Raw genomic sequence first — 243793 nt, forward strand, 5'->3', positions numbered from 1 at the left:
ACTAATGTCTATCACAAAAACTAATCTGCGTTTAAAATTGCAGCTGAAACTCATTTCCACTTCACGCTGCAAGTCATATGAACTGCATTTTAAGATACATTGCCCATGAGGTGTATGTAATACTATTTCTAATCCAATCAACTGCAGGTATAAAATAGGAATTTATTTCTGTTTAAATGCAAAGGGAAATGATTATAGTCTTTGATCTTTAACATCGGTAATGTATACAGTATGGATTGCTAGATAAAGGGAAGATTCACAGAATGTTCACTGCATTTTAATTCTAAAAAACACATGTAAAATGTATAGTGCAAGTCCGTTTTAAAAGGAATGTGTAGGCTTTTCAAAGCATTTAGATAAGAAAACATTTATTATATTGCAGCTTACTAATTTTCAGATATGATGGCTGCATTTGTTTTCTTTTTTAGGCTTTCTATCTTTTATTTTCACCTGGTGAACTGGCCAGTAAGTCGGTTGTTTTTCAAAAGAACAAGCTCTTATACAGATTGTATCAGTTACAGGGATGAGACAAACCATTTAATACTGACAGGGGAGCTTAGAATGATCATCGTTTATTAACCGCTTGCCGACCGCCCACAGTATATTTACTGCGGCAGTCAGCCCCTCCTGGGCAAAGCGACGTAGTACTACGTCGCTCGCCCAGGGGCCTGTGGGGGGTAAGCGTGCGCCGCAGGAGGCGTGCTCCCGCTTGTTCACGGGCATACCCGCGCGAGTGACTGGCGGCTCCGAGGTCCACCGGCCACTCGTGATCTCCCACTGGAGAGGGAGAAAGGCAGGCGGCTGATGTAAACAAAGCCGCCTATCATTCTCCCTGGTGTAACTGCAGAGATCATACAATCCTGCTATGTAGGATCGTATGTCTCTGTGGTTACATCACAAGCCACGCCCCTAGGGACACACTTAACCCCTTGATCACTAATACAATTAACCCCTTCGCTGCCAGTGTCATTTTTACAGTAACAGTGCATATATATAGCACTGATTACTGTAGTAATGTCACTGGTACCCCCAAAAGTGTCAAAAATGTTAGTCAGGGATCCGATCTGTCCGCCGCAATGTCGCAGTCCCACAAAAAAAAAACGCAGATCGCCGCCATTACTAGTTAAAAAAAAAAAACAATAAAAATGACATAAATCTTTCCCTTAGTTAGTAAACGCAATAACTTTTGCGCAAACCAATCAAAATACGCCTATTGAAATTTTTTTTAACAAAAATATGTAGCATAAAACAAATTGGCCTAAAATGTTAAAAAATTTAGATTTTTACATTTTTTTGGGGGGGGGAATTTCATATAAAAGAATATAAAAAAAATTGTTATTTTTTCAAAATTGACCCTATTTTTTTGTTTATAGCGCAAAAAATAAAAATCGCACAGGTGATCAAATACCACCAAAAGAAAGCTCTGTTTGTGGGAAAAAAAGGACGTCAATTTAATTTGGGTACAGCATCGCACGACCGCGCAATTGTCCGTTAAAGTCACGCAGTGCTGAATCGCAAAATAGGCCCTGGTCTTTGAGCAGGAAAATCCTCCGGGGGTTAAGTGGTTAATTCATGGAAAACCTTTATCCCAAAAGGGAAATAAAATCTGTTGCTGTAACCATTTATAAAGTGTTATCTGGAGTTTGGTTTCAATTTGTTAGTGTTTCTAAATCTGCTAGTACAGTGGTCCTCAACCCTGGCCTACAGGGCCCACTAATGCCCCGTACACACGTGCAGATTATCTGAAGACTTTTGTCTGCAGACTTACCAAAACCATATAATATGAGGTCAAACCTAAACACTTTCAATTTGTATGCAATCTGGCAGGCCCTTGCACTACATAGAAAAGGTAAATCTGAAGACAAAAGTCTTCAGATAATCTGCACGTGTGTATGGGGCATAACAGGCCAGATTTTCAAGATAACTGAAACAAATTCCCAGGTGATATCATTAGCTGCTCTGTGATTGCAGTACTCTAGTCTGCATCTCCCCAAGGTAATACCTAAAATCTGGCCTGTTAGTGGGCCCTGTAGGCCAGGGTTGAGGACCACTGTGCTAGTACATATAACACTCCCTTCCTCCCAAAAGGACAATGACGCTGTCCAAGGGTGCCCCCTGTGCTGCCCCTTCCAGAGTGGAGGCATTCTAATACAGGAGCTGTGTTACTGGTCAGATCACCAGGTGAAAACAGAAGGGAAAAAGCCTAAAAAAAGGAAACAAAAGGGGCCACCGCATCTAAAGACTGGAAAGCTGCAATATATTACATTTTTGGTTTTGGATTTATAATTGCTTTAATGTTAATAAAAGTATAAGTGCATTCAAAATATTTTTTTCCCAAGAAAGTAGCGTTTTAGAAGTAAAGCAATTTTATATTTAAATCAAGTAAAATGTTTTTCTTGGGTAAAGTGTAATGTATAGAAATTTAGCGTCCATCTTCTTCCTTCCTTTTAAGTCAGGTAATGATGAAATACTTTGTATGAATATTTCACATTTGCAGGTTACAGTTTAAAGAGAAAGTAAACTCTTCCTTTTTTTTTTTGTATTGTTTTTCCCTGCAAAGTAATTACATCACATACTAGCACACTATGTGACACTTACCTCCAAACAAAGTCCTTGTCTTCCCTGCTGGAGGCCACATCCATCTTCAGCCATCTTCCTTCCTGGTCTGCGGAATCAAGCTATGCTACTGGCCAGAACTCGCGTGACGTCACTCCCGCACATGCGTGCGCGAGTCACTGGTCACAGCACAGGGCTCTGAAGAAACGGCAAGGGCGGGCATTTCTTCAGAGCGCATGCGCCGATGACGTCATCGGCTGCATGAAATGTAAATATCTCCTAAATGATGCAAGTTTAGGAGATACTTACAGTACAGTGCAGTACCTATAGGTAAGCCTTATTAAAGGCTTACCTATAGGTAAATGTTATAAGAGTCGGTGTACAACCACTTTAAGCTGTAGTCTCCTTTTCACATGTTCTGGCTAATCTTAATGCAGATCTTAAGTCTGTCAAAAAAATAAATAAATTCCAGAAATACTTTAAAGAGAGTAGGTAATTGTCCAGATGATCAAACGGGGAGTGATTGTAACTTTCTATTTACTAAACAGGTGCAAAGTACAGTTGGCCATACATTTTACAATTTTCTTGTTCAATTTTCTTTCGATTTACCTTCAACTATGTAGTACAAGGGCCTGCCTGATTGCATACAAAGTAAAAATCTTTAGATTTCACCTCATATTGTATTGGTTTGGTCAATCTAAGGAAAATTGTACAAGAAAATTGTATAATGTATGGCAAGCCTTAGACGCAATAATGCAAAACAGGTTCAAGATGGCAAATATCATGCATTCACTGTAGAATAATGCAAAACAGATTATGAAAGCTGCACAGCCATGAACTTTTCACAGAAATGTCTCTGTGGCTCAGTGATGGAGGGCATGTGGCTGCATAGTTTATATCATTGTATCTTGAGGAAGCATCTTAGTCCAGCAAGTAGATACTGACCCTAGGTCTGAACAAAGATAGCTCTGTCCTTCTGGAGAGAAAAACAGGTGAAGGAATTGTTGGGGGGGGGGGGGTTGCCATGTTCTCACTGAGAGGTAATACATCCATATAAGTGTTACACCTACACATCACTTGTTATAAATGCATTTAACATGAAAAATATGTATAGCTAATGTTAAGTCTTGTTTAATTTTGCATAGTAAAAAAGAAACGTGTCATAAGTCTCTTAAGCATTCTTTAGGATGTTGAGGGGCTTTCTCTGCCACAGTGAAGCTTAACTGGCAAAGATGAGGTAATAAATGCCAAATGTTCCAAATTTGCTTTAGACAGTCCCACACCTCAGTGCTCTGTCCCAATGATGCAATGCTTGGCCCATTCCAAGATCAAAGCCTCACCCTTATTTGACTTACTTAGCATGCGGAGTAACTCAAAAAAGGGTATTAACTAGGGGATTTGTGAGTTACTTAGCATGCGCAGTAACCCAAAAAAGGGTATTAACTAGGGGATTTATGGTTGTAAGTGAGTAGTTACCGCATAATTGGGGCTGAGAAGACCCAAAAAGTAAGCATGATCTAAGCAGGACCACCAGAAAGCTGACATGATCAGGGCAGGGCCAAAGGATAAGTGTTGTTAGTGTGGGTCATGGGCGGGGTGACACTGTCCTGGGGATTGGGATGAATGTATTGGTTTCACCTTCCCCTAAACATCCCCTAACACAAAATGTATAAAAGACTAAATGCATCGGGCTTCTCTCTTACACTAACCCCAGATTTCATAACCTTGATCTGAATATATAAATAAATAGATATAATGTGGTTGTCTTAGCCCCGGTTCACACTAGGGCGACCTGTGAGGCGACCTGGTCGCCTCACAGGTCGCCGCAGGTCGCCTCCCATAGGGAAGCTACGGACCCGTTCTAATAGGAGCGACACAAGTCGCTCTGACCTAGAAAAAGGGTCCGGAGCTTCTTTGGGGCGACCAGGAGGCGACCGCCATAGACTTCAATGTTAGGAAGTCTGTGGCGGCCGCTCCGAGGTCGCGGCGCGCTGCTCGCACCGCGATCTCGGAGGTCGCCCCTGAAAGTAGCGTCGCGCCAGTGTGAGCCGGCGCTTACTGTAAAGTAACTTTTACTTGCAATTGACCATCAATATATTGATTGGCACACTGTCAGAAATAATAGTGGTAGGTAACACACATGTGATGATGCTTGCCCATGCCTTTTACCTATTAACTAGGCAAAGCGTTTGTTTGATTTATAACAACTTTGAAATAAACGTTTTGAAACCTTTTTTTACTAACTGTAGTAGAAGCCCATTAAAGTGTCTTTATTCTTTTGAAGAACACCTCTCTAAGCATCTCTGTTTGAACAAGGTGGCAGCAGGGAAACTGCTTGGTCCAGGAAATGGAAGCCAGCAGCAATCACTGTAATGGTGGTACCTACTACAGTGATCTCCAGCTTCCATGGTTATTGAACAATTATGGATCATGCATGGTCCAAGTTGGATCAATGTAACTATGAAAAAAATAATCATGCCTGGAATTCAACTTTAAACGCAGTTTAAACCTGAAATGCAACATAAAACAGATCAATGCAGCCTCAAGACTCTCATTCGCACTAAACTTTTAGAGTAAACATGAATTTGCTAAGCTGCATTTACCGTGTGTTCCAAATGCACATAAAAAGCAGAAAAAAAACATGTACACATCTTTTGATGTGAACATTTTGCAGAAAGTGGCACATAAGAAGAAGCACAGAGCATTCAGTACCTGTAGCTATGATCCGATGCTTGTTCAACAAGCAGATAAATCACATCCTTATTCCAGATGAATTTGCACCAGACTAATTTAAACTGTGGATCCTTTGTAGATTATTTCATAATGTGAAGTATGGTAATCACTTTTTAGACAGAAGTACCATCAACTCTCATAAAACTGTGCTTGTATCTGGCAGCTGGAGTCTCCCTCCCGGAATATGCAACTGGCCTGGATTCCGACTCACTTCCGATGCACTTATGAGAAATTGAACTGGTTCATTGTTCCACAAATGTACATAGTGTGGAGTTGAATGTCAACTCTTGGGCCTAAACAAGCAATGTTTGAAAACACCTCTGCTATTTATTAAAGTGTATGCAAAGGCCTGCCTTTTTTTTTTTTTTTTTTGGATAGTGTAGGAAAGGAATATATTGTCTGTCACATTTTTATTCATGACTGTGAGACACTCTATTGGTCTTGGTGAGCACTGTCACTGAGACAAAAAATTAGGGAAAATTCAAGGTTTTCACCAGAGCAGGAGATAAGAGAAACCTTCCAATGGGGACAAATGTGATAGTGACAATTGTAATAAACAGAAATATCCCCCACTTTAAATGTTCCTGTCGCGTTCCAATGACAGGAAGTGAGGGGAGATTTCCCCAGTAGTATACTGACCACAAAAAGTAACCTAATGGGGTTTTAACCCTTCTCCACCCTATCTGAAGGAAACAAAGATGTTTGGCTATGTATACTTTAATAGCTTTTAGTACAGTGACTGTAGAAGAAAAGTGTCAGCTGTTGGTAAAACAGTAACATTTAAAAAAAACTCACTTTTTTCCTAAATAAAGGCAGCTTGGTTTGAAAATGACATGTTAGCTTTTGGGATTTGTTCAAATTAAATTGTAGGTGTATGTGCTTGTGATCTGCCAATTGTATTAAACCCTACCTCTCCCAATACAAGAAAGGCTGCCTGCAAAAGTGTTCAGGGCTATAGTTGGGGTCAAACTGGGAAATCCACAATGGCTCCAAGCACCTAGGGCCTTTGTACACTGTTTTACCAAATCTCCCTTCCCCCTTCTAGCATTACTGCTTTAAATCTGCACAGTAGTTAAGAGGTGTTTGTGGGTGGCATATGTGTACAGTGTATGGTTCTTTAACTATGCTCTATTTCTGTTTCTTCCTGCTTTTGCAGCCAGATTAGGATAACACCTACTTTATATTTGTTACATGCTTCCAATTACATACAACACGCTAAAACTGTCTTTCTCAATCTTTTTTTAATCAAGAAACCCTTTACAATCTGCACCCCATTCTAAAATGTAAAAACTGTGCTAATAGTTTTCCATATGGCAGCAGCATCCACAAACATGGGACAGCCAACATTAAAGGGGATTTATTCCTCCACCTTTGGACACTGGTACTGATTAGTATTCTAGCATTTCTCTTCCCCCTCAGTTTCTCTCCCTTTTTCTGCCAATGTGACCCCATGTGGCGGAGAGGGGCAAACAAGGATACCGTGCATGCGCCCAACCTCTTACTTATCAACTGATGACATCTTTGATTGTTAGAATGCCAGTGGCAGACCCGCACAGTTCCCAAGGTTGCAAACATGCACAATAAAAACCTGTGACTTTATGTATCCAAAAGGCAGGCTTGATCCACTCGCTGGTTTGTTAACAAATTTGGGGCAATTTGTGCAATTTTTAGGCATTTTGCCAAGGCAACCTTGAAGAACCCAGAAGGTGCCCTGGTTAAAAAAGGCTGCTCTAAAATTGGTCCTCATGTCACAAAATCACTGATCAACTGTCTTTCTTTTTGTAGCTAATAAGTACCTTGGTCAATGCCAGCACTCATATCCAAAGGCAAGAAAGAAAGACAAATCACCGCTCAAAGGCTATCAGCTAAACAAAGGATCCAGGCAGGCTATAATGATACTAAATGCTGGGTGCTCGCCAAAGGTCCGTAACCCAAAAGTTCATGCAAATGTAGAAAAAAAGCGGCACTTCCAGCAGTAGGAAAAACTTGATTTTATTGCAGAATCCGGACCAACATCGAACACACAGGACAAACTGGATCAGCAGACACGTTTCACACCATTTGCTTAATCATTAATGATTAAGCACATGGTGTGAAACGCGTCTGCTGATCCAGTTTGTCCTGTGTGTTCGATGTTGGATGTTGGACCTTTGATTCTGCAATAAAATCAAGTTTTTCCTACTGCTGGAAGTGCCGCTTTTTTTCTACATTAGCACTCATATCCAACCCTTCTCACTCCAGCTTGGCTCTGGAGTTGTCAATGTTGTTACAATGCAAGTCCAAACCCGATAAAGTTAGCATTGCAAACATCTTAGTGTTACATTAGTTTAGGGAGGTGCATCGTCTTATTTAAGTTAAAGGCTAAAGTTCTGTATGGGCAACCCTACAGAAACTCTCTTCTGCAGCTGGCTGTTGCCATGTTATTTGATTGTTGGTTTAAAAGATTTTTGTGAAACAAAAGACTGTCATTTTACTGGAGAAATTAAAAAGAGGAAGGGTAATGCATTGGGCCGCTGTTTCGGGTCTGGCGTATGAAGGATCCATTCTTTAACAGGCAGTAGGCTCTTCTAAATGTAATGGCTATGGCATGCCATATGTCTCGTGTAGACTGGTGCATAGAGGGGAAAGGTCCAGACATATACCCATTATGGTATGCCTTTGTAGCCCTGATGAAGGGGGACCTTTCATGCCTCTGAAACGCATTCTCTGTAACCAAATGTGACTTTCAATAAAGTTAATTTACTGAGCTTAAAAACAAGTCTGGCACTTTCCTCCACCCCCCCCCCCCCCCCCACACCACGGTATTACTTGAAAGACTGGCATTTTGATCATGGCTGCCATGTGAAATTGTCATGTTTACATGGAGATTTTCAGGTTACATATGAGAATGCCATGTTACAAGAATTTACTAAAAGAGGCTAAATTGGTGTTACATACAGAAATTTACATATTTAGGGGGACATGCCAATTCTTAAAAAACATCTTTAAGAAAAATGTAGGTGATGGTAATGTTTTAATCTGTCTGATTATCCACTTGTACCCAGATTTCTGTGCACACTCATTTTTTTGTGACTTGTTTATAATATATACCCCTATTTATGTGCTGGAAATTTTCCTGATGAAAGATTGTCCTGCTGATTATCTCCACCTGTATTTTTGCAAAGTCTGTTTGAATTTGTTTTAATAGCTTTTTTGTGTTGTGACCTTTTTTTGCCGAATGGGGCTCTAAATAGTAGGACCCAACATGGCCTCAATAATTCCAGCTACTTCCATGTTACAAGACAATGTTGTCAAAAGGAACTACCATGTTTCCAAACACTAACCTGTTAAAGAGACCACTGTCAGACAAAATTTCCATTTTTTTTTAAAGACTGCTGCTACAAGACTGCTGCTACAATAGAAATTCATGCTGTAAAAGACTACTAAGTTACAAGAGATTACTGCCATAAGACACTGTTATGTTGCTAACTACTGACATCCTTCTAGATCCAATTGCAGCAAGTGACTGACACAATGCAAAAGACTGCAACATCAAGGTAATACCATGTTTGGAGATTGCCTTGTTCCTGAGACAAGCAGTTTTTTCACCCACCTGGCTTTATGTGCAGCACAGCATTCCCATTCCTGTGGATCGTGTCAATTTTAACCCTGACAATTGCCATGGGATTCTGGAGGACTCTATTGTACCAGTTTCCATATGCTGATTCGCTAATAACTTCATTGGTACACTAGGTAACAGACCTTTTCACAAATTTTCCTATGAATGATAAACAGTTTACATTTGCTAATAAATTGGTAATTAAGAGAGGGTAATAAGATGTAGCACTCCTTTTCTGAAGGCGTGGAAGGTGAAAAATAAGTTGGGTGCCAGTCACTCAAGTCTATTTAGTTTTTATTGTTGTATTCTATTTTAGGACAAAAAGTTTAGGGGAGCTGAAAACTTAAAAAGTGCAAAAAAAATAGAACAGGTCGTTTGGCACAAGAGTAATAATAGTGGAATCCTTAAAGTGGTAGAAAACCTGTAAAAAAAAAAAAAAAAAAAAAAGGTTCCACTTGCAGAGGTTGTCCCCAGGGGAAATGTCTCTAGCAGCAACACAAAGTAAAAATGATTTTATTAAGGTAAATAGATGAATGATTGAAACTCTGTCAGCTTTTTTGCAGAGTTTACCTTATTTCCTGTCTGAAAATTTGTTTCCAGAACAGAAAGTGAGGGAAAATCCCTCTAATGGAGCCTCGCATAGCATGTCTACTTTCTAATATATGGACTGATGATGTTCATGATCCAAATTGGGGACTTCCATGCTCTTGTCTCCTTTCCAATACATAGACTGATAAGCCAAGGCAAACCTCACATATTCTGTAGGTAAACTGAAAATTTAGTAAGTGACACGCTCAGCCAGTATCTATTATAATGAGAGTATTTGAGTCTGTAGATTTTTTCTAGCATACCTGATACCTTAATTAGTTATGTTTTTCTCTGAGCTATAGTTGTATTTGTTATAATTTTATTTTTCTTTTGTATGCATCCATTATTACTTCTGTATTAGCACATAGCCAAGTCAATCCTACTTTATACAATGACATGAAGTCTCCCTTGGACCCTGTTTGGAGGTCCATCCCTCCCTGGCAGCAGTGGCCTGCCTGGTAGAGGGGCCTGTCCACTAATGGTCTTTTATCCAAGATCTCATCCACACCTTCATTAATCCTAGAGTTTTGCTAGTTGAAGGATAGATTTAAATGGAACTTATCTTCAGAACACCATGCACAATTTTACTTCTCTTCTGCCAATTGTCATCTCTTTAATGTTATCATTTGTAATACTGCATGCTGTAATATGTTCATTGGTATTTTCCAATCTCATGTCTAAGATGTTTATATGTGAAAATCAAAAAAAATGTATTAAAAAAGTATTGCTTAGTAATGAACCTTACAATATACTTTTTCAGAGCCCATTATTAGCACTGTCATGTCATGTTTTTTGAAGTAGTCACATCACTGAACAAAACACTTTTAATTCAAGTTTCACAAAGATGGGAAAATAATACAATACAATATAATATACACTCCACCGTTTGTCCTGAAATTGATTTCTCATAGTGTTTATTCAATAAGGATTTTAGCTGCCCTTGCTGACATTGAAGTAGCCATTACATTGAAAACCCCTATATCCTCATATAAAATTCTATAATGAACATATGGTACACAAAGCATGCAAGAATGTGAAGATCAAAGTTGATCTCATATAACATTTACAATAGTAAAATCAAATGAATACTTACTCAAGCAGCTGAAATGTTCATGTATTTGAAATACATGTGTAGAATTTACATTGCCATGTCTTGTTATCTATCCATTATCCCATGTGCCATTATAATAATGAGAATAGATACTTTATGATGTTATTTATAGCTAACAATACAATACAATATGATCTTTCCTTGGAGCCTACCTTCATTAGGTCATGGAACAGGAGATTTTTTTAAATCTCTTTTTTGCTCTCGCACAGACTTTCTGGACCACTTCACCTTTCAGTGTGCAGCCTTCAGTTTATTTCCTATTCAGATCTAAGGGACATGCTGGTATTAATATATAATCTTACAGTATGTGCTAGCACACAATTCCATCTATTTTTATAACAAATATTATTTTATTGGCTTGTATTTATTATTGTTCATCTTTTTTTTTTATTTCTTAGACTATTTTAACCAGATCACTGTTGTTTTAGCTTTGCCGTTCAGAGGCAGACCTTTGTACTCTTAAAAACCAGAGCGTTGTACAAGTTTTGGAATGAGAACATCTGACGATCTGTTCTTTCTTTTTAATCTGTTACTGTAGATTTGCCTGGGTTTTAATTTAAACTGTGTCACAGCTGGTAATGTTCCTAATGCAGTACTAAGACCCTAAGGAGAGATGAGCAAACCCAGATCACACTGATGTGCTAGATACTGATATCATTAAATGTTTTCGGATTTAGGCACATTATTTCATGCCATTTCAGTTCCAAGTGACCTTTGGTGAGCATCCACATATTGGCTGTGTACTCCCATTTTCACCTGCAACTCCTCTGTTGATTTATGTTAAATAATTCATGAATAATTAAATTTATGCATGATTCTTTAAGTGAAAACCCTTTTCAGGAGAAAAATGCACTCTTTAATAAAAAAGCAAAGGTAATCACATAGCAGCATAAAGAGACAAGCAGATATAAACAGCGCTGATCTCCCAAACAGACATGATGGCGTTAATGCTAGGCTCCGCCCAAAACACTTTGTCACAAAAGGATGTCGCCAAGGGGCAAGGGAAACTTGTAGGGTGGAGCCTAGCACTGACGTCCTCACGTCCCCTTGGGAGAGTTGCACTGTTTGTTTCTGCTTCTCTCTTTATGTGGCTATGTCCTTTACTTTTTTAATAAACGGTCTTTATTTTAATACTAGTCTATGGAGTTCCTTTGTTTTCTCATCTATGCTGGATGGATCGGATTTGACTTGGTTGATTGCAAGCAGCATTTGTTTCTGGACTACCATTTGGAGTACTTTGATACAGCTTAAGCACTATTAGACTTCTATAATTTTGGGGATTTTGTTTCTGGTAAGCAGTGGATTTGATTTGGAGGTGCACTGAAGCAATCACACTGAAAAGTTACACTCTATTTATCTGTGCCACTTTGAAGTGCATTTTGGAACTTTATGAAGATTATATAATTTTGTGTGTTCACATGCGTGTTCACAATGTTGTGTTTTCACCTGTAGAGGGTTTTAACTTCAATATTTTTCACATTGATTGCTGTTTTGTGTTATGATCTATTTAAAGCACTTATATGAGGTATTTGGTTAATTGGCTAGCCCAGCATTTTATAAATGTATAGGTCGTTCATATTTTGTATTCAAATACCAATGGGGTCATCTTGCAAAATTGTATTTTTATTTAATTTTTATATATAATTTTTTTGTAAAAAGTTTTTATTGAAAAATTGTCACATAGAAGTAAAAGACAACGTGCAATAAATTACAGTGTACAAAAAAATGACAGAAATGTGGATACACAGTAAACCAATACATGAACAGCCAGAAAAAAATTGAAAAAAACTGTCAGAGGTGAGCGCTATAGTGCACATACAAGTGTAAGCAGAATAAACAAAAACAATGATATCCTTGTGTACGGATAGTTCATCACATCCTATATTAGTAAGACTTTGACAGAAACGACTGTTCGCAATTTTTCAATTACCATACAAGGACAATAATTGTTAAAAATGACGGGGGGGGGGGGGGTCATAGGGTAGTCTCTCAGGAAGGATAACAACAAGATTAGAGACTATGTGTAGGTATTGGGTAGTTGTAACCAGCGGTCCCAGATCTTATTGTAATTAGTGGGGCACCCTCTATTTATGTATATCAACTTTTTAAGAGATAGATTGTTATTGTTTTCAGACATTAAAGCTTGAAGTGTCGGGGAGAGGGCCTGCTTCCAACTATGGGCTGTTAACTTCCTAGCTGTAGCTTGAAGTGTCAGGAAGAAGGCCTGCATCCAACTGTGGGCTATCAACTTCCTAGCTGTAGCATGAAGTGTCAGAAAGAGGGCCTTCATGTAACTGTGGGCTATCAACTTCGTAGCTGTGAATAAGGTGCATAAATGTGGTCATGAATTTATCTGAATCAGGGCCAAAATAAAGCCCTAATAGGCATTTGGGGTTTAGGGATAACAGTGACCCCATTTTGTCAAGTAGAAATTGTATAACTTGTAACCAGAATACCTGGATCTTGGGGCAGGTCCATAGGAGGTGAACAAATGTGCCAGGTTCAATCGAACACATTGGACATAGTAGACTATGCATTAGACAGAATTTGGCCAGGCATAGTGGGGTTAGAAAGGCTCTTTGTAAGATATAGAGCTGTGTGAGGTGGTCAGATAACTTGGGAGATACCAGTTTACAGTTATCCAATACTTTGCCCCATTCCTCATTATCTAGATTGCCTGCATCTGATTCCCAATGGGGTTTGGGGGAATAGGCCATTTAGGCAGCCAATGCAAATTCATCCTTCAGCATCTGAAAAAATTGAATCCTTCTAATATCAATAACATGAAAATGTATCAATAAATTGAATTCCCCCTTAGAGGCTTGCAGATCGGAGTCAGATACTGTTATGAGAGCTATGAGACAGATGTTTATTGTGCCAAAGGGGGGGGGGGGGGAGAAGCTTTAAATCATTGGGGAATTGGATTCAGCCAGGGTCAGGTCCCAAATCTTTTTATGATGGCACAGAAGGCTAGTACAGTTATCGGTAGTATAGGATCTCTGGATACCTCTAAATACATCACAAAATGGATAAAGGGTAAGCAGGTGCAGATAGTCCACAGACCAGAGCCAGGTACCAGAGGTTGTCAGCTTTATCAACATGGTACAAATGGAACAGTTTAACAGCTAGATAATACATACTGAAATCTGGTAGCACGCTTACCAAGTTGTTCAATTTTTAAATATACTCCAGGATAGGTTATCCCTGTTATTACCCCAGACAAAGGACTGAAGTATGGCATCCATGGTGTTGAAGTATTTGAGGAGTATATACTGTATATAAGTGCTGCGAAAATTTACAGTGCTATATAAGGAAACTGTAATAAAATAATATATGGAGGAGTGCCAAAGGGGGTAGAGGATCTTAAGAAGAAGAATTATCTTACTTGGATTACATTTTTATTTTACTTTTATACTAAGCACAGTTTTCACATACTAACATTATTCTTTAAGCATTTTATTCAATTAGCTGCTTTTTTTTTCCACAAGTGCTAAATTATGCCTCAGTGCAGCTTGGAAAGCAGTACTACTTCTGGTCTGAAAATCTTTCTCAATACTGCAAAACAAGAACATTTTCACAGATATGTTCTCTAAACACCTTACTAGTCTTCTGTACAGCTGAGAAAAGGTCAGATGCATGGTAACCCCATAGGGAGCATATTTTTTCTTTGTTTCTCCAGGATGTGGAATGTAACCCTATGAGAGTCATAGTGGGAAAATGTGTAAACTGAAGTGCATGTTCACACTGTGAATTTTTCAATGAGGTTGAATCAGGCTAGTCATTGATGGAGTATATTTTAAGAACCTCACATCAGTAACCCTAAATCTAACCGTGTAATGTGCAGTAGATGAAGCAGAGTATCAGACAGATTACAGTCTGTTACATTATGTCTCTCTCTGTAAAAAACACACAGTTAGGATAATTGGATTTGTCTCTCGGCTAAGAGCTGGCGAGTCACATATTACAATTTTCTTCTAGCCTAATGGCAAATTTCCGTATACAGTGCACAGATTTGTATTTAGGAACTCAGTGTTTAGTCACAAGCTATGCTTGGGACAGACATATATTCAGGATAGATAGATAGATAGATAGATAGATAGATAGATAGATAGATAGATAGATAGATAGATAGATAGATAGATAGATAGATAGATAGATAGATAGATAGATAGATAGATAGATAGTGTGACAGATAGCCCCTGCCAGTTGTCGGTGGTGTGTATCTGCCACATAGAATTCTGAGGTTCATGGGTGGCAGTAAGGTATGTAGCAGGACACAAAGGGTTAGGCACTGGCCACACTTTGCTCCCCACCTGGGATATAATTTGTGATCCCTGGGTTAATCAGGGTTGGTGCTCACAAAGGAGACAAGCAGGATGTGAGGGAACATGTCTGCAGGACTGAAGCTGACCCAATGGGGTCTATTTACTAGCCAAGGAGGCCTAAAACTGTTTTGCTGGACTTTTGTTTTTTGGCAGTGTTTCCAACCCCTGCGCGGGAATCCTGTTGTTTGCTGTACATGCTGGCCAATAAACACGGGCAGGAAGCCCTTTAACCTTACTTGTGGCTTGGATTACCTATATGAAAACGCTCCACTTGAAGCTGAACCCTACAATTGGTGTTTTGGATGCGGGCAATCCATCTATTGATCCTCGCTGAAAGGCAAGTTTGCTGGCTTTGCTGTGTACCTAGAGTTACAACTACATTGAGAAGCTATGTGAGTGCTGTGTCAGCGGTCTTTAAAGGGACAATGGACTGTGTCTATACCATTTAAAGGCATGGTGTACTCTGTAATTGTAAATTTTCAACATGGAAGACTTGATAAGGGCTTTGCTCCAAAGTAATGCTGCACAGCAGCAGGCTTATAAGCAATGGTATATGAGAGCACAACAGTCCCCCCTCGCCGAGGCATTGGACCCACCGATCTTTTGAGGAATTCACCATGTTTTTACTCTTTTAATCTTGTGAGTACCCATGATGGTATATGTTTAATAAATTACCAAGTCTACTGCACTTAGAGTGGCGCTTTTCTTCTTTTCCAGCATCTTGCAAGTTCTTTCTTCTATACTTGAGATTAAGCTGCCTTCAGGAGAGCACAGACCGGTTTCACTTATGGACTCTATAGACTTTTTCACAACACCATTCAGGTCCGTTTACTTTTCTATATGATTATTAGGAGGCTATTGAGGTTCACCTTTGAGTCCGGTTGCGCCAGTCCTTTTATGTTTGTTTTTATAAGCTGCGGCACAACAACAGTAAAACCAATAAATTGCTGACTACCCAGCAGCAGCAAGCTGCTGCACAACACGAAATGTATAGACTGTTGGCTGCCCAAATGGGGAGCACATAAGCTCAAGTGACTGCTTTGGTCCAGGCAGTTGGGGCTCAAGAAACTGTCCTGGCTCAGACAACAGAGGCCTAAGTGACTGTTTTTGCACAGGCAGCCAAGAAAGACCGACAATCCTTAGCAGAAGTGCTACAGCGGCTGCAACCCCAGACTGCAAGTGTTTCCACAGGGTCCCCTAGTGACAACCTGCCAGGCACCAAGAGCCATTTTCTACAAAAGATTACAAGATCATGTGGAGGCCTTCCAGTACAGTTGTGGTCAAAGGTATGCATACCCTGGCATATTTCGTGGAATTTTGGCATTGATATTTGAAACTATGACTGATAATGCCAAAAAACTGTCTTTTATTTAAGGATAGTGATCACATGTAGCCATGTATTATCACATAGTTGTTTGGCTCTTTGTTGAACCATAATGATAACAGAAATCACCCAAATGGCCCAGATCAAAAGCTTACATACCCTGGAATGTTTGGCCTTGGTACAAACATACAAGGTGACACACACAAGTTAAAATGGCAATTAAAGGTTAATTTCCCATATCTGTGGCATTTTAAATTGCAATTAGTGTCTGTGTATAAATAGTCAATGAAACTGTTAGCTCTCACTGAGCAGGCTAGATACTGAGCCATGGGGAGCAGAAAAAAACTCCAAAAGGCCTGCGTAACAAGGTAATGGAACTCAAAAGATGGAAAAAGATATAAAAAGATACCTAAAGCGTTTGAAAATGTCAGTCAATACTGTTTAATCACTTATTAAGCAGTGGAAAATTCAGGGATCTCTTGATACCAAGCCAATGAAGTTTTCAGGCACAACTGCCAGAAGAATTATTCAGGATACAAAGAAAAACCCACAGGTAACCTCAGGAGAAATAAAGGCTGCTCTGGAAAAAGTCCTTTACTGTGCCAATATATAGTCACAAAAAAATGCAGCGCTCTCCTTCAATAAAGTGCATTAAAAATTATAGTGCCTAAATAAATATCTAAAAACTGTGTAAAAATCATTTATATACAGTTTTTCACAAAAGTGAGTACACCCCTCACTTTTTTGTAAATATTTTATTATATCTTTTCATGTGACAACACTGAAGAAATGACACTTTGCTACAATGTAAAGTAGTGTACAGCTTGTATAACAGTGTGAATTTGCTGTCCATTAATGTCTAAAACACTGGCAACAAAAGTGAGTACACCCCTAAGTGACAATGTCCAAATTGGGCCCAATTAGCCATTTTCCCTCCCTGGTGTCATGTGACTCGTTAGTGTTACAAGGTCTCAGGTGTGAATGGGGAGCAGGTGTGGTAAATTTGGTGCTATCGCTCTCACTTGCTCATACTGGTCACTAGAAGTTCAACATGATAACTCATGGCAAAGAACTCTCTGAGCATTTGAAAAAAGAATTGTTGCTCTACATAAAGAAGTCTATAAGGTAGAAGCCATTAGAAAGTGACCTGCTCCTGCCACCAATGAAACAAATGAGAACCTTCCTAGGCGTGGTTGGGTAATATCGGGGGTTCATCGCAAACTTTGCCACAATGGCAGCACCCTTAACACACTTAGCTCCTCTGTAGGTATTCAGTGGAGTCCCGAGGCTTTCCAAAGTCTGAAGGAGACCCTGTGTAAACAGTCTGTGTTGGTGTCCCCACACTTCAGCAAAGAATGTGTGGTCCAGACCAATGCCTCAGATATAGATCTAGGGGCTGTCTTGTCCCAAACGATAGGCAGAGAAGAACACTAAGTGGTCTAATTGAGTCAGAAGCTGACCCCAGAAGGAAGAAATTATAGCATTGTGGAGCGAGAGTGTTTGGTCATTAGGTTTGCCTTAGAGCCTCTACGATACTATTTTGCTGGAGCATAAGGACCTTGCTAAGGACTGTAATGCAAGCATTATCCATTGGTTCTTGGCTCTCCAAGATTTTTCTTTTAAGGTGGAGCAAAGGGCTGTGTGTAACCAGAAAAATGCAGATACCCTCTCTAGAACCTATTGTTTAATAGCTAGTGTTCAAACGGTTTGGGGGGGGGGGGGGGTGTTATGTGATACACAGACCCTGTCAGTTGTCGAGGGTGTGTATCTGCCACATAGAATTTTGAGGTTCATAGGGTAAATTGGTGGCAGTAAGAGGTCTGTAGCAGGATGCAAGGGGTTAAGCACTCATTCATCCCTGGGTAATCAGAGTTGGTGCTGAGAAAGGAGACAAGCAGGCTGTGAGGGAACATGTCTGCAGGAATGGAGCAGACCCAGTGAGGTGAAGCTAAACCCCACAATAGATAGGCAGAGAGGTAGGTAGACAAGCAGACCAACAGTCAGTAGTTAATCACCAATATGGAATATGCATCCTTTCTTCATAAATCTACATGTTTTACAATTTTTTCAATATTCCTATATGGCACATGTTTGTCAGCTAGTTCTTTGTAAGTTTTACACAATGTCATATGTTTCTCTATTACTGTATTGAGCAGAGATTTTGGGAATACTGTTAACTTTATCACCAGTCATAAAGTCACTCTTGTCATTCTTATCAGCATACTAGGGATTATGTAGTATCTTTTTTATTTCATCAGCCACAGGGCATTAATTGGCTGTGAAACGTATTGAGTCAATCCATCCCTGTCTCACTGTGAGATCACCATCAGGACAAGCTTTGATATATGCTTCTATCTCTAGTTTGACAGACATATAATTGTCTAGCTGAGCAGTGATAATCGAGGAGGTGGAAAAACGAAGGTGCTTTTTAGATTCAATATCCAACCTTAATAGCTTCCCATATTTTTAAGAGATTTTATTTGAAAATAGCTATTTTAAAGTGGTATTAAGGTAAGTATTATAAAAAAACCTCTGAAAGGCAAGCTAGCGGTCTCTTCTGTCATAAATGGCTCTTCTGGCCTATTAGTGGTAATGTAATCTAAGCTGCACATGCACAGATCAGATCATATTTACTACACCCTTACTGTGCCATGGTGATGGGATTCCCATGCGTATGCATAGGAGTGACATCATTGTGGCCCAGCAATTTAAGCCACTGAAGAGACAGAACCCATAAGGAAACCCGGGAGAAGATGGAAGTGCCTGGGACTAGGATAACAGCACAGCACTGGAGGGCTGATTTTGACAGATAAGTCTGCCATATTATTCTAACTTTTGTTGGCAGAGTTTATCTTGTTTTTAATTTATTGATTGTTGTTTATTAACAAAAACCTTTACAGCCCATTCAGACTTGCGCGATCCGACTTTGTGGGGCGACCTGTGAAGTCGCGGTGCACAGCTTGCACCGCGACTTCGGCGCGACTTGCGCGGACTTCATATAATTGAAGTCAATGCAAGTCGCCTCCAGGTCACCCCAAAGTAGTACAGGACCCTTTTTCTAAGTCGGAGTGACTTGTGTCGCTCCTATTAGAACGGGTCCTGTGCTAATCAATGGCGAGCGACCGAGCGCGACTTGTCAGGCTGACAAGTCGCCTGACAAGTTGCGCTAGTCTGAATGGACCCTTAGGAATTAACTTTAAAGTTCAGCATTTATATATTACACCTTATCATGCGACAACACTGAAGAAATGACAGTTTGCTACAATGTAAAGTAGTGAGTGTACAGCTTGTATAACAGTGTAAATTTGCTGTCCTCTCAAAATAACTCAACACACAGCCATTAATGTCTAAACCACTGGCAACTAAAGTGAGTACACCCCTAAGACAAAATGTCCAATTTGGGCTCAATTAGCTATTTTCCCTCCCCGGTGTCATGTGACTTGTTAGTGTTACAAGGTCTCAGGTGTGAATGGGGAGCAGGTGTGTTAAATTTGGTGTTATCGCTCTCACTCTCTCATACTGGCCACTGCAAGTTCAACATGGCACCTCATGGCAAAAAACTATCTGGGGATCTGAAAAATAGAATTGCTGCTCTACATAAAGATGGCCTAGGCTATAAGAATATTGCCAAGACCCTGAAACTGAGCTGCAGCACGGTGGCCAAGACCATACAGCCGTTTAACAGGACAGGTTCCACTCAGAACAGGCCTTGTCATAGTCGACTAAAGAAGTTGAGTGCACATGCTCAGCGTCATATCCAGAGAGAGACTTCCGAAGACATCACGCGTCAAGTTGGTACGCATGCTGCCTCGCTCTGAGCCCGCTGGTGAACCGCACGCCGAGATCCCACTTCCGGGTACGGCAAATTCTTCACATACAGACACGGTATAGTAGCCGCAAGGCTGATAGGTGTCTAGCAAAGGGCATGAGCAGTTATTTTTATATAGTTTTAGCATGTCCAAGCATTGGAGTGACTTTTTAAACACAAGAGTGCACATTTTTCTTGGAGTGTTTTTAACAATTATTTGGAGTGCTTTTAAACGTTACTGATGTTCGTGTGATGATATTTTAAAATAAAGGAGTTTTTTAACACTCTGCACGATGAGGAGCTCTCTGCTTTTTATATCCTGAGGTATATGCCATATCCAGAGGAGGAGCTCCCTGCCTTTTATACCTTGGGCTACAAGCCATATCCAGAGGATCCTTGCTATATCTACAGGAACCTAGAGTATAAAAGATCAAGCGCAGATTGATTCTTGCTGGCGTACGCCAACAGGAATCCACGGCATCTGGTAAGTGAGCCATCTTACCATTCAGCACTAGAGGTGAACAGTGGAGGGTCACACCACTACTACTTCAGCACGACATTGCACTGAAAGGACTTTTTGCACTATTGCACTTTCTTCTTTCTAGCACAGTATTATTATGAACTTTATATAAACCATTGAGTCAATCTCGGGTTCTTGCAATTATCTTTGCATGGACTATAAATTGTATTTATTGGCATAAGGTTTTGTATACAGTATGAATTTTATGGTCGATATTTATATACTAGATTGATGGGTACTTTTTTATAATAGCTTTTATAGTATTTATGGTAACAGTTGGTTACAACGCACATACAATATATTTGAGCACAATATGCACTTTATGGGTGCCATATAGATAAGAATCTTATTCATATGGTAAAACATATATTGAATCAGACCAATTTAGTAGTGGGGCTACACAACCCCCGCTTACCAGAGGTTAGCGCAGTTATTCACTCTACTCACTGCCATCTACTGGCTGAAGAATATATCTGTAGTAGTTTTACGAAATACATGAACAATGTATTCCAACAATATATCAAGGTTCATAAGTGCAAAAAACTGTTGGTCTTGTCAGAATTTCAGAGCTGTTTTGTGTCCTCTACACATTTTTGGGGAGATTTACTAAAACTGGTGCACACAGAATCTGGTACAGCTGTGCACACTAACCAATCAGCTTCTAGGTTGTATTGTCAATTCTTAATTGAGCAAGCTGAAGTTGGAAGCTGATTGGTTACTGTGCACAGCTGTACCAGATTCTCTGTGCACCAGTTTTATTAAATCCCCACATTGTGTTATCTCAAAGAGCCCTCCTAATTCTTATTTTGGGACTAGAGAATGATTGGACTTTATTTTGTAGAGATCTTAGAGCAAGAGTGGATATGTAGCATGGCAAAAGAAAACTGGATAGGGCTGATAACACTCAGTCCACAAAAAAGCTGTGTGTTATCAACTCACAAGAGGACTTATCAGTTGAGTGCATTCCTGGAAGGTACTTTCCTGTAATTGCATGGTATTTTAAGGGATAAAGCATGGTGAAATGTGCCTTTTATATTGTTCTTCTACCTGCTTTGCAATGCTACAGAATGAATGTTCTGTACCGATCCTTGTCAATGCAAGTATACAACTCATCAAAAACAATGCGATCTTCTTGTGGCTAATATCTTATCTCAACATTTGTTATGATCAATAGATAAATCAAGCTAATCAAGTAAGATACAGAGCTTCCTCTAGTATCTAATAAGAAAACCTCTATGGTTAAAGCCCATCTCCAGGCAGTGCTGTATCTTGGCCTAGGCCAACAAGGCCCAGGCCTAGGGCAGTACTTTGCAGGGGGCAGCAAAAAAGCTGCACCCCACATTGGAAAAAAAACAGCCTCCTCCTGGCTCCCGCACGAAAAGGGTCCCCACCGGCTTGCACTACACTTTTAGTATAGTGCCAGTCCTATGGGGCAAATCAGTCTGGCACCCCCATAAAGCAGTCACACTGCTACCTGCTGATACTAATGGGCACTAGTAGGCTTCACTAATGGCCACTGATGAGGTGGCACTGATAAGCTGCACTGATGGGCAGTAATGAGGCTGCACTAATGGGCACTGATAAGGCGGCACTGATGAGGCTGGACTGATGGGCACTGATAGACTGGTTGTGGACTGTGGTTTACAGGTGACAGGGCATGTCATAAACAGGAAGGGGTGTGGCCTTTACAGGAAGAGGTGGGTCATATTTAAATTAGGGGCTGCACAAGTTTAGTCAGGCCTAGGGCAGCACAAAACCTAAATACACCACTGTCTCCAGGTAAAAAAGGCCTGACCAATTTACCAAGTCATCCTTTACCCTTTGTTTCTTACCTGAATCCACTATTACCTGATCCTCTATGGTGCCTCTTTGACTTGTGGGAGCTTGTTGAAGATGATGATCAATCACTGCAAATTCCCCTCCAACTCACCTTTTCAACTGCGTCTGGCTGTAACATCATTACACGATCACTGGAGTCTTCAAGAGCTGGGAAAACCTCACAAATAGGCAGGCAATAGGAAGTATCCAAAATGGTGTCAAAAAGCAGCAACATTACACCAGAAGAAGGACCATGCCACTTAATGCATAGAAGAGAGAATACTCAGATCCTGGTCCATCATGTGACTATGTATCTGGGTGCATTTACATTAGCTATTTATATTTTTCTCACGGATCAGATGGACATTTTTTTTGGGTGGGGCTGGGGAGGACCCAGCTGTCATGGTTCTTATTGGTACCCAACGACAAAGTTAGAGGAAGGTGGAGTGTCCTAAAAAATGTCCTGATTACAAACAACACAGACCTGATCACAGATGTGAAAAAACAGGGCGACATAACATTTGTATCATGTGTTTTTTCTGGATTTTTGGTTGATATTCTGTCTCTATCATTTAAAATACACCCATGATAAAAAAAATTATAGAGCATTCATACAGGCACTGATGTGGATGAGAAGGCCTAGCTCGCAGTCTCCACTCTTGTTCATCCCAAAAGTGTTCTGTCAGGTTGAGGTCAGGACTCTGTACAGGCCAGTCAAGTTCCTCCACCCCAAAATTTGCTCATCCATGTCTTTATAGACCTTGCTTTGTGCACTGGTCCAAATCATTTGGTGGAGGAGGGATTACGGTGTAGGGTTATTTTTCAGGGGTTTGGCTTGGCCCCTTAGTTCCAGTGAAGGGAACTCTTAAAGTGATTGTAAAGGTTAATTTTTTTTTTTTTAAATACCAAACATGTTATACTTACCTGCTCAGAGCAGCCCCGATCCTCCTGTTCTGGGGTGCCCCGGCACCACTTCTGGCCCCTCCTCTTCATCGGGTGCCCCACAGAGAGCCCCTTTCCATGGGGACAACCGTGCAGGGGACCTCCTGAGTCCTACTGCTGCCTCCATTGACACAGACAGCAGGACTCAGCCCCACCCCCCACTCTCGTGTCACTGGATTTGATTGACAGCAGCAGGAGCCAATGGCTCCTGCTGCTATCAATCTACCCAATGAAGACCCGAGACAGTGGCTGGAGCTGCTTGGCTCGTGCTCGTTGCCGGAAAGTTCAGGTTTAGGTAAGAATCAATCATTCTGTAGTCCAATCATTCTGTAGTCCCAAAATAAGAATTAGGAGGGCTCTTTGAGATAACACAATGTGGGGATTTAATAAAACTGGTGCACAGAGAATCTGGTGCAGCTGTGCACAGTAACCAATCAGCTTCCAACTTCAGCTTGCTCAATTAAGAATTGACAATACAACCTAGAAGCTGATTGGTTACTGTGCACAGCTGTACCAGATTCTGTGTGCACCAGTTTTAGTAAATCTCCCCAAAAATATGTTGAGGACACACAACAGCTCTGAAATTCTGACAAGATCTACAGTTTTTTGCACTTATGAACCCGATATAATGTTGGAATACATTGTTCATGTATTTTGTAAAACAACTACAGATATATTCTTTAGCCAGTAGATGGCAGTGTTTACAAATTTGTAGCGCATCTATGGTAATATTGTCTTTTCTCTGAATAAAAAGTTCCTGTTTCCAGTCTTAAGTTAAGCAGCAAAGCCCATGTGGACTGTGCACTGTCTGTTTGTTCTGTAGGGCTATATGCAGAATTTCTAACATGTTATGGGCCCAGGCAGACCCCAGACACCCATCCAGAGAAAATCTGGGAACCCAGACATCCAGTCATAGCCAGCTACAGCAGATTAGGGCAGAATACAGCAACAGAAAGAAGACAGCAAAAGAATAAAAGAAAAAAAACACAGTTGCAACAAAGCTTTTATTTGCAAACCTGACAAACCAGAATGACCAGTCTTGGAAATTCCAGATGGAAATGTTACTTGCTAGGGGGAGAACCGCTGGGGAAGTCCAGGATGGAAAAGGATCTGGGGGTCCTAATAGATGACAGGCTCAGCAATGGCATGCAATGCCAAGCTGCAGCAAGAAACGCCAGCAGAATTAGCATACATAAAAAAAGGGATTTACAATAATTCTGCCACTCTACAAGACTCTAGTCAGGCTGCATCTGAAATATGCCGTCCAGTTTTGTGTCCTCAAAAAGGATGTGCTGGAACTGGAGAAAGTCCAGAGAAAAGCAATAAAGCTTGTAAAGGGACTAGAGGACCTCAGCTAAAAGGAATGAGTACAAGCATTAAACTTATTCTCTCTGGAGAAGAGACACTTGAGAGGCGATATGATAGCGATGTACAAATACCTTACTGGTGACCTTAGCTAAGGAAAAAAACTTTACATTGGGAGGGAGTTTAAAAAGACATGCGGCCATTCATTGAAACTGGAAGAGAAGCGGTTTAACCTTAAACTGCATAAATGTTGAATTCCCTTCCACAAGCAGTGGTATTAGCAGGAAGTGTCGATAATTAAAAAAATATATTAGATGGGCACCTTAACGATCGCAACATACAGGGATATGGTAATTACTGTTGACATAAACACACACACACATCACAGGTTGGACTGGTGTCTTTGTTCAGCCTTACCGGCTATGTAGCTGTGTTATGTAGCTATATAATGCAACCATTAGCTAGAGGGCGGTGGCTGTCATGTTTGGGTAAAAAAGCAGGGGAGGGGGGCGCAAACACGTGTAAAGCAAATCTGAACCACGTATTATGAACAAATTATCATATATTATATATATTATATTTTATTATATTATTTTTATTTTTATTATATTATTTTCATCAAACACCATTTCTACCTTTTTTTTATCATCTCAGTTCTGTTTATTTCCTTCAGCATCTTTCAGGGTCAGGCACTTCCTGTCTAGCGTTGGCTGCACATCATTGCTCTAGGCCAGGAGTAATGAATTAAAATTCAAGGAGGTCCGGTCGCCAAAATTTTCTTTGGGCCGAGGTCCGAATCTGAAGTTTGTGCTATGACTCAGAAAGATGGGCAAAACAAAACGTGTCCATCAGCGTTGCTCTTAACATAAAATATGCCCATTAGCGTGCCCCTTAACATAAAATGTGTCCATCAGCGTGACCCTTAACATAAAATAAGGGGCACTCTGATGGGCACATTTTATGTTAGGGGGCACTCTGATGGGCACATTTTATGCATTTTATGTTAGGGGGCACTCTGATGGGCACATTTTATGTTAGGGGGCACTCTGATGGGCAAAACAAAATGTGTCCATCAGCGTTGCTCTTAACATAAAATATGCCCATTAGAGTGCCCCCTAACATAAAATGTTTAAAATGTGCCCATCAGAGTGCCCCTAACATAAAATGTGCCCATCAGCGTGTCCCTTAGCATAAAATTTGCCCATCAGCGTGACCCTTAACATAAAATAAGGGGCACGCTGATGGGTACATTTTATGTTAGGGGGCACTCTGATGGGCATATTTTATGTTAGGGGGGCACTCTGATGGGCACATTTTATGTTAGGGGGCACTCTGATGGGCACATTTTATGTTAGGGGGCACTCTGATGGTCAAAACAAAACGTGTAAATCAGCGTTGCTCTTAACATAGAATATGCCCATTAGAGTGCCCCTTAACATAAAATATGCCCATTAGAGTGCCCCTTAACATAAAATATGCCCATCAGCCTGACCCTTAACATAAAATATGCCCATTAGAGTGCTCCTTAACATAAAATATGCCCATGAGCGTGACCCTTAACATAAAATATGCCTATTAGAGTGCTCCTTAACATAAAATATGCCCATCAGCGTGACCCTTAACATAAGGGGGCACTCTGATGGGCACATTTTTTTATGGGGCACTCTAATGAGCACTACAAAATATGTCCATCACTTTAAAAACCTCTCATCAGCTTTAAGTGCAGCTTTGAAATTGGGGACCACATTGCTTTTTCCCCTTGTGCTCCACATACCTGGAGCCAGTAGTCGAGCCAGGAGCCGGCTGAATGGGAGCCGCAGTCAGGAGCAGGGGGCGGGGGCGCGCACGTGACATCACTGCCTGCCGCCCGGCAGGACACCGGCTGGGAGTGAGCCGGGAGCCGCAGTAAGGAGGGGGCGTGGTGCACACACAGCACATCACTGGTTGCTGGGACACCCGCGGTCCCTGCAAACCAGTGACTGATAACAGGAGGCGGCCTCGCGGTCCGGGCGGAAGCATCGTGCGGGCCGTCAATGGACCACGGGCCGCCATTTAGTGACGGCCGCTCTAGGCCATTTCCCTGAACCATGACAACTATGGACCATGCCTGTACAAGGTGTTTTGGTACTCCTACTTATAATCTCAACAAGGGACACATGTGACTGGGTGACAATGCAAGAGCAAAATTTTAAACAGTTGGCACCCTATAAGCTTCATTGATGGTGTCAGTTGGTGGAATAGTGCTCCATTGATGGTGTCATTAGGGGGAATGGTGCCCCATCATTGGTGTCACTTGGTGGAGTAGTGCCCCAAGGGCCAGAAAAAACAAACAAAGGGCCACAGTTTGGAGACCACTGCTCTATACTGTTCTTTATAGGCTAACCCCACCTTATGCAACATGTTACACCGTTTCTTCAGGTGTAACATGTAGTAAGATGCCAAGCAAGCCCCCCCCCCATGAGAGCTTGCAGAAGTTCTCCCCCCCCCCCCCTGCAGCCACTGCCACTTATGAATTCAGAGATCAGTGAAATAAAAAAGTCCTATCTTTTTGAGCAAAAATATGTGAATTTCTTTTACTTTTAATTCGTTTTTAAGATACAACAGCAGGTAACCTTGCAGCACAAACTTTGCTTGAAGTGTTTTATATTGATTGACCTACAGTATGTTTATATTAGTTTAGCGATTATCTGTTTTTACATTTGTTTCTAAAATAAAATGCGTAACCAATTTTCTGACAACAATAGATGACATTCAAAACATGATAAATTTTGCTAGGTTTTACATTGATAGTCTCACACAATAGCAACAATGTTTTTTTAAAAGTAACCTCTGGCTTTAGTTCAGTATTCGTGACAAATACTGCATGATGTTTTCACTGTAAGAAACAAAAACATAACAGAGGAACAAGAATAAAAAATTTTGCTCAGATGAATATTAGTTGCTTTTACAACAGGAAAACTCTTCCTAATTGTAACGGAACCGCAACCCACACTGTACTTGTGGACTTCCATCAGTATACGGCTTCCTCCCAGTCGTGAACATAGATATCAGATTTTCTAGCCGCCCCCATACAAAGCTAGTCGACAGCTTAGCTTTTACTGGAATCTCCACCTTTATTGAACAATTTCACACTCAATTTATACACACATGAGCACATCCCCCTCCTGATCAGATTACCACACACAGGTTAGGGGTTGCCTGATTACATTATCATATGCAGATGAAATTGTATACAGAAATAGAATTAACCTGAAATAATTATCTAGCCATCTGGACAGAAACAATGGGAGTTCATTAACATTTAACAATGGAACAGACAGGCTTAACAGAATACACGTCTCACCTCAATACACAGACAATAGGGAGAGCCTGTCTCTGACATTGAAGTTCAATACACATTATCATAAGTAAACACAGAACCCATTTGAAGCAATCCAAACCATTAAGTATCTGTCTTTCACTCCAAGGTAGACTAACCAGATACCAGACCTCCAATCAGTCTGTGCCTGAGTTAGTCGGGTAACAAGTCCCAAAGAGTCAATCCATCATGGCAGCTTCCTTGACAAAGTTCCACATAGTTTGTAAGTTTGTCCCGGCAGGGCGCATGGAGCTCTCATAGCCGATCAGTCTGTGGAAGTCTGGTTTGGGCAGGCCAGACTGGGCTTCTTGGTAACCCTGTGTCCCTAATAGACACAGGGTGACTTACACATAAGAGGAGTCTAGGGGGCTGAGAGAACCTTAGCAACCTCTCTAAGGTAAGCTGTTGTTCCACGGGCCCCCCAACCAAAGTGACTCCCGTCACACTAATGAATTGGCAAATCTGCTTAATTAGTTATTAGACATTTTAAGCGGTATGTATAGTAAAAAAAGCCAACTTCTACTTTTTTTTTTTTTTTTAAATGGAGCTTTTACAAAACTGACATACTACACATTGTAAAATTAAAATGGACAATCATCTGCTTGAAATAATTTGCCAACCACTTAGATACATGTGTAGTTAAATATGTAAATAATGGAAATAACCAAATGTTGCCTTTTAAAAAATCCTTGGTATTTAAAAAAAAAAAAGTCTCAGCCTGGGTTCACACTGCTGCTGTACAATACACTGCCTGTAATTCACAATGGAATTGGAGCACATTCCTGTGCAAATTAAATGCAGGGTCTCTGGGGTGCGATTTGAACCATTCATTTGTATTCGCACCAAACTGGTGCAGAACCCTTTTTTTGTCTGCACCAGAATTGGATCGCCTGGGTGTTCACATCCAGGCGATCCGATTCTACAAATTGCACTGCATTTTGCAAAATGATTGTATGGTGTTGTTAACTTAACATACACTCCGCAATTGTTTCACATGGACAGATAGCAATATAGATGCCGTGCCAAATCCAAAGTGAATTCACACCGCATCTAGAGTGAACCCAGGCTCAGGTCTTTTACACTAAAAAAATGCAACTCTTACACAAAATAAGAATATTGGATGAACGTTTTTTTTTTCTTTTGCATGCTAGTCTCTTTTTTCGAAAATTCTTGTACGACAGAATACTACATTGGAAGTGATGTAATGTGTTGTATTGTATTGCAATATATTCTTTCATTTCCAATCATGTGTGGTCTTGGTCACACAGTTTTTTATGTATAAATACTATACTAATTACATGAAAATTGCGTGTTCTCGTATCGTACAAGAAAATGTATCGCGTTTTTCCCACAGCTCTTGAAAGCTGTGTACTAATGATCAGATTATCGGACGATCGCTCTAAAACCAGCATTTTGCGTCCAAACTTCTCATTGTGTATACTGGACGTTAGTGTGGTTTCAAATAGTCAGTTCTTGGTTTAAAAGTACATTTTGTGAAAAAAAAAAACAATTATCTTTGAAAATGACTATGAATACAAATATTCAGCTCCCAACAATCTAAAAGTATATCTAAAGTCAAAAAATTATTTTCAAAGTTCTGGAGATAGTGTGGAAAGTTTAAAACCGCTTTAATTTTTTGGTTTTGTTTTTCTCTCTGTGTCCCTTTGGAGAAATTGCCCTTTATTTCCTGTTCAGGAGACATAACAGAAAGTGAACTGCAATCTCTCCAAAATGAGGAGAAAGCCCTCTTAGACCATTGGAGTCGGTGTTCCTTTTCAAACATTTCCCCTCGCCTCCTGTTTTAAAAACAGCCATAACATTTTAGATTTCCTATCCCACTAACCACCATGCGGTGATAAGCGCATTCTGTAGAGCATATTATTTATTGCACATACTTATATAGCACCGTAAATTTATGCATCACTTTACATCTATATATTGTACATTCACATGAGTCCCTGCCCCCCGAGGAGGTTACAATCTAAGGTCCGTAACTTACATTTACATATACACAAATACTAGGATCGATTTAGACATGAGCCAATTAGTCTACCAACATGTCTTTGGGAGTAAACTGGAGCACCCAGAGGAAAACCCACTCAGGCACATGTAGAGCATGCAAACTCCAGCCAGGTAGTTTCATGGCTGGCATTCAAACCGACAACCCTAGCGCTGCAAGGCAGAAGTGCTAACCACTTAGCCATTGTGCTGCCTATTTTCCATTGCTGATGGTAACCAGAACAAACAAACAAAGTTGGAGAGTCTACTCAGTAGAGATAGCAATAAAGTCATGAATGGGTTCCAGCAATCCAATAGTCTCCAAAACTAAAAATGGTTTGGGCTAGAGATACTCTTTAAAATTGAATTTTGAAAACTGATTTGAAAAATCACAGTACTGGTGTAAAGTATCTCAGAAAAAAGTGTGACTCCCAGGAATCCTGCAAGGGAGCTCCTTTTCTGCTAACTCTTGCCCCCCCCCCTCCCCCTATCTGCCTTCCCTTTCCTGCAAACTCCTCCACTTTCATTGGTAAAAAAAAAAATAGCAAATAAAAAAAATTATATATTTCCTTTTTAATTTGCAGCACTGTCATTTTCTGGAAAAAGCAATGCAGAATGTGTGCAGAACATCCCCCAGAAACAAAACATAATTTCCTGCTTGTATGATTGGCTCACTGATTTTCCCAGAAGTCTGCACTAAGATAGAGTGAGGGAAAAAAAGTATTCGATCCCTGTTGATTTTGTACCATTGCCCACTAACAAAGAAATGATCAGTCTATCATTTTAATGGTAGATTTATTTTAACAGTGAGAGACAGAATAACAACAAAAAAATCCAGAAAAAAACGCATTTAAAAAAAGTTATAAATTGATTTGCATTATAATGAGTGAAATAAGTATTGTTGGAAATCACAGAGGCTAAGGCATTTCTTGTAGTTTGCCACCAGATTTACACACATCTCAGGGGGGATTTTGTCCTACTCCTCTTTGCAGATCCTCCCCGAGTCATTAAGGTTTCAAGGCTGACATTTGGTAACTCGTACCTTCAGCTCCCTCCACATATTTTCTATGGGATTAAGGTCTAGAGACTGGCTAGGCCACTTCAGGACCTTAATGTGCTTCTTCTTGAGCCACTCCTTTGTTGCCTGGGCCATTTGTTTTGGGTCATTGTCATGCTGGAATACCCATCCATGACCCATTTTCAATGCCCTGGCTGAGGTAAGGAGTTTCTCACCCAAGTTTTGACGGTATATGGTCCCATTCATCGTCCCTTTGATGCAGTGAAGTTGTCTTGTCCCCTTAGTAGAGAAACACCCCTAAAGCATGATGTTTCCACCTCTGTGTTTGATGGTGGGGATGGTGTTCTTGGGGTCAAAGGCAGCATTCCTCCTCCTCCTCCAAACACGGTGAGTAGAGTTGAAGCCAAAGAGCTCGGTTTTGATCTCATCTGCTCACAACACTTTCACCCAGTTCTCCTCTGAATCATTTAGATGTTTATTAGCAAATTTCAGACGGACCTGTATATGTGTTTTCTTGAGCAGGGGGACCTTGCGGGCGCTGGAAGATTTCAGTCCTTCGTGACGTAATGTGTTGCCAATTGTTTTCTTGGTGACTTTGGTCCCAGCTGCCTTGAGATCATTAACAAGACTCTCCCTTGTAGTTCTGGGCTGTTTCCTCACTGTTCTCATGATCATATAAACTCCATGAGGTGAGATCTTGCATGGTGCCCCAGACCGAGGGAGATTGACAGTTATTTTGTGTTTCTTTATTTGCGAATAGTCGCACCAACTGTTGTCACCCTCTCACCAAGCTGCTTGTCAGTGGTCTTGTGTAGGTCTTCAATCTTGTCCCTGACATCCTTGGACAGCTCTTTGGTTTTGGCCATGGTGGAGAGACTGGAATCTGATTGATTGATTGCTTCTGTGGTTAGAGAGAGCACTCCTAATCTCAGCTCGTTACCTGTATAGAAGACACCTAGGAGCCAGAAATCCTGCTAATAGGGGATCAAATACTTATTTCACTTATTAAAATGCAAATTAATGTATAACTTTTTTAAAATGTGTTTTTCTGGATATTTATGTTGTTGTTCTGTCTCTCACTGTTAAAAAAAACCTAAAAAATATAAAGAAGGTGGTTCCTAAAGAGGCCTCTTACTAAGTATAAAACACACAGACTAAGGAGTGTCAGGAAGTGTGCCCATTGATCCCGTCATAACATATGCAAAAAAGGGAGACCATCTGTGAATGCGATGGAAACAAGATTGCCCCCAAAGCTTCCACAGATCAAGGGTGATCAGATATGGGCACCTCAAAAAACACTAAAATAGCTGGGTGGTGGTGAAAATTAGCAAAATATTTATTTAGGCACTTATGCCTGGTGAAAGAACTGAGAACAGAACAGTACACAATTACAAATAAAAAAAAACCTTAAAAAACATGTACATATATTGGATGGCATTACCACAGACCTCAATACAATATTATATATGCACTGCAATGGTTCAAAAAAGGGGGGATCAAGGTGTAGAGCCCAGCCAATGCTGGGAGAGTAGGTGTTGTCTGCAGAATTCCTGAATCCAATCACAGGTATGCCTGTGTAAAAAACTGTAAAAATGATCCCAATTGGGATCATTTTATACATTGGTGCCTTTTGCATTCATTTCGGACAATTTTTTACAGTTTTACTTCCAGTACCACCTTTACCCTTTCATTTGATACCTGAATTTGAGCATCTGAACCACCTTTTGAATATCTTTCTGCAGACCCCTGCCATAAGGGTTCTTATCCACATCTTTTTTACACAGGCATACCTGTGATTGGATTCAGGAATTCTGCAGACAACACCTACTCTCCCAGCATTGGCTGGGCTCTACACCTTGATCCCCCCTTTTTTGAACCATTGCAGTGCATATATAATATTGTATTGAGGTCTGTGGTAATGCCATCCAATATATGTACATGTTTTTTAAGGTTTTTTTTTATTTGTAATTGTGTACTGTTCTGTTCTCAGTTCTTTCACCAGGCATAAGTGCCTAAATAAATATTTTGCTAAAAAAAAGCTACCATTAAAAAAATAGACTTATCATTTATTTATCAGTAGGCAAACTTATGAGATCAACAGCAGATCAAATACTCTTTTCCCTCGCTGTACAAATCAGATTTTTGGCATCCCCTGTAACAAAAATGTCATTTTTGGTGAGATACTTCCAATAGATAATCACATCTAAAGGGATGCAGACCCTGCAACTTTCCTACTTAGAGCCCTGCAGGTGTAGCAGCTGATTGACAATTATGAAACCACTACCATTAGATTTTCATTGCACATAGACACAGACAAACACACAGCTCTTCTTGTACAATAACGAATGGTAGGAATCTGCAACAAAGTTTGGTTGTATATAGATCACCGAAAAGGGGAACGTTTTTTTCTCAACAAAAGTAGAGTTACTCTTTAACAAATAAAGACCCTGATCCTTGCAGAGTGGCAGCAGAATTCACAGGTTAGCTTTAATTTTCCTGGTTACCAAAAGGGAAACTGTCACTTTGCCTAAAGAAAAAAGAACCCAAAGTCTACAAGTCTATGTACATATACTGTGATAATATTAGTGAAGTGTTTGGCCTCAATGCTACAGCATGTGCACATTTTCTTTATTAAATCAGTCCAGGTGTGTATGGACTGTACTGAGTTTTTTTTGTTTATATTGATCAAATCGGTAGTTGTATATTTATTTTGTGCTTTCTTTTTGGACCCATCTATTTAGGTGTAGCTAAATATATCCCCTGAAGAAACCAAACCAATGGTGAAACATGTTGGGATTGCTACACTGCGACTCCCTATTGCACTAAATCACTTTGATGGACAGCGACTATAGATTTGTCCTTTTGTCTTTTAACATGTGGTCATTATATGTTTTTAGTAAATATAATTAAAATGGTTGAATTTTACTCAATGTGTTGACTACAGATACTGGCACCTTAAAAGTCCTGAGTTCTCATTTATTTGCGAGAGCATTCCTTTTTGTCCTGCTTCCTATGTATCTGGGATGAGGTGCCTTCGAGACTTTCCCCAATGATTCCATTCTTGTTCCTGTACTGAGTTTTGTTTTATTAGAAATGCACAGTAGACTGCAAACAGATCCTTTGACAGCATTGTATACTTGTCCAATATTCATCTACTGTATTCAGCTATGATTACATCACTTACAGATAACATACTTTCTTTTAGGGCTCATTTACACTTGTAGTTGGGGGGGGCAGTAGAAACAGATAGCTGAGCCACATTTTTTCTTCCCCCTGATATTCCCCCCTAAACTGCAAAGGGAGCGGTGCAGGGTTGTACACATGCCATGGCCATGATGCTTAGCTTTGCACCCATGGGAAAAATAATCCCCCCTGTTGGCATGCAGTACCACCACTGTACCAACCCATTCAAGTGAATGGGGCTGTGCCACAACTGTATGGCATGCAAAGTGATGCGGTCATGCAGCATTTATAGGGTTAAAACTGACAGTGAGGAAGTGGCATATTGCCTTCCCACCACATTTAAAATGCCTCTGAAAAGTGATCCAACATGGATTGATTTTGAGAGGGGCAGCCAAAGCTCCTGCTAGTGTAAACTTAATGACTACAGGAGATACAGGCATGCTGTGTGTGAGCATGGTGTCCTGCATCTCAAAGAAGGAAGCTTCTACACACAAACTGATTTAGCTAGCATGGATCTGCTTCCATTCTAGGTGTGTTTGGATTGCAAAAGCAGGATCTAACAACTGGCAGGATCACCAGGTATTGAAAAAAATCAAAGACATGCCTGAGATTTTGGGGTACCATACACTTTAACCAGATAATGTGTGTTTAGCAACAGATTCATCCTGATCAGTTCTGCAAGTACATTTTATGGTTACATGTAAAGAGAGGAAATTGGAAGGGGGGGGCCGGGGGGGACTTTAAGGGTACCTTCACAGACAAATAGTGCAGAAATACAAAATAAATAGATAAAAAGTCAAAGTTTATTGATCTATTGAAAAATAGTGATAAGACACCAACATAGTGATGAGAGCAGGCATGATTGTAAGAGCCCAGGAACCAGCAGTATAGAGCTCATACAGAAAAGCAATGGATCACCCACAGACAAAATAGGAAAGCCTATAAGTGCTGACCCGCGAAACATGTTGGGCAATTGAGCACCTCAACTACCTTATATGTCTGGCTGGTTCTGGTAGTCAGTTTAGAGTACTACCATTTATTTGCCCCATTTTTTGTAGCTGGTGCACACATCATGTAAGGATCCGTTGGTGTATTTTATTAATTTTTTTGTATCTGTATGTCTTTATTGTTCATTTATATGGACAATATAATTTTATTATCAAGTCTTTTTGTTGTTTAGATCAATAAACTTTTTACCTATTTCTTTTGTATTTCTGCACTATTTGTCTGTGACGGTACCCTTAACCACTTTATCCCCAGAGGATTTGGCTGCTCAAAGGCCAAGCCCTATTTTGCGATTCGGCACCGCGTGATTTTAACGGACAATTGCGCGGTCATGCAACGCTGTACCCAAACGAAATTGGCATCCTTTTTTCCCACAAACAGAGCTTTCTTTTGGGTGTATTTGATTACCTGTGGGATTTTTATTTTTTGCGCTATAAGCAAAATAAAAGTGATAATTTTGAAAAAATAACAATATTTTTCACATTTTTTTATATGAAATTTAAAAAAAAATGTAAAAATCAAAATTTTTTAACATCTTAGGCCAATTTGTATTCTGCTACATATTTTGGTAAAAAAAAATCGCAATAAGCGTATTTTGATTGGTTTGCGCAAAAGTTATTGCGTTTACTAACTAGGGGAAAGATTTATGTCATTTTTGTTTTTCTTTAACTAGTAATGGCGGCGATCTGCAATTTTTTTTGCGGGACTGCGACATTGCGGCGGACAGATCGGACCCCCTGACTGACATTTTTGACACTTTTGGGGGTACCAGTGACATTACTACAGTAATCAGTGCTAAAAATATGCACTGTTACTGTAAAAATGACACTGTCAGGGAAGGGGTTAACATTACTGGTGATCAAGGGGTTAAGTGTGTCCCTAGGGGTGTGATTCTAACTGTCAGGGGGCGTGGCTTGTGAAGTAATTACAGAGACATGCGATCCTATACAGCAGGATCACATAGCCTCTGTGAATACTTCAGTGAGAATGACAGACGGCTGTGTTTACATCAGCAGTCTGTCTTTCTCCCTCTGCGGCAGGAGATCGTGAGTGGCCGGCAGCCATCGGAGCCACCGGTCACGCACGCTGGCTCCCCAGGGAACAAGCGGGGGCCGGCGCGCGCTCGCCCCCTAGAGTCTCCTGAGCGGGCGAGGTAGTACTACATCGCTTTGCCCAAGAGCGGCTGCCTGCAGCAGTAAAACTGCGGCGGGTGGTTGTTATGTGGTTAAAGTCCCCCAAGCCCCCCCTTACAATTTCCTCTCTTTACATGTTTACTGGGACCTTTGTTGAACAACATGCTATTCTGAGCTTTGTCAATTTTAATTTTATGGTTACAGATGAGATAAATCTAAAAAAAAAACAACAATTATATAACAGAAAATGGTACGTAAAATTTTTACATAAATTGGAATTATATAAAAAAAACAGTCACTATTGTATAGATTTTAACATGTATTTCTTCTCCTAAAGCCATGACATGAATTCGATTTCGTTTTATCCTGAGCCTACATTTGAAATATATTCCTGTACAACAATATATCTGTCTGTGAGTTGCAGTGCAACAAATCTGTATTGACTGATTCTGTAATTCAGAACTTAGATGGCTTCTATTTCATTTATGTGAAATCAATTGCTAAAAGGCTTATTAAGAACAAGAAAAGACAGATACATACAAAACATATTGTACCATTTCCAAAGCCTGGAGCACTGGATTAATTAAAAGAAAAGTATGTTTTTTCTTTTTGCGGTGTAGCACATTCCCCGTAGGAGCCGCTGGTGATTAGGGGTCCCCCACCCTGCACAACCAGGCACACTGAATTTCCACAGCTTACTTGAGTCAGGAAACAGTCCAGCAACTTTGTTTGTTTTGTTTATTGGGGTATTAAACTTGGATGGGAATAGGCCTTTTTATAAAGCATGGAAGTTTGGAACATGTGCTTATTTCCCTATTGGTGAAAATTCCCTTAACTTCTTATGCGGTCATTGTGACAAGAAGTGAGTCTCCCAAGTGGGGACATAAAAACATCAGAGTAATAAGCCTTTTTCTATTCTATGCAAAACTAACAAAATGTGTTGACTGGAGTTCTACTTTAAAATGCCTTTATTTATTATAGTCAAGAATATATGGTACTGGATTGTATTCCTGTGTCCTGCAGACTCCTTCAAAGCATTATTCATAAGAGCAGAAAACCTGTTCCCTTCTCTCGTGCTTAATGTTAATGACACTTTTTTCCCAATACATTGGGTATTATGAACATTTCCTATGAGCTCATGTTCTTGGAACAAATAGTTTTTTCCCAGAAGTTTTTCTAAGGGCTTTTATACATAGTTGTGTTTTCTAATGTCTCTTGCTTATCACGTTTTCTTAAAAAAAAAAAAAGGTAAATGAGAGAGCAGAGCAGTGTAGGACACATTTACTTATTTAATTTATTTAATAAGGGAATTGAATGAGACAGTCTTGTTTGTCTTGAACCCTTTTCTCCTCCTATGAACTTCCTATTAAAGGCACGCCTTTGTACTTCCTGTTTGCCAGATTATTGTGCTCTCTCCATATGATATATTACTCTTGTCACTCCTGCTGCTCTCTGTATCTTCGCTACCACTCGTTACTGACCTTTGGCTTGTTTCTTCACTATGCTTCTGCTTGATCTCAACCTGCAACTACTTGTTACCAACCTCTGGCTTGTTTACTGACTATGCTTCTGCTTGATCCTTACCTGCTTTATCTGCTACTGGACCCCAGCGACCGCAACCTGGTACTATCAGGCAGTGAAACCCATCTCTATTATCAGGAGCTCTGGTGAAGACAGGTTAGTGTATAGAGTGGCCCTGCACCTCGGGTAACCCTGCATCATCCGCCAGGGTGACTTGCTTGTATACCTATCCTGCTGGTTGGTAGGAGTTTCTGCTATAGCTGCTGGTTTCCGAGTCTGACCAGGACCGTGACAAGCAATGCTGTAATTGTCTGCTTCCCCAGCAGCCTATCAGATGTGAGATATGATTGTGTAAGCAGGACAGCCATCAGAAAATGAAAACGACTAAATCTAAATCCAGTCGGAAAAGGTATTTACTATAGCACATAGTGAATATATAGTCACAAAATCAAATTCATTATTGGTCACGTCTAAATCAGTAGTCGTGGTAGAAGCAGGTGAATTGCACATGGAAATAATGTTCAGAGCTTAATCTCATAGATTAAATGGTTCCTAAACATGTGGTATATTGTTTGGAGAAGATCTGCTTTTAAATTTCTTGAACTATTGTTGTGAAAGCAGAAACATGCTTGAAAGTCTGAGAAGAGAAAAAATCACCCTGTTTTTAGAACTCTGTTCTGACACAACTGAGCATGCCCAGACTAGAAAACTGGTCACAAACCTAGTCTAAATTAGTTTTAGCCCTGTGCTATAGTGAATTCCGAAATGTGTGAATGACAAACAAGCGTGAATTTGTGACAGCTAGCAAACTATGTACTATTTATATATAAATGCAAGTGTCAACCATTGATTCTCATTGAATAACTGTTACTTCCACAAAACATACATTTTAGGCCTCTTACACACTGCAGCTTGAAAAAGCTCAGTACAGCTTTTTTTTTTTACAGAGCTAAAATACAGCCCATTCATTGTAATGTGCCTATGCACACAGGTGCGTAAACGAGCGCTGTGCATTCTTCAGTAAAAACAAAATAGAAAAATCTGTAATTTTGAGCAGTAATTTATGCCTCGTGTGCGCAAATGTACGCAAATATGCGTGAATGCGCACAAATGCACGCAAATGGCTATTTACATAATGCACAAAAAAAGAACAGGGGAATATGTTTCCACACATTTGCGCATGCGTGCAAATGCAAATGCGCGGAAATACGTGCAAATACGTAAAAAAAAATAAAAAAAGATGTAAAAGTAGATGCTGAAACAGGAGTATCGTGTGCAAGAGGCCTTACTTTTGAGATGAACTCTTTATTTCCTAAAATAAATTGTCCTTGCTGGATTTTTATGTTGCTTCTTATTCCTTTTTTTTTTTTTTTTTTAAACAATGCTAGTAATGTGTAATGTTCTCCTGTTTTTGGAACAGATATTATTCTCTCTCTCTCTCTCTCTCTCTCTCTACATATATATACATATATATATATAGATAGATAGATAGATAGATAGATAGATAGATAGATAGATAGATAGATAGATAGATAGATAGATAGATATAAATATAGGCATAGATGTAAATATATATATTTTGTTAACATTTTCAAGATAAATAGATAGATAGAAATACTATATGCATTCTCTGCAGTGTATACTATATTTGTGTATATCCTGCCATGTGCATTGTGTATGCCCAGGGACTTTGCCATTTGTGAAATATCTTTTGTTACGCTGAGCATGCTCAGCCACTTTGCCATTTGAGCCATATCTTTGGTTAAACTGAGCATGCTCAGAGACTTAGCTGTTTGACATCTGATAAGTAAATGGTGGATAATGGACTCGTTGCTCTGCATCTCACATAAATCTAAACCAAAATTTCCGCAGCTGTCTTCACAAACCGCACACAATTCCATTGCTGATGGAAATTTTAAATGAAGAACAATTTTGTGTGTTTTTTAGTATTTCCAAATGATCATAATTTTCACCACAAAAATGTAAAATGTGTACCAACATCATTATTCCAAATGAAAATGTCATTACCAAAATTCAGAGGGTAACACCACTATTCTACACTAAATAAACACCAAATATCACACCAAATAAATCAAGAAACAAAACTCCTGCCTGATGTAATTCCACCACCTATAGGTAAATGTCTAAAAAAAATGTAGTATTTAGGTGTAGGATGGTTTAAACCACCAGGGCCCGGAACAAGGGGTGGGCAGAAGGGACCGCTGCCACGGGCCAGGCTTGTATTGTAGGGGTGGGGGCGCCACAAGTTCCTTCTGCTATAGGGCTGAGAGGAGTACTGACAGCGTCATCTCTACTTCTGTCAGGCCAGCCCTGGATGCAGCAAGGAGAGGAGGAGAGAGCTAGGAGGAGGTGTGGGCTGTACTCTCTCTCGCCCTCCTCCTAAGTTTGCCCAAAGTGAGGGGGGGCGCAATTTGGCATCTTTGCCCTGGGCACTGGATGATCTTGTCCCAGCACTGTCCACCACCATTGCAAATCTTGCCATATGTGTTCCATGGGGAAGGACTAGAAGCAGCCTTGTAAATTCCATACCAGCACCAATTGCACGCTTTTCTAATACTGTTAATCAGTGATCTCTGGTCTCACGAAATACAGACATTTTTATTTTGTCTTAAATTCATCTTGCCTAGATCTGTTCATTTGGAGAGTGCAGGAAATGAGAGATCAGATAACCGCCTATATAAATAGAGCTGTAGTACTGAAAATAGGAGAAGCGTGTCCTGGGTTCTGTTAAGCTCAGCATACACTATACACTCTGATTGTACAATCTCCTTTAGATCTGCCATCAATTATGTAGTGCAAAGGCCTGCCTGATTGAATACAGAGTGATCGCATAGCTGGTGTGTCCTCCCATTATATAGTTTTGGTAAATCTAAAGGAGATTGTATAGTGCAGTGATGGCGAACCTTGGCACCCCAGATGTTTTGGAATTAAATTTCCAATGATGCTCAACTACACTGCAGAGTGCATGAGCATCATGGGAAATGTAGTTCCAAAAAAACTGGGTTGCCAAGGTTCGCCATCACTGGTATAGTGTATGGTCACCTTTAGCCACCTAAAATGAACTAGTTGCTAACTACTTCTAATCCTTGTTTGCTTTGCAACAACATTTTCAAAATGCAAATCCTATCCTAACATATATAAAGAGAAATATATACAAATAGAACTCAACGTTTTCATAAAATTCGAATAAGACATAAAAAGTTTGACACATATAGAATAGAGATATAACTCTTATATCAATGATAATAATATAAATATCAGCAAAATAAGCAAAACAAGTCACATCTAATCATTTTTGATGATTTACCAATGATCTTGCATTTGTATTTTAGGGGAATATAGATTCTCTGGCTCTATGTTTATTCGTTAATCATGGTACTACTGTTAACTAACTGTGCTTATCTCAATGGCTTAGTGGGTAGCACTCCTACCTAGAAAGACTCAGACCACAGGTTCAAATCCCAAGCATGGTATCACCGCTTAAATTTTAAACAGCAGAGTATGCTGAAAATAGGCAAACACCTAATTGCCACTGCCACATCAGCATGGTTGTTTCCATAATTTGCATGCTCAATTGCATGTAATGGTATGTTATTTAGCAAAAATATTAGTGTGTGGAAATAAAATAATCAAACACTAGTGAACATGCAGGGTGTTAGCATAGCTGGGATTTGAACTCATGACCTAAGAGCTTTTTGCTCATGAGCGCAGACCACTAAACCAATGTGCTGAGTACAATTAGACTTGCATAATAGTTTGGTATGATTAAAAAATGAACATAGATAATTAGAACTCTATAGTCTCCTAAGAACATGAAAAAAAATGAACATACAACAGAAATGTAACTGTAAATAAAAAATACTTGTAACCTCATGGAATAGCAGACATTACTCTGTAATAATCCTTCAGAACAGCATGCGTTAGCAAAAGAAGAAAACAAACTATGCACAATAATTGTAATATAAATAAATAGCCACACACGAGGTAGAGCGCACCTCATATTTATTAGCATACATGCACACACACGAGGTAGAGCGCACCTCATATTTATTGGCATACATGCACACACACGAGGTAGAGCGCACCTCATATTTATTGGCATACATGCACACACACGAGATAGAGCACACCCCATATTTATTGGCATACATGCACACACACGAGGTAGAGCGCACCTCATATTTATTGGCATACATGCACACACAAGGTAGAGCGCACCTCATATTTATTGGCATACATGCACACACACGAGGTAGAGCGCACCTCATATTTATTGGCATACATGCACACACGAGGTAGAGCGCACCTCATATTTATTGGCATACATGCACACACACGAGGTAGAGCGCACCTCATATTTATTAGCATACATGCACACAAACGAGGTAGAGCGCACCTTACATTTATTGGCATACATGCACACACACGAGGTAGAGCGCACCTCATATTTATTGGCATATGCACACACACGAGGTAGAGCGCACTTCATATTTATTGGCATATGCACACACACGAGGTAGAGCGCACCTCATATTTATTGGCATATGCACACACACGAGGTAGAGCGCACCTCATATTTATTGGCATATGCACACACACGAGGTAGAGCACACCCCATATTTATTGGCATACATGCACAGTGAGCGCACCTCATATTTATTGGCATACATGCACACACACGAGGTAGAGCGCACCTCATATTTATTGGCATACATGCACACACACACGAGGTAGAGCACACCCCATATTTATTGGCATACATGCACACACACGAGGTAGAGCGCACCTCATATTTATTGGCATACATGTACACACATGAGGTAGAGCGCACCTCATATTTATTGGCATACATGTACACACACGAGGTAGAGCGCACCTCATATTTATTGGCATATGCACACACACGAGGTAGATCACACCCCATATTTATTGGCATACATGCACACACACGAGGAAGAGCGCACCTCATATTTATTGGCATACATGTACACACACGAGGTAGAGCGCACCTCATATTTATTGGCATACATGCACACACACACGAGGTAGAGCGCACCTTATATTTATTGGCATACATGCACACACACGAGGTAGAGCGCACCTTATATTTATTGGCATACATGCACACACACGAGGTAGAGCGCACCTTATATTTATTGGCATACATGCACACACACGAGGTAGAGCGCACCTCATATTTATTGGCATACATGCACACACACGAGGTAGAGCGCACCTCATATTTATTGGCATACATGTACACACACGAGGTAGAGCGCACCTCATATTTATTGGCATACATGCACACACACGAGGTAGAGCGCACCTTATATTTATTGGCATACATGTACACACACGAGGTAGAACGCACCTCATATTTATTGGCATACATGCACACACACGAGGTAGAGCGCACCTCATATTTATTGGCATACATGCACACACACGAGGTAGAGCACACCCCATATTTATTGGCATACATGCACACACCCGAGGTAGAGCGCACCTCATATTTATTGGCATACATGCACACACACAAGGTAGAGCGCACCTCATATTTATTGGCATACATGCACACACACAAGGTAGAGCGCACCTCATATTTATTGGCATACATGCACACACACGAGGTAGAGCGCACCTCATATTTATTGGCATACATGCACACACACGAGGTAGAGCGCACCTCATATTTATTGGCATACATGCACACACATGAGGTAGAGCGCACCTCATATTTATTGGCATACATGCACACACACAAGGTAGAGCGCACCTCATATTTATTGGCATACATGCACACACACGAGGTAGAGCGCACCTCATATTTATTGGCATACATGCACACACACGAGGTAGAGCGCACCCCATATTTATTGGCATACATGCACACACACGAGGTAGAGCACACCCCATATTTATTGGCATACATGTACACACACGAGGTAGAGCGCACCTCATATTTATTGGCATATGCACACACACGAGGTAGATCACACCTCATATTTATTGGCATACATGCACACACACAAGGTAGAGCGCACCTCATATTTATTGGCATACATGCACACACACAAGGTAGAGCGCACCTCATATTTATTGGCATACATGCACACACACGAGGTAGAGCGCACCTCATATTTATTGGCATACATGCACACACACGAGGTAGAGCGCACCTCATATTTATTGGCATACATGCACACACACGAGGTAGAGCGCACCCCATATTTATTGGCATACATGCACACACACGAGGTAGAGCGCACCTCATATTTATTGGCATACATGTACACACACGAGGTAGAGCGCACCTCATATTTATTGGCATACATGCACACACACGAGGTAGAGCGCACCTCATATTTATTGGCATACATGCACACACACGAGGTAGAGCGCACCTCATATTTATTGGCATACATGCACACACATGAGGTAGAGCGCACCTCATATTTATTGGCATACATGCGCACACACGAGGTAGAGCGCACCTCATATTTATTGGCATACATGCACACACACGAGGTAGAGCGCACCTCATATTTATTGGCATACATGCACACACATGAGGTAGAGCGCACCTCATATTTATTGGCATACATGCACACACATGAGGTAGAGCGCACCTCATATTTATTGGCATACATGCACACACACGAGGTAGAGCGCACCTCATATTTATTGGCATACATGCACACACATGAGGTAGAGCGCACCTCATATTTATTGGCATACATGCGCACACACGAGGTAGAGCGCACCTCATATTTATTGGCATACATGCACACACACGAGGTAGAGCGCACCTCATATTTATTGGCATACATGCACACACATGAGGTAGAGCGCACCTCATATTTATTGGCATACATGCACACACATGAGGTAGAGCGCACCTCATATTTATTGGCATACATGCACACACACGAGGTAGAGCGCACCTCATATTTATTGGCATACATGCACACACATGAGGTAGAGCGCACCTCATATTTATTGGCATACATGTACACACATGAGGTAGAGCGCACCTCATATTTATTGGCATACATGTACACACATGATCATAGCTAAATACCGCAGTGCAGTTTCATATAGGAAACTCATTGGCAATTGCCAGTTATGGAACCGTGACTATGCCGATTTGGAATTCACTAATGCATATTCGCCTCTTTGTACTCACTTTTCTGTTCACATGTTCATCTAGTAGTTTTAATTGGGAGCAATTAAATATAGAATAATTATTTGTTCTCCTTATTCTTAGTGAATTAGACCCTCAGTCTCTGTTTCCTATTTGTGCCTTTGTTTTCACTATACTACAAGCAATTTTGATGGAGACTACAAGAGGTTGTTTCAAATTATGTAGGAATGGTTGATTGTTGTCACCATCAAAAAATCAGCCTTAAAATATACCATGCAAGCATATCTGGGGTGCCTGCATGTAGAAGTGGTTCATCAAAAGATTTTATGTTAAATAAAAGTAGCAATTGATAGGACATAAGGGTTAATATACTAAAGAAAAATAGGCTGTTCAGTTTGCAAGAGAATTTGCCTCAAAGCTTAGTAAATGAGATAAAGCTTTTTTGACTTCTATCATCTAATTAGGTGCAAGCAAAGATATTGCTTTTTTTCCCTTGCAGGTGTTTTGGGATTCTTTGCAAAGCGAAATTTTACTGCATGCACTAAGCTCCAAGGCTAATTCCCCTGCAACAGTCTTTTTGCCTTTAGTAAATCAACCCCGTAATGCTCTAGCAAACTAAATGCCATTTAGTTCAAGTTTACATCTACTTCCCATTCCAAGCTGTCCCTTTCATTTGGTGTCTATCAATTCCAGTGTCGAAAAACTTCAAAAAACAAACAGATGTTTAGAGCTATGCTCCACTGTGCTTTTTATTTACTGCGGATATTAAACTTGCAAATCAGAATATGTCAGTATGGTATATCTCCCTTAAAGGAATCTGTGATGCAAAATACATTTTTGATGCTAAATGCAAGTTTGAGAATTATTATTGTCTGTTAATACAAATGTAATGATTGGCACAGATAAAACTATTTTGTGGATGAATCTTACAGTGCTAAACTTGACATGCATTTTGTGGTTCAGATTTGTAATCTTTATATCTAGAGTCACACTGAAGCATAAACTGTACATCACAACTAGCAGTTAAATTGCAGAGCAGATGTTTTGCTTATGTAAATATTAGAATTAGACTTGAACTGGAGTGGAAGAAAATGAAATACTATATTGACTTGAGTATACACAAGCAATACACTTTACTGCTGATATATGTAAATAACTTTATAGGCATAATTCATCTAGTGTAGATTTATGTTTAAGGCTTTGCATATTCTGAACTAATGAAGCATTCTACAAATGTAATGCTCAAAGCTGAACTTCAGTTAAACGGCTATATACAGTACTGGTGCTGTTTTATCTACCATGATTTAAAATGTTAAAATGTTGTCTAGTCACTTTTTTGATTTACGTAGGCAGTTTGATTACCTCAATTTTTTTTTTCTGCAGTTAAACATCACAGCATGGCCATTTCCCAGCCCTGGCCTGTGACTGGACAGGTGCAGGATGCAATATATACTCCAACCTGAAGGTGACACTTCAGACTATAATTGTCTCCTGCTATGGGCTCCAGGCAGCCATTTTGGGGAGGACAGCAATCCTATTGGATACCGAAATCCGCATGATTTGGGCAGTCATCTTGACTGAAGATTCCACTAATAGTGGAAGTCTGCAACATTCGGGGTGCCTGCAGTGTAGAAGATAACAACAGAGCCTCCACTGGTTAGGGAGAAAACAGGGGTAGCTTTGGGGAAGGGTATCTGTAAAGGAGGGAAAGAGTAGGCTTCCCCTTCCCACTGAAAGATGGATATCCGCAATAATTTGCAGATCACAGTGTGAACAAGCTATATCATAGCTCCCTCCTAGGGAAGTGCTCCTCTGGCATGTCATAGTGTAGAGCAGTGTTTCTCAACTCCGGTCCTCAGGGCACACTAACAGGTCAGATTTTAAGTATTACCCTGGGGAGATACAGACTAAAATACTGCAATCACTGAGCAGCAAATGATATCACCTGTGATGTATTTCAATTTTCCTGCAAACCTGGCCTGTTAGTGTGACCTGAGAAACACTGGTGTAGAGTGCCATGGACAAGTGCAGACACTAACATTAAAGAAGAAGCCTATTTAGTCTTGTATTGGTCCGATGCTGCAGCTGTCTCCCACTGGCTATAAGACCATGAACATGACTGCTGATCGCTTAGTTCTTGGTCTTAACTGAGCAGAGAGCAGAGACTGCCAGTTATTGGCTCTCTTCTCTGTCCTTCCAGCTCTTAATGGAGCACTTGGCTGTTGGGGTTGGGGGGGGGGGAGCAGCTGGCTCAGGCTCTAAGCGGCACGCTGAGCCAGCTGCCAATCAGGCATATGGTTGAATCCCAACCTTAAAGTCAGGATCCTTCCAAAGCCTGGACCAGCTCTTGGACATTAACCAACAGCGGGTTTTAGTGCACTCCTGTGACCTAGAAGTGTGGCCAAAAAGCTTTGGCCATATTTCTCTTTAAATTGCATTTAAAAACACATTTAAAAGAGAAGTATGGGTTCTAAAAAAAAAAAAATAAACATGTATACTCACCTAGGTGGATGCAGCATCTGTCCCCCTCTGCTTCTAAGACCATGAACTATGACTGCTGATCACTCATTCTCAGCATCCAGTGAGCAGAGACCCAGGGGCTGTCAGTCACCGACTCTCTTCTCTACCACTACAGTGCTTACTAGAGTGCTGGGCTGTTGGGGAGGCGGGAGCAGCTGGCTCAGGCTTTCCATGACTCACTAAGAGGCTGAGCCAGCTGCTAATCAGGCATCTGGGTGGATCCCCACTATAAAGTTGGATCAGTCCAGATCTTGGACCAGCTGAGTGATGTCAGCTGACAGCTTTAGCCCGCTGTCGGCTGAAAATGGGTCACAGAAAGCAGAACAAACTGCACTCCCGTGATTCCCAGAACAGCAAAAATTGCTTTGGCTATACTTCTGCATTAAATATTTTTTTTTGCATTCAATTATATTTTAAATCTTGAAGTGCAGCTTGAAACAGCATCTAGATATAACACAAAAATGAAAAGTGATACTGTAGTTAAATGAGAAAACAAATATATGACAGTATTGTTCATTTTAATGACATTTTTTTGTGGTTTTCCTAGAGTAAATAAAAATATCAGTTGGTATATTTTTTATGGTTTATTTATTCCACAAACCAGCTTAGCTCTGCTCTTAAAATGTTAGGTTTGAGATCATTATTTTTATTTAGGATTATATTTCCATAGGACTGGCGTTGCTGCTACAGCAAGATCAAAACCATTATCTATTCTGTTCCTCAGCGCAGAAAGCTATCACCATAGCAGTCCATGTGATACTACTGAATATGCTAACTGCTTCTTATTTTTATATAAAAGTGAAACATATAAAAATTCATAGCATCTGTTACTGTACATTCTTTATTTCCAGAAAGGAAGCAAGATTTATACACTCAGTAATGTCAAGACTGCTTATTCCTAAAACATACCTCCCAACGTTTTTAAGATGGGAACAAGGGACACCTAATAGCAAAATAATGTAGGCATAGGACACACCCCCCGTCAAGCCCCTTTAACCTCTTGCTGACCAGCCTATAGCAGTATTTTCTGCTTCTGGAACAGAAGCTCTGGTCCGGATCATGTACTGTATATATATATATATATATATGTGATCCTGCAGTTCCGCCTGCATGGAGCGCGCAAGTGCCACCAGCGGGATACTTCTGCTGTGATTATTATGCCGAGCACTCGATGTCTTCCTTCACCCAATGATTATCGGACAGATACTCAGAGTGGAGCTCTGCCTATGTAAAAAAGGCAGATCTCCATTCTGGCACAAGGGAATGGATGGATTTTGTGTTCCTGCAGAGCAGGGACTAAAATCTATCTATTCCCCTAGTAAAAGCAGCACATACAGTACGCAAAAACACTGGCTAGGCACACGGCTAACCTTTGATCGCCCAAGGTGTTTAACCAGCAGTGAGACCAGCACTCCAATGCAACTAGCATTCCAGCAATGAGACCAGCATTACAGAAATGAGACTAGCACTCCAGCAATGAGACTAGCACTCCAGCAATGAGACCAACTCTTCACCAGGGAAACCAGCACTCCAGCAATGAGACCAGCAATCCAGCTGTAAGACCAGCACTCAAGGAATAAGACCAGCACTCCAGCAATGGGACCAACTCTTCACCAGTAAGACCAGCAGTCCAGCATTGAGACCAGCACTCAGGCGATAAGACCAGCATTTTAAGAATAACATCAGCAATGAGACCAATTCTTCACCAGTACGACCAGCACTCCAGCGATAAGACCAGCATTTTAGGAATAAGACGAGCATTCCAGCAATGAGTCTAATTCTTCACCAGTAAGCCCAGCACTCCAGTGATAAGACCAGCATTTCATAAATAAGACCAGCATTCCAGCAATGTGACCAACTCTTCACTGGTGAGACCAGCACTCCAGCGATGAGACTAGTATTCCAGCAATTAGACCAGCATTCCAGCAATGAGACCAGCACTCCAGCAATGAGACTAGCACTCTAGCGATAAGACCAGCAATCCAGGAATAAGACCAGCATTCCAGCAATGAGACCAATTCTTCACCAGTGGGATCAGCTCTACAGCAATGACACCAGCACTCCAGCAGTGACAAAAGTACTCCAGCAGTGACACTTCAGCGTTATAGAAAAATGAATGTCATTGCTTAATGAGTTATATAGCTGCTAGCAATAATTGCAGATATACAAACACTTGTGTAAACAGCAACAAAGAAAATTTGCGGCGCTAAATAACAACGAAAAAAAAAACAACTCAGAACACAAAGTTTTATACTTGTGTGTCCATGAAGTAAGAATATATTCAAATAATCAAAAAAAGAAAAAGTTCAAATAAACTCTCACGAAGAAATATCAGGTGTGACAAAGACCCAGTGCGACTTCCACCGATGCCAGAAAAACGCACTCATTAGATGGAGTTGCTGTCTAGAATTAGAACATCAAAAATCGCATGTGATAAGATCCAGGACCTCAGAGGTATGTAGTCAACATCAGCTCCCATTTTCCACTCTTAGCATTATAATATTATAGGACCTTCTTTCAGAATGCATCAGGGTACATGGATCATGAGCAGAAAGCTTTCTTTTTTATAATAAAAACAACTCAGCATGTCCCATCCGAAGCAATAAGTCACCAATGACAAAAAAAGAGAAAATCTCATGGTGCAAAATTTATTGATGAACTAGCATATCAAAGCAAACATAAAACCACATGTGCAAAGAGCACTTACAGTACATAAAAAGCCGCCAATCCAGCCAGGGAAAATGGCAACAAGGACCTCAAGCACAAAACATTTTGTATAAGTAGTTGGCTTTCACTTACATGGAACACCCCCAATCTATTGCAGAGTGGTGGCCAGGACCTCAAGCACAAAACTTTATGTATAAGTAGTTGGCTGGTACTTACATGGAACGCCCCCAATCTATTGCAGAGTGGTGGCTAGGACCTCAAGCACAAAACTTTATGTATAAGTAGTTGGCTGCCACTTACATGGAACGCCCCCAATCGATTGCAGAGTGGTGGCCAGGACCTCAAGCACAAAACTTTATGTATAAGTAGTTGGCTGGTACTTACATGGAACGCCCCCAATCTATTGCAGAGTGGTGGCCAGGACCTCAAGCACAAAACTTTATGTATAAGTAGTTGGCTGGCACTTACATGGAACGCCCCCAATCTATTGCAGAGTGGTGGCTAGGACCTCAAGCACAAAACTTTATGTATAAGTAGTTGGCTGCCACTTACATGGAACGCCCCCAATCGATTGCAGAGTGGTGGCCAGGACCTCAAGCACAAAACTTTATGTATAAGTAGTTGGCTTTCACTTACATGGAACGCCCCCAATCTATTGCAGAGTGGTGGCCAGGACCTCAAGCATTGTATAGTAGTAAACCTCTACAGCTGTTTCGCGCACACAAGAATCATTAGGGGTATAAAAAGTTTTGAAAAAGCTTAATAAAATATATAAATAAACCAAAAGTTTGGATACAGAAAAAGTACAGAAAAGTTAAAACCCCTGTCAGATTTTTTTCCCCATCATTGTTCCATTAGTGAGATGTACCCTCTAATAGAAAGTAAGGGAAATCCTCTCTCTGACTGTAGGTCCACCTGTCAGTTTTTCTATTAACCCCTATTGGGCAGCGGATGTCAGCAGTGATATGTCTGCTGACACTTGCTGCTATCTGATCCGATCCTGTCGGTGATATCCAGACAGATAGTAACCCTATTTTCCATCCATCTGGCGGATCGGATCGGATGAAAATGGACAGGCGGTTCATTTTCTTCCAATCTCCCCATAGAGGAGTGCAGGGCTCTGACAGGTCCGTCTCAGCATAGTAAGCGGAGATGGACCTGTCATCCGCCTGCTCAGTGTGGATCAGCAGGTCAATCCCCCTGCTGAGCAAAACGGAGTCTGCTGGCCGGAATGCCCGTGTGAAAGGACCATTGTTCTGATAATACAAAATGTATTTTTCCTTCACTTCAGTCTTAGTGAAAATGGTTTCTAGGACAAATAAGAGAGGAAATTTCCTGAGCAGATATACAGACAGCAATATAAATATGTCTGGTAGCTAACATTCCTATTCCATGCATAACTAAAGGCAAAACTTTATTTAATTTTGTATAGAGTGGAGAGAGATAAGAATACCTGTCAGTTTTTATAGCTGTCTGTGCCCCCTTTAGTGAGATTTGCCCTCTCTATTTGTCCTGTTTCCCATTATGATTGAAAGTCAAAGTAAAAGAAAATCCCAAATTTTGGGTTATTTCTAGAGAAGTAATAGAGGTGAAGTCTTCCAATGGGGACACTGGTTCTGGTGACCTGGGGATTGCAGAGCTTTGCTCTCACTTCCTGATTTGGCTACGGGGCATAAAATGAAGGTAAATCTCCCCAATGGTTGCGAAATAAATAAATAATACTCCTTTTCTGTATCAAAAATGAAAAAAGAAAAAAAGTTTTAAAACTTTAACAAAACATTCTGGCTTCATGTACATATAATGCATTAGCAGCACGTGGTCATGTCATTTGAATGGGGAATATGTGCACAAGTTGATTTTTTGTATTTTAGTAGGAGCTGCAGATGGTCACAAACCATAATCAGTTCTGAAACTTGTCTAAGAAGCTCACTTTTTTTTCAGTCCACAATAAAATGATACTAAAAAAAACACTCAGAAGAAATGCCCCCCTACAAAAAAGATCCTGCAGAATCGGATACTTCCGGGAGTGACAATGATCTGATACGCCACTTTACTTAGTGGTTTGACCAGGCAGCCTTTATGTCCTTCTGACGTTCCCAGAAGTGTTGACTGTGAAAAACTTGTTTTCTGACAATGACAATGAACATGTTGAAGCCACTGCGCCAGCTAAGTGACTAGCATTATCTGGAAAGAGCAGAAATGTCATTCTAAGTGTTTTCCTCCGTACGCGTTTATTAAAATGAGTCATTTTTAATTTTTCAGGTGTATAAAAAAGATAATGGATCTTTTTTAAATCAGTAAACATAGGTGAATGTACACAGACCCGTCTAGCATATACTGTATATCTTGTCCTGCCTACAGTACTTTCTAATGATATGATGAAATGGTGCAATACTGACATCTGCCTGTTATTTGTGGGATTACAGTACAAAGTAAGCTGTCCGAATTCCCTTCTGTTTTAGTCAATGTGTAAAGAAACATTGGAACTGCGAATATTTTTTTCCGCATTGCCCTAGCTTTTGCTTCTGTGGAAAAATAACTTCAATAATTCATAACATTATAAAACAACATAGTATAATAGTGCAATAGAGGATATTCTAGTGTCCATTTTACTAACTGGGAATACAGGTAGTACTAGGAGGTTACAACATATTATCAGGGATTATAAATATAATGTATATTATATATAATACACTGTATATCGTCAGGGAGCTTAAAAGGGGAAATTGTGATTCATTCTCATTTTTTTGGCAGCCCTTGCTGCCCCTCTGAAAAGCAATCCATGGTGGATCTTTTTCAGAGACATCTGACAGGCAGTAAGGAAGCAATAAATCACCTAAATTCCAGTGGTAATTTTGTTGATTCAAATACACTATATTGTCAAAAGTATTGGGACGCCTGCCTTTACACACATTAGTGGCATCCCAGTCTTAGTCCGTAGGGTTCAATATTGAGTTGGCCCACCCTTTGCAGCTATAACAGCTTCAACTCATCTGGGAAGGCTGTCCACAAGGTTTAGGAGTGTATCTATGGGAATGTTTGACCATTCTTCCAGAAGTGCATTTGTGAAGTTACACGCTGATGTTGGAGAGAAGGCCTGGCTCGCAGTTTGCGCTCTAATTCATCTCAAAGCTGTTCTATCAGGTTGAGGTCAGGACTCTGTGCATGTCAGTCAATTTCCTCCACCCCAAACTTGCTCCTCCATGTCTTTATGGACCTTGCTCTGTGCACTGGTGCGCAGTCATGTTGGAACAGGAAGGGCCATCCCCAAACTGTTCCCACAAAGTTGGGAGCAAAAAATTGTCCAAAATGTCTTGGTATGTTGATGCCCTAAAGCAATTGTAAACCACAGTTTTTTTTTGTTTGTTTCAGACCTGCAAGGTAAAGGCATAATGTGCTAGTATGCATCATGTACTAGCACATTATGTAAAACTTACCTGAAAACGAAGCCCTCCAGCAATGTGATGTAATCGCTGGAAGCAGCGTCCATCTTCACCCGGTCTTTATTCCGGGTCCGTGGTCTCCAGCTGTGTGACAGGCCGGAGCCGCGATGATGTCACTCCCACGCATGCATGGGGGAGCCGTCATTCACAGCACAGGTATCGGAAGGAACAGCACAGGTTTTTGCCAATGAACGAAAACGGGACGAAAATGTGAGGGAGGGGGGATTACCCACCTGACCTTCTGCTTTCCTCAGAGCTCCACCTTCTATTAAAGTCCCGACCCCTGACTCTATCAGCAAGCTGCACTGAGAGACGCAGGCTCCCATCAATCCTTTCTCTTTGCTATGCAGTTCCACACATTACACTCATTCACACTGTCTCTTTGGCACCCTCTGCTGGCCTTTTTCTAAATCAACAACACATTTCTATCCCCATCCTATAATACACTGCCTGGCCAAATCAAAAAGTCGCCACCTGGAAGCAACTAACTAAACTAAGCATGCAGTAACTATCCTATTGGATAGTTACTGCATGTGCCCAAAGGATGAGGTCAGCTGACTACCTGAATATACTGAATGACCAGGTTTTTCCATCAATGGTTTTTTTTCTTCCCTGATGGCATGGGCATATTCCAAGATGACAATGCCAGGATTCATCAGGCTCAAATTGTGAAAGAGTGGTTCAGGGAGCATGAGACATCATTTTCACACATGCATTGACCACCACAGAGTCCAGAACTTAACCCCATTGAGAATCTTTGGGATGTGCTGGAGAAGGCTTTGTGCAGTGGTCCGACTCTCCCATCATCAGTACAAGATTGGTGAAAAATTAATGCAACACTGGACGGAAATAAATCTTGTGACATTGCAGAAGCTTATTGAAACAATGCCACAGCGAATGCATGCCATAATTAAAGCTAACCTTTTTTTTGTTTTTTTTATGGTGGCGACTTTTTTTTTTTTTGGCCAGGTAGTGTATTAGCACAGTAAAACTTGAACATGTATGGCGCTACCACATAAGAATAAGTAGAGGGCATCTACTAAGCTGCTGAAAGAAAAAAAAATAAGAAAAAGGCATTTCTTATTTTTTTGTAATATTTATTGTTGGTAATATATTCAGGTATACAGAATGTGCAATGGTATTACAGCCAATAGAGTTTACATTTTTGTTTGTTTTGTTTTTTTTATATCTCAAAGTTGCACTTCTGTTTGTCAAAAAGCAATATTTTTGTTTGTTTATGAAACTTGTTTTTTTTTTCTTTTTTTTTTTTTATAAAGACGTTATATATCACAGCTAAATCTGTGTCTGTATTTTGTTCAAACCTTAAGGGTCCTTTCACACGGCCGCTCCGCTGCTTTCCGTGTGTCCGCAAATCATCCTACTTTTTTGCGGATGATTTGCGGACATCAATGTAAGTGAATGGCACTGCGGATGTCAGCGGAATACCATCCACTGACATCCGATTTTCCTCCTTTCAGTTCTGTTCCGTTTTTTGGAACGGAACAGAACCCCATTTTTCCATCCGTGTAAAAAACTGAAACGGTGTCATCCGCTGACATCCGCAGTGCCATAGACATACATTATGTCCGCATATCATCCGCAAACGGATGGGATGATATGCGGGCACACGGAGCGGATGACAGAAATGTCATCCGCTCCGTGGAAAAAAAAAAAAAAAAGTCCCGCAGCGGACCTTTCACACGGAGCGGCCGTGTGAAAGGAGCCTAAAATGGTTCTAAAGGCAGACGTTTTTTATCTTAATACATTCTATGCAAAAAAAAACCTCTGTTTGCAGCAGCCCCCCTCTCAGCCCCCCCTAATACTTCCCTGAGCCCCATCTCGATCCAGCGATGTTGTACAGGAGCCACAAAGTTCAGGGACTCTCCCTCTTCATTGGCTGAGATAGCAGCAGGTGCCATTGGGTCTCACTGCTCTCAATCAAAGTCAGTAAGCCAATGAGGAGAGAGAGGGGAAGGGGCCAACTCACAGCTCTGTGTCTGAATGGACACACAGAGCAGCAGCTCGGCTCAGGTGCCCCCATAGCAAATTTCTTGCTGTGGGGGCACTCGGCAGGAAGGAGGGAGGGGCCAGGACCAGCGAGGGTCCCGAGAAGAGGATCTGGTCAGCCCTATGCAAAATCACTGCACAGAGCAGGTAAGTATAACAAGTTTGTGAAAATGTTTAAAAAAAAAACTTTAATATCAATTTAATGCCTTAATAAATAACATGTTATTAGATTTTTACTCCATGAGTATATAATGAGTTTGGCAATTCTAGAGAAATTCTTGAATAATTACAATTTAACTAAACCTATTCGATTTTAGTAGACTAAAATGTACTGGAGATTTTAGTTGACTAAAATACAACACAAAAAATAATTATTCAGATAACTAAAATACGACAAAAACTAAAACAATTCAGATGACTAAAATATGACTAAAACTAAAATGGCATTTTAGTCAAAAGACTATGAGTAAAACTAAATTGAAATTTGACATAAAAAACACTGCTTGTTCCTGCCTGTTTTAACCATGCTGACCCACCTCACCACAACTGTGTGCCTTTCAGTTGCAGAACGGTTGCAGTGTGGCCCCATTCACTTGAATGGATCACAGTTGATGGTGGTACCACCCACCAGATGCAACATGTCATTTAATTGTTGGCATGGCCCTGTAGCAAAGCGTCATGGTATATGTTACATCCCAGAGTGGCTGAATCTACTTGTTCAGGTTGGTAGTAGTAGCTCAACCTGCTGCTTTTACTGCCCCCTGTCTGCATGTGTGAATGAGTCCTCCTTACTTGGCATCTACTTCTAAAATGCTATTGCTGAAACTGCAAACTCTTCAAATGATGGTGGGCAGATGTAGTTATAAATCCTTCGACACACAAGCTCGAAATTCACATGAAATGCAGAATTAGTTACACAAAGTCACGATGTTACCATACATACATCAGTCCTTTGTATTAATGTGGGCCATAACTTTGATTTTACATCTGCAATAAATAGGTATCAAGCCACTAGCAAAGGTGGATGGGATATCAGAATGTATACACTCACCAGGGGATCCTCATATCAGACAGATATATTTGTCCACATTTTGACATTACTCATACCCAACTACCCACCCCCTATATCATGCCTGATTTCCTGCTAAATGTTAAAAGGCAGTATGTATTTAGTTTTATTTTTAGGGTGAAAGGTGCCAACAGTGCCATCTTAAGCACATTATATGCCCCGGGCAATGCAGTGCACTGGGGTCCCACCTACACAATCACCCACAAGAATAAAAATGCAAATTATCGATAAGACGATATTTATTGGTACAGCAGTGCCAGGCTAATGACAGCTTCCAAGTTGGGTGGCTGGGTTCGGTGAACACACACACGGATGGGAGTCAGACTCGACTGTCCTGTGTGTGCCTGTTCCCGTTGAGGCAGACAGGCATTCCTGCAGTTGTGGGCTCCCCCTCCATGGCCCACGTGGTCTGACAGCAGCGCAAGGCTGACAGCCACTTGCTAAGTTCGGCAGCGGGATGCACACAGGAATTGGGATTAATGCTTGGGTGGGGTTGGGTCGCTGGGCAGATGGGGCCCCCGGACATGTGGGGCCCCCGGACAACTACCCAGCGTGCCTATTCGGTAAGATGGCCCTGGGCGCCAACAATTTACTCTTTGCCTTTAAAGTTGGTTGATATTTTGGGATTTTTCAACAAGATAGGCCAAGCAGCAAAGAACTCAGCACCAAGGGAAATATTAATAGCACTGAAAAATAACAACAACAAGAGAAGGGTGGACCAAACTTGTGCATTACCACTATAAAAGTTTATTAAAATTAAAAAAAGTAGCACATATTGTACTCACAAACGTATGACATATGCACGCAATTAAGAAATTGGGACCAATCGCCTCCAGGATACTCCTATGGTGCTGGATGACCTGATGGCGTCCGCATATGCCAGACTGACGCATTTTGAGGGAGAACCCTCTTCTTCAGAGCCAAAAGTAGTACTTTGACTTCCTGCCTAGGAGGAGAAAGAACCGGATCGTTTTCTCCGATACCGAGGGGTATGGTAAACGGAGAAAACGACTGGGAAGCGGCAGGAGGGGGGGCACTTCTCCTACCGCCCATATAAAGTGATCCCACGGTGAATCCTTTCATGAGAAAGAGGACAGCCCGCCCAGTAAAAAAAATACCGGGGTTGCCATAACCCCGGTATTTAAGGCCAAAGTAGTAAGGTATAACTGCGGTTGTGGGTCCAGAAATGGTTAAGAAATTCCTTGGGGACCACCAGGTCACCACAACTAGATTCCCCATAAGAAGATTCCCCCTCTATTTCTTTTCTGGAATCAAAATTTGGGATTTTCTTTTACTTTCACTTTGGAAGTTAATGTTAAACAGGACAAGCATAGAGGGTGAATCTCCTGAGCACAGACAGCAATACAAAACTGACAGGTAGTCTTATCCCTCTCCACCATATACAAAACTAACAAAAAAGTTTTGCCTTTAGTTATACTTTAAAGAGGAAGTAAACTCAAACACATAATATGTACCTTTAGGTAAGCGTATAATAAGGCTTACCTATAAGTACTGTAAATATCTCCTAAACTTGTACCATAAGGGTAAACAGGACAAAGAGAGGGAAATCTTCCTAATCCTAATGGGGGCACAGACGGCAATACAAACTGATAGGGGTTCCAATCTATCTAAATTCTGTCCAAAACTGAAAAAAAAAAATTTTTGCCTTTAGTTATACTTTAAAAATAAACTTTACCATGACCTCTCATGATTGATCCAAATCCTCCTCCATTTGTGTCTCACATGCTCCCCCTTCCAGACACTGCAGCTCCCAGTGGGAGGTTTTCTCATCCTGCAATAGTGCAAGCAGGCACAGTCTATGTGGGGGTGACAAAACTTTTTTAAATTTGGTAAAGCAGTGTGGTAGCATTGGAACGGTATTACAGGAAGCTGGACATGATGGACTTCACTGGCAGGATCAACAGGTATTTGTGAGAATTTACAGGGAGACTAAACGAAAACTGTAAGTCCAGATGTACATATTGTTTTCATGATGGGGCCATAGTTGTTAGTAAAATTAGGTTAAGATTGGCTGCTGAAGTTTACTTCACTTTTACCTTAAAGTGATTGTAAAGTCTTGTCTTTTTTTTTTTTTGTTAAAAATAACAAAGGTCATACTTACCTGCTCCATGCAGTTGGTTTTGCACAGGGCAGCCCAGATCCTCCTCTTCTCGGGTCCCTCTTCGGTGCTCCTAGCCCCTCCTTCCTGTTGGGTGCCCCCACAGCAAGCAGCTTGCTATGGGGGCAACCGAGCCACAGCTCCATGTATCCATTCAGACTTGGAGCCGTGGCCCAGTCCAGCCCCCTTTCTCTCCTCATTGGCTGACTGACTTTGATTGACAGCAGCGGGAGCCAATGGCACCCCACTGCTATCTCAGCCAATGAGGAGGGGAGTCCCAGGCAGCCAAGACACTCCTACAACATCACTGGATCTAGATCAAGGGTCTTCAAACTATGGCCCTCCAGTTGTTCAAGAACTACAATTCCCATCATGCCTAGTCATATCTGTGAATGTCAGAGTTTTACAATGCCTCATGGGATGTGTAGTTCCGCAACAGCTAGAGGGCCATAGTTTGAGGATCTAGATGGACCTCAAGTATTAGGGGGGCTGAGGGGGGCTGCTTGAATGCATTAAAATAAAAATCCTTCTGCCTTTGCAACCACTTTAACACTTGGCTCATCATAACCATAGTCACCAATGCATACCTTTTGAAATAAATTTTAGCTGTTATCAATAATACCTTAGATTTCCTATTCTCTAAATGTATGCGTCATTTATTCTGTTGCTGCCCTCCCACCTGAAATCCTTCAACTGAAAAACTGGGCTGCTTAGTGTGGATGGGGGACTCTGTTAGATGTATGGCCAGCTTTAGACATGAAGGTTCAGCATAGTTCCCCAGGGGCTCTTGTAGACAAACACCAACCTAATGCACAGAAGAAAAGCTTGGTTACCCTTCATAGTGATAGACCAATAACAATGGATCAAAAGCAAGGGAGGGGGTGGGCATGTATAAAACATTAGTTCCCTAATGTGGAGCTCCACCTAAAGTGTGGTATGAAGTGGGGTGCAGAGCTTTTAGACGTCTGATTTTACTGGTTTCTACTATACATTAGAAACAATGTAAATGTTTTAATATACTATTTGCTGTGTGCTATTTAGTCATCCAATGGGATTTACAACAATTTGATAAACTAGTATATGATACTGTGTTAAACCTTTTTATGATATAAATATGGGATATTTTTTCATATATTGTTTACAGATAGGTTTCCATGGGCTCCATAGTAAGATAATCACTTTTGGATATTATAACTTAGCGGAGTTCTTCCCACTGTTGCAATTTATTTAATTTCCCCTCTTGAACAGTTAGGCCCCTTTCACACATACGGTCCATTTGTCTTTTTTTCATCCATCCGTTAACGGATGAAAAACGGACATCAATGCATCTTTATGTAAAAATGGATGACAACGTATGATCATCTGTTAACATCCGTTTTCATCTGCTTCCGTCAATGTCTGTTTTTTGGAATGGATGAACGCCTTATTTTTCATCCGTCAAATAACGATCAGACGAAAAACGGATGTAAACAGACAAACAGTCCGTTTTTCATCCGTTTTTGCATTGTTAGTGGATGTAAAAAAAACGGATGAAAAATGGATGAAATAATGGATGAAAAAACGAATGAAAAATGGATGAAATAATGGATGAAAAACGGATGAAAAATGGATGAAATAATGGATGAAAAATGTATGAAAAATAGATGAAAAAACGGATGAAAAACGGATGAAAAATGAATGAAAAAACGGATGAAAAACTGATACATATTGACGTGACTGAACTGATGAACTGAACAGACCGTATGTGCGAAAGGGGCCTTAAGGTCATCATACCTTTTAGAAGCCAATAAAATCCCAAGCAGAAACGCACAGATTGAGAGACCTTCATTTAATATCTACATTGTGAGCACCATTAGGTATTATGCTAAAAGGTTATACTCTGGGAAGACTCCACATAATCCATACACTGCTTCTATCTCATGTCATAACGTATCCATGGGCATTCAGAGAAAATGAGAAAAAAAAAAACAAATGGTTAAAGTCTTTAAAAGCATTGCCAAATGAATTGATTATATTGGCAGCAAGAATATTGATGATGCTTTTTGTCAGAGCAGATTTTTTTTTCCTTGTGTTTCAATTGGCAGCAAGCATTTTCAATGTAATTTTGACAGTATTATTAAGGTACTGATTTTAATTGTGTTAATGATACATTTTGTAGTCTGATATTAAGAGTTAAGATTAGGGGTAGGTTCAGGGTTTAGTTTAATATTAATGGTTGCATTCAGGTTGGGGGTTACAGGCTCGGTTGAGCACTTAGATTGATGTTTAGGGTCAGATATTAGATGGGTTTGGGTTAAGGGTTAGTCTGAAATTAACGGTAACCATTACCGAAGGAAATCCAGTATGAAGGCTTCCATTGCTAAACTCTTTCTGACAATGCTAGTTACCATGACAGCCAGGCAGCTGTTCAAAAGAAGAAGAATTCAGAAATGACAGCCTACATATTTCTAAAACTATAAGTTTACTTTAAGAGTTTTAGAGCTTAATTTGAGGTTTAGGTATTCGATTTTCAGGTTTCAGAAATGTTTTTTTTTTTCAAGCTGAATATTAATGTACTGCTGCCATGAGAACATTGCATGATTAGGGTTGGACTACTTAGAGTACAAATAATAATGCACCAGTCATTATGTAATACAACCGCGGGACATATTCGACATGTGACATATTCGCTCACTTGTCTACTTAATTAATTTTGATTGGTATACACAGCACTTGGTATACACAGCATATTTACTTATATTTAAATATTTTTATTGGTGTTCATCTGTTTTTTTGATGTGTCATTTACATGCACCTTTATGTATTTTGGATTTTACAGTCACATTTAGAGACCTTTAGAGATTTTAGCTTATGGCTTTTTATTAGATCCTCAACACTTTCTTTTATATATACACCATTTCATGGATGTGTTATATATCCACTTTTATGTATTTACGGTCATATTTAGGTATTATATCTATTGATTTTTATTAGATCTACCACATCTTCCCTTTTTATATATATTGGCCTTTATCTCCCTAGGCAGCTCCACTACCCCTCCTATTTTTACCAATTATCTATATAACCTTTTGGTTATATTTTGAGGGAGGCTGCAGCCGTTTTTATTACCCTTAGCCCGGAACCCCCTTTCCCCTTTTCTATACAAATAATAATGTACCAGTCATTATGTAATACAACCGCGGGGTCTCAGCTGACTTTAGTAGGCCATAGACATATGGACACATACATGCACAATACAACTATCTCACAATGTCTTGTGGGCAAATCACAAATCTAAACAGGGGGAGAGAGAAAGGTAATAAATGTCTTTGCTGCATTTATCCTCAGTGCTGCTACACTCTCTACACTAAATAACTAGCTAAAAGACTCAGAACAAATACTATATTAGTCAACCTGTAGTGATGTATCCATATGTATATATAGAAAATAAACATCACAGGTGACAATTAGTGTTCGTTCACACTACCGCGGCACGACTTCGGGGGTGACCTGTGAAGTCGCGTGCACCGCAACTTCGGCTCGACTTGCACGGACTTCACATAATTAAAGTCAATGCAAGTTGCAACTTAAAGTTTAGATTATTACAGCCTTGGGAAAGGTCTTCCCGCTTGAGTTCCAAAGAGGTGTATATACTGAATAGGCAACCTGACCATGCTCTGCACCACAACAAAACCAAAATATAGCTCATTCATACATATAATTTTAAAAATCAATAAAAATATGTCAAAAGGGCAAATTGAACCTTTTGGAGGTACCTGAGTGTGGACAGTTAAGTGCAGAGAATGGCTTATACTGACCACTATTTTCCCAATACTCACAGTAGGTTAGGTAATACATGATCAGGCAGTAACCCAAGAATATAGGCTTCCTATTGATCACCAGAGAATGGGTTCTCATTGTATACTGGCATACAGAAAATGAGTTCTAAATCCTAAACAAACCAAATATTAACTAGATTTCGGACTTAATATGATGCTGTTTAACTTACAGTGGGTATTAGGATGGTTTTTACCAATGTAGTTGATTATCTGGCAAGAATAATGTTTGTTTTGTGCTGTCTAGCTGTTTTTACACTGGCCATTGCAGCATGTATCCAGAGACTGGAAAGTTTTACTGGCAAGCCATTTACACATGTTATTTCATCAGGTAAGGTGTGAATCTCAAATGGAAGCTTTCTAGGGAATGCTCCACTTTAAGCAACCCAAATGCTTTAATAAAATATGTTGTCTTTTTTCCTATATATAGTAAAAGAAATGAAAAAAAAACTGTGGTGTGGTTATTAAATACCACCAATAAAGGGTTCTAAGGGGTTGATTTAACCACTTAAGCCCCGGAGGATTTGGCTGCTAAACGACCAGGGGGTATTTTGCGATTCGGCACTGCGTGATTTTAACGGACAATTGCGCGGTCGTGCGACGCTGTACCTAAACGAATTTGGCGTCCTTTTTTTCCCACAAACAGAGCTTTCTTTTGGTGGTATTTGATCACCTGTGCGATTTTTTGATCATGCGCTATAAACAAAAAAAGAGCGTCAATTTTGCAAAAATAGCAATATTTTTCACATTTTTTTATATGAAATTCCCCCCCAAAAAAATGTAAAAATCCAAATTTTTTAACATTTTCGGCCAATTTGTTTTATGCTACCTATGTTTGGTAAAAAAAATCGCAAAAAGCATATATTGATTGGTTTGCGCAAAAGTTATCGCGTTTACTAACAAAGGGAAAGATTTTTGTCATTTTTGTTGTTTTTTTTTTAACGCGTAATGGCGGCGATCTGATGGCGGTACTGCGACATTGGGGCGGACAGATCGGACCCTTGACTGACATTTTTGACACTTTTGGGGTTACCAGTGACATTTCTACAGTAATCAGTGCTATACATATGCACTGTTACTGTAAAAATACAGTGGTAGTGAAGGGGTTAACTTTATTTGGAAGGGAGGGGCTGTGTGTGTCCCTAGGGGCGTGCTTTCTACTGTGATTGGCTGTGGCTTGAGCTGTAAGGACACTGATCAACGGATCTACATAGTAGATCCGTTTGATCAGTGTCTTTACACCGAGGAGAATGACAGGCAGCTTGTTTACACAAGCTGCCTGACATTCTCCCTCTCCCCCGCCGATCGCAGAGTGGCCGGCGGACATCGGGTCCGCCGGTCACACGCGCGGGGGGGTCCGTGACCACGCGGGAGCGGGAGCGCGCCTCCGGGGGCGCGCGCTCGCTCCCTAGACCCTCACAGGCAAGCGACGTAGACCTACGTTAGTTTGCCTGTGAGGGGCTGACCGCCGACGTAGATAGTAGTGCGGCGGTCGGCAAGTGGTTAATAAAACCAGAGAGAGCAAAACCTGGTGCTCTGTATAGAAACCAATCAGCTTCCAGACTTTTTTTTTTGTCAAAGCTTAATTGAACAAGCTGAAGATAGAAGCTGATTGGCTACCATGCACACATGCACCAGATTTTGCACTCTAAAGTTTTAGTAAATCAACCCCAAATATCTCATAAAATGTATTAAAACTAATTAATACGGATTAATTAATTATATTAACAGTTAAATCCAAATTGCTCATACATGCTTCCACTATAAATGAATAATTTGGTAATAGCTACCTATTTACGTATATGTTAATGTGATTAAAATTGCATGATATCAATGCAGCAAAACGTTGGTAGAGGGTTAGATACAAGTTATGTAAATCTATCCCTTGCTGTTTCTGTTTGAGGCTTGTATTGCAAATTTTCAATAAAAATATTTGAAAAAAAAAAAAAGAATTTGGTTCCAGTGTTGCTTGTCAGAGTAATTGTCAGCCGTAATATCATTGCACTGGAAACTGAAAAATGTCCTGTTAATAAAGAGGTTAACACTTCATCACCACAAAATAAAAAAACTATATCCCCCAAAATAAATTAAATCCCCTTAACACCACACCTTCAAACAATAGCCCATTTTGTAAAGGGAATTTGTGCAGAACAAAAAAAGTTTTGTTATGGGCGAGACAGCCGACAAAAGCGACAGCTTTCTATTAATATCAGCAGATGCTGAAAAAGCAATTGATCACTTAGATTGGTCATTTTTGTTAACAACTCTACAACATATAGTCTTGGGCTGAAAAATGCTTTCCTAGATAATGTCCTTATATGATAACCCAACTGCTAAGGTTAGAATCAATGGATTACTTTGACCCATCTTTAAATTGAGAAACAGCATCAGGCAATGATGCCTTTGTTCTGCTTAGTGTTCTTAATTTCTTTAGAGCCTTTACTAGCTACAATTTGTTTAAATCAAATATAAAGGGTATAAAGGTGGGCCAAAAAGAGCATAAGCTAGCAACATTTGTGGATGATGTCCTGCTGTATATTAGCTCCCTTGAATTATCTCTTTCCTCCCTCCTAAAGGAATTCAACCATTTTAGTTATCTTTCAGATTTTAAGGTAAACAGTGGTAAATCTGAGTTTCCTCACAGATAGCAAGCAATTGTGCTACAAGTTTGAAAATGAATTGCTAAGCTCTTTCTAGACTTTCCAGGCTTCACAAGTTTGTTGTACAATTGCAGCAAGCCCGCATTGCATGACTCAAGATCAACTTTCTTTGCAAAATTCTGCAAGTCTGCTGCAAGTTCTGGTTCAGTTATGTTGTGCAATAGTCATCCCACCACAGGGGTCACTGTGGCTGAATTGTAATGCTGTAGATTTGCAGAGCTCTTGTTTTGGATTTACCACTGCAACTTTGCTCTTGCTAGAGACTTGCCATGCACATTTGCTACAAAATGTCAACTTATAACTTGTGCTTCAAGTGCTCTTTAAGTGTACAACTTGTCATTGAAAATGTGCAGCAAGTTAACAGATTTACAATTCATCACTGCCACAAATTTGTGACAAGTTATCCCTGCTATCTGGGCTAATATTTGGATACTTCACTCTTCTACGTTCTTCTACGTTCTCTTCTACGTTCCCAATTTTGTTTACATAGAAGGAAAACTCTCTTAAGTGCCTAAAACTCTCTTAAGTATTAATTTACCTAATGATCCATCTGATCTCTGTAGTTATAACATTTACCCTCTGCTTAAGGGCCTCTCAGGGAATCTGCGAAGAAAGGATTTGCCAAGTATTTCTCGGCTAGGGTATTTTGAAACAGTCAAAACAAATCTTTTACCACGATTCTTATTTTTCTTTTAAATCTTGCCAATCCCTCTAGGCATAAGCTTTATCAGTTATTGTCCTTGGATTTCTGCATATTGGAGGCAAACTCATGAACTGTTGCACAAGATCACGTCTATTTCCCTTGCATGTGATCCATCGGTGGTTCTGTTACCTCATTTTTTGGAGATGCATGTTTCCCCTCATTCACCCTCCCCCCCCCCCCCTATTTTTTTCTTGTTTGTGTGCATACATTTGAGAACATATTGTTGTGTTTGTTCCACTTCATGTAAGGATCCAGATTTGAGCATACAACCTCTGCGGGGTATGGCTGTGGCTTGTTTTGCTGTGCCATCTGAGATACAGGACACTGTGTATTTTTCCTAGTGAACATTGAACTCTTTGCTCCTCCCAGGAACTTTCTGTTTAAGCCATGTCTCTGCACTTTCTGTTTTCCAGATTATTGTGTTCTCTACAGCTATTCTCTTGTTCCTTTGCATACCTGCTTCTGTCCTTATCTTTGCTACTAATCATTACCGAACCTTGGCTTGTTTGTCGACTACGCTTCCAACTGATCCCATCCAGCTATTACTTATTACTGACCTGTTGGCTTGTTCATCAACTACACTTCTGCTTATTTCCTATCTGCTTTATCTGTTACCTTAACCCTGCTTGCTCTCTTCCTGCCAAGGCAATCCAAACCTGGAATTAGGTTGCAGCAAAACCCATCTCCACCATTAGCAGCTCTGGTGAAGAGTCCTCACTCCTCAGATGAGCTCATGTCATCAGCTGGGGTATCTGACTGTGTATTCTTTCATCCAGCTGACAACTGAGGGAACCTCACTACTGCTACAGCCACTGGCCTCCAAGCCTGATCCCAGACTATGGCACTTGATTTGGTAACCTTTAAGAAAGGACAGCGGGATGGTTATGAGTAAAAGTATTAAAGGCAAAAAAAACAATGCATGCGTAACATAATATTCCCCGTCAAAATCTATGATTTTAAATAGTAAACAATTGAGAGTCAAATCCAAACACTGCAGAAGAAAACTCTATTCTAGGAACATCTGAAAGAGAAGAAAGGGGAGAACAAGAAGACTAATGGAAACATTAACATTTTGTAAAACTAGTAAAGTCGTTACTGGTGTCTATAAGATGGCACAGAAGACCGTCCATGAGTCTATATTCAGAAGGGAAGGCAGAAACATACCTAAAGCCAAATCAGTAAATTGCTTTAAAAAAGACCTGGATTCTTTCCTAAATGTACATAATATAACTGAATACTAACATTTATAGGTAAAGTTGATCCAGGGAATATCATACATCCTGTTCACAGCAGAAAAAAACTAATTGTTTTGTGAAAGGCTCACAAGTTGATACTTAAAATGTGACCATATCTTGTTTGACACCCCAAAGCAATCTGGGGCTACGCTGAATAGGGAGAAGATTGGTTCTTAGTTCAAATCCATTCACTCTAACAACATAGTTGTCAGAGGAAAAGGCCTATATTGCCTTGTTACTGTTAGAAATAACTTTGTGAAGCCTGTGGTTGGCAGTGGTACTTACATCTTGAGCTCTTTTGAGAAGATCAATTTGCTTTTCCTTCTGTAGGCAGAGATCTGAGCCTCTTGTCTGCATAGAAATGATTTTCCATAAATTCACATGCGTCATAATCCAAATTATTTTTCACTTTCTTGAGCTGTCCTTCTCAGCTTATAAATTACAGCAGGAGATGGGCTGTTACCAAAAACATGCATTTTCACACAGTAGCCAATGACTTCATCGCATTGTTGTCACAATACCATCAGCACCTGAGGAAGTTTCTGTTGTCTTCTTGAACGAATAAGCAGTGGAACATTTTTTAAATGCTGGCCATAACAGAAACTGGTTCTTGTCTGAAGCAGAGCAAAACTCCTATAAGGTTGCTGTTCAGATTAGGCCCAGTGAAAAGGACATCATTGAGGGAAACACCTTCATATCGAGCACTTCAGTCAAAGACCACTCTAATCAGATCTCTCTAATCAGATCTGCTTGCAAGGATGGTACACACCAAAACATGGAAGCTACCAACAATCTTTGCCTTCCAAGATAGGTGGTGCAAACTCAGCATGATCTTTCAAATACCTTGTGCATAAAGTCAACTAAGTGTTTTTTCATCACAGGTTTTCTGTTCAGGGTGTGTTGTATATGAATAAATTGTGCTTCTGAATACTCACTGTTATTTTGTAGTTTCTTTCTTGAGGCTTTAAATGGTACAGCAAAGTCTTTTTTGACATTGTAGTAATGTGGACACTGTTTGAAACAGGTAATGTGACCATTTGGCAGGACACATATCTTGAAAGAAGAAACTGTCAAAGTGTCACATACCTGATCACAAGGTGCTGAGAGGGCTCCCCTTTGTGGCTAAGTGCGGTATAACCCTGATGGTGGTACAGGGGTTGTAGCGCCCAAAGAAGCACAGGTTGCCAACAGGGTACTGAAGAGAGGCTCAGGAACACAGGAAGGCTGAGGACAATCCAGAAATTTGGTGGAATCAGCAGCAGTCTTATATAGGCCAGCAAGTGGCCACATCTGTCACGTTATGCGTGCACCATTGTGCACGCACGTTCGCCATTGCACATGCACATTTACTGATTCGCACCGTCACCCACCTGCATGCGCCAATTCGCAGTTCTTCTGCCAATGTGCATGCGCACAGGAGTGCACCAGATGCGCCCATCTCCAGTATTGCCAGTATTGCCAGTTCTTCCACAGCCATTTACCTGACAGGAAGACCTCCTGACATTACCCAAACAGACAATGCCTATGATGACCCAATTAGAAGGGATGTAAACATCCCCTGTAATATAAATAAGCAGGACAGATCCACTTTAATGTGAGACCTCAGATCTCACATCTACACTTAAAAGTAAAAAAAAAAAAAAAATTTCATTATTTTTTAGCATGAAAAAAAATGTCATTTTTAGCATGAAAAATGGGACCTTTAGGGCCATTGGGAGGAAGCAATGTATGATGTCGCTCCGGTCCTCCAAGGCTAAAACAGCCGGGAAGCAACAGGAGGGGGGGCACCTCTCCCGCCGCCCGTAAAAGTGATCCCGTGGTGAATCCGCTGCTTGGACCACTTTTAAGTGAAAGAGGACCGCCCACCCTGTTAGAAAATACTGGGGTTATGGCAGCTATCTGCTGCCATAACCCTAATTTGTAACGTGTGTTCCGGAAGTTGTTAAGGTATAGTCTTTGACTGTAGCTAAATTTTTTTTTGACTGCTCTGCAATCTAAGCACTGAAAATGTGATCTCTATAACTCATCCATTTGTGGTGAGATAGCTTAACCTACAGTCTCAGTAGCTTGGCAGACAGTGGCTTGATCCAAATGACATCTTGCAGATCATAGAAAGTTTTAAGACAAAAACTTCAGGTTAAAAAATCATAGTATATCTAGCTCCAGCAGCACAAAGTGCATGTGGTGAATGGAGACTAAAACATGAAGAAGAAGGGTGGGACAAACTATATCCCCTAGCTACAAAGTGAGGTACGGACAACATTTTTAAGGGTCAGACAATGCATGTGTAACATGATAGATGGGTTGTAAAAAAGATCAAAAAAGTACCCAAGGGTTCTTGCAGTGGGAGATTAAAGGTTGCCTTTTATCAAAATGTTTGTAGATGCATAAATATCTTGGTGAAAGTCTTCCTAATGGAGACAGCCACTCCATTACTGGTTGGATAGTAGCTCTGGGGCAGTGACATTGAATCTGCCTAATTTTACTATGAGTAAAGTAGTTGGGAAACCAGGTTCGGGACTGACAGCCCTAAAAGCAATAAAATTATTATTATAATAAGTAAAAGTGACAGCTAAATTTAAATCACCCACAAAATAAAATAAAAAGCCTCCAATAAAAAGAATAAAAAAGGCACCAAAGGGGTTGTTGCCCAAACAGCTTGCAGTCAGATTAAAGTACAGTTTCTTAACTGATCCCAATCTCTTATGCACTTGGTCAGCTTTTGCTTTACCTACAGCTTCCAATTCCCTAACAGTATGGGGTTTATTTACTAAAGCTAGAGAGTGCACAATCAGACTCACTTCTCCATAAAAACCAATCAGCTTCCAGGTTTTATTGCCAAAGCTTAATTGAACAAGCAGGGATTAGAAGCTGATTGAATACCAAGCACAGCTGCACCAGATTCTGAGTGCTCCAATAAAAACCCTCCTTTTATTGTCAGGGGGCTGGATTTTCCAAAAGGCCCCTTATTGGCCTCTTTAAGCTTGCTTGCCATAATGCAAAAGCCACACAGTTCATTAAAGTTTTAAAAAATTCTCTTGAGTGCAATAAAAATAGCTGGGATCTCAAATCTCAAACACTTGATAGCAGCGAAGCCAAACTTCACCCCCGATTACAGGTTATGTTTAAGTGTTGGAGGTCAATTTAAACCTCCGAGTAAAGAGAAAATTTAGGGGTGAAAAGCTAAACTCAGTTATATTTTTAAAAAACACCAGTATATGCAGTCATGCGATTACTATTAAAAACGTAAAAAATTTTTTGAAATGAAACAACTGTAAACATGAATAGGATTTGGTGTGAGCCATTTGTAAGTGGGAAAAACAGGGGTCAATCAGGTATGTAGCAGTGAAAACATGCTCACATGGAAAATCATGACATTAGGCTAGAGGCAGAGTGTGACCTAACTGTATTGCCTAATAATAGTGGAGAAAAGTCAGGTCACCAACCTGGCTGTGCTGTACAGGCGGTCCCCGGGTTACAAACATCTGACTTACAAACGACTCCTACTTTCAAATGGAGGTAGACAATAGGAAGCGAGGAGAAATCTAGCCCTAGGAAGGGAAATTCACTCCTGTAAGAGTTCTCATGGGAAAAAGGTGCCTCCACTGAAGCTTTATCACCAATCCTTGTTTCCACAACAACCCAAAATTTTCAAAATCCAATTGTCATAGGGACAGAAAGTGAGGTGACATCTGAACAGGGGCACAGATAGCAAAACAAATGTTACAGGGGTGTTCACCCTTCCCTATGCCATCCAAAAAAATATAAAAATACATTTTTGACTGGAGCTACACTTAAAAAATGTAACTGTTCCCACTTACAAACAAATTCAACTTAAGAACAAACCTACAGACCCTATCTTGTTTGCAACCCGGGGACCGCCTGTATAGCAGGGCTCAATAAATTCCAGAACTAGTTGGAAAGTAAAAACATCCTTTGACAGTTAAAACAAAACCTGTATGCATAGTTCAACAGGGTATTCATCTGTTTGCCTAGAATTCAGCTTAAGAGCCGGTTCACACTTGTGCGATGCGGGAAGGCTGCAAATTCGCAAAAAAAATGAAAAATGTGCAGCGCTAATATCAATGAATGTGATTAAACAAATAACACATATATATGTATAAATGTCCGATCATGTAAACCAAATGGAAATTGATCAAAAAAAGTCCATCAGGAAGATGAAAGTCCCAAGTGAATAGTGTGATGAAATGAATCCAACATAGGAAAAACGTGATCACAATGTGCAGCAAATCCCAACACTGGTAAAGATACGTGGATTGCGCTCACCAGATATATAGGACCCAGATACCATATAGCACATGGGTCATAAAAGCTTGTTGGGATATTTGATGGATGTCCCAGCTGGATGAACCGACCTCAATGGAATCCATATGGATCAACAACAACTATGGATACATCGGATCCCAGCTCCAACACGGATATGGATAAAAACCAAAGGGGGGGACAAACATAGCGTAATACTGCTAAAATCGATTTATTAAAAAATAAGCCAATACACTTACAAACATCCACAGGTAAAATGCATATCAGGGATATATAGCAGGGCTGACTGTAGTCCTCTTAATGCGTTTCAGCAGAAATGCCTTTATCAAAAGAATTTGCAGCCTGTTCCCGCATCGCATCCGCACAAGAGGCAGTTCACACTGCCATATGCGATACGCAGGGGGTGACAATTAAATGTTAACGACACCCCCAGTTTGATCGCATATCGCAGTGCGATCTGACAGTTCGCACAGGATCGGATCGCACAAGTGTGAACCACTGTGCGATCCGATCCCGATGCGGCTGAAAAAAAAGGGTCCTGTGCGTCTTTTGTGCGGGTGCAGTGCAAATTTCAGCCATACAAAGTGTATGGCTGAATTTGCATCCGCACAGGAGATCGCATGTAATGAAGGAGCAGTGCGCTCCGAATTACATGCGATCAGCGCATCCGCACTAGTGTGAACCGCCAATAAAGCTTTAGGGTTCTGGTGAAGGTAATTGTTATTTAAGTCAATTAAGGATAGGTCAGAGGTCAGGGACTTTTTTTTTTTACCTGTTTGATAAACATATTTTATCAAAAGCCCCACTTTAAGAACTCCCAGTGCTGGAAATGTTTTTGTTTTCCATTAACTTATTGTGTTAAACCTATTTGAGGAGAACAAACCACCAAAGATCTAAATGTTTCTTTGAGTCAATCTGAGCTAAATACTGGATCAAACTATACATTCCACTTATTGGAGCCAAAAGGTCAGCAGGCCATGAGAGATGTGGCTTTCAATAATGCATATATAACATGTTCACTAGGTATTTCAACAATGTGAATGACTCATTCCAGTGGAGCAAGCAATGTTATGGATTTATAGTAATGATCCTCTCTGGATTTACCTATACAGTCTAATGCATTGCTAGAAACTTGGGTAGACATGAGGATGTGGAAAAAGAAAAAGGAAATTATTCAGGTAATAAAGGAAAATTGTGCACATGGGACGTATCAGTGGTTTGAGGCTTAGCCTTTAATTTGCTTTTCCAATCCATTAGTGGAGGGACTAAACAAATAACTATAAGAAATGGCTTGAAAACGAAAGACCTCAACATATACCGTATTCGAGTTGTACAATATAAATGCTGAAATGCAGACTCATTTGTTCTCATTGCATTAAGCAGTTGATCATAAAGTACAAATCAAGGCTGTTGTTTTATAATTTGTCACTGGATATAGTATGTAATATCGATCAGTAATGACCGCTACTTTTATATGTGTGTGTAATATGTACACTGACCACAGAGCATAAGAAAAAAATGTCTTATAAGGGCACTAACCACATACCTCCCAGCAAAAAAAGGTGAAGAAGTTAAGAAAAAGGGGCAACTTTTACAGGAAAAAAGCATGTGCTGGGCCAAGTACACCCTAGTGAAAACTGGATGTGGCTAAATTGCACTTGCACTTGATATTGGGTGTGCCCTAAAGAAGCATGGTTAAGTATAGCCTAAGCCTACTCACAGTACACACTGCACACATGTACAGCAGTCCTTACTACTGTACAACTACTGTACGTGTTGGCGACAGCTATTAAAAAGCCTAATTCCAATCAAAATTAAAGGAAAACAACTTCTCCAAGCTATAATTAGGGAGGTACAGAGTTACCCCTTCTCTGTGACCCCCCCCCCCCCCCCCAAAGGTTTTGCAAGGATGGCATGGGATGGCATCTGCTGCTCCTCTGCTGATATGTCAGCTGCTTTGTATGCGTCACTTGAAAGAAAAAAAGTTAAGTTGCACTTTACTTTCACTCTGCTATAGGGCCAAATTTTGTGCATTGATAAATGTATGTTTAGCCAAGTGTGTGCAGTATTTGTCAACTATTGCATGGAATATTCGAGCCAGTCTTTAACCAGTTTACGACGGCCCACCACAGATGTACTGCGGCAGGCAGCCGCTCCCAGGCAAATTGCCGCACATGTACGGCGCTCGCTCTCGGGAGGCTAGGGGGCGAGCGTGGGGAAGCCGATGCAGCGGGCAGGCGGCTCCGATTGCCGCCTGACACCCGCGATCGTTCCCCACTGAGAAAGAAGAACGGTCAGCTGTTATAAACAGCAGCTGACCGTTCTTCTCCCTGAAATGGTCATAGAGCCCATGTGATCCTTCTATATAGGATCTGTAGAGATGAGATGTCTCTATGGTAATTTCAGAAGCCACACCCCCCCCACAGTTAGAATCACTCCCCTAGGCTCACATTTAACCCCTTGATCACCCATAATGTTAACCCCTTCCCTGCCAGTGTCATTATTACAGTAACAGTGCATATTTTTAGCACTGCTTACTGTAGTAATGTCACTGGTCCCTCCAAAAGTGATCTGTCCGCCGCACTGCCGCGGTCCCGCAAAAAATTGCAGATTGCCGCCATTACTAGTAAAAAAAAAAACAATAAAAATGACATAAATCTTTCCTGTAGTTAGTAGACGTGATTACTTTTGCGCAAACCAATCAAAATACGCTTATTGTGATTTTCTTTTTACAAAAATATGTAGCAGAAAACAAATTGGCCTAAAATATTAAAAAAATTTGATTTTTAAATTTTATTTTTTGAGAATGTCATATAGCAGAATGTGAAAAATATTGGTTTTTTTTTCAAAATTGTTGCTCATTTTTTTGTTTATAGCGCAAAAAATAAAAATTGAACAGGTGATCAAATACCACCTAAAGAAAGCTCTATTTGTGGGGAAAAAAGGACATCAATTTTATTTGAGTACAGCATCGCACGACCGTGCGATTGTCCGTTAAAGTAACACAGTGCCGAATCACAAAATAGGGCCTGGTCGGGAAGGGGGTAAAACCTTCTGAGGCTGAAGTGATTAAAGAGATAGCCACCTCTCTTCCTGACATAATTGTTCAAAACACATGTGGCCTTTACTATGCGTACTGCATTAAAGAGGAATAGGTTAATGTGTGAATTCAGAGTCCATCACCTATTCGCCAAAATTACCAAGACATAATTTAGAGTTAAAGTAACGCCTCTCTGTACCCTGAACAAACGTAGAATTTGGTCTCAAAAGGTGTTCAGACGATGCAAATGCCTCTTACCCCACAAAAACATTGGCATAGTTGGCTCGGTGGTTCCAGAAAGTGGATGGTGGTGAGGCAGACCCGGGCTTTTATTGTGCAGCATTTGGCCAGATGGACAGTGGACAAATGAACTACTGCTATATGGTCCATTATCAATATACCTAAAGCAATAATTTGCATCAGCAACAGCAAGTCAGACAATTAGAGAATTTGCTGCTGCTATGTAGTGGAATGATTAGGTGAATGTGCTTTCCATCTTCTGCCCTTACACAGTTTGGAACTTGCATTATTCCCAAAAGAGAACTGAATTTCGGGCCTATTTAACTCTAGCTGGCTTCTTCATTGCCCTCTCTGATAATATATCCCATAGATCTTCACCTGTGTAAGACACTTTGCAATGTGCAGTTGACTTCCCCTCAAGAAAATATTAATGCAAACTGGATAAAGATTGTCTTGTTGACAGGTACCTGGAAAAAAAGTTGTATAAAAACATAGATGTATAAAATAATATTTGTCATCTTGATGTCCTCAAGACATGTTGGAGGAGCATTAAATATAACCAAACTTGTCACAAATGTCAGCAGAGGAAGACACAGGGAGTGCAATCTGCAAATATTTACATGCCAGGGAGCTGTCCTTTATGGATCCCAACACTGAAATTCAGAGATAGGGAGCATAATATTTGCCTTGCTTTTTTTGTACCGAAACTAATTTCTTGTTCTAGGAATTTCAGATATGTTCTTACTTTTTTAATCCAACACTGAATTGAGTTTGGAGGTGCCTAAAGGGGATAACAAAGACTGCCAATAATGACAATGGCCAGCCCAACCCCGAAGAACCGCATGAATAGTGTGGCGAATCATGTCAACAACATACACTAATAATCAGGGAAATGATCTTAAGCAGCCCCATCAGTGTCAATCAGTACCCATCAGTGCAACATATCAGTGCCCATCAGTGCCACCAATCAGTGCCCATCAGTGCTGCCTCATCAGTGCAGCCTCATCAGTGCCTCCTCTTCGGTGCTGCCTCGTCAGTGCCTATCAAAGCTGCCTTGTCAGTGCAGCCTCATAAGTGCAGCCTCATTAGTGCCCATCACTGCACATCAGTGCCTCCTCATCAGTGCCCATCAATGCTGCCTTGTCAGTGCAGCCTCATAAGTGCAGCCTCATTAGTGCCCATCACTGCACATCAGTGCAGCCTCATCAGTACCCATCAGTGCATCCTCATCAGTGCCCATCAATGCAGCATCATCAGTGCACATCAGTGCAGCCTGTCAGTGCACATCAGTGCTGCCTCATCAGTGCCTATCAATGCTGCCTCATCAGTGAAACCTCATTAGTGCCCATCACTGCACATCAGTGCAGCCTCATCAGTGAATATACTTCCTATTCTCTTGTAGGGTACCAGGATTTTGGTTTGATTAGCGACCTGACAGGGTCTCTTTAACTCCTTTGCAGAAAAAGACCTGTGGGTTGCAGAAATGAATAGCCAAAGTCCAAAACACAAAACCAAAAATGTAAGATATGGCAGTTTACCAATCATTGATGTGGTGGCTGCATTTGTTTTTCTTTTTTTAGTTTTTTTTCTCTCGATTTTCTCCTGACAATCTAGCCAGTAACATATTTCCTGTATTAAAGTGCCTACACCAGGGGTCCTAAAACTTTTTAAACAGGGGGCCTGTTCACTGTCCCTCAGACAATACCTGCTTACTCTGTTATATACACCAGATATGCACGTTAAATACCTGCTTGCTCTGGTAAACAATTAATTTCCCCTGGGAGACTTGTACCACCATGGCCTCAGGAACTAAAGTGCAAGCAGTGCAGACAAGTCCCTGTATGAACCCCTCAGAGCTGAAGACCTGACCCCCCCCCCCCAACTAGTAAATGACTACAAGTCCCAGCAGGAACCTGTGAGATCTAAGGGGTCACATTCCAAGCCAAGAAAGAATCCTCCTAAGCTCTGATGTGCAGTGTCACATAACACTGCTGAGGACCTCCGCCTCACTGTGCCCTTCTGCCAAATCTGACATCTGGTAGGTGGACTTGAGGGGAAGGGGGGGTGGGTTGTACTGGGGAAGGGGTGTCATGTTCTGTACTGGGGAGAAAAGTTTGAATTGCACTACTGGGGGGGTCTGTGGTCTGTAGTTGTGGGAGTGGTCTGTACTAGGAGAGGTCTGTACAGGGGTTTTTAATTTTGGGGAGACTGCTCTGTAGTCTGAGGGATTTAGAAGGAGAGATCTGTGGGGGGGGGGGGACACCCACAACTTGTTGTGGTGCACTACATAAGATGAATTATTTATCTACTCATAGAACCCAAAACTTGTAGGCAGGTGCAGTCTACTTTCTCTACTGCAGGTGGTGCTCTTCCACAGCTGCACTGCAGTTGGAGAGAAGGTCAAGGGGAACATGGTTCCTGGGCCACTGGGGCAGTTATCCCATTGAATGCTGTCGCCCCATGTGACTCTAGTAGCTATCATGGGTCAGGCAGAGCCTATTTAAGGCCCTGGCTCCCAGGCTTACTAGTGGGTAGAGTAGGGACAGGTACCCCACCTAGTAGGGACAGAACTAGCATCAGGGAAAGGGTCTTAATGAGGAGGGAAAGCGTAGGGTTCACAACCTCTCTGGGTATCTTCCTGTGTGGGCAGAAGACAGCCAGGCCGCATTCTGCCCCTCTCAAAAAGCATTGTAAGTAAGGCAGAATCCTGCTCTCTACACACTCCTGGACCTGTGAGTGTTTCCGGCCAGGCTTCCTTCCCACCAGATTGTGGACTGTCTTTGCATTATTTCAATACAAGGTCTTCATCACACTTGGACTGTGTAAGTTATTGCCTCCACACCATGCTGCACCCCAACTACAAGCTTTTCATTTTTAGATCCTCGCTGTCTACCTCTTGCTCCAAAAGTATGTGACCAATTGTTTTAAGGATTGTTAAAAAATGGGAATGTGGTTATGTGGGTGGGCTACACATGGGGGTGTGGTTTTGGGTGTGGTTTAGAGTGGACATGGTGATTAGGGTGTCCCCAGATTTCATTTTGAAAAATCTGGTAACTTTATTATAGTTTCCCTTTAAGGATCATGTCAGCTGGGGACTCCAGTAGCCCAAAGTACTACTTAAAATTTTAATGTCCAGATGTTAGCAATTTTAGCCAGATAAGACAATCATCATCTAATATCTATGTGTAGTTTAATTGTGCTAGTTAGCTAGATAAGAAGTGATTCAGACTTTGGCCAATGATTAGCGTGCTATAACTGCAGGGATATAATTCTACAGTGTCAATATTGATTTGCGCACTAAAATGACTTCCATGTTTGAAATGTATTGGCATGATTGTAAAAGCAATAAAAATGTTGGCAAATGTATTTGGAGCATGACTAGTAATGCCAAGTCCCAGTGTATGTAATTAACCTCTAACTATATAAAGTTCTCTAGATGTGCAAACAGTTCCTCAAAGGTTCACTTTAACATCCAGTGAGATGTGTCCCTTGTGCTGCTGTGTCCTTCTTTAGCAGAAATCTTCCCCCCACACCTCTGTGGCTGTAATCTATGAATGAAATAAGATCTGTAAAGGGAGGATAGGGGAGCGATTGAAAGGGACATTTTTCCTTCAAGTGACACCACCAACGCAGGCACAATTTTCCTTCTAGTGACAACACTAATGTAGGGGCATGATTATTTTTTTGTGACACCATCAAAGCAGGAACATTTCTTCCTTCAAGTGACACCCCCAACATGGTAATTTTTTTCCTCACACTGATACTGGAGCATTACTTTCTACATTACTATTCCCCCTATATTTTACTTCGGGGTAGAATGTGTACTGCTATTAAAGTTGAGCTCCACCCAAAAAGGGAAGCTCCGCTTGTTTGCACCCTCCACTGCCCCGTTTGCCATTTTTTTGGGGGACAGGGGGGAACTGGGTACCTGATTTTGACAGGTACCCGCTCTCACTTCCAGCTCAGATCACCGTGGCGAATTAAGCCGGAAGTTCAGCCCCCCTCCTTCCCCCGCAGTCTTCTGGAATACATCACAGGTCCCAGAAGACTCTGGGACTATTCACGAGGCACAGCATGACACATGCATGCACAGTAGGAAACAAACTGGGAAGCCACAAGGCTTCACTTCCTGTTTCCCTTACTAAGTATGCCTGCACCGAAGTCAATTGAGGAATTGGCTCAGGTGAGGACATTGCGGAATCCCTGGACAGGTAATTGTCCTTATATTAAAAGTCAACAGCTACAGTATTTGTACTTTTTTCTGAAGGAGCCTGGAGCTCCTCTTTAAACCCATGTGTTAGATATGTTGTGATAGCAAGCAGTGTGCTGTGTGCATCATTATTAACCCCACCTCCTACTCCATCTGGGCAAGTGGTGGGCGCAGTTTGGCATCTTCTCCTTGGACACTGGTTGACCTTGTCCTGGCACTAACTACAGCTAGCACCATAGGTGTGCGCTGCCTACTGCATTAGGGTGTGCACCCCAAAGCTCAAACACACATGCCTTTCTCTGCAGCCTCAGCTGCACCGGATAGTGAGTGAATGGGAAAGTGCTCTGTGCTGAGCGGCTTCCTGTTCATTCACAAACGAAAGCATAATAAACACAGTTTACTATGCTTCAGTTATTAATGAACATGGGGAGTGAATGTGTCCACTGTGGAAATTTGGAAAAGGAAGGGGCCAGAAAATGGCCTATTTTCCAGCCCCTTCCCCTACTCTCCTTTCTGAAACACGGGGGAAAGCCCAGGCAATAGAAGGAATCGACACCACACACAGTGATTAGGGTGTGCCCAGGCACACTTGGCTCACCCCCTGCACACGCCTATGGCAAGCACTGTACTTCTGAGCCCACACAGCTATGAGAGTTAAAGCACTAGTTTCATTTGTCTACCCCCTTCCCCTTGGCTATTTACTGAACGTCATTGATTCTGTGAACCCTTTTGCAGCATGGAAAGCAGTGGAAACATTGATTTGTAAAGAAACTCTAATCGTATTGATCTCTAGCAGTCTCATATGACATTTCCTCCTTCTTGATTGTATCTGATCAAGTTGCATGTCCTCATCTCTGATCATCTCCTATAATATGTATGCTTTCTATTACAGTTTTCTGTATCATTACACTTTATGAAAATTATGTGCAGCCCTCTGGTGATGTCAGGGGCTGCAGCTGATGCCCCTTGTTCCTCATATGTTGATCACCACTGGTCTAAGTGGTTTGATGTTGGAAATCTTGCCCATGTTTATTTAAGGCTGGGATCTCAAGAATGCTGGGATCTCAAGAACTGTAGCTAGTTTACATCTTGACCCACTGTTTGGACTCCTTACAAAAAGGGCTGTCTACCACAACATAGACTGTTGCATAAAAGTATATGATAGAATGTTTTTGGATAGTAAATAATAATATTATTATTGAGCCCGGGAGGTATATAATATGGAGGTCTTTGATACAAAATGGCGTAGATAGAGGAAAATGGATGGAGGAGTAGAGCAGCACCATGGCGTAAGCACTGTGATGTACATTGTCACTTTGCATAATATGATGACATCATGATATAAATGGAATTACACCAGCGGAGGCTCTAGAAGAAGGGGAGATAGAGAGGAATGTGCTTTAGTTTGATATTGTTTGCAATAAAATCAATGAAATAGCCATGAAATATGGTAAAACTTGTTGGGTAGTATAGGGTAGTTTTTAGGCAATTTTGGGGATATTTTTTTTAGAAAAAAAAAAGGATAGAATAGGAGAGAGTATAAGGATATATAAGTATTATGACAGATTTTGCCAGGAATGGTAGCTAATGTCATTGACCAAATATGGCCTTGACCAAATTTGGTTGATTTCATTGATCAAATATAGCCATGGCCATTGACCAAATATCACCATGGCTATATTGGGTCAGTGATATCAGCTACCATCCCACCCCTTTGTTTACATTCAACTGCCAGCTAGGAATCTATGGCTGAAAGCCTAATGGCTAAGCAGGATATATCACTAGTTGCTGATGTAGCACCCTCCTAGTAAGGCTGCTAGTTAAATTTCGTTTTTGGCTCCTTCTGCAGCCAGTGTAACAGTGATTGTTTGTTCTGGTCTGTTCAGGGTTTCACAGGCAGGCTGGGAGTTTGATTGTTTTCCCAAGCTTCAGCGAGAAACTTCCAGAGCTTAGGGAAGGAATATTCAAATAACCAGCCTGAATATTGATCAGGACCTAGCCAATCCCTGGGGATTTGTGCCCAGATGGTGGCTGGGAAGGTGATAAATAGCCTGGGGCATTGAAGAGATTATCGTTCCCCAACAGGGAGAGTTCCCAACCTCAGAAGGGGCTGTTGCCCCTCTAAAAGCAAGCCATGGATTGTGCCACTGTTCTCTGGAGACCTGGAAGGATCTGGAACAAGGATGTTTTCTCTCACTTACTGGGAGGTGTCCAGAGAAAGCTGGAAGGTGGCAGCTGTCCTGTGGACTTGTGAGTAATGACCTTGAACTGATTCCTAGTGACTGCGTGCTCTTTGGGATATAGGTGCCACAGAAGTTGTTCTGACTGAGACAGCTTTTTTAGGGTCTCAGATACTGGCCATACCCCTATCCTCAACAGGATTCTGGACTATGCATTTTGTAAAGAGTGTACTATGCAGCGTTCCTGAAATTGCACTGGGCACCTAAAGCTGTACAATTGTGCAGGGTAACCAGGCATCAAAGAGACTTGCCTCATGGTCCCCAGCTGTAAGGGTTTAGACCATAGGTGTTCAACCTGTGGCCCTCCAGCTGTTGCGGAACTACAAGTCCCATCATGCCTTTGGGAGTCATGCTTGTAATTGTCAGCAGCTTACAATGCCTCATGGGACTTGTATTTTCACAACAGTGAGAGGGCCACAGGTTGAGCACCCATGGTTAAGACCCATGGGTGTCCAACCTGCAGCCCTCTAGCTGTTGTGAAACTACAAGTCCCAAAAGACATTGCAGGGCAAGTCCCATGAGGCATTACAAGGCTGAAAGTTCCAAGCATGACTCCCAAAGGCAGAGGCATAATGAGACTTGTAGTTTTGCAATAGCTGGAGGGCCGCAGGTTGGACACCCATGGTTTACTTTAGATTGTCCTCACATTGATGTTATTGGCAGTTTTAGAGTATCCCATGTCTCAATCCCTCTCCTTGCTCTGCAAGCAATAAATGACAAAAAGACAACCCCTAGCCTTTTTCTTGGAGCTGGATTGAATGGACCATTGCTTGAGTGACTGGTGGCCTCTGTGCTGTTTAGGAAAGAGCTAGTTAATATCAGCAGCCCCTGCAGAGTAGCGCTACACTAGGAAGCGAACAGCTAGCAACCAGCCTCAGCAGGGAGTTGACACATTTAGCAGTGGTCGTAAAACTGCTACTAAATGTTTCACTTCTTACCCAATTCAGGGGTTAAGCATGTGAGGCTAACAAACAACCTATTACGTTTGCCCAAAAAGGCAAAGTTCAGACTAAATTCAACTTCGGTCCTTATCTGAAGCTCATCCCCAATCTATACAATATATACTGTGTGTAATTATTGCTACTGCCTATAAGTAAGACTGAACATCAGAAATGCGGGCGGTCGGGGATCATATATATTTGGCCAGCATCATAACTGTCAATACATAGATTAGCCTTACTAAAATATGACCCTGAGTTTCACAGGACTGAGCAACAACTGCTTGTCTCTGGTGTGTGTAAAAAAATGCCTAGCACTGCTTTGATGGCAAGTGAGGACTTAATATTCAGAACATCAACGGACGGTCCAAGTCCAACCAAGTGGAAATTAATTACCAGAGCACTACAGCCCAGCAGCTCCAGTTATATGGTTTGTAAATAGTAATGAAGTGGGAGAAAGGTTGTACAGGGCATTCTTCACTCAAAGAAAATATAGTTTGGTATCTAATAATTGGCTATAAATAAAAGGTTTTATTTATAGACATGCAAAAACGTGCATATTTATGGTTTACAATAAAATTAAGTATCTTAAAAAAAACAATTTCAGATTTTTTTTTTTTTTTTTTAGATTAAGAAGTTTAAGGTATGTGGATGTTTCTAATTTCTGTAAGGATATAATGACTGGTAATCCATTACATAAGGTATACAACGCTCCAGAGGAAGGTGCTGGATGGGTGGATGGTGAATAGGGTATGTCTCACCACAGTTTAAAGCAGAATTAAACCTTTGTATCATTTTCAGCCAAGGAGGCTGCCATCTTAGCTTCTGTTCAATCTTCAACTGCCATGGTGCTGCACATGTGATCAGTTACGACACCAGCCATATGATGGTTTGAAAGTTTGGTTGAGAGCACAAGCAAATGTGACAAGTATATTCCTAGCATGTGCCAGAATATAACAGTTTTTTTGAAACTGGTAAATTGATGGGTTTAGTTTTGCTTTCAGCTGTGAGCCCCTCATGGCTCTCTGGAAGACAGACCGTTTCATGTGTTCCTAATGATGTTAATTATTAGGAACTAAAAGCAACATTAGAAATTTTTCTAAAAGGCAGGCTATTTATCAAAGATGAGAAGTGCAATGTCTCTTCTGCCATAAAATAAATCTACCTGCCTGCTCACAGTCTTCTGTGGCATGTAAGCTAAACTGCACATACACAGTTCAATTTCCATTGTCAGCACAGCCCCTGTGTGTCCTGGGATGACTGACTCCTGCGCTTGTCGACCCTTACTGACCAATCTAGATAGCAGGCACACAAAAGGTGCTGGAGCATGCACGACTTAGTTTTCATTGCCAGTATGGTCCCTATGTGCGAGAATGACTGACTCCTCTGCGTGTGCAGAAATTACATCATCCATCACCAACCAATTAAGATGACCAGAGCCCTACACAGGAAAGTAGATGGGGAGAAGATGAGCAAGGATCCTCCTTCTCTTTAGTAAGCAAAGGCATCAATCTGGGACAAGCATTCAGGCAGTAATTCCCTTCCCTGTGTGTAAGCGGGCTAAAATTAAAGTGGTTGTAAAGGCTCAAGGCTTTTTAAAAAACCTTCAGCGTGCAGAAGCCCCCCATAATACTTGCCTGAGCCCCATCTTAATCCAGCAATGTGCAAAAAATCAGTGGCTCTCCTGGGTCTCTTCCATTGGCTCCAAATACAGTCAATCACAACCAGTTAGCCAATGAGGAGAGAGCGGGGGCAGGGACAAGACACGCTTTATGTGTGAATAGACACACAGAGTAGCGGCATGGGAGTGAGCCTGCTCAGGTGCCCCCATAGCATTCTGCTTGCTATGGGGGCACTTTGCAGGAGGGAGGGACCAGGAGCGTTGGCGGGGGACCAAAAAAGAGGAGGATTGTAGCTGCTCTGTGCAAAACCACTGCACAGAGCAGGTAAATATGACATGTTTGTTATTAGAAAAAAAACTGCCTTTAATATCACTTTAAGCCAGTTAGGTGCTATTCGGGATGGGAGGGTAGCAGTTAATGTCTTTCCCGGTTTTTCGGCTTTGGCAGGTTTTCTTTGGGCTCTCCCCACTGATCCTGTAATATAAAGGAGGGACAGTGGTCTGGAGCCAGAGAGAGTGAGTGAGTGAGTGAGTGAGTGAGTGAGTGAGTGAGTGAAAGAGGAGGATAGAGCCAAAAAGCAGAGGAGAAGCTGAGGCCCAGAGTTCGTAGGATAGCCCTCGAAGGGGAATGAATTGGAGAGCCACATCTGTGAGGATTGAAAGAAAGTCACCTGCTGCTGCTACTGCTGTCATGCAAAATGGTCATTATGACCTGGGGTTTGACCCTAAAGACTCCAGCACTGGGAAATGCCACTTATGGATCCCCTGACCATACATGGACTTGACCTTTGCAGGTATGCAAAGCTTAAGATAGGATTGGGGATATGGGAAGAAATACTGTTCTTGCATGTGGACTTTGTAATATGTTGCACTTTTCAAAGTAAAGCTTTTGAAATCTTGTTCCTGCCTGGTCTGAAGTTACTAAAGGGGTGTAATGCAAGTAAACAGAACCTTTCTACAGTTCAGGTCACTAAGGTACTTATGAAGACATCAGTTCAGGAGTTAATACAGTGTGAAGATGCAAGTAGTTACCTGGGGTACCGCAAGTTTACCAAGCAGCCTGTTGTGTACATCTGAAAGGTGGGGTAGCTTCTAGCAGGAAGAGTCAAAGCCATGGGAGCAGACTACCACAGAGGTCCCCATCCTGTACACAGGTACAGAATAGTTAGGTAAAGTTAAGTGAATGCATTGAGTCTGAGCAAGGTGCACAATGGGACCCTATACCGTTTCTGGGACAGAGGTAGAGGTGATATGCTGGACGGATTGATGTGGACACGGCTCAGCGTGTCCATCCTAAATGCAAGTTACAGAGAAGGTGTGCATTGTCATGGGGACCTGAGAGTTAACTGGAGAACAGTTATGGTGCAAGTGAACACGGTGTATGTTCATATCTAAAAGCAGAGACCTGCCTTAAGGTCAAGTATTCCCCCACTGTGGCCTCAGACTTGTCCTGGGGCATTGATGAAAATGGCACAGAAGTAAAGGTACCCCATGTGTAGTTAAGGGATCCTGTTGCAGGTGCCTAGCATAAATCAGAAGAACCCACGCTGGGGGTAGTCCTCCTATGTGACCTAGACTTGGAACTCAATGAGTTAAAGTGGTTGCAAACCTCAGTCATGGAACCTGACGAAGCATATATATCTGTAGTGTTTACTTTTCTCTCTCCAAAGCTTTAAGTGTCATTTCTCTCTGGTGCTTCGTTCCTCTGTTATCAGTATGAGTAACTTCTGAGAAGTTTTCTGACACATAAGATAAATTTGTGTTGGGGAGGGAGATAAGCATGGACTTTTCTATTCAGAACACAGTTCTTCTGCTGGGTGGAGGGGGGTGTGTATCTTTCCTCCAATCAGTTTTCACGCACTGTAACTGCAGCCTCTCTACCCCCTGCTCTGTGTTCCTGTCAGATGAAGAAAGATTTTAACACTTCTCTGCCCTTTTGAAGGTGTGTAGGAAAGAGAAGACTGCAGATAAACAAGTAAAACTTATGTAGGAGGATTTGTTTCATTTGTATGTATCACCTGAGGCTGTTCACTTCACTGGGTATATGTGAGGGTTTACAACCACTTCTTTGGAAAAACATGGAGGAGGGGTCCATCATCACCCTCCTAACACCCCCCCCCCCCCACACCCCTCGCCAAAATGTGTTCCTGCTCCAAGGTAGTTGGGTTGATTTTCTAAAATAGTAGAGCATGTTCACTTTGATAAGTAAATTCTCACTCAGTAAATGAGGTGAAGCTATTCTGACCTCAATCATCTAATCATTTGTGAGTAAAAATCTAGTTGTTTTTATTTTCCTTGCACATGATTTGGTACTTAGCTTCACCTCATTCCCTAAGCTAAGTAAAATTAGTAATTAGTAAATGGTACTAGATATAGGTAGCCATTTAGATAATGATGACTGCTCAGTTCTACACTGCATTTAAAACTGATCTCCAGGAATTAGCCAAAGTGTTCCCTTGCAGAGGGGCCCTCCGGCGTTGCAAGGTTTGAAGGCTCATTAAATCTAGGAGGGAAGTGAAGGTAATATATTAGTTACATTACCCTTGCTCTGGCCAGCTTCAATCTTCTCCTTCTCCACAAAGTTTCGGGCTTCGGAAGGACCCTCAGCATCATCGCATGCAATGTAGGGTTATTGAGAGTGTATTAAGCTATAGTAAGTGTGCTGGAAACTTGTGTTATGTTTGTGCTGCAGGGATTTTAACCCTGCATGTATGTGAAGCAGGCGGTGGTGCAACCAGGGCCAGAGCACCTTAGAGAGAAGGCAGTACTGACTTGAGCACAAGGATCGAGGGAGTCTACCCAGGCAGGAAAAAATGACTTACTCAGGCATTCTAGACCTAACAAGCAGTGAACCCATCCAGTGTAGGGTGTGCCCACTGCGGGGCTGGATTTTGGTTAGTTCAGCTTGAAACCCTTAATGAAGCAATGCAATTAAATGTGCTAACATTTTTTGTCATTTTCATATATAGTGTTAATAAATATACTTTTATGGACTCTACAACCATTGGTGTGGCACTCCCTTTACTTTCCTAAGTATACAGCACCAATAGACTTGTATAAGTTCATAACCCAAAACTAGGAATGAGTGGAGAGATAGATGGTGACTAGGGTTGAGCGGACACCTAGATGTCCGTGTTCGACGGGTTCGGCCGAACTTTAAAAAAAAGTCCGGGTCCGTGTCCCGGACTTTTACCGAACTTTTCCCGGACACCGAACCCCATTGAAGTCAATGGGGACCCGAACTTTAAGGCACTAAAATGGCTCTAAAACACCAATGGAAAGGGCTAGAGTGCTGCAAATGGCAGCAAAACGTAGTTAAGAGCATGGCAAGTGCTCTGCAAACAAATGTGGATAGGGAAATAACTTAAAACAACAAAAAAAAAACAGAAAAATAAAACAATGTTCTTCATCTCTGAAGGACGAGGCCCATAAGGAGTAGGAGGGAGGTTGAGGTGGTGGTGGATGTGGCGGTGTCATAGGCGTGCGCACAGGGTGTGCCTGGTGTACCTGGGCACACCCTAATCACCTAGGGCACATAGCATTATCGCTCTGTTTGCCAGTGAGGAGATGGGAAAGATCTCCCTCACACCTGCTCTGCTCTATTTCTCTTTGCCAGCAGGGAGAGTAATGTATCGGGGCCATGTACATGTAGGCAAACACATGCATGTGTATTTCAACTTTGGGGTGCACACCCTAATGCAATAGGCTGCGCACACCTATGGGCGGTGTAGGTGGAAGCGGCGGTGGAGGAGGACCAGGGCCGGATTAAGAGCATCATGGTCTTGGTGCTGAGGATTTTGAAGGGCCTTAAGGGCCGTGCCTTGGCATGCACCCAGAGGAGGAAGGGTGCAGCCATGCATGCCTAATTCAACATGGGATGCTGTCTCTGAAGCCCATAAACACATCCATGCATCGGCAACTGTCCCTCCTTGTTCGGCCTTCGCGCTGTGTGGGGAGGTTCTGAGGGTGCTGCCTGGGGAAGCGAGCATAGAAGCCAGATTTCTGTGTTTACAAGTGACAGAAGAGCGGTCACAGTGAATATGGCCAACTCGGGGCCTATATAAAAGGTAGGGGTCTGCATGGAGCTGCAGCTCCAATAGCCCCTACGTTAATCTGGCCCTGAGGAGGAGGACGAGGTAGCCAACACTGCTTCTTTTCACAAATTTTAAATGAGGGTACACCCCAAAAGAGTGAGAAAGAGCAAAAATGGAACAATGGCTGGGTAAGGTCGGTATCCATTGCTATTCTGCACAAGGTACGGAAAAGTCCCGTGGGATCCATGCCTGGTTCATTTTAATGAACGTGAGCTTGTCCACATTGTCTCTGGACATGCGGCTGCGCTTGTCTGTTATAACACCCCCAGCCGTGCTAAATACCCGTTCAGATAATACACTGGCTGCAGGGCACGCCAGCACCTCCAAGGCGTAAAGGGCAAGCTCAGGCCATGTGCCCAATTTGGAGACCCAGAAGTTGAAGGGGGCAGACCCCTCATTCACTACATGTAGGCGTGTGCACACATACTGCTCCACCATGTTGGTAAAATGCTGCCTCCTGCTAAGACGTTCCATCTGAGCTGCTGGTGCTGCTGTTTGTTGTGGCGTGCTGACAAAGCTTTTCCACATTTCGGCCATGCTAACCCTGCCTTCTGAGGTGCTGGCGGTGCCCTGGTTGAGTTGGCGACCTCCTCCTCCTCCTCCTCTGCCTTGTGCTTCCACTGTGGCCCCGCTGTCAGATGGGAATGCCAGCAGCATCGCGTCTACCAGCGTGCGCTTGTACTCGCGCATCTTGCGATCGCGCTCCAGTGAGTGAATTAAGGACGGTACGTTGTCCTTGTAACGGGGATCCAGCAGCGTGGCCACCCAGTAATCAGCACAAGTTAGAATGTGGGCAACTCGGCGGTCGTTGTGGAGACACTGCAGCATGTAATCGCTCATGTGTGCCAGGCTGCCCAGAGGCGACGAAAGGCTGTCCTCTGTGGGAGGTGTATCGTCCGTGTCCTCTGTATCCCCCCAGCCACGCACCAGTGATGGCCATGAGCTGGCCTGGGTGCCACCCTGCTGTGAACATGGTTCCATCTCCTCCTCCAGCTCCTCCTCCTCCTCCTCCTCCTCATCCTCCTCATCCTCCAGAACTGTGCCCCTGCTGGACAATTGTGTCCCTGGCGTTTGTGTGTGCAGGAACCCACCCTCGGAGCCCCTTGCGAATGACTGCCCTGAAAGCCTTTGAAATGTTACCTCTTCATCCTCCTCCTCCTCCTCCTCATCCTGTGCCACATCCTCTTCCATCATCGCCCGAATTGTTTTTTCAAGGAGGCATAGAAGTGGGATAGTTAAGCTGAGAACGGCGTCATTGCCACTGGCCATGTTGGTGGAGTACTCAAAACAGCGCAACAAGGCACACAGGTCTCGCATGGAGGCCCAGTTATTGGTGGTGAAGTGGTGCTGTTCCGCAGAGCGACTCACGCGTGCGTGCTGCAGCTGAAACTCCACTATGGCCTGCTGCTGCTCGCACAGTCTTTCCAGCATGTGCAAGGTGGAGTTCCACCTTGTGGGCACGTCACATATGAGGCGGTGAGCGGGAAGGCCGAAGTTACGCTGCAACGCTGCCAGGCGAGCAGCAGCAGGGTGAGAATGCCGAAAGTGCGCACAAACGGCCCGCACTTTCTGCAGCAGCTCTGACATATCGGGGTAGTTTTTAAGGAACCTCTGCACCACCAAATTCAGCACATGCGCCAGGCAAGGGATGTGCGTCAAACCGGCTAGGCCCAGAGCTGCTATGAGATTTCTCCCGTTATCGCACACCACCAGGCCGGGCTTGAGGCTCGCTGGCAGCAACCACTCATTTGTTTGCTGTTCCATGCTCCTCCACAACTCCTGCGCGGTGTGTGGTTTGTCCCCCAAACAGGCAAGTTGTAAAACTGCCTGCTGTCGTTTACCCCTGGCCGTGCTGAAGTTGGTGATGAAGGTGTTACGCTGTCCGGATGAGGAGGCGGTAGAGGATGAGGAAGCGGAGTAGGAGGAGTTAGGAACAGGAGGCAAACTGAAGCGCCCTGCAATCCTCGGTGGTGGAAGGACATGCGCCAAATTGCTATCCGCCTCAGGCCCATCCGCCACTGCATTTACCCAGTGTGCCGTTAGGGAGATATAACGCCCCTGACCGTGCTTACTGGTCCACGTATCGGTAGTTAGGTGGACCTTGGCACAGATGGCGTTGCGCAGTGCACACCTGATTTTTTCCCCCACTTGGTTGTGTAGGGAAGGGATGGCTTGCCTGGAAAAGTAGTGGCGGCTGGGCACGACGTACTGTGGGACAGCCACCGACATAAGGTTTTTAAAACTGTGTGTCTCCACCAGACGGAATGACAGCATTTCAAAGGCCAATAATTTTGAAATGCTGGCATTCAGGGCCAGGGATCGCGGGTGGGTAGGGGGGTACTTCCTCTTCCTCTCAAGTGTTTGGGAGATGGAAATCTGAACGCTTCCACGGGACATTGTGGAGATGGTTGTTGGTGACCCAGGTGGTGGTGTTGCTGACAGATCGTCTGTTTACGGGGTGGCAGGTGCCGGTATCACTACAGATGTGGCTGGAGCGGCCGAGACTGCAGCAGAAGAGGAAGCAGGATGAGCCAGAGACGTTTCTTGGTTTTGAAGGTGTGTACTCCACTGCAGCTCGTGCTTTGCACTTAGATGCCTGATCATGCAGGTTGTGCTCAGGTTGAGAAGGTTTATGCCTCGCTTCAAGCTCTGATTGCACAGGGTGCAAACCACTCGTGTCCTGTCATCAGCACATTTTCTAAAGAACTTCCACGCTAGAGAACTCCTTTGAGCTGACTTTGGTGCGCTCGTTCCCTTGCTGCGTTGGGCAGTAGCGGGCGTAGTGTCTAGGGCACGGCCGCTCCGCTTCTGCACCCTGCTCCCTCTTCTGCTGTGCTGGTGGCTCTGTGCGACCACCGCCTCTTCCTCCAAACTACTCAGGTCACCTGCATGACGTTCATTCCATGTGGGGTCGAGGACCTCATCGTCCTCCACATCATCTTCCACCCAGTCTTCACCCCTGCCCTCCTTGTCGGTCTCCACAATGCTGAACGCCGCAGCAGTTGGCACCTGCGTTTCGTCATCATCGGAGACGTGCTGCGATGATCCTTGCATGTACTCATCTTGAGAAATAAGTGGTTGGGCATCGCTGCACTCAATCTCTTCCACTTCTGGGGCAGGGCTAGGTGGATGGCCCTGGGAAACCCTGCTGACAGAGTCATCAAAAAGAAGAAGAGACTGCTGTATGGCTTGGGGCTCAGACTGCTTGCCTGATTTGCAAGGGGGTGAGGTGAAAGACGGTTGGACATCGGCTGCAGGTGCCAACTGTGACCTTTCTGCAGTAGACTGGGTGGGAGACAATGTGAAGGAACTGGAGGCACTGTCAGCAGCAAACCAATCTACTATCGCCTCCACTTGTTCTGGCCTCATCACTTCTAGGGGCGTATGATGCCCTACCAAATACTGATGCAGGTTCTGTCGCCTACTCACACTTGAGGAAGGTGTTTCACTTGTGCGTGTAGCTGGCACAGATCGACCACGTCCTCTCCTTGCAACAGGAGCTCTAGCAGCAGCACCACCACGACCCAGGCCACGGCCCCTATTTGACGCTCTCCTCATATTTCTGAAATTTAAGATCTTGCCCTAGAAAGGTCTTTATTGAATAGCGGAACAAAAGAACAACAGTATCGCACGGGTGTATCTCACAGTCAAATATGCAAACTATGCCGCAATTTAATGTTTTTTACACCAAAAGGGTGTGTATTGAATAGCGGAATAGGATAAAAAACTGTGTATCTCACACGTACAAACACAGACTAGGCCCGATTAAATTTTTTCCTACCCTAAAGGGAGGATGAGGAAGAGGAGTATAGAACAGGCAGCACCCTCAAAGCTTCAGAAGTATGAGATGAACCCCAAAAACTTGGAAAGGTGGATCTCACACGTACCGACACAGACTATTCCGCAATTTAATTGAGCCCCAAAGGTTTTTATAGAATAGCGGAATAGGAAATATGATCAAAAAAAAGTGTATGTTTTTCACACGTACAGAAGCACACTAGGCCCCAATTACTATTGTTTGTACACCTAAAAGGATGGATGAGGAAGAGGAGGAGGAGGAGTATAGAACAGGCAGCACCCTCAAAGCTTCAGAAGTATGAGATGAACCCCAAAAACTTGGAAAGGTGGATCTCACACGTACCGACACAGACTATTCCGCAATTTAATTGAGCCCCAAAGGTTTTTATTGAATAGCGGAATAGGAAATATGATAAAAAAAAAGTGTATGTTTTTCACACGTACAGAAGCACACTAGGCCCCAATTACTATTGTTTGTACACCTAAAAGGATGGATGAGGAGGAGGAGGAGGAGGAGTATAGAACAGGCAGCACCCTCAAAGCTTCAGAAGTATGAGATGAACCCCAAAATCTTGGAAAGGTGGATCTCACACGTACCGACACAGACTATTCCGCAATTTAATTGAGCCCCAAAGGTTTTTATTGAATAGCGGAATAGGAAATATGATCAAAAAAAAGTGTATGTTTTTCACACGTACAGAAGCACACTAGGCCCCAATTACTATTGTTTGTACACCTAAAAGGATTGATGAGGAGGAGGAGGAGGAGGAGGAGTATAGAACAGGCAGCACCCTCAAAGCTTCAGAAGTATGAGATGAACCCCAAAAACTTGGAAAGGTGGATCTCACACGTACCGACACAGACTATTCCGCAATTTAATTGAGCCCCAAAGGTTTTTATTGAATAGCGGAATAGGAAATATGATCAAAAAAAAGTGTATGTTTTTCACACGTACAGAAGCACACTAGGCCCCAATTACTATTGTTTGTACACCTAAAAGGATGGATGAGGAGGAGGAGGAGGAGGAGTATAGAACAGGCAGCACCCTCAAAGCTTCAGAAGTATGAGATGAACCCCAACAACTTGGAAAGGTGGATCTCACACGTACCGACACAGACTATTCCGCAATTTAATTGAGCCCCAAAGGTTTTTATAGAATAGCGGAATAGGAAATATGATCAAAAAAAAGTGTATGTTTTTCACACGTACAGAAGCACACTAGGCCCCAATTACTATTGTTTGTACACCTAAAAGGATGGATGAGGAGGAGGAGGAGGAGTATAGAACAGGCAGCACCCTCAAAGCTTCAGAAGTATGAGATTGTATTCACTGTACCCCACAAAGATTGTGTTCACTGTACCCCACAAAGGTTTTGTTCACTGCACCCCACAAAGATTTTGTTCACTGCACTCCAAAAGGATTGTCTTCACTGCACCCCACAAAGATTGTGTTCACTGTACCCCACAAAGGTTTTGTTCACTGCACCCCACAAAGATTGTGTTCACTGTACCCCACAAAGGTTTTGTTCACTGCACCCCACAAAGATTGTGTTCACTGTACCCCCCAAAGATTTTGTTCACTGCACCCCACAAGGATTGTCTTCACTGCACCCCACAAGGATTGTCTTCACTGCACCCCACAAAGATTGTGTTCACTGTACCCCACAAAGATTTTGTTCACTGCACTCCAAAAGGATTGTCTTCACTGCACCCCACAAAGATTGTGTTCACTGTACCCCACAAAGGTTTTGTTCACTGCACCCCACAAAGATTGTATTCACTGTACCCCACAAAGGTTTTGTTCACTGCACCCCACAAAAATTGTGTTCACTGTACCCCCCAAAGATTTTGTTCACTGCACCCCACAAGGATTGTCTTCACTGCACCCCACAAGGATTGTCTTCACTGCACCTCACAAAGATTGTGTTCACTGTACCCCACAAAGGTTTTGTTCACTGCACCCCACAAAGATTGTGTTCACTGTACCCCACAAAGGTTTTGTTCACTGTACCCCACAAAGATTGTGTTCACTGTACCCCCCAAAGATTTTGTTCACTGCACCCCACAAGGATTGTCTTCACTGCACCCCACAAGGATTGTCTTCACTGCACCCCACAAAGATTGTGTTCACTGTACCCCACAAAGATTTTGTTCACTGCACTCCAAAAGGATTGTCTTCACTGCACCCCACAAAGATTGTGTTCACTGTACCCCACAAAGGTTTTGTTCACTGCACCCCACAAAGATTGTGTTCACTGTACCCCACAAAGGTTTTGTTCACTGCACCCCACAAAAATTGTGTTCACTGTACCCCCCAAAGATTTTGTTCACTGCACCCCACAAGGATTGTCTTCACTGCACCCCACAAGGATTGTCTTTACTGCACCTCACAAAGATTGTGTTCACTGTACCCCACAAAGGTTGTGTTCACTGCACCCCACAAAGGTTTTGTTCACTGCACCCCACAAAGATTGTGTTCACTGCACCCCACAAAGATTGTGTTCACTGTACCCCACAAAGGTTTTGTTCACTGCACCCCACAAAGATTGTGTTCACTGTACCCCACAAAGATTGTGTTCACTGTACCCCACAAAGGTTTTGTTCACTGCACCCCACAAAGATTGTGTTCACTGTACCCCACAAAGGTTGTGTTCACTGCACCCCACAAAGGTTTTGTTCACTGCACCCCACAAAGATTGTGTTCACTGCACCCCACAAAGATTGTGTTCACTGTACCCCACAAAGGTTTTGTTCACTGCACCCCACAAAGATTGTGTTCACTGTACCCCACAAAGGTTGTGTTCACTGCACCCCACAAAGGTTTTGTTCACTGCACCCCACAAAGGTTTTGTTCACTGTACCCCCCAAAGATTTTGTTCACTGCACCCCACAAGGATTGTCTTCACTGCACCCCACAAGGATTGTCTTCACTGCACCCCACAAAGATTGTGTTCACTGTACCCCACAAAGATTTTGTTCACTGCACCCCACAAAGATTGTGTTCACTGTACCCCACAAAGATTTTGTTCACTGCACTCCAAAAGGATTGTCTTCACTGCACCCCACAAAGATTGTCTTCACTGTACCCCATAAAGGTTTTGTTCACTGCACCCCACAAAGGTTGTGTTCACTGTACCCCACAAAGGTTTTGTTCACTGCACCCCACAAAGATTGTGTTCACTGTACCCCACAAAGATTGTGTTCACTGTACCCCACAAAGGTTTTGTTCACTGCACCCCACAAGGATTGTCTTCACTGCACCCCACAAGGATTGTCTTCACTGCACCCCACAAAGATTGTGTTCACTGTACCCCACAAAGATTTTGTTCACTGCACCCCACAAAGATTGTGTTCACTGTACCCCACAAAGGTTTTGTTCACTGCACCCCACAAGGATTGTCTTCACTGCACCCCACAAGGATTGTCTTCACTGCACCCCACAAAGATTGTGTTCACTGTACCCCACAAAGGTTTTGTTCACTGCACCCCACAAAGATTGTGTTCACTGTACCCCACAAAGATTGTGTTCACTGTACCCCACAAAGGTTTTGTTCACTGCACCCCACAAGGATTGTCTTCACTGCACCCCACAAGGATTGTCTTCACTGCACCCCACAAAGATTGTGTTCACTGTACCCCACAAAGATTTTGTTCACTGCACCCCACAAAGATTGTGTTCACTGTACCCCACAAAGATTTTGTTCACTGCACTCCAAAAGGATTGTCTTCACTGCACCCCACAAAGATTGTGTTCACTGTACCCCACAAAGGTTTTGTTCACTGCACCCCACAAAGATTGTGTTCACTGTACCCCACAAAGGTTTTGTTCACTGCACCCCACAAAGATTGTGTTCACTGTACCCCACAAAGGTTTTGTTCACTGCACCCCACAAAGATTGTGTTCACTGTACCCCACAAAGGTTGTGTTCACTGCACCCCACAAAGGTTTTGTTCACTGCACCCCACAAAGATTGTGTTCACTGCACCCCACAAAGATTGTGTTCACTGTACCCCACAAAGGTTTTGTTCACTGCACCCCACAAAGATTGTGTTCACTGTACCCCACAAAGATTGTGTTCACTGCACTCCAAAAGGATTGTCTTCACTGCACCCCACAAAGATTGTGTTCACTGTACCCCACAAATGTTTTGTTCACTGCACCCCACAAAGATTGTGTTCACTGTACCCCACAAAGGTTTTGTTCACTGCACCCCACAAAGATTGTGTTCACTGTACCCCCCAAAGATTTTGTTCACTGCACCCCACAAGGATTGTCTTCACTGCACCCCACAAGGATTGTCTTCACTGCACCCCACAAAGATTGTGTTCACTGCACCCCACAAAGGTTTTGTTCACTGCACCCCACAAAGATTGTGTTCACTGTACCCCCCCCAAAGATTTTGTTCACTGCACCCCACAAGGATTGTCTTCTCTGCACCCCACAAAGATTGTGTTCACTGTACCCCCCAAAGATTTTGTTCACTGCACCCCACAAGGATTGTCTTCACTGCACCCCACAAGGATTGTCTTCACTGCACCCCACAAAGATTGTGTTCACTGTACCCCCACAAAGGTTTTGTTCACTGCACCCCACAAAGATTTTGTTCACTGCACTCCAAAAGGATTGTGTTCACTGCACCCCAAAAAGATTGTGTTCACTGCAGCCCACACACAGAAAAATGGATGTGGATCACTGACACCTGCCTATCTCCTATCCCACACTACACAGCAATATCGATTGTAGTTTGTAGAACACAGTTTCCCTAAAATTCAGCAGACTCTGTCCCTAACAGGATTGAGAAGAGATCGTAGATCAGGAGAACTAAGTGCAGACCCCACCCCACACAGCAATATCGATTGTAGTTTGTAGAACACTCTGACCCTAAAATTCAGCAGCAGCCTCTCCCTAACAGGATTGAGAAGAGATCGTAGATCAGGATTGAGTGCAGACCCCACCCCCCACACAGCAATATCGATTGTAGTTTGCAGAAGACACTGACCCTATAATTCAGCAGACTCTATCCCTAAAATGCCTACAACTCGCCCTGCCTAAACACTCCGACCTGTCCCTCAATTCTATCCGGACACAAATGGTTTTTTCCTGCCTATCTTTCCCTAATCAGCAGCCAGCACGTTGATGTGTGCTCTGTCCCTGATGTAAGCAGCATAATGACGCCGCTGCGGCTGCCTCGAACTTATAAAGACTTGGTCACATGCTTCAGATGGCCAATCACAGCTACTGAGACATTTGCAGGCATGGCTGGGATGGCTTAAGGCACACCAGTTAAACGATTGTTGATTGGCTGTTGAAAGCCCGCCATGAAAAGAGCGCCAAAGCATGCAAAACCCGGAAATAAAACGACCGAACACGGATTTTTACCCGAATATACAGTAAAGTGTCAGTGTTCGTGTTCGGGTAACAAAAATCCAATTATTCGGTACGAACACGAATAATACAGTCCGTGTTCGCTCAACACTAATGGTGACAATATTGATTACTCGTAAAATTACCAGTTTGGCAGATGATGAATTTTTACAGACATTATCAGTTTTGCTCATTGTGCATCTCTGTAAAAATTTTCTTGAAAAAAAGTTTGGGTTTTTTTTTTCTATTTTGATAGTGTAATTATTTAGTCAAACTTTTTTTGTTAAAAAAAAAATCAGCAATGAAAAACACTCTGTGAATGGAGGAGCCGCACCTTTCATTCGCCTGCCAATCCTCCATTCATACATAGCTGTTCATTCATGGAAGCTATAGTACAGCTTCATAGCTTCTATGAATGGGTGAGGGAGGCTTAAAGAGCAGGTATAGTCCCTTAACTGTATTAACCCTTGCAGTGCCGGAACAAAACGCCTGCAGGCTTGGGGGGAGGGGGGGTGATATCACCTAATTCAGTAGGCAACAGCACAGGGATCACTTTGCATTGAGAGTTTAAGCACACTCTTCCTTCTCCACCCCACCCCTACCACTGACACTGTAATCTTCCGGTGTGGCAGGGGTAATAGAACTGAGGGAGCTATGACTGGCATTTAGCAGGAGTGCCTGACTATGCCCACTTTTTCTGATCAGCTCTGCCATTCATAAGAGTCATACTACAACTACTTTGAATAAAATGTGATCTATGAATGGAGGGGGTAGACCTTTCAATCATCCACCTGCCCTCCATCCATAGATCACATTTCATTAATAGAGGCTGTAATACAGCTTCTATGAATAGTGGAGTTGGGAGGAAAAGGCTTACATAGTCATCCACTCTTAATGAGTGCCGCCAAACTAGAAGATTTTGGCAAAGGGGCGGGGGGGGGGGGATCGGAGGAGGAAGATTTCACATAAACCAGGAGACAGCAGAACACAGGACACATCGCACTGATGGTAAGTAATGTTCGTCCTGCCTATCCACCTTCTTATCAGGCCATATTCAAAAGATGTCCTCGGTAGGAGGTGGAATACTGGGGTTATGGCTGCAGCAATATTCCATAACCTGGTATTGTTTTTTTCAGCCGGCGATTCTCTAACCAATAAAAGTGGTCAAAGCGGCAGATTTGCCGCTGGATCACTTTTAGAAGCGGCAGGACGGGTCAACCCCGGTGGTTTTTGGGCTTACCTGGCTGATCGGGAAGCCCAAAAACCGATCCGGCAGTTGTGGCTGCTGGTCACAGAGAGTGAGTGGAGGAAACATGGCCTAGGTGGACTGGCGCGACATCTGGTTCTGGCCCAATGTAAACAAGGCCATTTTTTTTTAAAGCATTAGATCAATGTTTGTTTGTTTTTTTGCATCTAATGCTTTACATTGTGGAGGAGAGACGTGGGGTCTTATTGGCCCCAAATCTCTCCATAAAGAGGGCCTGCCATTGCTTATTTCTATTACAAGGAATGTTTAAAGGAACAGTGAAAAAAAATGTAATAAAATAAATAGTAAAAAGAAAAACCACAGCTGCATCAGATTCTGTCTTCACCAGTTTTAGTGAATACCCCCCAGGCTAAAGTCAAAAGTTTCTTTCTAGTTTTGGATAGAGTGGGGAATGGTTAAAATTTGTGTTTGATTTTTTTTTTCTTCCTGTGTGCTATTTGGGAAATTAATCTGTACTTCCTGGGCAGGATACACAATAGAACAGTGGTCTCTTTAAACTGCGGCCCTTAGCTCGCTTTCATCCCTTAGGGTACTTTTTTATCTACTTATACCAACAATGAGACACAATTCCTTGCCCATGAAGAGGCACAACTCCTCCCAATGACACCAATATTGGGGTACAATTCCTTCCAGTGACACCAACAATAGGGCACAATTCCTCCCAATGACACCAAAGATGGTGTATTGTTTTTTCCCACTGACATCAAGACCTTTTCTGCGTTCTAGTCTGGCCCTCCTAAAGTCTGAAGGACAGTAAACTGGCCCTTTGTTTAGAAAGTTTGAAGACCCCCACCATAGAAAGTGAGAGGAAATCTATTCAAAGTAAGGAGAAACCACCTTCAAGAAGGGGTATCACTGGAACAGTAGAAGATTTACCCTCAACCATAACATTTTGTATGTCTCATTACTTTCTGGTGGCAATGGTCACTGTATCATATAGTGAGGGTGAACCTCCCCAGCAGATGTGGCAGCCTTTCCCCACTCTCTCCAACGATATGAACAATTTAAATTTGGTTATACGTTTTACTTTAAACACTACGCTTAGTTTAAAAAATGATTTGACAGATTCTGTAAACAAAGAACCCAATCAGATGCTCGGTGATGCTTTTACTCTCACCTCTGTAGGCCTTTTATCTTAGGGTCATTATAAGAGAAAAATAATCTTAGCAATATTTAAAGGGAGCTGACAGCACTGTTTATTTAGCTGAGTAATAATATAAAAAGGGAAAGTCCTGAGGAACTTTGTAGAGCCTGATGAAAATAAGTTGCCATGGTGTTTGCGATACAAACAAATATAAGGAAGTAATGAGCGGGCGTAGGTAATTATTATGTGTAAAGTGCGAGATAAAAGCAGTGACCATCCACAGTGTATCTTTGTGATATGGATGAACTCTGATAAATGAGCTGGGACTAGGAGGTTTTCCCGGAGCTGTCCTAGGTCCTGAACAAAGAGCTCCATGCAGTATAATGCACACTGAGGACAGGCTGCAAGAATCCTAGAGCTATGAATGAGCCTTTTAAATTGTGCATAAAGCCGAAGCATTTGTTTAAATGTAATACAACGTGGAAGGGTTAGGAGGTTTATATTGTGATCTGATTCCCCATTGGGAAAATTCACCCTTACAGTTGGTCTGGGTGACCATTGTCTCTGGTACAGGAAGTGAACAGAAATCTTACATTTTATAATGTCATTGGAATACAATTAAGGGGAAATCTTCAGATGTGGAAACCTAAATAAATAAATAAATAAATCATATACATATCTCACTAAATATATATATATATATATATATATATATATATAAATATATATATATATATATATATATATATATATATATATATATATATATATATTGTATATGCAGTGTCTATATATTATATATATATATATATATATATATATATATATATATATATATATATATATATATATATATATCTATAGATATAGATATATATATATATATATATATATATATAGATATGTATATAGTTATAGTATATAGTTATAGTGAATATATATATATATATATATATATATGTGTTATTTTTTATTTTTTTCGCTATATATAATATATATATATACATATATATATATATATATATATATATATACAGTATCTCATAAAAGCGAGTACACCCCTTTACATTTTCGTAAATATTTTATTATATCTTTTCATGTGACAACACTGAAGAAATTACACTTTTCTACATTGTAAAGTAGTGAGTGTACAGCTTGTATAACAGTGTAAATTTGCTGTCCCCTCAAAATAACTCAACATACAGCCATCAATGTCTAAGTCGCTGGCAACAAAAGTGAGCACACCTCTAAGTCAAAATGTCTAAATTGAGCCCAAAGTGTCAATATTTTGTGTGGCCACCATTATTTTCCAACACTGCCTTAACCCTCTTGGGCATGGAGTTCACCAGAGCTTCACAGGTTGCCACTGGAGTCCTCTTCCACTCCTCCATGATGACATCACAGAGCTGGTGGATGTTAGAGACCTTGCACTCCTCCACCTTCCATTTGAGGATGCCCCACAGATGCTCAATAGGGTTTAGGTCTGGAGACATGCGTGGCTAGTCCATCACCTTTACAATCAGCTTCTTTAGCAAGGCAGTGGTCATATTTGAGGTGTGTTTGGGGTCGTTATCATGTTGGAATATTGCCCTGCAGCCCAGTCTCTGAAGGGAGGGGATCATGCTCTGCTTCAATATGTTGGCATCCATGGTTCCCTCAATGAACTGTAGCTCCCCAGTCCAGGCAACACTCATGCAGCCCCAGACCATGACATTCCCACCACTTTGTTGACTGTAGGCAAGACACACTTGTCTTTGTACTCCTCACCTGGTTGCCACCACACATGCTTGGCACCATCTGAACCAAATAAGTTTATTTTGGTCTAATCAGACCACAGAAGATGGTTCCAGTAATCCATGTACTTAGTCTGCTTGTCTTCAGAAAACTGTTTGCGGGCTTTCTTGTGCATCATCTTTACAAGAGGTCTCCTTCTGGGACGACAGCCATGCAGACCAATTTGATGCAGTGTGCTGCGTATGGTCTGAGCACTGACAGGCTGTCCCCCCACCCCTTCAACCTCTGCAGCAATGCTGGCAGCACTCATACGTCTATTTCCCAAAGACAACCTCTGGATATGACACTGAGCACGTGCACTCAACTTCTTTGGTTGACCATGGCGAGGCCTGCTCTGAGTGGAACCTGTCCTGGTAAACCGCTGTATGGTCTTGGCCACCGTGCTGCAGCTCAGTTTCAGGGTCTTGACAACCTTCTTATAGACTAGGCCATCTTTATGTAGACCAACAATTATTTTTTTCAGATCCTCAGAGAGCTCTTTGCATGAGGTGCCATGTTGAACTTCCAGTGACCAGTATGAGAGAGTAAGAGCGATAACACCAAATTTAACACACTTGCTCCCCATTCACACCTGAGACCTTGTAATACTAATGAGTCACATGACACCGGGGAGGGAAAATGGCTAATTGGGCCCAATTTGGACCTTTTCACTTAGGGGTGTACTCATTTTGTTGCGAGCGGTTTAGACATTAATGGCTGTGTTGTTATTTTGAGGGGACAGCAAATTTACACTGTTATACAAGCTGTACTACTTTGTGACAACACTGTAATTTCTTCAGTGTTGTCACATGAAAAGATATAATAAAATATTTATAAAAATGTGAGGGGTGCACTCCCTTTTGTGAGATACTGTATATATATATATATATATATATATATATATATATATATAAACACACACACTATAACTATATATATATATATATATATATATATATATGTATGTATATAAAATTATTTTCCACCTCCATCCTGAACTAACAAGAAAGCTTTTGGTTGTACATATCCTTGAGCTTTTTAGTTATTTTACATCTCCATTTACCTGCCTCTAGGAGGCAGTAAAAATAGGCAGTTGAGCCCGGTTTTGCCACCCTCCCAACCACCAGGCCAATTGCCATGTTAGTACAGAAGCTGCAAAATGTATACCACAGGTCGCGTTAGGTAGGGGGTACTGCCTGCCAAATCTGAATGGTGTTGTGCTGCAACTGTGAGCCAAATGTTTGGCTCACGTTTACAACACAGTATTTCAATAGAAAATAAGAAAAAACTGGGGAAAAAAAGAAAAATTCCAACAAAGTAAAAAAACATGCAACCTTTTTGCAGAAGCGCATCAGTTCAACAAATTATTAATAGCACCCCCACAATTGGATTTGGAGTAATTTACAACAGTGTTGGAGAAGAGAATGTTGTTCAAGTTACATTCAATCTTGGACAACTCCTCCCACCCACTCCACAATACACTGTTCAGTCTGCGGTGTACCATCGGTGACAGATTGTTACAACCACGATGCACCACAGAGCGACACAGGAAATCATTTTTGCCTGTGGCGATCAAGTTATATAATTCTGTGTGAGGGCTGAAGGTGAAGATTTAATTCTGGTTGATGATCAGGATTTTGTGTTGCTTTTATAGTATGTTGGTAATATGTTGGTTATTATTTGGGGTGGTGTTAGACAAAGTGGTGTATTATTTGCCTTTGGTAGTTTTATTGTCTGTTATTTTAATCTTTGTTATTTATTCTAGGTTGTATTTTAATTCTGTGGATATTTTATTTGTAGTGTAGTTTTAATTTGTTTTATTTGGTGCTAATAGCTGTTATTGGTAATTTTGTTGTGTTTTTGTATCTTGTTCAGTTTATTGTTGTGATCTTGTGTTGTCTTTGAACAATTTCCCTTTGGGATTAATAAAGCATTCTGTATTCTGTGTTTGCTGATGTGTGTGATTTCATAAAAACGTACCATGTGTTTAGGTGCAGTGCCATTTAAAAAATGTTTTTACGCATAGGGAAGAATTAATTGAAATGAATAGGCTGCCCTAAACACGCATGAAATTTCACAAAAACATAAACGCAGGTGCATAGATATGAACGCAGCCTTAGTGGAAGTGAGGGTATCCTGAGAAATGTACATAGTACCAATGGAAGTCTTACCTTCCATCAGAAGCCTATGTGACAGGGTGACACTGCAGTGGCACAACTGGAAGACGAGGACAAAGAAGTGTCACCCCCATAACAGGAAATGCTTGAAGAAGGACCATCATGGCAGGATCACCAGGTACTCTTTTATTGAAAGCTACACATTTAAAAACATTGAAAAAAATTTTGACATTTTATTAGCATGTTAACGCCGGTTCACATATATGCGATGCGGGAACACTGCAAATCCACTGTGGGTTCCAGCATCGCAGTGTGAACTGCCTGCGATTTGAATGCGATGTGGGAACCCGCAGTGGATTCGCAAGGTTCCTGCATCGCATTAAAATCACAGGCCGTTCACACTGCCATATGCGAATCACTGGGGGTGCCAATACAAAGTTAAAGACACCCCCAGATCAGTTTGCATATCCCAGTGCAAACTGTCAGTTCGGACATGAATCGGTGTAAACCACCATGTGATCCGATTCTGCTGCAGACCCAAAAAAGGGTTCTGTGCGTGTTGTGTCTGAATTTGATGCAATTTCAGCCATACGATCTGTATGGCTGAATTCGCCTCGCACAGACATTGCATGTGATTTTCACAGCAGTGCGCTCCGAATCACATGCGATGTCTGTCAACGCACTGATGTGAACCGGGGCTTAAAGTTTATATTCGATTTTAGTGATTGGGTTTACAAATAAAAGATGTAACACACTAATAATGTATGGTAATAATCAACAGCAGCCAACAGGCTGCAATCCTTTTGGAAAGCTGACACTTGATTAGTTGCTGAGCGGCGACTGCACATTATTTTGTTTTTGCAATATTATTATCCTTCGTTAAAAAAAAATTAGAAAAAAAAGATCTATATGAGAAAGTGTGCTAAACTTGACTTACCAGGATTTCAGTGGAAGAAGCAATACTACTATGATAAAGCAGTGCTGCTGGCCGAAGTATCATTGTTGTTTATCAATATGTACTTATGATGTGCATTTGAATGTGTTGTGCATTACTTCCAGGAAAGGCTTTGATCTCATCATTTTTCACTGTTATCTCACATCATGGACATGAGCACTATAAATTCAATGACATCAGGATATAAGGCAATCATTTGCCCTGTGTATCAGTGTGAGGACAATCCAGATGTCACAGTTGCTAGCTTGCTGATAGATATAATAATGCTAAGTGATGTGTGTGCATTGGTTGCAGAGACGGTGGGGCTTTTCCTCCTTACGGAAACAGTTAACAGATCCAAAATGCTTGTTTTGATTTTCCCCAGTAACTAGGGAACCCTGATTCCTACTCCAGTGACACCAAAGGAAGTGACGTGGATGTTATTTATATATCAACTCAATTTTTGCTGCAGGAAAGATTGCAGAGCTGCTGTGCTCAGATCTGGAGAAAGTCTTTTGTTTGGAGGAGAATCTTCATGAGCTGCCCCAAAACTTAGTGGGTGAAAATAAGTGATCCAGTCACTCTGATCCCCTCCAGGGAGGCTCAATTGACACCATTTAACCCCTGCTTTACCAAGACTTACAGCAGCCTACTGTAATGTAGGGGAACTTCATCCTTGGGGGTTTTTTTTTTTGCTACTAAATCAAAGTGTAGATTATACAGTGATATGTGTGATTGGAAAGACTGATGAGCCTAAAAAGACTGAAAGGTTTACACAATTATGATTGTATAAATGGATGTATGCTGTATATGGGGCAGTCCAGGCAGTAATCATCTGCTGCAAGCTGTATGATAAATATAACTGTGTGTACAAGCCGCTGACACACACATCCACATTACACACAATTTCCCAGGATACACACACTCACACTATGTACTCCCTCCAGTGGTGTATTTTGGAAGGACTACAAGTCCCAGCAAGAACACCTGTGATCTCATGGGAGAGGGGATGAGAGGGGGGTGGGAGAGAGAGGGTGGTGGGTGAGAGGGGTTGGAGAGAGAGGGGGGGATGGGTGAGGGAGGGTGAGAGAGAGGGGGGATGGGTGAGGGAGGGTGAGAGAGAGGGGGGTGAGAGGGAGGGGGTGGGTAAGGGAGGGTGAGTAGGAGAGAGAGACTGGTGGGGGAGAGGGGGAGAAAGAGAGGGAGAGGTGAGAGAGAGGTGGGAGAGAGAGAGAGAGGTTGTTGGGAGAAAGCGAGAGAGCAGGGCCATCTTACCAAATGGGCACGCTGGGCAGTTGCCCGGGGGGCCCCACCTGCCCAGCGACCCAGCCAAGCATTAGTCCCAATCCCCATGTGCATCACACCACCGAAGTTGGCAGGTGGCAGGCGCCTACTGGCCCTGCGCTGCTGTCAGGCCATTTGGGCCATGGAGGGGGAGCCCAAAACTGCAGGAATGCCTCCATGAGAACAGGTGCACACAATTCAGTCGAGTCTAAATGTTCACACACACACGGACGGGACCCAGCCGCTGAACTTGGAAGCTGTCTCTAGCTTGGCACTGCTGTATTCATAAATATCGCCTTATCGCTAATTTGCATTTTTATTCTTGTGTGATTGTGTAGATAGGGCCCCCAGTGCACTGCATTGCCCAGGGCCCTTTAACACCCTTAAGATGGCACTGCGAGAGAGGGTGGTGAGAGAGAGAGAGAGAGAGAGAGAGAGAAAGTGGTGGGAGAGAGAGGGTGGTGTAAGAGAGAGAGAGAGAGAGAGAGAGAAAGTGGTGGGAGAGAGAGGGTGGTGTAAGAGAAAGAGAGGGGGGGTGAGAGAGAGAGAGAGAGGGGGTGAGAGAGAGAGAGAGACAGGGGGGAATGAGAGAGAGAGAGGATGAAAGAGAGAGTGGGGTGGGAGAGAGAGATGGGGGATAAGAGAGAGAGAGGGGAGGTGGGAGAGAGAGAGAGAGAGAGAGAGAGAGAGGGGGGGAGGGGGAGATCGAGGAGGTGGGAGAGAGAGAGAGAGGGTGAGAGAGAGAGGAGGTGGGAGAGAGAGGAGGTGGGAGAGAGAGAGGGGCTGAGAGAGAGGAGGGTTTGTGAGAGGGGGGAGAGATAAGGGGTGGGAGAGAGAGAGAGAGAGAGAGAGAGAGAGAGAGAGAGAGGGTAAGTGGGAAAGAGAGGGGTGGGTGGAAGAGAGAGAGGGAGTGGGAGAGAGAGGAGGTGGGTGGGGGAGTAAGAGGAGGAGGGGGTGATAGGGGTGGGAGAGAGGGAGGGGGTTGGGAGACTCCCTAGCTCTGCCTGCAGTCCTTCCTGTGCCCCCTGTCTGTGGGTAGGTGTGTATGATCCACCTACCTGCTGAGAGAGAGAGGGGGAGGGAGGGGGGTGGGAGAGAGAGAGAGGGTGAGTGGGAGAGAGAGGGGTGGGAGAGAGAGAAAGGTGGCGGGAGAGAGAGGAAGGGGGGAATGGGAGAGAAAGGGAGAGAGGGGTGAGAGAGAGAGAGAGAGAGAGGGGGTTGGAGAGAGAGGGAGGGGGTTGGGAGACCCCCTAGCTCTGCCTGCAGTTCTTCCTGTGAACCCCTGTCTGTGGGTAGGTGTGTATAATCCACCTACCTCCAGCCCTTCCTTGTTCTCTGGGCCCTCGTTCAGCCTGTCTTCCTGTTGATGTCCCAGCTGGGAGCATAAAGGAGGTTTGAGAAGGAGTGCAGGCTCTGGGAGGCGCCAGGGATGCTGCGCCTGCTGTTGCTCAGGACAGGACAGGGTGGCGCCGTGGCAGTGGTCTTCTCCCTCCCGGACCCTTCAGGGCCGGCCGGCTGTATGCTCGCTGTGTGAAGACGCCACAGCTCAGCAGCAACGGCTGCTGTTGGCGGCGGATTGGCGGATTTTGCTCCGTTGCCCTGCACCCTGCCGTCACTGGACTGGCATAACTCTTTGGGCCCCACGAGCACTAGGCGCCGAGGAGGAGGAAGTTAAACCCTCCTCCACTTTGAATTATTGGCAGGGCCAGGGAGCCATGGCTGTGATGTTACTGGTTGCTAGACGCCAGGTGGCTCTAGCAACCAGTAGCCAACAAAGTCTCAGGTGGAGGCGGGAGCAGCTATTTTGCCGCTCCACTTCAAAGTGCTGCCCTAGGCCTGGGCCTTAATACAGTACTGTCTCCCTCCCAGGACACACACACTTACACTATGCACACTGTCTCGGGATACACACACTCACACTATGTACTCCCTCCCAGGAAACACACACACACACTATGTACTCCTTCCCAGGTTACACACACTCACACTATGCACACTTTCCTGGGATACACACACTCACACTATGTACTCCTTCCCAGGATACACACATTCACACCATGCACAACTTCCCAGGATACACACACTCACACCATGCACACCTTCCCGGGATACACACACACTCACACCATGCACACTTTCCTGGGATACATACACTCACACTATGTACTCCTTCCCAGGATACACACACTCACACCATGCACACCTTCCAAGGATACACACACATTCACACCATGCACACCTTCCAAGGATACACACACTCACACCATGCACACCTTCCCGGGATACACACACTCACACCATGCACAACTTCCCGGGATACACACACTCACACTATGCACTTACTTCCAGGATACACCCACTCACACCATGCACACTGTCACAGGATACACACACATACACTATGTACTTCTAACCAGGATACACACACTCACACCATGCACACCTTCCCAGGATACACACACTCACACTATGCATACCTTTGCGGCATACACATACTCTCACTATGCATAGCTTCACGGGATACACACACTCACACTATGCACACTTTCCTGGGATACACACACTTAAACTATGTACTCCTTCCCAGGATACACACAATCACACCATGCACACCTTCCCAGGAAACACACACTCACACTATGCACACTTTTCTGGAATACACACACTCACACTATGCACACTTTCCCGGGATACACACACTCACACTATGTGCTTCTTCTCAAGATACACACACTCACACCATGCACACCTTCCCGGTATTCACACACTCACACTATGTGCTTGTTCTCAAGATGCACACACTCACACTATGTACTCCCTCCCAGGATACACACACTCACATCATGCACACACTCTCAGGATACACACATTTACACTATGTACTTCTTCCCAGGATACACACACTCACACTATGCACTCTTTCCCAGGATGCACACACTCACTTAATGCATACCTTCCGGGATACACACACTCACACTATGCACACCATCCCAGGATACACACACTTACACTATGTACTCCCTCCCAGGATACACATACTCACATAATGCATACCTTCCCTGGATACACACACTGTAAGGGGTGTAATCACTTTTGTGAGATAATGTACTTCTTTCCAGGATACACACACTCACATTATGTACTCCCTCACAGGATACACACACTTACACCATGCACACCGTCTCAGGATACACATATTCACACAATGTACTTCTTCCCAGGATGCACATATTCAAATAATGCATACCTTCCTGGGAAACACACACTCACTCTATGCACACTGCCCCGGGATACACACACTTACAATATGTACTCCTTCCCAGGATACACACACTCACACTATGTACTCCTTCCCAGGATACACGCACTCACATCATGTACTCCCTCCCAGGATACACAGACACACATAATGCATACCTTCCCAGGATACACTATGCACCACTTCCCGGGATACACACACTCACACTATGCGCTCCTTCCTAGGATACACACAATCACACTATGCATACCTTCCCGGGATACACACACTAACACTATGCATACTTTCCTGGGATACACACACTCACACTATGCACACTTTCCCGGGATACACACACTCACACTATGTACTTCCTCCCAGGATACACACACTTACACCATGCACACCTTACCAGGATACACACACTCACACCATGCACACCTTCCCGGGATACACACTCACACTATGCACACTTTCCTGGGATACACACACTCACACTATGCACACTTTCCAGGGATACAAACACTCACGCTATGTACTTCTTCCGGTATACACACACTAAAACCATGCACACCGTCCCGGGATACACACACTCACCCTATGTACTCCCTCTCAGGCTGCACGCACTCACATCATGTACTCCCTCCCAGGATACACAGACACACATAATGCATACCTTCCCAGGATACACTATGCACCACTTCCCGGGATACACACACTCACACTATGCGCTCCTTCCTAGGATACACACAATCACACTATGCATACCTTCCCGGGATACACACACTAACACTATGCATACTTTCCTGGGATACACACACTCACACTATGCCTACTTTCCCGGGATACACACACTCACACTATGTACTTCCTCCCAGGATACACACACTTACACCATGCACACCTTACCAGGATACACACACTCACACCATGCACACCTTCCCAGGATACACACTCACACTATGCACACTTTCCTGGGATACACACACTCACACTATGCACACTTTCCAGGGATACAAACACTCACGCTATGTACTTCTTCCGGTATACACACACTAAAACCATGCACACCGTCCCGGGATACACACACTCACCCTATGTACTCCCTCTCAGGATGCACGCACTCACATATTGCATACCTTTCTGGGATACACACACTCACACTATGTTCTTCTTCCAAGGATGCACACACTCACACCATGCACATCTTCCCAGGATACACACACATTCACACCATGCACAACTTCCTGGGATATACAAACTCACTTCCCAGGATACATATACTCACACTATATACTCCCTCTCAGGATACACACAATCACAGTATGCACACCATCCCGGGATACACACAATGCATGCCTTCCCGGGATACATACACTCACACTATGCACACTATCCCAGGATACACACACTCACGCTATGCACACCATCCCGGGATACACACACTTACACTATGTACTCCCTCCCAGGATACACATACTCACATAATGCATACCTTCCCTGGATACACACACTGTAAGGGGTGTAATCACTTTTGTGAGATAATGTACTTCTTTCCAGGATACACACACTCACATTATGTACTCCCTCACAGGATACACACACTTACACCATGCACACCGTCTCAGGATACACATATTCACACAATGTACTTCTTCCCAGGATGCACATATTCAAATAATGCATACCTTCCTGGGAAACACACACTCACTCTATGCACACTGCCCCGGGATACACACACTTACAATATGTACTCCTTCCCAGGATACACACACTCACACTATGTACTCCTTCCCAGGATACACGCACTCACATCATGTACTCCCTCCCAGGATACACAGACACACATAATGCATACCTTCCCAGGATACACTATGCACCACTTCCCGGGATACACACACTCACACTATGCGCTCCTTCCTAGGATACACACAATCACACTATGCATACCTTCCCGGGATACACACACTAACACTATGCATACTTTCCTGGGATACACACACTCACACTATGCACACTTTCCCGGGATACACACACTCACACTATGTACTTCCTCCCAGGATACACACACTTACACCATGCACACCTTACCAGGATACACACACTCACACCATGCACACCTTCCCAGGATACACACTCACACTATGCACACTTTCCTGGGATACACACACTCACACTATGCACACTTTCCAGGGATACAAACACTCACGCTATGTACTTCTTCCGGTATACACACACTAAAACCATGCACACCGTCCCGGGATACACACACTCACCCTATGTACTCCCTCTCAGGATGCACGCACTCACATATTGCATACCTTTCTGGGATACACACACTCACACTATGTTCTTCTTCCAAGGATGCACACACTCACACTATGCACACTTTCCCGGGATACACACACTCACACTATGTACTTCCTCCCAGGATACACACACTTACACCATGCACACCTTACCAGGATACACACACTCACACCATGCACACCTTCCCAGGATACACACTCACACTATGCACACTTTCCTGGGATACACACACTCACACTATGCACACTTTCCTGGGATACACACACTCACACTATGCACACTTTCCAGGGATACAAACACTCACGCTATGTACTTCTTCCGGTATACACACACTAAAACCATGCACACCGTCCCGGGATACACACACTCACCCTATGTACTCCCTCTCAGGATGCACGCACTCACATCATGTACTCCCTCCCAGGATACACAGACACACATAATGCATACCTTCCCAGGATACACTATGCACCACTTCCCGGGATACACACACTCACACTATGCGCTCCTTCCTAGGATACACACAATCACACTATGCATACCTTCCCGGGATACACACACTAACACTATGCATACTTTCCTGGGATACACACACTCACACTATGCACACTTTCCCGGGATACACACACTCACACTATGTACTTCCTCCCAGGATACACACACTTACACCATGCACACCTTACCAGGATACACACACTCACACCATGCACACCTTCCCAGGATACACACTCACACTATGCACACTTTCCTGGGATACACACACTCACACTATGCACACTTTCCAGGGATACAAACACTCACGCTATGTACTTCTTCCGGTATACACACACTAAAACCATGCACACCGTCCCGGGATACACACACTCACCCTATGTACTCCCTCTCAGGATGCACGCACTCACATATTGCATACCTTTCTGGGATACACACACTCACACTATGTTCTTCTTCCAAGGATGCACACACTCACACCATGCACATCTTCCCAGGATACACACACATTCACACCATGCACAACTTCCTGGGATATACAAACTCACTTCCCAGGATACATATACTCACACTATATACTCCCTCTCAGGATACACACAATCACAGTACGCACACCATCCCGGGATACACACAATGCATGCCTTCCCGGGATACATACACTCACACTATGCACACTATCCCAGGATACACACACTCACACTATGCACACCTTCCACGGCTACACACACTCACACTATGCACACCTTCCAGGAATTTGTACTCACACTATACCAATCTTCCAGGGATACACACGCTTACACTATGTACTTCTTCCCAGGATACATACACTTACACTATGTACTTCTTCTCAGGATACACACACTCACACTATGTTCTCCCTCCCAGGATAATCACACTCACATAATGCATATCTTCCCGGGATACACACACTCACACTATGCACACTTTCCTGGGATACACACACTCACACCTTTGCGGGATACACACACTCACACTATGTACTCCTTCCCAGGATAAACACACTCACACCATGCACACCTTCCCGGGATACACACACTATGTTCTTCTTCCCAGGATATACACACTTACATTATGCACACCATCCCGGGATACACACACTCACACAATGTACCCCATCCCAGGATACACACACTCACACAATGTACTAGAGATCGACCGAGCACCACAGTGACTGTTCCTGCAAGCCAGCAACCCACCACAGTGTTCCTGCAAGCCAGCCACCCACCACAGTGTTCCTGCAAGCCAGCCACTCATAAGAGGGTGACACCAATCCAGCCAGCCACCACAGTGTTCCTGCAAGCCAGTCACCCATAACAGGGTGAAACCAAGCAAGCAAACCAGGCACCACAGAGACTGTTTCTGCAAGCCAGCCAGCCCCACAGTGTTTCTGCAAGCCAGCCACCACAGTGTTCCTGCAAGCCAGCCAGCCACCACAGTGTTCCTGCAAGCCAGCCAGCCATAACAGGGTGACACCAAGCAAGCCAACCAGGCACCACAGAGACTGTTCCTGCAAGCCAGCCAGCCAGCCAACACAGTGTTCCTGCAAGCCAGCCACACACCACAGTGTTCCTGCAAGCCAGCCACCCATAAGAGGGTGACACCAATCCACCAAACACCACAGTGTTCCTGCAAGCCAGCCACCCATATGAGGGTGACACCAATCCAGCCACCCACCACAGTGTTCCTGCAAGCCAGCCACCCATAAGAGGGTGACACCAATCCAGTCACCCACCACAGTGTTCCTGCAAGCCAGCCACCCATAACAGGGTGACACCAAGCAAGCCAACCAGGAACCACAGAGACTGTTTCTGCAAGCCAGACAGCCACCACAGTGTTTCTGCAAGCCAGCCAGCCACCACAGTGTTCCTGCAAGCCAGCCAGCCACCACAGTGTTCCTGCAAGCCAGCCAGCCACCACAGTGTTCCTGCAAGCCAGCCAGCCATAACAGGGTGACACCAAGCAAGCCAACCAGGCACCACAGAGACTGTTCCTGCAAGCCTGCCAGCAAGCCACCACAGTGTTCCTGCAAGCCAGCCACCCACCACAGTGTTCCTGCAAGGCAGCCACCCATAAGAGGGTGACACCAATCCAGCCAGCCACCACAGTGTTCCTGCAAGCCAGCCACCCATAACAGGGTGACACCAAGCAAGCCAGCCACCAGTGTTCCTGAAAGCCAGCCACCCATAACAGGGTGACACCAAGCCATTCAACCATCCACCACAGACTGTTCCTGAAAGCTAGCCACCAATAACAAGGTGACACCAGTCACCAAGCCAGCCAGCCACCCATCCATAACAAGGTGAGACCACCAAGCTAGCCAACCAGCCACCACACCACAGACTGTTCCTGAAAGCCAGCCACCAATAACAAGGTGACACCAGCCACCAAGCCAGCCAGCCACCCATAACAAGGTGACACCAATCCAGCCAGCCACCACAGTGTTCCTGCAAGCCAGTCACCCATAACAGGGTGACACCAAGTCAGCCAGCCAGTGCCACCACAGTCTTCCTGCAAGCCAGCCACCCAGAACAGGGTGACACCAAGCCAGCCAGCCAGTGCCACCACAGTGTTTCTGCAAGCCAGCCACCCAGAACAGGGTGACACCAAGCCAGCCACACTGCCAGGCGTCAGCCACCACCAACCCACAACAGGTTACCAGTGCCAGCATCAGCAGCAACTTCAGCTTCAGCAAGCCATTTCTTTAAGCTATTCTGTGTCTTTCAAGTTTAAATGGAGATGGATGAGGAGATAAAGAGTAAAAGTGTGGTCTGGGACTATTTCTCGTCTCAACCATCTCCAGTGTGCAACACATGTACAAGCAACATAAGCATGGGATCAGTAACTGCAAAAAACAAAAATATCCCAAATCGTTGGGCCCATCTAAGAGTTCATCATATTGAATTGTATCATGCAGCACAGAAAAGACAAAATTAATATCAATGTGATTTTGAAATACCTCCTCCACTGTCCCAGGCAACAATAAGAGATATGTTTGTGAAAAAAAACAGATGTCACTGTCTAGATTCAGATGGAAGATCCCAACTGCTGGACAGAGTAATCACAGAGATGATTGTCACTGATAACCAGCCATTTACAATGGTGTCTGACTCAGGATTTAAGCGGTTGATGTCCATGCTTGAGCCAAGCTACACACCGAAGAGTGATAAGTGTTATCGAACCAAAATTCTAGCAAAGCTACACCAAAAGGTAGTTGACAAAGTAAAGGCTATGCTGCAACCAGAAAATGCTGGCAACTCACTCTCATTCACGATGGACTGCTGGTCACAAACAGAGTCCGAGTCACTACTCCTTCTTACATGCCACTTCATTGACAGCGGATGGACAAAAAGGCAATTGGTGTTGAAGACAAAAGTGATGCAAGGATCCCACACAGCTGAGTACAGTAGAGAAATGTTTCTAGGCATGCTTGAAGAATGAGGAATCAGCAAAGACTGAGTGATGCTTGCGCAACTTAGAGACAGTGGAGCAAACATGCCTAAAGGAGTGAGGCTTGCTGATACGTCAGACCTCTGTGTCATCATGGCACACAGCAGCCTCCAACTTTCAAATGATGGTCTGTCAAGCTAAAGAGCTTTGCTTGATATATGTTTTGAGAAGCATGAAGAGATTAAAATTGTTGTGCTTGCAAGTCTTTTGAATCCTCGATACAAGAATCATGCTTTCTCTTCTGAAGATGTATTGGCTAAGGCGAAACAATGGCTGACAGAAGATATGGAGGTGCAGGAGGTTCCTGCCGAAAAGTCCAGAACACTACTTTTATGAAGAGCAGCATGCTGAAAAAACAGATAAATGTCAAAAAATACGTCAAGGAACAGAAGAGAATCTGCTTTATCGTCGTCGAATTGATCAGGACATATTCTGTGTTTTATTGGGGCCTCATGCGGAGGATTCAATTTCTTCTGAATCTGCAACAATGAGCCTGGATGATGAACTTGATCTCTATTTAAAAGAAGCCGTAATTGACAGAAGAAGTCATCCTCTTCAGTGGTGGAGAGAAAATGAGGCACGCTACAAAAGACTTGCTTCCCATGCTAGAAGATACCTCTCTCTCTCTGCTCCTCTGTCCTCCACTCCTGAGCATGTTTATTGTTTACCAAGTTGCAGCATTGTTTGAACAAAACAGAAGACCTTTAACAGGTGACCATGGACATGCTGAAATGTTCCGCTTTCTGCATTATAATATTGTTCTACTTAACTGGGAGTATTAAAAAGAGTAGTGTCCACTCCACTCCAATCCACTGTCCAGCTGTTGCCTAGCTTTTTTTTCTAGCAGTTTTGCACGGACTGCTGTAGTTGCAGCAAGTGCCCTACTGCTAAGAGTCCAATCCAATGTCTAGCTGTTGCTTAGCTTTTCTCTAGCAGTTTTGCACTGACTGCTGTAGTTGCAGTGAGTGCCCTACTGCAGAGGTAGTCCACTGACTGCAATCCACTGTCTAGCTGTTGCCTAGCTTTTTCTAGCAGTTTTGCACTGACTGCTGCAGTTTCAGTGAGTGCCCTACTGCTAAGAGTCCAATCCACTGTCTAGCTGTTGCCTAGCTTTTTTTCTAGCAGTTTTGCACTGACGGCTGTAGTTGCAGTGAGTGCCCTACTAGCCTAAGAGTCCAATCCAATGTCTAGCTGTTGCCTAGCTTTTTTTCTAGCAGTTTTGCACTGACTGCTGTAGTTGCAGTGAGTGCCCTACTGCAGAGGTAGTCCGCTGAGGGACTTCAATCCACTGCCTAGCTGTTGCCTAGCTTTTTTCTAGCAGTTTTGCACTGACTGCACTGCATTAGTTGCAGTCAGTGTCTTACTGCAGTGCAGAGGGTAGTCCTTAACTGACTCCAGTCCAGTCCAATCCACTGTGACATTGTGTAGCTGTTGCCTTGCTCTTTTTCTAGCAGTTTTGCACTGACTGCACTGCATTAGTTGCAGTCAGTGCCTTACTGCAGAGGTAGTCCTCTTCCACTGACTCCAGTCCATCCAATCCACTGTATGTGTATTTTGTGTAGCTGTTGTTGCTGCCTAGTTTTTTTTCCAGCTGTTTTGCACCGACTGCACTGCAGTAACATATTACAGTGTGTGAGTCCACTATTGCAGCACTTTTATCATAAAAGTGCTGCAGTAGTGGACTCACACACTGCAATATGTTACTGCAGTGCACTCAGTTTTATGCATTAATGCACAATCAGGATGTTAAATGCAAAGCAAATGTCCCTGGAATTGAAGTTTTCATATCAGTTTTCATGCAGTTAAGGTGTGAAAAACAAGCACTTAATGTTAAAAATGTTAATAAATAAAGATTAACATGTTTATTAAGAGATTTCTGTAGATTTTTGTGTTTTTTGGGTAATTTTTAAATGTGTGAAAATGTCTGCCAATATCGGCCGATACCGATATGCGATCGGCAAAATATCGATATCGGCAACGAAAAAACGATATCGGTCGATCACTACTATGTACTCCCTCCCAGGATACGCACACTCACACCATGCACACCTTCCCGGGATACACACACTCACACCATGCACACCTTCCCGGGATACACACACTCACACCATGCACACTTTCCCAGGATACACGCACACTATGTACACCGTCCCGGGATACTCACACTCACACTATTTATTCCATTCTAGGATACACACAAACACACTATGTACTCCCTCCCAGGATACACACACTCACACCATGCACACCTTCCTGGGATACACACACATTCACACCATGCACAACTTCCTGGGATATACAAACTCACACTATGTACTCCTTCCCAGGATACATATACTCACACTATATACTCCCTCCAAGGATACACACCATCACAGTATGCACACCGTCCGATACACACACTCACATAATGCATACCTTCCCGGGATACACACACTCACATAATGCATACCTTCCCGGGATACACACACTCACACTATGCACACTGTCCTAGGATACACACACTCACACTATACACACCTTCCCAGGAAATACACTATGCACACCGTCACAACCTTACAGGAAAGATTAGTTATAAATTTGGGGGGTTGCCGTCTTTTTGTTTAGCTTGTTCCCTGTACACAAACAATGTGCACATACACACTGTACTCCCCGGCCCCCGTACACACACTTTACACCCCCTTCCCCCTATACACACACACTTTACACCCCTCTTCCCCCCGTACGTACACACTCACACACACTATACACCCCCTTCCTCCTGCACACACACACAGTGCACCCCCCACACACAAACACACACACACACAGTGTACACACATCCCCACACACACAATGTACATCCCCCTCTCCCTGTACACACACACACACACACACACACAGACAGTGCACCCCCCCCCCTACACACAAACATAGTGCACCCCCACACACACATACAATATACAACCCCCTCCCCCTGTACACACACACAGACAGTACATCCCCCCAAAACACAAACACAGTGCAGTGCCCCCCCCCCCCACACACACACAGTGTACCCCCCTGTAGACACACAGTGCACCCCCCTACACACACACACACACAGTGCACCCCCCCATACACACTCACACAATGTACCCCCCTGTACACACACACACAGTGTGCACCCCTATATAGATACACACACAGTGTTACCCCCTCTGCACACATACACACAGTATACACCCCCCCCGTACCCGCACACATTGTACGACCCCCCATACACACAGTGTACACCCCCCTACACACACAGTGCACCCCCCTTTATACTGTGTACACCCCTGTCCTATGCACACAGTGCACACGCCCCCCCCCTCCATGTGCAGTGTACACAGTGCACCCCCCATATACTGTGTACACTCCCCTGCATACTGTGTACATCCCCCATGTGCAGTGTACAACCCCCCCCCCCCGTACACACACAGCTTAACCTCCCCCCCTTGTACACACACACAGCTTACACCCCCCCCCGGTACTCACACAGTGTACACCCTACCTGTACACATACAGTGTACACCCCCCTGTACACACAGTGTTCAACCCCCCCCCCCCTGTACATACACAGTGCCCTACACCTGTACACACACACAGTGTACATCCCCCCCCCCCGTACACACACAGTGTACTCTACCTCTGTACACATACACAAAGTGTACACCCCCTGTACACACACACACACACACACACAGAGTACACCCCCCCCTCCCCATACACACACAGTGTATTCCCCCCTTAGACACACAATGCCCCCTGTACACACACACAGTGTACCCCCCTGTACACACACGCAGTGTACACCCCCCTGTACACACACAGTGTACACCCCCCTGTATACACACACACAGTGTACACCCCATACACACACAAACATTCAGTATATACCCCCCTACACACAGTGTACACCCCCCATCCACATACAGTGTACCCCCCTGTACACACAGAGTGTACACCCCCCCTGTACAAAAGTAGTGTACACCCCCCCCCCTGTACACACACACAGTGTACACCCCCCTCCCAGTACATACACAGTGTACACCCCCCCATCCACATACAGTGTACCCCCCTGTACACACAGAGTGTACACCCCCCCTGTACAAAAGTAGTGTACACCCCCCCCCCTGTACACACACACAGTGTACACCCCCCTCCCAGTACATACACAGTGTACACCCCCCCCCTACATACACAGTGTACATCCCCTCCCTGTACACACGCACACACACACTGTACACCCTCCCTGCACACATACAGTGTACACCCCCTATACATACATGCAGTGTAACCCCCCCCCCCACACACACACAAACACATTGCAAACCCCACTCTGTACACACGCAGTGTACCACCCTCCCATACACACACAGGGTACACCCCCCCCAGTACACACACAGTTTCAACCCCCCCTGTACACACACACACACAGTGTACACCCCCCTGTAACCACAGACTGTAACCCCCGTGTACACACAGTGTACACCCCCCTGTACACACACGCACGCAGTGTACACCCCCCAGTACACACACGCACGCACGCACACACACACACACATTGTACACCCCCCTGTACACACACAAACACACACACAGTGTACACCCCCCCCTACACACACACCCACACTGTATACACTCCCCCCTGTACACACACACACTGTGTACACCCACCTGTACAAACACTTACACACACAGTATACATCCCCCTGTACACACACACACACAGTGTACAGCCCCATTACACACACACAGTATACACCCCCCTATACACCCACACACACTGTGTACACCCCCCCCCCCCTGTACAAACACACACACAGTGTACACCTCTCCCTGTACACACACAGTGTACATCCCCCTGTACACACACGTAGTGCAACCCCCCCCCATACACACAGTGTAACCCCCCCTGTACACATACACAGTGTACACCCCCCTGTACACACACACTGTACACCCCCCTGCACACACAGTGTACACCCCCCTGTACACAGGCACACGCACACTGTACACCCCCCTGTACACACACAGTGTAAACCCCCTGTGTACACACACACACAGTGTACACCCCCTGTACACACACACACTGTACACCCCCCTGTAAACACACACACACACTGTACGCCCCCCTGTACACACACACAGTGTAAACCCCCATGTACACACACACACAGTGTACACCCCCTGTACACACACACGGTACACCCCCCTGTACACACACACTGTACACACACACAGTGTACACCCCCACACATACAGTGTATCCCCCTGTACACACACACTATACACCCCCCTGCACACACACACACACAGTGTACAACCCTCTCGTACACACACACACACACACACACACACACACAGTGTACACCCCCTGTAGAAACACACACACAGTGTACACCCCCCCCCCACACACACACACAGTGTACACCCCCGTTACACACATACACACATACACACATAGTGTACACCCCCCTTGCACACACACAGTTTACACCCCCCCTTACACACACAGTGTACACCCCCCTTATACACATAGCGTACACCCCCCTTACACACACACAGTGTACACCCCCCCTTACACACACAGTGTTCACCCCCCCCTCACACACATACACACACAGTGTACACCCCCCTTACACCCACAGTGTACATCCCCCTTACACACATACACACAGTGTACAACACCCCCCCCCCCCTTTACACACACACACACACACACACACAGTGTACACCTCCCCTCTCTACACACACAAACAGCGTACACCCCCCCTTATATACACAGTGTACACGCCCCCTTACACACACACACACACACACTGTACACCCCCCTACACACAGTGTACACCCCCCCTTACACACATACACACACAGTGTACACCCCCCCTACACAGTGTACACCCCCCCTTACACACACAGTGTACACCCCCCTTACACACATACACACACAGTGTACACCCCCCCCCCCTACACAGTGTACACCCCCCCTTACACACACAGTGTACACCCCCCTACACACACAGTGTACACCCCCCCCTACACACACACACACACACACACACACACACACAGTGTACACCCCCCCCCCCTACACACACACACACACACACACAGTGTACACCCCCCCCTCCCTCACACACACAGTGTACATCCCCCCTCACACAGAGTACACCCCCCCCCCCTCACACACAGTGTACACCCCCCCCCCCTCACACACACACACACACATACAGTGTACACACCCCCTCAAACACACACATACAGTGTACACCCCCCCCCTCACACAGTGTACACCCCCCTCACACACACACACAGTGTACACCCCCCCCCTCACACACACACAGTGTACACCCCCCTCACACACACACACAGTGTACACCCCCCCCCCTCACACACACACAGTGTACACCCCCCTCACACACACACAGTGTACACCCCCCCCCCCCTCACACACACTGTACACCCCCCTCAAACACACACATACACTGTACACCCCCCCCATCACACACACACAGTGTACACCCCCCCCCCCAATCACACACACACACACAGTGTACACCCCCCCCCCCATCACACACACACAGTGTACACCCCCCCCCCCCATCACACACACACACTGTACACCCCCCCCCCCCCCCCATCACACACACACAGTGTACACCCCCGTAGACACACAGTGATTGCTCGGTGTGTACTCTCAGGGGATGTAGCGGTGATGAGCTGTGCCGCTCCTCCCCATCTCTCCCCGGCACTCTCCTCCATCCTCCCCCGTGCAGAGCGGACTCTCGGCTCTCCGCTCAGTGCTATGACCGCGGACTGATCCCCGGACCCCAATAATAACAACCAGCAGCAGCACACCGGCTCCTCATCATAGTGGAGGAGAAGCCTGAGACGCATGCGCATGGATGATGAGCAGCCAGCCCTGGGTGAGCAGCCCAGCTTCAACGGATGTGATCCAGGCAAGGACCGTCCGCTGTCTCCCGGCATTGATGGTGACATTGTGAGTATTCCTGGGATCGGGGATCCCTCTCCTTCCCTGATTGGATGGGGGATCTGTGCCAGGATAATAACCACCATCCCTCCCTACCCAGCACTGCCACTCACAGGGATCCATTTTTATATCTCTCATCCCATATAGAGGATACACAATATATATATATCTATATACACAGAGAGAGAGTATAGGATCCCTGCACTGCACACCTCTCACCATCATATACAGGGGGGACCCCAATATCTTCTATAGATAGAGAGGATCACTGTGTGCTGTGATTTCTTCTCCCTCTCTTCTATCATCTCTCACTCTTCTCATATAATCATCACAGGAGCCTTGTACAAGAATCCACAGCAACCAGCCTCATCCTCACACATTACTACACATATATATATATATACTGTACATCTACATATACCTCACCTGTACTTCTACACATATATATATATATATACTGTACATCTACATATACCTCACCTGTCATACTACTACACACATATACCTCACCTGTCCTCCTATACACATATACATCTACACATACCTTACCTGTACTTCTACTACACACACATATATATATATACTGTACATCTACATATACCTCACCTGTCCTACTATATACATATACATCTACATATACCTCACCTGTCCTACTACTGCACACATATATATATCTACATATACCTCACCTGTATATCTATACACATATACAGCCACATATACCTCACCTGTCCTCCTACACACATATATATCTACATACCTTACCTGTACTTCTACTGCACACATATACATCTACATATACCTCACCTGTCCTCCTACAACATACATATATATATATCTACAAATACTTTACCTGTACTTCTACTACAAACATATATATATCTACATATACCTCACCTGTACTTCTACTACAACATATATATATCTACATATACCTCACCTGTATATCTACACACATATACAGCCACATATACCTCACCTGTACTTCTACTACATACATATACAGCCACACATACCTCACCTGTCCTCCTACACACATATATATCTACATACCTTACCTGTCCTCCTACGACATACATATACATCTACATATACCTTACCTGTACTTTCTCACACATATACATCTACACATACCTCACCTGTCCTCCTACTACACACATATACATCTACATATACCTTACCTATCCTCCTACTACCCACATATACATCTACATATACCTCACCTGTCCTCCTACTACATACATATACATCTACACATACTTTACCTGTCCTCCTACTACACACATATACATCTACATATACATAACCTGTCCTCCTACTACATACATATACATCTACATATACCTCACCTGTCCTCCTACTACACACATATACAGCCACACATACCTTACCTGTCCTCCTACCCACTTACATCTACATATACCTTACCTGTCCTACTACTACACACATATAGAACTACATATACCTTACCTGTCCTCCTACTACACACATATACATCTACATATACCTTACCTTTCCTCCTACTACACACATATACATCTACATATACCTCACCTGTCCTCCTACACACATATATATCTACATACCTTACCTGTCCTCCTACGACATACATATACATCTACATATACCTTACCTGTACTTTCTCACACATATACATCTACACATACCTCACCTGTCCTCCTACTACACACATATACATCTACATATACCTTACCTATCCTCCTACTACCCACATATACATCTACATATACCTCACCTGTCCTCCTACTACATACATATACATCTACACATACTTTACCTGTCCTCCTACTACACACATATACATCTACATATACATAACCTGTCCTCCTACTACATACATATACATCTACATATACCTCACCTGTCCTCCTACTACACACATATACAGCCACACATACCTTACCTGTCCTCCTACCCACTTACATCTACATATACCTTACCTGTCCTACTACTACACACATATAGAACTACATATACCTTACCTGTCCTCCTACTACACACATATACATCTACATATACCTTACCTTTCCTCCTACTACACACATATACATCTACATATACCTCACCTGTCCTCCTACTACACACATATACATCTACATATACCTTACCTTTCCTCCTACTACACACATATACATCTACACATACCTTACCTCTCCTCCTACTACATACATATACATCTACATATACCTTACCTGTCCTACTTCACACATATACATCTACATATACCTCACCTGTCCTCCTACTACACAGATATACATTTACACATACCTTACCTGTCCTCCTACTACACACATATATATTTACATATACATTACCTGTCCTCCTACTACACACACATATATCTACACATACTTCACCTGTCCTCCTACTACACACATATACATCTACACATACCTTACCTCTCCTCCTACTACATACATATACATCTACATATACCTTACCTGTCCTACTTCACACATATATATATCTACATATACCTCACCTGTCCTCCTACTACACAGATATACATTTACACATACCTTACCTGTCCTCCTACTACACACATATATATTTACATATACATTACCTGTCCTCCTACTACACACACATATATCTACATATACCTTACCTGTCCTACTACTACACACATATATATCTACACATACCTTACCTGTCCTACTACTACACACATATACATCTATACATACCTTACCTTTCCTCCTACTACACACATATACATCTACACATACCTTACCTGTCCTCCTACTACATACATATACATATACCTTACCTGTCCTACTACACAGATATACATCTACACATACCTTACCTGTCCTCCTACTACATACATATACATCTACATATACCTTGCCTGTACTACTACACACATATACATCTACACATACCTCACCTGTCCTCCTACTACACACATATATATTTACATATACCTTACCTGTCCTACTGCTACACACATATACATCTACACGTACCTCACCTGTCCTCCTACTACACACATATACATCTACATATACCTTACCTGTCCTACTACACAGATATACATCTACACATACCTTACCTGTCCTCCTACTACATACATCTACATATACCTTGCCTGTACTACTACACACATATACATCTACACATACCTCGCCTGTCCTCCTACTACACACACATATATATTTACATATACCTTACCTGTCCTACTACTACACACATATACATCTACACATACCTCACCTGTCCTCCTAATACACACATATATATCTACATATACCTCACCTGTCCTCCTAATACACACATATACATCTACACATACCTTACCTCTCCTACTACTACACACATATACATCTACATATACCTTACCTGTCCTCCTACTACACACATATACATCTACATATACCTCACCTGTCCTACTACTACACACATATATATCTACATATACCTTACCTGTCCTACTACTACACACATATATATCTACATATACCTTACCTGTCCTACTACTACACACATATATATCTACATATACCTTACCTGTCCTACTACTACACACATATATATCTACACGTACCTCACCTGTCCTCCTACTACACACATATACATCTACATATACCTTACCTGTCCTACTACACAGATATACATCTACACATACCTTACCTGTCCTCCTACTACATACATCTACATATACCTTGCCTGTACTACTACACACATATACATCTACACATACCTCGCCTGTCCTCCTACTACACACACATATATATTTACATATACCTTACCTGTCCTACTACTACACACATATACATCTACACATACCTCACCTGTCCTCCTAATACACACATATATATCTACATATACCTCACCTGTCCTCCTAATACACACATATACATCTACACATACCTTACCTCTCCTACTACTACACACATATACATCTACATATACCTTACCTGTCCTCCTACTACACACATATACATCTACATATACCTCACCTGTCCTACTACTACACACATATATATCTACATATACCTTACCTGTCCTACTACTACACACATATATATCTACATATACCTTACCTGTCCTACTACTACACACATATATATCTACATATACCTTACCTGTCCTACTACTACACACATATATATCTACATATACCTTACCTGTCCTACTACACAGCTCTCCATATACCACCCAGCACTGCCCCCTCCTGTGTCCCCCTTACAATGCATGCTATCACTATGAACTATACAGGTGTTCATTCTGTGCCCTGCCTGCCATTGCTGCTGCATTACCAAGGGCCAGCTATTGGCCGTATACAATTTTGGCTTCTTATGGTGGCACCAGATCGGTATGCCTGTCCTGCAAATGTGTAGATGACAAGCGGGCAGCAATGCCCACCGGCTCATTGACATAGATTGATACCCGGGTATTTATAACTTGACTGTGAGTCAGATTTAGACACTGCAGCATGGCACAGGATTAACCCCTTGTGTTAGAGAAGGTGAAGGGGCTTTGAAACGCACTGCGGTTGGAGCCTCGCTGTGAAGCTGGAGCTTTTTACTGTTGAATAAACAGCTGGATTGCAGTAGTGCAAACAATAAAAAAAAAACAAAAACAAAAAAAAAACAAAACATTTTTCTATTTACAAATAATGATGGAGGAATATATTTGGAACCTATGCAGGATGAAAGATGTGATGGAATGTTCCACAGACTGAATGTACATATATAAATATTATATGTATACAGTATATACACATCTTTGTGCTGCCTGCAATTAGATCTGCTACTTCATTCATTCTTGGTTGTGCAATCTACGTTCTGTTTAAATGAAAGCTCAGATCAAAGAGCAGTGTGATCTCTCCAGTGTATTGTGTTCATGTGTATGTAGAATGGAGGTCTGTATCACCGGCAGCTACTGATTGCCTCACTCACTCAATAATCCCAATGGAGACCCCGGTGACATCTACTAAGAAGGGGCAGAGACAGATCCAATCCTTATCCTCACTTACTGTACATCTATCTATCCATCCATCCATCCATCCATCCATCTATCTATCTATCTATCTATCTATCTATCTATCTATCTATCTATCTATCTATCCATCCATCCATCCATCCATCCATCCATCCATCCATCCATCCATCCATCTATCTATCTATCTATCTATCTATCTATCTATCTATCTATCTATCTATCTATCTATCTATCTATCTATCTATCTATCTATCCATCCATCCATCCATCCATCCACCCACCCACCCACCCACCCACCTATCCATCCATCCATCCATCCATCCATCCATCCATCCATCCATCCATCCACCCACCCACCCACCCACCCACCCATCTATCCATCCATCCATCCATCCATCCATCCATCCATCCATCCATCCATCCATCCATCCATCCATCCATCCATCCATCCATCTATCTATCTATCTATCTATCTATCTATCTATCTATCTATCTATCTATCTATCTATCTATCTATCTATCTATCTATCTATCTATTATCTATCTATCTATCTATCTATCTATCTATCTATCTATCTGTTTCTATCTATCTATCTATCTATCTATCTATCTATCTATCTATCTATCTATCTATCTATTATCTATCTATCTATCTATCTATCTATCTATCTATCTGTCTATCTATTATCTATCTATCTATCTATCTATCTATCTATCTATCTATCTATCTATCTATCTATCTATCTATCTATCTATCTATCTATCTGTCTGTCTGTCTGTCTATCTATCTATCTATCTATCTATCTATCTATCTATCTGTCTGTCTGTCTGTCTGTCTGTCTGTCTGTCTGTCTGTCTGTCTGTCTATCTATCTATCGCGGTATCTCTCTTTATCTCCTTATCTACAACTTCTCTAAGCGACCCATGAGTCCCAATGACATCTTGTACTATCAGATTTTGACATTTATATCTTTTGGCTGTTTTGGTTTTCATGATATTTTGTTTTGTAATCAATGTATACAGTATGGAGGCCATGATATTGAACTTGGCAAGATAAATGTTTGATGTGGTCCTTCAAAATTTATAATGTAATATTTTTTTTAAAAATGGGTCTGAGCAGCCTAAGGCTACATTCACATCTTGGCGTTGCTATTTACAGGCGTTTTTATGGGTGTTTTTCAGGCGTATTTACAGGCGTTTTTGTGCAGGCGTTTTTAGGTTGACAAGTGACACAAGTTGACAAAATAAAAACGCCTGTAATCTGCCCAAAAAGAAGCTCATGTACTTTTTTGAGCCTTAGGCGTTTTGCTTAAAACATCAAAACGCTCAGATGTGAACAGGGGCTATTGAAATAAATAGGATTTGTCTTGTTGGACGTTTCTTGAGCTAATCCTAGAGCAGAAAAACTCCCCAAAACGCCTACATGTGAACTTAACCTTAAGGTTGTGGCTTTTGTGCCCTAGTGAATTCCAGTGAATGGCAGCTTATCTGAATAAAGATTAGTTTGTTTGTTTTAGTAGATGGATGGAACTGTGCAGATGTCATCATGTTATGTGATGCACACCTCTATACTGCGTCCCGTATACAGTCACATTAAAATGTTATAGAGATTAAAAAGACATAGGGGTTAATTTACTAAATCTGGAGAGTACCAAAATCAGGTGCAGCTCTGCAAAGAAACCAATCAGCTTCCAGGTTTTTTTTTGTAAAAGTTTATTTTGAACAAGCTGAAGTTAGAAGCTGATTGGCTACCATGCAGTGCTGCACCAGATTTTGCACTCTGCAGTTTTAGTAAATCAAACCCATTGGCTTTTTCAGGTTTGATTATGCTAGCCTGCATAGGGGTCTTACTTACTATGGTTGATTAGCTGATGATCTCGGATAATGCAGTAGGGATGCTTAGTTCACAATGAACATTTATGGGTTGAACAAATGCATGAGCATAACGGGCATGAGACAAAGGGGTTAAATTTACTAAAACTGAAGAGTGCAAATTCTGGTGCAGCTTTACATGATAGCCAATCAGCTTCTAACTTGAGCTTGTTCCTTTAAGCTTTGACAAGAAAAACCTGGAAGCTAATTGGTTTCTATGCAGAGCTGCACCAGATTTTGCACTCTTCACTTTAAAGAAATCAACCCCAATGATTATACAAATTAATAAGGCAAGCGTACATCCCTGCAGCTATGCCCGCCTGTTCTTCCTGCCACACATTTTTACAGTTCTTAACTTTAATAGTGAACCAAATTTTCTTGGTATTCTAAATTATTTAGGCATAAAATTGTATAATTTTAAAAGATTGAAAAAAACACTGGAACCCCGTATTTCATAAAAAAAAAAAAAAACACATATTTATATTATAATTTGATCTAAAGTAACTATGCCTAAAAAAATCATTTTAACATTTCTTCATGGTGCTAAAAATATTATATATTTAAAAATATATCCAATATGTCAGTGTGATCAGGAAACAAAAGTTTTAATTTATAATGTCATGCATATTTTTCTTTTAATTGTTGTGTAAATTGATGAAAATGTATATTAGGCGGTGCAACTCAACAAAAAACGTAATACTTATATAAGTATTTCTAATGCTCTTTTTTGCCTGTGTGCTTGAATACACTCCCGGATAGGCTGGCGGCCAATGAACTTGGCCATGTTCCCACACTACGGCCACTGTGCCTGTCCCCAGCCTTGCTCTGTAATGCACAAGTGCATGCTCCCAAGGCTTGCTTTCTGCCCATAGTTGGCAGGCGGTTCAGCAGGCACGTTGGCAGGCAGCCTTAATAAATCCATGGATAAGTTTTCTGTTGTTGTGTGTGAATAGTGGTGAACAGTTCTGAATATACAAGCATTGTGCGAAAATCGGTGTGCCATTAAATTTATTGGCGTGGGCAGCAAATATTGAAAAAGATTTGAAAAGTATTCCATTATTTGTTCATGTGCCATTTTATATTATTTTTATCATTTATTTTGTGAATGAGTGTTTTATTCTGCTAATTGCAACTTTTTCTGTTTACCTAAACTGTTCTCAACACCTAAGGCTGAGTTCACATCTGTGCGGGTGGTTCCCAGTATGGGTCTGCATCTATTTCTGCAGCTGCAACCAAACTGCACAGGAAAATGCAGGAGATGTGTGCGGGTGCCATTCATTCTAATGGCAGGCCCTGGAAATCGCTCTCGCATTGGGAGCCGTGCTGCACTTGCGATTCCCGTGAGAGCTGTGATTCCAGGAATGGCGCAGGGACCTTTTTCCTGTGTTTCAGGAGGCAGGATGACCTATTCAAATACTAGGCTGCCGTGCCCACGTAAATGCGGCTCGCAGAGCCACATTAATAAGGACCTGGCCTTAGCAATGAAATGAGGTCAAGAAGAAGTCTAGAGAAGTATTTCTGCCATAGCCCCCTGTGGTCATTGCGCAGTGGGGAAGCCACTCGCCTAGGACCGGAGGCCTGCAGTTATTGTCAGCGTCCCCAGCAGTCCCTCGGGTATCAGTTATGTATATGTACATTGTGCCAAGCTGTACCAATGTGACTATGCAATAATGATCATACCTGGAGTTCAGCTTTATTTTGAAGCTTTACAAGTAATTGGAAGACAGTATGCTTGATTTACTAAAGGAGTAGAGAGAGAGACTGTTCACTTAGGGATACATTTACTAAAACTGGTGGACGCAGAATCTGCTACAGCTGTGCATAATAACCAATCAGCTTCTAGGTTTTATTGTCAAAGCTTAACTACTTTATTACAGTACACTTTCACCCACTTCCCGCCCAGGCCAATTTTCAGCTTTCAGCGTTGTCACTCGTTGAATGACAATTGCGCGGTCATGCAACGCTGTAACCATATGACATTGTTACCATTTGTGTCACACAAATGGAGCTTTCTATTGGGGGTATTTAATCACCACTGGGTTTTTTTAATTTTTGCTAGACAAACAAAAAAAGACAACATTTTGAAAAAAAAAAAATGTTTTTCTTTGGTTCTGTTATACAATTTTGCAAATAAGTAATTTTTCTTCTTCACTAATGTGCACTGATGAGGCTTCACTAATGAGCAATGATGAGGCTGCACTGATAGGCACCTATTGGCACTAATGTAAAGGAAAGGAGAGGTTGGGACTTTAAATGAGAGGCGTGACCAGGCTGGCAGAGAACAGTCGGCATATTTATTGGTACATATGGTTCAAATGACATATACAATGTTTTGCAAAGAATTACTGGATATTAAAAAACAAATAAATAGACCCATGGTCCAATTACATAAAAATCGACAGAGTGGGATTCCATATATGATGGAGTATTGAGGAGTATACATAGTATCGCAAATGAGAATTACAAGTAGTGTTGATATAGTAGTAGGATTAAGAACATCATAGGCTCTACGCGTTTCGTGGCCCGAATCGCCACTCATCAGGAGCAGATGAACATAATTTAAAAGGAAACATATAAGGAAATTGGCACAATGCTGATAATATGTATTGGAGAAAGGGGAGAGGGAAAAGGGGGCGGACCCCCATACATACCCATGCTTGCAAAAGGCTCAGATAGTATTTGGAGGGGAGAGTGGGTATGGCCCCATGAAGTCTCACCGGGAGCTGAGGGAACACGAAGTCGGCGGGACAGGCAGAGCGATAGCACACTAGGTGAGTGTGGGCTGAGGTAAGTATTGGTAAGAAGATGAAGATATGTAGTAGCATGGAGGGATGTCTATCAAGAAAGTATGTATGTAGATAATGTTATTGGTGGCATTGGAATAAAAAATATTTAGAAATACACCATAGTGCTGCTGCAGTATGAAAAAAGAAAAGAGGTTGTATGTAATGATATGTATTGTATAATGTTAATGGAGTGAATAAGAAGTATGTAGACCTATGATTTGATGTAACATCATGAATAAAAAGTATATATATACATATATGATCATGTACTGTAATATAGTATAATGCACAAAAATATATAAATAATAAATAATATATATTGTATAATATATAGTATATAGTATATACGAAATATTGGGTATATCCTGGGTGGATGAGAGAAATGTAACCGTGTAATGTGAAATGAGGTGTGAGTGGATGGGAATAGTGTAATAAAATAGTATGGTCTAAACATGAAAAGTAAAGAATGTGTGGTGATGTATGGGTGAAAATGATATATAAGGATAGGAAATATGATGAAATAATATAGGGTGAAAAAATGGAAGAAAAAGTGAGGTATACCTAACCCAGCAAGTGCGTGAGCAACCACGTGAGACCAATTGTGAATGGGGGCCCAGCCAGAAACAGGTAGAAAAATGGGGGACAGTATAAATAGCCAAAAGATCTGGAACCAAAAAAGGGGTGAGTTAGTAGAAGATGAGAGGAAGTGTTACCAGCAGATGGAGCCCAGACTCCATAACAAGGTGCTCCGCATCCGCCAAGAAGCCGCCAGACATGTGGACCCAGCGTCACGCTCAGTGCAAGAGAGAGACAACCAGGGACGGAGCACGCCATTGGCATGGCCGTCTCGTGTGTTGTCTCATATGCACTGAAGGAGGAAACCAACCGTCGGCGTCATGGCGTCAGGTTGACGCTATGAGTCGGCGTGGGGCGTGGCGCCGATGCGCAGCGGCCCGCCCACCCGATCCTCCGTGCAGAATCAGAGAGGGAAAGGGAGAGCAGTCGATGCGCATCGCAGCTCCCGAGTAGAACAACAGCAGGCACAATACCCATCCAATACATCACTAGCATTGCAAGACAAAGATGTAAAAACATACATAGATGGTACAAAATGTAAATATGGTCATAGTCATAAAAAAGAGAGTACAAATATTATCCCCCATTTGGTCTAGGGGGATTGAGCCAGAACCAACAGCTGAGGCTAAGGGATTGAAAGCCAGGCTGAATGGTCATGGAAAAGTCAGCCGCATATGTACCTGTCAGCTAAGGTCACGACTCTCCATCCCTGAATTTGAGTGCATAGGAGGGGAAGTTTGGGACTTTAAATGAGGCACACAGTGGGAGTGCTGTGCGACTCCATCCCGGTTCAATTGTAAAGGAAAGGAGAGGTTGGGACTTTAAATGAGAGGCGTGACCAGGCTGGCAGAGAACAGTCGGCATATTTATTGGTACATATGGTTCAAATGACATATACAATGTTTTGCAAAGAATTACTGGATATTAAAAAACAAATAAATAGACCCATGGTCCAATTACATAAAAATCGACAGAGTGGGATTCCATATATGATGGAGTATTGAGGAGTATACATAGTATCGCAAATGAGAATTACAAGTAGTGTTGATACTAATGAGGCTGCACTGATGGGCACTGATGAGGTGGCACTGATAGGCATTGAATGAGGTGGCACTGATGGGCACTGATAAGCTGCACTGATGTGCAATGATGAGGCGGCACTGATAAGGCGGCACTGATGGGCGCACTGATGGGCACTGATATTCTTCACTGATGGACACTGATTTGGTGCACTGATTGACACTGATATGCTGCACTGATGAGGCTGCACTGACAATCAGGGCACCTGGGCACTGATGACCAGTGCCTTGATTATCAGTGTAAATGTCCCCTGTATCTGGAAAGCCACTCATTGGTTTTCCTTTCCTCAGACACTGACATTGTCGAGGAAAGGAAATGCCTATAACCAGCATTTGTTTACATGTAATCCGCTATGATTGGACACAGCTGATCACATGGTAAAGAGCCTACGTCATTGGCGCTTTACCCTGGTCAGTGATGCCCCGTGTCCTAGGGACACAACTCACCACTGTTCACCACGCTGCACATTCCCAGGGGGAGCACACGTGTGGCACGATGCGAAGGACGTATGACATGCAGATAGGATGGCAAAAAGTGTTAAAGTGGTTGTAAACCCTTTGATATACTCAGTAAAGTGACTGGCCTCAGGTGATACACAGAGATTAAACAAATCCTCCTACATAATTTGTACCTGTTTATCTGCAGTCTTCTCCTCTCTACATTCCTTCAAAGTCCATCCTCTTATAAAGCTTTGCCTGAGCTGTCAGAAAAAATGGGGTGGAGAGCTAAAGTTACACTCTGCAGAGTTCAGTGAGGAGAGCCCTGAGAGATGATTGGAGGGAGGGGACACACCCCCCTTCTCACAGCTCACAGGAACAGAGCTGAGGCTGTAAGTCAGCTGTCACCTTTTTTTTATTTTTTGGTGTCAGTAAAACTTGTCAGAAGTGACTCATGCTGATAGCAGATAAATGAGGCAGCAGGCAGAAATAAAACCTAGTGCTCTTAGTTGAGACAAATACACACTATAGAGAAATATGCTTTGTTCTTATTTAATGTCTCATGTTTACAACAACTTTAATTGAACAAGCTAAAGTTAGAAGCTGATTGGTTACTATTCACAGCTGCACCAGATTCTTTGTGCTCCAGCTTTAGTAAATCTCCCCTTTAAATGTTCACTTTGCAAAGGACAGTAAGGGAAAAAAAGTATTTGATCCCCTGCTGATTTTGTAGGTTTGCCTACTGATTGGTCTATAATTTTAATGGTAGGTTTATTTTAACAGTGAGAGACAGAATAAAAACAAATATCCAGAAAAATGCATTTTAAAAAAGTTATAAATTGATTTGCATTTTAATGAGTGAAATAAGTATTTGACCCCTTCGTAAAACATGATTTAGTACTTGGTGGAAAAACCCTTGTTGGCAATCACAGAGGTCAGATGTTTCTTGTAGTTGGCCACCAGGTTTGCACACATCTCTGGAAGGATTTTTATCCCACTCCTCTTTGCAGGTCCTCTCCAAGTCATTAACCACCTTAGCGGTAATCCCGAGCGTGACTCGGGGTTGATTTTTCATTGCAGGATCGGTAACCCCGAGTCATGCTCGGGGTGGATTGCAGAGAGCGCAGCGGAGCTTCTCTTACCTTATCCTGGCGATCCAGCAATGATCTCTCATTGCTGCGACCGCCAGCCGAGAGTCCCGCCGCTCCTCCGTCCCTCCGTCGGTACGATCACTTCCTAGTTCCGTTCCCTGCAGCATGTATATATATATATATATAATATGCACACACACACATATATATATATATATATATATATAAAATGATATTATTGATTCAATTATAATTCATGCGTTATATATTATATATATATATGTGTGTGTATATATATATATATATATATATATATACACACACACACACACATATATCTATATATAATATATAATGCATGAATTATAATCTAATCAATAATATAATTTTATTATATATATTATATATTAAATAATAAAATAATATTATTGATTCGATTATAATTCATGCGTTTGTGTTTCAAATTTATCACATCTGGGATGTCTACTAGAGTCTTGTTTTGGTCAGGTTTAAGTCAGTAATTACTAAGAATTGTAGGCCTATAATACATAACGCCAAATTTCCATGAAAAGAATTGTACCGCTTTTGGTATGTAATTCCAGACATAATCATACCGCCAGGGAGGTTAAGGTTTGGAGGCTGACGTTTGGTAACTCAAACCTTCAGCTCCCTCCACACATTTTCTATGGGATTAAGGTCTGGAGACTGGCTAGGCCACTCCAGGACCTTAAAGCGGAGTTCCACCCAAAAGTGGAACTTCCGCTTTAAGTACTCCTGACCCCCCTTTGGCATGTCATTTTTTGGGGGGGGAGGGGGTACCTCGTTTTGACAGGTACCCGTCCCACTTCCGCTCGGAGAGCCGCAGTGCCCCGAGCGGAAGTTCTCCTCTCCGCTGCCTGCCTGCAATCTTCTGGGACACGTCAGAGGTCCCAAAAGATTGGCTAGCCATTCAGGACGTGCATCGCGACTCGCGCATGTGTAGTGCGTACCCATCTGTGAAGCTGCAAGCTGTCACATCCGGGTGTCCACATTAGTGATGTCGGCACCGCCAAGAGGAGAGGAAGAGGAGCGAGGCTTCGGGCGGCCGCATCGCTGGACTGTAGGACAGGTGAGTGTGTGTTTAAAAGTCAGTAGCTACACTTTTTTGTAGCTGCTGACTTTTAGTAAACACAGAAACCGCTGGAACTCCGCTTTATTGTGCTTCTTCTTTAGTCACTCCTTTGTTGCCTTGGCTGTGTGTTTTGGGTCATTGTCATGCAGAAATACCCATCCACAAACCATTTTCAATGCCCTGGCTGAGGGAAGTAGGTTTTCACTCAAGATTTGACGGTACATAGCCCTGTCCATCGTCCCTTTGATGCGGCGAAGTTGTCCTATCCCCTTAGCAGAAAAACACTCTCAAAGTATAATGTTTCAACCTCCATGTTTGACGGTGGGGATGGGGTTTATGTGGTCATAGGCAGCATTCCTCCTCCTCCAAACACGGTGAGTTGAGTTGATGCCAAAGAGAGCACAAGACTTTCACCCAGTTCTCCTCTGAATCGTTCAGATGTTCATTAACTTGAAACGGGCCTGTACATGTGCTTTCCTGATCAGGGGGACCTTTCGGGCACTGCAGGATTTCAGTCCTTCACACAGTGTAGTGTGTTACCATTTGTTTTCTTGGTGACTATGGTCCCAGCTGCCTTAAGATCATTGACAAAATTCTCCCTTGTAGTTCTGGGCTGATTCCTCACTGTTCTCATGATCATATAAACTTCACGAGGCGAGATCTTGCATGGATCCCCAGACCAAGGGAGATTGACATTTTCTTCTATTTGCAAATAATCACACCAACTGTTGTCACCCTCTCACCAAGCTGTTTGGCGATGGTCTTGTAGCCCATTCCAGCCTTGTGTAGGTCTTCAATCTTTTCCTTGACATCCTTGGATAGCTCTTTGGTCTTGGCCATGGTGGAGGGATTGGAATCTGGTTGATTGATTGCTTCTGTGGACAGGTGTCTTTTATACAGGTAACAAGCTGAGATTAGGAGCACTCCCTTTCGGAGAGTGCTCCTAATCTCAGCTCGTTACCTTTATAGAAGACACCTGGGAGCCAGAAATCTTGCTGCTTGATAGGCGTCAAATACTTATTTCACTCATTAAAATGCAAATCAATTTATAACTTTTTTGTAATGTGTTTTTCTAAATATTTTTGTTATTCTATCTATCACTTTTAAAATAAACTTGTCATTAAAATTATAGACTGATCATTTATTTGTCAGCGGGTGAACGTACAAAATCAGCAGGGGATCAAATCGTTTTTTCCCTCACTGTAAAAATTAACACAGTGTTTCTTAACCTTTTTTCAGTCAGGGCACCCTTCAAAAATGATGGACAGTCCTGAGGCACCCCAATCTAAAATGTAAAAACTATTCTATTAGTTTTACATAATGCAGCAACAGCCTCAAATCCAAGTAGGACACCCAACATTAGATGTGATTTATTCTTCCAAAGCAAATACACTTTTGCAAACTGGTACTTACTAGCATTCCAATGTTTCTCTTCTCCCTCAGTTTTTCTCCATCATTCAGCTAATGTGACCCCAACGCTGATGGAGAGAGGCAAGGGAGGGTCAAACAAGGATGCTATGCAGGCAACTGACATCCTCCTTATCAACTGATGATGCCAGGACGTTAGGACTCCCGCAGCTAGAAGGTTGTAATGGTGCACAAAGAAAACCTGTAACTAAAAGGCAGCCTTTATCCGCACTCCGGCTTGTATACAAACTTTGGGCAATTTTTAGGCATTTTTCCAAGGCACCCCTAAAGTAACCTCAAGGCACCCTGGTTGAAAAAGGCTGTATTAACTTTTCGGTGCTGGCCACACACAAATATGCAGCCTCTCGGCGGGTGGGCCTTGGCGCAGAGCGGCTGCTTATTTGCGTGCATTAGTGCAAATACTACTGTGCCAAGAGCGTGAGCCCTGCGCGCTCCCAGCACAGTTACCGGCGGCTAATGGAAAGCTGTTTGCGATCAAGAGCTTTCCGATCATGTGTTCATGTGTAAAACTGTGTTCAGTTCATTTTGAACAACTAATCATATGTAAGGAAAATGAAACAAAAATGGGTTTTTGGTAGCATGTGATTGGCTGATAGATGTGAGAAATTCTTCATGTTTGAAGATCAGTGACTGCTCCCAAAGCTCCCAATTCTTCTCTCTACTGTAGGAACGCCGGATGCAAGGCTTAAGAGTCCATTCCCGCTACGTATAAACACAGTGCAAGCTCAAAGGCCCCAACACCAATAACATCACTTCCCCAACAAGCTTTATCAGCCGAACCATACATGCTGCAAAGCTCTGCCTCTCTCTGATGCATGTAACCCTAATGGGTTTTAGTTGTATGACTAAGCCCACAAGGGTGAAATGTGTCAGTAAGGGTTGGTTGCGAGGGCGGGATTCGCAGCGTGTTCTATTGGGCTGAATATAGCTTGTTGGATAAAGTAACATCTTCAGTGTTTGTCCCATTGCTTTTGTGAAGCTCCACACCCCATTCTCAGGAATTCTGAATTTTAAAAATTCCCCAGGTATGTGAATCCATTTAATCAATGAGAATTTATTTTTCTAGTCTGACTTCTATAAACTGAATTTCTGAAATTTCTTCTTTGCAATGCTTTATTGAAGAACCTTTTAATCCCCTCTGAATGGACATTACACCAAAAGATACAAAATGCCTATTTTCCTTTTCTAAAGGCTACAGTAAGTCTAAAAAGATGAGAATTTATACTTACTGTCGAAATGCTTGAAAGAAGTAAGAACCTTGAAAATGAGTGGACTGTCCCTCTAACACGCAGGAGACGGAATCCTAATACACAGGTTAACAATCCGGCAGACATAATAAGTGAGTTAGCAATATGATGTCCGGCACTAATGTGCGATGCGAACAGAAGGCGTCTCGTACGTGGGACAGTGAATATCCACCGTGTTGTGCAGCTAGTTTGGGACTTTTTCTAATCAGTTCCTCAAACCTCAAATAATCTGAGGTTTTTAAGCAAATCGTATTGTGAAAGTGTGTATTAAACTGTAAGTCACTTATCACAGTGTGAGTCAATCTGCTGCTTTGATGGTTTAAATTCCCTCAAGTGTCAGCTAAAACTTATAAAAAAACCTGATGTGAGTCAGAGGTGAATTTTAGGAAAAACTAGAGTATGAGTCACTTGGAATGTAGTTCACTTTATGAGTCAGGATCCAGTATGCTGCACACCGCAGTAAACAACGTGAGTCAGGTCTAGTACAGTAGTGTCACTTGTCATATCCATTCATAATGAGGGTTTTACAATACTTGTGAATGGTGCTTGTGAACCGCAAGAGTGAAAAAATATTCAGTAACCAGTCAAAAAAGTGAGGCTTTAGGAGAAGGAAGGTAATATTTACATGACGAACAACTCCGAACACTTAATTGGTCACCACCACTGATCTCCTTATCTTACTTGTTGCTTGTAAACACTTGGCCTACTTGCTCACCGTTTGACTGCATAATTTGTACAGTGATATTGTACTGTTGTACTGTAAAACAAAAAAAACAAAAAAAAACCTTTAACAAACACTTTTGTAAAATTAATTGGTAACCACCTTCTATGAAGGTCTACAAGCTTAGGGCTCACATCCATTTGCATCCTCCTACAGAAAATGGTTACATTATCTTCCAGATCTCATGGAAGATGATTGGGGGGAAGTTACTGAAAGATGTTATTAGTATGGCAGATAGAATATGGCAGAAAATAACACTACACCCCCTCCATATTGTCTCATATAAATGTAGTGATATAGGCTTATTGGCCAAGGTGTGAAGAACATTTAGCCAACATATGATTTGGACTGTCCCCACCTCTCAGCCTTCTGTTCTGAACCTTTTACTTTATTTGAATCCAATCTGAACATACCAGCTCCCAGTACTCGGTAAGTGTGCCTTCTGGGTATTCTCAGTGATTTTTTTTTTCCATGCTACTAGGGATGCACCAATCCGACTTTTTTGGTCCCTATCCCGATCTTTTGCTTTGTGAAATCGCTGATCCCGAGTCCGATCCCGAAGTACTGTTTTGTGAGCTTATAACAAAATAATACTTCCGGATCGGTATCGGCAGATACCTTATAATATTGTGCATTCAAAATCTAAAATGTCACGGGTTTAGTCTTTAAGAGGTTAAACTTCCCTCCTCCGGCAGACGTAACGAAAAGATACATTGTAATCATTGTGTTTACTTAACTGGGAGACTTGAAAGGCATTTGCAGGAGGCTCTTTTTTTTTTTTTCTTTGACATCTGTTCTCTGCTCCCTCACAAGCTAAAAAGAGCAAAACCGGATCAGCCTGTGGATCTGTTGATTTTACCGATCCCTGATCCAGCTATTTTGCCCGTATCGGGGCCGATATCCGATCCGAATATCGGATCGGTACATCCCTACATGCTACTACAGTTATGCTATGTTCTCTATTGTCAGGAGCATGTAAACATGTAAGGTGATTGATGTGGCCAATCTCTGGGTGGAGACCAAACCTCATTTAAGCCAGCCAAGTCTGCAGTCTCTTGCTTGTGTTAATGTATGTAATATGAGCTCAAGCTCTTTGTCTGTCTATCTGTCCTGCTCTGCTCTTTGTATTCCCCTGTTTATGACCTTGGCTTGAATATCCACTATTCTCTGAACTCTGTCTGCATTTTGACTATGAATTGGACCCTGACTATTCTGAATCTTGCCTGCCTTGTACCTGAACCACTCTCCCTGTCTGCCAACCACAAGTTCCTGTTTGCTTTGCTCAGTATGCACCTGCCCTGGTATGGTAGCCAGGCATAATAGCATTGTGTATAAGACCTTGGGGCATTGTGTATAAGTACTGGTAGGCCTGCTTGCCTTATGGGAAAGGGGACTGCTAAAGGTGAAGAACACAGAAGCTAGCTATAGTGTCTGACCACTTGCGTTAAGGGGAAGTGTGACACGTCTACCCTTCTTCCACTCAAAAAAAGCTATTCTGCCCTACCCCACCTACAGTACAGTTTTTTTCGTTGCCTGATGAACTCAGTCCTACCTAATTATAACATAATCTAATGAGCCAAGTTTGCCCAAAAGAATGTTACTAGGATATGGCAGCCCTGGTTGGATATCTCTGCCTCCCAGCTGGCTGACCTTTCCACCTCGCAATCATCTGTGTGGTGTTTTTCTCCTGAACATGGTTCCTGAAGGCATGTGATGTTCTGTGTACTAAATGTAATATGGCTAATGAGGATGAGAGCAGAGTTTTTGTGTGTCTGTATGAGTGTTTGTTATTGTATTTACTGCTGTGATTTATTTACTTCGTGGTCTTCTATTTCTATCATTGTATTTGTATACTGTTTAATGGCTACTAGAAATGGGCCGAACGACCCCCTGTTTGGTTCGCAGTAGAACTCCTGAACAGGAGAAAAGTTCTAATCCGAATGGCAAACCCTATTGAAGTCTATAGGAGCCAAACAGAAATAATAAAATGTGCCTATTGTTGATAAGGCTTATATGTAAGTAATTGGCCAGAAAAGGGGTATGGGGTTCGGGTACTGCCCTGGGGGACATGTATCAATGCAAATTTTTTTTTTTTTAAAACAACATTTTTTTTTTTTTGGAGCAGTGGTGATGCTTAAAGTGCAACAAAAAAAAAAATTATTTTAAATATAGTGCTTCGGGGGTCCCCTTAGTCTGCCTGTAAAGAGGCACATCTGTAGTATGCATAAAACCTGCTGCAGCAAAAATGACATTTCTAAAGAAAAAAAAAACGAGTCAAATCACATTTAAATTATAGACTCGCCGTTACAATTGCAGACACCCGGCTATTAAAAAATAAAAGAAAAAAACGGCGTGGGGTCCCCCCCCCCCAGTCCATACCAGACCCTTCAGGTCTAAATGAATGCCTATTAAAAAATAGTTACATATGATTATCATTTTTTTATTTTTTTACATAATATTAAAAGAGAAGAATAAAAATGCCACTGACAACTTACAAATATGTAAATAAAACACCCGTATCTACACAGAAAAGATTCAAAGGAAGATTCCACCCTTTGCAAAAAATAATTGCACCTATATTTTAAAAAGCAGAAATGTGCCTTTATTAAAGCAGTAGTAAAGTGCCACTCCCCAAAAAATAATAAAATTAAAAATAAAAAATTTCCCCTGCAAGTTAATGCCATAATGTGCTAGTATGCATTGCATACTGTTCTAGCACATCAGGAAAGACTTACCTTCAAACAAATCCCTCCAGCGGCATGCTGTCACTGCTCTTTCGCGCGCTCCAACTGTTTCAATGTCCGAGTTGCGATGGTATCGCTCCCGCGCATGCGCATGGAAGCCACAGCTGTGGCCCAGTACTCTGAAGAGACAGCATGCCATCCCTCTAGAGTGCAGTGTGCATGCGACGGTGACATCACCGGTTGCAGAAGTAAAGAAAGTCTCTTAAACAGTGCACGTTTAGGAGATATTCCTTTTACCTACAGGCAAGCTTTATTCTAAGCTTACCTGTAGCTACAAGTCAGAAAGTGACGTTTACTCCTGGTTTAAATTTTTGCATTGCAGCCTTCAAAGCATTGCAATCGTGATCAATAAATCGGTGGTGCAAGACTCTGGCTCCTGCAGACTATTCCCCCGTTGGTCCATACCAAGTTACAAGCTTTCAGTTTCGGAGTTGACAAAAGTATCAGTGGACTAGAAGCATTGTGACATCACTGCACTGGTGCATCGTTGAGAACTACAGTCCTTTGCTTTGGGTGTGTAGATGGAGCCTTGCACAGAAGCTGGACGGGAACGGGAAGAAGAACCCCAGATTCTGTAAGTGCTGGAGGGTGTACGGGTGTAACCTGAAACATGGCCATTGGCCAGAAAGATGGAGTTTTATTTTCGGTTTATCTACAAATGCACCCACCGCAGGCTTCTTCCTATCACTCATATATCAGTGAAAATTCACCTTTAATTGAATTTAATGCATTTTGGTGAAAAAAGTTCTTCATCCTCTAACCACTTCTGGACCGGAAGATTTTCCCCTTTAATGACCAGGCCATTTTTTGTGACTGTGTTATTTAAACGGACAATTGCGCGGTCGTGCGACGCTGTATCCAAAAATAATTGATGTCCTTTTTTCCCCACAAATAGAGCTTTCTTTTGGTGGTATTTGATCACCTCTGCGATTTTTATTTTTTGTGCTATAAACTAAAAAAGAAGAAAATTCTGAAAAAAAAAAAACAATATTTTTTACTTTTTGCTATATAATATTCCGAATAAAAAAAAAATAAAAAATCATATTTTTTCATCATTTTAGGCCAATTTGTATTCTGCTGCATATTTTTGGCAAAACAAATCCCAATTGGCGTATTTTGATTGGTTTGCGCAAAAGTAATGGCGTCTACAAACTAGGGGAAAGATTTATGTCATTTTTATTTATTTATTACTAATAATGGCTGCGATCAGCGATTTTTAGCAGGACTGCGACATTGCGGCGGACAGATCGGACACCTAACTGACATTTTTGACACTTTTGGGGGGACCAGTGACATTACTATAGTAATCAGTGCTAAAAATATGCACTGTTACTGTAGTAATGGCACTGGCTGGGAAGGGGTTAACCCAGGGGCAATCAAAGGTTTAAATGTATGCCTAGGGGGGTTTTCTAACTGGGGGGGCTTATGGATTCAACACGGGGACCTGTGTTCCTAAATAGGAGGATCACAAGAACCCTGTGATGATTGCTGAGAGAACAGCGGTCTGTTGTGTTTACAACAGCAGATCGCCGTTCGCTTTCCACGGAGAGCGATCGTGGGTGCCCAGTGGCAATCGCAGGTGCTGGCCCCATGGATCAGCTTCCCCGCTGGTGAAGGGGGCACGCACTCCCACACGTTTGCTCCTGCAACGCGCTGTATAAGTGCGACCATTCGGCAGGAACCTGCCACTGTATATCTGCGGTGGCTGGTTGGCAGATGGTTAATATACAGTATGAATCAATTAATTTGGTGTGATCCCTTCGCTGTCTTGGAGAATTAAAAACTATTAATATTTATCCCTGATGCTGCTCGTATAGTAACTTTAACCTTTGGACAGTGATCAATTAAGTATTTGGGGGGGGGGGGTATCCCTTAAAGAAGTCACGTGTTGTTGTGACGTAACGCGTAGGAAAGCGCACACTGGAAGTGACGTACGGGACATTCAAACAAGTCCCACGGCGAATATCGTAGTGCAGATTGTTGCGATTTCAACTGTAAGTTACTTTGTATTTTTCTCAATAAAATTTAAACATACTACACCATGATGGCCCAATGTTTCTCTGAGACCACAGTATAACTACAAGCGTAGTGCGATACAAGATTCCCTGACAGCACTCCGCAGAATCCCAGAGGACTGGATAGATGTACCCACAAGCCACATAAAGGAAGGAGTGACAACACTGGAAATAATACTCTAAGCGTATTATTTGCAGCAGAGAGCGGTTAGCACACCTAGAAGTGGTCACACACTGAAGAGCACCAGCACTTGGAGAAGATACAGGATTGTTTATTGGGACACTACCACATATTTAACACTGAAGCACTTTGAATTGTTGATTAATTTTGGAAGATTATTTGGAATTTTTTCAGCTCGCTATTTGTTAAATTGATATATATGTAAACAGCACTGGCACTTTGATATATTTGCACAATTTATTTATCAAATTATTATACCTTTGCATAAATGATACCTACTTTACATGATGGCACAGCATTGAGAGTATTTATGCACATATAATATGCACCTTATCTTCATCTGAATATATTAATTATATGCACCTTTACATATTTTTTTACAACCTCTATTGCACTTTAGCCACCGTGCACTTATATTTATTCTATAAATAATTTATATTTGTTTACTTTAATTGCACCTTAGTCGCTTTGCACCTTGGATTATTGTTTATTACCTCATTGATTATTTATGCATATTTATTATAAGTTTTGCACTAAGGATATTGGTCCATAATATTTATCTATATGTTTGAATAATTTCTCAATACAGCGCAGTACATATCCCCCCCCCCCCCCCCAATATACAGTATGACTTGTATTTTTATGCCTTATTCGAAGCCTCAAAAAATTATTGTAAAAGAAATGTATTGGGTTCAACTGCAATCAAACTTAAATATGCCTTAAAACGTTTGAGGATCCATTCATACCGTATGCGCTGGGCAGCCTTGGCACACTAAGACAAAAGGGCTCCTTCCCAGCACACAAAATTGCACATTATGCAGAGTGGCTGGTGTGAATGGGTCCTGAATGGGACTGGTATTGCAGAGAGCAGACGTTACACAGTCAGCTTCAGGAAGTACACGCCTAGTGATCATGTGTGCTGCTCCCTGTATTCTGACTGCAGTCTGGATTTAGCCCGGGTGCTGTTTTTGTTGGATAGCATGTACAGCTCAGCAAGACCTGTGAACCCTTAGGCTCTCCTAGGGTCCAGTCACACTTGTACGACTCCAAAGTTACGTGACTTTGAAGTGCAACTTTGGAATGGTGTGACTTTGATGATTGGCCTTGGCCAATAATAATGGACTACTATCACATGTATAACATTCAGGTGTGACTTTCATGCAACTTTTGAGGGTTTACATTGCTGTCTATGGCAATCAAGTCGGACCAAAGTAGTGCAGGAACTTTTTTAAAGTGGCTGCAAGTTACACATATTTGAATGGTTGTCATTGAAAAACATGGGATGTGACTTGTCATGTGACTTTAGTGTCCAAAGTCACATGACAAGGCACACAAATGTGAATGGAGCCTAATGAACTTATTACAGAACTGAAACTTGGCTTGAGAGCAGCCAGCAGAGGACATTCTCTGTGTAGGTATGTGGCCATCAGATAGGACAGTTGTCATTGCTGTCAGAGTTTTGGGCTCATGCACACTGAAGCTCCTCCTACAGGCTTTTGAGCTTTTTTGAGCTCTCATTTTTTCTACCTGGAAACGCCCCTCCATGTGCAAACTATGGCTTTTTCAGGAGTTTACAGGCATATGCTCTTACAGGCAAACCCCCCCCAGCTTGCGTTTTTGAGAGGAGCAAAAAAGACGTCTAAGTTCCCAAAAATGCGCAAAAATGCGTGAAGAAGCATGAAAAAGCTCAAAGACACTTAAGAACACACAAAACAAATAGTAAAAATGAGCGGAGGGGAGAGTATGTAAAAAAAAAAAGTGCTTATGCTCAAAGAAGCTCAAACAAGTTCAATAAACATGTGTTAAAGAGCCAAAAAAAGTATAAGCTTCTTCAAGCTGAAATAAAAGCTCAATGCCTAAAACTGTAATTTCAAGCCTATGCATGTGTGATTGGGGGATGCCAAACAAAAAGGTTCATAACAGGCAAAATTGTCCACCCCTTTATGTATGTAGCACCCTCTTAGGCAGGTTGCTAGGTAAGTTAAGTATTTAGCTTACTCTGTAGCTAGAAAGGCTAGATTTGATTGTTGGGTCTGTTTATGGTTCCCAGGTAGTGGGATTAATTATTTCCCCTTGGCTCTGTTGAGAAAGTTTAGAGGGGGAAATGCAAATCTCTCACCTGAATATTTGCTACCCTCTGACCAATCCCTGGGGAGGTATGCCCAGTAGGTGGTCAGAACGGGAAGAGTAAATAGTCTGAAACATGTTAAGACTTGTTCTTCCCCTGGAGGAAGGGAGCAGTGTGGTTCTTACCCTAGAAGAAGGGGAAGGGGGACCGTGTGCTTTGAGGTTATTAGCCCCTGAAGATTTTTTGGACTGGCCGCTGTACAACTCATCTCCTCCTAGAACAAGCCAATGGCCTGGAATCTACTGGGATTGGTAAGTAGGGCTTCCTCTCATTACTTACATGCCCTTCTCATGCTCATGCTATAATTCTTCTGGTTACAGCTGGGATGGAAACAATGTGGTGCTATACGTGGATATGATGTCATGCGATAAAATACGCATGACAAAATAAAAGCAAGCAAGGGTGGCATCTTCCAGTTGGAGACCACTAATATAGGCAAACACCCCTGGCTGACTATGCTTGGGGGAACCAACAGTTGTCCATTTTTTTAGGTACTTTTCTTCTGAAGGTTGACATTGGTCTTATTCACCCATTCGCCTTTCTTTTTTCTTCTATAAGGCCCCTTTCACAATTGTGCGACTTATACTGCATCTTGGGACTGCAAAGTCGCATGACAAGTAGTACTCCATGATTTCCAATGAGTACCGTTCATATCTGTGCGACTTCAAGTCGCAGCGACTACAAAGTAGTCCCTGCACTACTTTGGTCTGGCTTTGATGTGACTTGAGGTCCATAGACCTCAAGACTACACAGGTATTGCTTCAAGTCACACAAGTGTGAAAGGGACCTAAGACAAATAATATGAATCTTATGTGTCTAAGGGCATTGGAAGTCTTTTTGAAGATTAGAAGATGTTCCGATGATTTGAATGCAACACACAGAAGTATAAATATCAGCAAACTAGTGTCGTGTTTAGATCAGTAAGTCTCCATTCACGCTTGTACAATTTGTCATGCATCTTTGGACATCAAAGTTACATGGCAAATTGCAGCCCATTCTTTTCAATGGCACCCGTTTAAATCCCTGCAACTTAAAGTTACAGCGACTTTGAAAAGGTGCCTGGACTACTTTGGTGTGACTTTTCATGCGACTTTAATCATAGACTGTAAGGGCTCTTTCAGACGGCCGCTCCGCTGTTTTTGTCCGCTGCGGGACTTTTTTTTTTTTCTCTTTCACGGAGCGGATGACATTTGTGTCATCCTCTCTGTATGTCCGCATATCATCCCATCCGTTTGCGGATGATATGCGGACATAATGTAAGTCTATGGGGATTGCGGATGTCAGCGAATGACACCGCTGACATCTGATTTTCCTTCCTTTCCGTTTTTTGAACGGAGGAAAAATTGGGTTCTGTTCCGTTCCAAAAAACGGAACAGAACTGAAAGGAAGAAAATCGGATGTCAGCGGATGGTATTCCGCTGACATCCGCAATGCCATTGACTTACATTATGTCCGCAAATCATCCGCAAAAAAATAAGTGTGAAAGGAGCCTGAAAAAACAATCTGTGTTAATGGTCAGTATTTTATGTGCATACTTGCCAGTACCTATGTGCACACGTAAATCACACCTCTCTTCTAGGTACTAGAATTTTACGTGTGTATACGCATTTACCCTAACCTGTCACTTTATTAAGTACACCTGCTTAATTGTTTGGTAACACATATTGCTAATACGCCAATCACATGGCAGAAACTCAATGCATTTAGGCATCTAGACGTAGTGAAGACAACTTGAGAATGGGGATTAAAGGGACTTTGAATGTGGCATTGTTGTTGGTGCCAGACGGGCTGAGTATTTTATTTCAAAAACTGCTGATCTGCTGGAATTTTCACGCACAACCATCTCTAGGGTCTACAGAGAATGCTCCGAAAAAGAGAAAATATCCAGTGAGCGACAGTTGTGTGGATGAAAATGCCTTGTTGATGTTAGAGGTCAGAGGAGAATGGGCAGACTGGTTTCAGATGATAGAAAGGCAACAGTAAGTCAAATAACCACTCGTTACAACCAAGGAATGCAGAATATCATCTCTGAACGCACAACACATCAAACCTTGAAGCAGATTGGCTACAGCAGCAGAAGACCACACCGGGTGTCACTCCTGTCAGCTCAGAACAGGAAACTGAGGCTACAATTCACACCGGCTCACCAAAATTGGAAATAAGAAGATTGGAAAAAGTGTTGCCTGGTTTGATAAGTCCCAATTTCAGCTGCGACATTCAGATGGTAGGGTCAGAATTTGGCGTAAACAACATTTAAGCATGGATCCATCCTGCCTTGTATCAACAGTTCCGGCTGGTGGTGGTGATGTAATGGTGTGGGGAATATTTTCTTGACACACTTTCGGCCCCTTAGTTACCAATTGAGCATCGTTGATATGCCACGGTAGTATTGTTGCTGACCATGTCCATCTCTTTATACCTACAGTGTACCGATCTTCTGATGGCTCCTTCCAGCAGGATAATGCACCATGTCACAAAGCTCATAATATCTCACCACTGGTTTCTTGAACATAATAATGAGATCACTGTTTTCCAATGGCCTTCACAGTCACCAGATCTCTATCCAATAGAGCACCTTTGGGATCTAGTGGAATCAGAGATTTGCATCATGTGCAGCCGACAAATCTGAAGCAACTGCGTGATGCTATCATGTCAATATGGACCAAAATATCTGAGAAATGTTTCTAACACTCCTCAAGAAGGCACATGTACAGCCAGGCCAATGAACATCTAAATGATTCAGAGAAGGACTGGGAGAAATTGAGCTCTTTGGCATTAACTCGACTTGCCGTGTTTGAAGGAAGAAAAATGCTGACCATGACCCTAAGTACACCATCCCTACAGTCAAGCACTGTAAACATAAAGCTTTGGGGCTGTTTCTCTGCTAAAGGTACAGGCCAACTTTGCCGCATTGAGGGGCCAATGGACGGGGCCATGTATTGTAAATCTTCCCTCAGCCAGAACACAGAGAATGGGTCATGGATAGGTATTCCAGCATGACAATGACCCAAAACATACTGCCAAGGCAACAAAGGAGTTGTTCAAGAAGAAGCACATTAGGGTCAGTCTCCAGACCTTAATCCTATAGAAAATTTATGGAGGGAGCTAAAACTTTGAGTTGCCAAGAGACAGCCAAGAAACCTTATGGATTCAAAGAAGAGTGGACCAAAATCCCTCCGGAGATGTGTGCAAACCTGGTCAGCAACTAAAAGAAACATCTTACCTCTGTGCTTGCCAACAAGGGTTTCTCCACCAAGTACAAAGTCATGTTTTGCTTGGGGATTAAATACTTTTTACTCACTAAACTGCAACTTAACCACTTGCCGACCGGTCACGTTGACCGTACTGCGGCAAAGTGGCTCGATTCCGTCCAGCGATGTAGACCTACGTCGCTGGACTCCTCCCTCTGTAGGCGGTGCTCGCAGCGCTGCCGGAGGCGAGCTCCCGCTGTTTTCAGTCACAGCGGGAGTCGGGCCAGGGGAGGAGCGGCGGCGTTCGCCGCTGCTCTTCCCCGATCGTCGGGGAATCGAGTTTGGAGATCCGCCCGCTTGTGTAAACAGAGCGGGCGGATCTCCTAAGTGACAAGGAGTGACAGATTGCAGTGTTCAGCATAGCTGAACATGCGATCTGTCCTTGTGCCACTCAGTCACCTCCCCCCACACACGTCAGTAAGCACCAGGCATACATTAACCCCTCCCTCTCCAATAAAATTAACCCCTTCCCTGCCAGTGTCATTTTTACAGTAACAGTGCATATGTATAGCACTGATTACTGTAGTAATGTCACTGGTACCCCCAAAAGTGTCAAAAATGTCAGTCAAGGGTCCGATCTGTCCGCCGCAATGTCGCAGTCCCGCAAAAAAAATCGCAGATCGCCGCCATTACGCATTAAAAAAAAACACCAAAAATGACAGAAATCTTTCCCTTAGTTAGTAAACGCAATAACTTTTGCGCAAAGCAATCAAAATACGCTTATTGTGATTTTTTTTTTACCAAACATAGGTAGCAGAAAACAAATTGGCCAAAAATGTAAAAAAATTTAGATTTTTACATTTTTTTGGGGGGGGGGATTTCATATAAAAAAATGTTAAAAATATTGTTATTTTTTCAAAATAAACGCAGTTTTTTGTTTATAGCGCAAAAAGTAAAAATCGCACAGTTGATCAAATACCACCAAAAGAAAGCTCTTTGTGGGAAAAAAAGGAAGTAAATTTTGTTTGGGTACAGCGTTGCACGACCGCGCAATTGTCAGTTAAAGTCGCACAGCGACGAATCGCAAAAAGTGGCCTGGACGTAAGACAGCAAAATCCTCCGGTGGTAAAGTGGTTAATTTACAGCATTTGTTGTATGTGATTTTTCAGGATTTTTAGTTGATATTCTGTCTCTATCATTTAAAATATACCTATATAAAAATTATAGACCCTTCATTTCTTTGTACGTGGGCAAACTTACAAAATCTGCAGGGAATTAAATAATTATTTTCCCCACTGTATATTTGTACTCCTCACCTGGTTGCTGCCACCACACTTGACACCATCTGAACCAAATACGTTTATTTTGGTCGCATCAGACAACAGAACATGGTTCCAGTAATCCATGTCCTTAGTCTGCTTGTCTTCAGCAAACTGTTTGCGGGGCTTTCTTGTGCATCATCTTTACAAGAGGCTTCTTTCTGGGATGACAGCCATGCAGACCAATTTGATGCAGTGTGCGGCGTATGGTCTGAGCACTGGCAGGCTGACCCCCCACCCCTTCAACCTCTGCAGCAATGCTGGCAGCACTCATACGTCTATTTCCCAAAGACAACCTCTTGATATGACTCTGAGCACGTGTACTCAACTTCTTTGGTCCACCATGACGAGGCCTGTTCTGAGTAGAACTTGTCCTGTTAAACTGCTGTATGGTCTTGGCCACTGTGCTGCAGCTCAGTTTCAGGGTCTTGGCAATCTTCTTATAGCCTAGGCCATCTTTATATAGAGCAACAATTCTTTTTTTCAGATACTCAGAGAGTTCTTTGCCATGAGGTGCCATGTTGAACTTCCAGTGACCAGTATGAGAGAGTGAGAACGATAACACCCAATTCACACCTGAGACCTTGTAACACTAACGAGTCACATGACACCGGGGAGAGAAAATGGCTAATTGGGCCCAATTTGGACTTTCACTTACGGGTGTACTCACTTTTGTTGCCAGCGGTTTAGACATTAATGACTGTGTGATTAGTTATTTTGAGGGGACAGCAAATTTACACTGTTATATAAGCTGTACACTTACTACTTTACATTGTAGCAAAGTGTCATTTCTTCAGTGTTGTCACATGAAAATATATAATAAAATATTTACAAAAATGTGAGGGTTGTACTCACTTTTGTGAGATACTGTGCATATATATATATATATGTAGCACCACCCCCGCAGGAGCTGCTGATTATGTTATTGGGTCTACACCCTGCCTAACAACCCTATAGAACTGGCTCGATCCCTCCTCAGGCACAACTGACCAGAATAGGACTGGACCTTCAAATGGATACACAGATTGGACTACAATACTTCAATATGCAACAGTGACTTATTACCTTCTTCAATGGTAGTCTTTCTGGGTGACACAATGGAACAGCACACAGGATTGTAATTAACCAAAGCTTAATTTACTGTATATCAAATTAAGCAAGTGAGATACAATGAAATACGATTATTTTAAAGGGTTACTTAAATCGGCTTCAAAAAGATAAAAGAAATATCCCACAATACTCCCTCATTGATGCTAGACACAGTACAAGATAGATAGGCCTATCTGAGTCCCTTCCCCAAAGTCCTCTTCTTTCTTCTTCTTGAATCTTCGCTAGCAAGATAACTGCGCAGATATATTTGTAATCCGCATTAGGAATGAAGATCAAGAGAGAGAAAAAGAGCAGTGAGCTGTTGGTTGTCACCACAGGGTATCTGTGTAGCTGAGCAATAACTTCTGTGAGAGAGATGGGCCTCTGGCGACTCCTTTACAGATATTATTGTTTGTCTATGAATCTCCTGAGAGAGTATGCTGATCTACCCCGGGGTTTATCACCTTCTGTTACACTATAGCTATCTGTGGATAACGTTACTTCTTTTGGTAGATAAAGTCAGGTTTGGGCAAGTGCCCTCTCACCAACAGGATTTTCCCTTAGAACTCTCCACGGCTGTCTTAGTCTCTGTTCTCTGTCCCCAGCCGCGCGAGGTGTTTGGGGTGGATGGCTCCGGTCTCTGCAAACAGCGATGGGACCTCTGGGAAGGGTCTCTTGCTTTGCATGGAACGTTTCAGCGTCGTCACTTCAGGCCCAGAGGCTTCGGCCTAGCATGCAGCATCAGCCCACAGCGCTGGCTTCCTGCTTGTCTCACTGTGTCTCTCCCAAGAGACTGAGCCTGGCTCCTCCCTTCCTTTATAAAGCTTCCCCCAGAAGGCTGTGCGGTGAAGCAGTGCATCCTGGTAGTCCAAGAGCACTATGGATGATGAAGTCTCTCAACTTCCTGAAAGGAAAATCACATCACAAGAAATTCCATAGTAGCTGCAGTGTGTCGTTTTGGCCACTAGATGGAGCCGAGTTCCTCTCAAATGTCAAACAATCATCTTTCAGGCATATTAAACACCGCTACACACTCCCCCCACTTAAGAAACTTTGGTCCCCAAAGAGGACAACAGCATGTACTCCAGTGCATATGTTGGCAGTACACAACAAAAACATTAACATATGCATAACAGGGAATTATCTTCCTTTTCATAAGCAGAATTCAAACTCAACAACTGCATATTACAACACAGGTTCGACATAGGAACCTCCCACCAATTGTCAGGGGAGGGAAGGTAATTCTGTTCACAGACCCCCGACACTTGGGTGGCTTGTACAGATGTGCCTGGGGGTGAGCTAGGGTTGTCCTCCACCAAATCTGCGGTGGAAGAACTAGGCTGATCAAGAGATCGTTTGGAAGTAAAGATAGCTTCTTCCGAGCATTCACCCAATTGGTCATAGGTCAGTCTTTTGGGTGGGTGAATGACTCTCCTGTCCCTCTGTTCTTTGGGAGGCACGATCTCAGAGGTACTAGGACCAGCCACTTCTGGGGATTCTTCAATGTCCTCCTCCTCATGTTCCAACACACAGGAATCTGATGTTTCAAGAGCGGTCAGTTCTTCTTCAGAGAAAGGTGCAACCTCCTCCTCAGGATCTTCATCATCAACTACTTCTTCTGGAAGCATGTGAAAAGGTATGAATTCGGGGGCTTCTGCCCGAAGGGTTCCTCTTTCAGCCAATTCGGATGAAGACAGGGAGGCAGGTGTGGGTTCTGGTAACTGAGATGACCACATCCAGTCAGGTACCTCCTCTTCATCTTCCAGATCTTCAGATGAAGAATTTCCCTCCCTCACATCTGGGAGTGTCGACTGAGATCTGGTGACTGGTCTGGATAGGCGGGAGGTCGAAGGGGTATCTGGCGAATCTACGACAGGAGGCATGCGAACTGCTTCAGAGAGAGGCAGTAGATGGTTCCTATGCCAAGTCTTCAATGGGCCCACACTTCCTTCAGGCCGAATTTGATACACAGGGAGGTTTGGTAGTTGCTTGCAGATAACATAAGGTTGGGATTTCCAGCGGTCTGCCAACTTGTGTTTTCCCGGGACACCCAAGTTCCTCAACAATACCCTGTCCCCGGGTTGCAAGTCTTGGATCCGAACTTTTAAGTCGAAATTCCTTTTATTCCTCAGTCCACGTTGATCAGATGTGGCCTGAGCTTTATCATAGGCCGATTTTAGACTCTTCCGCAGTCGGTCCACATATCCCTTGTGCGATGCTGAAGAGGTGTGATCGGGCGAGATGCCAAAGGCCAAATCCACTGGCAACCGAGCCTCTCGTCCAAACATTAGACGATAAGGGGAATATCCAGTAGCATCACTGACAGTACTGTTGTAGGCATGCACAATGGCAGCTACATGTTTGCCCCAATGCTGTTTCTTCTCTGAGCTCAAAGTCCCCAACATGTCCAAAAGAGTCCTGTTAAATCTTTCCGGCTGGGCATCCCCTTGTGGATGGTAGGGAGTAGTTCTAGTCTTTTGGATGCCTAACAGATCTAACAGTCTCTTGATCAGTCTGCTTTCAAAGTCTCTTCCCTGATCTGAATGGAGGCGTTGTGGTAACCCATAGTGTACAAAGAACTTTTCTACAAGAACTTTGGCTACCGTTGAGGCCTTCTGATCCTTTGTTGGGAATGCTTGGGCGTATCTGGTAAAATGGTCTGTTATCACAAGGACATTCCCTTGGCCACTCAGATCAGGCTCTAGGCAAAGGAAATCAATGCACACCAGTTCCATGGGTCCCTGGCTTTGCAGATGGCCCATTGGGGCTGCTTGACGTGGCAGAGTCTTCCTTTGTATACATCGGACACAAGAATGACAGTATCCTTCAACTTCGGCCCTCATACAGGGCCAGTAGAACCTGTCTCTGACAAGCTGAAAAGTTCTTTCAGGTCCCAGATGGCCATGATTATCATGAAGAGCAGCCAGAACTCTCTCCCTGTATTTAGCTGGTAAGAACAGTTGCCACTTCTCCTCCAGATCTTCAGATGGGCCTCTTCGGTAGGCCACCCCTTCTCGGATCTGTAACCGGGTCCACTCTCTATGCAACAGGCGGGCCCCCTGAGGAGAATCGGTTAGAAGCAACTCAGGGCGCTGGATCTCCAAGGCTTCCAAAAGAAGTTTTCCCAGAGGGTCTTCCAGCTGCTCCTTCCTCAAGTCCCTTTTGGATAGCCGGGGTAAATCTTCCCCTTCAACCTGGGTCCCCCTGCAATAGTATTTGGGTACCCCGACAGCCGAAACCCCAATCTCTTCGGCTCTTGGTCCTCCTCTGGATCGAAGTTCAGTTCCCTGATATAGGGCACGCACCCCTTCTGGAGCCAAATGGGTCCATTCTTCATCAGGTTCGTGTGGTGCATGCAACCTTCTGGATAGGGCATCTGCATCCCTGTTCCCGATTCCTGGCCGATACTTCAGGCTGAAGTTGAAGCTAGAGAGGGCAGCCAACCATCTGTGTCCTGTGGCATCCAGCTTGGCTGTAGTCAACAGATAGGTAAGGGGATTATTATCCGTCTTGACAATGAATTCAGCTCCGTACAGGTAATCTTTCAATTTGTCAACCACTGCCCACTTCAAGGCCAAGAATTCAAGTTTGTGGGTAGGATAATTCCTTTCAGCAGGTAGTAGACTCCTGCTCACGTAGGCGACAGGTCGCAAGTGACCCTCATGTTCCTGGTAGAGTACCCCACCCAGCCCATCTCGGCTGGCATCGACATGCAGTTCATATGGTTTCATGGGGTCTGCATAGGCCAACACAGGGGCAGTGGTTAGATTCTTTTTCAGCTGAATGAAAGCCCCTTCACATTCTGGGGTCCACTGATCCTAGATGGATTCCTTAGCCTTCCGGGGTCCCATGGTGGACTTCGTCGGCTTGACCAGTTCAGGAACGTCATCTTCCTCGTTCTTTAGTAGCTCATTGAGGGGTCGGGCAATCTTGGCGAACCCCTCCACAAACCTCCTGTAATAGGAGCAAAAGCCCAGGAACGACCGAAGTTCGGTCACATTTGTAGGTCTCGGCCAGGAGGAGACAGCATCCAGCTTGTCCGGGTCGGTGGCTACCCCTTCTGCAGACACGATGTGGCCCAGGTAATGGACCGAGGATTGATAGAACTGACACTTCTCAGGAGAAAGTTTCAGGCCTTCTTCGTGTAGCCTCTTCAGGACCTTTTCCAACCTCTCCTCGTGTTCTTCCAAAGTCCTGCCAAACACGATAACATCATCCAAGTATACCAGTACCTCTATCAAATTCATATCCCCAACAGTCCTTTCCATCAGCCTCTGGAAAGTAGCAGGGGCTCCTGACAACCCCTGCGGCATGCGATTGAACTCAAAGAACCCCACGGGGGTTATGAAGGCTGTCTTCTCCCGGTCTTCAGGGTGCATGGGGATCTGATAGTACCCACTCTTTAAGTCCATCACACTGAACCACTTCGCCCCTGACAGGCTCTGTAGGGCGTCTTCAATTCGAGGAGTGGTATACTGGTCTGGGATGGTTCTTCTGTTCAGTGTTCGGTAGTCGATACAAAGCCTCAAAGATCCGTTTTTCTTCCGGACTACCACTATCGGAGAAGCATATGGGCTCCTGGATTCTCGAATAACCCCAGTCTTCTTGAGTTCCGCCAGCTGCTGACGTAGATCTTCTAAGTCACCCAAGGGAACTCGCCGGACTCTTTCTCGGAAAGGTTTGTCCTCACTCAGGCGGATCTTATGAGTGGCACTCCTGGCGCAGCCCACGTCGAACTCATCCTTAGAAAATATTCCTCGCCATCGAGCAAGTTGTGCCTTGGCCCTCTTCACCCATTCCGGTGGGAGGGCAGCGCTTCCAGAGCAGAGCTCTTCTATGACAACTTCACCACTTCCCTCCTCTTTAAGATCAGATGGGACAACTGGGGTAGCCGGGTTAACTTGGCCCAACAGCAATCTGGCCGGTACCTTCACCGGTGTAGTAGAGGTGTTTCTGACACTCACTAAAACCCTTCCACGGTTTTTCTGTAACACCTTCAAAGGGATCACTTCAGGGATTACTTCTATCCCTCTCTCCTCTTCCTGTGGACCTGATTCAAAGATGATAAAAGGGCCAGGCTGTTTCCATGTGAGTTTAACTGAAGCTTTCAGACAAGCCACCTCTCCTGGCTGCAAGACCTTTTCTGTTCTGTCCAACTTCCAGAGTCTTCCAACTCCTTCTGCAGGAGTCTCTTGCTCCAATACTAGTCGTTGATAGGCCTGCCGTAGCATGGGGTGAATCCTTGGCGCTGGAGAATCCTGTCCCTGGACCAGTTGTGTCAGGAGGCGCCTTACTAGGTCAGTGTTGGTCCCTACAATGAGAGAGCTTTTGTTGGCCCCTGGCGGACGAGGACAGACCACCGCTAGGGTGTCAAAGGTTTCAGCTTCACCAGCCACTGATGGGTCAAAGGTCAACTTGATTGGCAGATACCCGTCATAGGGAAAACTTTGAGTCCCGATACCCCATATCTCCAGATCTTCCAACTTCTGCAGAGGTAGATGGGTAAGGTGTTTATCATAGAAGTCTCTATACAGAAGAGTCACTTGGGCCCCAGTGTCGAGGAGGGCTCTTGTGTAAATTCCTTCTACCTGGACGGAGACTACAGGGGAAGGCCCGACCAAGTTAGTTGGGAATTTTCTTGAAGTGGCCTTGTTGTCTGATTCAGTTCTCTGCACCCAAGCTCTTTTCTTCTTTCTTTTTTTTCTTGGATTCAGTCCCCGCTGGGCACGGTGTGCATTGATTTTCCTCCCCCCAGTAGCCTGGAGTATAGAACGAGGGGCGTTGTACCTAGATCTTACTCCCTGACTCAGTTTCCCTGAACCAGTGAGCCTCCTGGAGTCCCTTGAAACTGGCGGGCACCCGGTTGACTCCTTCACCGGGGGCCCTCTGAAGTTTTCCGCTGGCTTGCGAGGTTTTGAGACAACCTTTCCTGGGCTGGGACATACTCCTCTAACATGACCTACTCCCCCACAGTTGAAACAAGTTAACAATCTTTAGGTCTCGGTTCCGGATCTGCTCTAAGGTTAGCAGGTTCATCTGGCTTCTCTGATATGTTCCCATTAGGTAGAGTGGATGCCTGACTAGTCAGGATAGACACCATTTCTATCAACTGGGACACCTGGGTCTTTAGGAGTTCAACTTGCGAATCACCTTCTTCTACACTTATCACTCTGACTCGAACAGTTGAGTCAAACTGCCGACTCTTCTTTTTGTTGTCCAACATGACCTCTTCCTCTCTGACCATTCGAATCAGGTCAGGGTATTCTAGAATGCCACCGTCTTGACGAGTTCGCAACAGTATGGCAATGGGATCTAAAGGTTGAGCCCCTCTCAGCACCTGCCGTGCACGAGTCTCATCTACCTTCCGGGGGTCTATCCCTTTCTTTAACAGGATCTGGTGGATGATCTTATCCAGGCGTCTAATAAATTCGGACAACTTCTCTTCCTCTTCTTGGTAACAGTGGTCTAACTGGTAAAGAAGTTCAGCCACGTTCTCCGTCCGACCAAATACATCTTGTAGAATGTCTAGATAATCCTGTGCAGTACAGTTCTTTTTGCTTAGCTTGAGATTACGTACGGCCTCTAGTGCAGGTCCCCTTAAACTTTCTGTGATTCTCTGTTTCTTATGCTGTTCTGGTACCTCCCACTCTTCCAAAGCCTGAGTGGCGGTATCTAACCACTCTTCAAACCCATCTTCTGTTGAAGGCACAGGCTGTTTCCCAGAGAATGTCCTGAGCTTCCTATATCCAGTCATCAGATAGTTTGGGGAGTCCTTACTACATTTTGCTACGATTTGCCCGAGAACAGCACACAGTTCTGAGCTAAAGGTAGACAAAGGTGGTGACTCTGGACTTCCTTCTTGGACACCTTTTTCTTTGCTGGATCCCCCAGGAGTGGTGGATGAGGGACCTTCAGTAAGGACTTCTGGATGTATTAAAAAAAGTTCTGTTTGGTCAGTAGTCTTTACACTGGTTCCCTTAAAGTAATCGGGGACCCCCTTCCTCCACTCACACAATGCATACGTGTGTGGAACGGTGGTGTCTGTCTTTATGTCAGTCACCCAGAATTTCCTGTCTGTGGACAGTGCCCTTAAAACTGGGAGGAGTTTTTCCTCAGTCCAGACCTCTCCCTTGATTTCAACCACCAGGCCATTTTCCACTACGACATTCTCTTCCCTGCACCACTCGGCTGCAGCGGTAGGATCCATTTCTGCGTTGAGGGGGATTCTGTGGCTGAGAGAGTTGTGTTGCAGGACTGTAGAGATCCCGGACGAGCCCCCACGTGTAGCACCACCCCCGCAGGAGCTGCTGATTATGTTATTGGGTCTACACCCTGCCTAACAACCCTATAGAACTGGCTCGATCCCTCCTCAGGCACAACTGACCAGAATAGGACTGGACCTTCAAATGGATACACAGATTGGACTACAATACTTCAATATGCAACGGTGACTTATTACCTTCTTCAATGGTAGTCTTTCTGGGTGACACAATGGAACAGCACACAGGATTGTAATTAACCAAAGCTTAATTTACTGTATATCAAATTAAGCAAGTGAGATACAATGAAATACGATTATTTTAAAGGGTTACTTAAATCGGCTTCAAAAAGATAAAAGAAATATCCCACAATACTCCCTCATTGATGCTAGACACAGTACAAGATAGATAGGCCTATCTGAGTCCCTTCCCCAAAGTCCTCTTCTTTCTTCTTCTTGAATCTTCGCTAGCAAGATAACTGCGCAGATATATTTGTAATCCGCATTAGGAATGAAGATCAAGAGAGAGAAAAAGAGCAGTGAGCTGTTGGTTGTCACCACAGGGTATCTGTGTAGCTGAGCAATAACTTCTGTGAGAGAGATGGGCCTCTGGCGACTCCTTTACAGATATTATTGTTTGTCTATGAATCTCCTGAGAGAGTATGCTGATCTACCCCGGGGTTTATCACCTTCTGTTACACTATAGCTATCTGTGGATAACGTTACTTCTTTTGGTAGATAAAGTCAGGTTTGGGCAAGTGCCCTCTCACCAACAGGATTTTCCCTTAGAACTCTCCACGGCTGTCTTAGTCTCTGTTCTCTGTCCCCAGCCGCGCGAGGTGTTTGGGGTGGATGGCTCCGGTCTCTGCAGCGATGGGACCTCTGGGAAGGGTCTCTTGCTTTGCATAGAACGTTTCAGCGTCGTCACTTCAGGCCCAGAGGCTTCGGCCTAGCATGCAGCATCAGCCCACAGCGCTGGCTTCCTGCTTGTCTCACTGTGTCTCTCCCAAGAGACTGAGCCTGGCTCCTCCCTTCCTTTATAAAGCTTCCCCCAGAAGGCTGTGCGGTGAAGCAGTGCATCCTGGTAGTCCAAGAGCACTATGGATGATGAAGTCTCTCAACTTCCTGAAAGGAAAATCACATCACAAGAAATTCCATAGTAGCTGCAGTGTGTCGTTTTGGCCACTAGATGGAGCCGAGTTCCTCTCAAATGTCAAACAATCATCTTTCAGGCATATTAAACACCGCTACATATATATATATATATATATATATATATATATATATATATATATATATATATATATGAAAAAAAGCCTGTAAAAGAAAAAACTAGTGTAGCCACCAGCTCTAAGGGCCGGTAAGCAGCAATAGATTACAATATTGTTTTTAGATATTCTGTAAACTGCTTATCTAAAATGATTAATAAATGTAATTCACAATCAATTTGGTGAAGTGAAATACATTCTCTGTATGTGTCAAAAGCATATTTTTTTCCCATTCACTAAGAATCAGTGTCTAGTTCTCTATGGTGCACTAGCTAGCACTAACCAGAAGTTTCTTGGGGAAATGAATGATGTAAGAAGGCTTCCTCAAAACACCAGGGACATACTTCCTCATCACAATTTAAATCTCTCACATGCAAGCAATCATTTCTGTGTATGCATTTGATATACTGTACGTATGCTTGTTGTTTTGGTCACGCTTAGGGTCTAAACTTTATTTTTTAGTAAGACAATAGAATTTTTTTTTACAAAAATCTATCACTGTAAAAGCAATAAACTGGCTCCCACACAAAGCCAGTGTTGGTGGAAGGGTAAAGGTGGCATTTGTCTGGCTCCCCTAATCTCTTGGGATCCACTGGTACTGGGGGCTCTCATCTCCTATGATCCCGACTGGAATTTACTGATGCTCTCTAGTTCCTCCTAACATATGTGTGTCTGTAGTTGGGGCTATAGTCAAAGAGATATTGGGGTTGATTTACTAAAGGCAAATAGACAGTGCACTTTGCACTCATTTCCCTCAGAGCTTAGTAAATATGGTGAAGCTCCACTGATTTCCATCATACAATCATGTGCAAGCAAATATACTTTTTTTATTATTTACCTTGCACCTGATGTTGTATTCTTTACAAAGTGAAACTTTACCACATTTACTAAGTTCTGGGGAAAATGAGTGTGACTGCACTTCTAAAATCAATGGTTTCTCCCCTGCAGACTGTACAAAACACTTTATTGGAAACAGGATAAGGCATTCATCAGTGCAGTCTGCTTACGTATTTCTGCCCACAGGGGCCTTCGTCATCGCTGTGATTATGACCCCCTATGGGCAGAAATACGTAAGCAGACTGCACTGATGAATGCCTTATCCTGTTTCCAATAAAGTGTTCTGTAAAGTCCCATGGTGGAGTTACGGCGTTTACCTTACATTTCATGCATATGACTTGCAGGAACTTAAGAACCCAGCACCAATCCTCCTCACTACTCCTGGGTGAAGTGTAGTGAGTTGATGTGGTTTGCACTTCCAAAGTGTACTGTCTATTTGCCTTTAGTAAATCAACCCCATTATGGAGAGGAAGTGAGCTGTCATCTAAATAAAGGTAGGCCAGTGGATGTGGTGTATCTGGATTTTGCAAAAGCATTTGATGCAGTGCCCCACAAATGTTTAATCTGCAAACTGAGGTCTGTAGGCATGGACCATAGAGTTTGTTCTTGGATAGAAAACTGGCTACAGGGACGCATCCAAAGGGTGGGGATAAATAATGTGTACTCAGACTAGTCTGGAGTGGTAGGTGGGGTACCCCAAGGCTCTGTCCTGGGACCAATTCTGTTTAATTTATTCATAAATTATATGGAGGAAGGTATAAATAGCTCAATTTCAATATTTGCTGACGACACAAAAATAAGCAGGACAATAACTTCACAGCAGGATATAGAAACTTTACAAGAGGACCTCAATAAATGAAATGGGGTTTAATATTGAAAAATATAAAGTAATGCACTTGGAGGTTAAAAATATAAGCACAACCTCTAGGGGAATCCAGGATGGAGAAACATCTTCTCTAGTAGAAGACAGACTGATCACAAGCAATGTCAAGCTGCAGCAAGCAAAGCCAGCAGACTATTGGTATGCATTAAGAAGGGAATTTACTCCAGAGATAAAACGATAATTGTGCCACTTTATAAAATTCTGGTTCGTCCGCAATTGGAGTATGCTTTCAAGTTCTGGTCACCAATCCTCAGGAAGGATGTAATAGAGCTGAAGAGAGTCCAGGAAAGGGCAACAACATTAATAAGGGAAGTGGAGGACCTCAATTACGAGAAACGACTACACACTTTTAAAGGAAAAGTGTGAGTGCAATTCCAATGTACTGTGTTGTTGTCCTTTATTAAAGCGTTATTGCCCGAGGTTGCGTGCGCTTTTCTTTACAGATTTGAATTGTTTTGATCCGCCCCCCCCCCCCCCCCCCAGTGGAGTGAGAGAGGAGCAGCAGCAACCAGGACATTTCAGCTATAAAACATACAAACAAAGGAGGTGAATACATGGACAGCGCCATGGGCTGGTGAAGTACTCCTCTTTGTACTTGTTGTATATCAGCATGTGCAGGATCTGTCCTTCTTGATTGTTACGAGAAACGACTACAAGCACTAAACTTATTGTCCCTGGAGAAGTGATGCTTGACAGAGGATATGATAGCAAAATACAAATATCTCAATGGTGATTCCAGAATAAGTAGGAACTATTTAGTCTCAGGGAGTGTAAGAAGACACGAGGCCACACAATGAGATTGGAGGATAAGTGGTTTAACCTTAGCTGCGTAGGTTTTTTTCATAAGGATGTGGAACTCTCTTGCACAATCAGTGGTTTCAGCAGGAATTATTGATAGTTTTAAAAGACTCTTGGATGGGTATCTTAGTGAACAGAATTTAACTTTTTGTAGCCAGCAGGTGGGTTTGAGGAATGTAATATAGCAAAAAAATTAAAAAAAAATCTTCTGTCTCAATATCCAACTCTCCAAATGTAAATGACCTTATAACACCTTGAACTGCTTCATAAGATTTCGTCCACTGACTGTACCTTATACCCTAATGATTGATTAATGCTGAATTACATTTCATGGGAAGTGAGACTATAGGTTGCTGATGACTCACCAAAGCTAATATGTTTACAGAGCTATAAATAAACATGGCTTCTATGTGTTTTATTCAACTTTTGCTCGTCAAAATGTATATTTGGACATGGATAAGTGGTTTAACCTTAGCTGCATAGAGATATCTTTCATAGGGATGTGGAACTCTCTTCCACAATCAGTGCTGTCAACAGGAAGTATTGATGGCTTTAAAAGACTCTTGGATGGGTATCTTAGTGAACACAATATACATGGATATGGGGAATAATTATCGACACACACACACATACCTACACAGGTTAAACTGGCTTTGGAATTGCACCAGACTCCTTAACAATGTGAGTGTACTGTACATTTTGTTTTTTATACAAAAGGATCTGTGGATTGACAGCCTGGTCAAAATGGTATATGGAGGCGTGCCGCAAGGTGCAGGTTAATTTGTTTTATTTTTACAGTACATTACACTTCTTACTGTACTGTTTTTTGACTTGCAGGTTAATTTTTTTTTTTTTTCTGCAGTACACTTTATACTGTATTTTGTATTGCCGTAATCATACAGTTCCTGAGTGTCTGCAGGAAGCGCTGGGAGCCACCAGCGCCCCCGGACCTCTGGCCATATACAGAACTGTATACTGTACATCAGTGGTTTTACTGTACAGTACATATACACCAGCAGCTTTGGAATTGCACCAGACTCCTTAACATTGTTAGTGTACTGTAATTTTTTTTGTTTTATACAAAAGGATCTGTGGATTGGCAGCCTAGTCATAATGGTATATGGAGGTGCACTGCAAGGTGCAGGTTCATTTGTTTTATTTTTAGAGTACAGTACACTCCTTACTGTACAATACTGTATTTTGAAGTGCATGTAATTTGTTTAGTTTTTTTTTTTGTTTTTTTGCAGTATACTTTATACTGTATTTTGTATTGCCTTAATCATTTTTATATGAATAAATGGTTGTGGAACAAATCATCTGAGTTTCCATTATTTCTTATGGGGAAATTCGCTTTGATATACGAATGCTTTAGATTACAAGCATGTTTCCGGAAGGAATTATGCTCGCAATCCAAGGTATTACTGTATAACAAAAGGAATTTTAAAAAAAAAATCTTCTGTCTCAATATCCAATTCTCCAAATGTAAACTACATTATAACACCTTGAACTGCTTCACTGAGATTTTATAGCTGCAGTAATGTATGACCCAACAGAAAGATCTCTGCGCTTCCAAAGGTGCGCTTTGACGTGACACTTACGTCCACTGACTGTACCTTATTCCCTAATGATTGATAAATACTGAATTAAATTTCATGGGAAGTGAGCACTAAAGGTTGCTGATGGCTCACCAAAGCTAATATGTTTACAGAGCTATAAATAAGCATGGCTTCAATGTGTTGTGTTCAACTTTTGCTTGTCAAAGTGTATATTTGGAAATTCATTGGGAGAGTGTGTGACGTCCCCATAGCTAAGCACTAGGTTAGTTGGACATGCTAATTGCACAATAATTATAGCATGCTGCATCATGGCACAGGAGAGCTTTAATTCTCACCATAGAGAAATAGATGTAATAGAAGCAATCACAGAATGGAGATGTGATATGTAACACTGCTTGCCCCTGACATATACGTTTATTCTGTATTTGTCATATATAGTCTATTCCAGTTTATTGTAATATAGTATGAAAATAATTCTTATTCCAGATCACTGTATAACAATATAAGATGTTCTTCCCAGTCTGTGCATTTCAACACAGACTGGAAATATCTTCTTATATAAAAATTGTAATAATTAAATAATAGTAAACTTGATTTCTTTAAATGCAAATTTACATTTCTTTGTGACTAGTCCTCTTTAAGTAAACTAAAAGCAAACTCCATTAGGGCTTGTGTACGTGGGCTGTTGTGCACATCAGACCTTCCTTTATCCTCAAATAAGTCAATGGGAATGCAGAGTTATCCAATTTACCTTGATACATACCTTGATACATAAGTAGCTTGATACATACTGCCGTAGATGGCTCAATATTCTCTTGTTAAAGTGTTACTTTACCCAGGACCCTGCATTCACCATATCTGGTCTCCCACAGTACTCAGAACATGGAAATTCTACTAAACCCAGGACCCTGCATTCACTAAATCTGGTCTCCCACAGTATACAGAACATGGAAATTCTACTAAACCCAGGACCCTGCATTCACTATATCTGGTCTCCCACAGTATACAGAACATGGAAATTCTACTAAACCCAGGACCCTGCATTCACTATATCTGGTCTCCCACAGTACTCAGAACATGGGAATTCTACTAAACCCAGGACCCTGCATTCACTATATCTGGTCTCCCACAGTACTCAGAACATGGGAATTCTACTAAACCCAGGACCCTGCATTCACTAAATCTGGTCTCCCACAGTACTCAGAACATGGGAATTCTACTAAACCCAGGACCCTGCATTCACTATATCTGGTCTCCCACAGTACTCAGAACATGGGAATTCTACTAAACCCAGGACCCTGCATTCACTATATCTGGTCTCCCACAGTATACAGAACATGGAAATTCTACTAAACCCAGGACCCTGCATTCACTATATCTGGTCTCCCACAGTATACAGAACATGGAAATTCTACTAAGCCCAGGACCCTGCATTCACTATATCTGGTCTCCCACAGTACTCAGAACATGGGAATTCTACTAAACCCAGGACCCTGCATTCACTATATCTGGTCTCCCACAGTACTCAGAACATGGGAATTCTACTAAACCCAGGACCCTGCATTCACTATATCTGGTCTCCCACAGTACTCAGAACATGGGAATTCTACTAAACCCAGGACCCTGCATTCACTATATCTGGTCTCCCACAGTACTCAGAACATGGACATTCTACTAAACCCAGGACCCTGCATTCACTGTATCTGGTCTCCCACAGTATACAGAACATGGAAATTCTACTAAACCCAGGACCCTGTATTCACTATATCTGGTCTCCCACAGTACTCAGAACATGGAAATTCTACTAAACCCAGGACCCTGCATTCACTATATCTGGTCTCCCACAGTACTCAGAACATGGAAATTATACTAAACCAAGGAGCCTGCATTCACTATATCTGGTCTCCCACAGTATACAGAACATGGAAATTCTACTAAACCCAGGACCCTGCATTCACTATATCTGGTCTCCCAAAGTACACAGACCATGGAAATTCTACTAAACCCAGGACCTTGCATTCACTATATCTGGTCTCCCACAGTACTCAGAACATGGGAATTCTACTAAACCCAGGACCCTGCATTCACTATATCTGGTCTCCCACAGTACTCAGAACATGGAAATTCTACTAAACCCAGGACCCTGCATTCACTATATCTGGTCTCCCACAGTACACAGAACATGGAAATTCTACTAAACCCAGGACCCTGCATTCACTATATCTGGTCTCCCACAGTATACAGAACATGGAAATTCTACTAAACCCAGGACCCTGCATTCACTATATCTGGTCTCTCACAGTACACAGACCATGGAAATTCTACTAAACCCAGGACCTTGCATTCACTATATCTGGTCTCCCACAGTATACAGAACATGGAAATTCTACTAAACCCAGGACCCTGCATTCACGATATCTGGTCTCCCACAGTACACAGACCATGGAAATTCTACTAAACCCAGGACCCTGCATTCACTATATCTGGTCTCCCACAGTACTCAGAACATGGAAATGCTACTAAACCCAGGACCCTGCATTCACTATATCTGGTCTCCCACAGTACACAGAACCTGGAAATGCAATTATTTTATTAAATGGCATTTTTGCAAGTTCTATCAATGTCTGGTCAATCTTGTAGGAGGAGTTTTCATACTGCACTGAACCTTGCTATGAGGCAGCAGGGCTCCTGACCCTCTGTCTGGGCAGTGCTGATTGGCCCTGTGCTGATCACATACACTCTCCCAAGAAAAAAAAAAAACCCTCTTAGCAATGCACACCAAACTGAGCATGTGCAGCCTGACTCCAAAGGCTCTGTCTTATCCGGACAGAAGAGGAGTGGAAGAAGAGGAGGATTTGTGCAAACAAGATCCAGCAGCTTTTTTACACAATGCAGAGGATTAACCCCTTAGGTTCCACAGTGAGTATGCTTTACTGCATATACAGACTAATTTTACTGTTGTGGGTTTAGTAAAACTTTAACTACTTCAGGTTTGCCTTATAGCAGTTTCACCTTTACGCTGGATCACGTGTATATATATGTATATGTGTGTGATCCGGCTCTTCCGGGTAGGGGTGCGCATGGGCACAACAGGCGGCTCACTCCCTCTGTGATCACAGACAGCGGGAGCTCAGTGGCGGGTACCCGCAACTCGATGTCCACCGACACCCGCTAATGATCAAGGAGAGAGGCAGAAAGTCGGTCTGCCTATTTAAACAAGTCAGATCACTGTTCTGTCAATCAAAGTCGGTTAGCCATTCAGGAGAGAGAGGGGGTGGGGCCAAACAGCAGCTCCATGTCTGAATAGACACAGGGAGCTGTGATTCGGCCCGGGTGTCCCCATAGCAAGCTGCTTGCTGTAAGGGCACTGGACAGAAGGGAGGGGCCAGGAGCAGCGGAAATGGACCTGAGAAGAGGAGGATCTGGGCTGCTCTGTTCAAAACTAACTTTACAGAGCAGGTAAGTATAACATGTTTGTTATTAAAAAAAAAAACATGAGACTTTACAATCACTTCAAGGTTAAGTAAAAAATGTTGTTTTTTAAATTGTGGTTAAGTAAAAAATATATTTTTTTTTTTTTCAAAATTGTCAGTATTTTTTTGTTTATAACGCTAAAAATAGAAATCTAATCAAATACCATCAAAAGTTCTATTTGTGGGGGAAAAAGGACAGACATTTTATTTGGGTACAGCTTTGCATGACCGCACAATTGTCAGTTGAAGTAACGCAGTGCTGTATCGCAAAAAATGGCCTGTCTTGAAGGGGGGTAAATTTTCTGGAGGTCAAGTGGTTAAGCATGTGGCTTGAAGGAGAGAAAAGCAATCAACCAGCTGCACAGCTGGCCTCAACTGCCTGAATATCTGATCAGTGGCTGCATCTGTTTGGATGTAGTAACTGTTTGGTTGATCATTTTCCACCCAGTTTTGGCGATTTCTGTCGAGCTGGTTGGTGCTTTCAGGGCCATCTAAGGCTTGTATTTTGGCTGACATAGCAGAAACTATGGGAACCTTTGTCACATCTATCTTTAATTGGTCTAAGTGCAAACTGAATACACCTAAAAGCATGCTGCATTTGTTCTTCTACACAAGTCTTTAAAGCCCAGTTGTAGCTTGTTTGCAAAGTTTCCTTCTGCAACAGTTATATTTTGCTTAGCAATGCTCCCTTGGTGCTCCTGCCTCCATTACAGCTGGTAACAATACCTGGCTTCTTTCCCAATATGGGGGAGCTCCATTGGTGCTCCTGCCTCCATTACAGCTGGTAACAATACCTGGCTTCTTTCCCAATATGGGGCAGCTCCCTTGGTGCTCCTGCCTCCATTACAGCTGGTAACAATACCTGGCTTCTTTCCCGATATGGGGGAACTCCCTTGGTGCTCCTGCCTCCATTACAGCTGGTAACAATACCTGGCTTATTTCCCGATATGGGGTAGCTCCCTTGGTGCTCCTGCCTCCATTACAGCTGGTAACAATACCTGGCTTCTTTCCCGATATGAGGGAACTCCCTTGGTGCTCCTGCCTCCATTACAGCTGGTAACAATACCTGGCTTCTTTCCCAATATGCAGGAGCTCCCTTGGTGCTCCTGCCTCCATTACAGCTGGTAACAATACCTGGCTTCTTTCCCAATATGGGGGAGCTCCCTTGGTGCTCCTGCCTCCGTTACAGCTGGTAACAATACCTGGCTTCTTTCCCGATATGGGGGAGCTCCCTTGGTGCTCCTGTCTCCATTACAGCTGGCAACAATACCTGGCTTCTTTCCCGATATGGGTGAGCTCCCTTGGTGCTCCTGTCTTCATTAGAGCTGGTAACAATACCTGGCTTCTTTCCCGATATGGGGGAGCTCCCTTGGTGCTCCTGCCTCCATTACAGCTGGTAACAATACCTGGCTTATTTCCCGATATGGGGTAGCTCCCTTGGTGCTCCTGCCTCCATTACAGCTGGTAACAATACCTGGCTTCTTTCCCGATATGAGGGAACTCCCTTGGTGCTCCTGCCTCCATTACAGCTGGTAACAATACCTGGCTTCTTTCCCAATATGCAGGAGCTCCCTTGGTGCTCCTGCCTCCATTACAGCTGGTAACAATACCTGGCTTCTTTCCCAATATGGGGCAGCTCCCTTGGTGCTCCTGCCTTCGTTACAGCTGGTAACAATACCTGGCTTCTTTCTCGATATGGGGGAGCTCCCTTGATGCTCCTGCCTCCATTACAGCTGGCAACAATACCTGGCTTCTTTCCCGATATGGGGAAGCTCCCTTGGTGCTCCTGCCTCCATTACAGCTGGTAACAATACCTGACTTCTTTCCCGAAATTGGGGGAGCTCCCTTGGTGCTCCTGCCTCCATTACAGCTGGCAACAATACCTGGCTTCTTTCCCAATATGGGTGAGCTCCCTTGGTGCTCCTGCCTCCATTACAGCTGGTAACAATACCTGGCTTCTTTCCTGATATGGGGGAGCTCCCTTGGTGCTCCTGCCTCCATTACAGCTGGTAACAATACCTGGCTTCTTTCCCGATATGGGGGAGCTCCCTTGGTGCTCCTGTCTCCATTACAGCTGGCAACAATACCTGGCTTCTTTCCTGATATGGGTGAGCTCCCTTGGTGCTCCTGTCTTCATTAGAGCTGGTAACAATACCTGGCTTCTTTCCCGATATGGGGGAGCTCCCTTGGTGCTCCTGCCTACATTACAGCTGGTAACAATACCTGGCTTATTTCCCGATATGGGGTAGCTCCCTTGGTGCTCCTGCCTCCATTACAGCTGGTAACAATACCTGGCTTCTTTCCCGATATGAGGGAACTCCCTTGGTGCTCCTGCCTCCATTACAGCTGGTAACAATACCTGGCTTCTTTCCCAATATGCAGGAGCTCCCTTGGTGCTCCTGCCTCCATTACAGCTGGTAACAATACCTGGCTTCTTTCCCAATATGGGGCAGCTCCCTTGGTGCTCCTGCCTTTGTTACAGCTGGTAACAATACCTGGCTTCTTTCCCGATATGGGGGAGCTCCCTTGGTGCTCCTGCCTCCATTACAGCTGGCAACAATACCTGGCTTCTTTCCCGATATGGGGAAGCTCCCTTGGTGCTCCTGCCTCCATTACAGCTGGTAACAATACCTGACTTCTTTCCCGAAATTGGGGGAACTCCCTTGGTGCTCCTGCCTCCATTACAGCTGGCAACAATACCTGGCTTCTTTCCCAATATGGGTGAGCTCCCTTGGTGCTCCTGCCTCCATTACAGCTGGTAACAATACCTGGCTTCTTTCCTGATATGGGGGATTGTAAGGTTCTGGCACTTTCAGTGCCTCCTATCACATTTATTCCGGGTGATTTCCATCTACCTAGACAGAAGAAACACATATAGGTGTGTTTCCCTTTAAGGCTGAAGCTGTCATCACCCAGCGCCGGACTAGATGGCTATTTAGGGCGTCGGTTCTCACTCACATGTGTTCGTTCAAACACCAGTACCTGGATACTAATCTTGCTTGAAGCTTCCATGCTTGCAAGCTCTCCTCGCTGACGAACCTCGCTGCGCTGATCCCTGCATCCTGCTACTGGATCATCCGCATCTCCTGAGCGATCCTTCGGCTATCGCTATTAGTGCTAAGTACCCCACAGGGGAAATCTCTATAGACTTGTACTAGGCTTACACTATTTAGCTCTGCATAGCAAGGACTGTCTTTTACATCTGCATAACTAGATTGCTAGCTCTTGAGGCTACTGCTACTATTTCCTGCACTGGGTTGATCTCTCCTGTATGCACCTGCTACTCTGTCATCTGTTATCATACATGATCGCTAACCCTTCCTGCATCCATCTGCACTGTCTCACCTCAAGTGTCTGTCACCTACCACTTCCACTCAAACCTATCCCTAAGACCTTTATCATTGTCTTACCACATGTACATAAAGTCACACTAGGAACCAGCTTAATTACTGTGTGTATTTACTGGCTGAAATAAGACCTTCCATACATGATGAGTCATTGAGGTTGGGATTGGTATCTCAGCATATCTCCTACATGACTACTGACGTGGAACTACTTCTGCAGCTGAAAATCCACACCTTATAAGAAACGCAAGGAGCGTTACAGATTGAACGAACCCAAAAAATGGATTCAGCAGAAGTAGCCACTCAGGTGACACAATTAAAACAGCAGGTATCTGCGTTAATACACGCACTTGCTGAATTGAAAAACGACAATCAGGCTCTGTCGCAGCAGGTAATTAGACTGACACAACTTACCTCTGCACAGTCTCCTGAACCCAAGATAAATCCCCCTTTGGTATTTACAGGCGATCGCAAAAAATTTCGCGTATTTAAAAACGCATGTGAGTTACTTTTTTTGCTAAAACCTCGTACCTACCTTACTGATCACATTAAGGTTTGTACTATTATTTCTTACCTATCAGGCGATCCTCGAGCCTGGGCAGATTCTCTTTTTGAAAAAAACGACCAGCTTCTCAACTCCTATGCCTTGTTCCTGGCAGAGCTCACTTGCCTATATGATGACCCCAATAGGCAGAGTACTGCTGATCTTCAGTTAAGATCCTTGAAACAAGGAAAAAGGCCTGTAGAAGACTTTGTCGCAGAATTCAAGAGATGGACCCTTGATTCAGGATGGAATGATGCATCTCTGAAAACCCAATTTAGGCTTGGCCTATCAGAAGCCGTCAAGGACGAGCTCGCCCGAGCAGAGATGCCAAAAACCCTGGATACATTGATACAACTCAGTATCACCATAGATAGAAGACTACGAGAAAGGAAGTCTGAAAAAATGGAAATGCCATTATCCAGTTCTTCTCAGAATTCAGCTATTGACCCCACTCCTAAACCCGCTCCAGGTAACCACAGACCCCGGCTACCTAAGGAAAAAAGGAGACCTAGTAGATATGGTGATCCTGCCTGGTCATGGTCCGAGCCTGCCTCAAACAGTCGACCTTGTCACTCTGACACATCCCATTTGGACCCTGATCCTACAGAGATGGATGAGGAGCCTATGGAGATTGGTGCCATACATGCTAGGTTGTCCTCACAAGGAAAAAGAGATCACAGGAGAATCTGTGGCCTTTGTTTTTATTGTGGTGAAGGGGGACATTTCATTACATTCTGCCCAACCAGACCCCATAGGCCTAAGGCTTTCCCAATGGAGGCCAGGCGAATCCGAAGGGTCTTCCCTGAAAAACAGCCTGGAAATTATCAAGGCTGTTGCCAGCCCTGTCCCCGTTCTATATCAGTGAAGGACACCCAGAAATTAACAAATATTGGAATAGATATTCCTTCAACTCCAGTGAACTTTATACCACGTTCAAAAAACCCTCCTGTACCACCTCCTGAGGATACTCCTATTTTTGCAAGCACATTTCTGGCTTCCGATGAAAATACAGAGATTCTTGCACCTGACTGCGTACGTGCTTCTAATGGCACGGTGGTATGTAGGAAGGATCTGAGGATGTTTGAAGAAGCATTGGTTGCTAGGTCTACTAGGATTACTTCGGATGGTTATGCGTCCGATTCTAGTGAGGGGTCCATGTAGCAGACACCCTAACAACAAGTGATCCGATTCTCATCGGTTACCAACCTGATCCGATTTTTATATCGGCAACAAGGGATCCGATTCTCATCGGCTACCAACCTGATCCGATTTTCATATCGGCAACAAGGGATCCGATTCTCAGATCGGTTACCAACCTGATCCGATTCTCATATCGGCAACCATTATTTTTTTTTTCTTCCCGATTTTCATATCGGCAACCAGTCTTATCCGATTCTCGCATCGGAGACCAGTCTCATTCCGATTCTCATATCGGCGACAAAAAAAAAAAAAAAGAGAATTTTTTTTTTTTTCCTTCCGATTTTCGCATCGGCAACCAGTCTCATGTGATTCTTATATCAACAACCAGCCTTAGAGGCCTTCCGGAGCCGGCCTTATGGGGGGGGTAATGTAAGGTTCTGGCACTTTCAGTGCCTCCTATCACATTTATTCCGGGTGATTTCCATCTACCTAGACAGAAGAAACACATATAGGTGTGTTTCCCTTTAAGGCTGAAGCTGTCATCACCCAGCGCCGGACTAGATGGCTATTTAGGGCGTCGGTTCTCACTCACATGTGTTCGTTCAAACACCAGTACCTGGATACTAATCTTGCTTGAAGCTTCCATGCTTGCAAGCTCTCCTCGCTGACGAACCTCGCTGCGCTGATCCCTGCATCCTGCTACTGGATCATCCGCATCTCCTGAGCGATCCTTCGGCTATCGCTATTAGTGCTAAGTACCCCACAGGGGAAATCTCTATAGACTTGTACTAGGCTTACACTATTTAGCTCTGCATAGCAAGGACTGTCTTTTACATCTGCATAACTAGATTGCTAGCTCTTGAGGCTACTGCTACTATTTCCTGCACTGGGTTGATCTCTCCTGTATGCACCTGCTACTCTGTCATCTGTTATCATACATGATCGCTAACCCTTCCTGCATCCATCTGCACTGTCTCACCTCAAGTGTCTGTCACCTACCACTTCCACTCAAACCTATCCCTAAGACCTTTATCATTGTCTTACCACATGTACATAAAGTCACACTAGGAACCAGCTTAATTACTGTGTGTATTTACTGGCTGAAATAAGACCTTCCATACATGATGAGTCATTGAGGTTGGGATTGGTATCTCAGCATATCTCCTACATGACTACTGACGTGGAACTACTTCTGCAGCTGAAAATCCACACCTTATAAGAAACGCAAGGAGCGTTACAGGGAGCTCCCTTGGTGCTCCTGCCTCCATTACAGCTGGTAACAATACCTGGCTTCTTTCCCAATATGGGGGAGCTCCCTTGGTGCTCCTGCCTCCATTACAGCTGGTAACAATACCTGGCTTCTTTCCCGATATGGGGGAGCTCCCTTGGTGCTCCTGCCTCCATTACAGCTGGCAACAATACCTGGCTTCTTTCCCGATATGGGGGAACATGTGACCCTCCTCCCATGCGACAGTGCTCGGGTCCAGCAGCTAATCACTAGGCCCAAGCACTGTCACATGATCAGGGAGAGGACCCATAACGTCATATGACCAGACTGAAAGCCCATAGAAAAAGCATGTGTATAAAAATGTGAAAAAAAAATAAGGGTAATATTCATTATTTTAAATATCCTAAGGATACTCTAGCAGAGATGCAATTGCAGTCACAGTTTATAGAGTTTTTTTTTTTTTTGTTTTTATTGTATGTAATGATAATATGATATTACTTATTTTGTTTAGGAAAGGATTTAAAGAGGAACATCAGATTTTTTTGAAACGCTGTAGCTGCTGACCTTCAGAAGTCAGAAACTTAGCAGTGATTGGACTCTGCAGCTGGTCCTTAGCACTGTAGGCCCTAGTGCTGCCACTTTGGATATGGAGCCAGCTGTGGCTTCCTGAGAACTCCCCGCTGTGTGTGCACAAACTTGTGAATGGTGCTCCGGGCTGCGGTAGGGAAGGGGCGTAGCAAGGATCATTATCCTCACCTAGGTTCAAGCGGAGTTCCACCCAAAAGTGGAACTTCCGCTCATTTGCTTCCTTCCCCCCCCTCCGGTGCCACATTTGGCACCTTTCAGGGGGGAGGGGGGAACGGGTACCTGTTTTTGACTGGTACCCTTCCCCACTTCCAGGAGATGGCGCCACGGTGCTGTTACACGGAAGTTAGGCCCCCTCCTTCCCCCTGCCGCTGAGCCAATCCGAATGCGCAGCGCGCTTCAAGCATGCGCAGTAGGGACCCGCCCGTGAAGCCGCAAGGCTTCACTGCTGGGTTCCCTTACCGGCAATGGCAGCTGCAGCACCCGACAGCCGATGGAAACATCGGCTGTGGTGTCGACATCGCTGGACTCCAGGACAGGTAAGTGTCCTAATATTAAAAGTCAGCAGCTACAGTATGCGTAGCTGCTGACTCTTAATTTTTGGAGGGCGTGGCTGGAACACCCCGCTTTAAGATTGTGGAAGTGGGAACAGCTGCTGGTAAAAAAAAATCAGTATCCACCCCCTCTCCAGGAAAAAAAAACTGTAAGGGCTCTTTCACACATGGGGTCCGTCGGACCGACTCAGTTTTTCTCAGCGGGGGATCGATCCGCCGATCCCCCACGGAGCAGGAGGATGAAAGCTGTTCTCCGTGCTGTGTGTGGAGACAGAGCTGTTAAGTCCCCATGCATCTCTATGGGGGAATCGGATGGGAATGGACCATCTGTCCGTTCTCATCCGATCCCATCCGATCTGCTGAACGGATGGAAAATAGGGTTTCCATCCGTCCAGATTTGACGGACCGGATCGGATCAGATGTCAGCGGACATGTCTCCGCTGACATCAGATGCCCCATAGGGACGCATGGGGTGACCGTTCAGATCCGCCAAAATAACTGACAGGCGGATCTGAACGGTTCGGCTGTATGAAAGGGGCCTTACTCAGTTACTCAGTTTTACTTTAAGCGAACTTCCACTTTAACCGGTTGCCGATCGCCGCACAACTATATACTGCGGCGGTCAGCCCCGGCCAGGCAGAGTGACGTATCGATACGTCACTCGCCTGTCACTGACTTGCGAGCCTATTGTGGGCGGGCGCGCGCCCGCCGCGGCTCGTTCACAGACAAGTCAGTGCGTGTGTCCGGCGGACTCGATGTCCGCCGGTCACACTACGATCGCTCCTGTGAAGGGAGAAAGGCGGAGCGGCTTATGTAAACAAGCCGCCCGTCATTCTCCCTGGTGTAAAAATGAAGATCTGACAGTTCTACTATGTAGAACCGTTGATCTTTGCTTTTACACCAATAGCCATGTCCCTGCACAGTTAGAAACACGCCCCTAGGACACACTTAACCCCTCCCTGTCCAATAAAGTTAACCCCTTCCCTGCCAGTGTCATTTTTGCAGTAACAGTGCATATATATAGCACTGATTACTGCAGTAATGTCACTGGTACCCCCAAAAGTGTCAAAAATGTCAGTCAAGGGTCCGATCTGTCCGCCGCAATGTCGCAGTACCGCAAAAAAATCGCAGATCGCCGCCATTACTCGTTAAAAAAAAAAACACCAAAAATGACAAAAATCTTTCCCTTTGTTAGTAAACGCGATAACTTTTGCGCAAACCAATCAAAATACGCTTTTTGCGATTTTTTTTTACCAAACATATGTAGCGTAAAACAATTTGGCCGAAAATGTTAAAAAATTTTGATTTTTACATTTTTTTGGGGGGGGAATTTCATATAAAAAAAAGTGAAAAATATTGTTATTTTTGCAAAAATGACGCTCTTTTTTTGTTTATAGCGCATGATCAAAAAATCGCACAGGTGATCAAATACCACCAAAAGAAAGCTCTGTTTGTGGGAAAAAAAAGGACGTGAAATTCGTTTAGGTACACCGTTGCACGACCGCGCAATTGTCCGTCAAAGTCACGCAGTAAAAAATCGCAAAAAACCCCCTGGTCTTTTAGCAGCCAAATCCTCCGGGGCTTAAGTGGTTAAGTACTACCTAAAACACACCTCTCTAGGGACATCTGTAATCGTCCCCAGTCATCTGTCACTATAGGGTCATTTTGTTTAAAATAAGAATCACAATTTTTTTGCTTAGAATAAAGATAACATTTCTCAGTGTAACATAATCTTTCACTTTATACAAAAAAATTGGGCTAACTTTAGGCCCTGTTCACACCTGTGTGTTTTTCAGCTTGTAAAACGCTCATCCCTGAAGTCTCAAAACGCCCAACAAGCAAAATCCTATTCATTTCAATGGCCTCTGTTCACATATGAGCATTTTGTCACCTGTAGCAAAACGTCTGAAGCTCAAAAAGGTACATGAGCTTCTTTTTGTGGCAGATTACAAGCGTTTTTGTTAGATGTCAGTGCCTTCCTCCAAACTCCTGCAAAAGCGCCCGAAAAAAAGAGCCTGAGAAACGCCCAAAGAAACGCCTGAAAATGATACGCTCAGGTGTAAATGTAGCCTTAAGCCCCGTACACACGCACAGATTGTTGGCCAACTGATCGGCCAACTTTTGTCCAATGTTGTTTGTTGGTTGAAATGTGCTCTAGACTTGCACTGGACTTTTGTTGGCCAACAAAAACCAACTTCAGAAGTGATGTCATGTGATGGTTGACTTTCCGTGTGTTTTTTTCTTCTCTGAGCATGCCCAGTCTTGCTCATCTGATTTTTGTCTGCCAAAATCTGTACTGACTGAGGAACAATCGGCCGTTCTTTTTTTATAGCATGCACACCAGATTTTTTTCGGCCGAAAATTCGCAGTTGGTTGTCGGAAGCATCATACTAACAAGCCTACAATCGGCAGATCGGACATTGGCCAAAAATTTACGGCCAACAATCTGTGCGTGTGTACGGGGCTTTACTGTTTAGTTTCTTTTAATTAATTGAAGTTTATTTTTTCCCCAAAAAATTGCTTTTGAAAGACCTCTGCGCAAATACAGTGTGACATAAAATATTGCAACTACCGCCATTTTATTCCCTAAGGTCTCTGCTAAAAATATATTATAATGTTTGGGGGTTCAAAGTAATTTTCTAGCAAAAAATACTGATTTTACCTTGTAAGCAACAAGTGTCAAAAAAAGGCCTGGTCTTTAAGAGGTTAAACTGCCCTCAATTACAGACAAAGTTCATCCCTTTGATCTAAAAGAATGAAATGATACAATGTTTCTTTTAATCTCAGCGCTGGACAATGTTGGGATAAACTTTGCCGCTGCCTTTTTTATTTTTGTTTTTTGACAGCTGTGAGCAGATAATGGCTCTGCGCCTGTTACATGAATCGTGGAAATGCCGAATTAAGATCGTGAGGGGGGTTGAATCTAGATCACAATTTTTTTAATGAATAATCGTGGCGCTCTACTGCATGCTTAAGCTAAGGGCAGATGGATTCCACAAAGTATATCCTACATGAAACATCTCCCCTTACTCAAGATGGCCACTGCCAGAAATGCTAGGGGGTAAACCTGCACGCTTGGCATGTCCTCAATTCTTACAGAGCTGTTCTCTGCTCACTCACAGCTGTCAAAAGAAAAAAAAAAGAGCCTCCAGCAAATGTTTATCAACATTTTTAAATCAGCTAGGTAACTATAAACACAAATTTTTACAATGTATCATTTTGTTCTTTTCGATCAAAGGAATGAACTTCCGTCTGTAAGTGATGGCAGTTTAACCTCTTAAAGACTAAGCCTTTTTCTGACACTTGTTGCTTACAAGTTAAAATCAGTATTTTTTGCTAGAAAATTATTTAGAACCCCCAAACATTTTATATATATATATATATATATATATATATATATATATATTTTTTTTTTTTTTTTTAGCAGAGACCTTAAAGAATTAAATGGTGATCATTGCAATATTTTATGTCACTCTGTATTTGCGCAGAAGTCTTTCAAATGCAGTTTTTTGGGAAAAAATACTCGTTAATGAATTTAAAAAAACTAAACAGTAAAGTTAGCCTAATTTTTCGTATAATGTAAAAGATGATGTTATGCCAAGAATCATGAGAGAATCTTGATCTTTATTCTAATCAAAAAAATTGCGATTCTCATTTTATCCAGAATTGTGCATCTCTAATGGGGGGGATTTATCAGCAAAATAATGTGGTGACATAGATGGGTGGGAGCGTTTGCTTTGAATAATAAAAATAAATTAAATAGTGTTTTTGTTTTGTGGTGCTCAGTTGCAGTGTAGTTCTGCTTTATTGGCACCCCAAATTCACTAAAGAAAAACATCCCTCCCTTCTAGATTGTAAGCTCTAACGAGCAGGGCCCTCTAATTCCTCCTGTTTTGAATTGTATTGTAACTGTATTGTCTTCCCTCACATTGTAAAGTGCTGCACAAAATGTTGGCGCTATATAAATCCTGAATAATAATAATAATAATGGAAAACTGTGGTATTAAAAAAAAAGTGCCAAAATCGACTCCTAAAATAAGGTGTAGGAGCTGCTTTGGCATGTTTTCAGACTAGAGGGCAGCCAATTTAAGTGAATGGTGTGGCTCCAAAAACGCATTAAAAAATGTGATGCCCCTATGTCGCTTGAATGTGAATGGGGCTTAGTAATTCCACACTCCTTTCCATCCTGCACACAAGACCATCTACTTTTCTGTTCTCTCCACTCCTCTTATCAGTGACCTCTCCTGACACTGCATACTGCAGCTTAGCTTCATGTCCTCATTTTCTGACATAGTCTTCAAGATTTTTTTAGTATCGTGTCCCTCTAGGCACTTGTAGGCATTTTAACTCTTCACTAAGATATGTACTAGCTGCATTGTAGATCCTACTGTACTTAGTGCATAGAAACTTCTGTTTTACACGGCATACGACTGGTTCTTTCTCCATATTGAGATTGGGGTGTTTTGGTGTCACTCCTTGCAGACTGTTACTGATAACAAGCTGTTGCCCTTATACTGTACAATGATTTCTTGTGATTTTTTACATTTTTTTTCTTGTAGTTTATTTACTATATACCATTGCGGTAAATCACTAAGGAATATGATAGCTTTTTATAAAGAAAATATAATATTTTAGGTTTGCCCTAGATTACTGGAATGATCTGGGTATTAACATCAGTAGTTAGAATTTAAGCCATAAAAAATATCACAGATTTTTCTAATCCGATCCCCCTACATTTTAACAGGGCTTTATTGCTTTGCACAATGCTGTCTGTTAACCTGTTTACAGACAGAAACAGTCCTGAGATGACCCCACCAATGCTCCTACGTTATCTAAACGTTTGCGCTGTGTACTGAAAAAGCCTGTGCTGCTTTTCTACATTCTATTCAATATAAAGGTTAGGGATCTGGCTGTGTTGCCTGCCAGGGGTGCATAAATCACAATAATTACAAATTATTTGGCAAGCAAAATAGTTCATTTTAGTTGTATTTTAATTGTGCAGTTTTCTTGAAGTTCAGCTTTAAACTATTTTTATATAACTGTTCGATGTGGTGACCGCTCAAATGTGTTGAATGCTGCCGGCGTAAATAGCAGGAATTATCTGTACTATTAATGGATACAATTGCCAGTAATCTTGCATAATATCAGGTTTTGTGATTGTAAGCTGCTGCAGGTCCTGCATGCCAAGGTCTACAATTTACAGTTCCATTCTCTGCAGCTGATGGTAAGTTTATAATTGTTGTTGGTTGGGGTTTGGTTCAGTTTTGAAGGACATTGTACTGTAAGCTATTTAAATAAAGTAGATGTTTAAAGGTTGCTTAATTTTCTGTTGTAGGCCTACAAGTTTGTGGAAAGTCATTGAGTGTATCGTTTTAAGGTTTTGGGTGGCATGGGCAAGAGATAAACCCTCTTTCAATTTTTTATTTTTGGTTTGTTGCCCCCTTGGGGAAGTTCACCACTATATTTGTCCAGATCAGCCTTTTTCAACCAGGGTGCTGTGGCAGTGGCGTAGCGTGGGTTGTCAGCGCCCGGGGCAAGGTAAGTAATTTGCGCCCCCTACACAAATCTTCTAGACCACTACACTGACACCTACACTGACCTAGCTGATCACTAAACAGACCTACCTTATTCCTACACTGACCTACCTGATTACTGATTACTATACTGACACCTACACAGACCTACCTGACCACTACACAAACCTACCTGACCACTACACAGACACCTACACTGACCTACCTTATTCCTGCACTAACCAACCTGATCACTACACTGACCTACCTAATTTCTATACTGACACCTACACTGACCTACCTGAGCAATACACAGACCTACCTGATTCCTACACTGACCTACCTGACCACTACACAAACCTACCTGACCACTACACAGACACCTACACTGACCTACCTGACCACTACACAAACCTACCTGACCACTACACAGACACCTACACTGACCTACCTGAGCAATACACAGACCTACCTGATTCCTACACTGACCTACCTGACCACTACACAAACCTACCTGACAATTACACTGACCACTACAGAGACTTACCTGATTCCTACACTAAGGATGGCTGAGCAGGCTCCTAAATGGCAGCATGACACTGCGCCCCCCCCAGATTTTGCGCCCGGTGCGGCTGGCCCCCCCAGCACCCCCCACGCTACGCCACTGTGCTGTGGCACTCTCGGGTGCCTTCTGGGCTCTTCAGGGGTGCCTTGGCAAAATGCAAGAAAATGGCCTCAAATTGCCCAAAATTGTCAGCATGCTGGCAGGTGGATCTCACTTACATTTTTTGTTATACAAAGTCACAGGTTTTAATCTGTGAACCAACCTTGGGTACCATGTGAGCCAACTGCTGGAATTCTGATAAATGATGATGTCATAAACTGATAGGGAAGACATTGAGCACCTAAGGATGTCCTTGTTTGCCCTTTTCTGTCTGCACTGGGGTCACATTAGCAGAATAAGGGAGGGATCAGTTAAAACATTTTTTGAGTTCTTTGCCTCAACCTTTCAGATCCGAAAAGGACCTGAATTTAGTTGAAAAACTTTGCAACCCATTAACAAAAATAAAATATAGTATATCTCAGATATACAAAATATTGATGGAAATGATGGGCCTGAGGAGACCTAAATTCATAGCAGTATGGGAAAATGAGATAGGATCACGTTTAAAAGAACACAAATTGAATGTCATACTGAGAGCTGTACATCGTTCGGTGATAGATGTGAACCCCATCAAAATGAACTATAAATGCCTATCGAGATGGTATATAACACCGATAAAAGTACATACATGCCATCCAGAGAAATCTGCAATGTGCTGGAGGGGCTTCAAAGTAAAGGGCACAATGTATCACATATGGTGAGACTGCAATAATATATGGGATTACTGGCAGAAGGTACAACAGTTTATAAGGGAAATTACCGGAGTTACTACCATGGACGATCCATGGATCTGTTTATTTCACAAAACAGAAAAATCACAAAAGCAGTATATTAATATGATCGTTCCAAATCTGTTAAACGCAGCAAAGGGGGCAATACTATAAAAATGGCTAGATGCAGAAGGTCCCACCCTTAGAGATTGGTTCAATAGAACCCGAATATATATATATAACATGGAGTACTTAGGCAGTAGAGATGAGGAACAGGCAGAGAGCTTTTCAAACAAATGGAGAAAATGGGTTGACTTTACCCCCGCTCACATTGCTGCTACTGCGGCAATGTGGCTCGTTATTGTCCAGCGACGTAGACCCACGTCGCTGGACTCCTCCCCTTGTGGGCGGCGCGTGCGCACCGCCGGAGGCTCGCTCCCGCTGTGTTCAGTTACAGCAGGAGTCGGGCCAGGGGAGGAGCGGCGGTAATCACCGCCGATCTTCCCCGATCGGCTGGGATCTTGTGTGGAAATCCGCCCGCTTGTGTAAACAAAGCGGGCGGATCTCCTAAGTGACATGCAGGGTCAGATTGCAGGGTTCAGCATAGCTGAACCTGCGATCTGTCCCTGTGTCACTCAGTCACCTCCCCCCACACACTTTAGTAAGCACCAGGCATACATTAACCCCTCCCTCTCCAATAAAAATTAACCCCTTCCCTGCCAGTGTAATTTTTACAGTAACAGTGCATATGTATAGCACTGATTATTGTAGTAATGTCACTGGTACCCCCAAAAGTGTCAAAAATGTCAGTCCAGGGTCCAATCTGTCCGCCACAATGTTGCAGTCCCGCAGAAAAAATCGCAGATCGCCGCCATTACTCGTTAAAAAAAAACACCAAAAATGACAGAAATCTTTCCCTTAGTTAGTAAACGCAATAACTTTTGCGCAAACCAATCAAAATATGCTTATTGTGATTTTTGTTACCAAAAATATGTAGCAGAAAACAAATTGGCCAAAAATTAAAAAAAAAATGTTTTGATTTTTACATTTTTGGGGGGGGGGGGATTTCATATAAAAAAATTTGAAAAATATTGTTATTTTTTCAAAATTGTCGCTTTTTTTTGTTTATAGCGCAAAAAGTAAAAATCACACAGGTGATCAAATACCACCAAAAGAAAGCTCTATGTGTGGGGAAAAAAGGACATAAATTTAATTTGGGTACAGCGTTGCACGACCGCGCAATTGTCCGTTAAAGTAACGCAGTGCCGAATCGCAAAATATGGCCTGGTCAGGAATGGGGTAAAACCTTCCGGTCATAAAGCGGTTAAAAATACGCTCATTGAGAATTTTTTTGTCAAAGACATGTAGCTAAATACATTTTGGCCTAAATATATGACAAAAATTTAATATATTGGATATTTTTTAACTGTCAAAGTAGAAAAATATTGTTATTTTTTCAAAATTGTCGCTTTTTTTCATTAATATCGCAAAAAATGAAAATCGCACAGGTGATCAAATACCACGAAAAGAAAGCTCTGTTTGTGGGGAAAAAAGGACGTAAATTTTGTTTGGGTACGGCGTTGCATGACCGTGCAATTGTCAGTTAAAGTCGCACAGTGCCGAATCGCAAAAAGTGGCCTGGATGTAAGACAGCAAAATCCTCCGGTGGTAAAGTGGTTAAAAAGACCAATAAATACATAAAAGTAGGATTAAAAGGATTAGGGCTTCGATTGAAGAGCTGGTTAGATGCATTTAGAGAAGATGGCACAACAAAGGAATGGAGGGGTAAAAGAAATGGGGAGGGAGGGACTATGGGCTTTGGGATATAAGGGGAAAAGGTTTTAATGTACTATGAAAGTTATTTTTGTATCTGGTTTTTTTTTCACATTAAATTGAAAACTAATAAAGATTATATATTTAAAAAAAAAAAAGGAATGAGGGAGGGGCACTGAGGGAGAGAAGAAACATTGGAATTCTAGTTAGTACCAGTGTGCAAAGGTATAGAAAATAAATCATCTCTAATGTTGGATGTCCTAATGATGTCCTGCATTATGTAAAACTATTAGTTTCTTTTACATTTTAGAATTTAGAGGTGCCACGAGATTGTGCATAATTGTAAAGGGTGCCTTGACTAAAAAAAAAAAAAAAATGCTTGAGTTGCCCCAGAACTAAAGGTAAGCGGACACCCTCCATTGGGTAGACATGTTTTGGAGACAGTTGGCTAAGCAGTGAATTCCCCTCACTTTAGGAGATTTTCTCTAGCTTTCTGTTGCATCTCCGGGACAGGAAGTGAGAAGAGAAATTTGCCCCAATGGTATACAAAAAGCAAAAAATTAAAACTTCCTCTTTATTTTTGTATGTGGCTTTTCGTTTTCTCATTGTGCCAGCTCTTTATAGCCCTGAGCAAAATCATTTTGTCAGAATGCCTCTTTTCTGCACCAAACATTAAGTACTATGAATAGAGAATTCTTGGACAGTTTTCTCATTCGTCAAACATGTTCATTCAGCTTTCAACTGCAAAAATGACTAATTAATAGATCAAGACAACATACAATAATGGTTTCTACTGAAAATGGGAAATGATCACAATTGTTGGTTAGAGATGAGCCTTGGTTCAGTCCAAACCCAGAAGTTAGCTTTCTTTGCTAACATTTGGATAGTGATGGAACAGGAATGCTCATTACATCATTGACCTAATATGGCCACATAGCTTTATAACTTTAATAACAACTACTTAATATGGCCATGTGCCCATATTAGGTCAATGATGTCACAAGCATCCTCGCCACTTTGTGTACATCAGCTGCAGGGTGGGGAATCCCCTGTCTACAGCTCATTGACTCAATATCGACAGCTAATTTCTGGTAATAAAACAGGTTTGTATTGTCCCGAACCTGATGTGTCCCGAACCTGATGTGTCCCTCACGTATACCCTGTGTCTGATGTCTGCAACCAAATAATTGTGTTTCCACAACAGTAAACGAAATAAAATTAAAAATGTTGGCTGCGCCTATCCGTGTGCAGTCCAATAAATGGTTTTTAAACCAAAACAACAAAACTGCTATCATTATTCAGTGACACTTTCTTGTGTACACTAAAATAAAATAAAACAAATGTGACAGTCCCAGATGACTATAATTCAATTAGTAGTGCTTTTCTTCTTTCAAATATTTTTCCCTTTAAATGTGCTTCTCGTATCCCACAGTTTTTCCACCTTCACCCTTGTGGATTTCAGTTAATACATTTGTGCAGTGACTCTCACCACGTTTCACCACTGCGCTCACCTCCAATTTAGACCTGTTTCCAGGTCTAAAATCGCCTTCCCCTGCTGGGGTTAATTCCAGGCTCCTCAGCTATTCAATCTCCTTCCACTCTCCTCACTGAGCTGGCTTTGTCCTCCACGACCCCTCAGTATAAAAGATACACTCCCATTGTGTAGTATATAAAGATTTCACATTCATTGAATAATATCCACTTACTTTAAAACCTGAGACAGTGCCCTTCAAAAAAAATCATCCGACGGGGCAGCAGCTCCGTATGCTCTCATATGTTCCACAAACACAGTCCTCTGTCACCCGACTCCTCCAACGCGTATCGTCACAATCACGTGACTTCCTCAGGGGTTTCTGGGTTTGGATTAAACCCATGCTTATCACTACTGTTGGTGGTAGATCTGTTTATTCTTTTGGCTGTTGAAGGTAGTGTACATTTCTAGAATATTTTGTATATTTAGAATAACTGCACATCTCAATCATATGTTGATCAGTGAGCACTAATATAAGTTCTAAGGTATACAGAAGAGATTTCCATTGAATAGTTCAAACTATGGATAAGGCTTTGTACTCAGAGCTTCTGGCTCCCAACATGCATCCGGTATTCATGCCATCCACTTAGCTTGATGCTAGGTGCTCTTCCAAAGTCTCACTGCAATTGATCACTATGACATACTGCTATGTGCTACTCGTGTAGTTGACATCACCGGAAGCCATTTGCTCCATCTGTTTATCATTTAGTCACTACTAATTTAGTCACTATTAATCAGTAGCAATTTTAGTAGCATGTTGGAGCAACTGAAAACCATTGGGCTCTTGGTGGAATTTGGGAGCAAGCTCAGACTGTTCACTTTTCACATGATACGGACTTGTGTACATGAATATTGCTGTCAAATGTTAGCTTTTGAATTCAGGTGCAGCGGCTCTTAAAAAAATAGGTTAGAAGGCAAGCCACAGCAAAAGGTTGGATCTGTCCTGCTTTGCCTCCAGTGCAGATTAATCTCAATAGGATATGGTGCATCCAGAGAAATGCAAAGCAGTCCAAATGCAATATAAGGACTGTCATCACTACACCATTGAGATACACAGAAATCTCATGACCAGTGTATGACATGCTTCTTATACATACTTCAGTTGAAGATGAACAAGACCCACATATAGAGTTCTGTTTGATGTAAAGTTTGACTCTGACTTATATGCCTTCATCACCCTTGGACTTTTACACATTATTGATGTTATAGCCTGGAATATATATGGATGTGGGATGAGTTTTGTGTTCCTAAGCTACACAAGATACGCCTTTATAGAGAAGTGGTATAAAAATTCACGTAGGGGCTCATTTATAATGGAAAGCAGGTATCATTACCAGCTCTTCGTTTTTCTGTGAAGGGTTACTTACTCTACTCTATGGCTTGCATTTCATCACCTTTTTATAAAATGTGGGCCATGGTTTGGAACCTGCAGTACCCCATCTAGTTGCGATTGGAGGAGAACTGGTCATATGAATTTTACGGGACACCATACTGAGCTCTGCTCCTGCTTTTTTTTTAAACATTCTTAAACATGAAAGGGTAGCACTTCACCAGCCTCAGTATTTCAAAGCCAACAGGGTGCTAAGCACATTTCCAAAGCACATCATTGTGCTTCATATGTATGTGGTACTTTGTTTTTTAAAGCAGCAGTATGTGGGTGGTATGGGTTATAAAACAGCCATATAGTTTCTAGGTAATGACTACATTATTTTTTTGTTTTGCAATAACATATGTTACATCTTTAAAGTAATAACTGCAGTATGTTGTGTAAAGGAAAGGGTATAAAGCAGATTTCCATTTTAATTTTAGATTCTAACACTGTAACATGGGGAATAGAGAGTATACTTATGCAGAGCACTGTAAACACAATCCAGTTTGCACCAATATATTGTTTTTACTTTCTCAGATATATTTCTTACTTGTACTTTTCTGCTTCAAAAATATTATTAATATTTATAATAATATAATAATTCTAAAATAATAAAAAATCATATTAACCTTTTTTTCTTTTGTTCATAAGCCACACGTCTCTTCATAACTATAGCATAGTAATGTGTGTCTCCTATCACTGAGTGTGAATGATCTTAACAGTTACTGAGGCCATGTTTTATGGAACTTAAATGTCACATTCAAACATATTATATAAGGCAGAGACAGCATGGGCACTGACACCATATGAGAAAAATAGTAAGATCTTTGCAAATGCCCAAGACACTAATAATAATAATAATTACCGTATATACTCGAGTATAAGCCAAATTTTTCAGCACATTTTTTTGTGCTGAAAACATCCTCCTTGGCTTATACTCGAGTCAAAAAAATGACAACTTTAGCATTTAAAAATGGCGCCGCCCGGCGCCAGCGTGTCACCACGCATGCGCCGCCACCGCTCGAGACAGGCCATACACGTTCGGCTATTCCCGGGAATAGCCGAACGTATACAAGCTTTCCCGAGCGGCGGCGGCGTATGCACAATGACGCTTCGGCGCTGGGCGGCGCCATTTTAATTTTTAAAGCGCTTCTGGAACAGGTTAGTGAAACACAGCCGCACTGCCTGCCAGTATGCGGGACTGGGGACATATTACAAGGGATGCAGTGCTGCAAGCATGGTACACCTGTACAATGCCCGCAGCACTGCATCTCCTGTAGTATGCCCGCAGCCCCGCATTTTCTTGTATTATGCCCACAGCACTGCATTGTCCTGTACCATGCCTACAGCATTGTCCTGCACCATGCCTGCAGCCCTGCATCGTCCTGTACCATGCCCGCAGCCCTGCATTCTCCTGTACCATGCCTGCAGCCCTGCATTCTCCTGTACCATGCCCGCCACCCTGCATTCTCCTGTACCATGCCTGCAGCCCTGTATTCTCCTGTACCATGCCCGCAGCCCTGCATTCTCCTGTACCATGCCCGCAGCCCTGCATTCTCCTGTACCATGCCCGCCACCCTGCATTCTCCTGTACCATGCCTGCAGCCCTGCATTCTCCTGTACCATGCCCGCCACCCTGCATTCTCCTGTACCATGCCCACCGCCCAGCATTCTCACCCTAGCCTTATACTCGAGTCGGTTATTTTTTGTGGTAAAATTAGGGGCCTCGGCTTATACTCGGGTCGGCTTATACTCGAGTATATATGGTATATGACTTTAAAAAAAGTGTAACAAGGTAATTTTGGAGTATAGCATCTGTTAATCTCAGATACAGTAAGTAGAGTTTATTTCTTTAGAGAAAATTTTAGAAAGAAAACTCTGGGTGACAATGACCATACTATAACTTCCTTTTTAATCCTAAACTTTAATTTTAAACTATAAAAATACATTCCTGAAAAACAAAAACACTTTATTTTAAGAGAAATTTTTTCCTGGTGGCTGCTCTGTGACACAGAAACTAGCGGAAACTATTTCAACAAAAGATGCAAAATATAAAGTGTCTGAAATTGACAATACGTAAATATATTACTCAGTTTATTACTATGTGCAGAAGACCAATAAGAAAACATATATGATGAACTTCTAGCAATACAAAATAGTGATAATTTAAATATATACTGTACATTTATATAAATACTTTCATGGTTTGAATACAGTGAGAGTTGCAAAAATGTAATCAGGCTGGCAAAAAAGCAGGCTGCTAAAGAAAGACAAATCCATCAGTAGTAACAAAACATGGTCTTTGTATATGAAAAAAAACATTGTACTGATGTACAAAATAAAAATGATACTGACATAATTAAAAACTCACTGCATTGGTATATATGGTTTAAAATACATATGAATAAAACAGCTTGACCAGATAGCTTAGACCCGTGCGTTCTTACAAAGCTGAGTATGGAAATTTCTAAACCATGATTTCTATTTTTTAAAGACTGCTTTACGATTGGCATGATACCAACTAATTGGCATTAGCAAATGTGGTATCTCTATAAACTTGTTCAAATTGATAGTCATAGGCTAGTAAGTTCAAATTTCATTGTAAAAATATTATATTTGGGGTTGTTACGGGATGACATAAAATAGTATATGTAAAATATAATATATCAGTGATAGCCCTCAAAGAATAATGAAAGGCAGATATTGTCAAACAAATCTACTCTTTGTATGAATAAGCAACTATAGCTGTAGTCATAGGAGTTGCAACTAGGGCCAAAATGTAGACGTCTATCTAATAGAAATGTCACATGTCTTATCCAGTACCCCAAGAGCCTCAAATGCTGAGCTACATTCATAGGGAAATGCCAACAATACCTGCTATTGATGAAAGCTGGACCATGCTCCCCCACACCCTTCACTTTCTTGTTGGCTTATCAATATAGTGGGCAACTCTACTGGCCAATACAAAAATAGTATATGTAAATTATAATATAATATAATTATATAATTATATAATATAATATAGTATAATATAATATAATATTAGTGATAGCCCTCATAGAATAATGAAAGACAAATACTGTCAAACAAATCTACTCTTTGTTTGAGTAAGCAATTATAGCTGTAGTCATAGGAGTTGCATGTAGTTTATTCGACTTGTTTTCATTTTACAACACACTGGGTAACTGGGCAACTGCATGATCAATGATATTTATTATGGATAAATGTTAAGTTTAACCAGTCAGTTCAGAAAGAGGATGCTTTCTTTTTTTTTCTTTTTTTAACAAAGTGGTCATTTTTAATTCTGGGTGCACAGAAGGTGATATTCTCGTAGTGGTACCATCCTGCCTCAGTACCTTGATTTGATGGTGCTCTTTTTGACTTTATAAGCTGAACTCCAGTCTTGCATCCTAAACATTATACCTTGCACAGTTGTCTAGGCTCTTCTCTTATGCTGAAATTGCTTACTCTGATTTCATTGCACACCATCAGCTTCTCTAGCCCTCATCTAGCCCTTTCTCCCCAGCCTTACTTTTCCTGGACTAGCCCTGCCAATCATTAGATTCCAATACTTTCAGAAGAGGCCCACTCTTCTAGAATGACTTCCATCTATCAAGGTATTTTGATATTTGCATAAATCCTCTTAGACCATTGCTTGAATCAAGGCTAAAAGCTCTTGAGAGGAGAACTGAGGCTGGGTGTTGTGTTGTGATGTTTTCAGGAAGCTATGTACACCCCCCCCCCCCCCCTAACCAGCCATGACTTGCCTATATTGCATATAAATACATGGAGGTCCAGTGATTGAGTCACCTTCCCTAAAGTAAAATATGTAATGGAAGCCAAAAGTTTTATTCAGAAATTTTTTTAACATGTTGATTAGGGGAAGAGAAGAGAAACCAGGAAGGGCAAAATTTAAGCAGATTAAACTCCAACTCTAACTTTTAGACTCCAACAGTAAAGACTGCCATGAGTAAAATAAATGACAATTTAAAATATTCAGTTCATTACAATAATCATCCAAAGCTGGCTTCAGTGCCAAAATGTAGACATCTAGTAGATATTCCACATGTCTTATCCAGTACCCCAAGAGCCTCAAATGCTGAGCTACTTTCATAGAGAAATGCCAACAATACTTGCTATTGTTGAAAGCTGGACCAAGCTCCCCTACACCCTTCACTTTCTTATTGGCTCATCAATATAATGGGCAACCATACTGGCCAATACAATATACATAAATATGCAGAAGATAGTAGTGGGCTGGCCAGCTTTCGACAATTCTAAAAAAATCTTGATGTTTGCACATGAGCAGCCTGGGATTTGGGGGTTCCCAGAGTTCGGGTGTAGACATGTTTGTATGTGCAGGCTCCCCTAGGTGGCCCCATTTTTGTACTGGAGCCAGTTTATAAAGGTTATATTTTATTGCAAGTACCTATATAGCCCCAAATATTTACACAGCGCTTTACATATTTATTGTACATTCACATCAGTCTCTGCCCTGAAGGAACTTACAAACTAAGGTCCATACATACACATACTAGGGCCACTTTAGGCAGGAGCCAATTAATCTACCAGCATGTCTTTGGAGTGTGGGAGGAAACCCATGCAGGTACAGGAGAACATGCAAACCAGGGCAGTGCTATGGTTGGGATTTGAACCGACAACCCTACTGATGCCAAGCAGAATTGCTAACCACTTAGTCACTCTGCTGCCCAGTTATAGTTTAAAGGTTTACATTAAACGGGTTCACTTTGGGTATACATTTATGAAACTCCCAGTTATTATTTATTTTTCAGTAATGAAAAAATCCAGATGATTTAGGAAAGTTTTTTTTCTTGTTACAGCTATAGTTTGATGATTTCTAGTTAGTACAGATTGTATTCTCTCTTTTGTATTTTGGCTGCAATGAATACCACTGTTGGGAATTATTAAATGTCATAAATGATTAAATCAAACAGCAGTAAGCTGCTTTCGTCCATGAAAATAACTTTTATCCCAGATCTTTGCATTCAGCTGTATCTAAAAGTTTAGACAGTGTTCTATAATCTGCATGTAATAGAGATTGAGACCAGTTTAATTCCTTTGCATTAAATACAGGATATTAAATTGTGGCATGGGCAGTTGAGTATAAACATGCGTTGATAAACATATTAAATATGTGCTGAAAATATATCAGCAGCTCTGTATGGACTACAGTCTGGTTCAAGGGGGATCTTCCAGTACCTACAATTAAGACATGCTGTGAAATCACTTGGTTTTGCCCCAAACGTCTCTTTTTCTTTAATCCCCATTTCAGATAGTGCAGTGCAAGTTAATAACACAAAGGGCCTTATTTCGAAAGACTATGTACGTTTGCTATCCAACTCGCTTCTTAGTTTTCCTATCCCATGTAGGCAGAAATAGGCGATGGATGTCAATGTGGATTTAGGAGACATTTGGGATCAAATAATGAAAACTGTTCAGTTGGTTTCGTGGTCCGCTACTTACAGAGTCACCCAACTCCTTATCCTTATTGGTTTTATCAAACCCCAGAACTTTTGCATAAGATAGGCATGAAGGAAAATTCTGAATGTGCAAGATGTGCTCAATATCCTGTTCTTTTATTTATCTGTTTTGGAGATGCCCAAAACTATACTGGCAGGATGTGATAGATATGTACATAAATCCCAACAATTTGGAACACAATCGGATAGTTTCTATTATAAAATCGCTTTTTATGGCTCCCACTGGGTCTCGCCCAATCCCTTGGGGACTAGATCCAGGAACTGGGCAAACATGTAATGTTTGAAAAATATACTTATGTTCAACGAAATGCACCTTGGAAGTTTTAAAAAAAATATGGCAAAAATGGATAACTTAAGCCTAGTACACAAGCAATGATTATCGGCCAACCGATCGTCCGTCTTTTGTCCAGAGTGGTGTTTTGTTGGTTGGAATGTGCCTAGTCTGCACACGAATTTTCTTGCCCGACAAAATTCTACTTCAGAAGTGATGTCATGTGTTGGTTTGCTTTCTTTCTTCTCTGAGCATGCCCAGTCTTGCTCATTAGATTTTTCCCTGTCGAAATCTGTACTGACTGCACGAAAATCGGCTGTGTTTTGACGGTGGAAAAAATTTTATAGCCTGCACACCAGATTTTTTTTGGCCGAAAAGTCGGTCGGTTGTCGGAAGCATCATACTAACAAGTCGAAAATCGGCTGATCGCTGGTCGGACGAAAATTCCCTGCCGATTTTCGACGCGTGTATACGAGGCTTTAAGCTCACAATAAAGAGAGGTAGTGCCTGAAGAGCAGGCCGACCTGCCCCATACGGCTTTCTCCTCTTTTTAATATATATCATGTATCGGTTGCCCATTTATACTTCTGGAACTTTTGGAATACCAGATAATAACAAATTACAGTAAAACCTTGGTTTGAGAGTAACTTGGTTTAAGAGCGCTTTGCAAGACAAGCAAAATTTTCAAAAAAATTTTGACTTGGTATACAAGCGATGTCTTGATATACAAGTAGCCTCAAGTCACAGCTAAGTATAAAAGAGAAGAGAGGCGCCTCTATGTGTAGCAATATGGTTAAATTTAATGAAGGTTCAACATTTAGCAACTTACATGGTTAATGATTGGAACAGGCACATCTAAGGATGCAGGCATCCGGGGTAAAGCTGTCCACATAGACCATCCTCCTCACCGACATCTACGTCATCCCTTCCATGCTGCCTCTGACTTTCAGATCGCTTTACTGCAGGGTGGTCTTCCCGGTCAGGATTACAGACTGGCAGCCGGCGGTGCAGAAGATAGTCTATGTGGACAGCTTTACCCCGGATGCCTGCATACTTAGATGTGCCTGTTTTATTCATCAACCATGTGAGTTGCTAAATGTTGTACCTTCATTAAATGGAACCTTATTGCTACACTTAGAGGCGCCTCTCTTCTCTTTGATACTCTGTAGCTCCTGCTGGATTTTGCTTCTAATCCCCTTATGGAAGCGGCTATTTGTGGATGGACATTTTATGGTTTCACAACCTATCGCAATGCTATAATCTTTATATGGACTATAAACTGAAAGACTTATGAATAAATGGTTGTGGAACGAATCATCTGGGTTTCCATTATTTCCTATGGGGAAATTTGCTTTGATATAAGAGTGCTTTGGATTACAAGCATGTTTCTGGAACGAATTATGCTCGCAATCCAAGGTTTTACTGTAAATGCGTTGCTAACATTAACAGGGAGAGCGAGGAGGAGAGTAAGGGGAATGAAGAAAAGGGAAGGAAAGGAATTTTGGTTGTGTATTTTTTTTTTTTCTTGTTGTATGTTTTGTTTTCTTTTTGTATATGTTGATATAGAGAAGGGAAAAAAAATTAAATCTGATTTCAAAAAAAAAATGCGTACATTCTACATAGCATATGCATTAATGGTTTATAATAATTTGGTGAATACACAGTAAGAATCATAATGGACCTTGACCCTTTTGGAAAGTAGGTCACAAACGCAGGCTCCCAGCCGGTTTGCATGAATAGGATATAGTATGAATCACAGGGAATAAAGGAAATATTCTATCTTATGCATATTTTTACTTTGGGGCCTAATCTATGAAAAATGGAGTAAAGAGCGTTGGAGGTGTTGCCTATTGCAGCCAATCAGATGTCCTGCTGTTATCTTTCCAAGAACTGATTAGCTACTGATTGTTGAGTGCAACATCTCATGTTTTTAAATGACTTGTCCCAGGCCTTCATTCGTCATCTCCATCAATTTTTGTAATCATAAACTGTTAAGGGTAACATAAAATTTTTTTCTAGATATTTTCTTTGTTCTGATTGTATTATGTATACAGTAAATACAGTAGGTGTACAAAAGATTGGATTTTTTTTTCTCTAAACAAGAAGTCCTGTTTACCCATTGGCTGTAGGAGGTACTGGAAGAATTAGCATCCTGCTCAGTGGGGCTCATTTTTAATAAATACTGGATGCGTTTTATGAGCAAGGGGCCATGGTGTGGAGGCTGTGGTGTCCCACAGACTGTTCCCTGCATAACGCTACTGAGAATACTCCTTTTAACTCTCTAAACTCACCTGTGCTATAGGCAGGGCTGTTGGGAAAGTATTTGCCCTCCCAAATTATTACCCCACGTGCCCCAAGCTGACTCTCTACATATGCTAGAAACCTTTTACCACTACTACCATTAATACTACTTTAGTTCCCAGGTAGAAAAAAAATAATTTTCTTTATGATAAGACATTAGCAATAAATCATACTGGTTTAGGCAAGGCTCACATCTGTGTGGGTGTGGTAATTCATGCAAATTGCTTGCATTCCCAGCAACTGCATACAGCCACACACAAAACGAGGTGCATTACGTTAATTGCGGGTGCAATTAACTCTTATGCTAGGTTCACGTACTGTATGTGTGGTTTCAGCATGCCGCATATGCACAGGCACAGCAGCCCATTCATTTCAATAGGCTGCTGTACCTGTGGGAAACACAGGAAAAATGTCCCTGTCCCTAAAATCGCATGGCACTGAAAAACTCAGGGTGGTTTCCCGCATGTGGAAAAGCATGGTGCAAAAGTACCATGTGGTTTCCATGTTTTTAAAAGGGTTCAGGGACCTTTTCACTGCAGGAAATACAGGCACAGCAGCTCATTCAAATGGATGAGCTGCCATGCTGGTGAAAACGTGGCACTCAGAGCCGCATAGATGTGAACCGGCTCAGTTCACGTAATTAGCCACGTTGCAACAGCTTCCTTATCTCGATTGCTTTTTCCTGAACCAAAAAGTTGCAACTCTTAGACCAGTTGACAAAAGCTTTTATTCCTTTACCCTGCACCAGCCTAGTCACTGTATTTTTTGAAATGCAGGTTCCATCCATCTCAGCTCTGAGGTGTGGTGGTGGGGAAGGGAGGCATCCTTGTCTTGGGTGCCAGGTGACCTTGTTCTGTCACTGCCTTCACGGTTTTAAATGTTTAGTTGTTTTATTTTTTTAAAGCAGCTGTATAGGCATGTTAAGGTCATAGACAAGTTATACTAGGGCTCTGCTAAGTGTCTATAAGTGTGTATAAATTGCTCTATACATTTTTAAAATGTATTCTGTACAGTTAGTGACTAATATTTAGCTTTTTCCTCTGTGTATTTGTAACTTTAACTTGAAGAATTCATAGTGATAGATTATAATATGGTAGACGCGGACTCAGACAAGGATAGCAGGTAGACAAAATTGTTAGGCAGACTAAATACAGGAAAACTGAAACTGCAATTATATTACACCAACTTACTATAGTTTTTACTAGCAATAAATGTAGTTATTATACTATGTTTTTGATAACAACACAGTTGACTAACTTAATTATTCCTGTAGATTCCTCTGATATTGCTGAATCGTTTCAGACGAGCAGTGGCCTCACCGTTGCCATACCACCTAAGGGCGCTACATCTACCATTTTTTTTAGCACCCGCCAACTGCTCCTCTAGTCAGTGGCACAGTGGTTATCCAAGCTCTTCCAAGCATATACTATCCAGGATATGTAGTCTCACTAAAGTACTACTTAGGCCTTCTCACCACATACCTCTACAAAAGGACAGCCATGCTTTCTTGCCTTCCTCAATGCCACTTTATCAGGTCTTCAGGAGGAATTTAGTTAAAATAGTAACCTGGCACTGTGGTCCCATATATGCTGTAGCTTATACTGCACTGCACTGGCTTCAAGCTGGCTTAGTCCCCTTTAGAGCAGGGTTTTTCACCAGTATACTGCGGAACCCTGGGGTGCCACAAAGAGTCCCCAGGGGTTGTGTGGCAAAATGACATAAAGCTCTGTACAGTCTGATCATGAAAGAGTTCCTCTTTAAATATCTGTGTACAGAGAGGAGAGAGAGAGCACATCCCGCACCTCCTCCTTGCTCTCTCTTCTTTATTGCCGTTATTTGCACTCTAGCAGGGAAAAATGTAAACTGTGCAAGCCGCCTGCCTGTGTTCTTCCAACCAATGATATCTTTGGTTGCTAAGGAAAGGTCAGGCGGCTCACACAGCTTTGAGTTTTGCCTGCAAGAGTACAGATAACAGCTGGAAGAAGGTGCGGAACAGGGGAACCCTTTCATGATTGGACTGTACAGTGCTTGATTACAGAGAGGAGAGAAGAGAGTGTGGGTGGAGGGGAGGATTTGTGCTTGGAGGGAGCATATAGGAGGGGGGGTTTGTGCTGGAGGGGGAATCACACGTTTTCCCACACCACTCAAAAATGCACTACCTTTTGCAGATGATGATGATTTAATTCTTAAATGGCACCCCCACGCATCCACCAATTGCATGTACGTTTGTGCCCACTAAAACACATAGTACCGCAGTACCATGCATTTTGGTGGGCTGCAATTTAAAAATCATGTTAGCCATGTGACAGTGCTAGGCTAAGTACCAGCATTGTCACATGAAAAGTAGAGGAGCAAGTCACATGCTCCTTCATACCTAGCAGTACTGTGTAATTTTCTTGCTCGCAACATCAGAATGGATTGGCAAAGAGCAAAGCAAAGGTTAGTATGTGCTGGGGGAGGTCATTAACCTTTTAGAGCCAGGGCCTGCTGGCCCTTTAAGGGGTGTAGAATGCCGGAAGGCAGGGCCTATGGTCATGTGATCACTGTGATTGGCTCCAGCTCACAAGCAGCGAACGGGAGTTTTCTTTTAGCTGCTGGTAACTGCCGGGAGCGCGCAGGGTGCGCAACCCTGGCACAGCTCTACTGGCATGATTGCAAGCAAATATGCAGCCAGGCCGCCGAGAGGCCGAATATTTGTGTGCGCTCAGCACAAGGAGGTTAAAAAAAACCTGTTTTGCCTTGCATTTTTTTTATATATAGATTGAAAAAGACAGATATAAGCTTAGGTCCAATGATATTATTCAGCATATAACATTGTAACTCAAGTTTTTCCAAAGCACAATTACATCCAAGTATAGTAAGAATAGATACAGCGTATGTTAACACTAGACAAATGTTGATATTAGTATACAATTATTCATTTACTACTATTGATGTTAGTTTTCCTTGTTCCTGTGATCTGAATTCAGCTTATTATCCTACGAAATAATTCCTCATTAATTTAAAAATTGCAATAAAGGTTCTATTGTTCCTCAGCAGAAATATAATCTACATGTGAAGAGTGGAAAAGAAAAACAATGTTCACTAGGGATCGAGAACAAAACAAGACAGGAACTGAGTACTCTCTAAGGGTTACATTTTCCGAAGGGCTTCTGCAGTTTCTACATGCAGTACTGACTGCTGGCACACCATGCTAACCATGTCAGGCTTTATTACACACAACACAAAAATCATTAGAAAAGCAAAGCTGCTCCATCTATTACTTGTTATATTAGTTAAGCAGAAAAACAAAAGTCACTGCTTGGGTTATTTATCGTTTGATTCTGGTGAATTCTGCCTTTATTAGGTTAAAGTCCAATGCAACGCATTCAATGCAAAAGGAGTCAATTTCAAGGTTCCCACGATCCAAATATTTCAGCAAAGTGTATTTTACCTAATTTACTATATATAGATGGGGAACCCGGTAGTAGGAGTGGGATGCGCACATATGGGTCCAAGTTTCTGTGCAGAGAGCACACTTCACTGCATTGGCCAAGCTGTCAAAGACAGTCCCCAGTCTCTCGTAATGATCCGCAGCTGGGACCAGCTCCCAAACATATGACTACTGTGACAAAGTCAAAGTGGTCAAGTGATTGGGCAGACTTTCCTGCCCCATGGGTTTTAAAGCCCAATTAGGGAAGGGACACTGGGGCTGAGTGGGACAGGTTTAAAGGTCCAGCTTGGACCAATGTAAGTATGTACACTATGTGCCATACCTAGAATATCCCACTGAAAGCTGGAAATCACTATAGTAGGTACCACCATTACAGTGATCACCACTAGCTTTCTGGTCTCGTGCCGAGTGACTGCCCTGTGGCTCACTAAACATTGGGGGGCCACCTGCTTAGTGCATGAGCCATTTAGAGAATATTTTGCATTTCTCAATGAATGCAAGGTGTTTTCTGATTAGAAGAGGTGCAGATTGTGACATCACTGTCCCACCTCTCCACCCAATTAGAAAATGCTTTGCATTCCTTGACAAAATTAGAAATGTTCTTTGAGGCTCCTTTTACACTTGCCCCACTCAGCCCCAGTGTCCCTTCCCTAATTTGGGTTAAAAGCTAAAGGTTGGCAGAAATGTCCATTGAGCATTTCATTGAGTAGATAGAAACATAGAAAAGTGAAGGCAGAAAAAAGCCAGAGTGGTCCCTCCATTGTGAACAGGCAGATAAGTATGTCTTGGGGCCAGTTCATACCAAAGAAACGCAGTCCGGATGGGTTCCAGATGCTTTCCCCCCTCTTTTTCTTAACCTTAAATACGAACATGTGTGTTCCAGTGTTTTTTTGTTGCGTTTAGGTGCGTTCCAGTGTGTTTTTGATACGTTTTACAGCGTTCCAGTAGAGTCCAAAAATGCAGCATGTTCTACTTTTTTTTCTGGAACTGCAAGCATTGGTGTGAACTATGCCATTGGAAACCATATAACCTACTTTCCATTTTTGATGGTGTGAACTGGCCCTTATTGCGGAGGAGACAACACAATTCTAATTCAATAAACAGCTGCCTGTAAGTTTTTCTTTTTATTGTAGGTTTAGTTCCACTTTAAAGCAAACGCAGCTTCGCCGTATTTACTAAGCTAAATGCACATTCACTTGAATTGAACAACCTGTACTGTAATAAATGAATTATTACAATAATAATAATATACTACAATAAATAATTGTATTACAATAATACTATAATATAGATCCAGTGTTCTGGCTGGACCTCCATTAGTGCACTTCATGTAATTTCTCCCAACTCTACTGGGCTTGAGGTAGGCTGGGGCATGAGCAAACACTGGGTCACTTGGGGACATTTGTTCTTATATGTGAAGGCTTCTGAGAACTCCCAGTAGAGGAACAGGGGATTCAGAACAGTACAGATAGAATAGATATGTACTCTTGATTTTAATCAGAGTTCCATCATTCCTTTCAAAGCCAAACCCCAGGCACACACAAAAAACATATATTAAAAAATGATCCTTGCAGCTGCCCCCACCCCCAAACACACTGCAAGCGGTAAATGCTATTTTTTTGCCAAGGGGTAGAAGAATAGGGAGTAAAATGACGTATTCCTCCCTCCAGCAGCCTCCCTCCATCTGTGTGACTGGTCCCCCGCAGCCTCCTTTCTGAAACCTTCCTGATCTAAAAGCACTGCCTTATATGTGGTGACACCAAGGGACAGTCCACAGCCTGAAGCAAAGAAGAGTGCCAAAGAAAGTGGTATTCAGGGCCGTCTTTACCACAGGGCAAAAGGGGCAGCTGCCCCGGGCCCAGTCATTGTTGTGGGGCCAAAAGCAGCTGCCTCTTGAGCCTGCACTTCCTGCAAACAGTTGATAAGTGCATTTGGGAGGGCCCAAGAAAATGTTTGCCCAGGGTCCAATCAATATTAAAGACTGCCCTGGTGGTATGGTAGGTTAAATAGCTTCTTCCTCTGTCCTCAAGAGTTAATGGGCATTTAACCCTTGCATTGCAGGGGAGGGACCCACTGCAAGGGTATTTTTTATCAGCCCAGAGTTGGCCTTTAAAGGTGTATTAAACCCAAAAACAAAAATTTTTGCATTACAGCTTACCAATCCTTGGATGGTGTCTGCATTCATTTTCCTTTTTTAGACTTTTTCCCTTTTTTTCACCTGGTGATCTTGTCTTTTAACTTCCTGTAATAGACCAAGTTGTCTAGAAAAAGTGGCAGTTTAGAGTGTTGAGACAAACCATTTACCACTAATACAAAACTAATTTGTTAGTCAAGTCATGGGAAAAAACACAAGTAGGGAAGAATAACACATTATATTCTAATTAGTCTTATTACTGAAAACTGTGTGCTCTGGGTAAGGCCCCTTTCACATGGGCTTTCTGATCAGGTCCGCATGTCAGTTTTTCAGGCGGACCGGATCGGATGCTCCATGCAGCCCTATGAACGAGCGGATGTCATCGGTGACATATCTGCTGACACCCGCTGCTATCCGATCCAATCCTGTCCGTGAAATCCGGACGGATGGAAACCCTATTTTCCATCCGTCTGGAGAATCGGATTCGATCAGATAGGATGAATACAGACAGACGGGCTGTTCTCATCAGATCTCCGATAGAGGAGAGCGAGGCTCTGACAGCTCCGTCTCTGCAAAGTAAGCGGAGACGGAGCTGTCATCTGCCTGCTTAGCGGAGGTCGGCGGATCGATCCCCGCTGAGCAAACCACACCGCCCATGTGAAAGGGGCCTTACAGAATATGCTTGAATACAGGTGCATCTCATAAAATTAGAATATCATCAAAAAGTTAATTTATTTTAGTAATTCAATTCAAAAAGTGAAACTCATATATTTTATATAGATAAGTTACACACAGAATGATATATTTTATGCATTTCTTTATTTTTAAATTTTGATTGCTTACAGCTAGCAAACTCAAAATTCAGTATCTCAGAAAATTAGAATTTTACATAAGACTGATAAAAAAAAGAATTTTTAATAAAGAAATGTTGTCTTACTGAAAAGTATGTCCATGTACAGCAGGGGTGTCAAAGTCGATTTCATTGTGGGCCACATCAGCATTATGGTTGCCCTCAAAGGGCCGGTTATAGCTGTAGGATTGGATGTCCAGAGCACCCCACGCCCCCTTAAACCCTTACATGAGATGTCAAGAGCCCCCCCACCATCAGATGTCAAGAGTCACCCACCCTTCCTTACATCACAATGCAGACCCTTACCTGGTGCTACTGCCAGGAAGATGCGGGTTGATCTGGGAAGAAGAAAGCACAAGGTCTGGAGGAGGACCAGAATGCTGGGACAAGGGGAGACAGAGACAATGTTATGCTGTGGCTGCACAGAGAGGTGCAGGATCTGTAGGAGGAGTTCTGCCCTCCTCTCTGCTGCAGACTGCTGAGAAGGAGGGTTGGCAAAGACGAGCCTTTCTGCAGCAGCACAGAGAAGCACAGGATCTGGCAAAGAAGTTCTGTCCTCTGCTGCCGACTACTGAGACAAGGTGGGGGGCAGAAACAAGGGGGGTGCTGCAGCTGCAGGAGAGGTTCGAGGGCCACATGAAATGGCCTGGGGGGGCCACATTCAGCCCGCAGGCCTTGTGTTTGACACCTGTGATGTACAGTGTAATTTTCATTCATTACTTGGTCGTGGCTCCTTTTGCATGACTCACTGCATCAATGTGGCGTGGCATGGAGGTGATCAGCCTGTGGCACTGCTGAGGTGTTATGGAAGCCCAGGTTTCTTTGATATCGGCCTTCAGCTCGTCTGTATTGTTGGGTCTGGTGTCTCTCATCTTCCTCTTGACAATACCCCACAGATTCTCTATTGGATTTAAGTCAGGCAAGTTTGCTGGTCAATCAAGCACAGTGATACCATAAACATGTGACCAGGTATTGGTAGATTTGGCAGTGTGGGCAGGTGCTAAGTCCTGCTGGAAAATGAAATGAGCATCTCCATTAAAGTGGTCAGCAGAGGGAAGCATGAAGCGCTCTAGAATTTCCTGGTAGAGAGCTGCGCTGACTTTGAACTTGATAAAACACAGTGGACCAACACCAGCAGATGACATGGCTCCCCAAATCATCACTGACTGGAAGATTCACATTGGGCCTCATGCCACTTGGATTCTGTGCCTCCCTACTCTTCCTCCAGACTCTGGGCTCTTGATTTCCAAATAAATTGCAAAATTTTCCACAGTCAGTGATGATTTGGGGAGCCATGTCATCTGGTGTTGGTCCACTGTGTTTTATCGGGTCCAAAGTCAGTGCAGCTCTCTAGCAGGAAATTCTACAGCACTTCATGTTTCACTCTGCTGTAATATTCTAATTTCCAGGGATACAGAATTTTGGATGTTCGCTAGCTGTAAGCCATATTCATCAAAATTAAAAGAAATAAATGCTTGAAATATATCACTCTGTGTGTAACGCTTTTATATAAAATATATGAGTTTCACTTTTTAAATTGAATTACTGAAATAAATGAACTTTTTGAAGATATTGCAATCTTATGAGATGCACCTGTATTTACTTACCTTTCTACCCCAGTTTCTATGGACATACAGTATAGGTAAATGGGAATGTTTGTTTCCTTTTCATTTATTTTTGCATCTATATCTTTCTTCTTCTTCCCCGCTGACAATGTATGCAAATGAGTGGGTGGGAATGGACTTGTTGGTTAAAAATAAAGATGCCACTCACTGCTGTCACTTGGTGGCAGGAATTATAGGTAATTACAACATTTCCTTTGCGATTAGCCAGGCAGCCTTTTAAAACTTTCTGTCTAGATTGATGTGAGGTCCAGTCACATGACAAGTACACTTTAAAACGTCTGTCTATACATTTTTATTCCACTAACTGATAATAAATTAACATTAAATTGTTTATTTTAAACTGACATTTGTGATAGAAAGGATACTAACTTGAAGTGATTGTAAAGTCCACTTTTTTTTATTAATAAAAATGTCATACTTACCTGCTCAGTGCAATAGAATTGCAAAAAGCAGCTCCGATCCTCCTCTTTTGGGGTCTCCCGCCAGCGCTCCTAGCTTCTCCTTTTTTTTGTGTGCCACCATAGGAAGACACTACTTATGGTGGCACACCTGCAGGCTTGATCCCACGCTGTACTGCCCATGTCCATAGACACACACAGCGTGGCTCCAGCTTCCTTAGCAAAGCCTGTGAGTGCAGGAGAGATGCTACAGACGGGCACAGTGCTGGATCGAGTGAGGACTCATATAAGTATAAGGGGAGGTGAGGGGGTGATACAGGTACTGGAACATTTTTTTACCTTAGTGCAGGGAATTTATTAAGTTAAAAAATGTTTAGGCTTCAGAACCACTTTAATTTTCTTAAAGGGTTAAAGCTGATGTCAGACGGCGACTCTGCCACTAGAGTTCCTGCTGATGATAATTTACTACTTCTGGCTACAGAGGGTGGGATTCCACAGGGACATAAATATTAATTTATTCGGGACTGTGAAATTAATAAATGCCCAAGCACTTGACGTACCTAATCGAGTTAGCAAAAACACAGCTTTAGGTGCATTTTTGACTCTGCTTTTCTCCTGCTGGGAGAAAGGCATTTAGAAGAGCTGAGCAAATGCCCAGCGTGCATGTGTGGGAAGTGTGGCAAGTGTTGGGGAGAAGCTGATTGTTAATTAACTAGTTAAGGATTATAGTGTTTCAGAGGTAAGTGTAAGAGCTCATTTTAGATAGTAGGTTAGGTGTTAAAGCTGAACTCCAATACTACCTTTAGTCTTGTGCAGTTGTACGGGGTACAGGGACTTCTCATCCTGCTCCCAAAACAAAACCAAGTTGGGCTGAGTGCTTCCTCTGACTGGCTCCTCTGAGGTGGAGATTGTGACTTCCTCTGCTCACCTTTCCACCTGAACTCCAATATTACCTTTAGTCTTGTACAGTTGTACAGGGTACAGGGACTTCTCATCCTGCTCCCATAACAAAACCAAGTTAGGCAGAGTGCTTCCTCTGACTGGCTCCTCAGAGGTGGAGATCATGACTTCCTCTGCTCACCTTTCCACCTCAGCCAATCAGAGGAACCCCTGTATTCATTCAAGAAATACAAAGCTTCCTGTGAATAGCTAAGTAGGGCTCAGCCCAAATCAATTTTTTTTTGGGAATGGCTTGGAAAGTCCCCATCCTGCTGCAAGAACATAGCTCTGTATACTGTTTGTAGCTGAGGCTTCATACATATTATACAGTGCTTCCAGCAGGTGCATGTGTTGGTGAAGTTAATAGTTTGTTTGGTCCAAATTAACTTTTTTAAAGTTTTTCTTAATGAATTGAAAGAAATCTCTGATTGGACGAATTGGAGAGATAGACTAGTGTCACAATCTTCACATTGTCCAGTCAGAGAACACTTTGCATTCATTGAGATAATGTTCTGTTGTACGAGAATTTTCGTAACCTTAGTAACCTCTCCATTTTCGATATGAGATTAGCATTCAAAAAAAAAAATGGACGATCATTATTCCAATAATCTCATCGTGTGTGGCTAGGCATGTTTGATGTGTACAGTAACAGTAATACTACTGGCATTTCACAGAAGGTCTTTCTGTAGTTGGATGAAAATCAGGTATAAGAGATGCAAGAGAAATTAATGTGAACAAAACCACTAGGTACATACCACTAGGCTTGCATCTGTGAATCCTTAGGGAACTCAGCTCAGGTATGACTTGAATAATACCGACTGATTTGCATAGAGAAGATGTGGTACCAATTTCCAAAAAAAGAATCGCAATGTATACAAGGAAACTACAGATCAGTGAGCCTAACATTATTAGTATGTAAGGTATTTGAGAGAATGGTAAGGGACTCTATACAGAAATTTGCATGTGATAAAGGTATCATTAGTGACACCCAGCATGCATATAGGAAAGACCATTCTTGTCAGACCAACCTGTTATTATTTTATGACAAAGTAAATGAGAAATTGGATGGTGGTAGTCCAGTGGACAGAGTATTTATTTTTTTTAACTGAAAAGGACATAATATATTAAGATTTTGCTAAGGCATTTGATGTTGTACCTCTTAAACGTTTAATCTATAAAATAGGCTCTCTTGGAGGGCTTTGTTGTAAGATAAGTATTTCATAACATGCTAGAATGTGATGCATACTAGCACATTATGCCAGTATGTAATTCATACTAGCACATTATGCCATTGCCTTGCAGGGGATTTCTTTTTAAATGCCACGTTTTACTACCACTTCAAATTAGTAGGAATTCAACGAGAGGCAGCACAGAAGGGAGGACCTCAGCTATGAGGATTCATTACATAGATTACACTTATTCACTTTGGAGAAGAGGTGCTTGAGGACAGAATATGATTACATTGTACAAATATATCAAAGGTGACTTCAGTATCTGTGATAGCCTATTTACTCTAAGGTCCTTGAGGAAGATGTGTAACCATGATTGGAAATTAGAAGAAAGGAGGTTTAACCTTAGATTGTGGAAAGGATTCTTTACTTTTAGAGCAGCGAGACTCCCTCCCCCAGAAAGTGGTACCAGCTGAGTGTGTCGACAACTTAAAAAAAAAAAAAAACATTATACAGTGGATGTCTTTGTAAGGAAGCGGAATAGTTAGAGAACAAATCACACCCAACATAGGTTGAACTGGATGGATCTTTGTCTTTTTTTTTTTTTTAACCTTATAAACTATGTAACAATGTAATGTGCGGTTGTGATTGCTGCTCCTCTGAAAAGCGATCTACTTTAGATCACTTTTCAGATGTGTTTGACAGGCAGTGAGGAGAGGATATGTTCCTCAACACTTGTTTTAACCCTGTAAATGCCAAACCACTGTGCCTTAACTGTGCACAGTGTACATGGTTGTGAGGCGGTTGAGTGCAGGCACCTTGTCATTCTATAAAATTTCTCTCAGGTTGACATCTTTGGTAAGAATCATCTCTATGTGTTAATGATATGAGAATGGCTAATATACAGTATGTAGGAGTATAGAATCTTTTTTCCAGGTCACTGACTGATAGGATCAGAGGCAATCTGCTATAAATGTGCATGCAGTGTGCCATGGGGGGGATGAGTAGTGGTTGTCTCTTCCCGGTTCATCAGGGCAACAGCTGCAAAAATTAGGAAGAGACAGCCGGCTCCCGCTGATGCCAAAGAGGAAGATGGTGGTGGTGAAAAAACAGAAGGTTCACTTCTCTGCCACTCCCTCACTAAACAAATTTAGCAGTAAAAAATAAAGATTTACAGAATTTCTGCAAGAATGATATGAAGCTCATTGCAGGAATGCATTCTTGGGGCATTTTGAGTGGCCAGGAGGAAGCAATGAGGGAAAGCGATGTCCCTGAAGCTCCCAAAGCCTGCAGGGGTTAAACATGTTACGTGTAATGTCTTAGAGATGTGCATGACAGAAAAATGTGTTTATTTCTGATTCGTTCGTTAAGTTAATAATTTAGTTTCTTCATATTCGGTATGTTAGAATAATTTGTTTTCGGAATTCATTTCATATATTCAGATTCGTTTCGTATATTTGTTATTTTCAAATCAATTTCGAAATTTAAATTCAGAAGATGGTTATATTCATTCTATTTTGTTTTATTTTTTTCTATTATATTCTCTTCTATTCTTTTATTTTCTATTCTTTTTTATTTTATTTTACTCCTTCACTTCCTATTCTATTCTGTTTTTTTCTATTCTACTCCATTCTGTTTTATTCTATACTATTATTTTCTATTCTATTAGGCAGCCTATGTAGGAATCATCTTCTTATTTCTCTTTTATACCTTACTGTTTTTTTTTTGTTTTTTTTTGCAATATGTTTTTATTTCAAATTAGAATTCATTTTTGTTTGGGGAAAAAAAAAAATCATTCTTACATTAAAAATCATTTTCGAATTTGGATAATTTGTTTTGTTATAATTTATTTTGGATTTTTTGAAATTTGTTACTATTGTAATTTGGATAAATCCAAATTGCCAAATAATAAAAATTTTAGCCGAATTATGATTAGTAACAAAACGAATGGTCTATTATGTCTAGGGCGTAGAGGAACAGGCAGTTAGACCTGGCCTGTACAATGCAGGGCTGCCAACCCTGCAAGGTATGTGGAGGAGGAGAGTGTGTGACTGTGGCCATGGGAGAAAAGGCTGCAGTGACCTGGTCGTACAGATAGATGGCGCCTGCTAAAGCGTGGAATACCATAGACATAAATTGAATTTAACCCTTCCAGTGCAGAGAACCCCACTGCAGGGGTAATTTTTTGTTGTGCCTGGAGTTGGGCTTTAATTCCTGTAAAGTTTGTATTGTTAATATTTTATTTACAGCTTATTTGTTTGGGTGCTGGGGAGCTGGTAAGCAAGCAGACCCTCCTTTTGCATGGAAGGTCTGCTTTGATGAATACAGAGCTATATTTATGTATTCTATATCTGGTTTTAACTTTAGTGATTGCATAGTTGCAGTAGGTAACCCCTCAATTTTTTTTTTAACTGTAACACATTGAGCACAATAAAATAAAACATTTTCAGCTCAGTAAACTTTTTGGTAAAATTCCTACTCCAGCACTTGCAGTTTACAACTTTTAAAGCTGCTCACTCCTGCTGTCTCAGTTCTGCTTCCCTGAACTTCCAATCTTCACAGGAAATAGTGGACACTGCAGTCTCCAGCCAGTCTTCTTGCTTGGAGGAGGAGGAGAGTGTCTTTACATCCTATGGGGCTATGTGTTTCTATTGATGCACACAGCATAAGGAGACACAACTCTAGTCTCTGCATGCAAGGGTGGCTGTGTAGGATACTGCAAGATAAAGGAATCACCCTGTAACAGGAAATCTGGGGCAATAGTAATGGCACAAACAGCTTGCCTACTGGCCCACGTACAGTATATATACTGTGGGGCGGCAGCTCTTACAGGCGAAACCACGTACAGGTACATAATCTCCACTTTTGGGTTTGCGACCAGCTCCCACTGTGATTGGACACAGCTGGAGCCAATCAGCGGGTCCACTGATCAATCCTGACAGTGGTAAAAGGGCGGTCTGCCTATGTAAACAAGGCAGTTTGCCATTCTGTAACAAGGAAAGGCAGAGATCCTGTGTTTCTGGAACACGGATCTCTGTCTTCCCACAGTACAAGAACCCCCTACACAGTTAGTAAGCACTCCGTAGGGACACATTTAACCCTTTGATGACAGGACAGGAAGTGAAGGAAAATCTTCAAAATGTGGCATAGATGGCAGAAAAAAAACGGATCTAAAAGGTGTTATATCTAGGTGCTCTATCCAAAAATGAAGAAAAAAAGTTTTGTCTGTAGTTTTACTTTACGCATTTAAACAACTATTGTACAGTACATATAGCCGCATTGCAAAACATGAAAATAAGATACAATAGGACTGTTCTGTTCAGAACAGTGTAGGCTCTTAAAGTGGAATTCCAGCCTGTATTAAAAAATATTAAAAGGCAGTAGCTACAAATACTGTAGCTGCTGACTGTTAATATAAGGACACTTACCTGCCCAGGTATCCTGCAATGTCAGCACCCCTAGCCGATCTGTCCATCCGCTTCGGGTACAGGCACCGGCATCCTTACTAAGGGGAAACAGGAAGTGAAGCCTTGCAGCTTCACTTCCTGTTTCCTACTGCGCATGCGCGAATCACGCTGCACTTTCTGAATGGTCCTGCTGTCTTCTGGGACATGTGTGTGTCTCCCAGAAGGCAGCAGGGGGGAGGAGGAGGGGCTGTAAATAACATAGATCGCCACGGCAACCTTACACGGAAGTGGAATCGGGTACCTGTTTTTGACAAGTATCCGCTTCCCCGAAAGGTGCCAAATGTTGCACTGTGGGGGAGGGGGAAGCAGATAAGTGGAGCTTTCACTTTTGGGTGGAACTCCGCTTTAAGAAAATAAGGCATATTGGTAAATAAAATGAAGATGACTTTTTATAGGCTCTGCAGTAGTCATGGGTAATGTGTGGTCCTCATGCAATGATGGATCTACCAGTCCCAGTCATAGAGTGCCATAGTCTTTATGTGTAAAATGATGAAGATACTAGCCATACAGGTGTAATGGTGGGACAAATGAAGTTGTCATGCCATGGTGTTTTGTTATTTTTACCTGGCTTGCAGCAGGTAATTAAATAAGAAATGATGGCACTTGCAGAACTGTGCTCTCTGGGGGACTCAGTTCACCCTTGGCTATTTCCAGGCTGTGCACCTGGTAGCCAGCATGCAAATTATTTTATCTTACGGATAAACATTTGTCTAATGCAGCATGGAAACAATGCTTCATTTTACTGACACAGCTCACTCTTGTTCTTTCCAATAATTCCATTTCTCATTTTTATTTGCAAACTAAATTCCAGCCTCCGGTTTGATTGGCTGAAAGAACCATAGTCCATTATGGTGTGCCAATACCTATTTGTTTTACATTCACTTCTATGGCAATGGAGAATGTTTGGAAAGAATTTATATTGGCTTATATGTCTCGTGTTCTCGAACAAATAAAACAAACAAAGCTTGCCAGGCAGCACATCACTGTCTGGATTACATGTGCTAAAATCATTTTTAGTGATGTAACCCTATGGTCAGATAAGGATCTGTAAACACAATCCAACTGTGGCAGAAATAAATGCTTGAAAGTGAAGAAATATGGCCTTTTCAGAATACAGCAAATTTTAGTAAACTATAGCAACTATAGGCCATCAAAAAGGACAAGGCACACTCTTTACGTCTGGAATAAAAAAAGGTTTAACCTTTACATATGGAAAAGCTTCTTTGCGGTAAGAGCCATGAACATTTAGAATAGACTCAAAAACTAGCTCTGGCCAGCTTAATAGACTTTTTTAACAGGATATTAACCACTTAAGCCCCGGAAGATTTTACCCCCTTCCTGACCAGGGCCTATTTTGCGATTCGGCACTGCGTGACTTTAACGGACAATTGCGCGGTTGTGTGACGCTGTACCCAAATGAAATTGACGTCCTTTTTTTCCCACAAACAGAGCTTTCTTTTGGTGGTATTTGATCACCGGTGTGATTTTTTGATCATGTGCTATAAACAAAAAAAGAGCGACAATTTTGCAAAAATAACAATATTTTTCACATTTTTTTATATGAAATTTCCCCCCCAAAAAATTTAAAAATCTAAATTTTTTAACATTTTAGGCCAATTTGTTTTATGCTACATATGTTTGGTAAAAAAAATCGCAAAAAGCGTATTTTGATTGGTTTGCGCAAAAGTTATTGCTTTTACTAACTAAGGGAAAGATTTTTGTAATTTTTGTTGTTTTTTTTTTTAACGCGAAATGACGGCGATCTGCGATTTTTTTTGCGGTACTGCGACATTGCGGCGGACAGATCGGACCCTTGACTGAAATTTTTGACACTTTTGGGGTTACCAGTGACATTACTACAGTAATCAGTGCTATACATATGCACTGTTACTGTAAAATGACACTGGCAGTGAAGGGGTTAACTTTTTTGGAGAGGGAGGGGTTAAGTGTGTCCCTAGGGGCATGCTTCTAACTGTGATTGGCTGTGGCTTGAGGTGTAGGAACAGTGATCAACGGTCCTACATAGTAGAACCGTATGATCACTATTCCTACACAGGGGAGAATGACAGGCAGCTTGTTTACATTAGCCGCCTGCCTTTCTCCCGCTGTAACGGACAATCGCGAGTGCCCGGCGAACATCGGGTCCGACAGGCACACGCGCGGGGGAGTCCGTGAGCAAGCGGGAGCGCGCCTCCAGCGGCACGCACTTGCTCCCTAGAGCCTCACAGGCTAGCGACGTACACCTACGTCGCTTTGCCTGTGAGGGGCTGACTGCCGACGTAAATCGTCGTGAGGCAGTCGGCAAGTGGCTCCCAATGCCTATTTGTGATCAGCAGCTTTCTGATTATGTGATCGCTGTGACAGGCAATCACAGCGGTCACATGACCGGTGTCCACCTTCTGGCATTTAGAAACTCTTAAAGGGCCAGGAGGCGGTTGGCAGGAAGGAGTTAATATTTATAGGTAATAACACCAGGCATTGTTCATCCAGGGAATATCCGATTGCCTACTGAGGAATCACCAAAAAATTGCACCATGCTTTATAGTTTTTTTGCCTTCCTCTGGATCATTTGTATATATAGGATTCTGTATATAAAGGTTTTCTATTTATTTAGTCTGTTTCTTTTTTTTATTAAAATATTGTGATCCCCGCGCTATTCAGTGGGGGAATGTGTTTACAAGACTGCTACTGGGATATAAGGTGTATGTTCCTCTCAGGTGTTTTAATGTATGCACCTAGCGCTGTCTAACCATAAAGTGCTTAATGTGTATCTCTATTCATTATTTGTGCACAAACGTGATATTTAAATCACAATACATTATACTTGTAAAGGATTGAACGATAAAGTGCAATCAGTGCAAAAAATGTGCATGAACTATAAGTAACCGCGGGTGGATGCTTCCTGTTACGTTACATCCGGTTTTTGGAACGCAAATCGCGATTTTTGAATTTCAGAACTAAGTTATTACATGCTCACATGCAAGAAGAGAGTTATGTAAGTGCACAATTGACTTTTATAGGTTTTATTAATAATAAAAGCGGAATTACACGATGGATTTCCACTGGTTGTATCTCCCTACGCTCATATGAGGTTCTTTGACCTACCTGCCGGAGTCACAAAAGAAAGAAAAGATCATTCTTTGCCACTGGAGGATCAATTTTGAAACACAGGCGTGTAACCCATCGCTAGTCGGTGAGTAAGGGCACATAAGGAGGGGAGCACAACGGCACTTGTTGGATCATACTGGCACTGGAAGAATAAGATAACCAGCACTTTAACCACTTAAGCCTCGGAGGATTTGGCTGCTCAAAGACCAGGGCCTATTTTGCGATTCGGCACTACGTGATTTTAACAGATAATTGCGCAGTCGGGCGACGCTGTACCCAAATGAAATTGACATCCTTTTTTTCCCATAAACAGAGCTTTCTTTTGGTGGTATTTGATCACCTGTGCGATTTTTACTTTTTGCGCTATAAACAAAAAAAAGAGCGACAATTTTGAAAAAATAACAATATTTTTCACATTTTTTTTTATATGAAATCCCCCCCCCCCCCCCACTCCACCCCAAAATGTAGAAATCAAAATTTTTTTACATTTTAGGCCAATTTGTTTTCCACTACATATTTTTGATGAAAAAAATTGCAATAAGCATATTTTGATTGGTTTGCGCAAAAGTTATTGCGTTTACTAACTACAGGAAAGATTTATGTAATTTTTGTTGTTTTTTATTAAACTAATAATGGCGGCGATCTGCGATTTTTTTTTGCGGGATTGCGACTTTGCGGCGGACAGATCGGACCCTTGACTGACATTTTTGACACTTTTGGGGGGACCAGTGACATTACTACAGTAATCAGTGCTATACATAGCAGGATCGTATGATCTCTGCAGTTACACCAGGGAGAATGACAGGCGGCTTTGTTTACATCAGCCGCCTGCCTTTCTCCCTCTCCAGCGGGAGATCGCAAGTGACCGGCGGACATCGGAACGGCCGGTCACTCGCGCGGGGATGCCCGTGAACGGGCGGGGGCGGGAGCGTGCCTGCGGCGGCGCGGGCTCGCCCCCTATTGGCTCGCAGGCGAGTGACGTACCCATACGTCACTTTGCCTGCACGGGGCTGACCGCCGCAGTATATGTACTTTCGGTGGTCGGCAAGTGGTTAAAGGACTTATTGTTCATGCACATTTTTTAGACTAGATGGACTTCTGTCTTTTTCAGGCTGATTATGTAACTAGTTAGATTTCATTTTACAGTATTCAGATCTCTGAAAGATGATTTCTTACTGGATTATGTTTTACAGAAGTCAGGTTGCTGAAAGATGATTTCTAGTTGATTCGTACGGGTTGCAGTACTACACCGTTTGCTGTTTGCCTTTTTGAATAAACCTGACATACAATAGACCAACAGGCTAGAATTGATTTTTCAGCTTTATGATGGGTTATTGGAAGATTAGTACTAAGAAGGTGCTTGTTAAGTTCCCGGCCATTGGTGAGGGAGGGAAATTACATAAATAACGGGGTCTCCTTCAGTATTGCACAGATGGCTATAAATGATCATTGTAGTAGGCCTCATTCACATGGGTGTACCTAGCCATACACCCATGGGAAGTGCTGTCTTTGCCCACACGTGATGCAGCAAAGCACATACCTGTACGGAAGAGGCTAATTACTTACCTCTCCTGCTGCCTGCATCACTGAAGGCTGCTCCTTTGCTGAGAACTGGTCTTTTAAGGTCCATTGGAAATCTGAAACTTTTAGGAATGTCGATCTCCTAGATTCTATGCAACTGTAGCTGGTTCTTCCTGCTAATGTCCACATCACAGTATGAGAGAGTTGAGTATACACTAGTAGAATTTCAAGCAAAAATTTGTACAAAACTTTGTATTAAAATTCTCATTCGAAAATGTCATTCGAAAGTAGTTCAAGATTTTGTTCACTTTTAGCAATCAATTTTGGAATGAATGGAATGTACCTTACAAAAACCACATACACTGTTAGAAATGCGCGCATTCAAGAAATATATTCCATTCTGCTCTATCAAATGTTCTCGTCTCTGCAGTTGAAAACCAATGTTGATTTGACCCCCACTAATTATTAGAAAAATGGAAGAACATTCCTACATCGTTCTTACAACAAAAAATGTCAAACAAAATTCTACTACTCGTTCACATTGAGGGCGGGTTTGTAATCGTGTGATGTCAATTCAAGTCCGGGGGCGATTTGACAGACATCTGTGCGGGTTCCTGCATAGATGTCTATTAAAAATTCCCCTGAAGCCGCCAAAAGTAGTACAGAATCTACTTTTGGGAATCGGTTTGGCGCCGCAAAGTCAGCATAACACCGATTCAGATGGTACCATTGCGGGCAATAGGCTCCGATTAGGCATGCGATTTGACATGTCAAATTGGCCCGATGTGAATGGGGGCTTAAAGTGATACTAAAGGAAATATATATTTTTAAAATAAAAATAAACATGTTATACTTACCATAGCACAGTGCAGCCCCCCTTCCTTTTGGGTTCCCCGCCAGCGGTCCTGGCTCCTCCCCCTGCCTTGTGTTTTAGATTTATTAGTTCCCGTCGGCAGAATATCAGAAGGCAGTTTGATCAGTAGCAACCCAGTGATAAAGGGGAGATCACAGTAGACTGAAAGCAAGCAAGAAATTGGGATATAGTACCTGTAGTCCTGCTGTAGGTGTGTGCTATCTTGATTGGCTGTATTTTGTTTTTCAATAGATATTTAATCAATATCAGGCTACAGCATTTGGCAGTAGTTTTATACAGAAGAATGACATACTATATACAATATCTGCTGGTTATATAAGTGGTTGCATAGCTTCTGACATCTGGGAATACTTTGTGACACGTAGAATTGGGAGAATCCATCTAGATCAGGGGTCAATCTTCTTTAATAAATACTACTTTAAATGATAACACTGTGAATAGTAATATATAATAATATTATTGTAAACATCTCCACTTGGCACAATCAGCTTCCATTATACTTATTAAAGTGCAAATTTTTAGTAAATGCACAGCAATCAGTTCTTTGACACCACCCCTAGGGGTTTATTTACTGGCTCTCCAACATAGTATGGGGTAGGTGCACTCGTCAGTTCACCAACAGAATGTGAGGTGGGTGTACTCACTGGTTCCCATGCAGAGGAAATGTGGGTGTACTCACTAGCTCTCCAATAGAGTTTGAAGTGGATGTACTCACTGGCTCTTCAACAGAGTTTGGGGTAGAGGCTCTCTCTGGCTGTTCAACAGAGGTTGAGGTGGGTGTACTCGCTAGCTCTCCAACAGAATTGGAGGTGGGTGCACTCACTGGTTCCCCTGCAGAGGAAATGTGGGTGTACTCACTAGATCTCCAACAGAGTTTGAAGTGGATGTACTCACTGGCTCTTCAACAGAGTTTGGGGTAGAGGTTCTCTCTGGCTGTTCAACAGAGGTTAAGGTGGGTATACTCACTGGCTCTTCAACAGTGTTTGAGTTGGGTGTACTTACTAGCTGTCCAACAGATTTTGAGGTGGGTGTACTCATTGATTCCCCAGCAGACAATAATATGGGAGTACTCACTGGCTCTTCAACAGAGTTTGAGGTAGAGGTATTCTCTGGCTGTTCAAGGAAGGTTGAGATGGGTATACTCCCTGGCTCTCCAACAGAATTTGAGGTGGGTGTTCGCACTAGTTCTCCAACAGAGTTTGAGGTGGGGGTACTCACTGGCTGTTCATTGGAGGCTGGGGTGGGTATACTAACTGGCTCTTCAACAAAGGCTTAGGTGGGTGTTCTCACTAACTCTTCAACAGCGTTTGAGGTTGGTGTACTTATTGGCTCTCCATTCTCCAACAGAGTTTAAAGTGGGTGTACTCATTAGCTCTCCAACAGAGGTTGCGGTGGTGGGACTTATATCCTATCGAGTAGGGTGTAAGGCCACAGAAACATAGCACAAATGATACTGGTAAATGGGGGCCAATAACAACACACAGCTGATAGAGACAACTCACGACTGCTCTTAATGACAGCTGACTACCCAGCCCTGGGCCCAGTCACTAGCCCCTTACCTTCAGGAGTATGGAATGTCATGGAGCTCTACAGAAACCTCAAAAGATTAATTAAGCCCAATACATTTTTTTATCATTTATTGGTAATCCTGACATTTATTATCCACCCTTTTAACCCCCAGTCATTTTAATGAATCTCCTGAATAGTCCTATTCACTATGCGGGGTCAATAGTGAACACTTCAGCAAACCCTGATCTAGATTTAAGTGTGGGATTCTTTTCAGACTCCAGGCTGGTGGAGACTCCCAGGTACTTTCCAACTTGCTACTAAACTGCCGACAAGGATCAAGTAGAAGATACTGGCATGGGCAAATAAAGGGAAATGTATATTATTGTTTGTATACATTTATTTATTTAGGACTAAGAAAATGGCATTTTAAAATATTTTAACTGGTTTATTTAGGTAACAATGACATTCTACATATAAACATGTATTATCTACCTATTTCCAGCTGATTTTAACTGGTTTGCTAAATTTTATTTTACAAAGTTCAATAACTGAAGCTCTGATTATACAAAGAGGTTGGAGGGGCGACACATCCTCCCTCTTTCCACCTTCTCTCACTGTTCTGCATAACAACCCATAACGTTTACTTAGGGAGAAAGAGATAGACAATCTATAAAATTAAGTGGCAACCATTGTGTTCTCTCTTTGAAAATACATAATGCTAAAAACAGTGCCATAGTTGCACTTTGCATTAAATGTTTATTTGTAAAACTTAAAAATAAATACAACAAAATGCCCTGTCTTTGTTAATTACTTTATACAATCAGTATTAACTATAGCGATGCCCTGACATCATTGTAGAATTTGGTGCTACAAATTTTATACCTCAGGGCATAGATAACTTGCAATTGTTGAATCACTAATGAATTTAAAAATATATCAGAAAACTCTAGAACAGAATTCTAGGGCTTCTGTCTGTGTCTTTCTGTAAATCACATAAAGGAGTTTGAGTCAGAGCCCTGACCTCATTCCCATTGAAAGGCAGTGATGTGATCTGAATCAGATTGGTTATGTAAGACATTCAAAATATACATGAACTTCTGTGTACAGTAATATGATAACATACAATTCTAGGTTTTTTTGTTTGTTTTTTCGACACCTTTACAACGCTATTGCATTAGAATTTGTATTTTATTTGATTCACAATAACTCATTGGAAAGAAACAAAACTAATTAGAATATAGTTAATCTGTGGTCCTCAAAATAGAAAAAATGACTCTGTTTTACTTTTGTTCAGTTGTCTTACGTAGCTTTCATTTTGGTTACAGCCCATGGGAACAGAGCGGATGGAGATGCGCAAACGGCAGATGTCAGTGCACCAAGAGACTGTGAGCTCCTCTCAGGCACAGCAGGGAGTTGGGAATAGGGGATCTAATGCTTGCTGCTTCTGTTGGTGCTGTTGCTGCAGCTGCTCATGGTAGGTGAAATTTACATTACACGTCACCTCATTATAATCATTAAACACAATTGCACTTATTCAGAAAATTGTTGTAAGGACATTGAATATCCAGGGGCAACTAGCCTATGGAAATTAAACCAAAAATGGCTTTACCATTTGGAGTAAACTAAAATTAAATCTAATTGATTGCTTTAGGCTAATGCGCTTTTCACATCATTACTGCACCTAAAATTTTCATTTTTTTAAACTTGAATAAAATGTAATAAGAAACTCATGATACCTGTCTAGGAATTCGAGTCATGGTTTTTATTCGCATACTAAAAAGCTTTGCTCTCCAAGTCCTTTACATGAAGGACTTACAGTTATGAGTTTACTGATGGCACTGCCTACCTTTGCCTACTACAAACTTCTCTTCTGTTGTTTTCTATGGCAACTAGTGTTTTCAGGGATGGAAGCTCTTGTACTTTTCTGATGACAAATTTAACCTAAAGTGTCTAAAGCCCAATTTTTTTCGAATTTCCTTTTCTTTGGAGAGATTTATTTTCACTTCCCCTTGTGTCTACAGGACAGGAAGTGAAGGTAAGTTTCCCTCAGTGGGCCACATGTCAAAAACAACAATGGTCAGATGGTTTGACCATTAGCTACTCTATTCAAAATTAAAATAATAATTATTTGAATCTCAGAGTTTTATTGTGAATACACCAGATATGAGAAGAAGTGTTTGTCAAGAACTACCTGGCATAGATATGCATTGTCCAGAATGTTAAGTGGAACTGAACCTGAAGATTTTTTTCACATTTTAAGTGGCATGGGTAGAGGTTTAATCTGCAACCAGTTCATTTCAGAAGGTCTTACCCCCCTGATGTCAATAAAAAAAAAAAAAAAGAATCACCTAACTTAAGCTTTAACCGCTATCCTGTGGGGGGGGGGGTGTCTTCCCAAATTCCCAATATGGCTATATCTGCTGCTTCTAAGCTTTTCAGCTGTGCCTCTGGTGGCAATGGTTTAAATTATTTTTTTTTATTCTTTCTTAGGTCATCTAGTGCAGGGGTGCCCAACCAGTGGCCTGCGGGCTGAGCCCTCTGATGTGGTCCGCGACTTCCTGCTCTTAGATGGGGGTCCGACAAGCCCAGATCGTGGGTAGCCAACCCACCATCCCAGAGCATCAGTGTTGTGGATAAAGCTGGCGGAAGCAAGCGGCTGTGTAGGGAGCAGAGCCGCATAAGCCAGTGCTTCCTCTACAGTATAAAGCAACACAAAAAGTGCTAGGTGTTAATAACTGATATATACACAAACAGTGTGGAGACAGTGAAACAAGCAGCTGCTTCTTCAGACCAGAAAAGTCGTAGTCTACCTGATGATGCTGTGGGTGGTGAAACACGTTGAGGCAGGGATACGGCACGTCTGACATCAGGTCCGGTTAACAAGGCCCATGCGGTGGAATGCACGCTGGGCCGCCATCTTGTTGGTGGGTTAGGACGGTGATATGGAGTTAGAGATTACACCGCTGAATCCCACTAGTGCCGGCTGGGCATGATGAAACGCGAGTGGACATTTTTATGCTTTCTGTGGGCAAAGAATTTTTATTAAACAGGTTGCACTATGATCTTGCTGTCTACAGTTTACTTTTATATATGAGGATCTGAAGAAGAAAATAGTAGATACTGGTCTCACCTGCTGTCCAAGGCTAAGACTCCCAAAAAAGTATTACTAGACCCATTACATTTGTTTAAGGGATCTGGGGAGTCTGAATTGCACAGTGGAATGGGGTGAACAGAGGGGAGACAGACTGTCTCTTTTGCTTGAAGAGTTTTGAGCACGCTGGACAGACACTTTGTACATGGACTTTGGCACTGTATTATTTGTGCACTTTAATTGAAGAATTTTATATATAGTTTATAGAACACATTTTTGGGGATTTTTTTTATCATTACAGTTATTTGGACACATTTATAAAATGGTAATATTTGGCCCATAATTTCACATGTAGTGGAGTTTGTGTATATATAATTTATTAACACCTAGCACTTTTCGTGTTGTTTTATACTGTTTATTATCACTGTGTATAGCACACAGGGAAGTGGGAAGAGCAGTATACACATTTATATTAATGCTTCCTCTATAGCGCCGGTTCCTATCCCAGGCGGAGTGATACCAAATGTACTCTGCCTGGGACAGCAACATTTTCTACAGCCAGGAATGCCTGCAGAAAGTAGTGATTCCTACAGATGTAGAAAGCGAAGGAAGGTCAGTTTATGAAAAATCACAGTTTGGGCAACACAGGAATGGGCATAATATCAGAGTTTTGCAGAGTTTGGGCATAAATGAGCAATGGTTTTGCAATGGTTATTGAGCTGCTTTCTCACTGATCCGCGGGTGCAGCGCAGTGCACCTTTCCTGCGGGTTAGTTGCACTGAGCTGTAGACTAATAATATATCCTGCTGGATCGGTGCACTTTCTGAAACTGCACCAAAATGCCTGAATGCAGGAGTTTTGGTGTGCTTTTAGAAAGTGCACCACCCCTGCAAGATATAATAGAAGTCTATGGCAAAGCGCGGCTAACCCACAGAAAAAGCCGCAGGTGCACTGCGCTGCACCCGCAGTGCTGGTAAATCGCAGTGCATCAGTGTGAAAGCAGCCTTAGGCCGCAAGATCACAAGATCAGTCTAATTGGGTCTGTCTGTCCATTTTCTTTCTTTTTGTGATTGTGATTAAACAGTAGGTAAACATCCAACATGGATTGGTCCCACAGAAAATAAAATCTTCATTATGCTATTCTAAATAAAAATTTTGAAATTCTGAACCATTTAATTTAATTGTGGCCCATGACTGGTTATCAGATCATTTAAGTGACCCCCATTCTTTAAAAGGTTGAGCACCCCTGATCTAGTGGGTTTTTTATAGAAATATTGTATGTGGAAAACTCATTTTACACAGTTGCTAGAATCTCAGTTGAAAAATTGATAATAGACTGTGGAGGGGAATCTTCTGTCTGGGGTCCTGAAAAGCTGTTAAGACCCATTAGGGTTCCATTTGATGCAAAACAGAAAAAATTACCTTGATGCACAGGTCAGCATTACAGTAAACCTGCCATTAGAGTTTGACCTTCTAAAAATGCTAATTTCTTGGCCATCATGTTGACCCCCTTGCTTCAACACATTGAGCCACACACCCACAACAAATATGCATATAAGGACGTTCCTTGATGTGTGTAAACTGCATACTTCTTGCACGTCAGTGATTCAGAATGTCTATTGGTATGACAGCTGGCATTTTCAGAAGGTGTTCATCCTTGTATATTTCTCATGGCAAGTTTATTTGCAGGCTAGAAGCTCTTACCATTGCATAGCCAATACAGCTACCTGCAAGAAGTATAGACAGAGTTCTGAGATGGCGGCACTCAAAAAGGGTTCAGAGTCTAATTACAGAGCTTACACATTCGAAAATTTAAAATGAATAAAGTTGTTAATGTTCTAAAATAAGACATTTCAGAACCTTTTCCTAATAGCATGAACTAGAAGATGTACAAATCCAACATAAGTATATTTTTCATTTGTAACTATTCTCCCAATTTACTGAAATAGCAAGGAGTGGGCACCAAGCACTGTGTGATCTCACTTTGCTGTGGGCCATGTTCCTGCATATGCCAGCGTCTTCCTAATTTACTCTTTTCAAGACATTTTTTATATGTAATTTTCTTTTGCCAGTCTAATGTATTTACTGTTTTTCATAATCAACAATAATCAGCATATGCCAAAGGACAGATGGACAACAGAGACAGATGAACATGCTTTCAAAGAAATAATGTATATACTAGAAACTATCATATCCAACAGCTCGCTGACCTAAATATCACTCATCCATGAATATTTTATTTCAAAATGCTGCAGAAATTCCACAGTGCCTAATATATTTATGTATACAGTCATGGAATATCCCTACACAGTAAACCCCAAATAAAATATTAACTATCAAGCTCCTTGTAAATCTATCTATCTATCTATCTATCTATCTATCTATCTATCTATCTATCTATCTATCTATCTATCTATCTATCTATCTATCTATCTATCTATCTATCTATCTATCTATCTATCTATCTATCTATCTATCTATCTATCTATCTATTCTATTTAATTATATTTTATTCTATCTTCAATATACTGTTTCAAGTCTAAAAATAAAATGGAACACCAGCTAAATGTTTCATTTTCATTTTTTTTCCAATACTTTATTTTTTTAAGAATACACAGATAGTACAGATATCAACAAATATCAATATCAACAGAGATATAACGACAATGGTAATGTACATGGAAATGTCAGCACATCAAAGTAAACCATTACATGCATTGGATGCAGATCCATATGTGAGATACTGTAGAGACCCTAAATCCCAGGTACTAGGGAGTCTCTGTACCCCATGCAACATTTTACATAGTTAGCACTGTTAATATTTAAGAAAAAACAATAAGAAAGAGACCCATAGGGTTGTAGCACTTTGTTTTTAGTTTTAACAATAGTCAATAGATATGAGAAAAATATCTGCACTTGGATGAAATCAATAAATTGACAAGCAGCCAGTAGCAAAAGCTGATTACACACTAGAACCCTTTGTTATTTTGTTATTTTTAGGTTTGCATAGAGTGGAGAAAGGAAGAAGCACAATTTGTTGATCAGAGGAGGCAGCAGAGTGACAGAGCTCATCACTGTGCTGCTTCTCCTTTCACTGTCCAGTCACAGGTTAGGGCAGATCCAGAATGACCTGGGCCCAGGGGAAGTGGGTTGAATGATGCTGGCCACTAGACTGAGAACATCTTCTGGCAGAAAAAAATAGTTTGGGGGAATTGATGTGATTGCCTGTCACAGTGATCTTTTTTTTGTAGCCTGTCCTTGTGTTGTTTCTCCTCTGTGAAGGAGAAACAGACAAATTCTCTAGTGAGGAGGAAAAGATACAGTGGGGTTGATTTACGAAAACTGGTGCAAAATCTGGTACAGCTCTGCTTGATAGCCAATCAACTTCTAACTTCAACTTGTTTAATTAGGCTTTGACAAAAAAACATTGAAGCTAATTGGTTTTTATGCAGAGCTGCACCAGATTTTGCACTCTCCAGTTTTAGTAAATAAACTCCAGTGTATCTTTTCCTCCACTAGAGGAGGAGTCTGAAAAAGAAATGGTCTGTTAAAAAAAAAAAAAAGTAAGTATCTCCCTCTTCTGCATCATTGCTTGTGCAGTGGCGTAACTACCAGAACTTTCAGACGGCAGTGTGTACATAGATGTGGAGTCAAGTACCAAAACTAGGGATGGACAAATTATCGGGAAAGCCAATATATCGAGGGCCGATATGCACTTTCCCCAATATATCGGAATCGGCCACCAAGGTGGCCGATATTACCGATATTTCGGAAAGTGCTTGTACTGGAGTGATGCCTGCAGGTGGAGGCATCACCCCGGTACCGGCGTCCATAGCCGACAGTCGGCTGTCTTGTAATGACAACCAATGCGGCTGAGAAGCCGGTCTGCTGTCATTACAAGGAGCGGGAGGGGACATCCCTCCTGCCGCCTTCCGCGGCTCGCCCGGGTCTCCCGTTCCAACGGGAGACCCGTGCAACCAGCCTGCACGGCCGCCGAAGACCCGATCAAAGCCGAATTCGGCTCTGATCGGGTCTCCATGCAAAAACTCGGAAGTAATGTCATGACATCACTTCCGGGTACTTGGCGCCAAATTCAAAAAAATGACAGCATTCAAAACAGCCACACTTGGCATTTTGAATGTTTTTAAGTCCAGAGGAGGGGTTTGGGGTATTTTAGACCCCCAGATCCCTCCACAAGAGTTCCTGTCAAGTAAAAAAAATAAAAAAAATTTTAAATGTACAAAAATATCGGCCAATACCGATACACGATAAACAAAATATCGGTATCGGCAATGAAAAAACGATATCGGTCGATCTCTAGCCAGAACAACTAAACTACATGGGCATCATATTCAGAAGCAAGTCAAATGCAGAAAGTTCTCAGGTGCTTCTGAGGTGATCTGACTTGCTTTTAAATTTTTGGACCTGCTTTGAGCTCTTTCCAGTTGCTTTGAGTTTCAGTTTGCTTTTGCAATCCCATTGACTTGTATGTGAAGATAAGCAGCTCAGACACAGCAAGTAAGAATGTATTTACATAAAAGCTACTGCGTCTACTGGTAAAATCCTTTTTGGCTTCATGGACACAACGGCACAGGGGTTGTACAACGTGCAGAGCCTGTGTAATGGCATTCCTGGGACCAGCTGCTGCCACCCATTGAGAAGCATTTGAAGAGGCGGTTTTACACAGTAGTATGCCAGGGGTTGCGTAAAGCATTCACATGCATACTGATTTTATGATTTAAACACAGATAATGTGCGTTTAGAGCATGGCGCTTTATGCAAACACCCGTGCGCTACCTCTTATGGCCGCCTCCTCTAATGCATCTCAATGGGCAGCTGTGTGCGGCAGCAGCAGGTCCCAAAAACGTTATTACGCTCTGCAAGCTGTACATTCCTGTGCATGAAGCCTTTCTTTTGGTTCGTTATTGCTCTGTGCGCTATAAACACACAAGGAAACCGGTACTTCTGAATATACTTGTTACCTGGCTGTCATCCTGATCCAGTTCTTCAAACCTTTTCGAGTCCTTGACAGGGATCAAGCATGCAGATTGGGAAAGGCAGATCTGGCTTTATGTATACGTTATCTATGACCATGATTTAGAAAACATTGAAGTGATTGTTTCAGTTTGACAGCAAGCATCAGCAAACAGCATCCTCCATTCTTCTTTATAACCGGTTTTCTTTAACCCTAGAGCTTGCAGTTTACCCACTAGAGAATAATAATAGAGTTGGTTTCATGGGTTATCAATTAAACAATCAATTTAAACAAAAAAAAAGAAAAGTAAATATCAGTTGCTCTATTCCTTTAGTGACTTCAGAGGTGATTTTTCATTACTATAGGAGGCAATGGGGAAATAATATATATGACCACAGATATGACAAATTGTTGCATTCTGAGTTTTATCAGAGCTCATTTTATTATTTGCATTTTTATCTCCCTGAGCAGAGGTATATCCTCAATAAATTCATTGTGTATATTTTCAGCCTCACAGTTAGAAATCAGGAAAATGAGAGAGCAAGAAGATCATCTAATGAAATCAGAGGAGATGGCATCCCAAACTGTGAAGAAAGGTAAGTGACCCTAATGGGCAGAGTCATATATAAACCAAATGGCAGGATCTTCCGGCACACGTCACTTCCACTTTCTGGAACACAGGTGGAACGTAAACCCATGTTCCTGGTCTTTCCATTGATGCTCGTTTTCATTGTCTCAATGTAAGTGTAATTTTAACTCCACCGGAATAAAAAGTTTTAAATACTACACTACGAGGAGATTCTTCATGTCTCGCCTTGCCTGCGAGGTTACTAAAGATACAGAAATGCCCTCTATGATGCGCTAAAATTTCCAGGATATCGAGGGAGGATTTAATACAGTTCCTATCTGGGGATTCACTTACCTTAAGTGTATCTGACCTTCTTTGAGAAAAAGGGGTCAAATTTCTCTGGTAAGTGTGGTGTGAACTCACTTGTTAGCACAGATTTGGGTTTTTTTGTGGGATCTTCACTGAGCACTTTATTTATAGTCACCTATTTTCATTATATGATTTTCAGCCTTTAGTGTAGCACTTTAGAATTTATATGTTTGCACAGAGTTGATTTCAAGGAGCAGAATTTGTCTTTGAATTTTTCCATATATATAAACCATAGACGACAACAGGGCTAATTCAATAAAACAGGAGACAAGGAAAATGAGCACCAAATTAGAGCCAATTCACATACAGCGGGTAAAATAATTATTGAACACATCACCATTTTTCTGAGTAAATATATTTCTAAAGGTGCTAGTGACAGAAAACTTTCACCACATGTCGGTAACAACCCATGCAATCCATACTGTGACAGGAAGTCAGGTAAATCTGTGGGTGTTGTCACAGACGGGAGATACATTTCTGCCTTGTTTAAACAATTCACCAATTACTATCGGGTGTCGGCTGCGGAGGTAGCCAGAAAGGTTTAAGGACGTTGGAAAGCTTCAGCTATTCAGGATGAGGCAATTAAGGCCTCTATAAGTTATCCAGAGGATAACTACTGATTGCTGCATCCTGAGGCTGTGTGCGTTAAGGAGAGCAGTGAGCTGAGAGACTTCTGAAGGTGAGGTGGTCTTGACTTTTTCTATGTGAAAAAGGAAACAAATAGACTATTGGTTTTCTGCTGTATGACCAGCAGTGTCTGCCCAGCAGTAGGTTGGGACAGACACCATAGGTAGGTTCCTGTGTTGTGAAGGTAGACGCCCCAAGCGGCCAGGGTTTATTTTATGTTTGTTTGATTTATGCTGTTTGGATGCTTGCACTTGTTTCCAGCAAATTGGAAGAAAAAACCATAGACCGTTGTTTTCAACCACTCCTCGGCTGTCTCTCTGTGTAAAGAACCCCCACAAGGGGCCACTCACACCCGCTACTGAGCTAACCCCTTACAATACATACAAAGAAACCAAAACAAATAAGTTCAGAAATCAAGTTATGTGTACCAAAATGTAATGACACAGGGAAAAAGATCTGAACACATGAAGAAAGGGATGTGTAAAAAGGCATGGAAAGCCAAGACGCCAGCTGAAATCTATCAGTGATTAGAAAACAATCCTGCCCCTTGTCAGAGAAAATTAATATCAGCTGGTTCACTCTCAACTGATGGCCTATAAAAAGATGTCTCATAACCAGAGTGTCACACAAGAAACCTCTCATGATGGGTAAAAGCAAAGAGCTCTCTCACAATTTTCGCAACCTTGTTGCAAACCATATTTGATGGCATTGGTTACAGAAGGATTTCTAAACTTCTGAATGTTCCAGTTAGCACTGTTGGGGCCATAATCCAAAAGTGGAAAGAACATAATTTCACCATAAACCGGCCAGGACCAGGTGCTCCAGCTTTATGACAGAGGAGTGAAAAGAATTATCAGAAGAGTTGTCCAAGGGCCCTTGTGTAGTGCTTCAGAAAGACCTGGAATTAGCAGGTACAATTGTTTCAAAGAAAACAATAAGTAATGCACTCAACCGCCATGGCCTGTATGCATGCTCACTATGCAAGACTCCATTGCTGAAGAAAAAAGTTTGCAGCACAACATTTAGACAAGCCTGTGAAATACTGGGAGAATATAGTCTGGTCATATTAGACCAAAATTGAACTCTTTGGATGCCATAATACACACCATGTTTGGAGGTCAAATGGCATATCACCCCAAAAACACCCCCATACCAACAGTGAAGTTTGGAGGTGGGAACATCATGGTGTGGGGCTGTTTTCAGCATACGGTACTGGAAAGCTTCATATCATTGAAGGAAGGATAAATAGAAAAATGTACCAAGACATTATTGATAAAAATCTGCTGCCATCTACCAGGATGATGAAGATGAAATGAAGGTGGACATTTCATCAAGACAATGATCCCAAACACAAAGCCAAGGAAACTCTAAATTGGTTTCAAAGAAAGAAAATAAAGCAGCTAGAATGGCCCAGCCAATCACCTGACTTAAATCCAATAGAAAATCTATGGAAAGAACTAAAGATCGGAGTTCATAGAAGAGGCCCACAGAACTTTCAAGATTTGAAGATTGTGTGGAAGAATGGACCAAAATCACACCTGAGCAATGCATGCAACTAGTTTCTCCATAAAGAAGGCATCTTGAAGCTGTCATTACCAACAAAGGATTTTGAACGAAGTATTAAATACATTTCAGTTAGCGTGTTTATCACTTTTTCCCTGTGTCATTCCATTTTATTACACATAACTTAATTTATAAAATTATTTTTTTTGGCTTGTTACCGACGTGGTGAAAATTTTTTGTCAATGGCACCTTTAGAAATATATTTACCTAGAAAAAGGGCATTGTGTTCAGTACTTCTTTTACCCTCTGTATGTGCGGGGCTGGTTTCAGTGCAATTATTCAAAGGAGTCTGGTGCGGTTTCATTCACCGGTTCAGGTACAATACAGGTGAGATTTTTTAAAGTGTATGACACTTGAAATTGCTGAAAATCATACAGGACTCTTTTTAAAAATGTAAACCGGCTTCATAGAAAGCTGGTTTGCTTCACAGGTCATACGAATCATCAGATGCGGTTCAAAGGGCATCCAATTCGCATATATGTGAATTGAGACTTACTGCAAGTTAAGACTTGATTGATTGCTATTGGAAACAAAAATATTTCACTTATGCTCCTTAGTTTTAATAAATCATGCCCATTCCTTAAAAAGACATGAGTCACTAATTAGATAGGTAATATGGCTTTAATAAGTAATATTGCATTATTAAGCAGTGTGGGTGCACATTAATTATCTGGGCTGTCCAGGTAGGTCGTTTCTCACTCCATTAGATTTTCTGCTATAGAGCTGATCATTTAAATAAATGGTGATAAAAATGTTGATTTTTCCACTGCCACCAGGAATGCATTTACTGTACATAAAAATCTAAGATCAAGAACACAGGGACATGACCTCAACCTAGCAGAAGGAAAGTTCAACACTAATCTTAGAAAGTATTATTTTACTGAAAGGGTAGTTGATGATTGGAATAGACTTCCAGCAGAGGTAATGAGGCAGTCAACAGCAAGTGGATTCAAAACATGCATGGGAAAAACATAATTATATACTCAGGCAAAGTAAAAAAATAAATAAATAAATAAAATAATACTAAATAAATAAATAAAATTAAAAAAAAAAAAAGGGGGCAGACTTAAAACTTTTTTTCTGCCCTCACTTCCCCTCACTTTTTCTAAATAACCCTGTTTAAAGTGTATGTCAGGACAAAACTTTTTTTTTTTGTTTTGTTTTGTTTTCATTTTACTTCTTTTTTTGGGTTTATTAGGGAGATTTCCTCTCAACTTCTTGGCCTATGGATATTTTTCCAGACAGATGTATGAGAATAACCTTCTATCAGCAACATTGACAAAATGATTTTGTATTTTATTATTTTATTTTTTTTTTTAAAAAGGAAGGGAAACAGCTAGAATCACTATCAGCTTTTAATTGCTGTCCCTGTTGCAGGTTTTCCTTCATTTTCTGCTTGGTGAAATGGTTGTCAGAGGTAAAATCGAATAAGAAAGTAGCAGGGTAGAATCTGTCTCTTGGGTTTGGATAGCAGTAAAAACACAACAGGGGCTCTAACTCTTTCCTACTGTAACCAATACTAGAAAAAAAAAAATTGTTTGACATACACTTTAAAAATCTTGCAAACTAGAGATAGATTAATTATGGGTTCAGCGTAGAAAAACCTACCTCTTGTGTGGAGGTGGATTTTATCCCTCTCCTAGTCTGAATTGCTGCTGCACAGGGATTACAAGACGATGGAAAAAAAAAAAAAGACAAATTTAGGCACTTAAACTTGTTGCATTTAAAAATATACCTTTTGATTTTTATTGTATACACAAATGTGTTAATTGGTGGTGTTTTTATAGCTGCCTTTTTATATACCTTGTATGTGCGACACAGCTGGCAAAAAAAAGTCTTTAGATAAACAATAAATTAACCCTGTTGCATGAAATATATTCCCAAAAAGGTGTTTCTGAAAAAAGAGTGAATGCTGGACTCTGCCAGTGCCACAGAATACATCTCCATTGAACACAATTCTGTGCTTGAAGTCTTTGCAGAAGCGGAAGCAGTTACAGGAGTGCTGATCTCCTGGTCACTCGCTGCACTGATCGTTCCTCTTGCTGACCCCTGTGTTACGATTGTGTGATGGAGTAATGTGGGAGCGGAAGTGTTGATTTCTAAGCAGACTTCAGCAGATGCTTTCTCTTTAATGGAGCAGTGGCACGGGCAATGGCAGTGGTAAAAATGTAATCTCTTCTTTGTAGGGACAGGGTTTTGCTTTTCGCAGTATGGTTGCTTTAATGTATATCTGGTGTTTTCTTAAACTGATCCTGGGAAACTTTCCCCTCTACAGTTTTAAAAAAAACCAAACCTTTCCTTTACTTCCCAGTTACTCCATTTAGCTGCAGGAAGCAAATAGTACTCAGTGCTTCCAGGTATGGGGGGCCATATGTCTTCCCTTCCTCCCACATGATGGGGCTGGTGCAGTAATAGAACTGAATAGGGATGAGCTTCGAGTTTGACGAACGAGCGAACAGCCAATGTTCGAGTCAAATGTAAGTTTGACTCGAACATTGGCTGTTCGCTCGTTTGTCGAATGACGAACAAATGGGCTTCTTCGCGGGAACTTCGAGTTCCCGCATTATCATGGACTCTGACCTCTGATTCCAATAAATCACCTGCTGGCCAGGGGAATCTAACCCACAGCCATCTCAATTGCAAGCCTGGTATTCTACAACCTACGCCACCATTAAGCCAGCTTAACCACCTTAGCGGTAATCCCGAGCGTGACTCGGGGTTGATTTTTCATATCAGGAGCGGTAACCCCGAGTCACGCTCGGGGTGGATTGCAGAGAGCGCAGCAGTGTTCTCTTACCTTCTCCTGGCGATCCAGCGATGATCTCTCATTGCTGAGATCGCCAGCCGAGAGTCCCGCCGCTCCTCTGTCCCTCCGTCGGTGTGATCACTTCCTAGTTCCGTTCCCTGCAGCAGCAATGCTGCATGAGAGCGGAACTAGGGAGGGAAATTAAAAAAAAAAAAAAAAAAAAAACGTTGCACAAAACACATTTTATATTATCTATATATATATATATATATATATATATATGTGTATATATATATATATATATATGCACACACACACATATATATATATATAAAATTATATTATTGATTCAATTATAATTCATGCGTTATATTATATATATATATGTGTGTATATATATATATATATATATATATATATATACACACACATATATCTATATATAATATATAATGCATGAATTATAATCTAATCAATTTATTTATCTATTAAATAATAAAATAATATTATTGATTCGATTATAATTCACGTGTTTGTGTTTCAAATTTATCACATCTGGGATGTCTACTAGACTCTTGTTTTGGTAAGGTTTAAGTCAGTAATTACTAAGAATTGTAGGCCTATAATACATAACGCCAAATTTCCATGAAAACAATTGTACCGCTTTTGGTATGTAATTCCTGACATAATCATACCACCAGGGAGGTTAAGCTGAACACACTCTCCCTAACTTTTATTTCATCCACTGTGTGTAGGGTGAGTTAGGAGTTAGTTAGGCAGGGAGAATGTGTTCAGCCTAAGCGTGCTTGACGGTGGTGTAGTTGGTAGAATACCAGGCTTGCAATTTCGAGGTTGGGGGTTAGATTCCCTTGGCCAGCAGGTGATTTATAAGTGAAATTCTATAGTTAATAATACATTGCTGGCAGGGAGAGAGATTTTTGCTTTTTACAGTTTGTTATCAGATAGTGTAGTGCAGTGGTCCTCAACCCTGGTCCTCAAGGCCCACTAACAGGCCAGGTTTGCAAGATAACTGAAATACATCACAGGTGATATCATTTGCTGCTCAGTGATTGCAGTACTCTAGTCTGCATCTCCCCAAGGTAATACTTAAAACCTGGCCTGTTAGTGGGCCCTGAGGACCAGAGTTGAGGACCACTGGTGTAGTGTATACCACAAAGTTACATATATATATATATATATATATATATATATATAGGCACTTCTGTTTATATCAGTTTATGTCAATAGTGCTGAAAAAAATGGCATGTGCCCCCCCCCCCCAGTTCATATCAGACACCAAAATTTAAAAAAAAACGACATGGGGTTCCCTCTAAAATCCAAACCAGACCTTTATCCGAGCACACAGCCAGCCTGGTGAGTGAGTGCCCCACCCTCCTGAACCATACCAGGCCACATGCCCTCAACACAGGGGGGTGCTTTGGGGCAGAGGAAGCTCTCTCCCCCCACCCCAAAGCACCTTGCCCCCATGTTGATGGCGACAGGGGTCTCTTCCCTACAACCATGGGCTGTGGTTGTGGGGGTCTGCGGGGGAGAGGCTTATCAGAATCTGGAAGCCCCCAGATCCCGGCCCACCATCCTATGTGAATTTATATTTTGTACATTGTACCCCTACCCATTCACCAAAAAAGTGTACAAAAAAAATAAAGACAAGACAAAAGCCAATTTTGGAAAAGTCCTTTATTAAAAAATAAAAAAATAGTGTCCCCCGATGATCAGTCGCCCGCCCGAAAAATAGAAAAAAAAGAAGCTCCTGCTTTTACGGACACTTCCTGCGCTATGAGCTGTTTTGAGTTTGACAGCTCTTTTATAGGGATCTGACGTCAAAAGCCACCCCACAATGCACTGTTCAGGTGCAATGAATAAATTACTGACATCATGTCAATTATTCACTGCACCTGAGCAGTGCATTGTGGGATGGCTCGTGATGTCAGATCCCTATAAAAAGAGCTGTCAAACTCAAAACAGCTCATAGCTCAGGAAGCGTCCAAAGTAGTAGGAGCTTCTTTTTGTTTTTTTCTATTTTTCAGGCGGGCAGGCGACTGATCATTGGGGGGGACACTATTTTTATTTTTTAATAAAGGACTTTTCCAAAACTGGCTTTTGTCTTTATTTTTTTGTACACTTTTTTATTGAATGGGTAGGGGTACAATGTACCCGATATCCATTCACACGGGGGGCTGGGATCTGGGGCCCCTTGTTAAAGGGGCCTTCCAGATTCTGATAAGCCTCCCCCCACAGACCTCCACAACCACAGCCCACGGTTGTCGGGAAGAGACCCCGAGCCCTCCATGCCCCCAAAGCACCCACCCCCCCCATGTTGTGGGCATGTGGCCTGGTATGGTTCAGGAGGGGGGACGCTTTCTTGCCCCAAACCCCATCCTGGCCAACCAGGCTGTGTGCTCGGATAAGGGTCTGGTATGGATTCTAGGGGGAAATCCCACGCCATTTTTTTTTATTTTGGCGTGGGGTTCCCCTTAAAATCCATACCAGACCTGAAGAGCCTGGTATGGATTTTTGGGGGGGACCCCACACCGTTTTTTTTTTTAAATTGTATCTGTATTGCCGGGAGCCAACAATACATTACAGCTGCGAGCAAGTTTAAATTACATTTTTTCCCTTTAGATATGTCAGTATTGCTGCAGCAGGCTACAAACATTGCACAAATGCGCTACTTTACAGGCACATTAAGGGGGCCCTCCAGGCACGATATTTAAAGGAATTTTTAATTTTTATTATTTCACTTTAAGCATTATTAAAATCATTGCTCCTGTAAAAAGGATCGTTTTAAAAAATGTTTTGCATTAATTCATGTCCCCCAGGGCAGTACCCAGGTCCCCATACACTTTTTTTGGGACAATAACATGAATTTAAGCCTTTAAAATTAGGACTTTTGATTTTTCATGTTCGCGTCCAATAGACTTTAATGGAGTTCACATGTTCACTAGAACATTTCCCCTGTTCGAAATGTTCTGGTGCGAACCGAAGAGGGGGGTGTTCGGCTCATCACTAGAACTGAATGACCATCTAGGCTCATGTATTGCATGTTTATGTCAGATTGGTATGTTTTGCTGGGGGTTCTTATTTTATCTATCTATTCCATTAATGTGAACTGTTTATAATACATTACTGTGCTCTGTACACAGTACAGATAAATCTGCTTGAAGACATAGGCAAGGGAGACCTTTAAAAGTCTCCTTTAATTTACTACAGACTTTTCAGTTTGATTGGAGGTTGTGTTTTTTTCATAGTAGAGCAGTAAATCTGATGTTTCTTATGTTTCTCTTTTAGTCCAAGTCCTACCCTTGAAGACGTTTACTCCTGGGGCCAGTCATTTGACAAGCTCATGAACACTCCGGGAGGAAGAAATGCTTTCCGGGAATTCCTCAGGACAGAATTCAGTGAGGAGAACATGCTCTTCTGGATGGCCTGTGAAGACCTCAAGAAGGAATCTAACAAAAATGTCATAGAAGAGAAAGCTAGATTAATATACGAGGACTACATATCCATTCTGTCTCCAAAAGAGGTATCACTATCCAACTATTATCTCTCTCTCTCTCCCTCTCCCTCTCCTTCTCTCTCTCTCTCTCTCTCTCTCTCTCTCTCTCTATATATATATATATATATATATACACTGCTTGGCCAAAAAAAAAGTCGACACCAAAAAAGAAGGTCACACACTCTAATAATTTGTTGGTTTTGATTACGGCAGGCATTCACTGTGGTATTGTTTCGATCAGCTAACTTAACCCCAAAGATTCTCAATGGGGTTAAGTTCCTGACTCTGTGGTGGCCAATCCATGTGTGAAAATGATGTCTCATGCTCCCTGAACCACTCTTTCACTATTTGAGCCAGATGAATCCCGGCATTGTCATCTTGGAATATGCCCGTACCATCAGGGAAGAAAAAAATCCATTGATGGAATAACCTGGTCATTCAGTATATTTAGGCAGACAGCTGACCTCATTCTTTGGGCACATGCAGTAACTATCCAATAGGATAGTTACTGCTGCTCAGTTTAGTTACCGCATATACTCGAGTATAAGCCGACCCGAGTATAAGCCGAGGCCCCTACTTTTACCACAAAAAGATGGGAAAAATGATTGACTCGAGTATAAGCCTAGGGTGAGAATGCAGGGTGGCGGGCATGGTACAGGAGAATGCAGGGTGGCTGGCATGGTACAGGAGAATGCATGGTAGCTGGCATGGTACAGGAGAATGCAGGGTGGCTGGCATGGTACAGGAGAATGCAGGGTGGCTGGCATGGTACAGGAGAATGCAGGGTGGCAGGCATGGTACAGGAGAATGCAGGGTGGCAGGCATGGTACAGGAGAATGCAGGGTGGCGGGCATGGTACAGGAGAATGCAGGGTGGCAGGCATGGTACAGGAGAATGCAGGGTGGCAGGCATGGTACAGGAGAATGCAGGGTGGCTGGCATGGTACAGGAGAATGCAGGGTGGCAGGCATGGTACAGGAGAATGCAGGTTGGCAGGCATGGTACAGGAGAATGCAGTGTGGCTGGCATGTACAGGAGAATTCAGGGTGGCAAGCATGGTACAAGAGGATGCGGGGTTGCGGGCATACTAGTGCAGCTGTGTTTCACTTACCTGTTCCAGAGGTGCCTTCATTTTAAAAATGGCGCCGCCCATCGCCGAAACGTCATTGCACACGCGCCGCCACCGCTCGGGAAAGCTGGTATACTTTCGGCTATTTCCGGCCTGTGCCGAGCGGTGGCGGCGCATGCGCGGTGACATGTATACGCCGGGCGGCGACATTTTTAAATCTTAAACACGTCGGAGCGGCGGGAACTTTTTTTTTTTTTGTTGACTCGAGTATAAGCCGAGGGGGACGTTTTCAGCACAAAAAAATGTGCTGAAAAACTCGGCTTATACTCGAGTATATACGGTAGTTGCTTAGTTAATTCCAGGTGGCGACTTTTTTTTTTAGCCAGGCAGTGTATATAGTTGATGCATCCTCCAACAGCTTTAGCTGTACATTTGTATTTGTAAAAATCACTTCATATGTGAAATTAGACTTTCAGATAAATGTTTATTTAAATAAAAAATTATTTTAAAGCAGAACCCTAACCAAAAGGGGAAATTTCGATTAAGTCCTCCTCCCCGACAATTGGCAGGTCATTTTTTTGGGGGGGGGGGAGGAAGGGGGTACCTGGTTTTGACAGGTACACACTCCCACTTCCGCTCAGATCTCCTAGGCGATCCAAGCAGAAGTTCTCCTTTCCCCTTCCCTCCCCGCAGGCTCCTGGGACACATCACAGGTCCCAGAATACTGTGGGACCATTCACAAAGCACAGTGTGGCTTACACATGCGGATTGGGCAGCAAGCTGTGAAGCCAAAAACAGCATAGCTGGCTGCCCACAGTTAGGATGCTGGCGCTAGTAACCCATAAGCTAGTGAAGAACCAGCCCAGGCGAGGATGGCACTGGATCCCTGGACAGGTAAGTGTCCTTTTATTAAAAGTTAGCAGCTACATCATTTGTTTTTGTTTTTTGTTTTTTTTTTTTTAAGAGAGAACCTCCTCTTTAAAAGACTTTTAAATAAAAAAAAAAAAAAAAAGTGTAGTAACTCCCTGCTAAAGGGTTCTCTCCCACATCCTTTGATGTCATAATGAATAGGCAGCACATAATTGTTTGATACCTGCAAAACTTGGACCATCCAATTTCACCATGGTGGTGCAATGCACCCATCAGACCTTTGTCTTTTGGCCCATGTATTCTACAACAGTAAATACCCACACTCCTGAGTTACCATGGGCCTCTTGGCTGCTTCTCTGATGAATGCTCCCCTTGCCCGGCCTGTCAGTTTAGGTGGACAGTCATTTCTTGGTAGGTTTGCAGTTGTGCCATACTTTTTCCATTTTTGGATGATGGATTGAACAGTGCTCCATGAGATGTTCAAAGCTTGGGATATTTTTTATAACCTAACCCTGCTTTACACTTCTCCACAACTTTATCCCTGACCTGTCAGGTGTGTTCCCTGGCCTTTACGATACTGTTTGTTCACTAAGGTTCTTTAACAAACCTCTGAGGGCTTTACAGAACAGCTGTATTTATACTGAGATTAAATTACACACAGGTGGACTCTATTTACTAAGTAGGTGACTTCTGAAGGCGATTGGTTCCACTAGATTTTAGTTATGGGGTATCAGAGTATGGGCTCTTTCAGACGGCCGCTCCGCTGCTTTTGTCCACTGCGGGACTTTTTTTTTTTTTTTTTTCACGGAGCGGATGACATTTGTGTCATCCGCTCCGTATGCCCGCATATCATCCCATCCATTTGCGGATGATATGCGGACATAATGTTAGTCTATGGCATTGCGGATGACACCTGCTGACATCCGATTTTCCTTCCTTTCCGTTTTTTGAACGGAGGAAAAAATAGGGTTCTGTTCCGTTCCAAAAAACGGAACAGAACTGAAAGGAAGAAAGTCGGATGTCAGCGGATGGTATTCCGCTGACATCCGCAATGCCATTGACTTACATTATGTCCGCAAATCATCCGCAAAAAAATAGGATGATTTGCAGACAAGCGGAGCGGCCGTGTGAAAGAGCCCTAAAGGGGGCTGAATACAAATGTACACCACACTTTTCAGATATTTATTTTTAAGAAATTTGAAAACCATTTATCCTTTTCCTTCCACTTCATAATTTATGTGCCACCTTGTGCTGGTCTATCACATAAAATCCCAATAAAATACGTTTTTGGTGGTAAAATGACAAAACGTGGAAAATTTCAAGGGGTTTGAATACTTTTTCAAGGCAATGTATACCATAGGGGGAACAATTCCAAAGTGAACAAAATGTTTAATGTATTCTGTCTACTAATTATACAGTATAGCTAATAAGATCCTTACCTGTTCTGTTATGTGTGATATCATAACGGCGACTGAAAATTTTTACACCAGTGGCCAGAAAACTGCAGCCCAACCGCTGTGGGGAATATTGTTTACTTTTCGGAAATAGTGTGCTTAGTCTCTGCTGATGCTAACAGATGTATCTTCTACACTGAGGAGGCCAAACCACAAGACAAACCACAACCAAAAGTGTGATTGCATCACTCAAGAAATAGATATTATCATTGGTGGAACTGGCTGGACCAATACTTTGGGGAGCAGGAGAAACGCTTTGTCTGCTTTCTTATTAGTTTACTGACAGCAATGAAACAAAACACATTTTCACTTTATTAAACTGACAAGGTCTGTGCTGTACCGAGACTCTTCAGTGTGTATAAACAATGGAAAGACATTTAAGATGATCACCAAGTGAGATCCCCTGAGGAGGCATTCTTGGGGCTTGAAGTAAAAGAGAATAATTATTCTTAAAACAGTTTGACCTTTCTGGTATTATATTCCCAGACAATACAGCCGAGAATCATTAATGCCATTTAAAATAAGAAAACAGACATGTCAATCAGGAGAGCTGCTTACTGTAAATCATATTTGGTGTAAGGAGATTGAGGCATATTTTGGCACAGCAGGTATGGACTGCTCACAGTGTGTTCACAGCATGGGGCATTTGTTCCTGGATTTCAGTTAAAGTTGAAAGGTTGAGGCAACAAAATATACAATTTAAGCTTTTATTAAAACTTAAAGGATAGTGGTACTTTAAAAATACATTAGCTATTGTAATGTATTAATGGGCACCATGCAACTTCAAGAATATGAGTCCTTAATTCTGTCTTTTCTTTCCTTGTACTTTGGGAGCCATCTTCACAAACCCAGGCTGATTTTAGCATTGCTCCTATCCAGTGCACAGAGCACTTAAAAATAAACTTAATGTGAACTGCCATCAAAAAAATGAAAATGAACTCCAGGCAAAAAACGAAATATACTAACAATATATATATATATATATATATATATATAAAGTATCTCACAAAACTGAGTACATCCCTCACATTTTTGTACATATTTTATTATATCTTTTCATGTGACAACACTGAAGAAATGACACGTTTATACAATGTAAAGTAGTGAGTGTACAGCTTGTATAGCAGTGTAAATTTGCTGTCCCCCCAAAATAACTCACGCAGCCATTAATATCTAAACTGCTGGCAACAAAAGTGAGTAAACCCCTAAGTGAAAATGTCCAAATTGGGCCCAAAGTGTCAATATTTTGTGTGGCCACCATTATTTTCCAGCACTGCCTTAACCCTCTTGGGCATGGAGTTCATCAGAGCTTCACAGGCTGCCACTGGAGTCCTCTTCCACTCCTCCATGACGACATCACGGAGCTGGTGGATTTTAGAGACCTTGCGCTCCTCCTCCTTCCTTCCAGTTGAGGATGCCCCACAGATGCTCAGGGTTTAGGTCTGGAGACATGTTTGGCCAGTCCATCACCTTTACCCTCTGCTTCGTTAGCAAGGCAATGGTCCTCTTGGAGGTGTGTTTGGGGTCGTTATCATGTTGGAATACTGCCCTGCAGCCCAGTCTCCGAAGGGAGGGGGATCATGCTCTGCTTCAGTATGTCACAGTAAATGTTGGCATTCATGGTTCCCTCAATGAACTGTAGTTCCCCAGTGCCGGCAGCACTCATGCAGCCTCAGACCATGACACTCCCACCACCATGCTTGACTGTAGGCAAGACACACTTGTCTTTGTACTCCTCACCTGGTTGCAGCCACACGCGCTTCGGAGACTGGGCCGCAGGGCAGTATTCCAACATGATAACGACCCCAAACACACCTCCAAGACAACCACTGCCTTGCTTAAGAAGCTGAGGGTAAAGGTGATGGACTGGCCAAGCATGTCTCCAGACCTAAACCCTATTGAGCATCTGTGGGGCATCCTCAAATGGAAGGTGGAGGAGCGCAAGGTCTCTAACATCCACCAGCTTCGGATGTCGTCATGGAGGAGTGGAAGAGGACTCCAGTGGCAACCTGTGAAGCTCTGGTGAACTCCATGTCCAAGAGGGCTAAGGCAGTGCTGGAAAATAATGATGGCCACACAAAATATTGACATTTTGGGCCTAATTTGCCCATTTTCACTTAGGGGTGTACTCACTTTTGTTGTCAGCGGTTTAGACATTATTGGCTGTGTGAGTTATTTTGAGGGGACAGCAAATTTACACTGTTATAGAAGCTGTACACTCACTACTTTACATTGTAGCAAAGTGTCATTTCTTCAGTGTTGTCCCATGAAAAGATACAATAAAATATTTACAAAAATGTGAGGGGTGTACTCACTTTTGTGAGGTATATATATATATATATATATATATATATATATATATATATATTGTGTAGTCAAGAAAGGACAGCGCTTGCAAAAATAATTCATACAAAAATTCATATACTCAAAAAACAAAAAATTAAAAAACAACCATGTGAAGTGCACAGTGCTAAAAAACATAAATTATTTAAGCACACCTAGCGCGGGTTTAATTAATGAATATATATATATATATATATACAGTATATATATATATATATGTGTGTGTGTGTGTGTGTACAGTGTTGCGTAACTTGATGGCGCTATACACCAATCAGCCATAACATTATAACCACTGAAAGGTAAAGGGAATATCTCGTTACAATGGCATCTGAAAATTGGTGGGATATATTAGGCAGCAAGTGAACGTGTTGTCCATGAAGTTGATGTAGTGAAAGCAGAAAAAATGGGCATCGCAGTTTGTTGTGTATCGGGCTGTGAAGTCCATGGTGACCCATGTCCACAGCCAAAAGCTTCTACAATGGTCACATGAACATCAGAACTGGACTACAAGCCAATGGAAGAAGGTGGCCTAGTCTGATGAATCATGGTTTCTTTTACATCATGTGGATGGCTGGGTGCGTGTGCGTCACTAACCTGGGGAAGAGATGGCACCAGGATGCGGTATAAGAAGGCAAGTCGGCAGAGGCATTGTAAGGAAACCTTGGGTCCTGTCATTCATGTGGATGTTACTTTGGTGTCCATGCCTCAATGGGTCAGGGCTGTTTTAGCAAAAAGGGACCAAATTCAATATTCGGTGGGTGGTCATAATGTTTTGGCTGATCGGTATGTGTGTCCTTCATATCTGTTCAGCTTTAAGTTAGATAGGAACTTTAAAGCGGAGTTCCGGGCAGAGAAACAATTTTTTTCTGAACATACCCCCGGGACAGTCAGGGCTAGCACATTCCACAATGGCTAGCCTCTGATCTGTCCCGGTTCGCACTTACCTGTAAGAAGAAATACTTACTTAGAAATTTTCTTCCACAGCGTTTCCATCTCGGTTGTGGGCAGCTGAAGCCGGCGCGGTCCTCTTCTCTGTCTTCTTCCGCGTCTTCGTATCCCAGAATGCACTGCACCGGCCCCTCTCGTCACTTCCGGTGCGGCGCTGCATTCCTAAACAGCTTCTGGGCATGCCCAGAAGCTGTTTAGCAGGGGAATGCGGCGTCGCCCGGAAATGACAAGCGGGGCCGGTGCGGCGCATTGATTCCTGGGAGCTATGACGTTTAGCTCCCAGGAATCATCGCGAGGCAGGAAGTGACGGGGTGAGCCTCGGCGCTGGAGGAGGAAGCTGTCATAGGTGAGTATTTACGATCTTCAATAAAAAGGTGAGTAAACAAAAAAAAAAATAACTATCCAATTCCTTTTCAGGTGAGGCATACCTAGCGGAGGGGCAAAAAAAAAAAAAAAATCTTTTTTGTGCCCGGAACTCCGCTTTAAAGCTAGGATTTTGATCATCTGAAGTCCAGTTCAGCTCCTGGCAGTTTGCTCCTGGAACTGACTCAATTCTAGCCCCTGAGAGTTGTTCTGTAGTGTGTTGGGTGTCTTGGAAGACGTCTGTTGTTACCTATTGTGTACACCTGGCTACTGGCCGCTCAGGACTAAGCACAACTTAGTGAGAGGCCCTGACCTTGTGATATGCTACAATACTACAGTGCTGTAGTGTGATCACTAGTGGTGAGGTGACTAAAGAAATGCACTTTCCTGTGTGCGGTAAACTGGTGAAGTCATCTCAGCCAAGGCAAAGTCCCTTATCTGGAACACAAGGACTACTTTTATAGTTATACCGATAACATTTTCACCATATGTGACACGTTGGGAGTTTATTCCTGCAGGCTTGTAAAGCTACTAAAAGGTCTACTGTAAGCACTGTAGACAAATATTTATACAGCGCTATATAAAATCAAATAAAGTGACAATGTGCATCATATAAATCAATAAACTCGCTTACAGTGCAATATATATTCCTCTTAGGTGCAATATATAATGTCAGTAAAGTGCATAAAAGTCCACTAAAATATAAATATAAGCGTGGTTTAAAATTCAATAAAGTGCTTGATAGATGTTTCCATATAAAAGTGCAAGTGACACCACCACCGTTTAGCCACCAGATGGCCTCTCACCTCACTGAAGCATTAAACCAGCATTGAATCCTCCAAAAATGCCACTTCCTGGATCAATCTCTCACCATCCCATGGACATGATATGTGAATAAAGATAATGAGGCATCTAAGTGTACACTGCTATTATCCTTTAATTGATTCACATTCAAAGTAGAATTGCACTCACATGAATCAGCACAATGGGCTTGTGCGGACCGTACATGCCAAAAACAGTAGCTGTCGGGAGCCGTGCTGGTGGGTCGCCGCTCGTCCATCCCCTATACGCGTGGCGTCTTATGCTTTTGCATCACGACTTCCTCCCCTACTGAGGAAGTTGTGATGCGAAAGCATAAGACGCCACGCGTATAGGGGACGGAGACCTGGACGGACGAGCGGCGACCCACCAGCACGGCTCCCGACAGCTACTGTTTTTGGTGTGTACGGTCCGCACAAGCCCATTGTGCTGATTCATGTGAGTGCAATTCTACTTTGAATGTGAATCAATTAAAGGATAATAGCAGTGTACACTTAGATGCCTCATTATCTTTATTCACATATCATGTCCATGGGATGGTGAGAGATTGATCCAGGAAGTGGCATTTTTGGAGGATTCAATGCTGGTTTAATGCTTCAGTGAGGTGAGAGGCCATCTGGTGGCTAAACGGTGGTGGTGTCACTTGCACTTTCATATGGAAACATCTATCAAGCACTTTATTGAATTTTAAACCACGGTTATATTTATATTTTAGTGGACTTTTATGCATTTTACTGACATTATATATTGCACCTAAGAGGAATATATATTGCACTGTAAGCGAGTTTATTGATTTATATGATGCACATTGTCACTTTATTTGATTTTATATAGCGCTGTATAAATATTTGTCTATAGTTCATTTCTCCCGTTAGTGAAGGAGGTTCTATATAGCTGCTGTATTTTCTTTATGTGTCCCAAATCATTGGGTCTTAACACTATACCACTTTATATTTAATTGCGCTGATTTACCTTTTTGCACAATTACTGTAAGCACTGAACTTTTTTTGTGGTAATGTCATATAGATATTTTTTCATTTAGAACCAGCCAGTATTTCATAAATCACTTCACTAAAATCTGCGACAGAATAATAAATGTCAGGTCTTTCTTTTCAGGTGAGCTTGGATTCCCGAGTGCGGGAAGTCATCAACCGAAACATGTTGGAACCCACACAACGCACTTTTGATGATGCCCAGCTCCAAATCTATACCTTAATGCACAGAGACTCCTACCCACGTTTTATGAACTCTGTAATATACAAGAACCTTCTTCAAACCTTATCGGAGGACACTGCCGAATCTTAGTTTTTTTTGTTTTTTGTTTTTTGTTTTTTTTTCTGTTTTGTGTTTTTTTATTATTATTTTTATTGTTGTTTTTATTTATTTAAAACCAATGAAAAAAAATGGGTACTACACTTGGCAGGGAGTTTAGCACTGTTATGATATTTCCCTGAAATTTTAACTCAGGCATATTTTAATAAGGACTTCTGTAATATTATCTGCGGCTGAGGGCTCCTCGTTGCCAATGCCTGTTGCAGCTAGTTAGCAATTTTAGTGATATTTTCCAAGTAAGAAAAAAAGAGTTGGAAATGTTTTTAAATTATATAATAAATATAGTAGTTGTATTTTTACAACAGTAATTAGTATATATTCAAAGACAAGCATTTACACAGGTGGAAGTGCCTTGCTGTGTTTATGTCTATTTCCTAGGACTAGATTGGATCTAAGACAAAGATTCCGATGTCCAGAACAAGATTTGTTTACTAGGGAGGGTACTTCCACTGTCTTCGGGGATATACAATATATGCTTGTGAGTATGTGAATATATAGATATTTATACTGTATATATGCACATATAAGTGACACAAGCAGAGGACAGTCTTGAATTCATGAGATCCACCGGCATGGAAGAACCCTGGCTTTTTGTTGAAGGCCTGGGATTCCGATATCAAAATGTAACTTGTGCAAATTTTAAAGGCTGGTTTTGAATAATGACTTACTGCTTCTCTTGTGCAATGGAAGAAACCATGAACATGGACATTTACATCCTTTAGAGAAAAGAAGACCAATGTCTGAACTGTAATAAAGCACAATAGTTTTACTGGACTAGTGGTGTTTTTTTAAATGATCTGGGCCCTACATGTAAAACAACATACTCAAAGCACAGAAAAATAGTCCGGCGCTCAAAAATCACAAGACCTGCACCCCTTCGGTACTAAAAAACAGATGACATGTGGGAATCAAGAAGCAGCTCTATGAAATAGAAGCACCAGGATGGATGCTAAAATATATAAAATAACCCAAAATAATCCCATAGTAG

The 243793-nt window shown here is 42.4% G+C and overlaps 1 protein-coding gene across 1 annotated transcript; it reads left to right on the forward strand.

Moving 5' to 3' along the window:
* The first annotated feature begins 121792 nt into the window (after positions 1-121792).
* RGS20 (regulator of G protein signaling 20) lies at positions 121793-243577 on the forward strand. The gene is made up of 5 exons (XM_082259666.1): positions 121793-122049; positions 217478-217626; positions 224728-224814; positions 233401-233635; positions 242590-243577. Exons 1-5 carry the CDS (start codon positions 121945-121947, stop codon positions 242776-242778), a joined length of 765 nt encoding a protein of 254 aa, XP_082115792.1. The 5' UTR covers positions 121793-121944; the 3' UTR covers positions 242779-243577.
* Positions 243578-243793: the final 216 nt, after the last annotated feature.

Source organism: Pelophylax lessonae (genome assembly GCF_965119305.1).
Source record: "Pelophylax lessonae genome assembly, chromosome: 5".
In the NCBI taxonomy this organism is placed as follows: domain Eukaryota; kingdom Metazoa; phylum Chordata; class Amphibia; order Anura; family Ranidae; genus Pelophylax; species Pelophylax lessonae.

Bases quoted from the DNA above. Each gene is read 5' to 3' on its own strand.
- RGS20 (XM_082259666.1), top strand. From the start codon at position 121,945: ATGCGCATGGATGATGAGCAGCCAGCCCTGGGTGAGCAGCCCAGCTTC. The intron at 122,050-217,477 runs GTGAGTATTCCT...TTTTGGTTACAG, and splicing joins CCGGCATTGATGGTGACATT to CCCATGGGAACAGAGCGGAT. The intron at 233,636-242,589 runs GTATCACTATCC...CTTTCTTTTCAG, and splicing joins CCATTCTGTCTCCAAAAGAG to GTGAGCTTGGATTCCCGAGT.